This window comes from Carassius carassius, chromosome 46, assembly GCF_963082965.1.
Source record: "Carassius carassius chromosome 46, fCarCar2.1, whole genome shotgun sequence".
NCBI lineage: Eukaryota > Metazoa > Chordata > Actinopteri > Cypriniformes > Cyprinidae > Carassius > Carassius carassius.
The window spans coordinates 1,496,990-1,785,347 of record NC_081800.1 but is presented as its reverse complement, the minus strand read 5'-3'; the positions used below and the strand labels follow the sequence as shown (position 1 = coordinate 1,785,347).

Here is a 288,358-nt window from a genome sequence, read left to right as displayed (position 1 = left end):
ACTGAGGGTAAATTTTGCAATTGTTCATACTGTAGATAATCTAAAGCTGGGTCTTGGTTATTTGTAAGGTATTATATATATTAATATATTTAAAGGGGTCCTATTCTGCTCTTTTACAAAGCCTTGATTTGTTTTGGGGGTGTACCAGAACAGGCTCTTATACAAGGTTGTTCGAAAAACACATTATTTTTCACATATTTTACATTATTACAACACCTCTCTCCCCAGTCTGGCATGAACAGCCCGAATAGTTCCTGTATCAAATAAAGCCCCGCCTTCTGAAATACTAAATGTTTTGTGATTGGTTAGCCGGGCCAGTGTGTGGTGTGATTGGTTAGCCGGGCCAGTGTGTGGTGTGATTGGTTACCTGTGCCAGTCTGTGCTGTGATTGGTTAATGGGACCAGTGTGTGCTGTGATTGGTTAGTGTGTGCTGTGATTGGTTAGCCGGGCCAGTGTGTGGTGTGATTGGTTACCTGTGCCAGTCTGTGCTGTGATTGGTTAATGGGACCAGTGTGTGCTGTGATTGGTTAGCCGGGCCAGTGTGTGGTGTGATTGGTTACCTGTGCCAGTCTGTGCTGTGATTGGTTAATGGGACCAGTGTGTGCTGTGATTGGTTAGTGTGTGCTGTGATTGGTTAGCCGGGCCAGTGTGTGGTGTGATTGGTTACCTGTGCCAGTCTGTGCTGTGATTGGTTAATGGGACCAGTGTGTGCTGTGATTGGTTAGTGTGTGCTGTGTTTGGTTAGCCGGGCCAGTGTGTGGTGTGATTGGTTAGCTGGGCCAGTGTGTGTTATGATTGGTTAGTGTGTGCTGTGATTGGTTACCTGTGCCAGTCTGTGCTGTGATTGGTTAATGGGACCAGTGTGTGCTGTGATTGGTTAGTGTGTGCTGTGATTGGTTAGCCGGGCCAGTGTGTGGTGTGATTGGTTAGCTGGGCCAGTGTGTGTTATGATTGGTTAGTGTGTGCTGTGATTGGTTAGCTGTGCCAGTGTGTGCTGTGATTGGTTAATGGGACCAGTGTGTGGTGTGATTGGTTAGCTGGGCCAGTGTGTGCTGTGATTGGTTAATGGGACCAGTGTGTGGTGTGATTGGTTAATGGGACCAGTGTGTGCTGTGATTGGTTAGTGTGTGCTGCGATTGGTTAGCCGGGCCAGTGTGTGGTGTGATTGGTTAGCTGGGCCAGTGTGTGTTATGATTGGTTAGTGTGTGCTGTGATTGGTTAGCTGTGCCAGTGTGTGCTGTGATTGGTTAATGGGACCAGTGTGTGGTGTGATTGGTTAGCTGGGCCAGTGTGTGCTGTGATTGGTTAATGGGACCAGTGTGTGGTGTGATTGGTTAGCTGGGCCAGTACTTGCTGTGATTGGTTAGTGTGTGCTGTGATTGGTTAGCTGGACTAATGTGCTGTGATTGGTTAGATTCAGTGTAGATATTGCATCAAAATCAAATCAATTTGAGCGTGATTTAAACCTGGATGATTGTAACCACTCTATGTTCATCTGCCTCGGGAAAGCTAGCCTGTCTCTCATATAGTGATAACTCTCGTTGCTTTCTCTATTGCAGCTCAACCAGGTCTCGTCTCATTCGTTGATTTTTGTGATATCACTAATCCCGGGAAAAAAATATGCTTTGTAGTCCAAATGAGTCGTTTGTTGTAGTTTTTGAAAAGTGATTTCTGTTTTCTCCTTTTGAAGTGGACTTTGAGCTTTGAAACTTTGTAGATATTTTTTATTGCTCAAAAAGCAACATTACAGACTAACTAAAGTTGAAAATGTGAAAAAGCATAAGAGGACACCTTTAAATACTGTGCCCTCAAAAGTGCGATGAAAAACTGCATTACAGTTCTTCTGCGTGTGGAGTAAAACAATAGACAAGATATGGAACATATTAGCATATTAAAATTGCATCATTTTGGAAAAAACGTTATTGCTCAACAGACCACTGTTTCAGATTATGTACATCCTGGCAATCATCCTAACAGTTAACATCCTCATCTGCACACTGTACACTCTTTTATGTTACTGGTCATTTGCTTCTTAATGAACTTCATCGTGACTTTACCTGACCTCACCACAGTTAATCTGTTTTTTTTTTACAGCATTCAAGGATTACGCCTAAGAAAGGTCCTGAAGTAGATTCATTTACACATACTCTGCTTTAGGACACACTAAGGGGGCTTTAATACTGGCAGTTTAGTTTGAAACAGAACACGGGTCACATGAAAAAGCTATCATACAGACCCAGGAGTGCACCATGATACTGAACCCTGGACTTCTTGTATGAGCTGCTCTGACTTCGGATTCACGAGAATGTGAAAGCAACTCAGACTCAGCTCGGACTGCAGCAAATGTGTAATCTCAGATACTATTTAGTGTACACAGTGAGGTAAGGCAGAGATGTGTGTTGGCACCTATACTTTTTAATATCTACCTCCTGTGTGTCACAAAGCTCCTGCATGATAAACCTGAAATCAGCAGTGGGATCAGTTTGGATGGAAACCTCTTCAATATCTGTAGGTTACAGGCCTCCACCAAGGTGTTGCGGTTCATGAATTCGCTGTCTCTCTCTCTCTTGTCTGTGTTTGTGTTGATGTGGGTGGAGCCACTGATCACTGGGCTAAGAGCACTGCAATCAGGACTAGTCAGTACGCCAGCTGCAGAGGATCTGCGCTGACTATTTAGTCTCTCTGTTTTCACCTTGTCTCTTGTCAGATCGTTGTTTGGATGTTCCTGTCTGTTCCCACCTGTCCAGTTTCCTCGCTGCCCGTTCGTTTGTCCTGCACGTCTGCCTCACGTCATCTTGTCCCTCGGATTATCACCACCGTCTACTTTCTGGATTGTCGTCTTGTCTTCACTCACCTCACGGGATCGTCATGGCCGGACTGTGCTGTACCGCAGCGTCCCTGTGTCACCTGAGTGTTGGCTTCCTTGGACTTTGTTCGCATCATCATCATCATCATCATCATCCCTGTTCCACATTTATTAATAAAACTCTATTTACTTGCTATTGAATCCATCTCATCATTACATCACACAAGGTCCTTGAGTTGAATGTATGCTAATGACTGTGTGCTTTTGGCACATACACCAGAAGACCTGCAAATTATCCTTGCTGCTGCTGTGAAGACATATAACTTATTGGGTTTGTCAGTCAATACTGCTAATACTGAAGTGAGATGTCACTGCAGGCCCTGTCCTCCATCTACTATGCCTGTTTTTACCATAGTAGAACAACCAATTACGAAAGTGGCATCTTTTCAGTATCTGGGCAGGATTGTATCAGAGGACTACAATCTCGATGACAAAACTGAAAATTGAATAAAGCAAGCCTCTGTAGTTTTTGGCAGACTACGACGTAACCCAGCATTTTTTAGAATGCAATAAATATATTATTGCAAAACATTACTTGTATGAGATCTGTATTTTTATATTATAACATAATATCAAAAAAGCAAGAGCAATTCTCAACATTATGTATGCATTTGTAATTGTATTCAGATGCAGTTCCTATGCCAACACTGCAGAGAAAAGATTAATTTTGTTGTTAGTGATTTAATTTGATCTAATGTATTTAATGATTTTAAATAAGACATTTCTTAGGTAGTAAATGTGGATCTTTCAGAAGAATTTGAGTAGTGCTGGTCTGATCTTGCTCTCAACACCTCAAAGTCTAGGCCTTGTCTTAGTTTCAACACATATTGGCCTTGGTCTTGGATTAGGACTTGACTACAACATTACTGGCAGCCTGAGTAACTGCTAACATTATGAAAGCATTGCTGATGCTTTGTGGAGGAGTTGGGTGATCTCTCGCACAACTTGTAAATTTGCTTCATGATGAATCGCATATCATAATTTCAAGGTTTGCAAACCAATTAGGATCATTATAGATGGACATTTTCAAGTTATCACATTTTTGAAGGACTGAAACACTTGAACATTTGAATGACTGCCTTCTCTCACATTTATAAGAGTGACCAAACAGTTGCCACTGATTTTCACAGATGACTTTCATAAATAGCTACCATCAACTGTTTGGTTAACTAAATTCTTCATAATATATTTTTTGTGGTCAACAAAAGAGAGAAACTCATACAGGTTTGGAACAATATGAGGGTGAGTAAAGAATGACAGTATATTCATTTTTTGGGTGAAATATCCCACTAACGCCATCTGCTGTCACGTTTAATTCAAGGCAGGATTTACAGTAAAGTGTGATGAAGCCTCCTTTCAACACAGTTCAGTTCTCATAGAAAAAAATAGACTGGGAAAACATTTTTTATTTATTTTTACAGTTTATTTAAAAACAGCTAAACATATATTTTCATATTTTCATAACATTTTGTTGTTTGTTTGTTTGTTATTTGTTTATTTATGTTTTTGAAGTTTGCTTAAACACCATTAAATATAATATGGAATTTATAACAAGTTTCCACTGTAAAAAGTATCTCATAATATGTGACAACATGTCCTGCTATTAGGGCATAATAATACCAAAGGCAATAACAGCCGTTGGGCAGAGCACTATATCTTTCCAATATTGATTGGACTGTAAGGGTGTAAATGTTAAAAAGCTTTGTTGGTAGTCAAGACTTTAAGGTTTGTGTCCGTGCAAAAATTTTATAATAAATAAATAAATAAATCTGGAGTACAAAAAGTTTTGACAACAATCTCCTGTATATAAATTATGTGGAAATTATTCATAAAATATATAAAATATAAAATATCTCATATTATTTAGCTTTTACTTTAATGTGTGAATTGCATATCTGTTTCTGTCCCAGTTCTTTAGTCACTGCATCAAGTTTCCTTTACAAGAGGATTAAATATACTAATGAAATGAAAAATAAATGCTAATAAATCACACTACATCAGACATCAGAAGCTCCATCTTTTCACAACGCGTACCAGGTCACTATGTCACACTGAGTGTTTCCTCAAGTCCTGGACAAAAGCATGAGGACTTGAAGAGGAAAAACTTTTTAAAAGTATTTGCCAAAGGACTCAGAAATAGAGCACACAGCACAGCTTTGAAGGCTTTTTTATTATTATTATTATTTTTATTTTTTTTTTACCAACATTCAGAGTGTGAAAGTACAGTTTTGATAATCTGAGCTCTTTTTGGATTCTGTGTCTCTGGAAGAACTGTCCTGTCCTGTTGTCACAGTGTCTGTAAAGCATGTTTCAACAGTTCTGGAAATGCAAAAACACTCAGGAGTGTCCTGTCTGCAGGAGAAAATCCTCAAAAACAGGAACCACCATATAATCTTGCTTTAAAAAACCTATGCGAGTCATTCCTGAGGGACAGAAGAGAGAACTCATCTGAGGAGGTGTGCGGTTCTCACAGAGAGAAACTCAAGCTCTTCTGTCTGAAGGATAAAGAGCCTGCCTGCTTAGTGTGCAGAGATTCACACAAACATGCTAAACATACATTTTAGCCTATTAGTGAAGTTGTTCCATCTTACAAGGTAGGACAACATTTCTTCTTTCATCTATGTAAGGAGCAATAAATAATATATATACTTATGGTATTCGGTACCATTGCACTCACTGAGTAACACTATAAGAACTTGGCTGTATCACATTTTTAGATCTCCTCCCAGTTCACTGAATTTCACACATTTCTATCTGTTAAATTCTAGGAGGAACTTAAAACAGCACTGAAGTCCTTACAAGAGAAACTTAAATAAAGAGATTAAAGGAGAGTGCAATAAAACTGTGTTCAACACATCAAGGTAAAGATTCTGAACTTTTTTTGCTTTATTAAATTTGACATTATTATAAAAAGTGTTCTTTTTAAAAGTGTACTTACAAAATAGTCATGAAAGTGCCTCTCTTTAAGTACACTTAAGAGGCCTTTTGTTTCAATAATATATTAGATGCAAATATTGATTTAAAAAATAAACCATTTTTAAGTACACCACAAGGCCACATGCAATACAATGAAGCACACTTCTTTTTCACAAGGAACAGCTGATCACTGACTTGGATGTCATGGAAATGCTATCATCTGTTTTAAGTTAATGCAGAGCTGATTGAACTGAATGTGATGTGATTTCAGACTCAAGCTGAGCACACAGATCGTCAGATTGAAAACGAGTTTAAGAAGCTTTAGCGGTTTCTCACTGATGAAGAACAAGCTACGATCACTGCACTGAGAAAGGAAGTGGAGAAGAAGAAGCAGCTGATGAAGGAGAAGCTGGAGGAGATGAACAGACACATCTCAGCACTTTCTAACAGCATCAAAGACACTGAGGAAAGAATGAAAGCCAATAAAATCTCGTTTCTAAAGGTGACAGTCAAACTCTGTGTGAGATTCATTCATTCACACCCTTCTTGAGATAATAACGTTTATTTTCCAGAACTTTAATGTCACAAGGGAAAGGTAAGTGAACTGCTCCCGTCTCTTCTCTCTACACTGTATGAAAAACAAAAAGCACCCATTTATTTCAGAAGAACCCATCTGAAGAACCTCTAGAAACCTTTTCAGGGTGTCTCAAATATCTTATTGTGTACTCAAGGAAATTCAGTATATATTTAAAATGCCTCAAAGCAATTTCTTTTTTGGTGGGGTTACTTGAAGAACTGTTAACAGTCTGGAGAGTTTTTGCCGGAAATAACAGCTTCTATTCAGAGAACTGTTCTGTTTGAAAAGGTATCTATATGTTCTTCAAAGGATTCTTCTTTTATGGCATTCTGAGCGTAATCTGAACCCAAACTCAGTGCTGTACTGACACCTGAATGTTATCCCAGAGCCCGCAGTACTTAGCCCGATCCAGAGATCTGCTGTTGAGCTTCGATTGATGTGCCGCATTACTTGGGCGATCTGGCATTCAGAGTCTGGAGGAAGATGTAAGACATTGTCCAAAACAGTGAGTAACTAAAGATCTGTGCCATAAAATAGTAGAGATTTTGTGAAAATGGGGAAAACAGAGACAAGAGGAACAGGTAGAATGGGGAAACAGAGACAAGACGACCAGGTAAAATGGGAAAAACGGAGACAAGAGAAGTGCAACACAAAACAAGGAGTCCAGGAGGGTGGTGGACCGGCGGAGGATCAGGGGGAGGGACGGAGGGCCACTTCCTTAGAGGGAAACAGAACGAAAGACACAGACAAGAAACCCAGGAGGGAGGTGGACCAGCGGAGGATCAGGGGGAGGGACGGAGGGCCAGGTCCATAGGAGGAAACAGAGAAAAAAAAAAAAAAACACAGACAGAAGAACAAAAAAAAAACCCACAAAAACACAAGTCCAAGAAGGACATCACGTGACACCCACCAGGGCGGAGCAGAAGACCACCACATCCGTGCGGCCGAAGCAGACACCCCCCCAGGGCGGATCAGAAGACCACCACATCCGTGCGGCCGAACCAGACGCCCCCCAGGGCGGAGCAGAAGACCACCACATCTGAGCGTCCGAACCCGACGCCCCCCAGGGTGGAGCAGAAGACCACCACATCTGTGCGGTCGAGGTAGAAGGCCCCCAGGGCGGAGCAGAAGACCACCACAACCGTGTGGTCGGGACGAAAGCCCTCCAGGGCGGAGCAGAAGACCACCACATCCGTGTGGTCGAGACCGGAGTCCCCCAGGGCGGAGCAGAAGACCACCACAACTGTGTGGTCGGGAAGGAAGACCCCCAGGGCGGTGCGAAAGACCACCACATCCGTGCGGCCGGACAAACAGGAGGACAAGTCTGATTGGGCAAGTCTGAAACAAAAAACATGAACAAGTTAAGGGTGGCCACAGCAGGATAAGTCGGGAGCTCAGAGAGTTCAACTGAGACGTGACGAGGGTCTGGAAGTTCTGCAGAAGCGAGGAGAGACTCTGGTAGATCATCAGATACATGGAGAGACTCTGGTAGTTCATCAGAGACGTGGAGAGGCTCTGGTAGTTCCACAGGGAAATGACGAGACTCTGGTACTCCCATGGTGTTTCCTTGTTCATGAAGATCAATGGTGACTTGCCTTTGTTCATGACGATCACTGGTGACTTGACTCGGTCCTTGAAGATTACCGGTGACTGGACTCTGTCCCTGAAGATCACCGGTGACTTGACTCTGTCCTTGAAGATCACCGGTGACTTGACTCTGTCCTTGAAGATCACCGGTGACTTGACTCTGTCCTTGAAGATCACCAGTGACTTGACTCTGTCCTTGAAGATCACCAGTGACTTGATCTGTCCTTGAAGATCACCAGTGACTTGGCTCTGTCCTTGAAGCTCACCATTGACTTGACTTAACTCTGGAAGGTCAAAGGTGACTAGCCTTGACTCTGGAAAGTCCACGGTAACTAGCCCTGACTCTGGAAGGTCAATGGTGACTAGTCCTGACTCTGGAAGGTCAATGGTGACTAGCCCTGATTCTGGAAGGTCAACGGTGACTAACCCTGACTCTGGAGGGCCCATGAGCACCTGACTCGACAGGAACTAACCTTGACTCTGGAAGGTCAACAGTGACTGACCCTGACTCTGGAAAGTTGATGGTGACTAGCCCTGACTCTGGAAGGTCGACGGTGACTAACCCTGACTCTGGAGGGTCCACGAGCATCTGACTCGACTCTGGAGGGTCAACCGGAAACTGACTCAACTCTGGAAATTCAACGGGCACCTGACTCGACTCTGGAAGGTCAACAGGAATCTGACTTGATTCTGGAGGATCAACTGGAATGTGACTCGACTCTGGATGGTCAACAGGAATCTGACTTGATTCTGGAGGATCAACTGGAACGTGACTCGACTCTGGATGGTCAACAGGAACCTGACTCGACTCTGGATAGTCAACTGGAACCTGACTCAACTCTGGAGGGTCAACAGGAACCTGACTTAACTCTGGAGGGTCAACAGGAACCTGACTCAACTCTGGAGGGTCAACAGGAACCTGACTCAACTCTGGAGGGTCCACGGGAATATGACTCGACTCTGGAGGGTCAACCGGATCCTGACTCAACTCTGGAAGGTCAACGGAAACCTGACTCAACTCGGGAGGGTCAACGGGAATATGACTCGACTCTGGAAGGTCAACCGGAACCTGACTCAACTCTGTAGAGTCAACGCTAACCTGACTCAACTCAGGAAAGCCCACTGTAGCTGCCATCCTCTGCAGTGGCTCCGGGCTGGCGGCCACCTTGTGCAATGGCGCTGGGTTGGTGGCCATCTTGTACTGTGGTGCTGGCTCAGCAGACGTGATGTGAACAGTCTCTGGATCAGCAGACGTGACGTGAACACTCCTGGGAATCTCTAGGATCTTTGACAGCATGGAGAAATATTCCTAAATAATCTCAGCGGCCATCTTGGGTGTTGGTGCTGAGCTGGCGCCCATCTTGCACCGTGGCGCTGGGCTGGTGACCACTTTGTGCTGTGGCACTGTGCTGGCGTCCATCTTGCCTCGTGGCGCTGGGCTGACGGCCATCTTGTGCAGTGTCGCTGGACCTGCGGCCATTATGGGCAGTGGTGCTGGGCCGGCGGGCATTCTGCGCAGTGGCGCTGGGCTAGCGTCCATCTTGCCTTGTGGTGCTGAGCTGGCGGCCATCTTGTGCTGTGGTGTTGGGCTGGTTTCCATCTTGCCTCGTGGTGCTGGGTTGGCGGCCATTCTGTGCAATGGTGCTGGGTCGGCGGCGATTCTGCGCAGCGGCGCTGGGCTGGCGGCCATCTTGTGCATTGGCGCTGTCTCGGCAGAACCCAGGGTCGACGGGGGTCCATAGTGGAGATTGATGCCGGACCTCCTCTCGACCTCTCACTCAGAATCAGAATCAGAATCAGAAAGAGCTTTATTGCCAAGTATGCTTGCGCATACAAGGAATTTGTTTTAGTGACATAAGCTTCCAGTACACAGAGACAACAACACACAGACAAAAAACAAAAACATTACAAAAAAGGAGAATTACAAATTGGCAAATAAATAAGTGTATAAACAATTGTGCTATAAATGATAATGGAATAGGATTGAGGGAGATGCAGGAATGTTCTAGGATGGAGGGTTAACAAATAAATATAAGGATATTGCACATTTATAAGCATAATTGGGGAGCATTTAACTGTTCATGAGGTAGATTGCCTGGGGGAAGAAACTATTTGTAATGATTTAAACTCTAATAATCATCGGGAAGAAGGAGGAGGGAACCGGCGGACAATCAAACAACATTTTAATAATACAAAATAAACACAAAACAGCGCACCAGCCCCTCACGGATGACTGGCGCGCTCAAATAAAAATCAAAACACAACTAAAAGCCCAGGCCTGGTCCTCTCTTGTCCTTCACTGTCGTCGCTCCAGTTTTATATCCTTCCATCTCCTACGTGGGACTCGAGACCGGCAGTGGGTCGCAGGTGTCACTGATTTCCCAATCATTGCCGGCCTCCCTCCTTGTTCCCACGTCCCTCGGCCCCGCCCCACTCGCCACATACCCCCATCGCCCCTCGCAGGCCGGGGGGTACCCTCGAGACTGCGCTCTACCCCCCCCCCTCCCTCCGGGGGGGACCGCTCACGGGGACCTGCGGGAACCTGGGGGTAGGACAGACGAGGCGAGAGAAAAGGAGATGGAAGGAGGAGCGACAGAGACGAGAGAGGGGAGAGAGAAAAAAAAAATCCGGTTCCCAGACGCACTGCTGGGCCACTTCCTTAGAGGGAAACAGAACGAAAGACACAGACAAGAAACCCAGGAGGGAGGTGGACCAGCGGAGGATCAGGGGGAGGGACGGAGGGCCAGGTCCATAGGAGGAAACAGAGAAAAAAAAAAAAACACACAGACAGAAGAACAAAAAAAAAACCCACAAAAACACAAGTCCAAGAAGGACATCACGTGACACCCACCAGGGCGGAGCAGAAGACCACCACATCCGTGCGGCCGAAGCAGACACCCCCCCAGGGCGGAGCAGAAGACCACCACATCTGAGCGTCCGAACCCGAAGCCCCCCAGGGTGGAGCAGAAGACCACCACATCTGTGCGGTCGAGGTAGAAGGCCCCCAGGGCGGAGCAGAAGACCACCACAACCGTGCGGCCGAACCAGACGCCCCCCAGGGCGGAGCAGAAGACCACCACATCTGAGCGTCCGAACCCGAAGCCCCCCAGGGTGGAGCAGAAGACCACCACATCTGTGCGGTCGAGGTAGAAGGCCCCCAGGGCGGAGCAGAAGACCACCACAACCGTGTGGTCGGGACGAAAGCCCTCCAGGGCGGAGCAGAAGACCACCACATCCGTGTGGTCGAGACCGGAGTCCCCCAGGGCGGAGCAGAAGACCACCACAACTGTGTGGTCGGGAAGGAAGACCCCCAGGGCGGTGCGAAAGACCACCACATCCGTGCGGCCGGACAAACAGGAGGACAAGTCTGATTGGGCAAGTCTGAAACAAAAAACATGAACAAGTTAAGGGTGGCCACAGCAGGATAAGTCGGGAGCTCAGAGAGTTCAACTGAGACGTGACGAGGGTCTGGAAGTTCTGCAGAAGCGAGGAGAGACTCTGGTAGATCATCAGATACATGGAGAGACTCTGGTAGTTCATCAGAGACGTGGAGAGGCTCTGGTAGTTCCACAGGGAAATGACGAGACTCTGGTACTCCCATGGTGTTTCCTTGTTCATGAAGATCAATGGTGACTTGCCTTTGTTCATGACGATCACTGGTGACTTGACTCGGTCCTTGAAGATTACCGGTGACTGGACTCTGTCCCTGAAGATCACCGGTGACTTGACTCTGTCCTTGAAGATCACCGGTGACTTGACTCTGTCCTTGAAGATCACCGGTGACTTGACTCTGTCCTTGAAGATCACCAGTGACTTGACTCTGTCCTTGAAGATCACCAGTGACTTGATCTGTCCTTGAAGATCACCAGTGACTTGGCTCTGTCCTTGATTGAGGGAGATGCAGGAATGTTCTAGGATGGAGGGTTAACAAATAAATATAAGGATATTGCACATTTATAAGCATAATTGGGGAGCATTTAACTGTTCATGAGGTAGATTGCCTGGGGGAAGAAACTATTTGTAATGATTTAAACTCTAATAATCATCGGGAAGAAGGAGGAGGGAACCGGCGGACAATCAAACAACATTTTAATAATACAAAATAAACACAAAACAGTGCACCAGCCCCTCACGGACGACTGGCGCGCTCAAATAAAAATCAAAACACAACTAAAAGCCCAGGCCTGGTCCTCTCTTGTCCTTCACTGTCGTCGCTCCAGTTTTATATCCTTCCATCTCCTACGTGGGACTCGAGACCGGCAGTGGGTCGCAGGTGTCACTGATTTCCCAATCATTGCCGGCCTCATACCCCCATCGCCCCTCGCAGGCCGGGGGGTACCTTCGAGACTGCGCTCTACCCCCCCCCCTCCCTCCGGGGGGGACCGCTCACGGGGACCTGCGGGAACCTGGGGGTAGGACAGACGAGGCGAGAGAAAAGGAGATGGAAGGAGGAGCGACAGAGACGAGAGAGGGGAGAGAGAAAAAAAAATCCGGTTCCCAGACGCACTGCTGCTCGGCCCTCCACCGGCTGGGCGATCTCCTCCGCGGTGCCTGGCGGTGGCACTGGACGGCCCTCGGCGGACGGCACGACACCCCTCCGCCGCCCGGTGGACGGCGACGGCTCCTCCGGTTTTGGGCAGCCGGCAGGAGTCCCCCGTTCCCTGCTCCTCCGGATACCTTCACGGAGGCAGCAGGCTCCGGCCCCCTGGCGAATGGCGCCGACTCCTCCGCTCCCTCACGGACATCAGCCGTCCCTCCACATCGCGGGCGGTCGGCAGCGAGCTCGCCCGTCCCCGGCAACTCGCTCCAGTCCACCGCCTCGAGCGTCCATGGCGGCATCCTCATCGCCAGCTCCGTGGCACCGCGGATTCACCACAGCGGCGAGGGATCTTCAGCAGCGCGTCCCTCCTTCTCCCGGGCTTCGGCACCACTGTAATGATTTAAAACTTCCTAATCATCGGGAAGAAGGAGGCGGGAACCGGCGGACAATCAAATGAAACTTTAATAATCACAAAATAAACAAAACAGTGCACCAGCCCCTCACGGATGACTGATGCGCACAAAATAAAACCAAAACACAACTAAAAGCCCACGCCTGGTCCTCTCTCGTCCTTCACTGTCGTCGCTCCAGTTTTATATCCTTCCATCTCCTACGTGGGACTCGAGACCGGCAGTGGGTCGCAGGTGTCACTGATTTCCCAATCATTGCTGGCCTCCCTCCTTGTTCCCACGTCCCTCGGCCCCGCCCCACTCGCCACACTATTCTTGTGCCTTGCTGTTCTGGTATTTGCGGCTCTGAGGCGCCGGCCAGATGGCAAAAGTTCAAAGATGGGGTGACTTGGATGTGAGGGATCCAGAGTGATTTTCTGAGCCCTTTTCCTCACTCCGGATGTATACAGTTCTTGAAGGGTGGGCAGAGGAGCACCAATAATCCTTTCGGCAGTCCGAACAGTTCTCTGTAGTCTTCTGATGTCTGATTTTGTAGCTGAACCAAACCAGACAGTAATTGAAGTACATAGGACAGACTCAATGACGGCTGAGTAGAACGGTTTCACCAGCTCCTGTGGCAGGTTAAACTTCCTCAGCTGGCGAAGGAAGTACAACCTTTGTTGGGCTTTTTTCACAATGGAGTCAATGTGATTGTCCCACTTCAGGTCCTGAGAGATGGTGGTTCCCAGGAATCTGAATGACTCCACTGCAGCCACAGTGCTGTTCATGATGGTGAGTGGGGAAAGTGCAGGGGGGTTTCTCCTAAAGTCCACAATCATCTCCACTGTTTTGAGCGTGTTCAGCTCCAGGTTGTTGACTGCACCAGACAGCCAGCTGCTCAACCTCCTGTCTGTAAGCAGACTCGTCACCGTCCTGGATGAGGCCGATGACTGTAGTGTCGTCTGCAAACTTCAGGAGCTTGACAGAGGGGTCTTTAGAGGTGCAGTCGTTGGTGTACAGGGAGAAGAGCAGAGGGGAGAGAACACATCCCTGAGGGGCACCAGTGTTGGTGGAGCAGCTGTTTGACATGAATTTCCCCAGTCTCACTAACTGTTGCCTATCTGTCAGAAAGCTGGTGATCCACTGACGGATAGAGCTAGGAACAGAGAGCTGGGTCAGTTTGGTCTGGAGGGTTGTTGGGATGATGGTGTTGAAAGCCGAACTAAAGTCCACAAACAGGATCCTCACATAAGTCCCTGTTTTGTCCAGATGTTGCAGGATGAAATGCAACCCCATGTTGATTGCATCATCCACTGACCTGTTTGCTCGGTAAGCAAACTGCAGGGGTCCAGTAAGGGTCCAGTGATGTCCTTCAGATAAGCCAGAACCAGTTTTTCAAACGACTTCATGACGACAGACGTTAGAGCCACAGGTCTGTAGTCGTTAAGTCCTGTTATCTTGGGTTTCTTTGGAATGGGGATTATGGTGGAGCGTTTGAAGCAGGAAGGCACTTCACACAACTCCAGGGATCTGTTGTAGATCTGTGAAAAGATGGGGGCCAGCTGGTCAGCACAGATTTTCAGACAGGCTGGTGTAACGCCATCTGGGCCTGGTGCTTTTCTTCGTTTGTTTTTCTTGAAGACCTGGCGCACATCATCTTCACAGATTTGAAGAGCAGGAGGTATGGAGAGGGGGATTGCAGGAGATGTTAATGGTTGTGTAGGGAGATGGTCAGAGTGGGTGTTGGGGGTTTCAAATCTACAATAAAACTCATTCAGGTCGTTAGGAAGTCGTTGATTAGCCTCAGTGCAAGGGGATGGTGTCTTGTAGTTTGTTATGGCTCTCAGTCCTCTCCACACTGAAGTTGAGTCGTTGGAAGTAAACTGGTTTTCCAACTTTTTAGCGTAGGTCTTTTTAGCCGCTCTAATCTCTTTGTTCAGTGTGTTCCTGGCCTGATTGTACAAGACCCTGTCCCCATTTCTGTAGGCATCCTCTTTGGCCTGACGAAGGTGTCTGAGTTTTACTGTAAACCATGGCTTATCATTGTTGAATGTTAAATAAGTTGGAATGCATAGGTATGTTGTGTATATGGTAGGAATGCATATATCCTCACAGAAACTAATATAGGATGTTACAGTCTCTGTGAGTTCGTCCAGATCGGTGGTAGCAGCTTCAAAAACACTCCAATCAGTGAGGTCAAAACAAGATTGTAAATCCTGCTCTGTTTCGCTGGTCCATCTCTTCACAGTCTTTACTACGGGTTTAGCAGATTTAAGTTTCTGCTTGTAGGTCGATATAAGATGAACCAGACAGTGATCAGAACGTCCCAAAGCTGCTCGTGGAACAGAGTGATATGCATCCTTTATTGTGGTGTAACAGTGATCCAATATATTACTGTCTCTGGTGGGACATGTAACATGCTGTCTGTATTTTGGCAGTTCACGGGAGAGATTGGCTTTATTAAAGTCCCCAAGAATGTTTAAAACAGAGTCCGGGTGTTGTTGTTTTGTGTCTGTGATCTGATCAGCGAGTTTCTGTAAAGCTGAGCTCACATGCGCTTGTGGAGGAATGTAAACACTAACCAGAATGAACGAGTGAAACTCCCACGGCGAATAGAATGGCTTGCAGTTGACAAACTGCATTTCTAGATCAGGACAGCACATCTTCTTTAACACAGTTACATCTGTACACCACCGTTCATTGATGTAAAAGCATGTCCCGCCATGCAGAGTTGTTTGAAACCCCATATGTGAACTGGCTAGAAGCTTTCTCATAGGAAAAGCTAGCACAAGAGAAGAGAGCTGATCCTGATCTCTCCATCCTGCATGAGTGAAAAGATGGGAGTCCTTCCAACAAAAGAGGATGTGGCATTGAAAAGTCCAGCAGTAAGAAAATACTGGCTGTGTTGGCCACAAGTTGAACTTCATCAAGGGGTTCTCTTTTATCGTTGGGAAAGGCCTGGAGGACTCAGTCCCTCCCTTCTGTTGCTAGTACCTGACTCAATGCAAACAGAAGTCTTACAAGCCTGCCATAATCCCGAAGGCGAAGGAAAGACTTTAGAGCGACTCTGTCAGAGTTTCCACTGGTATGGCATGGGTGGAGATGTACGTTTGTACATACAGAGGTGTAGACAGTGCAATGCCTGCAAAGTAGCGGGGCCGACCAAGAGAGCCAAGCTTCAAAATTACCAAGCAGGGGCACCAATGGATCGGACCCATATCAACATCTTGGGCCCATTTCCTGTGTCCAGTTCAGGAAACAAGTACGTCCTAATCATCATTGACCAGTTCACTCGATGGGTAGAAGCCTTCCCTGTGCCAGACCAAGGGGCAGAAACTACGGCTAAGACACTCGTCTATGAGTTCATCTCTAGGTTTTGTGCACCACTTGAACTACACACAGACCAGGGTCGAAATTTTGAAAGTTCATTATTCAGAAATGTTTGTAGTCTATTGCAAATCACAAAAACAAGTACAACCCCCTTACCATCCTGCCTCCAATGGGCAAGTTGAGAGGTTCAATCGAACGCTCCTTCAGATGATTCGATGCTACGTGAACCAGAAAAAGAAAAACTGGGATGAGCATCTTTCTCTCCTTACATCAACATACCATAGCTCCCAGCATGCAGTTACTGGATTCACAACAAATAGGCTCATGCTTGGAAGGGAAGTTTACCAACCTCAGATTCTATGGTCCGGTATGGCAGAGCAAAGGTCAGACAGTTTGTGAGTGCCAGATTTCCTGTACAACTTGGAAAAAGGATTAAGAGACGCACATGATGTTGCCCGGGAGCACCTTCAGATAGGCCAACAACGGCAAAAGAAGATCTATGATCTCAGGGCTCAGGAGAGGAAGTATGTTGTTGGAGATCTGGTGTATATGCTGGACAGTACTAAAAAAAGAGGACAGAGTCCAAAACTCCAGGCACCTTGGAAAGCCCCTTTGTGATATCTGCCTGCTGTGGCCCAGTACTTTATGAGGTCCAGGGGTTACAACAAAAGAGAATCATGCATCACGATCGCCTCAAGCCCTATGACTGTGAAGTGATTCCAGTGAGGGTCAGACGTCAAAGGAGTGAGATCCTGAAAAAGAGCAAGGATGCCCCTGACAACCCTATTATGGAAGAACCTCTACATGAGCCCGAACCATCTGCATCCCAGGGTAGCAGTGAAACCGAATCCATTTCTTCTGACCCAGAACCCCAGGAAAACAGGACAAGGAGAGAAAGCGGCAGCCAGCAGCTCGTCGACGCAGGAAAAAACTTGGATTTGGTCTGATGTCAGACATAGGAGAACAAGAGACGATCAAGAGAATTCACAAAGGAAGAGAAATTCGGAAGCTGGCCAGATACAATAGTTCGTTTTGTACTGCTGCTTGCACTGTTCATTATGTACAGTGTTCTTAGTTTTTGTTTTGTTTTGGTAACGGTCTGGTTATAATTTTTTTGTACTGAAGGGACTCAGTACTGCTAAAGGGGTGAGTGGGGGGGGGGGGGGGTAGTGTAGTAAATAGAGCATGGTCCCCTTAAGCCAATTCACTGTGTTCATTTTGTTCCTCTTCCTATCGGCTGTTAGTTACGTCAATCAGAGAGTATGCGCTGAGTTACGTGTGTACAGAGAGTTTTTGAGTAGAAGTAGAGGTTGCTCGCATGCTTATCGCACGGTCGGAAAAGCTGCCGTTCTGTGCCAGAGCAAGAGCACCAATCAGCGAGAACAGTGACATGCAAATTGTGTTTATGCCACTCGTACTGTTGGTGAGTGAACTGTGCAACTAACATGTTCAAGAAGTTAAGTAAACGCTATGGAAAAGATCCGTTTGTCGTGGCTCATTCCTCCCACGCATCCACAAAGGCCAACGCATAAACAAAACTAACTGCATGCACGACAACAAATATAAAGCCTAAAAAAATTCTCAGCTCATCAAATTAAAAGTTTCTGTTGTAAAATCTTAATTATGCGAAAATTCTAAATTAAAAAACGTGTTACTCTTGATTCACATTTGATGTTGAGCTTTCTTTTCTAGCGTAATGTCATCTAATTGACTACCATTCTAAAAAAAAAAAAGAACAAAACACTACAATACTGTTGCCATTCTGCATGAATGTGCACATTATGGTGTATATAGTAATTTTTTTTTTACCAATAAATGAATCCTGGATGGATTACATGTATGCATTTGGTAACCATTTGGTAACCATTTTTATTGAAGACAACATACAAACCCATGCATGTGAATGCTACATGAATGGTTTCATCTCATTTTGTGTAACAAATTAGTCCACTGAAGGCAAGCATAGTAATAAACCCAGGTGCACCTTTTATTTAAAGAGGTCATATGACGTTGATAAAAAGAACATTATGTTGTGTATTTGGTATAATGTAATGTGTTTATGCAGTTCAAGTTGAAAAAAACATTATTTTTTCACATAATGTACATTATTGTTGCTCCTCTATGGCCCGCCTTTCTTAAATGCGTTGATTTTTACAAAGCTCATCGGTCTGAAAAGCGAGATGTGCTATCCAGTGCATTGTGATTGGCTGAATACCTCAAGCGTGTGACTGAAATTGTACACCCCTTACTATACTGTGATGCTGTCTCCCGGCACAATGAGACAAAACCAATAAAACCCATTACAAACAAGGCATTTGTTGCATCCAGTGGGGACATAATTACTGATTATAATGACTTACATGCGTTGCGCTGTGTAAATTTAAAACCATGTCTGCATTTGTGATCAGAGAAACAACAAACAAGTGCTACTCTACACTGCTCAAAACTCACCAGTTGCAAATTCTTTAACTATAAAACATGTACTTACAGTCTGTGAGTCAGAAGCACCAGACTGTCCTTGCAAAGTTGGAACTGCCCCACTTTATAGAAACAGCCTTTGAGCACAGACCCATTGTAGGCTACTCTGCAGGTTCAGGAAACAATCCTCATCCTCCATAAAATGTGTCACACAGTGTCACACACTTTGTGCTGAAGTGAGGAACGGACGGTTGACTGGAGAACGGCCCGGCATGTGGCAACCACATGTGATGACCTCGGGCTGGACTCGTCCACGGTGAAAGCCAATCTGGCGATCCACAGTGCAATGTTGATGTATTTCCTCAGCGACCAGCATGGATCAGCTCTAGGCATGACAAAGTGGATATCGTTTAAACGAGGCATTTTAGGAGGACTTGACCAGTCTTAACTTTTATAAAGAATATCTCTTTGGGTTTGAGACTTTAGTCTTTGCAACTTCTTTATGCACCAAGAGGTTGTAACACCCCAAAGAGAGAGGAAAACTTGAAATCGCATCATATGACCCCTTTAACAAAGTGAAATTCAAAATACAAACAAAGACTTGACTTGACTTGACTTGAGCAGACTTGACTTGGCATGAACAGAGTAAAATCACCGACAGGAGGTTACTACATCAATACACCACAATACACCACAAGAGACATAAGCCGTGTTTCCACTGTCGGGCCAGTGCAAGCCACAGCTTAAAATGGGCCGGGTGGGGCTAATAGCCTCTAATAGAAGTTATCAGAAAACTAAGAAATAAGTCACTGGAACATGCGCGATCACAAAACGAATATGATAAAAGTGGCTGTTTGTTTGCATGCTTTGTTAAATATTCAAATTCAAAAGCACCGATGTTTTACTATAGAATAAGTGATACATTGTTCAGAATGAATTAATTTATCAGGACTCCAGGAATAAGTTTATTTTTATTTTATTGATTTATTTTTTACGTTTATGAAAATAGCCTGCTTATTCAGTCGAGTCTGTTTCTGTTTATTTGTAGCCACAGTAGTCTGTACGTCACATTTAGAATGAATGATAATTTCTCTATTTTTATAAAAGCTTCTGAACAAAAAACATTATTATATTTTTATGATAGGCTACATGGAGCTAAACTCTAGAGACGAGACTTATGACAGATAATATAAGCTACTAATTAAATACACGATTGTGATAAGCGGTCATATTTACCATTTTTACTATGGTAACCTTAATGTTTAACGTGCACAGCCTTTTGCATCGCTTAATAAATATTTCTGCCTTGTTTAGTGATTATAATCCACATCGGATCAAGTTATTTCAAACACTCACTGCTGACTGAAAGTGAGTTTTGAGCTCAACTTATTTAAAAAAGTCTTTAATGCTGGGGGTTTAGCTGTTATTTTTCTGAAATGATCCGCGGCTAACAATCTCCAGACGTGGAGAAACTCTGCCTTTGTTCAGAACCACTCCTCTAGCTCCAGCTGGCCCATTTTGGCCCAAGGTTTTCATTTCAACTGGCCCTGGGAACGCGGCTGGCTAATGGCAACAAGAGGGCTACTTATAGCAAACAATAAGGGTCACATGACACAAACCAACCAATGAGAACACATTGAACAAAGGAACCAATAACAGGAACCTCGACTAATCTCCAAAATAAAAGACATGAAAACATGAACATGAAACAAAACCCCTGTTACATTCTGGAATAATTAGTAACTTAAGAATAAATTAATTGAGCACAAGAGGGGAAAGGCCCTTTTTTTAATTACTGAATATTGTATGCTGTTTCGAAGTGTGTAAAATAACAACCTTTACAGGCTCTGGAAGAATTTGTTTTTCCCATAATTATTTCCATTGTTTCTTGAAATATGGTAACAGTGCATGTCATAAATGTAAAAAATATTTGTTATAACATATTTGTAATGATATATTTAAAAATAGTACATTTAAAATATATTAATGTCAAACAGCACACTAGAGTTAAAATTATAATACTGTGCATGTGCTTTGGTATTTTAGTCAACACATCAAAATAAGTGTACTACTTTAATAAGATTAAAACCAAGAAAAACACTAAAGTGCACTTAAAAATAAAAGAAAGTACTTACATGTGTTAAGAAACATGTAGTTTATTGGTTATTTATTTATTACTATATAATCTGCATGTACAGTTTATTCTAAATATTGTATGCGTTTAAGATTTGAGAAGTGCACATTTGGTACATTTAATTACACTTCTTTTTTCATAAGGTTTATGCCACTCTCCCATTGCTCTGAGTCTGATCACATCTAAAAAAACATTTAGACTTATACCCATTTCCTCAACATTTCTGGACTCATAAAAAATGCATTTTAATTATTAGCCTAACCAAATTATCACTCAACGATTTAACCATATATATTACTATGTCTTTGAAGTGCTTTTGTCTTTCAAACACATCTATGTGCATGACAAACCAAATTCATTAGTGTGGTTAGTTTTATGTATCCGTTTTGAGAATTGTTAGTTTGCTAAAAAGTAATTAAATAAAAAAATAAATAAAATAAAATAAAACAAAAGACACAAATGCCCTATTGTGTTTACTTTTAAGAATTATATGACTGATTCAGGAATATAACTGGCCTGATTGGTAACTGTATGGTATTTGTAGTGCCATGTTCATAATTCTAGAAACTATCCCATAATGCAAATTTCCCCACACTAGGGAAACTCTCTTTATATTTTAATGTAAATTATGTAAATAAATCTGCAATAAATCCGAGCGCCAATCACTCAATTAAACTAAGACAAATAATAATAATAATAATAATAATAATAATAAACTTGTGAGTCGCGCTCGAGTACAGTGTGCCTTTAAGGGAATTCGTCATCCGTTTCAAAATGATAGATCATGTCCCAGCATGCATTTCGGCGCTTCAATAGTAACACAAGGCGGGTATTTCCATGCCGCTATGTGTGCTCAAAAAATATAATATTTGTTTTCTTTTGAACGCTCCGCTTAAATTTTTTGCCGGTTTTTCGGACTTACACTTTAAGTATCCACGTGTTTTGTTATTATGGGTGAATCTGGACCGCTGAATTGATGAAGAAGCGATAATGAAAGTAATAGTCCCGGTTACAGAAAGCGTGCCGCTCGCGCGCGTGCTGTAGTCTGATACACTGCTCATCTGACACTTTGTGTTCAGTGGTTTGAGGGATGTCTGCGTGAAGCTACTGGAGAAACCTCGCAAATTATCTCATAAGCATAACTTGTCATATCTTAATCTGTGATGACGGTGAACGTGCTCTTTATTCTGACAACTGCCTTCATCTGCAGTTTGACAGACTCGGCCAAACTCAATATACCGAAAGTTTTATTACCTCTTGCCAGAAGCACGAAGATTAATTTTACACTGGAAGCAACTGAAGGATGTTATCGATGGTAAGCGCATTCAATATTGAATAATACTTGTCAAGTCTTTAATAAACACTGCTACATTAATAATGTGATAAAGCACACCTAGAATACCTAGCCAGGTTATTAAGATGCTTTGTAACATCAAACACGTTGTCCGTGACAAGTCGAATGAGAAAGTAAAGTAGCAGAAGAACATGTGGATACCTTATGAATTTTAAATTAAGTAGCAGTAAAACTGTTTGTACTGTGAAGATGAAGGCAGAAAGCTGAAGCACGTGGTGCTGTGATGTTTCATCTGCTAAAGCACCTCACATCGCACTTTTCAAATCTCTTGTAAATATGCATACTTTGTAGTTTAGAAAATTAATGTTTTACTAATAAATCTACAAGAGTTGCATGTTATTACAACAGTACTGCAGACAGTCTTTTTTTGCCCAGCTACATCACCCATTCATAATTCATTTCAGTTCATTATGTATATAGTTCATTATTAATATCGGATCGTAAATACCAGATGTTCCAAGGAAAGCACAACTGCATGTCCCTGTAACGTCCTGTCAGACTGCATACATTTCCAGAAGCCTGGGTCAGTTTTCCTCAGCAGTGTGTTCTCTCGCAGGTCGTCCAACAGGCCGGAGGTGGCCAGCGTGGAGGCCGTGGATGTGGATGAGCGTCAGTGCTCCCAGAAGGCCGTTCTGCAGGCCCGCTCCACTCAGCCGTCCAGACTCACCAGCATCATACTCGCAGAGGACATCTGTGAGTGCCTTCTGACACACCCTTAGATCAGCTGTTCATTACATATACTCCAACAGACCGTTTTGTCTACCCAAAACTTTAATTATCATCATTTTCACTCTTATATTGTTCCACATCTATATGACTTTCCTTCTTCTGGAACACAAAAAGAGAAGTTGTGTAGAATCTACTGGCTGTCCTTCACAAGTGACCTTCAGGAAGGACATATATTTTATTATATATAGAGATGTATAGAAAATAGCCTAAGATGACCTGTGTGCTATATTAAAAGCCATCTAAAATCATATGATAACTGTGACTGTTAACTGATCTTTTTATTCATTGATAATTGTCCACAGCTACATTAGATCTGAATCAGTCTCATTTCATTCAGGCTGGGTTTGTGATCTGGAGCAACTCAAAACAACTGTTTCGTTAAATCTTCTCTCATTTACCCAAACGTTTGTGAATAATAGCATGAATTTCTGTATGTTCCTCACAAAAAAGCTGTCGTATGACTTTGGAGGACTTCTAATGTAGTCGTGCAGACTACTTTAATGAAACACTAATGGTGCACTTTTGTCACTTGAGCTTGTCGCCTCCAGCTTTCATTATATTGAAAAGAAAATCACCTTTTGTGTTTTACAGTAGAAACTAAACAGCAGTTTTTTCTGTAAGTGAAGTAAACAGTGAGCTGGATAATGTTATATTTCAGGTGAACAGAATCGGGTTGCTCTGATTGGAAATGAACCGATATCGATTTATAGTGCCTTCATGTTTTCACTAAGAGTGGCGTTTATGTTCCTGTTGTTTGTAATGGCTGTATTATGTGCTGTGTGTGTGTGTGTGTCAGTGACCGGACAGGTGCTGCGCTGTGACGCTATCGTGGATGTGATCAGTGCGATCCAGATCGAGTCCACCACGCGAGAGCTTCATCTGGAGGATTCGCCGCTGGAGCTGAAGATCCATGCACTGGATTCAGAGGGTGAGGAAGATTATGGTGACTTAACTTCTTTAGGGAAAACATTTTGTTGTGATATGCTATATTTGTTTTATTTTCAAATGAAATGGAGAATGTAAAAGGAAATCAGAAAGTGATACTTGTGTTCAGGTCACCTGTGTGCTGATGAACAATGCTGTTGCTTTCTCATTCCTGACACAGATGCTCTTTCCACAGATCAGACGTCAAGTTTAGGCTTCTAGTGATTGCTCGTATTCATCCAATTAAAAGCTAATGACATGAACAAGTTGATTACAGACTAATAAGCCATTTAAGATCTACAGCAATGTAAACACATGTTTTAAAAACACCAGTTCTATGATTAGCAGGCTTTAAATTTCTTACATTAAAATTCTTTTCGATGTACTTTTTAGATGCGGGGGTCATACACTAGTTTGTAAATCGTAATGGGGAAAAAAGCATCATTAAAAGAATAACATATTTGACAACAATTTTATATTGTTTGGAATTATATATTGTTTGTATACGCTCTGTCATGGACAATACATTACTTAAAGTATCAGATCTTTTTTTTTAACCCTTTAAACCTGAGGTGTAACCACCAATGAAAAAATGAATTATCAAATACTAAGCATCCACTGAATGTAATAACACAAAAAGCTTTTTTAAACTTATCTTTTTAATGAATGTAGTTATTTGATATGAACATCACCAAAAATATTTTTTCTCCTAAATTATTTCTTCCCAGAGTTATTTTGTTAAATAAGACAGATATGTAAAATATCCCTTGAACACACATTTTTCTTACACTTTTATTTCTCAGCACGAGGATGTCCTCACATTTTTTTTTACTAAAAATAGTTTTCTATCAAACGATACCTAACTTTTAACTCAGTTTTAACAGTTTTGGAGTCACTCAGAAAAAACTACACCTTCAGGGAGGCAAAAATGCCTTCAGGGCTTAAAGGGTTAAAGGAACACAGTGTTTGCATTAGGCATTATAAGATTAACTGCATGCATTGTTGTCATCTGTGCTCGTCGCTATGCACGTGGAACAGATTTAGGCTTCCAGGATAACTCTGACAGCGATTTGGGATTGCGTCACGTATTGCTCCTTCTGTCTTCAGGAAACACCTTCAGTACTCTGGCCAGTCTGCTGTTTGAGTGGACTATCGTGAAGGACGCTGAGATGGCAGGCTTCCCCGACTCCTACAACACCCTGAGGTAAGAGCACACCTGCCAAATGATGCCCTCTTTCACTCTGATCATCCTGTTTTGGTCCATTTCCTCATCTTTGAATATTCATAAACAAGGGGTTTTTTCAGCATATGGAGATGAGATTAATTTCAGTATAAACACCAAACAGCTTTTGTATTTTAGCTGGGCTAGACACCATCTTTAAATGTATCGTTCACCCAAAAATACAGATTCAGTCATTAAATCATATTCCAAAGTTGTAAGACTTTGTCTTGTAGAAGGCAAAAGGAGATATTTTGACGAATGTTTCAAATGATTTTATCCACACAATGGAAGTCAGTGGAGTCTAAAACAAAAATGTTCAAAGTGTCATCTTTTTATTAATCGAAGAAGGGAAGTTGTGCAGGTTTGAAAGACATGAGGGTGAGTAAATGGGGGATTCTTATGTTTTGGGTGAACTATCGCGACGAGGCTGTGAGGAATACATAATACAGTCTGTTCAGTGAATTGTAATTTTCCACTGATGCAGCTTTTGAAGATACACCTTTCTAAGAAGACAAACATAAGACAGTAAAGCTATCCTTCACATCCTGGTTTTGTTTCTGTTGTCTAGCATGACTGTTGTGTTGTGAAGCGTGAACGCTGGTGTAATGTTGAGCTGTGTGTCTGCAGGGTGCTGAGGTTTGCGGAGTCGGCGTACACTCCTCCTGCCTATATCTCTGAGATGGAGCGAGTGGGACATCAGGGAGATATCATCCTCGTTTCAGGAATCAAAACTGGCCATGCCAAACTCAAAGCCAAAATACAAGAATCCATCTATAAGGTTCATGCCAATTTTGCTGTTGCTTTTACACTTCATATGTATAGGTTTATGGACATATTTTGCAAATGAATGTCTTTTTTGGTGGACTGTTTTCCAGGATGTTGGTGCTGCTGAAGTCAGATTGCTGATTCTGGAAAACATCCTTCTGAGTCCTGCTTATGACGTTTATCTGCTTGCTGGCACCTCCATCAAATACAAAGTCCAGAAAATTCGCCAAGGAAAGATTACAGGTACGCTTGCATTAATTCAGAAATAAATTGTCTTCTTTATTTATTCATTCTTTATATTACATTGTTTTATATAATCAGACAAAATTAACAAAATACATGCTGCCAAAAATGCTTTTCAAAATAAAATGAATAAAAGCATCTAAAATGATATGAATTAAAGCTGCAGCACTGAACGGTGGCCTCTCTGTTGCCATTTAAACACATTAGGAATGTGGATTGATTTAATTTAATTCATATATTGGGCATGAAGAGAATGGACACAAAAGGTCCGTATGGGTTGGCCATGTTGGGCTTCATTCCAGTGGAAGTGCTTTGTTTCTGAGCGTGTCGTCCTCTCTTTCAGAGCTGTCCATGCCCTGTGATCAGTATGAGCTTCACCTTCAGAACAAGGTGGTGGCCCCTCACGGAAACCCAGATGCCCCTGTGGCAAACCTGGACCAGAGCAGCTCGACGGTGTTTGCCCTTCAGCAGGGACACACCAACATCGTGCTGGACCACAAGAGTATCCTTCACACCAGAGTTGAACTTACTGACATTTCCCTGCTCTGAGATCCCACTCAACATTACCAGTCTGAGAGCAATGTTTCTGTAGCATGCTCTGTTTAGGGATGTGTTTCTGCATCAGTCGCTTTGAAAACTTTATTTGGGGCTTTCCTTCATTCTGAATGTCAAGGTCTCGGGATGCAGGGTGCTGCTCGTCTTCCCAACAGCACCATCTATGTGGTGGAGCCCGGATACTTGGGTTTGTCTCTTCATTAGCTTTGCATAAGAAAACTTACTCTTAGCTTTTTTGACAACTTGTATCTTATTAAATGGATGAGTAAATGAACAACACTTTGAGTGTAATTGATTGAAATAGTGTAATGAAAGGCTTTTTGTCGTTTTGTCTTCTAGCCTTCAAGATTCATCCCGAGGATCGCTGGGTCCTTGAGACGGGGAGAAAATACGAGATCTTCATTGAAGTGTTTGATAAGTCAGGACACAAGATTTACCTCTCTGATGTAAGTCAGGTTTGGATGTTTAAAATGTCTTTGGTTTCGATTATTGTCACGTGTCTAAATTAAAGGGTTAGTTCAACTCAACTAAAAATGAAAGTGGTCTTCATTTACGCACCTTCATGATGAAGTTATTGAATGGAGATATTTAACATTTCTCTCATCATTTTTGTCCAGTGCACAGTTTTATCATTGGTAAAAGATAAAATGGGTAAAATATTTCAAACAAGCATTTCATTCAAATATGCAATGTGTCAAACTTTATAACCCTTTAATGGGAAAAAAGCAGCCCGCATTAAGAGTTTATAATTAGCCATGTCCTCTGGGAAGACCGCAGTCCTGGAAACCCTGCTGTCATCCCAGACATAAGGCATCTGCCACCATCTCTCACAGACATGAGGTTTGTCAGGGTGGTTTGGAAGTGCACTCTAAACCACAAGTTATCTATTACATTTATAAAAGAAAAGAAACTGTGGTTTGGTTTCCTCAATGGCTGTAATGGTTTTCCTTGAAGTGATGCTTCTGTTCTCTTGAACATACAGCATTGCAAATTCTTTATTAACACATTTATTTTATTTTTATGTAAATTGAATACACATCTTGTGGTAGTGGGTTTTTTTTTTTAAATGAAAAACTCCTGTTTTCACAGAATATCCGAATAGAAACCTTGTTCCCTCCAGAGTACTTTGAGGTTCTGCGCTCGTCTGTGAATGGATCTTATCAGCATGTGAAAGCGTTGAAGCGCGGTCAGACCCTCATCGATGGCACACTGAAAGCAGTTGTTGATCAAGTAGGGGTTTGTCTCCCGGTTAAGCATTTAAAAGAATAATTTCTGGGATCTTCCCAGTGTTCAGTGTTGTTGGGTTGACACTGTTGTGGTTTATTGTAACCTCATTTGTGTCTTCAGGCAGGAAGTGTCCACGCACTCTCTGTTCCTGTACATAATGAGCAGGACGTGGAGATCTACGACCCCATCCTTCTCACTCCGGCCATCCTCACATTCCCATGGCAGCCTAAAGAGGGAGCGTACCAGTACACTATCAAGGTGTCTTAGCGTGTCAAACATTAATGTCTAAATGCATAGACAGGAAATAACCTAAGAATCGAGTTTTCTGTGTGAGGTTTAATCTGTACGTTAATGTGATGTTGCCTCTGTTTCAGGTGACTGGAGGAAGTGGCAACTTCAGCTGGTCATCCACTAACTCCGCAGTGGCCACGGTCACAGTGAAAGGTGTGATGACCACGGTCAGAGACGTTGGAGTCAGTGTGATTTATGCCCATGACATGAGAAACCCGCTGCACTACGGAGACATGAAGGTGATGCCAGCAATCATGCTTGTACAGATGAGGATTTGTAAAATTACTGTCATAGATTTTTTAGTTTAAAAAACCAAGCATGTGTAATGTACATACTGAGGTACCCTGCTGTGTGTCGTTCCTGCAGGTGTATGTGATCGAGCCGGTGGGGATGGAGTTCAGCCCGTGTGTGGTGGAGGCCCGCGTGGGCCTGGATCTGGACCTGCCGCTGAGGATCTTCGGTCAGCTGGCCGGAGAGAGAGTGACCCTCAGTGACTGCTCTCACTTTGACATGCAGGTGGACATGGAGAGTCACCGCGTCTTTCAGCTGCTGCAGGGTGAGAGGAGTTGATGTTGAGAGAATGTATTTTCTTACTTGCATGAGATTTTTAAGATGAGTTTCCATACAGTAAAAAACTAAACAAAAAACAGTACGGTTAGCAGGGCTAGCAGTCACAGTAGCGCTGACTGAAGAAAGCCTGTTAGTAGAGTCATTGACAAATATTAAACAAATATCAGTGATGCAAACTGCTCAGCATTTTCAAACTGATGTTTTATGTTCAAATATAACTGAGTCTAGGGCCAGTCCTTCTGTGTAGAGCATATGCATAGTACCTGCCTTATTTTTAGTGTGTGAGGCATCCAGTCAGGCCTGCATGATTAATCCTAAAATCGCGTTATCAAATCACACAGTCTGTAATTTCATTAAATGAATATATGTGCTGTATGTTTTAAAGTGAATTGTGGCATTTGAGCAGCTCATTATCTGCCAGTGTTTGCAGCTTCTCAGAGTGATTCTGTTCATAGTAAATGCTGCTCCACACAAACTCAATCTCTGCATCTGCTCTAAGTTTCATTCACATTTAGTAATGCAACATGCATCAGCCATCTTCCCATACTTGTAATGAGAAGAGGTTGTAAATGAAACAAAAGCTTTAAGGGCTTACTGCGTTTTTCAGTGAAAATAAAAGTTTGATAGTTTAATACTTGCAATTGTTGTATTATGGGGAAATAAATAAATGTTATGCTTTCTACAATGATAGTGCCCTTGGTATCTCCCAATAATAGACAGTCTCAAATAAGTACAGACAGGTGTGTTTGATCAGGGTTGGCACTGAGTTCTGCAGGCAGGTAGATCTCCAGGAACAAGATTGGGCAGCCCGGCTTTAAAACTCTGTTTAGTTTTCATTTGAGAAAATAAATAAGAGCCAGTGAAACAGACTGAGTGAGTGAAGTTTCGGTAAGTTTCAGTGTTTTGATTTCAGTTTCAGTGTGACTGGTTTCAGTGTTTGTTTGCAGATTTAACAGGAACAGAATGCTATGTAATTAATCTTGAAGTCGCCTTGTGAATAGCTGTAATATTTTGTGTCTCCAGGTAGACTTCCCCCAGGTCAGGGCCACTGCAGCGGGGTCAGAGTTAAGGCCTTGAACCCCGGTTACACCAATTTATTGGTTAGCTACACCCATAGTAATGTTCACCTGAGCGCAAAGATCACCATTGCTGGCTACCCCCCTCTCAGGGTAAGGTTTTAATACCTGTGCTTTAAAGATGGAGAAGGACAAATGTAGATTGTTATCATGAGCAGTGATGTGCTGACCATGCTTTTTCTCTGACAGCCGATTGACCCCGTGTCTGTGGCAGTGGTGACGTTAGGCTCCTCTAAAGACATGGTGTTTGAAGGAGGCCCCCAGCCCTGGGTCCTAGAGCCCTCCAGGTTCTTCAGAAACCTGACAGCTGAGGACCAAAGCAGTGTCACGCTGTCTCTGTACGGACCCGCCTCACGAACCTACTCTAGACATTTAGTCAGAGCCACATGCCGCGCTCTGGGAGAACAGGTCAGAGGAGCCTGTGATGTCATATCCTGTGGTCTAGCCACTCAGAATGTGGACTGGTATGTTTGCATTGCTCAAATAATTGTCTTCGCAGGTCTTAGCAGTGACTGTTGGGAACCAGCCCACCGTGACGAACCCCTTCCCTGCTGTGGAGCCGGCTGTGGTGAAGTTTGTGTGCGCACCCCCATCACGTCTCACACTGACGCCCATCTACCTGAACCCTCAGCTGGATGTGTCCTGTCCTCTGCTGCAGCAGAACAAACAAGTGGTGAGCGCTCAAACTCTCAGACACAGATGTAGTCTTATTATGACAGGAAGTTCAGGAGCGTTTGCACTTGTTCTGTAGGTGCCCGTTTCCAATTATCACAACCCAGAGCTGGATGTGGCGGCCTTTGACCAGCAGGGCAGGAAGTTTGATAACTTCAGCTCTTTGAGTGTGATCTGGGAGTCCTCCAAAGTTTCCCTGGCAAGCATCGAACCAACCATGCCCATGCAGCTACACGTACACGAGGACGACAACAAACAGAAGAAACTCCACGGTACCTCACACTGATTACTTCAGACCATTGAGAGTCATGAATGTATTAGGAATTGATAGCATTACTAAAGTCATATTACAGTATATCTTTATTACTAATTTTAAAGTATATCGCATACAACAATATATCACCATTAGGGATGTCCCAGTGGTGGGGGTTGGGGGTAGAGCTTAAGATCTTTGCCCGAACCCGACGGGACCCGATGGGACCAGATGAGCCTATGCCTGTTTAGAGTGCTGAGATGTTAAGATGTCACAGGACTTATTTTATTTCTTTATTCCAACTTCCGAGTGGCTACGTTAGTTACGAATAAATTGTTAAAACGTGTATAAATGACTCATTCTTGACAAAAGGCAAAAGAGCTGTGTGTGTGCGCACATTTGAATAATGGCGGGCTGTAAATGTGTTCGGGCTTGTAAAAAGCCGTCAATCAAACTGTACTTGTCGGGCTCGGGTCCTGTCGGGCCTAACTTTTATGGCCCGATAACAGCTCTAGTTGGGGGATTTGGACGCTTTTACTTTCTCGTTCAAATTTGTGATCTTGGTGTCACGTTTTACAAAAAAAAAGACATTGCTCTTACAGCTACACACCTTTCACTTTCTAAGACTAAAACAAATGCTTGAAAGATTGATTCTTCATTATTCTTAATGAAAAGCATTACAATACAACTCAATACAAACTAGCTTATATAACATTAAAAGACATTATATAAAATAAGACGAGTCATGGCATACACCACATGCTGTATTATATATATCGACCAATAAATTACAATAAGTTTAGCAAACACTGTGAAAACTAAGTAAAAATAATTGAAAAGAGCTTCCCACAATGTCGCTTCACGCTGGGTAAACAGCTAAGGTCAACAGGCTTTTCAAAATGAAAGCAAAATTCAAACTAAACTGTCTGTGGTGACAGTGCTTGCATGTTTGTTTTTTTTAACCATCATATTCACCTTCTTTTAATATCAAAATGGGTACTTTTTTTTACTTTTGGGAAACCAAATCATCCACCATCGTCTTGTCAGTGTTCACGTCACTCTTACACCTGATGTGGTCTCACTCTCTTCACATGAAGTCTGACTCCTGCTGCTCTCATTGAATCCATAAAGTATCAGTTTTGACATATCTCTGTAGACGGTTATATACATAACCATTGTCTTAAGTTCTTTAAAAATTGCACTGCATATTTATTCTACCAGTTCACACATTTCTACTGCCACACAACCATAGACCATCACACCTTTCGACCCAGTGCTCATAGTTATGTATGTGATGTTTTCCGCAGGTCATCAGCTGGTTCTTGTCCATCATGAATCAGGAGTGGCAGCCATCACTGTGACCGCAGTCGGCTATCAAACATCTCATTTAGAGGCAGCAGCCGTTCTGAGTGGAGTGAGTTCATATACCGTGACCAGTTTTCACAATAGTTTATGAGAAACAGAATATTATTGTAGTGTTAGACATGATTGTCTATTGCCATTGTCATTTCTTGTCTTAGATGAAAAAGGCTGTTTGGACAGAAGAGTTCAAGATACTAAAAATAATAATGTACACTTCTTAATGTGTTTAATGTTGTTGGCAGGTTTTTTTTTAATTAGGAGGATAGTCATGGCAAACCAAATGAATATTTATTGTGTTATTATGATGTTGATGTACTGTATGTATGTATATGTCTGTTATTTCTAAAGTAAGCTACATGTAAGATAAAAGTTTGTGACACGTTAGTTTTTGCAACAGCTCCAGCTCTCTGATACACGGTGTAGTACATGAATGTTCAAATTGGTTAATTCATGGCTGATATAGTGCACTATTGAACAGCTATTATGCAGTATTGTGCACTATCTAACCGATAGTGTGCACTACTGAATGAGTGAACTTGAGCGATTTTAGATCCTGCAACAGGGTGAACAATGAGAGTTAATTCCTGTTCTGGATATTGACTCTTTTGGAGATTTCCTGCTACTACTTTATACAACCGATCACATGAGGTTGACTAGGTTAGTCTAGTACAACGGCTCTCCGGTTTAGATTAAGCATCAAACCGAACATGAACACAACCTGAGGATCAAGGAGTGGCTGAACCGCCGTTTCATGAGCTCATGAGCAGTTTTGTTTCCTCAGCAGGACGATGCTTTGTAACCACACACCTCAGCCCACACCATCGCTACAGTTACTGTTGCCAACAACAAAGCCGAAACAGGAAGCTGACATGCTGATACGACAGCATGATAACTCTAAGACAACTCCTTTGATGGGCACAGATTAGTGCCACACATATAATGTGGAAAATCTTGCTCCTGTCCTAATTGTATTAGCATGTTGCTAAGTTAACAATAATTAAGAGGATAATTCTTCTTATTTGTAAATATTCATTGAGTATTGATCTTGATTCTGAAGTTGAGCTCTAATTGATGTGTGTTATATTGACGTGTGTTAGTTTGATCCTTTGAGCCCTGTCTCTGCCACGCTTGACCTGCTGTTAGTAGAGGACGTGAGGGTGACCCCTGACACCATCACCATATACAACCATCCTGATGTGACCGTAAGCTCACACATCTGCACAGCACACACCTGATTGTCTGGAAGAGCTTGTTGGGTGTGTGTGACCCCTGGTGTTGCTGTTTTCCTCTCTGCAGGCGGATCTGATTCTGCAGCAGGGCTCAGGTTATTTCTATGTCAATGCAAGCGTCGGGGGAATCGCAGACGTCACGTTCCAGGAGTCCCAGGGAATCGCTCAGGTAATGCTCAATAGATAAGCTCTGTCAGAGGTATTTGAGGGATTTTGTTTACAACATGGGGGGGGGGGGGGGGGGGGTGGGGGTGGATCTGAAAAAGCAGATTTTGTCCAGTGGTTTGATAGAAATGATAACCTTATTTTAATATATGTAGCCAGGGGTTTAGGGCATAGTAGACCTGTAACTAGTTTATTGCCATTAAACAAGTGTGTTTTTACCTGGAAGGCCCATTCATCTCTGCTTCTAGAATACAGGAAACGATTTACTTTTCCAGTAGACTTGAAGAATGAATGTATGGTTTTAGTCTATTGGGATACAAGCCAGGTGCTGAAACAGTTCAGTTTAAACTTCAGCATGTTGTTTTGTGAAAACTACAGCGCAAATCATGGAAGTGAATAAAATGTTAGACATCAACTGTTGCAAAAGTCAACAGTATAGTAGACCGTACAGTATACCGTACACACAGCTTCAGTGGAGGGACTGAGAGCTCTCGGAGTACATCTAAAATATCTTAAACTGTGTTCCGAAGATAAACAGAGGTCTCACGGGTTTGGACCGACATGAGGGGGGAGTCATTAATGACATAATGTTTGGGTGAACTAACCCTTTAAATGTAATGAATTGAACTATAATAATAATAATAATGAACTATATTTTAAAGAAAGTGTACATACAATACACAACAAGCGTTTTCATTTTAACTTTTAATAATTGTTAGTTGTATTGTGTTGTTCTGTGTTAAATTTAATATATTTAAATTACAACGTCATTAGAAATGTGTAATGATTAAATACATAACATACAAGTTTCATTAGAAATGACATATTTTAACTTAACATAGATGTTTGTTCGGTACAATTGTAATCATATTTCAGATATTAAGTTATAAATTTTATTTGCAATAAATATTTAATTTTAGTTGTCCAAAAACATTACATTGAGTTCACACTTCAGTATATTATGTAGTGACTTCAGCTGACTACACAGTATCAGTTGTTAATGACTGGTTTCTTCTGTGGTTTAGTTTGAATGTAATCTCATTTGGTTGTGACTCAGGTGGTCCCGGCTCAGGCGGGGGTCCTGCAGGTGATGGTTCATGACCTTTGCCTGACCTTCCCTTCCCCTGCGATGGCTACAGTTCACATCTCTGATATTCTGGAGGTCTATGTGCGTGTGGTCGACAAGGTTGGTGACATCCAATCAAAAATTAAAAAATGTATTCATTCAGATTCATTCTTAAATTTCACAAAAACAAATCCATTTAGAAATTCCATGCATGTGCATTTTTTTATTGTTTATAAAATGATTTTGAAATCGGGAATCTAATTCCGACAACACATTTATTTCAGGTGGAGATCGGCAAGTCAGTCAAAGCATATGTTCGGGTTTTGGATAGCAACAAGAAGCCTTTCCTGTCCAAATACTTCTCTGTCATGAACCTGAAGCTGAGGGCCGCGTCCTCCATCATATCCCTGCAGTGAGTAACATGTCTAGAGCTCCTGAGCTGGATCTGCTGTCTGTGAGAGCTAATAAACCTCTGCTGTTTGTCAGAGCTCTGCCTGATTCATCAGAAGAAGATACGGCCACATTTCTGGTCAAAGGTCTGGTGATCGGACAAACTAGTGTGTCTGCTGTCATCATAGACAAACATGGCAGGAAGATCACCTCTGCACCCCAGCAGATTGAAGTAAGCCGCTTCTGTGCCATCATTTACAGCTTTATCAATGGTCTTCTGTAAGCTTAATGTGCATACATTGTTTATAAGTTTACTATGTTTTTGTAATATAATTAGGGAGCTGATTCTTTACACTAGGAATATCAGATCCAGTCCCTTAACCAGAATAAATGTAATGTACAATGAATTGTGTGAAGGGTCAAGTGATTCAAAAAATAGCTGAAGAAATGAAGCAAATGAAGAAAATCAAACACAATGAAAATATATGGTTGCTCTCTTAAAGCTACACACATGAGTTGCTACTGAAAAATTCAGATTAGATCTTTGGTGCCTTCATGATTATAAAGTCTTTCTTTTTTTTGTCTGTAGGTATTTCCTCCCTTCAGACTGCTGCCCAGGAAAGTCACTTTGATAGTCGGAGCAATGATGCAGGTAAGTAATCCTCTTTCTCAAAAATGTATCTTCTGAATTCCAGAGTACTTCTGTCCTCTCTTCTGTCTAATGCACTCAGATCTGACACACAAAACACAAGCACATGCTGCACTCTATAACTGCACGATTGTCTGGGGATGATTTGTGATAGTGCACTTAAATTTGACACAGATAAATTAAATCGTTACAACGAGTTTCTTTAAATTGAGGATGATTTCCTAAATTAAGCCTTTTTTATCCCAGAAAGATCTGAAAAAAATAATTCATGCATTTATCACTTGGAGATTAGACTATTGCAACTCGTTATATTATGGTGCCCAAAATAAAGTTTTAGATAGACTGCAGATGGTCCAGAATGCAGCTGCAAGATTGCTTACAAGCACTGGCAAATTCGATCATATTACTACATATTACTATAAGGCGCACCGGATTATAAGGCGCATAGAATAGAAGATACTGCAATCAAACGTTTGACTGGGTTTGCGTTATGCATGCACTAGATGGAGCTGTGCTAAAGGGAATGTCAACATTATGACAGAGGTTTTTTGAGAAAATTAAAGGCTTTTAAGTGCGCCTTATTGTGTGGAAAATACGGTAGCTACGTTTACATGGACGCCGTTTTGTAGCTTGGAATCAAATCATTCAGAAACACTTTTTCATGAATGCAAAAAGTAATCAAGGATTATGATTTGATCATTTATGAAACATCAAATGCATCAATTTACTTGGACCACAGCATTATGGATGAAATAATAGTTGGGCCACCGATGGCAAACTTCTCTGTTATGATGAGGATGTCTGTGAAGTATTCTTTTCCATTGCCTTTGCTATAATTTTGTTGAAATAATTCTTCAATGCGGACAAGTGAAGGTGAAACATTAAGGACACTGAATTGGCTCAACGGGACTTGATCATTTAAATGCCATGTCTGTGATCAGTGATCATCTTCAGAAATGGACTGACTGGATGCATTGCTCCTGTTCATGTGTAGATCACGTCAGAGGGAGGACCACAGCCCCAGTCCAACATCCTCTTCTCTCTGTCCCACGAGAGCATCGCCTCTGTCAGCAGTCTGGGGCACGTCAAGGGCCTGTCGGTGGGCAACATGAGCGTGACCGGCGTGGTTCAGGCGGTCGACACAGAAACAGGCAAACTGGTGGTGGTGTCGAAGGTGATGCTCTGCAGACAGATGTGCAGATGAATGAAGACGCATTGATCTGTGTGTGAGTGAGTTAAATACTATCATTGACAGGACCAAGTGGATGTGGAGGTGGTCCAGCTGAAGGCCATCAGGATCCGGGCTCCCATCACCAGAATGAAGACAGGAACTCTGGTAAACCCACATTATGAGTTCAATTTTTCTCTGCAGAAGAGTTTAAGGTTGTAATGGTTTGGTCTGTGGCTGTAGATGCCGGTGTATGTGATGGGCCTGACCAGCAGCCAGACCCCCTTCTCCTTCGGGAACGCTCTTCCTGGACTCACCTTTCACTGGTCTGTGACTAAGAGAGACATTCTGGACGTTCACACGCGCCATGAAGAGGTCAGAATAACACTCTCTGTTCTCTGCTTTGGGGCTTCAGGATTTTAACTTGATCACATTAGGACTGGTATCTCTATTTTTAAAGTTCTGATTGATTTAACAGCCTATTGACCACTTACTGCTTTTTGCTGAATGAACATGAAAGGAACATTCAAAATATGTTATACATATATATATACTGATATAAAAATTAGTAAGTTAATTTAATTGTGTGATTAATTGTTTTCAGTTTAATCCATTAAAATATTTAACGCATCCATTTTATTCCTTGCGTCCTTTGGCTAGCATAACAGTAGACACATGAACATGCTTATCAAGGATAAGATGCAAAAGAGCAGTTAATTTGGCTAGTGGTGCGCTGTCTGTGAAGCCACAGAAAAGTCTCTTTAGACTTAAATGACTAAAGATTCTTACATTATGTTGTTTCTATTAATTCAGAGATTCAGTATAAAATTATGACAATGTAAATATATTATTTTAAGATGCAATTCATTACAAAAAAAATATTAGTGAATTATTTTAATCGATTGACCGCACTAATAAAAAATGTAAAATGAAACCCAAAAGCAATCTGTGGTGTGTTGTGGTTTAGATGAAGCAGTGTGTGATCTGTCCTTCAGGCATCTGTACAGCTCGGCGCGGAGCACAACTTCGCCATGAGTGTGTTTGGCAGGAGTAAAGGGCGCACCGGACTGAGGGTGGTGGTGAAGAGCAGTGTTCCTCTGGCGGGACATCTGCAGGACAGTGCCCTCGAGCTCCAGGATGAGATACAGATACAGGTGACTCAATCTCACTCTCATTCACAGAGCATCACTGTATTCTGTGATACTGGACTAAAAAACTAACCCCGCATTGAATGTTTTATCCATTGCAACACTGCAGTTTGAAGAAGGTTTTCCTGAACCAAGAGCAAAGACTGACCCTGCCATATATTACATTTTAGGTTTATGAGAAACTGCAGCTGTTGAACCCAGAAGTTCAAGCTGAGGAGATACTGATGTCCCCAAACTCCCTGCTGAAACTCCAAACCAACAGGTACCTCAGCAGCTGCAGCCTTTGCTTCACATCAACACACACAGTTACAGTTAGACTGAACCTCATCAGATATCCATGGCCTACAAATACACACAATACAGTATTACACAAATACTGTACAGACCACATCATGTAAGAAATGATTAACCACAGGACCAGGTCCAAAACATAACTTTAGACTAATGCAGTTATTAATGCAGTTATGAGAGAGAGGGATATTAAATGTGTGAGTCTGTGCATCTCTCAGTAGTGTTGAGCATCAGCGTCTTAATAAAACTGTACGTTTATCTTCTCCAAAACAGCGCCGTTAATACCTTGCTAGTGAGAAATTAGGAATTGTATCTTGCTAAACTATTTTACTGATAAAATCATAGCAGCACTGACAACATGTTTCTGTACGTGTTTGTTTGTTTGTGTGCGTTTATAAGGGAGAGAGAGAGTGGGAGAAATACAGTTTGTGCTCTGCGTACACGTAACATGTACATTTGTAGCAAAAACATCGTTTTTAATATAGTATCGTTTTTATCCTGCTGTTTACTGTTTATTAGCTTGGTCAATGTCGTGGTGTGTTGTGGGATATGGACAGTCAAAACCTGCCTGGAACTACTTTTGTTGTGCATTTCCCTAAAAAAATGTGCACACCTTAAATTGTTTGTCAACCAATCAGATTCAAGCATTTAACAGCCCTGCAGTATAAACAGATATTGAGTTCAAATTCAGAATAAACGTAAAAAAAAAAATCTAATGTAAACATTTTGACTAAATAATGACTATCGTGTATCATTATATCTGATATTCAGAGTATTTTAAAGGGTTAATTCACACAAAAACAAAAATTCTGTCGTTAATTACTCACCCACATGTCGTTCTAAACCTGTAAGACCTTCGTTCATCTTCAAAACAAAAATGAAGGTATTTTTTATGATATCCGAGAGCTTTCTGAGTAGTGGTCAACTGATATATCGCCAGGGCCGATGTTTGGCGTATTCAAATATCTGCATTGGCTGAGAAGTTTTTCTGCCCGGCCGACTGCTCCCTTTCTCCCTCTTGTTTGAACTTGTCATTAACAGTTCGGTCTAATACGGATAGAAGTCGGTCTAATAATCAGAACGGCTAAACAAAGGAATTAATGTATACAAAAAGTATTATAACGATTGCTTTTATATTAAAATAAATGTAAACAAATCTTTGAATGACTAATTCCCAATTCGGTAATATTTAATTTCACAAACCTTGCTAAATTAGCTGAATGCAGCTGTGAGATCTTGTGAAGTGTGTATGATCACGTGTTCTCTGTGTGACGGTCGGTCCCTGTGAATTGAATGCTTTAAACTCGTGATTTCAAATTATGCTGCGCTTTATGCATTAATTGCTTCTGCCCACTGTCATATTCATGTCATTTTCTCTGTGTGCTGTATGTAAAATTAGTGTTATCCTGGCTTTATTTGAAAAATATGATTCCCAATGCACACAAACTTCCCAGAATACTGAGTGCCCTGTTGGTTACAGTGTTTACTTCCTTTTTAATTATATTTTTATTAAATATTTAGTTATTTGTGAAAAATACTTTGTAATCTAAAGTATAAGTATATCTATGTTACACATTCATTTTTTAATCCATTGTTTAATGATTTAAAATCTCTTAAATATGAATAAAAAAAAATTCAAAATTATATCTGCTTAATATCAGTTATCCCTGCTTTCCAAGATATCAGCTTCGGCTGTCAAAAAATCAATATCGGTCGAGCACTATTTCTGATCCTGCATGGAAAGCAATGCAACTGAAATGTTCCCGGGCCCAGAAAGTTAGTAAGGACTTCATTAACATCAGTGGTTGAACCCTAATGTTGTGTAGCATTAAATAATTTTGAAATAATAAACGGAGAAGCACATCCATGTGGGTGACCATATAGGTTTCCTGGATAATGGTCAGTTCTTCAGAGATCCATCAAATAATATTGAGTAACATGTCAGACAAAACTGGATCTTAAAAATCGTTTCGGATCTTTGTTGTGGAGCAGTACACATTCTGACTGTGAACTGTGTGTCCTGTAGAGATGGACTGGGCTCCCTGTCCTACCGTGTGCTGGACTGTCCGGACAGAGCTGCTCTCGTTCAGGTGGATGAGAAAGGACATCTGACATCTGGATCTCTGACAGGAACTGCATCACTACAGATCAGCTCACAGGAAACCTTCGGCGTCAATCAAACCATCATCATCGCTGTGAAGGTAACACTGCAGCACTTAAGGATCTGATTATATGCAACTGAGTGCAGTCTTTAAACAGACCATTATTTTTAGTGCATTTTACTGAACTTAAACTTAATAGTAGGGCTGTCAATCGATTAAAATTTTTAATCTAATTAATCATACCCTTTTTCTGTTTAATTGCGATTAATCGCACACTTCATGAAATTAAGCATAGACCACTTATCTTGTTTCAAATGTTTTTTTTTCGTCATCATTTGCTATATCCAGCACAGTAAACCACAAGATTAAAGGGTGATGCTCGAAAGCTTTTTTCAAGATAAATGTAGATGTCTTATCAAAAAAGGACACTCAGAAACTCCAAAAGGACACCAAGGGATCCCATATAAGCTCATATAAAAGACAAAAACAATCAGAATGTTATAGTGTGTGTACAGTGCAACAGCAAAGAGCTTTTTTTTTACATTTTAGAGAAGTCATTGCGATACCGAACTGGACCACACGGAGATGCCAAAAAAAAAAAAACTACACCAACCTCCTGCTGACTGCATATATCTACTCCTGTAGACAGCTCCATTCATTATCATACATTTGTGTGGAAACAAAGTGATTGTATGGAAATGTCTGTGCCTGTGCATAAATGCAATGTGCAATCAGTGAATTAACAGCATTCATACCTGCATTATTATAACGGACTCGTGTGTGCTTACTGTACGACTCCTGTACGCCACCGCAGTCGTCTTTACCTTGATTGCAGTCTTCTTTGATCAAAACCTAACTAGCGAGACTGATATTTAATTTGAATTGCAGATATGTAATAATAATGCATAAATTAATATAATAGAATTGCAGTTTGATCTACAATTAAGATAAAAAACAACTAGCTGTAGTTCCTTGCTCATAGCTCGTCAGTGAAATACACGGCTATGTGTGTGTGTTTTTATTTAGCAGTCATGCAGTGTGATCTTACTTCAGGGTGAAACCTACATATTTAAATGAATTTTGCTAATAAATGACTGTACATTATACCTTACATATCAGTGTTGTTTTGTAATGCATAATATCTCTTTACTGAGTAGTTAGTATTGAGTGTCAGCAGTCAGCGTGTGAACTTGAACTGCTGCTGTGTTTGTTGTGAAAGGTGGTGACCGTCTCGTACCTGCGTCTGAGCACTAGTCCGGTCATTTACACGTCTAACAGAGAAGCTGTGTCCGCCATCCCGCTGGGAGCCGTTCTGACCTTCAGCGTTCACTTCCACGACAGCACAGGAGAAACCTTACACAGCCACAACTCTGTGCTCAGCTTCTCCACCAACAGGTAAAGCAAAGCCAGGAAACTGAGGCCATCTACACTACTGTCTTCAACTGCAACACTGCAAACCAGCACCAAGACAAAACTACTGCACTCATATGATAATTAGTGCTGTCAAATGATTAATCGCAGTTAATGTTAACTAATGAAGCCCTAATGTAAAGTGTGAATTAACAATAAAGAATCAAAACTCTAGGGCATGTTGTAGTCCAGATAAAAATAAAAAAAGTCTGAAAATAAATAGCCTATAAAAGTCTAAATATTTAATTATTTGGCTGTGATGAACACTAGTGCAAATCCACAAATTTGAATGGCTATTTAAATGTTTTAGAAAGTAGTGCAGCTGCTCATTTATGGGGTTTCCAGAGTAAAGGCTGCTTTTTTTTTTTTTTTTTTTGCAGTTTAGCGCCATCTGCTGTCAGAGAGTGAATGTGCTTTCATTCAGCGTGTCTCTCCCGTGTTCCTCCATGTCCTTCTCATGCGTGCTTGTTTACATCCGAGCGCATACGAGTCTTTCAAGCAGCATACAGCGGTGTTGTGCATTTTGATCAGTTGATGGGAATAGTATTTTTAAAATGCATTCCAAATTCTGAATAATTTGTAATACAGAATTATTGACGGAATTTAGAAGTGCCTACGATAACAATATCATATTCATTACCATGATATATCGCATTACCGAATACCGGCACATGTCTACAGTACACACACATATTATGTAAACAAGAACTTTTATTTTGGATGCAATAAATAGTTTGACAGCACTATTTATATCAACAATACTTCAGGGGGCTCCATTTGCCACAAGCGTTAATTCTTCATGTTTAACATCCTCAGTTGGACTGATTTATTTAACACGCTGTCAGTTCTGATAAAACTTCCAGGTGTTATTGACATCACTAGAAGTTACAGTTATTGGTAAGGATTAATTGACTAATCAGAAAATAATACATTGATTTCAATGTAAAAACAAAAGAAGAAAAAGGAAAGATTAAAAAACTAGCATCAATGAACTTTTGTGTATTCACAACTTCCTTCTCAAACTCTGCCACTTCATGGACAAAAAAATGTATATAACGCAGAATTAGTATTTTTCTTCAGTGGTTTCGTCACATAATGCAGTGAGCATTATTAATGAAATAATAACAGAATCAGACCTCATTTCTCCTCACACAGAGGAATGGAGCATCTCAAGTGGCAAAAATGGTTGCAAATAAAAAAAATGTTTTAAAAAATATATATATTCAGGCATCAGAAGCATAATTTAATATGTTAAAGGTGGAAATTGTAGACTAAATAAAAAATCGGGAGAAAATCAGTGCATATGCTTTTTTAAGGAGCTGTATTATGTTTGCAGGGATGATTTGGTGCAGGTCGGTAAGGGTTCGAGTAACGGCACGCTGACGGTGCGGACGGTCAATGTGGGTCTGACTCTGCTGGGGGTCTGGGACTCGGAGCAGGCCGGACTCGTAGATTTCCTCGCACTGCCGGTCCAGCATGCCATTCATCCGACTGAAGCCCAGCGGCTGGTCGTGGGTGACGTGGTGTGCTTTTCTGCACAGTTTGTTAATCAGGAGGGTAAGAGAAAACACAGACACATGCGTATATTGAAAGCCCAAAGTAAGCATTTACTTTCATTGTTGATGTGCAGGTGTGTCAGGTGTGTGGAGCTCGTCGTCCAGCGCTCTGCTAGAGATGGACCCCAGGACAGGAGCGGCCGTCGCCAGAGACAGGGGCACAGTCACGGTGTACTACGAGATACTCGGGCAGCTCCGCACCTACAGAGAGGTGAAGCTAATCACGTGCACTGCACTTCAGAGATATTTAGAAGGAGAAATCCTGAAAATGATTTGGTGCAAGATTGTGAAACTGCAGATAAACAGTACTGTGATTGTATTGTAATGCTGTGCTTTGTTTAGGTTGTAATTGAAGGTGCATCTCAGACGTCTGTCATGATTCCTGCAGTGAAGACGGACAGACATCCTAAAGTCCTGATGTCAACCAGGAGCACAGGAAGCAATCTCATCGGTACAGAATACTCACTCCACCATTTGATCCGCACTTCTCAAATAACACCGCTGTTTTAACCATTAAAGTGAAATCAGGAAAAAGAGGAAAACTGAATTTGAGGGAAAATAAAATGGATTGCAAAGAGCCCCTTTAGGGGTTAGATTCCTAAGAATCACAAATGCTGAATAATTAGTTTACTGTGACTGCATTTAATCAACACAGGTAAATGTAAAGTCTCATGCACAGGTGCTGTTCCATGTTGTTAATCATCGTACTTCGTACAGCATCGTCATACTCCTGATGTGTCCTCTGTCCACAGGAAGCTGCTCGTCGTCTCAGTCAGACAGCATGGCTCTGCTCCACCCAGAGTCCTCCGTCAGCTGTCAGCTCCGCTTCACCAGCAGCGCCGTGGACTTCTCTCCTCATGACGTCTATCACACTCACACAGCATTCGACGCCAGCTCAGGTCTCTCACATGAGCCTTGCACCTCAGCCTGACTTCACTCTGATAGGTTTTAACCTGTCTCTCCTCTGTGTGTCAGGTTTCTACAGCTGCGCGCTGAGCTTCAAGCCCATGAGTGAGCAGCAGGTGAAGGTGTTGAGCGTGTCTCTGACGGAGCTGGAGGTGAGGGCCGGCGTGCAGGGCGCTCTCTTCAGCGGAGAGCAGCTCAGCGCCCGTCTGCCTGTCAGTCCAGGGATCTACTCCGATCAGACGGACATCATCCTGAGCCATCAGCACCCGTCTGCGGAGCTGACCGTCTACGGGCCGCCAGCCACGCTCCAGCAGCTCGATGTATGTTTGCATCCTTGTCTGTGTCTGACAGTCATTTTGTTGCCTTTACTGTAGTCACCAGATGTGTGTCTGTGAATGTGATTCGCTCTTTCTCATCTTTAGGTGAAGAGCAGTTCTCCTGCCATCGTGATAGAGGAGAAAGATGTTTCTCACAGCTTTCCCAGCTACATCAGATACACGGTTCGAGCAGTGAAGCCGCAGGGACCGCTGACGGCGTCTGTGTCTGTGAGCAGCGTGTCCAGTGCTCAGGTGCTGCACATCCCCGTGTCTGTCATGCACCTAGCAGCCAGCAGCTCTTCTGTGCAAGGTTTGTTCCTCAGCTTCTGTCTGACAGCATACTGAGACACATGTTGATCATTAAAAAGGATCCTTCAGAAGGATCTCAGCATCAGGAACATGTGGGATGGTGTATTTTTAATGGCGCCCCTGATCATGTTGGAGCATTGTGTTCAGATTGTTTTGTAATAGAGGTATAATGTATTGCACAGTTTGCAAAGGAAGTTAACTTCTGGATCTGACAGCAGTTGCATCGCAAACCGCAAGTAAACAATTTCATAATGATTTGTCTGTAAATGACAGTTTTATTATGGATGATGTTTTCGAAACACTCACATGCATTAGTGGGGGGCATTGAATCTTTTTCCCAAGCAGCCGATCATAATAGTGGTTGTTTACTGACAAGCCTTCAGGAAGACGCCCACTAAAACTGAAGAAGCAATATATAGCATAAGTACTGACCCATGCTGCTTCTCTTTTCCTTCAGCACATATAGTAGATGGAGCGGACGGGCCCAGTATTCTTCAGCAGTTTATCGACTCCTATCAAGTGATGTTCTTCACTTTATTCGCTCTTTTGGCTGCGACTGCTGTTGTCATCATTGGTAAACATGTCCACATCCTGCCCAACACTTTTCAGTATCATGGATAATTAGTTTTCTGACAGTGATTGTTCCTACATTTCATTATCATCATATATGTTCATTTTCTGTCTGTTTGTATAGTGTGTCATGCACTGTTTTCCCCAAGAGATCCTGTCAATCATCCAGCATTCATCCAGAAGACTCCGCCTCCTGCAGGTACACGTTTCCTGCAAGAACGAAATCCGATATAACCCGAATAAATGCAACACAATTAACAACTGATCTTTTCATTTCGGATGGATACTTAATTGGTCTTTGTGCATCAAAGGAAGCTAATGAATGTTTATTGGGTTAAAGCCGTCATATCATGTATTATTAATTGCAGCAAAAAACTAAATTAGTAAATTAGTGTGACCTTTTTTCCACCCTCTATGATCCTTAGATCACCAGAAACAGTCTGGTTATTTGTATGCAGATGCCCTCACAGCACTTTACTTTTCCTGTTCACTGGATCAGCACTGAATTGAGAAATATGCTGCTCAAACTCAAAATATGCTGACCTTGTGGGGAAAAGCTCATTTCAGATGCACTTCCTCAGAAGTGTGTGCAGAGCAGCAGGTGCTACACATGGATAGAAATGACAACTGATCTGAAGACTTCATCGCATGCTAGCAGCATTATTTCTTCTGCTGTTTAGAAATAGTACTATCTTCACATGACTTCTACGGTCATTTGTAAATGCTGCTGTTTCTGCAGGTGTAGCGAAGCTGACTGAAAGCCCCTTCAACAGCAGCATGTCTTCAGGCATGAAGAGAAGCCCAAGATTGCACTTGTATTCACCAGACTACAACTCCAGATAAACCGTCTCCACCTGAGACTGAAGAAAGTGCCTTCCCACTGAATGCAGGAGTATAATGAGCGTGTGCGAGAGTACTGCTTGCATGCTTAAAACGATAGCTTTTTCATTTGAATCCTCGTGCTGAAGTGCTGCCTATTTGATTGAATATATCAGGGCTGCATATCGTTTTGCTTGTGTTTGATTATTTAAACGTTTGATGTGTGGACTTTTCTCCCAATAGTTTTCATAGCTTGAGACATTCAATTTTTGTGTTATTTGCAATGTTAAACTGTTTTTTGTTGTTGTTTTTTGAAGCTCAGGATAACTTTGGACATGTAATGTGAGACTGCGGCTCGATTATGTAGCATGTTGATTTGTGAATAGTGCAACCACTGCTTCCGTCCAAAGTGCTCTTACATGTGACAACAGCCAGTAATTTTATTTTATGAACAATATTATATTGATTTTAATGATATGTTGAACTCTTTTGAGTTGCGTGCAGCTTCTTTCAGTTATTGATGTGAATGTTAAATCAGTTAAAGGGCTTAATTCAGTCTTGCTTCAGATTCAAAGGGCTTGTGGAAGGACTGACTGGTACTCACCAGAGATACATTACACTGATACAGCTCTAACTGTGAGTGTTCATTCAAGAATGTGATTATTATTTGACCAAAAAATCCCTCAGCCTTGTGAGTCTGTGTAAGTGAGACGGTCAAGTTTTTTCTAGTATGTCTTTGTTAGCAAGAGCCATAATGTGACTCCTAGAACTGCTGCACTGAATAAAACCAGTAATTGTGAATCTGTCATAAAGCTTTGACTTTAATCTGTAGATGTAACCACTTCTGAACCTGTCAATGTATGTTATGTGCTCATTCATAACTTCCTCATAAGTTAACAGCTTGTTCCTATATTTTCACCAAGCTTTTTGCAGCATGTTTGTCATCAATAAAAATGTAATATGCTCTTTTTAAGTATCACCAGTTTGCAGTGGTTTTTACATATTTGCCCAAAAAAAAACATTTGTATATAGAATTAATTTGACCTTCGATTGAGTTCGATTAGGGATTATCCTTTATCACTTTTAAAGAATAATTTGTGAGAATGTAATGAATTTTCAAAAGCACTGGTTTCTGCTGGTTTTTAATGAGGAAAGTATTCATCATTACTGAGTATAATCATTTTCAGGAGTGTAAGCATGTGTAATTGTTGATGAGGGAAGGTTTGATTTAAATTGTTAAACACTTTCATATGTGCATAATTATTAGAAAGACTTTACTACAGGCGAAACTGTCCAAAGACTTAACTGACAATGGATAGCCAAAAATTCTGAAATGTCTCTGAAAAATGCAGTAAAGCATGACCATTGGACAATAAAGCAGTTTGCCAATAATAGTAAGCACGGTCACAAGATGATGAGAAGAAATGCCTCCATTTTCCCAAACTTCGACCATCCTCCAGGTTCAAGAGGTCAGGTTCTCAACGAATCTGCTAAGGAAAGCTGAATCACTTTACAGAAATCACAGGACGGATGGATCATCAATATTGGGCCAAAAAATACATGAAGGCTGATTTTTCAAAGGTTTTCTGGTCAGATGGCAGGGAGCTCAGAGCACCAGGTCCAGTCAGACGACAGCAAGGTGTGCGTGTCGTAACAGACTGAAAATGACCTCCCAAATCTACTGCTGTTTTCTGAAAGATACAGTACTTTCTGCAAACAGCAGTACAAGAAGTCAGCAGCATTCAGGAAGTTAAGATCTAGACGCATGAAGATGCTCCATCGCATACATGTGCTCCACTGTTTAACTTGCTTGAAAATGCTTCCGAAGTGACAGAATAATGGCTGGCCCCCTTGTTCACCTGAATTAAACCCAATTGAGAACTTTTTGGCCCTTCTCAAGCATGAATTACAGTGAGGGAAGACGACCCACATCTGGGAGGCTGTGGGGGCTGCTTCAGCTCCAGCTGATGGAGAACTGAGCAAGACACGACAGGAGGGACAGCTCAGAGATGTCAGTGAAAAGAACGGTGGACATACAGGCCATATATATATATATAATAAAATAAAAAGTTCAACAAATATAATTGAAAATTTTTTTTTTTAATTTGAGACATTGTATCTCGTCAACAGTAAAAATATTCATGAAAAACATAAATTGCACTAAGTATTGCGTAGTACGAGTGTTATGCAAGTATCATATTTCAACGTTGGTGTTTTGTTGTTTTTTTGATGATTGTCTTATAGCTTTCAGAAACCTTCTTGCAGAACTGGTCTTGTTACACCATCTCCACTTCCTCAGTGTCCTCTTCAGAAACCTGTTTTAGCGTCTGGGACTGTGGTGTTGTTATCATGTCTTCAGTCTGTAGCCTCATTTTCCTGCAGTAGCTGCTTTTTAGGCTCCTTGTAAATGTTATGCCAAAAAACCTACAGCCAGTGTGAGTACTACCATGTGCTAATGCAATGTAGCCACTAATACTTGCCTAAAGGCTTCAAACAAGGTTATTAATATATATATTTTTTTTTTACATACAGTAACTGTACTATGACTCCATTTCAAAACTCATTAAGGCATTTCCTGCTCTTTTTGTTTTTAATATTATTTAAACTCTATCATAGTCTATCATCTGGAGGACCAATAAAGATATATTATATTGAAAGTATGTGAATTTTGTGAAACTCATCATTCATTTAACAAAAAAATTATATGATCAGCATTTATGTAACGTGTTCAGTCATGTGTTTCATTTTGTATCAGTTGTAATGCAATGTTGCTCACAATTAGTCACAAATCTACACTAAAACACTACAACACTGGTACACACATGGCCGGCTCGCCACACCACATCACACACACCATACAACCTGCCCTTGTGTTCAGATTTGTGTAAGTGTGGCAAAGCTATCTGCTTACAACACTGTTATTTCACCAAAAAATAATAAGATTAAAGACCCATCTCTTTAACCTGGCATACACATAACATACTAATATGCTTTTAATATCCAAATCCGTTAAAGGATTTTTAGGCTGCATTAATTAGGTAAACCGGGACCGGAAACACTTCCCATAACAACCTATGTACTTGCTACATCATTAGAAGAATGGCATCTACGCTAATATTTGTCTGTTTCTCTCTTGTTCCGAGGTCACCGTGGCCACCAGATCCAGTCTGTGTCCAGATCAGAGGGTCACTGCAGTCACCCGGATCCAGTACGTATCCAGACCAGATGCTGGATCAGCACCTAGAAAGGACCTCTACATCCCTGAAAGACAGCGGAGACCAGGACAACTAGAGCCCCAGATACAGATCCCCTGTAAAGACCTTGTCTCAGAGGAGCACCAGGACAAGACCACAGGAAACAGATGATTCTTCTGCACAATCTGCTGCAGTCTGGAATTGAACTACTGGTTTCGTCTGGTCAGAGGAGAACTGGCCCCCCAACTGAGCCTGGTTTCTCCCAAGGTTTTTTTCTCCATTCTGTCACCGATGGAGTTTCGGTTCCTTGCCGCTGTCGCCTCTGGCTTGCTTAGTTGGGGACACTTCATCTACAGCGATATCGTTGACTTGATTGCAAATAAATGCACAGACACTTTTTAACTGAACAGAGATGACATCACTGAATCCAATGATGAACTGCCTTTAACTATCATTTTTGCATTATTGACACTGTTTTCCTAATGAATGTTGTTCAGTTGCTTTGACGCAATGTATTTTGTTTAAAGCGCTATATAAATAAAGGTGACTTGACTTGACCAAGAACATCACAGATGTGTGTGTTTTCATGCATTTTAAAATTGACAGTGTGGTATCCACAGATAAATCAACAGATATTTTTAGGCATGTCTTTTCATGTGTTATTGTTATGCATTGTTTTTAACATTGTTGTGCTGCTGTAACTTTGACTGTTGTCATAATACTGTACAAGCACGGCTTCTTATACTGTATTGCTTATGGCACCCATAGTGTATTATCTTACAGCAACTGCAAGTACATAAAGTAATTTCAGGTCCGGACTGACTTAATCTCATTTCACCAAATTATTTCAGGTATTTCAAAGATTCTTACAGTCCTCCTATCATACCACAGTAAAAACGGACAATAACAAACACAGACATTTATCTAGCTGACCAAACAGATGACCAATAATGCATGGGATATTCATTAGCTTTCTTTAGAAATGGCTTTTAATATTCATTAAATTCTCTCTCTATCTTTGCATTATCATCTTGGAATTTGCATGAATTTTCAAAAACAATGGCCCATTGTAAATTATTCCTTAAATATTTAAAAAGAAGAAAGAGAGAGATAGAGATAGATAGAGAGAGAAACTTTGCATGCCCTTAAGCATAAAGTCAGTCATTTAACATCAGCTTCTTAATCTGAATAGATTGAATTGAATAGAAAAGCAACAATCTGAAATGACAGTTTCAGATATACCAGACACCAACAGATGCTTGCAATTGTGTTTTTTTTTTTTTTTTTTGGTACTAATTAAACTTAATGATCTTTGAGGGTGATTTCTTTGAGGGTTTGTTTAGAGGTAGGACAGTTTGTACCAGTATAAGAACCAATATGTCAAAGGAATGTCTTACACTGTGTGTGCGTACAAGGTTATGAGGACACAATGTGTATAATGACATAGATATTACAATGTAAACTTGGATTATGAGGACACTTCTGGAGTCCTTGTAAACCAAATGGCTTAAAAACAAACTAAACATTGTTTTGTTTTTTGTTGTTTTGTGTGTGAGGGGTAGGTTTGGGGTAGGGGAATAGAAAATACAGTATAATTATTTTTATGAACTGTTCCCATAAACTACATATACCAACACGTCTGCATGCATGCCTGTGCATTTACAGTAAACTTCCTGAACAAATGAAAAAAATCTTTCTCGTAATGGCATCTGCATCAGAAAGTGCAGGCAGAGTTCTCTCCTGGAATATTCATGGCCTGAAAACAAAGTTTGGAGATTATTGAAATACAAACTACAAAATCTTTGGAAAATATGATGTTGTCCTTCTGCAAGAGCCTCACATTGGTATGAATGCAGATGAGGATGCAGACTGGAATTACATCACTGCTTTTTTACCAGAGAAATATGCCTTCAAAGAAACTGACTGAAAATTAAAATTATTCTGCTCTCTTAAGGTTGGTTTACCATCATTTTTCACCTTACATAACAATAAATAACAATTCAAAGCAATACATTTATATTCTATATAGTGCTAGTCTAATATATCAGTTGCTTTTTCACAATGTTGCATGCATGAAGTTCCTAGTGCAGCAAGAGCTCTTTGCACTTTATTGTAATAGCGCTTCACCTACCTTTTTCTTTATTTATATAAAGTGGCCTCAAACTTATTTGGACACTAAAAAATGAGTACTATGTCCTTGCATTCTATAACAAAATAAGTGGAAATTATTTAAAATAAACAGTACAAAATGGGGAAAATATATATGGTATTTAACAAAAATGAGAAAAATACTGTAAGTGCCATAGATTGTACTGGGATGTTAAATGCACTGAACTGTAGCAATAAACCAATGATTAATCACAGATCAAAAACAGATGCACTGTCAGACGCGACGCGAAACAGAGCGCTGCTATGACAAGCCAAAAGTCAGAATTACGCTATAGACGGTGTATTTTGAAGGCACCAATGCTGTTTTCAACGCCGTAAAAACGGCTTTTTATATCTAAGCGCGATTTCTCTATAGCGTAATTCTGACTGCAAGCGTGATGCGTAAGGACTGCGGGTGGAATCGTGACGCAGACAACCAGCCGACCAATCAGAGTCTTTGTTTACGCATGCGGCGGGTTTATTCGACGTCGCGCGTTTGCAGTGTAGACAGCTGCGTTGTTGCGTCGCGTCGCATGCGGTGTATTCAGGTTACTGCGCCACCATTTACAAGTGCATTTTGCTGTATGGCAAGTGGATCAAATATTCTCTGCTGCACCACCAACTCCTTCCAGAACTGCGATGGGAACGATATTTAAGCTATAGTCGTATTTAACCTTTAGTGGCACAAAGCACCGCAGGAGACGCAGAGTCAGTATTTCACAGAAGCATGGCTGAGCACGCGACGCGCGCCCCTCTCATATATCACGGCGCGTCATCACCTCCAGGAAAGGGGGAATATTTGACTCAGGTTAGTAAAGTTGCATGAGAAGAAGATGGACAGCCGGACCGAGAACCCGACGAAGGCAGCGGGCTATCTGAAGGAGCTGAATAAGATCATAGAGACCCAGCAGACGCTGCTGGAGCGGCAGAAGAGGCGCATCTTCGAGCTGGAGCAGGATGTGTCCGAGCTGTGCGCAGAGAACAGCCGCCTGAGACACGAGCACCAGCGGCATCTGCTCAGCTGCAGACTGCGCTCCATCCAGGAGAACAGCCCGCTGCAGCAGTAAGACTACTCTCAGGCTACTTTCTCCAAATACGTGCTTCTTAGTCAGATTTTAGAATACACAGGTCGCTTATTTAAACAACACTTTTTATAATTTTTTATATTGTATTTTTTAAGAATTTGTTTAATTTTGGAGTGTGCTTGGTTTGATATTGAAAAATATTTAAAGGATTCATATCATGTTGCTAAAAAAGAATATTATTTGTGTATTTGGTGTAATGAAATGTGTTTATGCAGTTTAAGGTTTAAAAATCATTATTTTCCACATAGCTACTGTACATTATTGTTTCTCTTCTATGCTTTTTTTTTTTTACAAAGCTCATCAGTCTGATAAGCGAGGTGTGCTCTGATTGGCCAGCTATCCAGTGCTTTGTGATTTATGGAAATGTTACGCCCTTTACCGTACTGTTATGTGTGTCTCGGTAAGAAAAAATGAAAAAGCCATTACAAACAAGCCATTTGTTGCATCCAGTGTAAACATAAAACCATTCATTTGTGATCAGCGAAATTACAAACAACAAGCACTAATCAACCCCAGCGGTTCTCATTTCCAGTCCTCGCGCCCCCCCCAACTCTGAATGTTTTGGATGTCTCTCTGTTAACACACCTGATTCAGATAATCAGCTCGTTAGAAGGGAGCATAATGCATGAACTGTGTTCCCATTGACATGGTCCCTACACAGAGTTCATTGCTCCCTACTCCCTGAGCAGAAGAAATCTGTTGAAGTTTACTTCACTTCGGAACATTCATTCACAGATTTGCGTGTGACATCATATACCTCTCTAAATAAATACACTTTAAATTCATGTCTCGCACTTCAGTGCACTCGCTTTTAACTGGAATCATGGTGGAATATACTGTGATGTCCATTTCACAGGGCACTTGCGATCGAATAACAAACGTCTGAAGCGATAATAGAAACATTTGTTCAGTGAAGGGGGAGTGAGGACTGGAATTAAGAGCTGTTGCTCTATACTGCTCAAAACTCGTGTTTGAATCAGCAGTAGGACTGCTCGATTATGACAAAAATCATAATCACAATTATTTTGGTCAATATTGTAATCACGATTATTTAACACGATTATGAGGGGGCCATATGACCAAAACTTAATGAGTGATTTATTTAAAGAAAGTGATACATATCAAATATGTATTTTCTGTAAATACGGTTGCTATGACATCTACATTGTAGAGACCAGCGAAATTTGAAACAAACAAACAAAAAGTCCACAAAATTATTGAAAATTACTGAAAATAATTAAACTGTATAAAAACAAAAGCAAAGGACAAATACAATAGACTAAAAAGATACCAATGAAACAAACTGTGCTTTAATGTTTATTTTATGCAAGTCTCAAGCAGTTTACAGCCTACTACAGAAATTAATAATCAAATGTAAAATAAAACCGCAGTTTTTTGTTTCTTAAAGCTACAAAAGTCCTTCACTCAAGAGCAGTGTGATTATAAATTTGTCTTTTGTTGTTTGATTAATAAACATACAGTCACAGCAGGAAAATAGCCCACTGTTACTTTAAGAGCCGCACGGATCCAAATTACCGTAACACACGTATTTTCATTCTCAACTCTTGACGTTCATTTATTATATGACCGACTAAGGTATACATGAATAATCACTAAGTGCAGCATTTTTGACAAAAATTTTGCATTGATTTGAGTGTTTAGGCGCGCACCTTGAGCTAAATGATGACTTCACATGTCCGTGTTCGATCTCTAAGCGCATATCTCTTCCTGAGGAGCAGTGAAAGTTCTCTTTCACGCTTTTAAAAACATGAATAAATAGACTTTTATAAATAAAGCATGTCCCATTATGCAAATGTCATGTAACACGATTTTACTGATTTGCACGGGAAATTGGGCTTTTATGGAGGAATGAAAGCGCAGTGCTGCAAAAAGGGGGTGGAAAGGGGGGCAATAATCGTTTTTTCTCGATTATTGTGTTCGCATGATTGTTGGAGGCCAAAATCAAAATCAAACCGTTTTTTCAATTAATTGCACAGCCCTAATCAGCAGTGGTGAATCCTTTACAGCTGGCAGGATCAGGAAACAGTCATCCATAAAATGTGCTGCACACATCTGAATATTTGGGTTGAACTGCTCCAGAACAGTGTTGTTAATACAATTTAACCACTGATTTTTTGTTTTGTCCTCTTTTGGAAGAACAAACAAAGTATTTTCACTTTCACAATGAAACAGCATCTCCACAACATGGAGCCATGGGCAACAGCCAGAATCAAATGTTATGCCTTCTTTCTTTGCCTGAACATTTGGGCGGCATTATGCAAAGAATATCTCTTTGGGTGTGGAGGGCTCTTTAGTGCAACCTAATTTCTCAATGGTGCGACTTAAAAAAATGTGACCAGCCATTCGAGAGTAAAAAAAAGTCTCTGCGACTCTGAAAGTCTCCCTGTGGTTCAACAAAAGACACTAGCTGTCTGTATTTCAGCCCATTTCGGGACAATTTCGGGACAACTCCCGCTTGTTTAAGACTTCTTCTAGGGCTGGACAATTATGGCCTAAAATCAAAACCTCGATTAATTGAACATTTTACCTCGATTACGATAAATGAACGATTATTTTGTTTCTGTTTAGTTTTTTTTGCCTTCATAGTTCACTGACAAGGTTTGTCCTGGGGATAGCAGGGCCCCGATGCAGGTTGTACCAGTGGGCCCTCTTTGAAAGTGTTTAATTTGAATGTTCGTTCTGTTTATTTGTTTGTGCTATTTACACAGTGTTTAAGTTTTTTAAAGTTTGTAAGTGTTCAAAATTAAACATACAGTCAAACCAAAATTTATTCACACACCTTCAACATTTCTCACATTATCAGTTTATTTGCTATAGTTTAGAAAATGGTAATAAAATATGACAAGAACTCAAGAGTTAAACTGTCAGAACAAATTCATCTTGATAATATCAGATAACTTTGATAGAAAGATATGTAATGGATTACAATCAAACAAAACTTCAGACAACAGCAATTACCAAGCAATGATTAATTATGTTAAGTCTGTTGTGTGAAAAGGTTGCATCAGCAATTACGCAAAGGAGAGCTCAGTTCAGTGTTGCTGTCTGTGAGATGCGGCTCTCTCTCTGCGTGCGCACCGAGCACAGCGCGAGTAACCAGCTGCTCAGTTCAGCTTTTCCGCGTCTTGTGTTTGAATGCTTTAAAGTTTTTTGAATGATTAAATTGGCAAGTGGCAAAGCTTAATAATACGTGAAAATGATATGCTTTCTTGACGACACACAGCAGCGTTCTGTCAACTGTCCTGATCGTCTTTTCAGACTGGCCTCAGCCAGACGGTTGAGATCGACTAGTAAAGGTGGGATATTTTTTCCTATTGAAAGCACGATCTGACATCATAGCTCACTATCAGCAGTTATTTTATCTATGTTCGTAACATTTCTTATAGATTATTGCTCGGTGTAAGAAATAAATAAAGATAAGATAAAGATAAATTAGCACAGTACCAGTACGAGTGTGTGAATTAGTCATACTGTCTCTATATTATTGTGAAGCTGTGGTTTGTAAATAGCATAGTTCCTTCAAAAGTAGAAAAATATGCTATAATAAGTTTTGAGATTCTAAGCTACTTTAGTAATAAATCACAGGACAGTGCTGACAATTAGTTTTTGCGTTCCACTGTGCGCGCGATCTTCACAGCTACTGTTTATATGAGTGTTCGCGAACATGGGAACTCGAAATAATAATAGACATCCGACCGTCTAATCACTTGAATGTCCAAACCATAAAACAAATACAACTGACAAAGTTTAGTGAAGACGCAAGGATCACCGCTCGCGCGCCATCACTATGTGTTGAACCGGCGTTCACCTCCGTGTTTTGCTTTTATGCCACTGACTGGACGGGGCAGAGTCATGTGGCTACACACGAGGTAGTATGCTTTTAAGGGGGAAGTATTAACAATATTAAAAAACCGAAATAACCGACATGGGAAAATTAAGTCGGTTAGAGGTTCTGAATTTCGGTTTTGATTACTTTTCGATTAATCATCCAGCCCTAACTTCTTCTTACTTTTATATTTTAGAAATACATCCAAGTGATGAAAAAAATTTATGCGCTGATGGAAACAACACTAGACCGTGCTACCGCGACTAGACAGTGTTTAGTGTCCTGCAGCAGAATGTATGTCAGCGCAGCTGAAGAGGTCTGCATTCAAATACACGCAATAGGCTTAAGCTTGCCACAAAGCACCGGCATAAGTAAATACCATAAATGTAACAGGGTGAATAAATAAGGAGATATTTGAATTATTTACTAATGAATCTAGATCTGTCTTTGTCAGAAGGAGATGCATTAACGAAAACACTAGTGTGCTTGTTTATGAAGGCTATATCTTTAACACCAAGTATTTCTGCAGACTCTGTTGATATTCTCCTTGATTCATTCAACTCAAAAGTTAAGAATGTTATTTATGATATTGCTTCAATAATAGTCAGTAAGAAAACAAACAGACAGAAATCAGTTTGGAGAAGATCAACAGCAGTTTAGACTATGAAAAGACAATGCAGAAAAGCCGAGCGGATGTGGTGGAAGACGAAACTTGAAATTCACTATAGCATCTATAAAGACAGCCTTCATGCTTTCAATGTGAAACTAACCACAGCTAGACAGAATTTCTTCTCAGACCTTATAAACAGTAACTTAAACAACACTCGTACTCTTTTTGCCACTGTTGAGAGACTAACAATCAGGTGGCGTCTGGTAATTTGTTAATTTAGCCACTGTGCTAAATAAAAACCTTGGATTGTTTTGGTTATTTTCTATGAGTTTGTGTATATGCTCTGCCCTAGCAGTTTTTAGAGCCTGTCTATAGCTGGACATACTGTTTTTCCATGCAATTCTAAAAACTTCCAAGTTAGTTTTTTTCCATTTGCATTCAAGACTACGAGTTACTTTCTTGAGAGAGTGAGTATTACTGTTATACCATGGCATAGTACGTTTTTCTCTAACCTTTTTCAATTTGATGGGGACAACAGCTTCTAATGTATTAGAGAAAATAGTGCCCATGTTGTCAGTCATTTCGTCTAATTCATGTGTATATTTGGGTACAAATAGCAGTTGAGATATATCAGGCAGGTTAACCCCGGCGTGAAGCACGACCGCTCTGGGGCTCTCGACGGCCTTCAGGATCGCGGGTATCTGTGCAGAAACATCGAGAACATGAGTGCCAGGGAAACAGTGAGTGTGCTCTTTACCTTCGGCTAATGTAGCCCGGACGTGTCGGACGATGGAGTCTCCGATGATCACAGCTCAACAGATCACAGTCCGGTCTCGCGGAGGGGAGCGAAGCGGTTCCGGGTGGAGATCTCAAAGATCAGAGGGTGAGAAGTCGTCGCCCGGGGCCTGGCTTGCGTCCTCCGCTGTGGATGCACCCAGGGTCCGTGGTGTCCCGGCGCCGGAGTGAAGGACATCTTGGAAGATCGCGTCCTGGGTGCACCGGGCCTGTGCAGAGAAACACACGAAATAGACGTGGTGGGACTGTTAACAGCACTCTGTATACTTACCCTGGACATTCATCCGCCATTAACAGTGAGTACAGCAATGGTAATGTGTGTGAATAGAGTATTAGCAATGTAAGCGCAGTTAGCAGCAACCACGCTTGCTGATGCTAATGGGCTATAAGCTAATAGCGGACCCAGGAGATCAAAATAAAACTAGTGATAACGAGGCGCTCTGATTGTTTTTGTTGTAGAATACAATAGAGGATATATTCACACATTATATAAACGGAAACGATGGTGTATAAAATTGATTTTTAAGATAAAAATAGTCGATAAAAAGAATATAGTGACGGATCTCAAACGCAGTACAGATGCCAAGAACTGGCTTATCAACAAAATCAAAAAAAGTTTTTAATCAGCTGAACAAATACTTAAAATCAAATGGTTACCTGGACACTTTTCAATCTGGTTTCCAACCGCATCACAGCACAGAGACAGCATTTGCTTAAATTCTGACTCTGGCAAAATATCGGTGCTGGTATTGCTAGATCTCAGTGCTAAGTTTGACACTGTCGATCATAACATACTACTAGAGAGACTGGAAAACTGGGTCGGGCTTTCTGGGATGGTACTCAAATGATTCAGGTCATACTTAGAAGGGAGAGGCTATTATGTGAGTCTATGAGAGCATAAGTCTAAGTTGACGTCCATGACATGTGGAGTCCCACAAGGCTCAATTCTTGCACCGCTATTGTTTAGCCTGTATATGCTCCCAATAAGTCAAATAATGAGAAAGAACCAAATTGCCTATCACAGCTATGCTGATGATACCCAGATTTACCTAGCCTTATCTCAAAATGACGACAGCCCCATTGACTCCCTCTGCCAATGCATTGATGACATTAATAGTTGGATGTCAACTGAAGTTATTGCATTTGGAAACAAAGATGAAGTTTTCAAGGTGAATGCATACTTTGACTCTAGGGGTCAAACAACTAAAAATCAAGTCAGGAATCTTGGTGTGATTCTTAGTTTCAGTAGTCATGTCAAAGCAGTAACTAAATCAGCATACTATCATCTAAAAACATTGCAAGAATTAGATGTTTTGTCCTCAGGTCCTTACACTGGCTTCCAGTTACATTAAGGATTGATTTTAAAGTACTTTTACTCATTTATATATCACTCAATGACCTAGGACCAAATTATATTGCAGATATGTTCACTGAATATAAACCTAACAGACCACTCAGATCATTAGGATTGAGTCAGTTAGAAATACCAAGGGTTCACACAAAACAAGGGGAGTCCGCCTTTAGGTACTATGCCGCCCGTAGTTGGAATCAGCTTCCAGAAGAGATCAGATGTGCTAAAACATTAGTTACATTTAAATCTAGACTCAAAACTCATCTGCAGTGTGCATTTATTGAATGAGCACTGTGCAATGTCCGAACTGATTGCACTGTATTTTATGTATTCACTGTATTTTATGTAAAATCATTTTCTATTTGTAACTTTTTTAAATTCATTTTAAATAAGTCAATTTTTTAATAATTTCTAAAGTTTTAAAATGGCTTGTTTTTAATTTTGTTATTATTTTATTTTCTTTTATGTAAAGCACTTTAAATTACCATTGTGTATGAAATGTGCTATATAAATAAACTTGCCATGCCTTGCCTTGCCTAGTGTTTTCTGAGTCTGAGTCGCAAGGATGAAGTTGCCAAAGTTGCATGATTATAATGAAAAAGTTTTTTTTCTATTTGTTTTATTTAATTAAGTAGTCATTTTAAGCTTTCTATAGATATATTTATCATGTGTGTGAGGCATTTTCTCACATAGTTTCGGTAAATTTTTGTACTCCTGTTAAAGACGACACGGCAGAAAGAGCCACGTTTTGTTGATATTGTGAGTGCACACAAATAAAAGTAGACCCTTTGCATTTACGAATGATGTATTACTCTTACCTTTATGAACAAAAATTATGCAATCATGCAAGTGGATCATGCTGGAGTTTCCATGTCCTGAAGTTTCTCTGCACAAACTATTGGCAATAGTGCACATTTATCTGGGTCTAACTTTTAAAACATTGTTATATGCTTGAACTGTTTTATATCTATAGATTTTTTTAAGCAAGTTGTGATGATTTGAGAAGGCTAAATTGATCAAACAAAGGCTCATAAATGTATATTTTACAAACAAAAACGAAACAAAATATAATCACTTTGCTATTACATACAAAACTGAACTATTTCTATAGCTGAAATAGTAGTATAAGCTGTTTAGGGACTGTTTGTCACGCTGTCTAGTCTCCGTTTCCCTGGGTGTCCACTAGTGGGCTCACTTCCCCTTAGGCACTTCACCATAGGCACTAGTATTCCACTAGTCTTGTCCTGTCATCACAGTAATTGCACTCCTGCTAATTGCACCAGGTGCATTCACTTAATTGTCATTAGCCTCCCTATAAATACCTGTCTTTCCATGTTGTTTTTATGGAGTCCTTACCTTTCGCGATCCCAGTCTTCTCGTCCTCCGAGATTCCTCGTCTGCCTGTTCCCTTTCCTGTCCCTTCCCTGTTTGTTTTATTTTGGATGATTACCCCTCAATAAATATACCTGCATTTTGGATCTCTCTCTCCCTGTGTTTCACTGGTCGCGATTGTTACAGAAGGACTCCATCACTGAGATCCAGCGGTATGTCTGGTCATGTTTCCTCCCCAGCCACTGAGCGGGAGAGGAATGGTTTTGAAGGAACCCGCCTGGTGGTTTTCCATGGCACTAGGGGAGGTCGCAAGGGAGTTACTGGTAGAGAGGAGGTTCGCCATCGCTCTCCACCATGGCCCCCCTTCGACCCTGGGCTCGTGTGGAACGGATCGATGCCGCCGTCTCACCATGGCGGACGGAAAGGAGAAAGGAAGCATACGTCTGCCGATCCAACGCCACGGCACAAGATGGCCGCCAGCCCAGCGCCGTTGCACAGGATGGCCGCCAGCCCAGCGCCGCTGCCCAGGATGGCTGCCAGCCCAGCGCCACTGCCCAGGATGGCCGCAAGTCCAGCGCCACGGCACAAGATGGCTGCCAGCCCAGCACCTCAGCACAAGATGGTCACAAGCCTAGCGCCATGATGCAAGATGGCCGCCAGCCCAGCGCCACAGCACAAGATGGCCGCCAACTCAGCGTCACGAGGCAAGATGGATGCCACCCCAGCGCCGTAGCAAAGAGTGGTCGCCAGCCCCGTGCCACGATGCAAGACGGCCGCCAGTCCAGCGCCAACGCCCAGAATGGCCGCTGAGACATTTTTGGATTATTTCTCCATGCTGTCCAAAATCCTAAAGATTCCCAGGAGTGTTCACGTCACGTCTACCGATCCAGAGACTGTTCACTTCACGTCTGCTGAGCCAGTGCCACAGTACAAGATGGCCACCAACCCAGCGGCACTGCACAAGGCGGCCACCAGCCCGGAGCCACTACAGAGAATGGCAGCTACAGTAGGCTTTCCTGAGTTGAGTCAGGTTCCCGATGACCCTCCAGAGTCAAGTCACGTTCCCGTTGACCCTCCAGAATTGAGTCAGGTTCCGGTTGACCTTCCAGAGTCAAGTCATGTTCCCGTTGACCCTCCAGAGTTGAGTCAGGTTTCCGTTGACCCTCCAGAGTTAAGTCAGATTCCGGTTGACCCTCCAGATTCGAGTCATATTCTCGTTGATCCTCCAGAGTCGAGTCAGGTTCCAGTTGACCTTCCTGAGTCGAGTCAGGTTCCAGTTGACCCTCCAGAGTCGAGTCAGGTGCTCGTGCACCCTCCAGAGTCGAGTCAGGTGCTCATGGACCCTCCAGAGTCAGGGTTAGTCACCGTTGACCTTCCAGAGTCAGGGTTAGTCACCGTCGACCTTCCAGAGTCAGGGTCAGTCATCGTTGACCTTCCAGAGTCAGGGCTAGTTCCTGTTGACCTTCCAGAGTCGAGTCAGGTGCCAGTTGACTTTCCAGAGTCGAGTCAGGTTCCGGTTGACCCTCCAGAGTCGAGTCAGGTGCTCGTGGACCCTCCAGAGTCGAGTCAGGTGCTCGTGGACCCTCCACTCCACTAGTGGGCTCACTTCCCCTTAGGCACTTCACCATAGTCACTAGTATTCCACTAGTCTTGTCCTGTCATCACAGTAATTGCACCCCTGCTAATTGCACCAGGTGCATTCACTTAATTGTCATTAGCCCCCCTAAAAATACCTGTCTTTCCATGTTGTTTTTATGGAGTCCTTACCTTTCGTGATCCCAGTCTTCTCGTACTCCGAGATTCCTCATCTGCCTGTTCCCTTTCCTGTCCCTTCCCTGTTTGTTTTATTTTAGATGATTTTCTGGTTTTGACCTGTCCTTGTTGGATTATTCTTTGGATTACCTCTCAATAAATATACCTGCATTTTGGATCTCTCTCTCCCTGTGTTTCACTGGTCGCGATCGTTACACTGTTTAGCTGTTCAAATCAGACACTAGAGCATCCCTTCATTCAGACACAGTGGAAGATCTGATAAGATTCAGTGTAGAGGGGCCAAGTCTGTAAGATTTTGATGACAGAGAGAGAGTGTGGCCAGCTGCTTTAGCCAAGGCCAAAGATCAAGAACTCCAAACTACAGGAGTTGGTTATCCGAGGGGCATGTGACATTGTGCTATGAGATGTTTGGTTTCAAGAGCTTAAAACACTTAATTTAGATTTATCTTGAGATGTTTTAATTTACATTTCAGCTCAGCGAAACACATTATGCACCAACACTTTTCAGTAAGTTACCTTTCTTGTAGAATTGTGCTTCAAATAAAGAACATTATGTTGACCAGATTGTTAATTAATAATTTAGGCTACAATTCAATATTTCCTATATGGACAGCGATAAAAAAAAGTGAACTTGTAGAACTGCGGGTGTCAGGAACCTGTCAAGCTAATCATCCACACCTGTTCCCTATCAGTGTCCTCATCACAAGGACTATAAAGCAGTCACCTCAGCCCCAGTTCTAGGTCAAGCCTCCAACAGGAATCGACCTCACAATCTCGTCCCCAGCGCACCTCGCCTTCAGAAGACCTCCTGAAGTAATGTATACGTACCTTTGAGAAGCTAACCTGTGTGTCTTTGTTCTACTGTCTCCAGGATTCCTGAGATAACCCAGTTACCTGAATTCCCTACGAGCTTCGATTATCTCCTGTGTCCCGTAAGACTCTCTGGGCAGTGGCCTCTCCTGTAAAGGGGAAAAGAGACAAGTATTAGTATTCCGTGTATTTGTGTGGCTTTGACTCCTCGTCTATTGACGGACTCACCTGCATTCCGCCGCTCACTAAGTGATCTGCACAGAATCCGCACTTGAAATCATCTTCTACTCACCTTTCAAGTACTCTCTGAAATAATAAACACTGTGTTGAATTCACCTACCTCTGCCTCCATTGTGTATCCTGACAGCAGTGTTCAGTGCGACGTAGTGGAAAATTTGGGTGCACCTAACTTTTGTTCTAGGCGCACCAGTGCAACCAGTACAAAAATTAGTAAGGAAAGCTTAAAATCGCATCATATGACCCCTTTAACACCCCCCCCCCCCCCACCGGTATCAATGCCTTTTAGCTATAGTTTCCCAGCCTGACCATAATGTGCCCAAACCCATATAAAAAACTTGGATACTAGCAAGCTAAACTAACTAAACTATTTTCTGAATTGAAACTGGCATTCTGAATTAGTGTGTGTGTGATATCTGATCTTCTAGCATGCTCCAAGGCAGCAAGGTTGCAGATTTTGGATAAATCTATTTGATTCAGCAATCAAGTTCAAGAAAAATATGCAATAAGTGATAACTTTCCAAGGTTCATTATGAGGGACTCCCTGGGTTACAGGTTCATTAGGTCTAGAAAACCCCTGCATTTCACACCTCTGCTGCAACTTCTAAAATATGTCAAGTAGCTTTACATGCTACAAATCTCAACATCACATATTAGTCTACCATTTTTTTTTGGTGATTTACTTTCTCTTTCCCAGTCTGTAGTTGTTTCATACATTAATAAAACTACTATACTTAGTGTCAACAAGAAAGGTAGAATCACTTCCCTGAATGACTGGTTTCTAGTTGCACTCAAATATGTTGTTTGAGTTGTTGGGCAAAGCATGTGGCACCTTCTCAATGCTTCATGACTCCTTGAATAAGAGAGGAGCAAATAAGAGACTGATATTTCATCACAGTATGGCATTTAGTAACAGTGCCCTCAAAGGACATTTCTATCTGTAAATGGATCTTGGAATCTTTGACAGAATATCTGCAGAGTAGAAACCAACATATCCTCTACCATGAGTCTTAGCCATGGTGTCCCACAAGGCTCTGTAATCGGCCCTGTACTCTTCTCCTTGTTGACATATGGATGTATTGTCTAGCATAACAATTTGTTTCTTTCTTTTGAGTCAGATATTTTCAATAAATCAGTTAAACCAGTTTACAAAACTATTCTGGCTCAAACAGCTCATAAAACACTCACTGACTCTTTAAACTGAAAATCATTGATTTTGCACATCTAAAGTTTGTAGGCTTATCAGCCAAGAACTGATGATTGAACTTATAATAAGAAGAGGATTTGAAGTGTACAGTCGTGACCAAAAGTTTTGAGAATTACATAAATATTAGTTTTAAAAAAGTTTGCTGCTAAACTGCTTTTAGATCTTTGTTTCAGTTGTTTCTGTGATGTACTGAAATATAATTACAAGCACTTCATACATTTCAAAGGCTTTTATTGACAATAACAGTACATTTATGCAAAGAGTCAGTATGTGCAGTGTTGGCCCTTTTTTTTCAGGACTCCTGCAATTCGACTGGGCATGCTCTCAATCAACTTCTGGGCCAAATCCTGACTGATAGCAACCCATTCTTTCATAATCACTCCTTGGAGTTTGTCAGAACTGGTGGGTTTTTGTTTGTCCACCCGCCTCTTGATGATTGACCACAAGTTCTCAATGGGATTAAGATCTGGGGATTTACCAGGCCATGGACATAAAATTTCAAAATTCTGGTCCCCGAGCCACTTAGTTATCACTTTTGCCTTATGGCACGGTGCTCCATCGTGCTGGAAAATGCATTGTTCTTCACCAAACTGTTGTTGGATTGTTGGAAGAAGTTGCTGTTGGAGGGTGTTTCGGTACCATTCTTTATTCATGGCTGTGTTTTTGGGCAGAATTGTGAGTGAGCCCACTCCCTTGGATGAGAAGCAACCCCACACATGAATGATGTCAGGATGCTTTACTGTTGGCATGACACAGGACTGATGGTAGCGCTCACCTTTTCTTCTCCGGACAAGCCTTTTTCCAGATGCCCCAAACAATCGGAAAGGGGCTTCATCGGAGAATATGACTTTGCCCCAGTCCTCAGCAGTCCATTCACTATACTTTCTGCAGAAGATCAATCTGTTCCTGATGTTTTTTTGGAGAGAAGTGGCTTCTTTGCTGCCCTTCTTGACACCAGGCCATCTTCCAAAAGTCTTGGCCTCACTGTGCGTGCAGATGCGCTCACACCTGCCTGCTGCCATTCCTGAGCAAGCTCTGCACTGGTGGCACTCCGATCCCGCAGCTGAATCCTCTTTAGGAGACGATCCTGACACTTGCTGGACTTTCTTGGACGCCTGAAAGCCTTCTTTACAAGAATTGAACCTCTTTCCTTGAAGTTCTTGATGATCCTATAAATTGTTGATTTAGGTGCAATCTTAGTAGCCACAATATCCTTGCCTGTGAAGCCATTTTTATGCAACACAATGATGGCTGCACACGTTTCTTTGCAGGTCACCATGGATAACAATGGAAGAACAATGATTTCAAGCATCACCCTCCTTTTAAAATGTCAAGTCTGCCAATATCTGACTTTGCTGCAGCCTGGAATTGAACTACTGGTTTCGTCTGGTCAGAGGAGAACTGGCCCCCCAACTGAGCCTGGTTTCTCCCAAGGTTTTTTTCTCCATTCTGTCACCGATGGAGTTTCGGTTCCTTGCCGCTGTTGCCTCTGGCTTGCTTAGTTGGGGACACTTCATCTACAGCGATATCGTTGCCTTGATTGCAAATAAATGCACAGACACTATTTAACTGAACAGAGATGACATAACTGAATCCAATGATGAACTGCCTTTAACTATCATTTTTGCATTATTGACACTGTTTTCCTAATGAATGTTGTTCAGTTGCTTTGACGCAATGTATTTTGTTTAAAGCGCTATATAAATAAAGGTGACATTGACATTGACATTGACATTGACATTCTAACCCAATCAACCTGACATAATGATCCCCAGCCTTGTGCTCGTCAACATTCTCACCTGAGTTAACAAGACGATTACTGAAATGATCTCAGCAGGTCCTTTAATGACAGCAATGAAATGCAGTGGAAAGGTTTTTTTGGGATTAAGTTAATTTTCATGGCAAAGAAGGACTATGCAATTCATCTGATCACTCTTCATAACATTCTGGATTATATGCAAATTGCTATTATAAAAACTTAAGCAGCAACTTTTCCAATTTCCAATATTTATGTAATTCTCAAAACTTTTGGCCACGACTGTACAGAGGACCTGACTGCTGGGTTGGAAACAAATATATTTAATAAGTGAATAGCAGGGATGTTAAAAAATAAACATACTGGAAATGTTAATGATTTGTCAACACACATACACAATAGTTAGTTTTAGTAATTTCCTTATGCAAAAACCTTTCAACCTAGCAATGTAAATATATTTTAGTATTGTTTGTTGAAATGCAAATTATATTCAAAGTAGGTTCTGATTGAATAAGCTTTTTAAATAACATGGAACGCATGATAGGTAAAAATTGATAGCCTGAATTCACTGTAAGTCGCTTTGGATAAAAGCGTCTGCTAAATGCATGAATTTAATTTAATTTAATTTAAATAGCTGATTTATGAGCTCAATAATGGCTACTACCAACTTCCTGGGGAACTGACATGAATTCACAATAATGACCTTTAATAATAAAACTAGAAATACCTTAATAAATAGCAATATGTGCCTATGTGTGCATAGGAACATGTTGTGCTCATAAACGCTTCTTCAGCAGGCATTATACATAAGTAAGATGAAAGGAAATTGCTATTGAAACTTTTCTGAAGGCAGCTGGTTCCCTTCAGAGATACATTCATATAAAACACCCATGTCTGAAACACCCGACTTCAGAATGTGCAGCACCCCCTTTTTTCCATTTTAAATAGTACATTAAAAATTAAAGGTAAATCTAAGGGAAAAAAGGGAATCTATTTGTGGCGGTCAATGCTGATATTGTAAATCAATGTATCAATATGTATGGAAAATTCTGACATTCCATGTTGTTTAGGTAATGATATTTTGTACATTTATAATACATATCACACAAAAGTGAGTGAAATATTTTTTCTATTATTGATCATTATTAGTACGGAACGAAAAATAAGTTCAGTTATAATCAAAAAAAATTTCTATTTGTTAATTACATTAGATATATTGGTTACATAATAAATCACACGTACAATTTATTCATCAAAATTATAAAAGATCAAGCTGAATTATTTGTGCATAACTGATATTCATGAGCTAAGGCTTAGCCATTTTGTGACCTCACATCTTGGTTACTTGTGTAACCCTCATGGGAGGGAGGGAACCGAGACATCACATCGGGTGATGACCGATGAATTTGGGATCTCGCCAGAGTCCAGAATCCACTTTGAGTGTAACTAAATGAGCCAATTGGCATGCAGAATTTGCACAGCGTGGGTATAAGAGGCAGCAGGTGCACTGCATTCATTCATGCTTTCACTGAGGAGCTGAGCCAGTGACCTGGCAGCTCAGCGGTGGTACAACAACTATCCATTTGGGCCCTACTGCACATGGAAGTCTCTGAGATGGCTCAGGCTGCATCATTTAGAGATGGCAGAACATGGTCTGCCAGCGGAAACACGGCCCTAGTAACTGTACTGTGGACACACACATGTAGGATCCCAATAGGGTCACTCATATGGGCACTAGACTCACACCAGATTTTAGGAATTCATTGGCTGAAAGACCTTGTGCTGGATGCTCCACCACGTCTGACTGCTGGAGGAATAGACAGGGTCTGCCTGGTCCACTAGGAGTGCACACCTTGTGCTTCATAGGCCAAGGTGATGGCGTCCACTATCCAGTGGGCCATTCTCTGCTTGGAGACATCCTTCTCCTTCTGCTGTCCTCCATATCAAAGAGCTGTTTTGAGGTCCTAAAGCTCTGAGTTCTATCCATGTACTGTCACAGTGCACGTACAGGACAGAGCAAAGCTAGGGCTGGATCTGCCTCCTCCAGGGGCAGCGCTTGCCGGTTTACTACCTGGTCCTTGAAAGTGAAAGTGAAGTGACATTCAGCCAAGTATGGTGACCCATACTCAGAATTTGTGCTCTGCGTTTAACCCATCCAAAGTGCACACACACAGAGCAGTGAACACACACACACACTGTGAGCACACACCCGGAGCAGTGGGCAGCCATTTATGCTGCGGCGCCCGGGGAGCAGTTGGGGGTTCGATGCCTTGCTCAAGGGCACCTAAGTCGTGGTATTGAAGGTGGAGAGAGAACTGTACATGCACTCCCCCCACCTACAATTCCTGCCGGCCCAGGACTCGAACTCACAACCTTTCGATTGGGAGTCCGACTCTCTAACCATTAGGCCACGACATCCCTTGGAAGTGGTAGGAACCTTGGGCAAGTAGCCGGGCCGGGGTCTCAGTGTTGCAGTGGAGTCAGCCGGTCCAAACTCAACTCGTGATTCATTGACCAAAAATGCCTGCAGGTCCCCCATCCTATTGATCGAGGCCAATGCAGTCAGGCGTAGATTTTTCATGGAAAGAAACTTCAACTTCAACTGACTCCATAGGCATCAAAGGGTCTTCCCCAAGAAAAGCAGTGGGTTACGCTTCACAAGCAGATATTCAAGATGTTTATGCAGAAATGCATTTTCGAATGCATCCATCCCCAAGGTGTGCAGTGATCAACCAGAAGGATGCGTACTTTCATGTCTCGATCCTCCTCCTGCACAGGCCATTCCTGCAATTCGTGTTCAAGGTCGCATATCAGTACAAGGTCCTGAAATTCTTTCAGAGGCCCCTGGGGCTTAGGGATGGAGCTGCAGTGGTAGTTCTGCTCAGTCTGCTCAATATGAGACCGCTTCAGCACTTGCTTCATGGCCGAGTCCAGGGGTGGGCTACGTGGTACTCACCGGATTCAGATTACATTGGTCTGCCACAGAATATTCAGCCCGTGGATGGATCTCTCTCCTTTGGGCAGGGGTGCCCCTAGAACAGGTATCCAGGCATGCTGTGGTATTCAAAGACGCCTCAGCCACCAGCTGGGGAGCCACATACAACAGGCAACTGCTTCAAGTTGCTGGCAGTATGCCTTGCTGGCAGTACGCCTTGAATTACTGCTGCAGCTGTTTGATTGAAAACACTGATGAATTTCTACATATTTCTTCTACTGTCAGCAGTAATTCTGAGACAATTTCACAAATGGGCTTCCCTTAAAAATATACTTTTAGATTACAAGTGCACATTTAATAAAATTGAATTCAATTTTCACTTTATGTGAGGAACTAATGGACATTTAAGAAGTTATGTATAACACAGGAAGCAAGCAGTAAATCAGAGCAGTGGCCGATGTGTTCATTGTGTCTTTACTCTTGGAGTGACCTGACGTTTATTACAGAGGCGTCTTCAAATAGTGCAGTGGGCAGCTGAGAGGAGACTCACCTCTAATGGCTTCTGTTGTAACAGAACCGCAGGCGTTTTACCCTCAATGTTGCATACACTGGAGTTGATATTTGACATTTGAACACTAATATGTGAGGTGGGTCATGGCCACAGATGCTGACAGTACAGAGTGCTGCAGCCGTGACCTCAAAACCCAGAAAACTAATCCAACAATGGTTTCCCTTTGGATTTTACTGTGGGTTTTTATAATGGGGTTTTGTAAGTCATGAGCAAAATAAGGTCTGTGGTAAATGTAACTGAACAATGTACAGTGTAAACTGCACACAAAACACAAATCTTATATAGTTACTTACATTCATTATAAACATTATTTAAAAATAAATAAATCATTAACTACCCCAATCTAACTAAATTAACTGTGTTTTCATTATGGGGGTATGTAAATTATGTTGTAGAGCAAAATATCGTCAAGCAGTGTTGGGGGTAATGCATTACAAGTAACGCGAGTTACGTAATCAGATTACTTTTTGCAAGTAACTAGTAATACTGAAAAGCTGTGTGTCCTTAAGCTTCAAGGTGCCAAGCATGTGCCACACCCCTCTTGTCTTGTTAATTTACTATTAACTTCTAGCTCCACCCACCTGATCTCAAGCCAATTAGGACACTATAAATTGCACCTGTGCCCGCAGCACCTTCATTCTGGTGCACATGGATGCACTGTGCTGTAACGGATATGCAGGTCATCGATTCATGGGTTCTGAACTAATGAATCACGGTTCGTTGAATCTAAAACAATGCAAACCCCAAAGTTTGTAGATTTTGAATCCAAGCATATAAACCCAACTCTTTATAAGCTAATGTAAATGTATTAATCTGGAATTACGAACTGGCTGGAATATCACTACTGAAACGTTATAAGACAGAACTTATTAGAGTGGGCGTCTCCCCAGAGACAAAGGAACTTTTCCCGCTTCAGATCTTTGGACATTCATTGGTTGTTCGCGCGAACAGAGGCGTGAACCAAGTCCCTCTATAAAACGACTAACACGAAAAGTAAAAAAAAAAAAGCACTTCATCTGAGAAAACAGCCACTCCCATGGCTCCTCCGGGAGCTTTTATTTCTTTCCTTTTCGTTTTTTTTCTTTACTAAGTTTTACTCTCATATTCGCCTCCCTACGAGAAAGAACTCTGAATCTCTTCTTTGAACCTTCAAAACTTCACGCAAGTCTGCTTGCCCCAGAAGACACGAGAGAACACGCCCAGACCGACGCACGCTGCACGCACGCTCGTCTTTCGCATACACAAAGAGAACCATGCAAGTATCATTCTCTATGGAGATTTAAATGCTGCTTAAAGTTTGTCTATGATTTGATCAGTTGTTGTCTTTCAAGGGTTACTGTCTGTGAGTTTGCATAACTGAGCGCGTGATTCTGTGATCACGCCTATTCTCTCATTCATCCTCTCTCTCTCTCTCTTTCTCTCTCTCTCTCTCTCTCCCTCTCCCTCATTTGGATTCCGTTATGTCTTGTACAAAGTTTACTGTCTATATTGTCGTACGCGTATTTACTCTGTATAAATCGTAGTTTGATGTATTATTAGTTCAATTATTAAATTCCATATACTCCAGATTGTCTGTCTAAGTTGCTCATGTTACAAAGTCAATGAAATGTCGATCTTAGCTACAAAGCTTATTTGTTACTTTTAGGTAATCTAAATTTTATAAGGACAGGAGAATGGTTTCATGGCCAGAAACTATTTGTCCTGGAATTATAAGAAGTGATAGCGTTACTGAGAGTTAATAAGTTAATCTTACGGCCGTTTGCTGGACGAACCACGTTTGATTTACATTAATTTCTAGTAAAAGATATCACAATAATTGATATGAAGAATAGAATATTGAAATATTAATGAGTAAATTACAGTGCCTTGTGATGAGTTATTAATATATACAATTGACCTATTTTTCATCTTCAATAATTTTAATGCAACTGTAATATGATATATATATATTAATCATATTCCTGATTAATTATTCAAATTCCCTATATATCATTTGAGTTAATTATTATGTACAACCCAGTGCGGCTATAGTGCAGAGGACTGAGTTTTTTCTCCTTAGTTTTTTCCCTGCGTGTGTGTGTGTATTTGACCATGTAAGTGCTTTGTGTGACACTTAACTATTATTCTGTATTTCTTAAGTTTGTCCTAAATGTGTTTATTTTGCTGTATTTCCTGCTTAAGCATGTTCTTTAGTTATTTAGATATGTATTTGAGAACTCTAGTTTGAGTAGATGGCCTTATGCATTGTTTAAATTACGTTATTTCCTGTGAATTCAATGTTATGTTTATTGTTAACTAAATCATTGTAATTCTGTCCTTTTGTAGAAACCACACGCTCACACACATACACCCCTACATACACACCCACACCTGATTTGTAAGGAAAATAAAGACCTTAACATCAGAGTGACTAGACTGGACCTGTTCTTACTGACAGCCCCATTGGCTTCAAGCTAGCTACCTAAGCATCCTCCTACTCCTTTTCAAGTAAAGTAACGCATTACTTTTAAATTTTGTTTTTATCTTCAAAAAAGTAATGCCAGTTACTTTTTTCCTGTTTAATGACTGACAATTCTCCTGTCCCCATATTGGGAGAAATCTGAAGTGCAGAAGCGACGTGTGCACTGTGAATAAATGTGACTGCATTAATTCATCCTACTCACAAAAAAAAGTATTCATCAAAATGAATTAAATCAGTGAAATAATAGATAAACTAACAATTGTGCTTTTTTTTTTTTTTTTTTTTGCTGAAGAGTGTTGAGCCTTCTCCTGTGTTCTACTCTACAGACATGAATTTATTTTTCCTTCATTTTTAGGTTTATTACACTTTTTGTCATGAAAGGGCTTTTATATTTGGTATAAAAATACTTCTTATATTAAAAACTATCAAGCCCTGCTCATATTTAAAAAGTAACGCAAAAGTAACCTAACGCATTGCTTTTTAATTAAAAAGCAACTAAGTAAAGTAAGTAGGTACTTTTTTAGGGATTCACGCAATATTGTAATGCATTACTTTTAAAAGTAACTTTCCCCAACACTGTCTTCAAGTATCGTCAAGTTATGTTTACCAAAGACCTTATTTTACTCATGAGTTTTAAAACAAAAACCCGTTATAAAAACTCAAGGGGAATCAGTGGCACATTAGTCTTCTGGGTTTTGACGTCACAGATGCAGTACTCTATGTACGAATACAGTGCAGAAAATTAATTCCAGAAATATATGCTGGAATTTGTCATTCTAATTCTGTAGTGGCACTTGTTAAAAAAACAGTGAATGTTTTCCATTTCACTGTGTGAGTCTAAATGTGATTTTGATTTTGTTCTTCTCTGCTTATGTTTTTTTGTTTTGTTTTTTCTGATAAATTATTTTTGTATTTCAGGTCAGAATATGGCAGTACCAGAATCGTCAGGTATGTTGTATGTTTACTTCTATTGTATTGGTGATGGTAATTATTTTCTGAATTTTAAAACATTTTAAACGTGATGTCCATTATTCTCCACATTACCCTGTGAGTGCTTGCCCTTATTATTCTGAGTGGTTGCTAACACCCTGCTAGGTGTTTGAATTTCTTTTGGGAGCATCACATTCGTGATGGTGACAGCAGCTGTCCCGCTCCGCAAAGACTTGGATTTAATTAGAGTAGCGTCAGCTTGGACGTTCTGCTGCAGACTCTTGTGAAGTGTCTGTAGTCTGTTGTGTTTCTGTCTGCAGAAGACACGCCTCTCTTCCTGTGGAAATGACAGACAGTCCCAGCAGCCTCAGATCAGCCGTGTGCAGAAGACCTGTGCCAAACCGACAGTGGAAGTCAGCATCCTTCGGGTACAGTAAACACTCCCCTTTATTTAGGTCATATTCTAGAGTTTTTGAATACTGTGCTAGAATTTTTATTGTTAGTCATAGCAAATGGAATGCACTCTTTGTGTACTTTGTCATTATTTTCTTAAGTCCAGTTTGAAGAAGACTCTTCATTAATGGCTTTCCAATGACACTGACAATTCATGATTTATTTGTATACCTAATAGTATGTTATAGGTCATACAACTTACAGACCTAACATCTTCAGGTCACATTACTAGGCACATTACTATATGAAACACACCCAAAGCATGATATTTATATTTATAATAGCAGGCATACAGTATTAATGAGTGGAGTGTAATGCGTCTCTGGGACCCGTTAGCCAATATTATGTAATTAATATTAGCTATAATAAGTTGAATAGGTAGCTATGGAAATAAACAATATAGGCTAGTTAAATCACAGAAGTCTAAATTCGGCTACAGGAGCTGGTGGTCAGTAATACAGAAACATGATTTTAAATTTGGTGAAGGTACCATGTATTGAAAAGTGATTAAACAAAATATTTACAACCAGAAATAATGAAGGAAAAAACATAGGAAAAAACAAAATATTTACAGACTGCAGTTAAACAGATTATAATCAAGTGCACTTTGAAGTTATTGTTCAAGTAAGATATGACAACAGAAATTACAGCAAATACCACACACAAGAACAAAAAGAAAAAAAGGAAAAAAAAACTGTCCCAGCGATGTTTGGTTTCTTGAAGACTAACACGACAACCCACAAGAGTTTTATGAGAATTTATATTAATAAGTCCATTGATTATTGTCCAGGGAAAGGATGTGCATGTGGGACGGAAGCGCTAGTCTATGGAGACGTGTGTTGGGGACAGGCTGCAGACAACCTTCCTACCAGACCACTAGGATGGCTGTTCAGTAGATGCTGCTCAGATGTTAGGCTCCTAGCCATAGTAATTCAGCTCGCCATCATTCATCTCAGTTCCTCTATGTAACATAACCTGATGGCGGTGACGAATTCCCTGCAGCCAGTTAAATTGTTCTGTCCACAACTGTCGATCGGCTTCCCCACACCTCTGAGTGAGGAAGACGCCACAGTCTGATTAAACACCTGTGCTCAATTGCGTGATTGGCTAAGCACAGTCAATTGACTGGCACTACTCCACACAGGAAATTTAAAGGGACAGGGACAGCAAAACCAATATACATACATTTAATATATATTTTGACAGATTTTAACCTGGGTTACACCCTCCCCCATTAAACCCATGCACGTCCCGTTGCATGTTAAACCATGTGAATAACTGAACTGGTGGTAGACGCAGGGTTTAAAGCATCTGATATACGGTGTAAAAAAGTTTGAACCACAGATATCAGGGGATTACCAAGCGAACTGTATTGCAACCTTTCAGGCGGTAATCATTGACGCACCGAACGTCTTGGACCGGGTTCTGGTTCTACAGAATCAAGGGTTAAATCAAAGTTTAAGGGCTCAGAGACACTAGGGACTGACGTCTCAAGGTCGACAGACTCTTCTTCCTCGAGTTCAGACTGAAGTGGATGTTCAGATAAGTCAGTTTCAACAGGTGCTACAGATTCTTCAGCTTCAGGTAAGTGGTCAGGGGTCACAGGTAACGTCTCTTCTTCAGGTAAGTGCTCACTCTCGGACCCTTCATCAACAACGGCGAAAACCACATGGTAAGAAAAAATCTCTGTGAAGCGTACGTTTAGGACCATCACGACGCTCTGGCTTCACTGTATAGACTGGTAGGTCTCCAGCTTGATCCACCACAACGTAGATGTCCTGCTCCCACTTTTCACTCAGCTTGTGTTTACCTCTCAATCGAACACTGCGCACAAGCACTCGGTCTCCAGGCTCTAACTTTGAAGGGATGACTCTTTGATCAAAGCGGACCTTGTTCTTTTCAGATGCTTTAACGGCGTTCTTTGAGGCAATATCATAGCTTTCTTTCAACCGGGACTTTAGATTTTGGACATACTGTGAATGAGATTGATGTTTTTTTCCACTCAGCGGTAAACCAAAAGCCAAGTCGACCAGAAGACAAGGAGAACGTCCAAACATCAGTTCGTATGGTGTATATCCTGTTGTCTCATTCCTTGTACAGTTGTAAGCGTGTACCAAGGGTTTGACGAAGTCTTTCCATTTTGTTTTCTGTTTTGCTTCCAGAGTCCCCAACATGTTGAGCAAAGTACGGTTGAATCTTTCTACCGGATTTCCTTGCGGACACTTCTTGATTCCAGCCACTTCACATAATTCCTTGATCAGTTTGGACTCAAAGTCCCGCCCTTGGTCTGTATGAAGTCGTTCTGGTATCCCATAATATACTATAAAGTTGTCCCACATACATTTGGCCACCGTCCTAGCCTTCTGATTTGGGGTTGGAAAGGCTAAGGCAAATTTGGTGAAGTGGTCTGTTAACACAAGGATGTCTTTAGTGTTGCTAGTGTCTGGCTCAAGGCTGAGGAAATCCATGCAGATGAGTTCAAGTGGTCTGGAAGTTTGAATACTGATGAGAGGAGCGGCTCTCTCAGGAACAGCTTTACGACGAACGCACCGTCCACAAGTCTTTATCTTGTGCTCTACGTCAGCAGACATTTTGGGCCAATAGAACCGGGTGCGAGCAAGGTCTAATGTGCGCTCTATCCCCATGTGACCCATATCATCATGAAGACTCTGCAAAACTGTGGAACGAAGTTCTTCAGGCAGGACAAGTTGATATGAAGTCTGTTCATTGTCTTGTCGTTTTCTGTAGAGAATACCTTCGACCAGTTTGAGCTTGTTGATTTCTCTCAGCAACAAAGAGATCTCAGGCAGCCCCTCCCTGGCAGTAGGAGGAACTTTCTCACCTGTCTCCATCTGGTATATGACTTCCCGGAGATTTGGGTCAGACCTCTGTTTGTCCCGGAGCTCAAGATGGGACAAAGTAGTAACTACAGACAGCCCAGGATCTTTTGTATAGCTCTCAGGAAGAACGTCCGCCATGATGGACAGGGACTCGATCAAAGTGCTTGCTGCTTCCGTTCTGATGAGGCAACTCTGGCAAATGGCATTGACAACCTCAGATGGAATTGAGGGGGCGCCAGGATCTGAAAGATGTTGTCTGGTGAACTGATTGAGGAGTTCTTGATCGGATTCGCCACAGGGCGAGTCTTCCTGTGGGCGACGGGAAAGGGCATCCGCATCCAGATTCTGTCGTCCAGCCCTATATTGCAACTTGAAGGAAAATGTGGAGAGGGCAGCCAACCACCGATGACTTGTTGCATCCAGCTTGGCTGATGTCAGGATGTAAGTAAGAGGGTTACTGTCGGTAACCACAGTAAAATTGGCACCATACAAATAGTCCTGAAATTTTTCTGTCACGCTCCACTTTAATGCTAAAAACTCAAGTTTATGAGCTGGATAACGACTTTCGCTTAATGAAAGTCCTCGGCTTGCAAAAGCAATAGCCCGAAGATTGGAGTGTTGCTCTTGATAGAGTGCTGCACCCAGTCCAATGGTGCTCGCATCCGTATGGAGAATGTAAGGTCACTTTGGATCAGCTAACCCCAGGACTGGTGCACTGGTAAGTTTCTCAATCAAGGTAGTAAAAGCAAGTTGACAAGGAGGGCTCCACCGAGAACCAAAGGGTTGCTTTGGATCAAACTGGTGGACTTTTAAGTAAAGGGGTTTTAAGTTCTTTCTTGTGGAAGAATATCCACGGGTCAGGTCGTTGAGAGGCTTTGCAATGGCTGAATACCCCTTAATGAAACGGCGGTAATAGCCTGCGAATCCCAGGAAGGATTTTAAGGTCTTAAGATTAGTGGGAACTGGCCAGGATTTTAGTGCAGAAACCTTCTCTGGGTCGGTCTCAACACCATTTTCAGAAACAATGTGTCCTAGATATTTGACTGATGTCTGAAAGAATTTACACTTTTCAGGCGATAGTTTCAATCCGTACTCTTGTAGACGGTTCAGCACTCTAAGCAGACGGCTCTCGTGCTCCTCAAGCGTGTTGGAAAAGATGATCAAATCATCCAAAAACACAAGAACCTCTTCCAAATGGAGATCACCCATACACTTTTCCATTAACCTTTGGAAGGTTGAAGGTGCGTTGGTTACCCCCTGCGGCATTCTGTTAAATTCCCAGAATCCGAGAGGCGTAACAAAGGCTGTCTTTGGTTTATCTGCTTCATCCACTTCTATTTGGTAATAATCCGACTTGAGGTCTAGTACCGAAAACCACTTGGATCCAGTGAGTGCAGAAAATGATTCCTCCAAGTTAGGCAATGCATATGCGTCCTTTACAGTCTGCAAATTGAGCTTGCGATAGTCAATAAATAGTCGAATATCTCCATTTTTCTTCTTGACAACAACTATAGGTGACGAGAATGGTGACTCAGATTCTCTAATAACACCAGCATCTAGAAGCTCTCTCAGATGTTTACGAACAGCTTCTATATCCTGAGGATGAATTGGTCTTGCTCGGTGCTTGAATGGAGTGTTGTCATGGAGATTAATATGGTGTTTCAGGCAAAGACGTTGGACATTGCATTCAACTTGGTGGTGATCCTTTCCTTCCATTCCAGAGGTAATGACGATTCCCCAAAGTTAAAAACTAATGGAGAGCTGTTGGTCCCAGGCGCTGAGGAACTAGTCACATGCTGCTCTGAAACGATACACTCATACGCTCCCAGCTCTGCTATGATGGTCGAAGGTTGTATCTAGATGTCTTGCTCCAATTCGTTTCTCACCATGACAGGTACTTGGTAAGGGAAACGCAGTGGCATGGCGACAAGACAGCTGCTAACGCACAAACCACCCGGCAGGCCTGAATCTGGATGTTGGACGACAGCATACTGACTTGCTGGGGCAGAGACTTTAGCAGAGCCTTTCAGCAATACGGTGTGGCCAACAGGAATGAGCACAGAGGATTTACTGAGCAGAGTTACAAATCCAAGATGGCCGCTGCAGCTTTGTTGATAGGTCACTTGGAGAGTTTCTAATACAGCTCTGTAACTGGATGCATATGGTTGGAAGGAAGAATTTTCGCTTTGCCGAAACTGGTCGTAGAGCATTTCAAGAGTGTTCATGCCAATTAGGATTGAGGTGGGAAATCCTGGTCTGACATCAGGAACAATAAGTGCAAGAGTGGGAACAGTGATAATGCTTCCTACAAAGTCTTTAGGAAAAGTCACTGTAGTTTCAATGTAGCCAAGATATGGAACATTTTGGCCTGCTGCTCCTTCGATATGGAGTAGTGCGTGCAGGGCTTGAACTGGTTGATGGGAGAGATATTCATTACAGAACAGTTGACAGGAAGCTTACTCATGGCGGGACAAGTTTGGTCCTGCTCAGCCCCTGGGTGTCCCACACCAGGAACTAGAGCTAGTTTAAATGATTCTTTTCAAATGAATTTTGTCTCTGCAACTTCTGCTGCCTGTCTTGAAACTGCTTTTTCTTGGCGCTAACCAGTATTGGGTTCGGATCAGAATCACACTGAGGCTTAATGTGGCCATCCTCCCCACAGCAAAAGCAAAACCCCGGTTTTGGATTGGAAGAAGCTAATTTGGCATTTCTCCCCGTCTTCCTGGTTTCAGACTGCTTTGAGGCAGAATACGTGGCTACTGGCTGATATCTGTTGGCCTGACTGGCGTTAAGAGCGGCAAGCTGTTGTTGAATGACTGTCATCTGTTGTGAAAGCTCCTTGGTGAAATTTGTTATGGCAGTGCACAAATTTAGTTCTTCATCCGGCCTATTTACAAATTGAGCATGAGTGGTTACCTTTTGTTTGGTTCCTCCAAGGTGCTGTTTCGTTCTTTGCTCCTTTGTTGCTTCTCTGTCCTCCTCTGTTCGCAGGAGTAATAAAAGTTCAGCAAAAGATGGTGGACTTGATTTCCTTTGTTTAAGCTGAAGTTCTGAAATCAGTCCATTGTCCCAACACCCTCAGCAGAATTTAGCCAATAAGCATTTATCCATATCTCTCTCAGATACTCCTCCTCTCCTCACAGCACATTGCAGTGCCACCTGGAGTCTCTGCAGATACTCAGACAGCTTCTCTCCATGATTTTGATAAGTGTCCATGAACTTGGCGTAAAGTTCCTCACCATCCTGGACAGTGCCATATGCCGACTCCAGCTACTGCAGATACACATCAGGCAGCGCATCATGACTTAGATGTTTCACCATGTCACAGGCAGGAGGCAAGCAGGCTATCACGAATTAGTTTGGTGCGTTGGAGATCAGAGATGGCTGGATCACGCAGCACTAATTCGACACCAGACCGCCAGGTGTCGTAGTCCATTTCATGGGTTGACCTGGGTACTTTACCAGAGAACGGTCTCAGCCGATGGGTAGCATACATAGATGTATCACTGCTCCGGACCACATGCTTCACGACATAGTGCTGCACCTCAGGAGGGTTAAGGTCACCAGGTGCAATTGATCGTCCTCCAGTGCTGTTCATACCAGCACTGTGAGAGGCAGAAGCAGGTGGAGTGAGAGATGTTTGTAAGGGAGCATACACTGGACCAAAAGTTCGACTTGGTACAGGAGGAGGCACAGATGGCTCTGAAGGTCTTTTTGGTTGGTCAGCTATCTTTTGTTCCATTTTAGGGACATTTACACCAATGGGATGAAGCTGTGCTATAGCTTGTTGTATCTGAGACATCATTTCACCAAGGACCATGGAATAATCTTTTCCAGACATTTTAGCAATTTCTTTCAGGTCAGATAAATAAGTATCAGTCTTTGAACCACCCAACTTTGAAGTGTAAATTTGGGATAAATTCTTAATATGGAATTCATTATTTTTATCAGAAATAAATGTATACGGCAGTCGTGAAGACAGTTTTGCTAATGACGCCCCCGATGCGAATTCAACAACGAGCATATGATTAAATTCGGATTGGCTATCATTAATAATGTTATCGCGATTAATGTCGCCATATTGATCAAGAAAATCTATAACTTCAGAAAAACTCTCTTCAACCGGCCCATCCACTAAGACAGCATTAGGAATTTTTATCCCAAGTCCTTCGAAAACTTCCATCGCAAAAAACGGACTGGTGAGTCTGAATGAACTGTTTCTGTTGTTATAAAAATGTTAGTTACTGTACAAACCAGCTCCTGGCTGGCTCGCCAAGATGTAACGGGTCTCTGGGACCCGTTAGCCAATATTATGTAATTAATATTAGCTATAATAAGTTGAATAGGTAGCTATGGAAATAAACAATATAGGCTAGTTAAATCACAGAAGTCTAAATTCGGCTACAGGAGCTGGTGGTCAGTAATACAGAAACATGATTTTAAATTTGGTGAAGGTACCATGTATTGAAAAGTGATTAAACAAAATATTTACAACCAGAAATAATGAAGGAAAAAACATAGCAAAAAACAAAATATTTACAGACTGCAGTTAAACAGATTATAATCAAGTGCACTTTGAAGTTATTGTTCAAGTAAGATATGACAACAGAAATTACAGCAAATACCACACACAAGAACAAAAAGAAAAAAAGGAAAAAAAAACTGTCCCAGCGATGTTTGGTTTCTTGAAGACTAACACGACAACCCACAAGAGTTTTATGAGAATTTATATTAATAAGTCCATTGATTATTGTCCAGGGAAAGGATGTGCATGTGGGACTGAAGCGCTAGTCTATGGAGACGTGTGTTGGGGACAGGCTGCAGACAACCTTCCTACCAGAACACTAGGATGGCTGTTCAGTAGATGCTGCTCAGATGTTAGGCTCCTAGCCATAGTAATTCAGCTCGCCATCATTCATCTCAGTTCCTCTGTGTAACATAACCTGATGGCGGTGACGAATTCCCTGCAGCCAGTTAAGTTGTTCTGTCCACAACTGTCGATCGGCTTCCCCACACCTCTGAGTGAGGAAGACACCACAGTCTGATTAAACACCTGTGCTCAATTGCGTGATTGGCTAAGCACAGTCAATTGACTGGCACTACTCCACACAGGCAATTTAAAGGGACAGGGACAGCAAAACCAATATACAAACATTTAATATATATTTTGACAGATTTTAACCTGGGTTACAGGAGCAAAATTCAAGTTTGAATGATTGATGTTAAATTAGTGATCCGCTAGATTTACCTAATGCTAATAACTTTTATTTTTCGAAAAGGCACCCATATAATGTTGCTACTACATGATAAATATCACTGGTGCTGTGAGAAATCACATCAGCCCTGGGGCTCAAACCTTTGCTTTTTCTTAAGCTTTCACAGAAACACTTTTTGCTTGTGGGCATTTGGGTTTGCCGACATGAGTTACATTTATAATATTAAATTGAATTAAAAAATGCATTAAAAAATGTATATATATATATATATATATATATAGTCGAAATAACATTGCAGAATTTACAGGACATTTAGCTTTGCTTTATTCAAAGATTAGAGATGGATACTAACCTTGAAAACTAATTTTATAGTTCATGATTGCCTGCTGGAATCGATATACAGTATACCTTTCAACGCATCTTTTGGTATGGTTGGAGCTAGTGATTTTGGGAGGTGTAATGTATCATAAAGTGAGTGAAGAGGCTGGTGGTGTCTGGTTGTGTTGGCTGAGGCTGAGATGAGTTTATTAGTTCTGATATCTGTACATCGTGCAGCTTTTATTGCAGAAATTGAAGTGGTGACTTTATATTGATGTGTGGGCTGCATTCAGTATCAAACTGAGGTAAATGAGGGTCAGAATGAGGGTCGAGACTCATCGTGTTTTGCAGTTATATGACTGTTTTGGGGACAGTCATATATGACAGTTATATGACTAATGACCACTTGAGTCAAATTAATAGACTTGTTTCTCAGACAAACTGTGACCGCATCAGACCAGTATTAATGTATAATATTAATTATAATTAATTATTAATTATATAATTAATTATATTATTATATTAGATTAATTCAGTGAGGAAACGGTCAAGTATTTCAGCTAAATCATGTGACACGGTCACCATAGAAATATGCTGAAGTCTATTAACCAGTGAATTTAAACATCTGCATTTACATATTACAGTGAATGTGATGAGAAGATAGTCCAGTGTGTTGATGTGATATGATCTGCACATCTGTGAGGCCCTTGCTTGCACAGGACGAGATGGGGCCCCTCCCACCAGCAGTCATGTCATCGATGAAAATTATTTTTGCACCTGCTGCAACACATTACTGTCCATCTCCCAATACACATAACACATAACAGTAATGAATGTGGTGATTTATCATTGCATTGATGCATTTGATCTTGTTATTAAATAACATTAGGCTATATTACGTGATTTTGATATCGCTTTTTAGACAGACTGAAATGTCTGCAGGAAATAAGCTATAGTTTATGATGCAGATGCAAATGTACCGCTGCTCTGATATTGACTTATTTTAGCAACAGCAGGAGGATTATAATACACAAATATCTGTTGTAGGCCCCAGGTACATCTTTTATTTAACAGTAAGCTCCGTAAAGTTCATGTGGGCTAATGGCCAGCACACGTCTCAGTTCAAACACTGCATAAGCATCACTAAACGGCCATTGTCTGTACTCTGCAGAACTGAACAGTATTTCTTGTAACACTGTGCCTTGATCACTTTCAATTTCCAGAAGGAATGACCGCAATTGCACTTTAGTGAGTGTGGTCTTTTAATGTGTGCATGCATTAATCCACATTAAGTGTAATGATAACCTAAAAATATGCTTCGGTAAGATCTAAATGAATTTGTTTTATTATTGTTATTTAACATTATAAATATATTAGGTTACACCAACAAAACAAAATTTAAGATTAAGAACAGGCAGAAATAGCTTAAATTGCATGTTGCCACTTTTGTTTTGTTTTTTACAGTAGGAGGTAAAAACATCAAACTTTGCATATTGCATTCATATTCTGGGCTTTTCTGCAGAGTTTGAACTTTTAATATCAGTATTTTAATGCATAAGCCAAGTTAAACATGAAAATATTCACTTTGATTACAGTGTGGTTGTCTCAGAAGTATAGTGTTTATGACAAGTGAAATGTGAGAGAAAGTTGCTGTTTTTGAACATTATTAAGCCACGTTAAGAGTTTTTCACACACTTTTCCAGTCTACTGCACTACCTTTGTGCTCGCGTCTTTCGGATCTTTTGCAGTGTTTTGAGCATGACATGGCATTCTTAAAACCCAGCGCTCAAGTCAAAAGAAGTAGAAGTAAAAGAAAACAAAAAAGTCCTTAACGTTTTTTTCCAAATTCCACTGCAGCGTTTTGGGTTTTTCAATGCAAAAACAGGCCACTGGCTACAGTAGGAATAAACCCGTCTGAAACTAAGCCTCATACATACCAGGGCAGTGGCGTGTCCTTCACGCTCATAGGATGAGCTGTCAGTGTGTTAGCCGCTGGTGGAGAGAGAAAGAGAGAGAGAGGCCACCAAACCAGAAATACTGCGAGGGCCATATGGAATCCATTTTATTGTTTCCCAAATTCAGTTTGACATTTTCCACAATTTTTCTGGATTCCATTTTAATAATAATTAGTTTATTTTTTAGTTAAATATTCAATAAACACTTCTAATAAATTAAATTCACAAAACATTCAAAATTTTAAAATGATACTTTCCTATCAAATATTTTATATTTTCAGTTTTTCTCAGGAAATACTAAACATTGTGGTTATCAAATGAATGCATTGTGTATATAGTATTTAAATATAATGTAATAAAATTAAAGTTAATAATTCCATTCAATGTTTGGTGCTGCATTACTGTATAATACTCTTTTAAAAATTGTTTTAATTATTATAACTTTGGGAAGTATTATATTGTAAATATTGTAAATAAAGAGCATAATATGCAGAATTCATATTTAAATAGCAGTCTTTTGCATTTTAATATTCACAGACACTAGTCTGTTAAGGCAGACTTAAAGTGGTCCTAACACCAATGATATTTTATGAAGAGTGCATCTTTTAACTAAATCAAACTGTGAATTTATTTTATTTTATTTTTTATTTTTTGTACCAGGACGACATGCACTGTTTGGGAAGTCCATATAAATAAAGGACCACTATTTTTTGTGAAGAGTAGGACATGTTAGACATCTGAGACCCATGTCTATTTTCCACACAGTCTAAACTCATTTGCAGTATCCACCAGCATGTGCATGTTCTCAGTACTATCCATAGTGTAGAGTTTAATATGATCAAAGATGGATTATGATTACATTCTGAAGTTAGTACCATAACATGACACAATGACACACTTGGTCCTAGTGCTTTGCACTCTTGAATTTGTTTGCCTAATTTTACCTGGAACTTAGCCCCATTGCTATATGAACGTCAAAATGCACTGCTCTTAAAATATGGCTCTTAATATCATTCGATCTTCAACAAACAACTGACTTTTCATGAATGAAAACACAAAATAAATATTTCAAATATATATTATTATAACACTCAGATACATTTTTACACATTTGAATGTAACCCCAGTAACAATACCTGCTATGTTAAAGCTAGGACCTGGGTAAGTATTTATTTCAATGTTATGTTCAACTTTAACTGTCAAGTATAATCTGTGTTTTAATTTATAATCTGTTGGTCTGTTTCAGCAGCAATAAAGACTATAAAATCCAATATTGGTTTTAAGAGGCTTTGTTTATATATTTAAATATCCCAATGACTTTGGTAAAGCAATAATGAAAAAATAAATAAACTGTGTAAACAAACTTTTACAATGTCAAATCTTTTAAAAGAAATGACAATGTGAAATAAAACAAATTTCTATTTTCACAAGTGTTAAACACACTTTAGGGAATTAAATTGGAAAATGTACAAATGTACAACTCAATAACAAAATCTTACAATTTTGGATTTCTCCAATAAAATAATCACTACATTCAGTAACAAAACTCACATTCACCCACATGGGCCCACATTCACGATCTCACTCAACACACACCCTACAGTAGGTAGACATTCAAAATGCCCCTTTTACCGCCGCACGTACTGCCGCCGCGGCATCTGTAAAGTGCATTTGCAGCTTTTGACCGCTAAGTGGCGCATTAACCACAAGTTATCAAACAAGCGCATCAAAGCACATTTTCGCTAATAGACGTCAGTTTTGCCTCGCTGATGTGTTCCATTTGACGGCTTCAGTCAGGGAAAATGAAAGAAAAACACTATAGTTTAAATATTTCATATATTTAATATTCACAAATGAAAGTTTGGTACTTATGAAGTTATGTGCATTTCTTAAAACAAATTCAAGCAGGATAAATGTCAAGCCTGTGCCTGAGCCTGTGCTTATATTTTCTCTAAACTACATGGTATAAACAATATTTTAGATTTGACATTTAAAAGGTGTGCAGTATATTTATATTATATGAAGTATGTCCTATATTATTCAAAATAAATTGTGGTTTACTTTGCATCGGAGCATTAAAAGTGGTAGCCTATTTTAGGGGGGTAGGCTACATGGATTAAAATGCAAAATGTCAATATTGTCATATATTATGCCTATATTTTAATTTATATTTTAAAATTCCTTTAATAAAACACCACGCATTTTTGTTATCCGTTACCTGTCCTTTATTTTGACACAACTTCTTGGGAAAAAGACATTGAGAAAGACAAAGACAAAATCCGATTTATGATTTAAATCGATTTTAAAATCAATATTCAAAGTGACAAAGAAATTTTTCAAAACAAGTTTTAATATAGTTCTTTATCATTAATTTACCAGTCAAATGTATAACTGAGACAAGATGATAAAAAACAGTAATGTTATTATCTTAATGCTGGAAAGACCTTTATTTTATTATTATTTGTTGTTAATACTAGCCCATCATGCATATAACCATCCACTCGGCGTTAAGAGCTGTTCAGATTAAAACTGCCAGCTCCGCAGTGAGTCCGTGTCATGGACGGAGGACAGAGCAAAGTCTATATTTCCATCCCGTTATGCCTATGGTTTCGTTTTTTTTTTTTTTTTTTTCTTCTATAACTTATTTGTAAATAGAGCAGACACTGTCTGTGTCTACACCGGACATGAGAGTTGTCGTTCGAAAAGTGTGTCTAAACTTGATGACCACACTACAGTGTCAAATCATCTGAACGCAGTGTCAGAACATTTCGTCATAAATAAAACGAGGCATCAGTTCACTGATGGGGATCGTGTCCAGTGTAGGCCTATCCATCACTGGGTTCTGCTGTCTTTGGATCGCTCCACTTGTGTCCGGTGTAGACCAGGCTTGCGTTTTTTAATGGGTAATGTTACAGCCCTGTTTTTAATGTTTTTTTATTAAACATCTGTATTGACTGCATGATCATATCATCGTATTATTTACTGCCATGCGACCTACAAAAGTAAAGCTTGGCGAGCCGAGCAACGAACATTGCTGCAGCCGGTTGCTTTTGGCGGATAGGTTGTGCTTGTGCTGCCGCGGTTGTCTTTATTTCGTCGGGTTAGACTCTCCCTCGGCAGCAGAGTCTGTGAGCAGTAACCATTTCTCCTCCGCGCTCAGAGCATCACATCCGCGCACTGATACCAGAAACACGCTCCGCCTTCACTCCGTGGCCAAAGTAATTCAGTATGTTTGAAATGTTATGTTTATAACGTAACCTAAAAATGAAAATAACAGGAGAGTTTCAAAGTGGCTTAGGCTATTGTGTGTAAACATTGTAAGCATTAAATCTTTAATTGCTGCTTTCTGCTGTGCAAATTTTGTTTGTGATGAAAATAACAGTACCTTTTTGTCAGTTATTTTATCTAAACAGATCGATGAATTTCTTCAAGATTTCAAAATCAGATACTGAAAATGTAATTGCACTGTAAGATTACATTTGTTTGAATGCATTATTGTGAAAGTGATTGTGTGTGATGTGCAAATCATGCTTTAACCCGAAAATAATCAGTAAAAGAAACAAACTCCTTATCTTTTAACATCCCTCTCGACTATTGCAGTCATTGTAACCTTCTGATCAAGCCATAGCTAAATGTTTAACATGAATTTTTGCTGAATATGCAGTTATATTGCAGGCTGTTGGCATGAATTGTATTCGTGATGGAGGCTCTTGGAGAAACCACGACGCTCAGACTCAAAAAAAAACTCCTCTCCACGGTCTAGTCAGAATCACTCCGCTCCTCTCATCCTCTGCTCAGCAGCATGTCTCGGTCTCAGACTCGCGAAGAGGGTTGAGCCCACTCTGAACTATGGGAGCCCTGAGTGGATCATTGGTGGATGTTAAAAAGAAAACCAATTTTCCTTCAAACAAAACGATGTAAATTACACATTCAAGTCAATCGATAAAATTGATTTATCTCCCAGCTCTACTTGCTTTCATATAATTTAATATATAAAAAAATCGCAGCTGCAATTAAATGCAGGTGTGTAAAATATGTGCAAGGTTTGCGCGGCGCGAGTGATACTGGATGTGCAGCATTTATTCTTGCAGTTATATGCAGTTATTTTACTTAAAATTGTGGTGTGTCACATACATTAAAAATATAACTACAGAAAGCTTGAAAAACGAAAGCATTGTGTAATCTGTGAAGGTTGCATTTCTCTGGTCTGAGAGAGCCAGCACTGTGAATTTTATCTTGCAGCCAACAAGAAAACATCTGTTTAATAATAAATCATTAAAATGTCAAATTTTTCACAATTTATTAGGCAACTTCTGCATGTGCTTTGCGGCAAACTTAATGCATGTGCTTGAGCGCGGAATATATTAAGACTTGATTATGTTAATTTAATATAAACGTCTGATTAGTTGAATAATGACAAATGAACGACTAGAACTAGAAAAATCTTATGTGGGGGCAGACCACAACAAGTCCTAAACCTGCTCAGCAAGTTTAATAAGACACTGTCCATATGAAAGAGAATGGTGACCTGTCACCATACTTTGGACACGAGAAATACTCATTTTACTCATGAATTCGGTGTTCAGCTTAATGTGCGAACTAACCCAGATAGAGTTCCGCCGAATAAAAATTTACCTTGTTTCAGACATGCCTATGCGAATAGGTAGAATTACACAGGAATGTAGTATTTCGTCGCATCACAGGCAATACACAAAGTTACGAGATGCAAATGACTTACCTTAGATTAGCGAGCCAAACAAAAAGTTAAAACAACCCCCCCCCCCCAAAAAAAAACATAGCAGCTACTATATATATATATAAATATATATATATATATATATATATATATATATATATTAGGGGTGTAACGGTTCGCAAAAATCATGGTTCGGTGCGTACCTTGGTTTTAAAGTCACGGTTCGGTTCATTTTCGGTACAGTAAGGGAAAGAAATGCAAACATTAAACTGCATGTTGTTTATTACTATAAACTTTTTTTAACAATTTAAAAAAAAAAATTAATACTTTTTAATAAAATATATATAAAATAAAAAAGAATAAGAAATAAAATACTGCTGCAAAGTTCTCCACTAAATAAAATACTCTCAGTCTCAAACCAATATCATATAATAAAATATAATGAAAAATATAAATAAATAACTATGATTACAGTGCAGCATTACCAATCCCCGATTTTAGGCCTGCTCATATTTAAAAATATATATATATAACTTTTCCAAAGTGTAAAGTCTGTTTAAATGCCGACGGGAGCTGCATTTGAATTACAATCATTTTTTTCCTAGTTGTAGTGATGTTCACACTCGCGTGATGCCTTTTGAAAACCTTAGGCCGGTGACACACTGGCATATTGCACCTGTCAAACATAGTCTATTTTGCCGTCAATACTGTTGACGGTGTCCTTTATCAGTAGGCTTTATATTTATGCTCAACATGAAGTATAGATATTGTTGCCTTAGAATCAGCTGCAGGGCGGGATTTGTGCTGAACGCCGAGACTTCCGCCACTTAATATGTTCGTTTAGAAACACGAAAATTTACCTATGTTCCGAAATCAAAATATTGCATTCGGTCATTCGGTACACACTTGCACCGTACCGAAAGCCCTGTACCGAAACGGTACAGTACGAATACACGTACCGTTACACCCCTTATATATATATATATATATATATATATATATATATATATATACAGAACAGACCAAAAGTTTGGACACACCTTCTCATTCAAAGAGTTTTCTTTATTTTCATGACTATGAAGATTGTAGATTCACACTGAAGGCTTCAAAACTATGAATTAACACCTGTGGAATGATATATGGAATTATATACAGTACAGACCAAAAGTTTGGAAACATTACTATTTTTAATGTTTTTGAAAGAAGTTTCTTCTGCTCATCAAGCCTGCATTTATTTGATCAAAAATACAGAAAAACAGTAATATTGTGAAATATGACTTATATTGTGAAATATAAACTTAAAATAATAGTTTTCTATTTGAATATACTTTAAAAATTATTCCTGTGATGCAAAGCTGAATTTTCAGCATCATTACTCCAGCCTTCAGTGTCACATGTAACATCAGTCTATCACATGATCATTTAGAAATCATTCTAATATTCTGATTTATTATGAGTGTTGGAAACAGTTCTGCTGTCTCATATATTTGATCAATAAAAGGTTAAAAAGAACTGCATTTATTCAAAATAAAAAAGAAAATTCTAATAATATATTTTCTTTACTATCACTTTTTATCAATTTAACACATCCTTGCTGATTAAAAGTATTGATTTTATTAAAAAAAAAAAGAAAGAATAAAATACTGACCCCAAAATACTGACCAGTAAAAAAAGTTTTTTTTTTTTTTTTTACTTTTTATTCATCAAAGTATCCTAAAAAAGTATCACATGTTCTGAAAAAATATTAAGCAGCAGAACTGTTTCCAACTTTGATAATGAATCATCATATTAGAATGATTTTTAAAGGATCATGTGATAATGATCCTAAAAATTCAGCTTTGCATCACAGAAATAAATGATAATTTAAAGTATAATAAATTTAAAAACAATTATTTTAAATTGTAATAATATTTCACAATAAAAAAAAAATTCTGTATTTTTGTTCAAATTAATGCAGGCTTGATGAGAAGAAACTTCTTTCAAAAACATTAAAAATAGTAATGTTTCCAAACTTTTGGTCTGTACTGTACATAACAAAAAAGTGTGAAACAACTGAAAATGTCATATTCTAGGTTCTTCAAAGTAGCCACCTTTTGCTTTGATTACTACTCTTGGCATTCTCTTGATGAGCTTCAAGAGGTAGTCACCTATAATGGTCTTCCAACAGTCTTGAAGAAGTTCCCCGAGAGATGCTTAGCACTTGTTGGCCCTTTTGCCTTCAATCTGCGGTCCAGCTCACCCCTAAACCATCTCGATTGGGTTCAGGTCCGGTGACTGTGGAGACCAGGTCATCTGGCGCAGCACCCCATCACTCTCCTTCTTGGTCAAATAGCCCTTGATGCCTTCAGTGTGACTCTACAATTTTCATAGTCATGAAAATAAAGAAAACTCTTTGAATGTGGAGGTGTGTCCAAACTTTTGGTCTGTACTATATATATATATATATATATATATATATATATATATATATATATATTAGTATTGTTTTATTATTAACCATTACCTAGACGTCACGCAAGCTTATTTTTTCAAACGTATCTTCCTTTTTCGTTTTCTTTTAAGACGAGAGGAACAAAAAAAACTATTAAGCATCCACCCTAGATAACGCATCTGCAATAATATTGTCTATTCCCCAGACAAGCACAATTTGGAGGTTAAACGGTTGAAGCAGGAGACTCCAGCTCATTAACCTTCGGTTCGAGTTGTACATGCGATTGAGGAATTTGAGTGGATCCTGGTCAGTATAGACCTTAATTGGTTGTACCGTAGAACCGAAATACACTTCGAAGTGTTGAATAGCTAGAACTAAAGCCAAGGTCTCTTGCTCAATTGTGGAGTATTTTCGCTGGGCAGAATTACATTTCTTAGAAAAACTCACAGGATGGTTTACATCATCTACCCCTGACTGTAAAAGTACGGCACCGGCATCTACATTGCTGGCATCCACAGCAAGCTGAAACGGTCTGTTAAAGTCTGGCGCAGCCAGCACGGGAGTAGTCAGCAAGAGAGTTTTGATGTTTTCAAAGGCTTTGTTACAGGACTCCGTCCACTCAAATTTAGTCTTGGGGCTCAATAAGTTAGTGAGGGGACAAACCACAGTTAAAAAGTTCTTGCAAAAACCGCTGATTCTTAGGAATGGTAGGCTACTATCGCATAGCGCACGTCGATCGCAGGGCACAGGGAACTCCTGAATAGCGGCCACTTTAGCCATCACTGGTAAAACATGTCCTCTGCCAACTATCCTCCCCAAGTAAGTGGCAGTGGCTTTTCCGAACTCACATTTTCAAGATTAATTGTGAGCTTTGCATTGGACAGCCTACGGAAAAGCTCTCGAAGTTGTGTTATGTGCTCAGACTATATAGTCCAAATACGCCTCGCAGTTTGCCATCCTAGCTAAAACAAGATTTACTAATCGCTGGAATGTGGCAGGCGCCTTACGCATTCCGAAGGCCATAACTTTATAATGCATAAATGCATCTGGGGTCAAGAAACCTGATATTTGTTTTGCTCTTGGTGTAAGAGGCACTTGCAAGTAACCTTTTAGGAGGTCAATTTTAGTGACAAAGGTGGCCGAGCCAACACGGTCCACAAAGTCATCCATCCACGGTAATGGATAGCAATCTGGTAGAGTGATGGCATTAACACGTCTGTAGTCGGTACAAAACCTGTAAGTGCCATCAGGTTTTCCAACTAAAAGGCACGGGGAGCTCCAAGAGCTAGAGCTAGGTTCAGCAATATTATTCCTTATCATATACTCAACCTCTCATTGCAGAATGGTTCGCTTTTCTGGATTTACCCTATATGGGTGTTGTTTAATCCCGCCTTTATTACCCACATCTATGTCATGTTCAAGAACTGTTGTCACAGTCCGAACATCTCCGAATAACTCAGGAAAATCATCCATCACAGATAATATGTCAGCGATTTGAGAGGGAGTTAAATGTGTTTTTTCTTTTGAGCCTGTCAAAAGGCTCACTCATGGCAGGTATGGGGTACAGGTGGAATTATCTGGTTTTGTTTACCACTAACATGGCAGACATGGCACATTTTACAATACCGCCGCACAACACGCTTCAGCCCAGGCCCAAAAAAATGACGAAGAATGCGGTTGAATGTTTTAGTCACACCTAAATGACCAGAAACACCATCATGTGCGACACTCAGAATAACGCATCTATTTTCAACCGGCATCACGATTTGCTCAATGTCATTCCACTCATTACTGGAGGTCTCCACGTCCGCATAAGCAAACCGTCTCTGATGAAATAGGCGGGGCTCTCGCTGGCATGGTCTGAAACAGATTGAACTGCATTAAAACATGAAACAAGAGAGGGGTCATTTTGTTGAGCACTAATAACTTTCTCTAAGGACAACAAAACATCTGGCTCTTTTGTTTTTTATTTTCTTTCTCACCGTTCACCACAGGTACAGGACTACCGCGGCATGGAGTGGAAGGGGGTTCGAATAGCCTCTCACACTCTGCGGGGTGAGCAACGAAACTGTCACTTAGGTCGACATCCTTAGGAGGTACTGAATCCCTCAACCTTCGAGTCTGCGACCTAGTGACAACACTAGTGGGAAAAACGTCAGGGAATTTTAGTGAGCACTCTTCAGGGAACCCTTGACTGAGTGGCACTGACACAACCTCTGGTGGAACATCACCCCGACTCCACACGTTCCCACCGGCTAGGTCATTGCCAAGGAGAAACATGACACCCCGGGGATCGGCAAAAAGTCTTGCAGACCGACAACCACATCAACACACACCGAATCTGACTGGAGATGCACGTTATGTAAGGGAACATCAAGAAAACCCATCTCGATTCCTCGAACAAGAACACTACTACCAGTTGCAGTCTTTTCGGACTATGGCAACAAACCGTGAAGGAGGAAGGACTGCACAGCGCCCGTATCTTGCAAGATGCGCACAGCAACAGCTTCCTCACCAGGCACAGATACGGTCCCATTTGTCCGAAAGGGATTGTACATGGACTGGGCTTTCTCTGATTTTTAACCCTGTACGAAGGATAGTTGATACTTTCTTAGCAGAACTAACGAGACCCATTGGTTTCATGGACTGTTTTTTTTTATATATATATTAAGCAGTCTGTGACGATATGCCCGGGCTTTTTACAATAAAAACAGTGTCGGTCATCTTGTTTTATTGCACTCAGTTTCCTGTCTGCATCAGAGGTCGTAGAGGGATTAATTCTTAAGCGAAAACGGTCTCTGCTAATGTTATGCGTTAGAACGTATTCGTCAGCAAGGATAGCAGCTTCAGAAATTGACTCAGCCTTCTGTTCAGCTAGATAGGTGGCCACTGTGGTTGGCAGACAGTTCTTAAATTCTTCTAGAAGAATTAGTTCACGCAATTTCTCCTGACTATCAACCTGTTGTGCCGAGCACCAACGATCAAAGAGGGCTGCTTTATATCGACCAAATTCAACAAAAGTTTGACGCTCCGTTTTTTTTTAAGTTCCTAAACTTCTGTCTGTATGCTTCAGGGATCAGCTGATAGCATCTCAGAACTGACGCTTTCACTACATCATAGTCACCACTCTGCTCTACTGTTAGTGATGAGTAAAGCTCCTGTGCCTTTCCTACTAACACGCATTGCAGGAGGAATGCCCACGCCGTTCTCGGCCAGTTTAAATTGGTAGCGACACGCTCAAAATGTGGAAAATATTTTTCCACATCTCTTTCCACAAAAGGTGGCACAAGACGTGGCGAGTGACATCAAATGAATTAGGATCAGAAGGAGCGACACCTTCCCTCTGGGCCTCGATTTCGAACTTTCTCAATGCCAATCGATGTTCATGCTCATGGACCTGTGCTTGCACACGCTCACGATCATACTCAATTTCCTTCTCTTTGATGCTTAACTCCCTCAGCCGAACCTGCAGCTGTAATGCCTCCAACCACAGTGACACGGGAGATTGTTTTTCTACAGGCAGAATGCCCTTATTAATCAAAGCAGCTTGTAAGACGGCCCTGATTGTATCTTTGGTGCGTTTCTCAGCAGACGTGATCTCAACCTCATAAGTTGCAGCTAAATTTAGCAACTGCTCTTTCGAAAATATTAAAAATAACTCCATAGAGGGTTCCTTAACGAATGCTTCCTCTGTTGCCATTTTAAGCGCAAAAAAACAATGCAACAAGATCACGAAGATATTTATTTTTTTTTTTTTTTTTTACACACACAAATACATATATAAACACTCATCTAAGCAGTTTAACTGCAATCAAGCTACAAAGTAGCAAATATCTAAAGTGGTCAAACGAAAAGCACAGTGTAGGCTACAAAGACCACAAATTTTAATGTCTACCCATAAAATTTGACTTATACACTAGTACCTCCAAAGTACCAGCGCTCACTAAATAGGCAATATGCCACAATATACTACAAGTTATACAACTAAACTAAAAGGTTTTCTGATAAGCAAAAATATTGTCCAACTTCTCCCTTCGTAGAGGGATTAATTCTTAAGCGAAAACGGTCTCTGCTAATGTTATGCGTTAGAACGTATTCGTCAGCAAGGATAGCAGCTTCAGAAATTGACTCAGCCTTCTGTTCAGCTAGATAGGTGGCCACTGTGGTTGGCAGACAGTTCTTAAATTCTTCTAGAAGAATTAGTTCACGCAATTTCTCCTGACTATCAACCTGTTGTGCCGAGCACCAACGATCAAAGAGGGCTGCTTTATATCGACCAAATTCAACAAAAGTTTGACGCTCCGTTTTTTTTTAAGTTCCTAAACTTCTGTCTGTATGCTTCAGGGATCAGCTGATAGCATCTCAGAACTGACGCTTTCACTACATCATAGTCACCACTCTGCTCTACTGTTAGTGATGAGTAAAGCTCCTGCGCCTTTCCTACTAACACGCATTGCAGGAGGAATGCCCACGCCATTCTCGGCCAGTTTAAATTGGTAGCGACACGCTCAAAATGTGGAAAATATTTTTCCACATCTCTTTCCACAAAAGGTGGCACAAGACGGATGTGGCGAGTGACATCAAATGAATTAGGATCAGAAGGAGCGACACCTTCCCTCTGGGCCTCGATTTCGAACTTTCTCAATGCCAATCGATGTTCATGCTCATGGACCTGTGCTTGCACACGCTCACGATCATACTCAATTTCCTTCTCTTTGATGCTTAACTCCCTCAACCGAACCTGCAGCTGTAATGCCTCCGTAGACACGGGAGATTGTTTTTCTACAGGCAGAATGCCCTTATTAATCAAAGCAGCTTGTAAGACGGCCCTGATTGTATCTTTGGTGCGTTTCTCAGCAGACGTGATCTCAACCTCATAAGTTGAAGCTAAATTTAGCAACTGCTCTTTCGAAAATATTAAAAATAATTCCATAGAGGGTTCCTTAACGAATGCTTCCTCTGTTGCCATTTTAAGCGCAAAAAAACAATGCAACAAGATCAGGAAGAAGATTTTTTTTTTTTTTTTTTTTTTTTACACACACAATACATATATAAACACTAAGCAGTTTAACTGCAATCAAGCTACAAAGTAGCAAATATCTAAAGTGGTCAAACGAAAAGCACAGTGTAGGCTACAAAGACCACAAATTTTAATGTCCACCCATAAAATTTGACTTATACACTAGTACCTCCAAAGTACCAGCGCTCACTAAATAGGCAATATGCCACAATATACTACAAGTTATACAACTAAACTAAAAGGTTTTCCGATAAGCAAAAATGTTGTCCAACTTCTCTATCTAACTATACACACACACACACACACACAAAAAAAACTAAATACCTACGCAATCTTCAGTGGCTTACTCAGCTCGAGGCCTCTCACATGCCCCCTCCTGAGATATCCACCAAAATAAAATAAACAGACTAAACAAAAGCACAGACAACCATAGTTGCCTACCAGAATACTCACCAAAATGTTGTACCCTTCAAAAGATCCGCAATTCAAACTAAACACTAAAGTCAGACTTAATCAAATTATTAATCCCGGACGAGCCCCCACTAATGTTACGGGCGTATGGACACCACCCTTAACATCAAAGAGAGATGCACACAGATCAGCTCGTGTCAAAGGTAGGGGTATGTTTGTTTAATAGAAAGGTTAACAAATGAAAGATATGGTAACACAAAAAAAAACTACAAAAGCGGAACGTTTTCTACAACTGGGTGGACCGCAATCAGTATAAAGTTAGACAGCACGGCAGTGCATCGGCTCTGTTCTCTGGCTCTCTGTGTGCGCACTCAGGTGTGGTTTCGGCAGCTCTTCATAGGGCTCCTCGCAGGTGTGGATCATCTGTAATTAAGAGAAGGGGAAGAGACACTGCGTTCAAACACATGTATAGGATCAAACAGAGCTGGGGGATGTAACAATGACCATCGCCTGTTTCTGATACGTATCTGTTTGGACTTCGATCTCTTCCATTGAGTTCTTGGATTGTGGATCTGGAATTCAGCAGTTCGATTTATTATCACTGAAATAAACTCTAGTTGCATTTCTACTGCATTTGGGTCCTTCATTTCAGCGAAACCTGACAGATTAGGCCCAGGCTCTGTTCCTAAGTATATAATAATTATAATTACTGTTAACCCAAATTTTAATGGATTAATCGCCTATTTTCGTTTGCTGCATTTTTTTTTTAAATGCTAAAAAATAAAATAAGTTTGTGAGAGAAAAAAAGTCATTTATAAGTTGCATTTTATTACATTTAGAAATAATGGCAGGCCTAATAATGTTATAATGTACCAACAGGATATTTTTGTAACCTTAACTTTACAACACATCCTTTAAATTTAACAAATTTATCAGAACTAAACAAGAATTAAAAATAATTCTAATGGATAAATATAATTGCATTATATAATAATATAGCTTAGCTATAAACCAATAATAATAATAATAATAATAATTTATAGCGAAACATAAGGTAAGGTTGGGCTTTCTCATTCTCTCATTTGGGAGTAATCCAAACGTTTCCATAGCCGTGATGTTGCCCATTTGAAGCTTAACTATTATTCATGAGGTAAAATAGGCTTTGTAGTTCATGCATGTTTCAGTATGGACGGAAAAAAAATCATAATTAGCAATATGCCAAAGCAGGGCTGGACTGGGACAAAAAAAGGGCCCTGGCATTTTTGCTCAGACTGGTCCACCACAATCGGTCGGACGTAACCAACCAGTATACCATCCTTGCTGTCCCTGTAGATATGCATATCTACCGTTCCATTCCCAAAAACCCCTACAAAGCTGAGAACTAAGTGCCATGGACCAGTGTACTCACTCTCTCTTGACTGACTCCCTGGTGATCAAAGTTGCTCTTCTCCACTGCTAACTCAACCTGGCTTGACTATACATAAGGACCGAGAGAGAGAGATGATTACAATTATTTGGAAGTTATTAAAAGTACACTTAGTAAGGATCCATTTTGGTTATATAGTCCTGTATTCTTGAAGAGCAGGATTTCTAGACGGGACAATGTGCTCCATGTTATAAAAGCTAGTTAATCCTTTAGAACCCAATAGAATGTGGATGTAGAATACTTCTAATTCTAAAAAGAAATGTTTTTTTTTTCAATGAACCAGACAGCAGAAAAACTAGTTTACAATTGCAAGTATAGGCTACTTTGTTTTAAAGAGCACAACCCCTCTTTAATATGACCCCAAACAACATTTACCTCTCATTGTTTGTAGAAAAACAAACTATACTACCAAATTACTCACACAAAACGTCCTAATAATCTATATGATATTCATATTATTCACTCACCGTTAATATTGCATATTAATGATATTAGAAATTCATTAGAAACATGAGAAAATATCTACTTCGTTGAATATACAGCTAAACAAAAATATACAGCTTTCAAAATGCAAGGCGGGTTTTAATCCCCAAATATCATACGTTAGCTACCTCTCTTCCAACGTGTAACTCGTCGTGGGCGCTCTGTCCCTCCTTGACTTCACTATCAGACACCTGCTCCTCTGTCTGGGTGCCGCTGGCGCTGCTATGGCTAACGTTAGTCACCTCCATGTGCTATGTTCACCTGTTTATGTCGTCAGGTACTGTAGGCTTGGAAACTGAAGCTACAGCACAAAACATGTTGGTTATTTTTGCACATGTTGAGGCATCAACCTCTAGAATTTAAAATTTTTTGGCCCGCAATGTCTTTGTGCTTTTGTTTCTCCATCCTAAATCCACAGATTTCTAGCTCTTAGCCACTGACTGCATCTGACACAAGAAACAAAGGGAGAGGGGTGGAGCCTGTTAAGAGATGATTGGGCCAGACCAGTGTCAGTATGGAAAATTAACCGTTATGCCAGATTACCAGTCCAGCCCTGTGCCAAAGTGAATGGCTGCTGTTCCCAATGAATATGTGCGTGAGGCACCAGCGTGATCGAACAGCTGAAACAGAAAATACTCAATTTTTGGTAACACATGAGGCATAATAAAAAAATGCAAACTGTTAGCAGTTTGAAAAATCAAGAATAATAACCGAGTTAATAATAATTATTGCTAAATGCTAGACCGTTCTCATTTCGCTCTGCATATGGAACCTGAAGATTTTTTTTAAACCAAGAATTTAGCTTTTTATCCATATATATAAATATATGCCTTAGATTTATTTACTGTTTAATAACAATAGCATGCATATGATCCTTTGTGTAAAGGTCTTCCTTTAATTTTTGATGAGTAGACCGTAGCCTAAGACTATCCTACTTTTTGAAATTAACTCACTGTAAAAAATGTTTTTTAAAGATCTTACAATGTAATAACATAATGTTATTGTTGTTTTACTTCCTCCTTTTATCTCATTTTACAATTAAATTCATTTCGCAATCCATCCCTTTGCACCACCTGGCTGTAGTTTCGCAAATGATTTTAACACGCGACTGAATTACAGTTACTGCTGCGGCAGTAATGCCCATTTAGGCTGTCCACCTACTGTACGTTGCAGGCCTGAGGTTTGATGAAAACTGCTCTCCCACGCAGCAACAGATGAACTCCGGGCACCTAGAGCGCTATCTGTTGTCTTCTTCCTCATTCTCTCCCCTAAACGTAAAATAAGCCATTAAACATTAAATAAAAATATATATAAATTAGTGCTGTCAACGTTAACGCGTTAATGCATGCGATTAATTTTTGTCTGGTTTAACGTGTCAAAATATTTAACGCAATTAACGCAGCATCCGTATTTTTTCTTTCAAAAAGAGCTGTGAGAGAATGAGGCGAGATCCATAGACAGTATATAAACGGTGAGAATAAAGCTTCCTGTCAGTAAAGTTAAAGAACAAAGGGAACAGAGAAAAGGACTTGCTGCTCTTGACTAAATAACTTTTGTAGCTTTAATAAGGATTAACTATCTAATTTATAGTTTATGCAGTGCAGACTGCATATAACTTTGATAACTTTATTAAATTTCTGTATATTTCCTAACTGTTAAGACAGGAAGGGCAGGAGTAAACATGACATTTATTATGGGTTTATGTTAGCATTGTTTTAAGTTTACTTAAATTAAAAACTGTTATATTTTTGAAGCCTAATAATAAATGTAAAAAAAAAAAATCAGTAGCTGTATTAATATCAGTAATACTGGCCTTCATTCATAAAAAGATATCATTTAAACAAGTATTTAAATTTAACTGTGAAATTATTACATTAAAAAATATATCAAAAACGTACAAAAACATTTCTTTTTTTATTGCGATTAATTGCGATTAATCACAGAAAAAATGTGTGATTAATCTAGTTAAAGTTTTTAATCGATTGACAGCACTAATATAAATATATAACTATATGCATATACATGAAAACACTATAATGAAACATTATAAAAATAAAATACACATTATAAATGTAAATAAGCATATTAGGATCAAACCATAATTTGGCCTCCTTTTAGTCTCACCGGGGTACACTCTCCCCCTTCTAAATGTTTGAGGTCCAGACCATTTGGACTCTTTTCACCGTCAGGCTCTTCAGGAAAAACCAAGTTGTTCCTTTCTACCACTGGAGTGTTAGGTCTTTCAACTTCTCACATTCTTTCATTGACAAGACCTTCTCTTCTCAGATTTCCACCAACTTTCTTCCACATTTTCAGGCACATTGACAGTTCCCGTCTCACTGAGAAGATTTTGTTGATGGGTTTAGGATCTTGTCACTGGTCTCTGAGGTACTTTCTCTTCCTCTGTCTCTTCTGGCATTCTTACCAGGTATCCGATAGGCAGAAGATGATTTCTATGTACTGTCTTGACAGTTCCCTTGCCTTTCTCGGGTTTTACATGGTAGACATGTAAGTTTGGCATCTTACTGACAACCACATACGGTAAGGAACTCCATTTGTTCCCTAGTTTGTTCTTTCCTGAGACTCCTAGATTTCTCATTAGCACCCGATTCCCTTCAAGAATTTGATCTCGAACCCTCTTATCATGAAGTCTTTTGTTCCTTTGATGGCTCCTGTCTGCAGCCTGTGCAGCTACTTGGTAGGCTTTTTTAAGGTCTGTCCTCAGCTTAAATGCATATTTCTGGTAAGTTTCCGCTTCACCTTATGGTGCAACAGAAAAACAGAGATCAACTGGGAGTCTTGCTTCTCGTCCAAACATGAGGACATAGGGTGAATATCCAATCGCATCGTTTCTTGTACAGTTATAGGCATGTACTAATTGACAGACATGCTGACTCCATTTATGCTTCTGTTACTTGTCAAGAGTCCAAAGCATCGACAGCAAAGTTCTGTTGAACCGTTCAGGCTATGCATCCCCCTGGGGATGGTATGGAGTCGTTCTTGATTTTTGAATCCCCAACATCTTCAGCAACTCACGGATTAACTTGCTTTCAAAGTCGCGGCCTTGATCCGAGTGTATACGTGCTGGTAATCCGTAATGAACAAAGTACTTTTCAAATAACACTTTTTGGTCTTTCGTCTGAAAAGCTTGAGCGTACCTAGTGTAGTGATCAGTGACTACTAGGATGTTAAACACTCCTTTGGAAAAAGGCTCCAGGCACAAGAAATCAATACAAACAAAATCCATAGGACTATTGCTGGTGATCTGCTTCAATGGTGCAGCTCTTTGGGGTTGTGTCTTACGAAGAAAACACTTTCCACAATTCTTCACATACTGTTCAATTTCATTTGACATCTTAGGGCCAGTAGAAACAATCTCTTATTCAAGTAGTGGTCTTATCTACCCCTAGATGTCCAGTTTCATCATGCATTGCCCGAGAGATCATTAACCGATACTACTTTAGTAAAACAAGCTGAAGGCACTCTCCATGCTGTTGTCGCTGTACTACCCAGAATAATAGGCCTCTCCTTACAGTGAGTTTGGATCCCTCTTTCTGTAGTAGGTATACTTGAGGATCCTTGTCTCTTGTCTCTGCTATTTCTCAAGTAAGTGGATTGTTGCCTGTTCTTACTGTAAGTCGTGCCCCATACGAGTAGTCATGAAACTTGTCTACCACTGCCCACTTGAGTGCTAAAAATTCAAGTTGATGAACAGGGAAAAGTTGTTCAGAGGGCTTCAACTTGCGGCTGGCAAATGCTATGAGCCTTAACCCTTCTGGGTTCTCCTGGTTTAAAACTGCTCCCAACCCATTCTGGCTGGCATCTACATGCAGAATGTAGGGCTTGGTTGGATCAGCAAATGTCAACACAGGTGCATTTGTAAGACACTGGATGATCTTCTGAAATGCCTCTGTACGTTCTTTCGTCCACCTATCCGCAAAAGCTTCAGACTCCTTGAAGTACATCCTTTTGCTTTTTGCAGCTTTCTTAACATGTTGAGTAGGCAGATATACCTTGGTAAGCTCAGTAAGGGGTCTGACTATAGCAGAGTAATTAGCTATGAAACCCCTATAGTACCCACAGAATCCCAAGAATGATCTAAGGGATTTCAAGTCAGTGGGTTGCTTCCAATTGGTTACAGCTTCATCCTTCGCTGGATCAGTGGCAATACCCTTCTCGGAGATTATATGCCCCACATATTTTACCCTAGGTTGACAGAATTGGCATTTGTCGAGTGAGACTTTTAATCCACTTTCTTCCAGTCTATTGAGGACTTTTAGCAGACGTTCCTCATGTTCTTCTAATGTTTTGCTGAACACTATGAGATTGTCCAAGTACACAAGTAAATCCAGCAGATTCATGTCCCATACGGCCTTCTCCATTAATCTCAGGAATGTAGCAGGGGCTCCAGAGATTCCTTGCAGCATCCTTTCAAACTGAAAGAACCCAAGCCGGTATATGAACACAGTCTTGTCCTTGTCTTCATCAGCCATCTTGATCTGATAATAACCGCTCCGTAGGTCTAAAACGGAGAACCACCTGCTGCCCGTAAGACAGTCTAACACCTCGTCAATCTGTGGAACTGCATACTGATCAGGGATGGTTCTTGAATTTTGGGTACTATAGTCGATACACATACGCACCATGCTATTCTTCTTCCTAGCCACAACAATGGGGGAAGCATATGGACTCCTTGACTCTGTGATGATTCCAGTAGCCAACAAACGCCATAAAGATGGCGGTGTATATCATCAATGTCGGCAGGGGCCAGCCTACGGGATCTCTCTCTAAATGGTGTGTTGTCATTCAGGCGAATGGGGTGTTCCACTTCTTTAGCAGATCCCACATCCCATTCATGGAGTGAAAAGACATTCGGCCTCTCAGACAGTTTCTGGGATAACCTATCCTTATAACCTATCCTATCCAGCAGGACTACTTAAAGTTGACGGTTGATCAGCAACTAAGATACTCTTGTCAATGGATTGCATCACCTTGACTTTGCAAGTAGGTTGACACTCACGTCTTGGTGGAATTCGGAGTGGACCTGGCCATTGAATTTCAGCCACCACATCTTCTGGGTTTGTTTGTTCACTGAGTTCCATTGTGGATGTCTTTGGGTTCGGAAGATTTACTGGCATTGTGTGAACAATGTCTACTCCAGCAGACTCTTTACAAAGCTGGGCTAACCTCTGGAACATACTGGCATTGGTACCGATGAGTAATGGCAGCTGTTTGGGTCCATGAGGCTCTGAGCACACTAAGGCCAATACACTAATAGACTGCTGCACTTCTGTCAACTTCTCCGGAAATTGCAGCTCTACTTCCACATAGCCACAATAAGGGAAACTTGCGTCACTCAAATACCCTTACAGCTAGTCCAGAAATGAGTTGAATCAGAGTATCAGTCAGGTATTTATTATACTATTCCTCAGAAATAATGGTTACTACTGATCCACTGTCCAGCAAATCTTGACCAGGTGTTCCATTTACTTTCATTGGAATAACCGAAGATGGTCCCACTAGTCCTTCAGGGATACATGTTGTTGGTTTGATTTTAACTGTGCTACTTTTCACAGAGCAGTTGTGTTCCTCTACAGGAGCCTCCTCATTCCTCGGGTTTCCTCTAGCTTTTCACAGAGATTGAATGAGTTTCTGGATCACTTCTCATTTACAGGAGCTCTGCATTTTGAAGCAATGTGTCTGTCACCCCCACACCTATAGCAGAAGTAATTTTCTGAGCTTTTAGAAGATCCAGCTACTTTTGACTAGGTGAACTGCACTGGACCTGCTTGGTTTCCCGTCTGAGCCGGCTCTTTACCTACATTAGTTGTTGGTTGTACAGCCAGCCCTTTCCCTTGCTGTCTGAGTTTTTTCACTTCTTTCTTCAGAGCTTTTACTTCTCAAATTTCATCATTGAATTCGGATTCCTGATAGCTTTTGTTTCTTTCCAGAAATTGCATCATCCTTTGACTTGCCTGTTAACTCTGCCACCATAGTTTGTGGCCTTGTCCTTGATCTCAGTTGACAGCTCTAAAAAGGGTGAGTCTTTGGAATTCTCACTTCCAATTTGCACTTGACCAACTGTCGGATTAGACTTTTGTCTTTCATTTTCTCTTACCTCCTCTTCCCGAATCTCATGTAGCAGATCTAGGAAATCAGGTGGGTTATCTTTTCATTCCCTTAGGCGTAACTGAAGCAACATGATGTCAGACTGTGTCGCCCCTCTGATGAGTTGCTCCAGACGTGCTTTTCCTGCCAGCTGGGCAGGTAGGCCTCTTCTTTGTACAACTCTGATCAAAATTTTCTCAAGTCTCCTTAGGAAATCCGACAAGCATTACCAATGATTTTGCCACAATGCTCTGAATGTGAAATATATACAGTAGAGCTTCACCATACTCTTTTGGAGATGCTTAGGTGTTTGTAAACCTTACTGCTTGGATAATCTCCAAAGCTGGTCCTCGCAAACTCTCCACTATCCTTATTTGTAGAACGATCACTTTCCTCTTCCATGAGCATTGCTTGTTCCATCCAGTCCTACCAGAAAGACTAAGGAGGTGTAGATAAGACTGAAGTATTTATTTACAAAAACATACAAAAAAACAGAATTATTTTGGCGTAGGCCCCATCCGTAGCGTGGATCTGAAGTTTGTAGTTACCAGCTAATCCTGACGAAGACGAAGGCAGGTGAGAACTACCCCCCGCATGGACAGGGCCAACCTGGTGGTGTTGGGGAGGATGGAGGGAAACAACAGCGGCAGGATCTGCGAACACAATAGGATGTGAGTAGTGCCCTTTTATATCCCTCGTGTTGAGAGCCGATTGGCTAGACCTTAATTGGAATGTGACGTAGCATTTAGTCTTCCTTGTAGAACTTGCGCTAGAATGGGTATGATACCTGAACAGGTCCTTAGATGTCTAAAGGAACTGCTATCACTCTAGATTTTGGTGGTTTTTGCAAGCAAATCACCTACCGTTCTGATGATAGAAGTTAGGTGAACTTGATTCTTGATTTTCCTCTATTTGATCAGATTCGTCAGGCAAGACAAAACTTTCCCCTCCACCATCAAAAGCAGTAACCTCCATTCTATTAGCACTCAGCATCCATTGATCTGATACATCAGCAGGCAATACAACGAGAGGCAGTCTCTCTGCATGCACTTTCTTACAACATTCACAGAGCACTATCAAAGACTGTGACTCTTGGTTATACATCCGTCCTCTTACCCTGACTCTTCCAAGGGCTTTGAGGGAATGCATAGTTTCTTCAATCTTAGAAACATCTGTTTCTTCTGGAATTCCACTCACAATGATTGCATAATTTGGGACAATGCAGCAATAAAGACTATACAATCCAATACTGGTTTTACAAAGCTTTGTTTATATATTTAAATATCCCAATGACTTTGGTAAAGCAATAAGGAAAAAAATAAACTGTGTAAACAAACATTTATAAGGTCAAATCAAATATTTTAAAAGAAGTGACAATGTGAAATAAATCATATTTCTATTTTCACAAGTGTTAAATGGTTAATTCACCCAAAAAGGAAAATTGTCATTTATGACTCACCCTCATGTCATGAGGGTTCACCCTCATGATGAACACCGAGCCCAGCTAGATAACGAACGAAAGATTGACTCGTTTTCGAGTAATATTCTTGCTTGTATGATTTATTGTCTTGCTGCTTGACCTAAATGTTAGTTAATTCTGTGAGACAGAGCAAAATTCGTAAGTCTGTGAATGATGGTAAGACGTCCAGGTCTTGATTCAGCAGAGCATCCCCAAACCATAAGAGTCACCACCATTGTGTTTGTGTTGGGATTCTGCCAAAGGTAATGGGGCCTGTGGTGCATTCTGCTTGTTTCTGTTCATAAGACTTTGTCTGGACTTCATCCATCCAATTCATCCAGGATCATATAGGTGCCTCTTAGCAAGTGTGAGTGCAGCCTTTGTGTTTTACAAGCTTTCCCTCTTGCTCTATCATCAGAAACAGAAAGACACTGGGCAAAAACCAGATGCATGTAAGGGACTTGTACACTGGCCTCGGCTGAGGCCAGAGACTCCTGAAGGTTTGGGGTTTCCCTGTGTCTTTCTGAATAATTTGAGCCTTGTTCTCAGAGAGACGGCATTAGAGAACAGCTTGATTTATGTATGGTCACAATTAAAAAATAAACAAACATGACTTTTCATCATCACTTATGTTGCCTGTGCAAATTTCATAGTTCTCTTCCTGTGTACACAACCTAAAACAGTTTTGTTGAATGTTGGAAATTTATAACTTTTTAATTTTCATTATGGTAATTTTAATTGCATGCTAACTAGTCCCTTTTGAATATGATTGTGTAGCAGAAATGACTCGAACCAGACAAATTAAAGAGTCGATCAGGGCTGTGTTTGAAACACGAGCCGAATTCCTCAGGAAGTCATAAAACATTCTGTGCCACAAGTCCCAAGCAAGATAACCAACCAACCAAAGCTTTCACAGAACAGTTTTCAACATTAACACCACTAGAACAATTACTGACAATTTCAATTCGGAGAAGAGATTTGTCAAATTTGTTGTTCGTAATTGATAAGCAACGCTGGACATCACATGTAAACCCATGAGAGTTAAAGACTTCCATTGACTTTCCCCCACCTAACAGAACCAGACTGAAATTCCTAAAGGGGAAGGGAACCTCTGGTCTCCACAGAAGTCTTTGTCAAGAGAATGGCAAATAAACTGTCTTTTGTACATATATATGGACCAGAATGAAAGACTAATAAATGAATCAGTCCATCGCTTCACTCCATATTCATATTTAACCCACACATTTGACTATCTTTTTATAATCACTTATTGTGTATGTCTTTTAATAACTATGGGATAACTTAAGGATTCATAATCATGTTTGGTATGTTTGTGATGGAAACTGTTTGCTTGAACTAGGCCTGACAATCAAATATTTATCAAATGTATCATATTCGTGTTATAAGAATCATGTCCAAAATTATACCCTACAAGAGCGGGAAAATTCGGACCACATGCTTGGTAAGATAAACAAATGCCTTTGGTGTGAGAGACCTGGGTTCGAATCCACTGTGAGACACCAGTGTGTCCCTGAGCAAGACACTTAACCCCTAGTTGCTCCAGAGGCATGCGACCTCTGACATTTATAGCAATTGTAAGTCGCTTTGGATAAAAGCGTCACCTAAATGAATAAATGTAAATGTAAATGTAAACATATGATTTATGATGCCCCCGAGCCAAGACTATATCTGATTGGTCAAGACAACATTTGAGGTGTGGCCAACAGGCCAGTTTAAATACCCAGGACACCATAAAATCTTGCTTTTTAGTTGTAAGCTTTGCTTTTGCTACTAGTCATGCCAGCTTTTAGTTCTAGCCTTGCTTTGGCTATCAGTCATGCCAGCTTTTAGCTTTGCTTCTTAGCTTTAGCTTTTAGCCATGCTGTTTGTCATCACTGTTCTTTGAGCACGTTCCCAGCGTGCTTCAGCCTGCACGCCTGCTGCTACTTAGCCACGATGAGAAGAAACACCACATAGTCTCGTCAAACTTTATTTCTTTTCTTTTCCGTTTGAGAGTTTCGTGTTCTGAGTTAAGTTTTGTAACGCCGTCTGACCTCGTCTGCGTGTTCAACTTCAACCAGCCCAGACAACTCTGCATCTTCAGCCAGCCAACGCCCCACCACGGGCCTTCTCAAGACGTCACTTCAACGACTACTGAACTTCCAGCCAATCAGCGACAACTTTACACAGGCAATGTACCTTCAGACATTTGTGCTGGTGTATCTAATATAATTTTAACCTCATTGAGGAACTCAATGCGAGGGTTAATTAAGTGATTGATGATTGTTCATGTTTATGCAATTTAACGTATTGCTGTAAACTTGGGATTCCATATTTCCATTCTCTTAAACTCATCCTTCCCTAACTTTCGATCTTCCTGCAACTTGTGTGAATGTGTGCGTGCGTGCGTTTATGTGTTAGATTAGTTTATATGTCTTAGATTTATCTAATAAAGCCTTATTCATATTGAAAAGATAAGTATCTTGTGTTTTGTGCTTACAAGTTAATGTCTTAAACTGCCGATCTTGTTACTGTGCTAATTGATAGTGTTTTCACTATAGTTTGGATATTAATATCCAGCGCAGATTTGATGTTAAACGGCTCGTTCAGTGAATCGCAGGGCGTCTCAGTGATCAGCCGTGAAACAGTGATTCTGTTCAAATTCCCTTTAAAATCTTAAATGATTCCCTTTGAGCTAAATTGACCTGTTTCCTTTACAATTGAATGAGCCCTTTGATTGGATCTGGTAGCTACAGTGACCTCGGAGTAAGAGAGAAAGAGAAACAGACTAGTATTAGTGTAGATGAAATTCTTATAACGATGTAGCAAGTACCTCGGGTGTTATGGAAAGAGTTCCTGGTTCCAGTTTGCCTAATTAATGCAGCCTAAAAATCCTTTAACGGATTTGAATATTAAAAATGTGTTAGTGTGTTATGTGCAAGCCAGATTACAGAGATAGGTCTTTAATCTAGATTTAAACTGACAGAGTGTGTCTGCCTCCCGAACAATGTTAGGAAGGTTATTCCAGAGTTTAGGCGCTAAATAGGAAAAGGATCTGCTGCCTGCAGTTGATTTTGATATTCTGGGTATTATTAAATTGCCAGTGTTTTGAGAACGCAGCGGACATGGAGGACTATAATGTAACGAGCTTGTTCAAATACTGCGGTGCTACAGCTAAACCATTCAGGGCTTTATAAGTAATAAGCAAAATTTTAAAATCTATAGGATGTTTGATAGGGAGTCAGTGCAGTGTTGACAGGACCGGGCTAATATGGTCATACTTCCTGGTTCTAGTAAGAACTCTTGCTGCTGCATTTTGGACTAGCTGTAGTTTGTTTATTAAGCGTGCAGAACAACCACCCAATAAAGCATTACAATAATATAACCTTGAGGTCATAAATGCATGAATTAACGTCTCTGCATTTGACATTGAGAGCATAGGCCGTAATTTAGATATATTTTTGAGATGGAAAAATGCATTTACAAATGCTAGAAATCTAAGGAAAGATTGCTTGCATACCAAGGTTTGAACCATGCTAATGCACTTTCATTATTGCCAGCAAAGTTTTCTAATCTATTCAAAAGAATGTTGTGGTCAATTGTGTCAAACGCAGCACTAAGATCCAATAAAACTAATAGAGAGATACACCCACGATCAGATGATAAGAGCAGATCATTTGTAACTCTAAGGAGAGCAGTCTCAGTACTATGATACGGTCTAAATCCTGACTGGAAATCCTCACATATACCATTTTTCTCTAAGAAGGAATATAATTGTGTGGATACCACCTTTTCTAGTATCTTGGACAGAAAAGGGAGATTCGAGATTGGTCTATAATTAACTAGTTCTTTGGGGTCAAGTTGTGGTTTTTTGATGAGAGGCTTAATAACAGCCAGTTTGAAGGTTTTGGGGACATGTCCTAATGACAATGAGGAATTAATAATAGTCAGAAGAGGATCTATGACTTCTGGAAGCACCTCTTTTAGGAGCTTAGATGGTATAGGGTCTAACATACATGTTGTTGGTTTAGATGATTTAACAAGTTTATTCAATTCTTCCTCTCCTATGGTAGAGAATGAGTGGAACTGTTCCTCAGGGGGTCTATAGTGCACTGTCTGATGTGATACTGTAGCTGACGGGCTTTCTGTAGGATGGGTTACTTTCCCGCCAAGCAATACGAAATACTTCTAGTTTTTTTTTCTTCCAGCTGCGCTTAATTTTTTGGGCTGCTCTCTTTAGGGTGCGAGTATGCTCATTATACCATGGTGTCAAACTGTTTTCCTTAACCTTCCTTAAGCGTAAAGGAGCAACTGTATTTAAAGTGCTAGAAAAGAGAGAGTCCATAGTTTCTGTTACATCATCAAGTTCTGAGTTTTTGGATGTGCTAGGGAATTGAGATATATCAGGAAGATAACTTAAAAAGCAGTCTTTTGTGTTAGAAGTGATGGTTGTACCATACTTGTAACAAGAAGTAGAATTTAGAGTTTTAGCTATATGAAGTTTACACGAGACAAGTTGACAATGATCTGTGATATCATCGCTTGGCTGCATAATTTCATCAACATCAATTCCATATGAAAGTAAAAAAAAGTGAAAATCATGACATTTGCCAATTATAGTAACCCATACTTGGAATTGGTGCTCTGCATTTAACCCATCCAAGTGCACACACACAACAGTGAGTAGTGAACACACCGTGAACACAGACACCACGCAGTGGGCACCTACAACTAAAATAAAATAAAATTGACTCTGAATTGAATCCAGTGAGACTTTAAATGAGTCTAATAGATTATGACCATTAGGAACAGTCTGCATCACCTGACCAACCATAACACTTTTGTCATAACAGATGCATCTTAAAGACACCGTTACAGCAATCAAACAAAAGCCCAGTATCAGCATGTGCTCAGCATGTGACACTACGTAGATTATGATTTTGACAATGAGTAGTAGCGAAAAGTTTACAATGCATACTCAGGACTGTGTCAGCGCACAAATAGACAGACAGAGGCAGATGATAATGGCAAAATATTAAACAGGATCAAGTTATTTGGCATGATCTCTGCATTAGTTTCTAAACTTGTACTTAACTGCACTGCCATCTGGTGGCTATATAATACATGGGACGCTTTAAAAAAATCAAATCTCATCTGAAATAACATGCTGCTGTATATGCATTCAGAATTTATAGTCTCTCTCCATCACCAATACGGATTAACAATTTTGATTCAAATGCTGTCATAAATATGATCTGAACCACAAACTTCATGATAAGAACACTAAAGCTGTGCCTGAAATTAGACATTTACTGCTGTCTGGTAATTGTGACCCTGTGTACTGTACAGGAGACCATAAAAGATTCAGACAGTGTAAATATGCCTTCCTAGGCACATGAAGCCTAGACAAACCACCACAGCGGTTCCCCAGTGCTCAGGTTCAGACTTTATAGTATGAGTTAACGCAGACCACAAAACATATTCAGCCCATCAGAATGCTGTATATTAAAACACTGTGGAGGAGATCAAACATTGCAAATGGTTAGACGAGTAGTAGAAGATATAATATTCATGCCATACACCAATGGAAATTACTCGCTTCTCAAACCGCACATAATCAGCTTTACTAAAAACGACCACAGTCCTTTTTCTGTAGTTTCCTTTCCATATTAAATCTGAAAGCCAGTTCACACTGCAGTGACAGCCGACTGATTACAGTACGTACAGTAATGCACAGACATTCCAGTGCCCGAAAAACACAGATTCAGTATGTTCAGTCTGCAAAAATAAGACACTGATCCAACAAAACTCAGCAAACATGTTCTTAACAAATTTTAATGACCAAAAAATGTTATATTTAGCTGTGTCCCATATTTTGCATGTAACCTCAATTGGACCCTTTAATCCCTTTTTTTGTGCCCATTTCCACCTCTGTTTATCCTACAGTATGAACAGGCGCAGTGGATGTGTACAGAACAACAGCTCAGTCTGATTCATAAACACCAGTCAAGTGCCATTAGTTTCTTAAGTGAAGTCTGGACCATTACAGACATGTACATTTTTAATTTTCTTTGGAATTAAGTGACATTTATTTGATTTAATTTCATGTGATGTTGCAATTTAACAGCAGTAGCACCAAAATATGTTTGATAGTTAATCAACAGTGGACAGGTGGTGGGTAATAATAATAATTCGGTTTAGTGGACAGGTTTAATGCACATCTCTATTTTTTTAGATTTGTTTTTTTTTGTTTTGTTTTTAATTGTTTTAGTACCATTTCAATTTTTCAGATAGTGACATTAAATTCATGGCAGTACCACACATGGAATTCACATTCACAAATGATTAATTTACTGGCCGTGCTGTTTAATTTCTCAGAACAGAAAGTGATTCTCTCTGTTCCTTGCTTGACCTCTGGCTGTGATGTTGATGTATTATTACGTGTGTAATGGGTGCAGATGGAGGAGGCAGAGCATGTCTTACACGTTTAGATATCTCTCTCTCTCACACACACACACACATGCGATTTCATGTCCTCGTTCTGCGTGGCGTCAGTGCTTGTAACAAACCACATCTTGCTGATGTAAGTGTGTGATGCGCGTGTGACATCACGGGCCAGGAGCGCAGCGCTGTAGCGGTGAGCAGCGTGAATGATCAAGTGTACGGCACATGGGTGCACGCATACCCACAGCCATGGCACACAGGCTCAGCATGATGTGAGTATCAGATGCAGTCTGCATGCATGACAGCGCTCTCCAGATGTTCACCGCGCTGCTGAGTCATGTGTTTTACATGGAAACTGCTTGAGATTGTGTGTATGCTCCAAAGGGAGCTTCTGATGATGGGCTAATGTCATGATGGTGATGCAGCGTTCTTCACACACATTTGTTTGTACTCATAATGTGTTCAGGATGAGCTGTGCAGTAAATGGCAGTGATAGCTCTGTCTTTGCTCTGCTGAGCTGAGGTGTGTGTCCATGTGTCCTGTAAACACTAGGGGCTGTGACCCTGTGTGTGTGTGTGTGTGTTTGGCTGTAGCTGATGTGCATTATGACGCGAGTTCACATGCTTACAGCACAGTGTGCTGCTATGAACTGTGGTCTTTGGATGCATTTCTCCTTCATGTGCAGTGTTCAGTCTGGCCATCTGTCCCACAAATAACTGCAGAATCCTTTTTGAAGCTTTAGATTTTTATTTTTGCACTTTGTTTATTCTTGCTCTTGTCATCATATAAAGCGTACAATAAGCATTTGAAAACCGCATCAGAGATGTGTGAGCGTTTATTGGAGATTCAGTCCTCTCAAGGTGACTGAGGTTAAACTAAAGTGCACTTTAGCATTAGTTCATTGGCTTAAAGGGTTAGTTCACCCGAGAATGAATATTTGTCCAGCGTTTTGTTTTGTTCTCTCTCCTCGCTCGTCACTAACCACGAATCACGAATCACTAATTCAAGTTGATCAAGGAATACCAGTGTCCTGGTTGTGCTGCACAGTGCATACTTTTAACTGCTAGCTATTTTTGAAGAAATAGCATAAACAGAAATATCATGCAAAACAGTGTGAAGTGTGCAAAGATAAACATTTTAGTTAGTAGTATGCTATATTGTTTTCCCAAGACCTCATCACATTGCATTTGTATGTCAGCCAGTGGCATCCAGTTATCGTTATAATCAAAAATATATTTATTTTGTTATTTTGTGTTGTATGACTGGTATTGTTGCTCTAAAGCTTTATTTTCTGATAAAAATATATTTGAAATATGCAAAAAAAAAAAAAAAATAATAATAATAATACAGGTTTGCTGTGCTTGTTCATAGGGCTGCACAAAGAATGTTGTGTTTTATATATTATTATGGCTATAAAATAATGATGATGATTATAATGATAATAATAACAATAATAACAACAATGTATTTTTTTTTAATTATTCATAATATAGGTAATATAATATAATAATATAATATAAACAGGAGGTTGAGACAATGCAAATACCTCATCTTTATTTATATATATATATATATATATATATATATATATATATAATTTTTTTTTTATTATTATTTATTACATTACAGCCAGGGACATAATTTCCCACTTGATATTAGGTGGCCAAGATGATATCATCAATATTTGTATCCTTTTCTTTTTTTTTTTGCATGATCGCTCATGAGAAGTGATTTTGTTTGACAAACATTTAAATGTATGAGTGACATTGAAGCTCTATTTGTTCCTGTTACCTGTTTCAAGTGTATGGATATCTGTGACTGAAGCAGTGGCTTTGTGTATGTGACAGCAGTCTGGTGCAGAGCTACATAAAGACCTGAGTACTCATGGAGAAATAAACTCACATCTTCACCTGTCATTTATTCATCAATATCAGACACAAACACAACCATTTACACAGCAAACAGTTCAGAAGGCTAGTGTTTCACAAGATGAGTGATCGTAAAGTTATCTGGAGATGATTTCAGTTCAGCTAATGATGGAAAGGAAACAGAAGAAAATAATTTGATTTTCCTGACTTCATCAGATTCTGAATGAGAATGAATTTCTATGTGAATCATCATCTTAACACCTTGGCCAGAGTACTGCTGGACGTGATGGGCTGAAGTGTGTCTGTAGAGTCGAGTAGATGACGTCTTTGTTTCTCCTTGTGTCGTAGGTGTGTAAATGCTTTGCACCAGTACTGCTGTCCCTCGCCATTGTGCTCTAAGCAGCTAGCTGTACCTGCTCCTCTCTCTGAGTGCAGGTAAGAGGCCAGAACTCACTCTCTAGACTGACAGAATGTGTTCTGTTAAACTGCTGATCACACTGAATGTAATTAGAACTTGCATAATGTTCTGAGTTTGTTTGATCTCTGTTATAGTCTTTTGGAAGGTTTTATGCATTATACAAGTTGTCAATAATAATACTGTTGGCAGTACATTATCACAAATAATATGATGGAAGAGTAGCAGTTTGAATATTTTTGTGGTTCACAATTACAGTACCTGAATTTCTTAACCATTTAATGGTAAAAAAAAAACAAATATAGTTGTTGTTTAACAAACTTCAAATCTTTGCATTGGGGTATTTGAAGATATACATAAATATGACATTTGTGAATTTCTAGTGTCAGGACGAATATTCTGATATGTGATGAGACTCTTTTCTCCTGTGTTTATTGTTTATTGTAGTTCCAGTTAATGAGAATGAATGTTGTTTTTTTCTATATCAAACTGTTTGATAAGGATCAACGAGAATAACATCCTGTAAGTTTTGAAATGTCATGTGATTTGATTGAAATTTAAATGTAAAGAATTTCAACAAGAAGATGATTAGATAAAATTACAATCCAAATGATTTAAACAACCAACAAAAAGGCAGTTTTTTTTTTACTTATGATTTTGCCTAATTGAAATATGAGCATTGTGAATCATTTCAGTGTTTGCGATTTTCTGTCGGTTGTGAATCTCTGTGTAAATGTAGCCTGTTGAATCTTTGAATGTGGCTCAGTTTGCTTCCTAGTTCAGTCATTTACAGCAATTATAGTAACACTTTACAATAAAGTTCATTAGTTAACACGAACTATGAATGAACAATACTTCTACAGCATTAATAATCTAAGTTAAGGATAATTTCAACATTTACTCATGCATTATTAAAATCCAAAGTTGTGGTTTTTAACATTATTTAATGAGCTGAGAATTAACATGAACTAACAATGAACAACTAAATTTTTTTCATTAACATTAACATTAACAAAGATTAATTAAAAATGTTTTTTAATGCATGGTCTGCAGTTGAATATTTATTCGATTTGTTTAATGTCTGAGTTCACCTGACATTTTGAAGCTTGATTGGATTCATGGAGTTTTCTTTAGAGGTGGCTGTTGTTTGTCCTATTATTCTCATGAACTGGAATTTTATTAGCTTATTTTTGAAATTGGAATAAAATTATGTGAACCATGTGTTATAGACCAATCTTTTGTCAATGTCACACACCAAACTTGCAAAAATGACCCAAATATGTACACTCAAAGCATAAGCTAAGTGTTATCCAGTGATCAACACATTCTCTCTCCCAAAGCAGACCATACCTTTTTTGTCGGTCGCATCTTTATTAACCCTCACTGCTTACTGTAAGAATCTGGTCCCACATCCTGTTTATTTGTGGCCACAGTTTACTAGTTTGTTAGTTTCTTATAATGTAAATTGTGGTCATGATTTGTTCCAGTGAATACAGAAGATAAAATAAGCAGATAAACCATTAAAACTGTTAGACCAATTATCTTTTAGATTCATAGTGACTTGGCTAGCTAGTTTTTGGATAAAACATACTGCTGACTGGTTTTCTGCCATCATGTAATGCACATGTGCTGCAGACACTGGGATTGGTCTATAGAAATATAGATCTATAAAGCATGCTTCAGTAAACAGCCTGGAGAGAAGTCAGATGAGATGTGCTTTAGGATCTCTAGGCCAGCGGTTCTCAACCAACCCTAAAATAAGTCTCAAATCTGTTTGCGAAATAAAATGCAACCAGTGGAAAAAACTTCTGACCAACTCTTGGGTATTTTGGCACATTTATTAGGGGCCAAATGATGCAGATGCCAACAATGAACAAAACTACAAAAGGAAAAAATACCACCCAGTCTACATTAAATATATTGCTAAATTGCACTTCTGGTGAACAAAATGTTACATTTTCTTATTTAGCCTAATTAGTCATGTTAAAGGGATCGTTCAACCCGAAAAACCCTATTCATTGAATGGGAAAGATGATATTTTGAGGAATGTCGGTAACCAGTCAAGGACCAGAAATGGTTTGGTTACCCACATTCTTCAAAAAAATCATCTTTCGCATTCAATAAATGTGCCAAAATAGTTTGGTCGAATATCAACTACAAAAATGTATCCATATGCAGTTCAAGGTCAGAACATTTTGTTCACCTTTATATGATAAACAATTCTAATGACGTGTTTGGTCTGCCACGTGATGTCTGACATAAAATCCTGAGTCCTGAAGCAATGCTTGCTGAGAAGTGCTGGCCTAGAGGGTGCAGTGCGTCACATTCACATGCTGTTCTTATAGTGTGCTTCTCTCACAGGGATGATAGCATGCTGCATCAGTTCTGCTGTCCTCCATCTGGAAGCGGCAGTCCTTCAAGATAGCAGGAATGACAAGGATCTGTCCTCTCTTACAAAGAGCTACACGCATCCATCTGTCCGTCCATCCATGCATCTGTCTACTGAGGGAATAGTGTGTTTCTCGGGGGGAATAAACATCATTGTGTATGCCGTTGCATTCACATGTAGGACAGACGGAAATCTTCCTGCAGTAGTTCATTTACAAGTGCAGTCTATAAACACTGGAAGAACATACCTGTAGGGCTAGAACTTATGAATACAGTCGAGTGTTGAACCTCAAATGTGCACCTCTATTACAAAGATAAAGAACTGAGTGTATTTTGCACAAAACAAGTGGAAGAGAACTTAATTCAGTACTCAAGAGTGATGCATGAAATGAAAAAGCAATATCTGATTAAGAATCAGTTACTGTATTACAGCTGTATTTGTTTTGCCTGATATCAGTAGCATATTGTCTTGAGCATGTAACAAGATTCAAATTAAAGGTTTCCTTTTTGGACCCTCTTGTACATGATTATTTTTTTATTTATTATTGTTATTTTTTTGGCACTCAATATCTGGAAAGTTGTGTGTTTTTCTTTCATTTGTGCATAGATTTTTAGTTATTCTTGAGTGAATAATAAGGACTGTCTTCAAACTAACATACTATTTTGTTGCATTATACTATAAGTACATGCTGTATACTTCTTATCCGTTTTTTTTTTTAATGTGAAACTTTATGCAATATTTATTTCTTAAACCGTATTCTGCATGATTGCCACATGACCTCATCACATGGTATCATCTCATCACATATTTTTGTTGCTTTTATTTATTTTTATTTTTTCAAATGTTGAGTCCAGAACGTGGCTGGTATTACTTCCTGTTCATTTGTCGCACACTGTAAATGAAAGGTAAAGCTGAGCGCATGGCTGGCTAATATTATACTGTAAGTCAAGTTTATGTATATAGAGTTTTTCACAATACAGATTATTTCAAAGCAGCTTTACAGAAAATCTTGATGTTAATGTTTAATATCTTATACTAAGTATCTCCCTTTATAGTCACATTTAGCAGATCAGAGCTGAGCAATAATTTAGTTTACATTTGAACGTTTTTCTACAATATATAGTAAATATCACCCTACATGAGTACACTGGCAGAAAGCTAGACAAACTTATATAGCCAACTTTATATAAGGAGCTGGCTGATAATATAGTTACATTGTGTGATGAAAAAAAAAAGGACAGTGCTAACATTCTGGATGCTGAGATTGTGTTCATACTCCATGCAAACAGGAATGATGGGTTTAGGGTCACTGTGATTTTGCCAAGTAAGACATGTTCATGGATCAACATCTTCTGATGATCCTGGATCAACATTACTGTCCAAAAATATAGACTAAACCCAATCCCTACCTCTTAACCTAACCCTACCCATAATTTATTCCTAAAATCAGTGTAAAATGATAGCTGATTAACAAGGGTGTAGAAGCACCTAACCCTGATCGTTTAGCCTAAAACAGATATTTCATGACAAGTTATCCCTCAATTCTAATCGGTTAATTGGCATGTTGTTCCAGGATTAACAAGAATCTTGATCCAGGAACATGATGTACTTGGTGAAATCACACTCTCACTTGGGTTTAGAATGACCCACAGTTTACTGTTTCATGTGTGAAAAGCCCTTATCCTGCCTCTAGTGGACAACACAGATCATTACATCAAGATGATGGCTCAATCCCAGTTCACATACTTCTAAGTACAGTATAATAAGTCTGTTATGTGCTGATGTTTATTTGAAAATTCACCAGCAGCGGCATGCTGTCCAAGAATCTTTTGTGTACTATTTTCAGTGTCCTCTGGCCTAAATGAATGAACATAGTGTGATATTGATCAGGATATCACATTTGGTGGGGAGGAGGAGTTTTATTGTTTAGTCAGTAGTAGGCAATGGCCTTTTAAGCATGATCAACGAAGAAGTGACTTCTTGTCAGCAGGTCCCTGTGCTGGCATGAGTTTCCTCTGGGTGCTCCAGTTCCCTTTCAAGGGAACTTCGAGCTGCATCCGCTAGGGGTCGCTATGGGGAACACCTCGTCGTGACCCGTGTCTGAAGCATACATTGAAAAAACACCAACTTGTTGGCTGGCGACAGCCTCTGACGTCACTACCGGCGCGACTATAAACAGGCACCGGGAGAACACATCATTCTCCTCTTCGTCTTCACTGACTGTTCTGATTGAAGCGTGCATCTGAAAGAACTGGTAAAAGCGATCTTTCTCTGTATATCATGGCGACTACTAGCAAGCATTTCGACAATGTGTGCATCCGTGTCTGCGTTATTTGACACCCCATGACACACGCGATCTTTGCTTCATTTGTTTGGGTGAAGAGCACACACGAAATGTCTTTGAGGAGGAAATCTCGGTGCATTGTGGGAGTTTTTTCAATGAAAAAGCTCCGCTCTCGTTCGTCTCTCTTTCTGAGAAAAAAAAGGAAAAAAGGCAGCCATCTGCTTCCCACGGTTCAGGACCCGCCGCTGCTGAGGCACGGAGGAGAATGAGCTCGTGAGAATACAGGTGGATCTGTCTGAATGGTTTAAAGAGGGACTTTTCCTTTCACGATCGTAATGGCGGCGGACGAAAGAGAGCCTCGGGAGGATGATGTTATATCTTTAACACTTTCTGATACTGAAGTTAGTGCTCTGCTGGGTTTTTACCCAGGAAAAGCAGGAGATATTTGAGGATAGTGAAGAAACTGAGGCTGAGCCTTCTCAATTCTCCTGCCCTGCATATGTTGAGCTGTTGGAGGTTATGGATCGCGCCACGGCAAAGTTGGACTTGCCATGAGATTGCGCTAACAAGGTGACACTGTGAGGCCGCAAGAAAAAAAAAAAAAAACAACAACCTTGATGAGCGTTATCTTTCTGACCATAGCCCTCCAGCTCAGATTAGCCTTCCATTTCTGCATGATCTCCATACAGAGATCGGAAAGAAATGAAAGAGGCCATTTTCTTCTTGCATCCATCGGTTTTGGCATAAGAGTTGTGCCGACATTGAGGTGATGCGCGAAAACAGCTATGAGAGGATGCCCCCTATAGAAAGTGCTAAAAAGAAAATTCTTTCTGCGGGGTAGACATATCCTCACTTAATCTCCCTCCTTGCCTCTTACGCAGCAGCAGGCCAGGCTGTGGCTTTATTACACACGATAGTGTTGCTTCAAGCATATCAGACTGATCTGCTAAGAGACCTGGATAGAGGCGAGGGCCTTTCTCCTGATCAGGTAGCCGAGCTGCGCCACACCACAGATCTCTCTCTGTGCTACCAAGCAGGCCGCCTTCACCATGGGCAAGACTATGGCGGCCATGGTGGTAGCGGAGAGACATCTGTGGATGAACCTGGTAGACATTGGGAAGAAAGAAATGGCTTTCTTCTCTAATGTTCAGGTTTCGCCTTCTGAACATTTCAGTATTTCGGTTGAGACAGTGATCGGGAGGTTCAGGGAGAAGAAGGCGTGCTCTGTTGCTTTCAGATACTTCGTTTCACGAAGGTCCAGGTCTGAGCCCGAACAACATAGGGGTCCTGGCCTGTCTCGATCTGAGGATCAAAGACGGGCACAGAAGGCTAGTGTCGCGACTTGCGCTCCTCCCCCACCTGCGGACTGGGGTAAGAGGAATCGTGGGTCACGAGGAGGTTAGCAGAACCTAAGGGATGTGATCCAGACGAGGCAGCGTTCTCGTCCGAATCAGAGTGATACCGAGGTATCTACTCGTTCCCTTTAGGGATTTTTAATTTCTGCTTTTATCCTCCCCTTCCTAATTCCCCTGTAACCACCAGCTCTCCACCTGATCGAGGTTAGGTGGAAACCTCTCACATAACAGTCTCCTATGCTGGACCTATAATGTTTTTGGCTGGTTCTATGTTCATAGCAACCACCTTACTAATGGTCCTAAAAGGTACTAAAAGGTGTCGTCCCTTGAGCGGGGCTCTAGTGCAGGAGGGTGGGTGAATATGTAACCCTTTCTGTATATACTTATGTGTATTAAATTGCTGGTGGTTATGTGTCTACTAATAAACTCTGTGAGTTTCCTTTGCAGTGCTCAGTTACAGTGTTTACTAAAGCCACTGCACCAGCCATCCGGCTTCATGTTCCGGCATTAGGCAGCCGAGATCACTGGTTTCTGCGTGAGCCTCCTTGATCATCAGGCCTGGCGCAGTAATGCAAGGAATTTCATGGCTGTCCGGCCAGGTCACCCTGAGGGGTCTCCTAAACGCTTAGTTGTGCTGTCGCATCCAGCGGGAGGTGGAGGTGGCAGTTACAGAAGTCTTGTATATGCTGCCTCAGGTGATGCTCCCCTCGCCCAAGGTTTGTAAAATTTGAGCTTGCCTCTCCCGTGCGATTCAGGGCCTCTGCGATGCTTAGGAACCTTTAGGTACACACGCTAAGCTTTGTACTTTCTGAAAACCACATGGTGGTCAGTGTGCACGTGAACACTTTGCACACTTTCTAAAATCCAAGTAAGTGGTAAGTGTGCGAGCAAGACTTACTTTCTTGCGTACTTTCTGAGATCCTGTATGGTAAGGGTTATGCTCTGCCTCGTTCCCTTCCTTGAGATGATTAAACCTTTGTTCCTTGGGCTCCATTCAGCCAGTGTGTATTTGTTTAGACACTTCAAGCATCGCTTCACTCAACATGAGGGGCTATTTGAGCGGTTCTCGTGGTAGTTTAGCAGTGCTCCCCTTTTCCAAGAAGGTTCGCCTATGAGCTCGCTACTCTGAGCTCGGAGTTCTCCTCTCATATGAGACTGAGTTCTCTGTTTTTTTCCCCAGAGTGCTCCAGTATTACTTCCACAGATTGAGTTGATGACTCTCAAACATACTGTTTTGAGATGCACCATTCCATCTGCATCTGCATGCACCATTGAGCTGCTCCGTCAGAGTGCCACGAGAACCACTTCTTAGAACAGTATTTGAAAATCCATGCTATGGTAAGTGTGCACGTGAAGTCTTAACACACTTTCTGAAATCCACACTGTGGTAAGTTCGCACGCTAATATTCTGTGTTCTTTCTAAAATCCTATATGGTGAGGGCTTCCCGTGGTTGCTTCATGGCCTTTCTTGAGTTGATAAAAGCCCCGTTCATCTTGGATGCCACTCCACCTATGTATCCTCGAATACCTATCTAAACAGGGTGTTGCTACTAGAGATCTGTTGAGACAGCTCTTTCAGCAAGCTTATGCAAAAGCTAGCGGTAGCCCCTGTGTGACAGGCAAGACTTAGTATAAAATGCTAGGTTCTTAGCCATATCTTTCCTTGCCGAGGCCCTAACAATTAAGTTGGGTATGTAGCTTAGGCCTTTGGCCGTAAGGGGTACTGTCACAGACAGCCGTCTAAACGTCCCAGGGGCAACTCCCGTGGAAATGGTAGAGTTTATACTTAGTGTTCGCCTTGATTCTGGCCTGCACTCCCCTCTGCATGGCGGCGTGGATATACTGTTCCCTATAGCGACCCCTAGAGGACGCAGTGTCTTGTTCCATACTCAGGGAACCATGGTTACATTCGTAACCTGAGACGTTTCCTCACAATCCTAAAGATGTGTTATCGGTGAATTGCCCACAGGTGTGAGTGAGTGTGAGTCTATGCAGAGTGTTTCTGTCTATGGCCTGAGAGGCTAGAACAGACTCCATCATTCTCACCAAGCAGTTCATCATATAGACTAGTGTTACCTTCATCATTTTACAACTGATGAGGAGACTTGGATAAATGCTGGGCTTTATCAGTGCTCTTTTTTTCTTAACATGCCTCTTTTCTTTTTATGCATACATTTTTACAATATTTTATGAAGTTGATGCTTAAAACATGAAGAAATCATCTATTCAGTGATGCATTTATTTTGTGACAAGTAGAATAATTTGCAGCTGTTTTAAAACTACATAAAGTGTGCATGTTCTCTTCTTTGTGAGCCTTTTATGACTCATTTATTGACAGCAGTCTCTTTCCATGCTAATGGTTGATGTTCGCAGACTGTCATGAATCCTTCAATGCATCTAGTAAATGCTGCAAACTGAGACCGTCTCTACTGTGAGCTGCACTAATTAATCCACACTGAAGCATGTGCTTTCAGCTTGAAGGTGTAGTGCTCATAGAATGAGGTACTGTGTGGAGGAGTGAATATAATGGTACCTGCACATGCTATGAGACAAAGCACTGATAGTGTCTAATTGGTGTTTCTTTGTTAGACAACAAATTCCCACAGTAAAGGGGCATCTTTTTCCATTCAGAATGTGAATGCAGGAGACAGAAATTTCACAGCATTACAAAGTTTGTGACACATATAAGATTGATCAATTATGGTGTGACCTATTAGTTGAATTAATAGAATGCAAACTATAAACCTGCATGTGTTGCAGTAAAGAGGAGTAGCATGCATATTTTTACACTTTGGATGTATTCTGTTGATTTAGACAGTGTGACATCATTATTACAGCCAATGTAGTCTCAGTCTCAGATGTCACACCCACGGACTGTAAGGGACACAAAGTGGAAACACTTTAGGAGTGTCGAAGTCGTCATCGGATTGGTTGAATTATACAGGATTTCCAGGAGATGTGGAAACAAAAATGCTGTGGCGCCAAACCACCTCACGAAAGAAGAAAGCCATTGAATTTACAACTGTGATGACAAGCCCTTATCAGGATCAGCTAAACACTGGATATTCAAAAGTATGTCAAATATTGAAAGTTTGTGGCATAGAATCTTTAAAATACGTCTTTAAAATACGAGTATTTTACTCAATGGCCTGTTATTGTGGCGACATTTCCACGGCACGATACGTGAAGCTGAACGAAACTGTGAACGAAACTGTGATTGGTTGTTTGAAATGTCAGTCAAATGGCCTTATGGACAGGCTTTGTCCAATGAAAGCTGCCATTGATTCCAGACCTTCAGCCATCAGTCTGAAGGTCTGGCTATGTAATACTACAACCGATGCAGTGTTGTAAGAAATTGTGTGTGCTCAAGTCTAGTGACCATGGTATTTTAGCAAAAACGAGTATTTTATTTTAAATGATATTGAATGTAATGCGTAACCAGTGTTTTTATGGTAATATTGGACTAATGTGGTCATGTTTTCTGGCCCTTGTTAGAATTCTGACTGCTGTGTTTTTTTAACAAACCACAGATTATTATTGGAAGCAGCCAAAAAAAAAAAAAAAAACGTGCTTTAGCCTTGAAGTTATGAACAAACTAACCTTTCTACATCTTGAGAATATGCTCTTTTGATGCGACCAAAATGCAAACATTTAGATTATTAACCACCTGAACAGCTATAGTATATTTTCAAGCTATCAAACACTCAGAAAACCTCATTTAGCAACAACCTTGCATAATACTTTTAGGCAACAATCGCTCACATTTTCTGCAAATTTTAAAATCTACTTATTGCATAATAATAATTAGTACGTTTCCAGAGGTAAAACTTAACTTTTTCATTGAACTCTTGTTTCCCCACAACAGTACAACCCTATTTCCTGTCTACACAGGTAAAAAAATTGTTTATAAAATTGTTGTAAGAACATTGTTTTGAAATGTTTGCAAAACATTGAAATGTCTAGTTGTCTTCTGATTATAATGTTATTTAAAGTTTACAAAAATATTTCTTACAACATTCTACCAACTTTTTCACCTATAAAATATCGTTTTTGTAATGTTTATTAGTAACATTCTAAGAACGTTAAAATGTCCAGTTTTCTTGTCATGATTAGAACGTTATTTAGAGGTTACAAAAAACATTTCTCATTAGAATGTTTAAGTATAAAAGGATGTTCCGAGAATGTTCTAAGAACATTCTCTCAACATTATAAGAATGTTCCTCAAATACAAATGACATTCCCTGTTAGCTGGGCATGTGCAATAAATGTCTCTCAAAATGTCAATGTCAATGTCACCTTTATTTATATAGCGCTTTAAACAAAATACATTGCGTCAAAGCAACTGAACAACATTCATTAGGACAACAGTGTCAATAATGCAAAAATGATAGTTAAAGGCAGTTCATCATTGGATTCAGTTATGTCATCTCTGTTCAGTTAAATAGTGTCTGTGCATTTATTTGCAATCAAGTCAACGATATCGCTGTAGATGAAGTGTCCCCAACTAAGCAAGCCAGAGGCGACAGCGGCAAGGAACCGAAACTCCATCGGTGACAGAATGGAGAAAAAAACCTTGGGAGAAACCAGGCTCAGTTGGGGGGCCAGTTCTCCTCTGACCAGACGAAACCAGAAGTTCAATTCCAGGCTGCAGCAAAGTCAGATTGTGCAGAAGAATCATCTGTTTCCTGTGGTCTTGTCCTGGTGCTCCTCTGAGACAAGGTCTTTACAGGGGATCTGTATCTGGGGCTCTAGTTGTCCTGGTCTCCGCTGTCTTTCAGGGATGTAGAGGTCCTTTCTAGGTGCTGATCCAGCATCTGGTCTGGATACGTACTGGATCCTGGTGACTGCAGTGACCCTCTGATCTGGACACAGACTGGATCTGGTGGCCACGGTGACCTCGGAACAAGAGAGAAACAGACAAATATTAGCGTAGATGCCATTCTTCTAATAATGTAGCAAGTACATAGGTTGTTATGGGAAGTGTTTCCGGTTCCGGTTTACCTAATTAATGCAGCCTAAAAATCCTTTAACGGATTTGGATAATAAAAGCATATTAGTATGCTATGTGTATGCCAGGTTAAAGAGATTGGGTCTTTAATCTAGATTTAAACTGCAAGAGTGTGTCTGCCTCCCGAACAATGTTAGGTAGGTTATTCCAGAGTTTGGGCGCCAAATAGGAAAAGGATCTGCCGCCTGCAGTTGATTTTGATATTCTAGGTATTATCAAATTGCCTGAGTTTTGAGAACGTAGCGGACGTAGAGGATTATAATGTAAAAGGAGCTCATTCAAATACTGAGGTGCTAAACCATTCAGGGCTTTATAAGTAATAAGCAATATTTTAAAATCTATGCGATGCTTGATAGGGAGCCAGTGCAGTGTTGAAAGGACCAGGCTAATATGGTCATACTTCCTGGTTCTAGTAAGAACTCTTGCTGCTGCATTTTGGACTAGCTGTAGTTTGTTTACTAAGCGTGCAGAACAACCACCCAATAAAGCATTACAATAATCTAACCTTGAGGTCATAAATGCATGGATTAACATTTCTGCATTTGACATTTAGAGCATAGGCCGTAATTTAGATATATTTTTGAGATGGAAAAATGCAGTTTTACAAATGCTAGAAACGTGGCTTTCTAAGGAAAGATTGCGATCAAGTAGCACACCTAGGTTCCTAACTGATAACGAAGAATTGACAGAGCAACCATCAAGTCTTAGACAGTGTTCTAGGTTATTACAAGCAGAGTTTTTAGGTCCTATAATTAACACCTCTGTTTTTTCAGAATTTAGCAGTAAGAAATTACTCGTCATCCAGTTTTTTATATCGACTTTGCAATCCATTAGTTTTTCAAATTGGTGTGTTTCACCGGGCTGCGAAGGAATATAGAGCTGAGTATCATCAGCATAACAGTGAAAGCTAACACCATGTTTCCTGATGATATCTCCCAAGGGTAACATATAAAGCGTGAAGAGTAGCGGCCCTAGTACTGAGCCTTGAGGTACTCCATACTGCACTTGTGATCGATAGGATACATCTTCATTCACTGCTACGAACTGATGGCGGTCATATAAGTACGATTTAAACCATGCTAATGCACTTCCACTGATGCCAACAAAGTATTCAAGTCTATGCAAAAGAATGTTGTGGTCAATTGTGTCAAACGCAGCACTAAGATCCAATAAAACTAATAGAGAGATACACCCACGATCAGATGATAAGAGCAGATCATTTGTAACTCTAAGAAGAGCAGTCTCAGTACTATGATACGGTCTAAATCCTGACTGGAAATCCTCACATATACCATTTTTCTCTAAGAAGGAATATAATTGTGTGGATACCACCTTTTCTAGTATCTTGGACAGAAAAGGGAGATTCGAGATTGGTCTATAATTAACTAGTTCTTTGGGGTCAAGTTGTGGCTTAATAACAGCCAGTTTGAAGGTTTTGGGGACATGTCCTAATGACAATGAGGAATTAATAATAGTCAGAAGAGGATCTATGACTTCTGGAAGCACCTCTTTCAGGAGCTTAGATGGTATAGGGTCTAACATACATGTTGTTGGTTTAGATGATTTAACAAGTTTATACAATTCTTCCTCTCCTATGGTAGAGAATGAGTGGAACTGTTCCTCAGGGGGTCTATAGTGCACTGTCTGATGTGATACTGTAGCTGATGGCTGAATGGTTGCAATTTTATCTCTAATAGTATCGATTTTAGAAGTAAAGTAGTTCATAAACTCATTACTGCTGTGGTGTTGGGAAATGTCAACACTTGTTGAGGCTTTATTTTTCGTTAATTTAACCACTGTATTGAATAAATACCTGGGGTTATGTTTGTTTTCTTCTAAAAGAGAAGAAAAGTAATCGGATCTAGCAGTTTTTAATGCTTTTCTGTAGGATATGTTACTTTCCCGCCAAGCAATACGAAATACCTCTAGTTTTGTTTTCCTCCAGCTGCGCTCCATTTTTCGGGCTGCTCTCTTTAGGGTGCGAGTATGCTCATTATACCATGGTGTCAAACTGTTTTCCTTAACCTTCCTTAAGCGTAAAGGAGCAACTTTATTTAAAGTGCTAGAAAAGAGAGAGTCCATAGTTTCTGTTACATCATCAAGTTGTTCTGAGGTTTTGGATATGCTAAGGAATTTGGATACATCAGGAAGATAACTTAAAAAGCAGTCTTTTGTGTTAGAAGTGATGGTTCTTCCATACTTGTAACAAGAAGTAGAATTTACAATTTTGGCTATATGAATTTAGCAAAGAACTAAATAATGATCTGAGATATCATCACTTGGCTGAATAATTTCAACACCATCAACATCAATTCCATGTGACAGTATTAAATCTAGAGTATGATTTCGACAATGAGTAGGTCCTGAAACGTGTTGTCTAACACCAATAGAGTTCAGAATGTCTATAAATGCTGATCCCAATGCATCGTTTTCATTATCAACATGTCAAAATGTCTCTCAGCCAATCACACCAATATCAAATGAAATGCTCTATGTTTCTCAAACTGCTTCTGTTGTGAATCATTGTAATAATGGCCATTTGGAGGAGTACTTGAGCCTTACTGATGGATCTGGTGAGAAAAGCTGCTTTACATGTCTCTATTTGCTGCAAGAGCACACTATTTGTCAATGCAGTAGAATGAATATACACTGTGTTTTATGTACATGACATCATAGTATTGAGGATGAGGGAGTCCCTCCCCTCTGACAGCTGAACCAACAGAGTATTGTCAGCAAACCATTTGCAAGTTTAGTAGTGATGTTGTTGCCAGGCAACCGGCATTCAGCATATATAGGTGGAAATCTCTTCATGGATGCAGTGGCTGAAATGGACTCGTAGAGAAGAGTTGAGGAAAATCCTGCAACAAGGAGCAACTGTACTCTGGAAGTTCACTCTTATAGCCAGTAAATGCATGTCAATCTGATATATATGCTGATATGCATGTCAGAGACTCCATTCTCTGGTGTTTGCTGGATCTATATGTGTAGAGGCTGAAGCTGATGCAGTGAGAATGGATCTTGAGCTGACCTGGTTTCCTTATCAAAAAGGCTGAATGCTGTAGGAATCTCCTCCTGGATACACAGTGTACAGGGTTTGGCAGTGAGCTCTTCAGGATGCTTTGGGTTCTTCACAGATGCAGGAGAAAGCAGAAAGCTGGACTGTTGGACTGCCATGAGTATTTGGACTCAGACTCATTGCAGCATTGCAAGACCTGCAGTCATCTTGTTAAATGCACATTGATGTTCATCTGCTGCATGAATCTTTGGCTTGTGATTCTCAGGTGAAAATGGAGGTTGATCATTTTGCCATATAACTGACTGTTTAACCCTGAAAATGTCAAGATTTAAAGCTCTGTGTTTGGATTACTGGCAGTTTTTGTGCCTACAGCCTAATAGCACATTTTTCAAAAGGTAAGTGTGAGTTGCTTGTCAATTAAAAACATTTTGCATGCTCTCAAAATAATTCTGTATTGACCCAAGCATAATTTAAATTGAACAGACATTGTGAGTTGTTTTGTGTTTCAAATTAATTAATCAAAATGACTTTTCAGCTAATGTCACCTTGACCATGTGGGCTACTGGTTAATGTTAACCAATATACCAATAGCTGTTTAGGCACTGTTTTCAGCTGGTTATGGTTAGTAAATCAGTCATTTTAAACCTTTGTAAATGGTTTATTATTTATTTATTTATTATAGTATTTTGCAAAAATGAAATTAGTTAAAGATAAAGGCTTCTCTGGATTTTCTTCGCCACTAGCAGCTGAAATTTAATAAAAGAATAATGCCAACATTAGCCTATATACTCTGTCTACATTATGCATTTAAGACTAAATTAATATTTAGTTACATTTACATTTAATCATATAGCAGGCACTTTTATCCAAAGTGACTTACAAATGAGAACAATAGAAGCAATCAGACCAACAAGAGAACAACAACAGTATACAAGTGCCATGACAAGTCTCACTTAGTCTAGTACGGAACACGTAGCCAGGTTGTTGTTTTTTTGTTTTGTTTTTTTAGACAAAAAAAGAAAAGGTAAGTGGTAGTATTAGTTGGTTAAGTGCTGGCGAAAAAGATGAGTCTTTAGATTTTGAAAATGAGTAAAGACTCAGCTGTTCGGATTGAGATTGGGAGGTCATTCCACCAGCTGGGCACAGTCCAGGAAAAGGTCAGTGAGAGTGATTTTGAACCTCATTGGGATGGCACCACAAGGCGTCGTTCACTTGCAGAGCGCAAACTTCTGGAGGGCACATAAAATTGAAGTTATCATTTGAAAAAACTTTACTCACCAAGATTAGGCTAGGCCTACATGTTTTTGTGGAGGAAAATTAATGAATCCACTGTAGATGGCTCCAGCGCGTTCCTGCTCTCACTGATGGTGCATCCAGCAATATAACCCACTGGCTCATTATTATCATGATAAACATGGTCAAAACTTTTCCACATCTCAGACTTTGCTTTATATAATATATAAAATTATATAAATTAAGCCCGATCTTCAGCTCTATTGTGTTGTGTCAGGAACCATGTTTAGGTTAGGAATGAGGAGGACGTGATCTTAGGTGTGCATAGGAGTAACCAGTACATGATCAGTGGAGCAGTGTCATGTGTAAATAAGGTTCAGTTGGTTGCCTGATTTGTGAGTAGCAGTAGTTAACACTCTCTTGAGATCAAAAGAGGCAAACAGAGTGTGGAAATCTGCAGCCTGAGGTTTATCAAGGTGGATGCTGAAGTCTCCAAGCAGAACCATCCTCAGGAAAATTTTAGAGCAGCACATCTAATTCTTACACAAAGTAACCTAGTGGCCCTGGAGGTCGACAACTATAAAATGGATTTTAAGAGGGTGGGTAATAGTGGCTGAATGTGATTCAAAGGAGCTGTTGATACTCAGAGATGCTAAAGGATTAAATTTCCAACCATTAGAGATAAGCAGACCAGTACCTCTACCTTTTCCAGTGAGACGGGGGTAGTGGGATAAAGAGAAATTATTGGAGAATGCTGCGGGTGTAGCATTGTCTTCTGGTTTGATCCATGTCTCTGTTAGGGCCATGAAGTTTAGTCTTGAATGACTTGTAAAAGAAGATATAAAATCTGCTTTGTTTAGAGCAGACTAGCAAGTCCAGCGACCAAATAGAAAAATATAGAAGTTTATTAGTAGACATAGGCAAAGTGTGCAGGTTGTTAGGATTGTGCTGCCTACAGTGTGTGATGCATGGCATGCGAGTGATAGTGATAGTAGGGATCTGGAAACACAATAAGAATTGGTTATAAAAACTGAGTCAATGGTGGAGTCAATGGTCTTTACACTCTTCAGTCTTCACACATGAAGGGCAATAGGCAAATTTAATTCAGCTGGACACACTTTCCTTTTTATCAAAACAAATGGCCTAGCAAGCTCATGACACTGACAAGGTATGCGATACAATACGAGACCAACAAGATTTCAGGATGCTCCACACTGTAAAAAAAACAAGTGTTTCATAGCAATGACAAATGCGCTAAATGCTGAGACAAGAAATAAATACACTTATGTGCTGCTTTTAACTTCTGCTGATTTACTGCTTCTCTCAAATAATATATCTGTACGCAGTGTTTTGCTGGTGCTTGAACATACTTTTCTGTTTATTACAACAAATGGCCAAGTAAGTGCACGACACTGACAAGGTACGCGATATAGTACAAGACCAGACTTGGGAACTAACCACAGAAATGAGACAAAGGTGAGAGACAAGAGGGTTTATGACAGAGACTATAGTGCTGTGTCCCAATGTCAAGTCAAGTCATGTCACCTTTATTTATATAGCGCGTTAAACAAAATACATTGCGTCAAAGCAACTGAACAACATTCATTAGGAAAACAGTGTGTCAATAATGCAAAATGATAGTTAAAGGCAGTTCATCATTGAATTCATTGATGTCATCTCTGTTCAGTTAATAGTGTCTGTGCATTTATTTGCAATCAAGTCAACGATATCGCTGTAGATGAAGTGACCCCAACTAAGCAAGCCAGAGGTGACAGCGGCAAGGAACCGAAACTCCATCGGTGACAGAATGGAGAAAAAAACCTTGGGAGAAAAGAGGGCTCAGTTGGGGGGCCAGTTCTTCTCTGACCAGACGAAACCAGTAGTTCAATTCCAGGCTGCAGCAAAGTCAGATTGTGCAGAAGAATCATCTGTTTCCTGTGGTCTTGTCCTGGTGGTCTTCTGAGACAAGGTCTTTACAGGGGATCTGTATCTGGGGCTCTAGTTGTCCTGGTCTCCGCTGTCTTTCAGGGCAGTAGAGGTCCTTTCTAGGTGCTGATCCACCATCTGGTCTGGATACGTACTGGATCTGGGTGACTGCAGTGACCCTCTGATCTGGATACAGATTGGATCTGGTGGCTACAGTGACCTCGGAATAAGAGAGAAACAGACAAATATTAGCGTAGATGCCATTCTTCTAATGATGTAGCAAGTACATAGGGTGTTATGAGAAGTGTTTCCGGTTCCGGTTTACCTAATTAATGCAGCCTAAAAATCCTTTAAGGGATTTGGATATTAAAAGCATATTAGTATGTTATGTGTAAGCCAGGTTAAAGAAATGGGTCTTTAATCTAGATTTAAACTGCAAGAGTGTGTCTGCCTCCCGAACAATGTTAGGTAGGTTATTCCAGAGTTTAGGCGCCAAATAGGAAAAGGATCTGCCACCCGCAGTTGATTTTGATATTCTAGGTATTATCAAATTGCCTGAGTTCTGAGATGTAATGTAATGTAATGTAAAAAGAGCTCATTCAAATACTGAGGTGCAAAACAACTCAGGGCTTTATAAGTAATAAGCAATATTTTAAAATCTATACGATGTTTGATAGGTAGCCAGTGCAGTGTTGACAGGACCGGGCTAATATGGTCATACTTCCTGGTTCTAGTAAGAACTCTTGCTGCTGCATTTTGGACTAGCTGTAATTTAACCCAATAAAGCATTACAATAGTCTAACCTTGAGGTCATAAATGCATGGATTAGCATTCCTGCATTTGACATTGAGAGCATAGGCCGTAATTTAGATATATTTTTGAGATGGAAAAATGCAGTTTTACAAATGCTAAAAACGTGGCTTTCTAAGGAAAGATTGCGATCAAATAGCACACCTAGGTTCCTAACTGATGACTAAGAATTGACAGAGCAACCATCAAGTCTTAGACAGTGTTCTAGGTTATTACAAGCAGAGTTTTTAGGTCCTATAATTAACACCTCTGTTTTTTTCGGAATTTAGCAGCAAGAAATTACTCGTCATCCAGTTTTTTTATATCGACTATGCATTCCATTAGTTTTTCAAATTGGTGTGTTTCACCGGGCCGCGAAGAAATATAGAGCTGAGTATCATCAGCATAACAGTGAAAGCTAACACCATGTTTCCTGATGATATCTCCCAAGGGTAACATATAAAGCGTGAAGAGTAGCGGCCCTAGTACGGAGCCTTGAGGTACTCCATACTGCACTTGTGATCGATATGATACATCTTTATTCACTGCTACGAACTGATGGCGGTCATATAAGTACAATTTAAACCATGCTAATGCACTTCCATTGATGCCAACAAAGTGTTCAAGTCTATGCAAAAGAATGTTGTGGTCAATTGTGTCAAACGCAGCACTAAGATCCAATAAAACTAATAGAGAGATACACCCACGATCAGATGATAAGAGCAGATCATTTGTAACTCTAAGGAGAGCAGTCTCAGTACTATGATACGGTCTAAATCCTGATTGGAAATCCTCACATATACCATTTTTCTCTAAGAAGGAATATAATTGTGAGGATACCACCTTTTCTAGTATCTTGGACAGAGAAGGTAGATTCGAGATTTATCTATAATTAACTAGTTCTTTGGGGTCAAGTTGTGGTTTTTTTTATGAAGATCAGCGCAGACAAAGGCTGCAGACAGCACACCTTGTTTGTTATCTTTATTTTATAAGTGCACAAAGTTTTGTTGTTATTATGTCTGTATCCAAAAAAAAGTAGACCCTTTACAGATTTGATTGATGTATTGCTCTTATCTGTATGATTAAAACTGAAAGTGTAATTTAAGTTCTTTTCGGGGTTATCAGGAGAAAATGACTCAAAACGCGTATCCGCGTTAATCGACTCCAGAGGGTTAATAACAGCCAGTTTGAAGGTTTTGGGGACATATCCTAATGACAATGAGGAATTAATAATAGTCAGAAGAGGATCTATGACTTCTGGAAGCACCTCTTTTAGGAGCTTAGATGGTATAGGGTCTAACAAACATGTTGTTTGTTTAGATGATTTAACAAGTTTATACAATTCTTCCTCTCCTATAGTAGAGAATGAGTGGAACTGTTCCTCAGGGGGTCTATAGTGCACTGTCTGATGCGATACTGTAGCTGTCGGCTGAATGGTTGCAATTTTATCTCTAATAGTATCGATTTTAGAAGTAAAGTAGTTCATAAAGTCATTACTGCTGTGGTGTTGGGAAATGTCAACACTTGTTGAGGCTTTATTTTTCGTTAATTTAGCCACTGTATTGAATAAATACCTGGGGTTATGTTTGTTTTCTTCTAAAAGAGAAGAAAAGTAATCAGAACTAGCAGTTTTTAATACTTTTCTGTAGGATAGATTACTTTCCCGCCAAGCAATACGAAATACCTCTAGTTTTGTTTTCCTCCAGCTGCGCTCCATTTTTCGGGCTGCTCTCTTTAGGGTGCGAGTATGCTCATTATACCATGGTGTCAAACTGTTTTCCTTAACCTTCCTTAAGCGTAAAGGAGCAACTGTATTTAAAGTGCTAGATAAGAGAGAGTCCATAGTTTCTGTTACATCGTCAAGTTGTTCTGAGGTTTTGGATATGCTAAGGAATTTGGATACATCAGGAAGATAACTTAAAACGCAGTCTTTTGTGGTAGAAGTGATGGTTCTTCCATACTTATAACAAGAAGTAGAATTTACAATTTTGGCTATATGAAGTTTGCACAGAACTAAATAATGATCTGAGATATCATCACTTGGCTGAATAATTTCAACACTATCAACATCAATTCCATGTGACAGTATTAAATCTATAGTATGATTTCGACAATGAGTAGGTCCTGAAACGTTTTGTCTAACCCCAATAGAGTTCAGAATGTCTATAAATGCTGATCCCAATGCATCTTTTTCATTTTCAACATGGATATTAAAATCACCAACTATTAAAACTTTATCTGCAGCCAGAACTAACTCGGATGTAAAATCACCAAACTCTTTAATAAAGTCTGTATGGTGCCCTGGTGGCCTGTATACAGTAGCCAGTACAAACATAACAGGGGATTTATCATTAACATTTGTTTCTCTGGATAATGTTATATGAAGCACCATTACTTCAAACGAGTTATACTTGAAGCCTGCCCTCTGAGAAATCCTGAAAACGTTGTTATAAATTAAAGCAACACCTCCCCCTTTGCCTTTTAGAAGCGGCTCATGTTTATAACAGTAATCTTGGGGGGTGGACTCATTTAAAATAATGTAATCATCAGGTTTTAGCCAGGTTTCTGTCAAACAGAGTACATCTATATTATGATCAGTGATCATATTATTTACAAAAAGTGTTTTCGTAGAAAGGGATCTGATATTCAATAAGCCAAGCTTTATCATTTGTTTATCCATATTGCATCTGTTTTTTATTTGTTGAACCTCAATTAAATTGTTAATCTTAACTTGGTTTGGACGTTTTTTGTATTTTCTAGTTCGGGGAACAGACACAGTCTCTATAGTGTGATATCTAGGTGAAAGAGTCTCTATGTGCTGAGAATTAACTGACCTCTGTGACGGGAGGCAGCTAGCAGACGGTCGGTTTAGCCAGTCTGTCTGCTTCCTGACCTGGGCCCCAGTTAGTCAAGTAAAAACTCTAAGACTATTTGCCATATTTCTAGAGAGAAGAGTGGCGCCACCCCAGGAGGGATGAAGACCATCTCTTTTCAACAGGTCAGGTCTGCCCCAAAAGCTCGTCCAATTGTCTATGAAACATATGTTATTCTGTGGGCACCACTTAGACATCCAGCCATTGAGTGATGACAATCTGCTATGCATCTCATCACCACGGTAAGCAGGGAGGGGACCAGAGCATATTACAGTGTTCACACACCTCTTTAATGTTATTTTTAGTGATCTCCGACTGGCGAAGTCGAACATCATTAGCGCTGGCATGAATAACAATCTTACTGTATTTACGTTTAGCATTAGCCAGCACTTTTAAATTTGCCATCAGGCGCTCTGGCTCCCAGTAAACATTTGACTATGGTGGCTGGTGTCTCTATATCCACGTTCCGTACAATAGAATCACCAATAACTAGAGCACTTTCATCAGGTTTCTCAGTGGGTGCATCACTGAGTGGGAAGAACCTGTTTAATGTTTTGATCGGAACAGAAGAGCGGTGTTTTGACCCACGACTACGCTGCCTCACTGTCACCCGAGAGAGAGGAGAGGAGAAAAAAAAAACGAATGAAAACGCTAATGACAAGCTAACGAGTGCTAACGCTTTGCAGGTGTACTGCACTCACGGATATAAAATAAAAGTGAACGATCAAAATTAATCTGATAAGATTGATCGATAATATCAGAAATATGGTGTGAATTAAGTTATATTTTATCACTTTAAAAAACAGAGAGTGATAGTAAGATAAAGATTCTAGAGAAAAAATAAAATAAAAACAGCTACACGGAGCTACGATTAGCTACAGAAGGCAAACAGGAAGTAGAGAAAACACTGTCCAACAGCGACACCCCCCTACTTATACTATGCCCTTAAAGTGTGTACTCTTTTGGTGAAGAAAAAGTACACATTTTTGAGTAGGCAAGCTTTGGGACATACTATCACGTCATACAATTGCCTCTCTGTCGCACAGTAGACTGGTCAGTCAATCATCTTTTCACAGTTCACATTTTCCACATTTCATTTCATTTAATTTACTACCATATTGGAGAGAAACATGTAGCACATTGATCTGCCGAACACTGTGGGTCTTTATGCAGTGAATGCTCATATCCTCATATTTTTTGCATAATGATGCGTTTAAAACCGTTGGTTGCGAACATCCACCATGTTTGTAGTTTTCTTTTAATGCTTTTAATTTGTGTTTGTAGTTCTTAAACATCCTTCAGAACCAGTCCAATGGTATGTGAACACAGAATAAAGCACAAAATAGAAAACAAAACCACAACAGATTGCAGATTTCAACATATTCTTAAAATTATATTTTTACATCATATTTAATTAGAATTATATCTTTTGACTACAGTAATGAAAACTTGTGTGCAGGGTTGTCTTAACTTTTATCAAAATAAATATTAATGGTTCTAAAAAAGGCAATAATAAAATACAAAAATATAATTTTATTTATTTTATTTTGTAGATATTTTACCAGTCTACATTCCCCCACTGGGAAAATATTAAATGAATATGGGAAAGAGATACGTTCATACTGATGTTTTTGTATTAATTTAATCTGACTTTGTTTGTGAAGCAAATTAAAGCAAAAACTCCATTTGAATTAGAATTTCTGTGAAGTAGATGATGTTTGTGAGAAAAAACTCTCAGCAGAGATTCAGCATGACACTGGAGACCTCAGATAACTCAATCTACTCATCTGAGACAGCAGACAGCATTACTTATTTACTGACTGTCTCAACCTGCAGCGGATTTGGACAGCACACTGTGGAGTGTGACAGCAGCTCATGGATCATTCAGTACTGGCGTCTGATTGTTGAGTTGAAGGTGCTTGTGTCTTTGGCTGACATCAGTGGTCTTCTTTGAGCTCATGTGTGCTGCCCGGGATATGAGTGTGCCTCTCTTTTCTATTTATTGAACCGATAATAATAGTCTGATAAACGTTGACGTTGACGTTAGTGCATTGAAAATCAGCTTTGTTATACTTTGCCTGTAGAATTGGGGTCATATGGTCATATTTTCTTGACCTGGTAAGGACTCTAGCCGCTGCATTTTGCACTACCTTTTGCTTGTTTATTGAAGATGCAGGACAACCACCTAGAAGTGGATTACAATAGTCCAGTCTAGAGGTCATGAATGCATGAACTAGCATTTCTGCATCAGAAACAGGTAACATGTTTCGTAGCTTGGCAATGTTTCTAAGATGGAAGAATGCTTTTTTTGTAACTTGGGAAATATGGTTTACAAAAGACAAGTTGCTGTCTAATATAACACCCAGATTTTTGACTGTAGAAGAAGTAGCAGTACATCCGTCTAGTTGCAAATTGTAATCTACAAGATTCTGTGAACTGTTTTTTGGTCCAATAAGTAATATCTCTGTTTTATTTGAATTTAATATAAGAAAATCATTGGTCATCCAATCTTTTAAATTTTTAACACACTCTGTTTAGATAATTTAGAAGTTTCATCTGGTCTCTTTGAGATATATAGTTGGGTATCATCAGCATAACAGTGGAAACTAATCCCGTATTAATAATATTACCAAGGGGCAACATGTACAGTGTATATTGAAAATAGCAGAGGACCTAGGACAGTTTCTTGTGGCACTTCATATTTTACTGGTGAGATGACTCCCCATTTAAATAAACAAAATGGTAGTGATCGGACAGGTAGAATCTAAACCATTTTAAAGCCTGTCCTTGAATACCTGTATAGTTTTGTAATCAATCTATGAGTATGTCATGATCTATGGTGTTGAACGCAGTAAAACTAGCAATGAGATGCAGCCTTGATCTGATGCAAGAAGCAAGTCATTTGTAATTTTAACAAGTGCAGTTTCTGTGCTATGGTAGGGCCTGAAACCTGACTGAAATTCTTCATACAGATCATGTTTTTGCAGGAAGGAACACAATTGAGCAAACAACTTTTTCTAAAATTTTAGATATAAATGGAAGATTTGAAATGGGCCTGTTATTTGCCAATTCATTAGGATCTAGTTGTGGCTTCCTTGTGTGTGAATGGTTTTGGGACGTGACCTAAAGATAATGACGAGTTAATAATATTGAGAAGCGGTTCTTCGGCTACAGGTAAACAACTCTTTCAGTAATTTAGTGGGCACAGGATCTAATAAACATGTTGTTGGTTTAGATACAGTGATAAGTTTATTTAGCTCTTCCTGTCTTATAGTTGTAAAGCACTGCAGTTTATCTTTGGGTGTGATGGATGAAACTGAAGTATTAGACTCTGTAGAATCTACATTGTTATTGTATTTCTGATTTTATCTATTTCATCAGTCAAGAAATTCATAAAGTCATTACTGTTAAACTGTGAGGGAATATTTAAATAGCTGGACATATTGGTTTTCTACGCAATTCTCAAAACGTCCAAGTAAGTTTTTCTCCATTTGCTCTCAAGACTACAAGTTTCTTTCTTGAGAGAGATGGAATAGTTTACAAATCTCATAAACTTATATTTTATTCACAATAGAATATAGATAACATATCAAATGTTGAAAGTGAGACATTGTCATGCCAAATATTGGCTTATTTTGGATTTCATGAGAGCTACACATTCCAAAAATGCTGGGACAGGTAGCAATAAGAGGCCGGAAAAGTTAAATGTACATATAAGGAACAGCTGGAGGACCATTTTGCAACTTATTAGGTCAATTGACAACATGATTGGGAATAAAAAGCACCTCTCAGAGTGGCAGTGTCTCACAGAAGTCAAGATGGGCAGAGGATCACCAATTCCCCCAATGCTGCAGCGGAAAATAGTGGTGCAATATCAGAAAGGAGTTTCTCAGAGAAAAAGTGCATAATATCATCCAAAGATTCAGAGAATCTGGAAAAATCTCTGTCCATAAGGGTCAAGGCCAGAAAACCATACTGGATGACCTTGATCTTCGGGCCCTTAGACGGCACTGCATCACATACAGGAATCCTACTGTAATGGAAATCACAACATGTGCTCAGGAATACTTCCAGAAAACATTGTCGGTGAACACAATCCACCGTGCCATTCACAGTTGCCGGCTAAAACTCTGTAGGTAAAAAATAGAAGCCATATCTAAACATGATCCAGAAGCCCAGGGGTTTTCTCTGGGCCAAGGCTCATTTAAAATGGATTGTGGCAAAGTGGAAAACTGTTCTGTGGTCGGACGAATCAAAATGTGAAGTTCTTTTTGGAAAACTGGGACCATGTCATCTGGACTAAAGAGGACAAGGACAACCCAAGTTGTTATCAGCGCTCAGTTCAGAAGCCTGCATCTCTGATGGTATGGGGTTGCATGAGTGCGAGTGGCTTGGGCAGCTTACACATCTGGAAAGGCACCATCAATGCTGAAAGGTATATCCAAGTTCTAGAACAACATATGCTCCCATCCAGACGTCGTCTCTTTCAGGGAAGACCTTGCATTTTCCAACATGACAATGCCAGGCCACATACTGCATCAATTACAACATCATGGCTGCGTAGAAGAAGGATCCGGGTACTGAAATGGCCAGCCTGCAGTCCAGATCTTTCACCCATAGAAAACATTTGGTGCATCATAAAGAGGAAGATGTGACAAAGAAGACCTAAGACAGTTGAGCAACTAGAAGCCTGTATTAGACAAGAATGGGACAACATTCCTATTCATAAACTTGAGCAACTTGTCTCCTCAGTCCCCAGACGTTTGCAGAAAAAGAAAAGGGGTTGCCACTTTTTGGAGATGTGTTGATTCCATGAAATTTAAAATCAACTTATTTTTCCCTTAAAATTATACATTTTCTCAGTTTAAACATTTGATATGTCATCTATGTTGTATTCTGAATAATATATTGAAATTTGAAACGTCCACATCATTGCATTCTGTTTTTATTCACAATTTGTACAGTGTCCTAACTTTTTTGGAATCGGGTTTGTACATCAAAACTATTATCTGTGGTCATTTAATTTACAATAACTGCTTTGGGTGTGAGTGATCTAATGATTATGAGCCCAAACTTTAAAAATTGTTTTTGTTCATTTATTTTACATTTTTCTGGTTTAATCACAATCAGATTTTTTCTAGCTCATACATTAAATTTATATTTTGACCTCACTATTTGGGGAACAGACACAGTCTTAATAGATTGGACAGCACAAGTACTTCTATCATTTAAGCAGGTAGAACAAAAGACATCATAGCAGTTATTTGAGAATTGGCTTACTAGTCATATGGAGCATAGCGTCCTGGAGATGTTGTATGACAGGAGTTCTGCTCCAACTCTGCTGGGGTGCAGATAAAATGAATTATTAAGCAGCATGTGAATCAAAACTGCATAACTTTACCGAATGACATTCCAGAACAGAAAGTGGTGTAGGATTTAATCTACTCCATTTATGATTTGATCATTGTTTTGAATTTGAACCAATAATGGCGCAATGGCAAAAAAAAAATTCTCAGCTTTTTGTTAAAAATCTGTATATTTTTATGAAAATGTACCCATATTCAATTGAAAAAAAAGTGGCAGTGAAAAATTCTGTCAGTGGTTGGCAGCTTAAAAAAAATGATGTAAACAGTTAATCTGCTCTTTGTGAAGTGAAAATTAAACAATCCGTTTGGAATTTCAGATTGATTTATTTTATCCTTGCAATCTACATGAAAATTGATATCTCAGGTGATTGTTAGCTATATCCCATTCATCAGTTTGTGGTAACCGCATTAACTTGCCCAAACTTGCTTTTAAAGTTCCTCATTTATAAGTCAATTTTGATACAAGCGTCTTCTAAACAAATACATTTTAATGTCACTGTTATAATTGGGAGGCAGGCAGGTCTCTGGGATCAGATGGGGTGGGATGCTGATGGTAACACAGAGGTAGGGCTCTGAGAAAAGAGCTGAGTGGTGGGACTCAGGCGAAGGGGGCAGGGTTCAGAGACCAAATGTATTGGCTGCAAGGAGCAGAGGGGTTAGGCTTTGTGATGCCCTCATGCAGTAGTGCTGTAGTGCATGAATCTGTATGTGAGAGTGTGAGTGTTTGCTGTGCATTTTCATTCCCAGTGTAATATTAGAATCTGGGTTTCCCTGGCTGAACCTCATGTAGTCGTGATAGTCGTCTAGCTGAGTGTCAGCAGCACTCAGACTGACAGGAAACAGCTGGAACACTCGAGTGGATAGCACTTAAGAGTGTTTTGTGTGTGTGTGTGTGTGGGGGGGGGGGGGGGGGTATAATAGAATGGGTGCTGTAGGCTACAGTAGATTGTTTTCTCTGTCAGGTGTTTCAGCACATCACACATCATGGACAGCCTTCAGAAAAACTCCATCCACAAGCTGCCCTGTATCTCAAGTGTTTACTAGGGATGGGCGTTTTCCACAAATATCACATTCGAATATTTGAGCTCACAAAAAAACGAATATTCGAATATTCGTTTATTTAAATTAAGTTTAATGAGTCAGACGTTATTTTTCAGCAACATTTGTTTTCGTCATTTTGAACAAGCTTACACACAATAAGCTTGAACATTACACATTGTGTTTTGTAGCTGAAAACCTTTAACAATGCGTGCAAACAAACAAAAGTACAGATTAAAAGCAAAAAAAAAAAAGTGAACAAAGAAAAAACGTAAAGCAGCCTGCAGCAATTAGGCTATTGTACAGAATGTAGCTTACACTTAACTTTTAAACTGTCAGCAAATCTTTTTTGCTTTTTTTCTATCGTTTCAAATGTTCTTGTTAAGAAATACGAGCATGTAAACATGATCGGGGGAAAGTCGGCTCCTTAGTCTGTTAACAATAAGGCCGGCCGCGGAGAAAACGTGCTCTGACGACACAGACGTTGGCAGGACTCACAAATAACGGTGTGCTGAGAGAATAAGTTTTGTGAAGCGCTGAATGGGATCCTCATCTGGTGGAATACATGGCTCCAGCAAGAACTGTTCCTCATCTCGGCTGGACTCTGTAATCATCGCTGGAGAACTGGCTCAGCCTTTTCCGACAAGTGGGCATTTCATCTTCTTCATCGTTGGTGATGGCGGCTGCATCCGCACCACTCGCATCAAGGAAAATGTTCTGATAATGTTCAAAAAAAAATTTTTTTCTTACTTTTCTCATGTATTCATCGAGAAACCTGAGATGTTTGTGCCGAGGGTCTAGGGCAGACGCGAGAAGAGGAGTTTTCACTGCATTCTCCAAGTTAGCGATGTTTATTCGTTGCTTGAGAGATGCTGCAACAATGTTCTTGGATCACTTTCTGTGATTCTCCACGGCATATTTGAAGTACTAGAAGACCGCAGTTCTTTTAGGGGGGTTCACATATCGCGTCTTTTGCATGCTCAAGTTCGTTATTTTCAATGTAGGCGCGCGGTATGCGCGCTCATAATGGAAGTGACGCGGTCGCGATGCGGTCCCGTTTTTTCCAGGCGCCTCCGAACAGCATCGAGTTAAAAACATCTCAACTTTCAGAATGCCGCAAGCGCACCGCAGGTCATGTGACAAGAACTAAACATTCAGCTTCGTCCTTTCCTGTAACAACGATGAAAGCTCAGCCAAGATGAAGGAACACCTGATCATAGCTGTATATGGATTGCCATTTTGAAATAAATTTAGTAGCAGAGCTACTGCAAGCGATTTTTTTTGTGCTGCAAATCCATTTATCCTTTGCTGAAATTTCCGCGTCTTCAAGGAGAGAACGCGTCGCCTCAGGAGCGCTTCTGCCCGAGCGCTTTGGAAAGAAGGAGAAAGCGGAGCGCATAGCCTTTTCCACGCCTTATTAGGCGCGATATGTGAACGGCCCCTTAATCATTCATTAATTATTTTTTGCTTGCATAAACCTTCAAATATGCCGTGGAGAATCACAGAAAGTGACCAAATTAGGTTTTATTGTGAACTTTTTTTTTTTTTTTGCGAAATTCGAATATAATTTTTATTTATCGATTAATTAGAGCAGAACGAATATTCGAATGTTCGACTATCCGTGCACATCCCTAGTGTTTATGGGAAAGAGGTCACATGTGGGCCAAGACCGTTTGCTATGTGGGTTGTCTCAAGTTAGTTGATTATTTTCTTCTTTTTACATGTTTTACAGTGGTTACAGTTCTATGCGTCCCCATTGTGGTGGCAGCATTTATGAGAACAGGTTTGACAATTGTGCAGCAATGGTAACTAGAGCTCAAATGTGATGTTGTTGCCCCATCTGCTGGGTAAAAAAACTATAAACAATGTGAAATCATATCTGAAAGCCTCCTATGTAAGCTGCTCCTGACCGGTGGAATTGTTGTTTCTGTCCTGAGGGTGTTGTGTGCTCTGCATTTGGTCAGATAGGGAATGTGATATCCTCATGAATGATTCAGTATAATATTTCCTACAGGAGGAACCAACTCAAAACCAGTCTTCCTTAAATCCAAAATAATGTAAATCCAAAGAAAAAGCTAAAAACCTCACAGATAACTTTTGGATCAAAGTCCACTTTCACAGCAGGAAAAATAATTGAGATAACCTTGCGATCTCCCATCACTGACCTTAATTACATGCATTTGTGTAGGAGTTTAAAAGGACAGTTTATATTCAGAATTCATATATATATATATATATAGTTTTATAAATCTATCATCCTGCTACAGTATGTTAGAGATACAAAGGTAATTTAATATCATCATATGATATGAGTTGTTTGAATAAAAGGTAATGATCAGGTCCTATGATAGTATATACATTTGTAGACACAGGTGAATGCTGTACTCCCTGCATAATATAGCCATGGGAGCAGGATTCTGAAAATCTAAAATGTCTTACAAATCATCTGTTAAAAATGTTTAGACCTATGGTGATCTGCTGTCAGAACTTCAGCTGGTGATCAATATCAGCTCTCAGCTCTAGTTGCCTCCGGGTGACAGCAGGGACCACTCCTTTGTGGTACTGCTTAGTGCCTCACCCCCTTGCCTCGCAAACTGGATCAGCCCCTGCAATGTTACTGGCCTGGCCCTGTTGGCTTCTACTCTACATGCCTCAATGACTTCAGCTAGTTTCCGCAGTACCTGGCCATGATGCCATCCATAACGTCCTTGGGTCAGTGCCGTTTTGCAGCCAGACAGAATTTGCTGTAAACTGCTCAGGAGGTAACTGGTCATTCACTTTGCCAGAAGATCTTTCCTTCGACGTTTAGAAGAGCAATGCCTCTGAACTGGCTAATGTAGCAGGAGTGTTTTTCTTTTGGGATGAAGGTGGTGTATGCTTTGCTCCATGTTAATGGAATAGCTTTTGATTTCCAGGCAGCACTCATTATTTTCCACAACAGCTTCAGGACCATGGGACAGTTCTTGAAGACTTTGTAGGGTACGCCATTTAGTCCAGCTACTGAGGCTGCTCTTGCTCATTCCACAACCTGTTTAATTTCAGACCAGTTTGGAGGATTGGTGTCGAACTGCGTGTGCGGCTCTGGTGGGCAAGGGACATGCCTTGGCAGTCCAAGGGAGCTTTCTCTCAAGCTGTCAGTATTCTGCATTTTGATGAAATCCTCCAGCTCCTGTTTAGTGTTGTGCAGCATTCCATTCTTCTTCTCATCCAATAAGCCTCATGCATACCTAAAAGGGTCATGGAAGAAGCTTGACTTTGCTTTCTCCTTACGGCTTCTGTGTCTCCTAATATTCTCTGCTTGCCTCTGTTTTATGAGTCTAGTTCTAATCTGACCCCACAGGTTCTTCAAGCCCTTCTTCTGGCCTTCCTCCATGCCTTTCGAAGGATTTCTTTACCAACTGCAAGATTTCTTTTCCTGTCTCCGACTCTGATTGAAGGGAGTCTTTCTCTGTAGCAGTTCTTCAAAACTCCCTTTGCCTTCTTCGTAGACAATGTCCTTAAAGATGTTCAATTTGCCAGTTATACTACCTCTTATTGAGCTCTGGAGGACTGTGTGTAGGCTCTGGTCAAAACTTCCCTTTTCGTGTTTGTCACTGGCTTTTGGCCATTTGACTTTAGCTTTCCGGACTGGCTTCCAGTGTGTATCTCCTGTGGCTTCCCTGCTGGGTGTTTTGGTTCATTGATCGCATTGGGGGATTTGCGGTAGACGGTGTGAATCTTGCTGGGTAGGCTGCTTCTCCTTCCAGATGCATAGGGATCCATAGCAACGTGATGCTCAATCTGGCTATGGTTCCGCATAGTCTAACCTGCTATGGTCACGCAGGTTTGTTTACCATTAAACTCGTGGCCATGAGAAATGGATGTCGTTCCCTCAACATAGCATCTCGAGGCCACAACATAATAGCACATTCCCACAAGTTAATATGGCGTTCCCTCAAATTAATATCTCATGGCCACGACATATTATCAGGTTCCAATGAGTTTATTTTGTCGTGGCCATGACAAAACTAAGTTAACCAAAAAAGTAATCTTACGGGCACCATAACATTGCTATATTATGTGCCTACCAAACATTTTAGTAGTACTATAGTGGGTTTTTGTACTGTTAGTCCTTGTTTAATTTGGTGAGTCCAGGCCTCAGTGAAATGCTTAAAATATGAATTTTAGAGAATGTAGAGAATGTAATAATAATCATAATTTGTTTAGGGTTTTACTTTATTTTTACAAGTGTGGAGTGTATGCAGGAACAACAGTGGGAAAATGAAATCAGGATGTGATTCCAATCACTGGGTCTCCACGAGCCAACAGGCCTCAAATGTCCTAAACGGTGCACAGTCCACTGTACCATTCATTGCTACAACCATTAAATCAGCTTGTCTGTAAGGGCTTTTTCCAATTTGACCATTAATATTCATTCAATTATTCAAAATGTAAGTTAGAATGTTCAGGGGTATCATATTTTTGTTTGTGCAAGGAAACAAATTTAAGAACCCTACACTTGTGCCCACATTAGATGAAAATTTGCTCAACATTTATAATTGTCATGAGATTTTAAAATACACAATAATTTGTGTGTGTATATATATATATATATATATATATATATATATATATATATATATATATATATATACCAATAACTGCAGGAAATTATGCAGATTTGTATATTTCAGAAATTCGTTTAAAATAGACAAAATTACTTTTCGAGAATCCAAGTGGTGTATGATGTGTTACTGAATGTATTACAGCTGCTGTAACAACACCTGTTTCCTTCAGTTAAAATAATGTACTATGTAACAACAATGTAACAAATCAAGTTGAATATCCCATTCACAGCGTAATCTTTACACTTTATTTGTATGAGGCTTTGCATGTTTTTTAAATTTTGGAATGGATTTTTTTTTTATGTTTATGTTTTTGCGCTTTTGAGAAAGTCCCTTAATTCTCTCAGCGTATTGCATGTCCAACATAATACCAACTTTACCGCACCAAATGCAAGACCTTTTCAGGCTTGACTGAGGACATTATTTTTAGACAGAGCTTAAATTAAAATATGGATCATTTCAGGTACATTAACACAGCTTTATCCATTTCAAATCCACTGGAATTGTTCTTTCTGGAGTCCCAGAGATCCTAGTTAAACAAACCTACGCAGATATGACCACACAACATCAGAGAAAGCACATCACAATCTGGAAATATGGAATGACATCAGTTTCCACTGGTACTGGATGACATTTTTAATGGGTGGTGTTGCTCTTTATCACCCTTTAGGATGCAGGCCCCTTTTCTCGTTTTATTATTTCTGGTCAGTTCTTGTTAAACCATATAACTTGTGATTACTTAAGGCTGGTTAATGAGAATATAAAAATGACTGACAAGCACTATAATAAGACACCATGATTGTGGGCCTGGTGGGAGTTAGTCTTCATTGCAGGCAAATGCTTAGAGTTGAAGCCGATGTTTTATGAGAGTCCAGTTGGACTTCCCGGATCTGACATCCCGGATCTTTAATTGACCTACGGATGTTGGCGCTGCTTCTCTTCACTGTTGAACTGAACTGTTCCCTTTAGCAATGCACTGTTTGAGGTGATAGTTGCAGCAAACCAAAGGAAGCAGTCGTTTTCTCCACAGGGAGAGAAATGTCCTGCTTCTAATTAGAGGACCTGGTCACCTTCATCCAGCAATGCTGGCGCAGTGGTTGGTGTCCTTGTAAAGGAAACAGTTGGCCATCTGGTACTTATTTTCTCTTTTTCCTGTCACCTCAGATGAGAGGGTCAGTGAACCTTCCAGCACCTCTACACACCATCTTATGCTCTTCATGCCATCTTCTAGAGCCCTGTCAGTCCAGGACTACAGGTGCATGTCACATGATATATCTTTTTACTTGACCTATATTCATACTTGAATTATATATAATTCCTTATAATGTATTGAACTATTTAGGGCCCAATATACTCCATTAATATGTTATTATTTTGTTTATGTTAAAACTAAATATATAAATTAAGTAGTTAATGTGGTGCACATATGTTAGTGAAACATAAATGAAACGGGTATAGTTTCTGTAATAATTCTTATAGACTAAATGCAATTTGAAATACAAAATAACCAGATTTATATATTTATCGATATTAAATATGAAAACAAATATGAAGGTTATTTCAATTTATTGTTTAAATAAGCAGTTTATTATTTGTATTAAGTTAATGTGTTTTAGTTAAAGCTTTGTAATTTATCTGTAAATATAATGCTTTTTTTCACAAATATTTAGAGCCCAACTAGTACAGATGACAGAAATGACAGGAGTGTATAGAATAAGGGGAAACATTTTATATTTATCTACATCACTGATGTTTGTCATGAGAAATAATAATAATTTAGTTTAATCAATAAAAGCTGTATATTTTTGTATAAAATTCCCATTGATTCAGTAAAGTGGTTTATGTGCTGTAAGGCTGTATTCTTTACAAGTGTAACCATAAGAACAGAAAAAGAGAGAATCTGCATGAGAATATAAGAAAATGAATCAAGACAACCTCTATAAAGCCATTTGTGTCCACATATACTGTATATTCAAAGGAAGGTCACTGAAACAAGGTCAAATAATACTCAACGTCTTCTTCACTCTAAAAACATGCAGCATGTTTTGTGATGCTGAGGAAGAGTGTGCATTTGTCTCTCAAGAGTCTAAACACACAAAGCGGTAGACATGAAGCATAAACACATGATCGTCAGAGCAGAGCAGCAAATGCTGGATCGTTTGAACAGGACAATCTCTCACTCTCTCTGAAAGGCTCTATTAATAGAGGTGCTTCCTCTTTTTCCCACTTGCATTCCTCTGCTGCCCGGTGCAGAAGTCACCCTGTGAGTGTTCACTCATTCATTGGTTCCTTCCCTCTCTCCCGCCTTCGTTCACTGTGCATTTGAAGCAGGGTTTGCATTACATAGGCAGCTGGCATCAAATCTGTCAGTGGAATTCCTCTTAGCAAATGTGACAGATAACGCAGAGAGAGAGAGAGAGAGAGAGAGGCTGGTCTCTCAGAGCAGTCACGGTGAGCAGTAGAGCTGTTCTTGTGCTGAACTCAAGAGCCCTGGAGCGCTTGGATCCAGTGATGGTTGAGTTGGCTTCGTTGTGGACGTGTGTTCTTCTGCAGATATGTGGTGTTTGCAGTGCAACTCAGAGAAAATGCAGTCTCTGCTTGAACTGGAGCTGGACAGCTGGTAAGACTGGTCTATAACTAGTGTTTGTGTGCAAGTTTAGGTCTGAACTAATGATTAAACTATGTGGTTTGATAATAGAATAAAACGAGTGCTATTAAAGAATATTTGTTTATATTGATGTATTCAGGTGTTACTGGAAGTGGCTTTTGTCAAGCTACAGTACATCCAAATTAAGTTAATAAACGTTTCCAAAGTGCTGTAAAATGTGTGTGTATTGAAAAGCCTGTGTATACAGAAGCTTGTCATATGCTGTTGACCTGTTTTATGTAAATGTAGCACCAGTGTCATTCATTCTGTAGACTCTGTAGCAAAAGTCATGTGTGCTGACAGAAGCATTGCTCTATATTTATGAGATGATCACATTAATGATGGTGTTTTTTTAGCCTGTCCAGCTGAGAGATACAGTGTAACATAACAGTCCACATATTTCAGGTCTTGAACAAAGAGTTCTTAGACAGCATGAAACTGAATATATTTGCATTATTTATTAGTCAGAGATGTCCTCGACTGAGGTTAGACATCTTATTCAAGACTTTCATGCAGAGTGTAAAGCATAAAGCACTTACAGCTTCATGTTATGGATTATTTATATGTCCAGTGTTGTTGCATAAGGTCTGTGCTTCTCTGTTAACTATTGGAAGGCCATGAGGCATTTGTCATTCTGGAAGAATTTTTAAATTTAAGTTGCTGTTTGTGTTTTTTATTACCTTTTTTTCCCCTGTGATGATGGAAATTGTGACCTGAGCTTTCAGTTCAACACTTGTGTGTTGTGTGTGTGTGTTTTTTTTTTTCCTGTGTCACATGTCTGCGGTGCTGAGCTAGATAACAGAATAACACCAGAAAGATCAGCAGGGAACGGCTGCTTCCTTTGCAGGAGGACAAATAACAGCCATCTCATATCCTGTGCCAACAGCCCTACAGCAAAACTACAAATCAGCAAACATGTTGTTTTTATTATAACATTGTTGGTTATGTGATGCCTGTGTGATTTCTTTGGCTGCCAGTGATTGTATCATCCAATAATTCAATGACTAATTGCAAGAGAACTGCAAGAGGAGCTACTATTTATGATATGTAGTGGCTTCAAGAAGGATTAAAACATTTATGTCACACTATGTAACATTTATGCTGCATGTCTGCATGCTATTGCATTATAGATAACAAAATATCAAAAGCAAGTGGCATCAGTAAACTAATTCTGCTAGAGCTTTTCTCAGAACTGACTTCCCTTTTCCTTTTGCATTGACTTTTAAGTAACTGGTGTCACATAGACAAGTCAGTTCTCCTCAAGTTCACACACAGCATAGTGACCGCAGGTGTAGTTCATCATATCACAGCCATGAACATATTCCACTAACGTTTGACAAAGCAAAAAGGTCTTACAATACTCTATCAGTAGGGGAGAGCGGGGTCGAAAGTAACAAAGCGATTTTCTCAGAGCCTATTACTGCATTTGCATTCCCAGCTATGACTGTATATTCAGCATTCAATCCTTGATGGAGCTGAGAAATATCACGTGATTTCCTCATCATTTCCCACAGTTAGGTTCGTAAAACTGTTTTCGAGTACAAAAAGTAAATTATTGAAGCGGTAATTTTTTTTAATTTGTGTTTTTTTTTTTTTTTTTTTTTTTTCATGTGTTACAGTAATGATCGATCTACAGGTTATTTAGTGCTTTAACACATCCTAAAGTTTGCATTTTTCAAAGTTTTTTAGTATAAAAGTAAATCAGGTTTAAATGTCAGGAGTTTCTGTCAGGACTAAAGTAACAATTGTTACTTTTGTCCCGCTACAGTAACAAGAAGTATTTATTTTGTTCCGGTACATGCTATTCTGTGAATTTCTGTCTCTTGCATCATTTATTAAAATGTTTATGTCATATTATACCAAAAGAATATGTCTGAGTGAGGGTCAGAAAGACAAACAGAGGAACATCTGGGCAGCTCCTACCTCACATTTACCTTAGTTATATTTAGGTTTTAGCCATACCTTAGCTTTTACACCTCCAGCTATGAATTTGCAGTGTTTCCAGATGTTTAATGCACATTTTGAATTTATGCATAAAAACAACTGGATGGAAACATGAATAGGCCTACTGTTACATTTAGAATGTATATTATGACAATGTAATTTAATTATTATATTGTTCATTCTGTTGAAAAAATGTTTTATAAAAATACACTGAAAAAAAAAAAAAAAAAAAAAAAAAAAAAGTTTGTACAGTCAGGTTTTGAGACATTTGATGAAACTTAAATTTAAAATAAAAATATAAATATGTAATTTAATAATTTTTTTTTGCAAAAATAAAAGACAGAATAGGTTTGCAGTTACATATTAACAAGGTCATAGACAGGTATACTTAATAAAAATAAGAGTAACAGAAAAAAAATCTAGCTTATATTGTTCGGTAACTTTTGACCCGCCTGTGTGTTACTTTCGTCCCAACCGATGGGGTCGCAACTTATGTTCAAATTGAAATTATACTGAATTATATATATATAATTATATTACATCTCATTTGTTGTAGTTATTTTCAAATCAAACCTCTTTTTTGTGAAACATTGCACTTGTGCTGTCCCTCTTTAAATATCAAACCAAGTGGCGTTTATTTCAGTCATCTAACACAATGAGTCTTAAGTGTGGCTTTAGTGTCCAAACACTTTTTGAGATCACTGTATGTTTAATATGTGATGTTGTGTTTGACTCTGTCATCTGGTTCATCTGGTCTGCAGTGTGTTTCAGGCACATATGGAAATCCACTAGAGACGACCAGGATGCTCAAACACACACACTCACTCAGTCACACAGGCCTGACGTCTGCTCTTCATTAACGTGATGCATTCCCAAAAGTCCCAAAGATTTCTTCTGCCCTCTTTCTCATCCACCTTCATTCAGTTGAAATGCTGGAATCCCCCTGCAAACACCCAGTGGGGATTGTTTGACAGACGCCACACACACACACACACACATAATCAAAACACACACACACACACACACACACACACACACAACAACAACAACAACAACAAAATGCTTTAATGCTAATTAAATTAAATCATTCTAATGCTATCATGGGTTTTTGTCTAGGAATTTTTGGATTGAGGTACTAATTAGATTTATTAATAGACACGGCTCCAGAACTGCAATGCAACGTGACAAAACACATTTGTGTTTTGTTTTTGTTGTTTTTTCTTGTGGAAATCTGTGGTTTTGAAACACAATTCAGACTGTAGGTTTCTGTAAGTCTGTGAGACTGCAAGAGGAGATGTCATTTTAGTGCGTTCTTCATTTCCCCCTCAATCATACAGCAGCTGTTCCTCTTTAATGTGACCGGTGATAGGGAAATGACTTCACTAGAAGAGCCTGAGTCACTCATGCTTGAGCGCATGCACACTTTCACAGAGTTTTGACAAGATTCAAATCACTAGTTTAAACCTCAGTTACAGAGGCGTTCCTGGTGAAGTATTTACATTGAAATGGAGAACCTGTTCAAATATGATTAACATAAAATGGTCAATATAATTTTGTGGTGTAACTTTGATGTACAGATGGAATATGAATTTCAGATTCAGATTGAGGGCCAGATTAATTTATAGCTTGTGTCAGTGCGAGCCCCTTTTTTGGCATTAAAAAAACGACTGTCAGGATTTACTAAAGATGCAGTTGAGAAGGCACAGATACAGTTATTTTTGCAGCTGACCTAATTACTGTACACATCCATTTGTAGGAGTTTCCCTTTCAGATGCAAAATTTATGGAATGAGTGTATTTAAATGAATTATGCAATATTATTTACTATATGATTTACAGTAGTCAGTTTTCTGGTATTTGTGCCATCATTTAATGTCCCCCCCAAAAAGCATGCCTCAAGCCATTTTGTGTCTGCGTTATTATTACATTACACACACTGCTTGTTTGCGAACCTATGCTAATTTGTGCTGCTCTTTAGTTGCTGTTATCAACTAAATTTTGGATGCTGTATTATTATCCTTTCCATGTTAAAAATGTTAAATCCTAAATGTTACAATTTAGCAGTAAATGCACACTGAAGTTCTTCCCCAACTCAGCCTGATTTTACATGAGCATCATGGTTTCTAAACTGTGTGCTGGCGTTTGTGTCTGAGCACTGTTAGCCTGGCCACCTGCGAGAGAGGAACGTGTCAGTGTTTGCCAGGACAGATGGTGCATGAGATTCGTCTCGAGAGATATTACACAAGAAGTGTGAATTTCACTGTGTCTACAGCACATCTCTATGACTGAATGTACTCTGTGTGAATGTGTGGACATGGCACTCATCTGGTGTCTTGGTCACTGAGTTCTTCACCTGTAGTCCCCTTTAATGCATCACAATTTGTTAAAGACAGTTCTGTACTGTATTGTATATACTGTATGGTTGAAAAGTCGTTAGCAAGCATTGATATTTCAATACCAATGCTATTTTTAATATTACTTACTAAAGCTATGACTAGCCTTCTAGCATGTTTATTGAAGAATTTGATATCATTATAAAAAATGATCAAAAGAATAATGTTTCATTTTTCTAACTTAAAAGAAAGACTGAAAGTATATTATAATTCAGGATGAAGTATCACTAGTGTGTCTTTTGATTAGTTAGAGCAGTCTAGTAGTGTAGCATAAGTCCACTGTATTTTGCTTGCTAAGGTGTGCTTAGTTTACATTAGTGTTCAGCTGCCCCACTGCATTGTGAGGTCTTTTTTACAGTTGTTTGTACAGAGATGCATGTGACTAGAGGCATGACGACTTCAAACTAGGAGGAGGAAGTTGTTGAAGGAAGTTTCTTTTCTACATTATTTGAGTGAAATCCTGTATGTGCAAGCGAGTTCATGACTCTACGCAGAGCATGATGTGCTTGTGTGTAAATGATTGGTTTCACCAGAGCAGACTTTGGCTCTCTGCAGGAAACTGAACTGCCCTTCGAACCTGTGGCTTATAATGGCAGATAAGCAGAAGAAACAGAACTTTTTTGGCAGGAGATCTTTCTTAGGACAACATTCACGTCATAATTCTGCAAAGAGTAAGAGTCAGTGAGTAATGTTCATGTAAACATGGAAGATATATGCTCTGACTGAATACTAAATTACACATAGCTGATCCACAGACACATGGCTCAATTACAATAAGGACCGGTCTCCTGTTACTGAGTTTGTGTGCAAAGCATGTGCTTGATAGATGTGCAGACCATCAGACAACTCTCTTATCTTGATCACTTGAGTTTATTTGATAGAATTAATTCTGATTAGGCCTTTAAACAGCTGACATAATAATTAGTTGTAGTGTGTAATGCCACAATGTTTTCCTATAAGTTTACCATGTTTGGTTACCATCATTCATGAAGATTTTTAATCAAGTCTGCTCTCAGAAGTAGTTTGTTCTGTTAATATTTTCTTACTTTTGCCCCTAAATGATTGGATTTTGATTTGGTTGCTAGGGGTTTCTGACAAGTAATGAGGTGGTTGCTTACTAGACCTAATCCAGATGGACCCTACCAAGTCTTAATGTTTCTTTCCTTAGCAAGCACCACTAATAACTGTCTTTTTATACATTGGCTATTAAATATTTTTTGTTTGCTTACGAGTTATTCAAATATTATATGTGTATGTTTTTTGTTGTTATTGTTTTTGTTTATTTGTGCCTAAAAACTGTGTATATAATAGCTTTAAGGCAAAGTCATGATGATAAATTATGATTTATTTAGACAAAGTCATGATTGTTACGTTCACAATTAAATTTGTTTTCAATTAAATGTTTTCTAAATTTAGTTTGAAACTTAGAATCAAGTGCGAAAATCACTGCTGGTGTATCTAGAAACATGGAGTTTGTTCACCCCTAAATGTTACTTTATATACTATTACCTTTTTAAAATTAACCATGAAGGCTGCATTCGCATAGATCATATCTTTTGACAAGTATGCAAATTTGTGTGCTACCTGTTTACTTAAGTCTCACCTGACTGCCAGAGTATACTTGGAATAGTTCTCACAAGTGTTGAATATGAGCACAACCAAATGTGATGCTTTATATCATGCCAGTGCTTTTTAACATATATGTAGTGGCTTGCAAATTGTCAGAACACTGCATCTGACTCTGCAAAGGAAAAAGAGTAAAATTTTCTATCTGTGCTTTGCAGTGATTCGTGCAGTCTTAAATAGCATGATTTATGTAACTACCCTCTAATGTGAATGGATGTGAATTGTAACTTCAATGGTGCTCCGCTTATCGTTCTAATCATAATTCTGAGTGTGTGAGCATAGGTAACGGAGCACACCTTTGTAGCGTATCAGACCCCAACCAGACAAATTAAAGATTCGATCAGGACTATGGTTGAAATTAGAGGAGCCGAATTCCTCAGAAAGGCAACAGGATGTTGTAAATCAATTCCTAGTGCCACAAGTCAGAAGCAAGATAACCAAACAACCAACTCTTTCACAGAACAGCTTTCAACATTAACACCATTAGAACAATTATTGACAATTTCAGTTTGGAGAAGAGATTGTCAAATTTGGGGCAAGTAATCAAGATTGATGGTCAAAGAGATGCACAGTTGACCATCACATGTAAACACATGACAGTAAACAAGATTCTTGTATTGACTCCCCTCCACCTAGCAGAACCAGACTGAAATTCCTAAGGGGACCTTTTAACCTCTGGTCCCTACAGAACATCTTTATGTCAGAGAATGGCACAGGAACTGTCTTTTATAGATGTAGATGCACCAAAATGAACTCAAAAAGACTTATAAATGAATATCAGTCCATTGCTTAACTCCATATTCATTTATATGTAACCCACACATTTGACTACCATGTTTATAATCACTTATGGTGTATGTCTTTTAATAACTATTGGATAGCTTAAGGATACATATTCATGTTTAGTGTGTATGTGTTTGAATCTGTTAGCTTGAAACAGTAATGACCATCAGTTATTTGTCAAATGTATCATATTCTTGTAATAGGGATCATGTCCAAAATTATACCCTTCAAGAGCGGGAAAATTTGGACCACATGCTTGATAAGATAACATATGATTTATGATACCCCCGAGCAAAGACAATATCTAATTGGTCAAGACAACATTTGAGGTGTGGCCAAAAGGCCAGTTTAAATACTCAGGACACCATCAAATTTTGGCTTTTAGCTTTTGCTTTTCAGCTTTGCTTTTAGTCATGACTTTTAGTGTTCTTTGAGCGCGGTACCAGCATGCTTCGTTCTGCAAACCTGCTGCCACTTAGCCACGATGAGAAGAAACACCACCTAGTCTTGTCAAACTGTATTTCTGTTCTTTTACTTTAGTTTCTTTTCCGTTTGAGAGTTTCGTGTTCTGAGTTAAGTTTTGTAACACCGTGTCTCTGAGTCTGACCTCGAGTGCCCATTCAACTTCAACCAGCCCACAACTCCACATCGTCAGACGACGCCCAACCACGGCCTTCTCAAGACGTCACTTCAATGACTACTGAACTTCCAGCCAATCAGCAACCTCGGGAAACCCCCTTTCTAAAGACAAAAAGGGAACCCCCTTTACACAGGCAACGCAAGTAACCTCCAGACTCTGATCTGTACTGGTGTATCTAATATAATTTTAACCTCATTGAGGAACTCAGTGCGAGGGTTAATTAAGTGATTGATGGCTGTTCATGTCTATGCAATTTCACATATTGCTGTAAGCTTGGGATTTCACATTTCCATTCTCTTAAACTCATCTTTTCCTAACTTTCTTTCTTCCTGCAACTTGTGTGAATGTGTGAGTGCGTGTGCTTATGTATTAGATTAGTTTATACGTCTTAAATTTATCTAATAAAGCCTTGTTCATATTGAAAAGAGAAGTATCTTGTGTTTTGTGCTTACAAGTTAATGTCTTAAACTGTTAAACTTAAATGTCTTGTTACTGTGCTAATTGATAGTGTTTTCACTATACTACGGATATTAATATCCAGCGCAGATTTGATGTTAAACGGCTCGTTCAGTGAATTGCTGGCCGTTTCAGTGATCAGCCGTGAAACAGTGATTCTGTTCAAATTCCCTTTAAAATCTTAAATGATTCCCTTTGAGCTAAATTGACCTGTTTCCCTTACACCTTGTATGATACGAGTATTTAGATGCAGGTCAGATGAACAGGAATGACATTTGAAGGCAGAAATAAATCTATTCCAAAATAAGTCCTGTAAGTGTGTTTGACCATTGATTTTGCATATTAAATCTTTTGCAGCATCTCAAGACATGGCATTCGGGAAAGCAGCTCCAATGAAAAGAAGTTTAACACAGAGCATAACTTAACACAAACTGAAAAGTATTTTGGTGTGAATGGCCACTAACTCTTGCTTATTTCAGAAAAACAAAAATGAAAGCTCAATCTGGGATAGGTCAGGCATGAAAATGCAGTCTACCACTGAAGCATATACAGTAATAGCTTTGTATATCTTAGCTGGTGTTGGGAATGGTACACTTGGATTTACATAAAAATCAATTATCTTTAGAGAGCATTGAGAGCAGTCACATGAGGTGTTATGCAGAAAGCTTAAATACTGAATCCTAACTATGGTTTCGGAGAGGACGTTGGCGCACGTTTGGCTGCCACTTCTCCTGCCGTATTTTTAGTTGTTTATTATTTTAATTAATTTTAAACTCTTCTGAATAATTTTAAACTCTTCTGAGTCTTAACCTGCTGCTGGATTTCCATATAGTTACCTTTACTGAGCCAGCGTTTTAAAGTGTTTCCCCCTGGTCTATCTGCTGCTGCTCACATCTGGTTGCCGTGATTCACCTGCACTGTCTCTGCCTGTTGCTGCTGTCTCCGTGTGAGATCAAACGAGTCACTGGAGTTGCGTCAAGTTCTCCGTGTGCAATGGCTGTGTAACAACTCTTGGATGTTATCATGCGACTTCATATGATCACCTGGATTATTTGTGATCTGATTTTATCAGGAACCAGCGTAAAGCAGTGGACCGTACTTCTGGACTTCACCATGCTGAGGTACTCTCTCTCTGATCTTTTGTCCCTGGGACACCATTACCGTCCAGATATCAGCGTCATACAAACTTTGCGTTCCATGCAGCTCCTCCGCCGGCCTAGTTATAATCATAGAGGGTCTCGTCAGAGTCGCTCTACTGCCGGTGCTGGAGTCACTGCATTTTGGTCTAACCGCAGGCGCTCGCTGCGTTGTACTTCGGGTTCCCGTGGAATCGGCCATAGTAACCTACGCTATCCAGAGGTTCTCTCTCAAAAACCCGCGGCGAATGTGTGCTGTAGCACTATGCGACTCGCTCACTTCAACACGAGGTCAATAAACAATAAAACGGCACTTATCACTGACACTATCCTTGACAGGAAAATTGATATTCTCTGTCTGAGTGAAACTTGGCATAAAGACAATGACTATCTTAATTTGAACATGTGTGCCCCATCTGGATATAAATATATTGACGTGCCTCGAGCTTCGGGTAAGGGTGGTGGCTTGGCTGCAATATTTGTATCTAATATATCAATTGATGTTATTGATGCTCCTACTGTTTCATCATTTGAATGTCTGGTTTTTAAAGTCAATGGTGCTTCACCTGTTCTTGTGCTGCTAATTTATCGTCCACCAAAACTTAATCCTTTATTTTTTTCTGAGTTTACTGAGTTGCTGACACTTCTTAGTCCACTCTGTCCGTCTATGGTCTTGACTGGCGATGTCAATTTCCATATTGATAATCCAAACTGTGTCAAAACTGCTACCTTTTTGGACATTTTGGATGGTTTTGACTTTAAACAGCATGTTACTTTTCCGACCCATAGGCTGGGCCATATATTGGATGTGGTATGTTCTGCTGGTGTTGGTATCCAATCTCTGGATAGTATCGACATGAGTATAAGTGATCATAGACTTATTACTTTTGACATAAATGTTATGTCTTCACGATCTATTTCTGAGCGCACTATCAAATTCCGTAACATCAAGCACATGGACTTCACTCTTTTTTCGACTTTTGTCTCTGGGCTTTCCACTACTAATTCCGTGGAGCACTATAATTCCATGCTTTCCTCACTTTTGGATGAGTTCGCACCTGTGCGAGAACGGCTTGTTACTTTTAGGAAACCCTGTCCATGGTTTACCCCGGATTTACGTTTAATGAAAGCTGCCGGAAGACAATTAGAACGGCAGTACAAAAAATCTGGCCTGACGGTGCACAGGCTTCTTTACACTGAACAACAGTCTGCTTACCATTCTGCTTTGAATACTGCACGTAAGAGCTACTATTCAAGCATCATTGGTAACGCTGCAACAAATACTAAATCGCTGTTTAAGACTCTTCTCAAACCGACTAAGGCCGTTGTTCATTCCTCTGTTGAACAGTGCAATAAGTTTCTTCATTATTTCACTGGTAAGGTTGAGGATATATATAGCACTTTAAATACCATCACTCCTCTTGAGCTAGTTAATATCCAGCCTTCAAACTTCCCAACTACTACCTTTTCAAACTTTGAATGGTCGGAGATGATTTTATTATAAGTACAGTGAAGTCCATGAACTCTACAACCAGTATTTTAGATCCGGTTCCCTGCTCGGTCATCATGAACTGCCTTGCATCAATCTGCCCTTTTATGACTTCAATTGTGAACTTGTCATTGACCTCTGGAATTGTTCCTCCAGAACTAAAAATAGCTGCCATTACACCAGTCCCTAAGAAGAATGGTTGTGATGTATCTGATTTATCCAATTACAGGCCGATTTCTAACCTCCCATTCTTGGCTAAAGTTCTTGAGCGTGTTGTGGCTGTTCAGTTAAATAATCACCTAGCTCTTAACAGTCTCTTTGAACCTTTTCAATCTGGGTTCAGAAGAGGGCATAGTACTGAAACCGCTTTAATTAGGGTCATAAATGATCTTCTTATCACAGCGGATTCAGGTGCATACAGTATTTTGGTCTTGTTAGACCTCAGTGCTGCTTTTGACACTATATGTCACTCTCTTCTGCTTGACAGGCTGGAAAATTGGTTGGGTCTTTCTGGAGCTGTCCTCAATTGGTTTCGGTCTTATTTAACTAAACGTGCCCAGTTTGTTGGCTTGGGTAACTATAAATCAGATACCGTGCCTGTTCGACAGGGAGTTCCTCAGGGTTCAGTACTGGGTCCAATATTATTTAATATTTATATGCTTCCACTTGGGCAGATCATTAGGAAACATGGTCTTGGGTATCACTGCTATGCGGATGATACGCAGATTTACATCACCACTAGTCCTGATGTCCATTGCTCATTAATAGCTTTACGTGGTTGTTTAGCAGAGATCAGTAACTGGATGCATAACAACTTCCTGAAGCTGAATGGCTCCAAAACTGAACTGATGCGGATTGGTACAGTGGCAGCCACACGTAAGGCCGAGCAGATCAGTTTGATTGTTGATTCCTGCACGGTAATCCCCACTTCACAGGTGCGAAATCTTGGTGTCATTTTTGATTCACAATTATCATTTGAAGCACACATAAAACACATCTCTAAAACTGCATTTTTCCACCTGAGAAACATAGCTCGACTTAGACCTTTTCTCTCTTTTGCAGACACAGAAAGGCTTATACATGCCTTCATAACAACTAGGTTAGATTATTGTAATACCTTGTTCTCTGGCCTTCCAGCTAAATCGTTGAGCAAGCTTCAGTATATACAAAATTCTGCCGCTCGTGTGCTCACTTGTACTTCTCCTCGTGAACACATTACACCGGTTCTTTCACAATTACACTGGCTTCCCGTAAATGCGAGAATTGATTTTAAAATTCTTACTTTAACATACAAGGCACTTCATGGGACTGCACCTGAGTATCTTTGTGAACTCATCAGCCCTTATATTCCATCACGCTCTCTTCGCTCTACTAACTCTCTTTCACTTAACCAGCCATCATGCAAGCTAAAGACCATGGGGGAAAGAGCCTTTTCATATAAAGCCCCTAAGCTATGGAATGTACTTCCTCTGCACGTCAGAAATGCACCAACGTTGGATGATTTTAAAAAGTTGATTAAGTCACATTTATTCAAGACTGTCTTTCTATAATGAATTGTTGTATTGCTTTTGGTGTTTTGTTTTACTTTATTTATTACTTTATTACTGTAGCGCTTTGGGTCTAAGAAAAGCGCATTACAAATAAAATGTATTATTATTATTATTATTATTATGGGCATGTACTTGCCCATTAAAACAGTCTGGATGGAATGGTCAACATTAGAAAGGCTAAAAAAAATGTTGTGCACCATCACAGCAGAAAGTTTGCATGAGAATCTTTTCTGAACTTACAATGTGTGTGAAATTGATATTGAATATGACCCACTGAACCATATAAATGTTGTAAATGTGTATTTTTACATTAATTCATTTGCTTTCTTGTCTTGTCTAGTGTGGAGGGGAGTGTTCAAAACAGTGAGGCCGGCCCTTCCCTGGACACCAGCACAGGATATGGCCATGGCCCTGTCACACACAGTTCTTCCTTGAGTCCGGAGCAGTTTGAAAGCCCAGTGTACGGTCACAGTGTCCAGCCAGGCCCACAGCGCCCTCAACGGCCCAAACTACAGCACTCTCAGTCCATCCTCCGCAAGCAGGCAGAGGAGGAGGCCATCAAGCGCTCGCACTCCCTCTCTGAGAGCTATGAGCTCTCCACAGACCTGCAGGACAAAAAGGTACAGTGTCCCAGCAAGTTAAAAGTGGACCAGAGGTTTGAACTTAGCCTATGCTGCATTTCGTAGTTTGCAGAATCATGATTATCACCAACGTTGTCTGTGTGTGTTTCAAAAATTGGGTTAAACTTTATTTTGATAGTCCACTATTTGAAACACACACACACAAAATAGACTTGATAATCAGACTCAAAGAAACTTTGCATCTACATGTCAACTAGCGGTCATTAGAGTATTAGTAGGCTGTCTGCTTAATATCTGCAAACACTTTATTTTGATGATTCACAACACACATTCTACTGATTATAAGTACCTTATACATAGATTAACTTATTCTACTAATACTAACCCTAAACTAACAGTCTGCTAATACTTTAATGACAGTAGGTTGACATGAAGTTTAGGTATGGTGTAGGATCTAGAGTATGGTCATGCAGAATAATGCTTTAATATGTACTTTATAAGTATTAATAAACAGCCAATATGCTAGTAATATTCATGCTAATAATAAACAACTAGTTAATTGTGAGAATCGGTGTTACCAAAATGTCATACACTATAGTTAGTAGAATGTCTAAAGTGGACTATTAAAATGAAGTATAACCAAAAACACTATTGTTTAAACAATATGGGTTGTACCTTCTAATTAACCCTAACTGGTTTGTTATGATACCGTCTTATTCATATGTTTCTTGGTTTTGTAAGGTGGAAATGCTTGAGCGGAAATACGGAGGCCGTTTCATAACCCGTCATGCTGCACGCACCATCCAGACAGCTTTCCGGCAATACCAGATGAACAAGAACTTTGAGCGTCTCAGGAGCTCGATGTCGGAGAACCGCATGACCCGCAGGATCCTTCTGTCCAACATGAGGTTGCAGTTTTCCTTTGAGGGACCTGAGAAAGTCCTTGGCTCTGTTTTGGATGGGAGGCAAATGTCTCTCCTGGAAGATGTCAGCCAAGTAGGAGGTATGGTGCAGGCCACAGAGATGGTTCCTTTCATTTTGGAAGCCCCAGAAACTCAAAATGACTTAACAGACACAATCCCAGAACTAGAGGACACTTTCTCAAGGCAAGTTCAGTCACTGGCAGAGTCGATCGATGACGCACTGACCTGTCGTAGTCCGCAAAAAGAGGAGATGCATCCTGAGCAAGTGCTTTGTGAAGAGGGCATGCAGCCGGATGATGAGCTCCCTCAGCCCCATGAGCACCACAAGCTGGATGAGATGTGTGAAGTGACGCTCTTCATCGATGAAGAGGAGCTCTCTCCACTGGTTCAGCCTTCCAGCTTCGAGTCTGAGCATCGCATGCAGACTATTGGCTGGTCCATGGATGACAAAGTGGACATGGACACTCCTTCCCTCGAATGCCAGGGGCCTAGGCTCTGTGCAGATTTACCCCTGCTGACCATCGATCCTCCCAGGGACAGCTCCGCAGATGTAAGCGATCGCTCTGAGCATAGTTTGGTCCAGCCACAAATTATTCTTGAACAGACTGTAGCAGGACCATGGGCAAGTCCCAAACAAGTCACACATGGACTACCTCCTAGAGTTCCCTCACTTTCTCGAGATGAAGAGCCACTTAGACACCAGCAGGTGGAGAGCCACCTGACCACCAACGGCAACCAGCAGAGAAAGTCAGTGTCAGATTTCTCAGACGGAGACAATGACAGTATCAACAGCAATTCAAACTCCATTGAAACAATAAACTCAGAATTGCCATCTAGAGACGAGAGTCTGAGAGAACAGAGTCTCAGCAAACAGACCTATCACAAAGACACTCGCATCAGCTGGGACTCTCCAGCGCTCTTCAGTGATATCATGCGCAAGAGACAATACCGCATCGGCCTCAACCTCTTTAATAAGTATGTATTTCAGTGGTTACACATAAAAGTAATTATTATATTAGTTTTTATATTTTAATATTTTCTGTCAGCCTTATCTTTTTTATTATAATTTTATTAGTTTTTTTAGGTGTATTTCCACTAATTTTATCACTAATTTGAATAATTTAGAATAAGTGGCGCTCTAGAGGGAATTATATAATTTTCACAAAACTTTGAACTTTCAAGAAATCTAATTTTCACAGTACCAGACCATTGACTGCAGGATCTTTAACTATTAATTTTAATTCAGAATATGCAATTACAGTCTAGCAATTTACCAATAGTCAAGTCACGTCACCTTTTTTTATATAGCGCTTTAAACAAAAAGGATTGCGTCAAAGCAACTGAAAAACATTCATTAGGAAAACAGTGTCAATAATGCAAAATGATAGTTAAAGGCAGTTCATCATTGGATTCAGTTATGTCATCTCTGTTCAGTTAAATAGTGTCTGTGCATTTATTTGCAATCAAGTCAACGATATCGCTGTAGATTAAGTGTCCCCAACTAAGCAAGCCAGAGGCGACAGCGGCAAGGAACCAAAACTCCATCGGTGACAGAATGGAGAATAAAATAAAATAAAATAAAATAAATTAGTCAATAGTCATTTATCCAAGCCCAAATCTAAAACAATATATTATTTATGCCCCACAACAATAAGTTTGTAATTCATGTACTGTATAAAACTGTATAAACAAAATGTTTTAGTGTAAAATGTTTCACGGTTGATGATCACTGATCAAAATGAGCAAAACTGGCCTGGATTAGACTTGGTTAGCAAACAATAATGCATCACATCACCTAATTACTTTATTAAGCTTGATGAGGAAAATGACTGTAAGAGAGATGTTTGTTTCATGTGGTCTTAAAAGACATTTTTATATATAGGTGCATCTCAAAAAATGTTAATATCATGGAAAAGGTCTTTATTATTTGTCATTTAATTTAAAAAGGCAATCTTTCTTATATTCTAGATTCATTGCACACAAACTGATTTTTTTTTAATTCTGATGGTTACGATTTAGCAGATTAAAATTTCAGTATCTCAAAAAATTTGAATATTACATTTTTAGCTTGATTTGATTAATTTTGAGTATAAATACTGGGTACCTCTTGGGCTAGTTTAGAACATGCAACCACAATTATTGGAAAATCTACTGATTTGACAGTTATCCAGAAGACAATCATCAACACCCTCCACAAGGAGGGTAAGCCACAAAAGGTCATTGCTGAAAGGGCCGGCTGTTCACAGAGTGCTGTATTAAAATATATTCATAGAAAGTTGACTGGAAGGAATAAAGTGTGATAGGAAAAGGTGCACAAGCAACAAGGATGACCACAGCCTTGGGAAGATTGTCAGGAAAAGCTGATTCAAGAATTTGGGAGAGCTTCACAAGGAGTGTACTGAAGACGGAGTCAGCGCAACAAGAGTCACCACAATCAGACATCTTCAGGAAAAGGGCTACAGCTGTCACATTCCTAGACCAAGCCACTCCTGAACCAGAAACATCAGAAGCATTTCACCTGGGGTAAGGAGAAAAAGAACTGGACTGTTGCTCAGTTTTTCAAAGTCCTCTTTTCAGATTAAAGTAAATTTAGCATTTAAGTCCAGTGTGAAGTTTTCCAGTGTGAAGTCAGTGATGATTTGGGGTGTCGTGATGTCTTCTGCTGTTGGTCCAATGTGTTTTATCATGTGCAAAGTCAATGCAGCCATCTACCTGGAGATTTTGGAGCACTTTATGCTTCCATCTGTTGGCAAGCTTTATGGAGATGCTGATTTCATTTTTCAGCAGGACTTTAGCTCCTGCCCACAGTGCCAAAAACACTTCCGAGTGGTTTGCTGACAATGATATTACTGTGCTTGATTGGCCAGCCAACATGCCTGACCTGAACCTCACAGAGAATCTATGGGGTATTGTGAAGAGGAAGATAAGTGACATCTGACAAACAATACAGAGGAGCTGAAAGCCACTATCGAAGCAACCTGGGTTTCGATAATGCCTCAACAATGCCACAGGCTGATCGCCTCCATGCCACGCTGCACTGAAGCAGTAATTTGTGCAAAAGGAGCCCCAACCAAGTCCATAGTTAAACCTGCTTTGGAGATCTTAAACATTTCTGTTTTGTAAATCTTTTTTTGATTGATCATTGAGAAAAAATTCAAATTTTTTTGAGATACTGACATTTTTATTTTCCTACACTTTAAGTCATAACCATCAGAATTAAAACAAAAAAACTATTGAAATATTTCTATTTGTGTGCAATGAATCTAGAATATGAGAACGTTTTCTTTTTTTTTATTAAATTACTTTTAAAAACGTTTACAATGATATTCTAATTTTTGGAGATGCACCTGTAACTATGAAATGTCACAGCATAACAAGGTTGACCAGAAACTGTTGAAACATAATCTGTCACGAAAAGGCACTTTAGACTAAAATAAACAGTAAAGGCATGATATTACAATATCAATAAAAGCAAATGTAGTTTTAATCTATGTAAGCCAATAAAATGTAATTGCAATCATAAGGGGATAATTTTTTTTTTGAAAAACAAGAAATAAAAATAAAATGTAAATTAAATTACAAATATACTTTATGTTCCATTTTAAACTGTTTGCTCAAATACTAAGTTCACTATCATGTTACTTCAGGAGGCTAGTCAGTCAAGGAAACACAAATTGCACTGAGAAAGTTGCCAATGAACACAAATTAGGGGTTACGTAGGTAACCTAGTTCTGTGAATGAAGTCAGCACGCCACAGTATGTGTCAGCCACGCTAAGTATTAGCTTTCAGTAGACGGTATATCAAATTAACCATGCCCCTCTTGCAATCACAGTCTATAAATACAGGTGTGAAGTAGCCGTGCTTTCTCTTTTGCCAACTAGTGACAAATGCTCCCCAAGTGACCATGCCATGTGGTGTGTTGACTTCATTCACAGAACTAGGTTACCTACGTAACCCCTCATTCTATTTCAGCTCAGTCAACACGTCACAGTATGGGTCAACAGTGTACCAGATAAGGTCAGGAGTGGAGAAAAACCCAAGGTGGGCAATAAACTCAAGGAAACCAATTCATACTAACAGCACATTTATTAGTTGTCCTGTCATTTACAGTTAAATCAGCGGGTTCATCAGATCATGTCTGTTCTACTGTTTTCAGGACAGCTGAGAGTTTTAGCGACATCCAGATGATATAATTTGGTAAATGTCAAAGATGATGACCAACCAGATGCTGCACACACATCCTCCAGAGGGGCTTTTCTAAACAATGCCCAGATGGCAGCCACATCTCTTGTAGAGTGGCCCACCACTCCATTTGGTGGAGGCATCCCTGCCCTTTGATAGGCTAGTTCTATCAGTCTGACCACCCATTTTGCCAGCCTCTGCTTGGACACTGCCTGGCCTTGCACATAACAGACAAAACAAGTCTCCATAACAGACAAACAGCTGATAGATATACCTTATCTGTAATGTGCAAGATATATATCTTTCAGTGCCCTGACTGGACAGATTAGATGAAGTCAGGCTGATTCTGCTGAATTGTGAGAAGGTGGATGGAAAGGGCCTGTAAACAAAGGAACGGGGCAGAACTTTTGGCAGAAATTAGGGGTTTGGAAGAAGTGAAATAGATGAGCCTTCTCCTCCTAATCTTAACCCTTGTGGGTTGTTGGGGAAGTTTTCGTCCACTAGGGGGTAAAGTTGAGTCTTATTTTGGCTACAACTTTCTCTGTGTTTGAGCTTATGGAATGATTTTTGGTGACAAATCTTATTTTGACCCATATTTTGGGAAAATGCTTTGAAATTTTTCAAAAACTCAATGGTACACTGTGGGCAAATTCACTACCCTTTCGGGATGTTCGTGGATGAAAACATTCACTAAATTAAACTGCTGTAAAAATGTATCAGATAAATATTTTTTTCTATTTTTTTTGCATAAATCTATTAATCAACCTCGATTTTAACTTTTTAATTACCAAGTTCATAAATGATGTCACTGATTTGGGAAAAAAACATATTTTCAATATAAAAAGTGATTGTGGACTGGATTTTTTTTTTTACCTTTTATCACAGTCTTGGGCATGTCAAAGATTAGTAAAAAGATTGGCTTTGATGCATTGTTAGTTTTTGTGTAGCATTAGATTTAAATTTTTGACACCAAATGACACCATATAATCATGCATTCTTGATTGTTTGTGGTTTTCACTTTTGGGAAGAGGTAAAAAAAATATATTTTTACAGTTGATCACTAGGTGGGACCATTAACCCTTTAGATAGGCCTGTGCAAAAAAAGGCTTAGTTTCTGGCTTGTATGGAGTTATATGGAGTATAATAGCAAATTATAGTGTGTGTGTGTGTGTGTGTGTGTGTGATAGAGAGAGAGAGAGAGAGAGAAAGAGAGGGTGTGAGAGAGACCTTTGTGCACTTACCTTGATGTACAGTATCTGAAAAAATCAAAATATGCACCTCATGCTCTCAGAACTACATGGAGTAAACAATAAAAAAAGAAGTGTGTTTATGCACCTGATTCCTTTTGATGGTGAAAAGTACAGATGGCCTATATGTGAAATGCTCCTAATTTCTTGATGGTAAAGCCAGTTTAAAACCTTAAAATCCTGTAAAAAAAACTACTTCGCATCAAATTTATGAACATAATGTATTATGAACCAAAATGCAATACCAACTTCAAATAAGCTGCAGCTCGCTGGAGGGGTCACGCTACATAATCATTTCTAAAACTTTGGTACAAGTCAAGCCCTTTCTCGTGTTGCTTGCTGCTCTTCTCACCATTAAATATCCAGCACGATGGCATGCAAGTGTTTAAATCCACGTACTTTGCTTTTGTTTAGTCTTTTCGCTTGTTAAGTCTGACGTCCCGTAGCAGCGCTTCCGTGTCCAAACGCTCTATCAGTTACCACGAGAAAACAACAAAAGGTGCTAATATAAACTCACAATGTGATAGAATACTAGCGAAAAAGTTATAATATTAACCTTTAACTCCATTCCGAAGAACCAGATAGCCAGACAATGAAAATATATATATAAAAAAAATATATAAAAATTATTTGTGTTTGGGATGCTGTGAGCACGGAGACTGTAGTGTATCGTAAGTTTGAAAGCGTTCGACTTAAATTATCAATATGAATAAACAGTGCTCATAAACGGCTGCTGAGGTCATATTCTCAAGTGAAGCGAGTTGAGGCCTGGACCCGGAAACAGCGCTTCTTACGTCATCACTTAACAACCGAATACTTTCACCACCATTAAAAGGCAGCAGGTGCATAAATACACTTTTGTTTACTCCATGTAGTTCTAAGAGCTGAGGTGTACATTGTGATTTTCTGAAATACATTAAGGTAAGTGCGCAAAGGTCTCTCTCACACACACTCTCTCTCTCTTTCTCACACACACACACATACACACTCAATATAATATGCTGTTATACTCCATATAGCTTCATATACAAGTCAGAAACTAAGCTTTTTTTGCACAGGCCTATCTAAATGGTTAATGGTCCCACCTAGTGATCAACTGTAAAAATAACAAATGTTACCTCTTCCCAACAGGGAAAACCACCAACAATCAAGAATCTCACACACACACAAACACTATAATTTGCTGTTATACTCCATAAAACTCCATATACAAGCCAGAAACTAAGCTTTTTTTGCATAGGCCTATCTAAATGGTTAATGGTCCCACCTAGTGATCAACTGTAAAATTAACAAATTTTACCTCTTTCCAAAAGGGAAAACCACAAACAATCAAGAATGCATGATTACATGGTGTCATGGCTTTGCAATCAAAAAATGTCGTTATTATGGAAGTCAATGGGGCAAAAACAGCCACCAACAACAAATTAGAGAGAGAAAAATTAAATCTAATATTGCACAAAAACTAAAAATGCATCAAAGCCAATGTTGCTACTAATCTTTTACATGCTCAAGACTGTTATAAAAAAAATTAAAGAGTTAAAGAGTTAAAATCTTGGATTTTTAAAAACATGATCAGGACTGAGGTTGATTAAAAGATTTATGCAAAAAAAATTGAAAAAAAATATGAATCTGATACATTTTTACAGCAGTTTAATTGAGTGGATGTTTTCATCCCGAACAACTCGAAAGGGTAGTGAATTTGAACAATCCACTTGGGTTAAACACTCAGGGTGCACATAGAAGCCAAACATTTCACTCACCCTCTTAACTGAAGAAACAGACAAAAGAAATACAGTCTTCAATGTGAGAAATTACATCCCTATGTCATGTAACGATTCAAAAGGAGGTTCTGCCAGAGCCTTCAAGACAATATCCAGATCCCATGAGGGAATTATTAGAGCTCGAGATGGATACAGTCTAGGGCTGGGCTATATATCTAACGATATGATCATGTGCACCTAGTCAGTAAATCCGGTTCTGTGATTACCGCTAAATCGCCATCACCTGCTTTTAAATGGAGAGGCATTTAATAGACAGAGCTGTAGATCACTGACAAGCTACGCAATATCGTGTTCATTATCCAAGATGAATCACCTTCGACAATGAATGCAATATTGCGTAGATTGTCAGTGATCTACGGTTCTGTCTATTAAATCCTTTCAGATAATGCCTGACAAGAGGTTGAAACCCAACTGTGTAATCTCCATTGCCTTCATGATGATCAAATATAGCAGCTACATACCGTCTCAAGGTTGATTCTATTACTCCAGTCTCCAGCAGGAATTTCAGAAATTTCAAGGTTGAATCCTGGATTTACTTCTGTGGATTTGGTTGGGAGATCTTACCCTGGGTCTGAGACAGCATGTCCTGTCTGACTGGGAGACACCATGGTGACCCTCCCAGCAAAGTGATTAAATCCAGCATCCATGACTATTGAGGCCAATCTGGTGCCACTAGCAGGACTTTGGCCTTCAAAATTCTCACCTTGGCTAAGACTGCAGGCAGAAGTGGGAAAGGAGGAAATGTGTACAGGAGAACTGGGGGCCATTTGATTGCTAGATCATCCACCCCTAGGGGCCCTCTGGGGCCCACCATCGAATACCACAGGGGACAGTGTGTGATTTCCTGTGTGGCAAAAATAATTACTTTGGCTTTTCCGAAACAAAGCCAAATTGCCTGTATCACTGCTTGGTGAAGTCGCCATTTTCCTGGCCTGGGAACCCCCCCTTCCGCCGTTTACAAGAGGTTAGCTGCTACGTTGTCCTCTCCCGGCAAGTGTAAAGCCCTCAGGGACACACCTCAAACATGTGCACATAACAGGAGATCCCGAGCCTTCCTGTGTAGGGATATTGAACATGCTTTTGCCCTTGTGATTTATGTATGACACAACTGTTGTGCTGTCTGAATGAACAATCCCATGCTTTTCCTGAAGCTGAGGAAAAAAATGGGTCAAAGCCCTAAATACTGCCTCCACCTCCAAGAGGTTTATACGTGCTCCTATCCACGAGGCATCCAATTTTCCCTGTACTGGATTGATTTGCAAGACAGCACCCTGAGAGGCATCTGTTGTTATAGTCTCCCTTGAACATAACAGGCCCAGCTTGACTCCTTCCTTCAGGCCTAGTAATGGTCACATACGAAGCAACCTCAATGGCACCACCTGACTGGCTGCCGCCATCCAACCCGACTTCACTGTAACTTACTGCTTTTTGAGGAACTCATACAGGCACTCCTTCAACACTGACTGCCTCTGTGGAGTCAGGTATGCTCTCATTATAATTTAATTCAAACTCAAGCCTAGGTACTACCCTTGTGGGAGTGAGACAATTATTTTTGCTGTTCAGAGTCAGCCCCAATTTCTTCAAGTGGGCTAGGTCCACCTTTGTGTTGCTCCTGGCCTGCTGCTCTGTAGGAGTGCAAATTATCCAATCGTCCAGCTAATTGGCAATACTTAGGCCCTGCCAATGAAGAGGAATGAGTGCTGTATCCATAAATTTGGTGAAGGTGTGGGGAGCCAATGACAGACCAAAGGGGAGAACATTGTACTTGTAAGCGTTCCCCTAAAAAAGTAGAACCTGAGGTGCTTTCTGTGGTCTTTGTGAATTGGGATGTGGAAATAGGCATCTTGGAGATCCACTGTTGTGAACTAATCCCCTTGTCTGATGGTTAAAAGGGTTGAAAGACAAAGCATAGGGAAGGGCAGTCAATTTAAATGATGATTGAACTTCCTGAAATTCATTCTTTGGAATCAGGATATAGGTGAATAAAACCTGAGGGCAGGAGTGTTATTGCTCCTTCTCCTAAAAGATCTGAGACTTTGTCTTTCAGAGACCTGCACTGTGTCTCTTTTCTCAAAACAGTAGGAACAATCCCTTGGATTTGAATTGGAGCCTGTATTCAAACTCCAAGGTGCTCAGCATCTATGGACATTGAGTGCATTGGCGCCAGTGGAAGAAATGTTGACTGGAAAAACGTGGGGCCGGAGGTTGATAACCATCAATAATGGTTTCTCCTTCCTGCTGCGTGGTGCTGGAAGACTATGCCTAACATGTCCTACGAAAGGACTGCCGGACTCCTTGGCTTGGTCTTATAGGTGACCCTTGGGCAGAAGACCGGCGGTGACCTACGAAGGCCTGGTTTCTGCCTGAGCCCAATTACTGCTCCCAGCTGATTTGCATTGCCCACAAGTAGCTGGTGCTCTAACCACTAATCGAGTAAGTCCTATTGTTCTATGAGACTGCTCCAAGGCTGCTTCTGCATGGGGTCCAAATACCTTCCCAGGCACTAATGGAGCTACAATGACTGCCATGAAATCTTGATCTAACAAATTATCTTGAGATAGCTATACCTGATGGCGTGCTTGAACCATATTGGCCATGGATTGCCCCAGTGCATTGGCGTGCACACTTGTTCCTTGGATCAGCATATAAACCAGTTGCAGTGTTTCTGGGATGTTTTCCCTCCTCTGTCAAAGTGGAGGACAAATCCTGCAGCAGACCCTCTAAATAAACCAAGAGGAGAGAGTTTGTGTATGCAAATCTTACCAACAAGGCAGAGGCATGATAGGCTTTCCGCAGCTGACTGTGAATTATTCTACCATGCTTGTTAGGGTGTGTAGCATCTCTTCCAGTCCTGGCCATAGCTCCAGTCAACATAGCAAATGTGGGTCTGATCTGAGGAGCTGTAGCAAGCCCATAAGTTGCTGCACATGCCAGGTTGCCCAGCTGTGTCCTAGGGAGGGCCGTAGAACTAGGGGCCTTCCAGGAAGACTGCAACTCTGTTATAAAATCAGGAAGTACTGACAACTCCTATGTTTTACAATGCTGAGGGCCTCTATCAAACACTGAGGTTGATGTTGAAGCAGCCTGGGAATACAGTTTTGCAAACTCAGCTGTTCTGGAAATCACTGCTTTATCTGAAGGGTCCAGTGCAAATAGCCTCTGAGAAGCACTATCCCATTTCTGACTCAGAGATGTTCTCTGGTTCTGAAGGCATATCATTTTCACACTCCAGACGCTGCCACTGGACGTTTTGATAATGGCACCCCCAAGTCTCTATGTTCTGCCATCTATTGCTGAGCCACTAATAAAGTGTTAAGGGTCTCCTGCACACCTTGCATTTGCTTCTAAAGTTGACCAATTTCCCCTTCTACATGCTTGAATTTACAAGCTTGTTTACGTCTGACACCTTCCTCCTGAGGATCCCGTTTAGACTGAAGTGGCTCTTTGCCTGCAGCCATCTCAGAGGGTAAACCAGTGGTGTTCTCCTCTTGCATCATAAAACAACTTAAATCAGTTAAATAGCTAAATCTGAGCAGGTCTAAAAACTGAAACTGTTGTTGCTGCACTTTACACTTTGGAAAAGTTATATATATATATATATATATAAATATATATATATATATATATATATATATATATATATATATATATATATGTTTTAAATATGAGCAGGCCTACAAGCTGGGATTGGTAATGCTGCACTGTAATCATAGTTATTTATTTATATTTTTCATTATATTTTATTATGTGATATTGGTTTGAGACAGAGTATTTTATTTAGTGGAGAACTTTGCAGGAGTATTTTATTTCCTATTCTTTTTTTTATTACATAACGTTATATATTTTATTATATTTTATTAAAAAAGTGTTTAAAAAAAGTGTAAACAAATTGTTAAAAAAATTTATAGTAATAAACAACCTGCAATTTAATGTTTGCATTTCTTTCCCTTACTGTACCGAAAATTAACCAAACCGTGGCTTTAAAACCGAGGTACGTACCGAACCATGATTTTTGCGTACCGGTACACCCGAATATATATATATATATATATATATATATATATATATATACATATATATATATATATATATATACATATATATATATATACACACAATTATAATTATAAATATAAATATAATATACTCACCTTACTTTTTAAAAGTGAAACACACACACACACACCACAGTAGCGTTCACCCTCACGGGCAAAGAGTTTTTTTAATCTCACAACGCACTTGTTTACAAAAAGCACGTGCCAACGCAACAGTTTAAACACTTGCGGAGACTCCGGTCAGCCAGATGCAACAAAAGAACATAAAAAAAAAACCTTAACATCTGACAGCTTTCATCGATAAATAGCTACTTCGCACCTGTATTTATAGACTGTGCTTGCAAGAGGGCGTGGTTAATTTGATATAGCATCTCCTGAAATCTCATCCTTAGTGAGACTGACCCATATTGCGGGGTGTTGACTGAGATGAAATAGAACTAACAGATAACAGAATGAAAACATGCTTAATCATTATTATTAATTAACTATTATTTAATTTTTTTTCTAACATATAATCATGCTCACGCTCTAATTTCCAGACATGTATGAAAGTGTATGTCAACTGAAAATAAAAAAAATAAAAAATATTTTATTCCACACTGAAGTGAGAGTACATCATACAAATACTGTGTGTTTATGGTGTTTAGCTTTTTTTCAGAGAACATTTCAGAGGGACTGTCTGTGGTTAGCTGTAAAATTATTCAGCTACTTATCACACAAAGGTGTCTTATAACTCTAAGACTTTTTTTTTTTATATAATGTTTTGCATTGCATTCATGTTTCCTTTTGCATGTCCAACTATGATGTGGTATGATTTTGAGTTTTCATTAGGATGAGACGTTAACTTCAACTGCTGATCTACTTTCAGAAAGCCAGAGAAGGGAATACAGTACCTAACAGAGAGGGGCTTCATTCCTGACACGCCCGTGGGTGTGGCTCACTTCCTGCTGCAAAGGAAAGGCTTAAGTAGACAAATGATTGGGGAATTTCTCGGGAACAGACAAAAACAGTTCAACAGAGATGTTTTAGAGTGAGTATTTAAATTTTTTATATTTTATTTAATTCATATGTCTACATTCATAATTGCCACTTTTCACAAATAAAATACACACAGGTACAAATTACAGACGTAAATACCATGTTTTGTAATATATATATATATACATATATTTTTTTTTTTAGATACGATAGAAAAATAGCTAACATTAATATTTACTTTTGTTTTATTAATATTAATTTATTTATTAATATTATATCATATAGTAGCTAGATTTAAACTCATCAGCTACCTCATTTGAACAAAATGACAACATTTGGACCCATTCTGGAAAGAGAAGTAAATAATATCATTCTATTTTGTCCATTGTTACACAATCCTATTGCTGACTGTGTTCGTCAAGATCAACCATTCAACCCTGTAACTAAGTAAACAAAGTAAAATTTGTAATCAAGCTACTTGCAACACTTTTGCTCTCAATTATATTAATACATTTTGTTTTGACAAAACATTGAACAAAGACACTTTTTCTTGTACCCTGTTCATGCAAATGAACAGTTGTCACATGCAGCAGGCATGTGTTGACATATTGTTTGAAGTGGTTTGTCTGTTGCAGCTGTGTGGTGGATGAGCTGGATTTCTCAGGGATGGAGCTGGATGAAGCTTTGCGCAAATTCCAGGCTCAAATCCGGGTTCAGGGAGAGGCACAGAAGGTGGAGCGCCTGATCGAGGCTTTCAGGTGTGTTATCACATCACAGAACATACATCTAGAGTACAGACATACACTGAACATTCATTCATTCATTCAATATAACTGCAGATAATTACTTTTTAAATCATTATGAAGTGTGACAAATACACAAGGTAGAAAGTTAAACAAACACCACTAGATCATTTTCATTGCTTAATATTGTAATGTTTTTAACATGACTGACGAGAGTTACAGTGATCTATGGTGTGTCTTTGTTCAGCCAGCGGTACTGCATCTGTAACCCTGATGTGGTCCGTCAGTTCAGAAACCCTGACACCATCTTCATCTTGGCTTTCGCCATTATCCTCCTCAACACAGACATGTACAGCCCCAACGTCAAGCTTGAACGAAAGATGAAACTTGAGGACTTCGTCAAGAATCTACGAGGTTTTGATTGAAACACACTGTTGTTTTCAAGCTAATAAATGAGCTGACATTCAGATCTGTAAATCACATCCGTCAAGGATGAGTCCGTGGCTACAGCTCAACTGAACGTTTGATAGATAGGAAAACAAAACAAATACATGTGTAGCGTATATTGTATACCTCTGTGTTCCGGCTGTAATGCCAGTCTTGTGTTTGTGTTGGAAGGGGTTGATGATGGTGAGGATATCCCTCGAGACATGCTGGTTGGGATTTACGAGCGGATCCAGAAGAAGGAGCTCAAAACAAACGATGACCACGTGACTCAGGTGCAGAAGGTGGAGAAGCTCATTGTGGGCAAGAAGCAAGTAGGTTCCTCCTAATACCACTCTATGAAATAGTGTTAAATTTGCTAGAAGATGGAGACTTTTGTTTTTAATCCCCAGACAGAATTTCAGAGATTGAATGTCTTAAACACTATCCATGTAATTAATGAGTATAATGAGTCTGTCAGTTGTAGAATAAGAGGTCTGATCATTCTTCAACAATTCAGATACAACACTTTCGAAATTTGAAAATTGTATTGCATTAGTTCACACATACAGTATATCTTGACTTTTTCTCTTCCATTACAGATGGGATCCCTTCACCATGGCCTTGGATGTGTAAGTATACTTCATGATACAGTATATACAGCAGCTGTCTGTCTGTCTGTGTGTGTGGCGTATCATCACTCCTTTACTTTACTACTACAGGCACTTTTCATCTTTCATGCTCTTATCTGAGCCTAAAGTCATACTGTATATATTGCGCTGGATGTACAAACCCAATTCCAAAAAAGTTGGGACACTGTAGAAATTGGGAATAAAAAATGAATGGAATAATTTACAAATCGTATAAACTTATATTTTATTCACAATAGAATATAGATAACATATCAAATGTTGAAAGTGAGACATTTTGAAATGCCATGCCAAATATTTGCACATTTTTGATTTCATGAGAGCTACACATTCCAAAAAAGTTGGGATAGGTAGCAATAAGAGGACATAAAAGTTAAATGTACATATAAGGAACAGCTGGAGGACCAATTTGCAACTTATTAGGTCAATTGGCAACATGATTGGGTATAAAAAGAGCCTCTCAGAGTGGCAGTGTCTCTCGGAAGTCAAGATGGGAAAAGGATCACCAATTCCCCCAATGCTGGTGCGAAAAATAGTGGAGCAAAATCAGAAAGGAGTTTCTCGGAGAAAAATTTATCTTAAATAGACAGTTGAAATTATCATCATCTACAGTGCATAATATCATCCAAAGATTCAGGGAATCTGGAACAATCTCTGTGCGTAAGGATCAAGGCCGGAAAACCATACTGGATGGATCTTCGGGCCCGAAGTGCAGGCGTTTTCTCTCGATCAAGGCTCATTGGGCTTCTTCGGGTCAAAAAAGACCGAAACCATGTACGTTTTAAATTTTTAAATTTTTTTGCTTCATCGGAGGGGGATGAAACTTGGTGACTTTTGTTGTATTACCTATGTGAACACACAAAAAAATCAAGGAGATGATTCTGATATGTTAAAGGGTCGTAAAAAAAAATTGCACACTTAGCTTCCTACGGGTCAAAAATGACCCACATAGGAAATGAATGGGAAATACAAGAAAATCCGAAAACTCAGAGAAACTTTGGTGGTACAAACTACAGATCAGCCACTGTGCAGAAAAAAAGTGTACAGCAATGAAGGGGTGACACTCTAAAACATCAAGAGTGCAAATAAGACACCCTCCCCCCCACACACACACACCCACACACACAAACACACACACACACAGAGAAATTAACTGGTAAGACTGAAACAGCAAATTTTGCTATATTTTACTATATAATCATAATAACTCCAAAACTATAGCAAGGAGAGTCAAAAGGTAGGTATCGTTTGAAAGAACTCTTTTTAAATTTTTCAAAAATATAAATTAGATTACATTTAGACATTGTCCTGCAGAGAAATTGCGGATAAAAGACAAAATATATATATAATTTGTATTATGATTTTGCATATCTTTCTTATTTGTCATGGAATAACTCAGGAAGGAAATAAGGTAGGAGGAAAATTCTTTTTTAGTGAAGTCCCCCTACATGTTAGCTGCATCTGGATAAAAAATAATAATAATTTGGATAAAGGAATCAAAAGTTACAGCATTTGGAACAGAGATAGCCTTTTTGTACAGTCTTTGACGCCCCCTCATGGGCAATTGTTTCTCCATGAAGAATATCTAGTCATAAAAGCAATAGATTATGTTAATTTTAGGCTCATTGTAATTGTAATAATATGCTGTAAAAAATGAAGTGCCATTTTCAATGATCTGTGAATGTTTCATGAGCTGTATGATGTTTTTGACACATTGCAGTACATTATTTTATAGATTATGAAAAAAAAAGAAATTGTATTTATCACCAAATAACTCAGCAATACTTAAGATTTTTTCAAAGTGGATACATTCACTGTAAAGGTCATACCCTAAGCTTTCAAATGACATCAACTTTGTGTTAATCAAGGCAATATTTTTGAAAAATATGGTAATGAATATTTTCGCAGCTAGGTGGCGCCTGCTGGCGGTACACTCGGTTTTAGAGGGATTACTCAGCACTCGTTAAGAGTTAATAAATGTGATTAGATGCATTAAAAAGCTGAGATCCTAAGCTTTAAAATGATATATAGATTGTGTTGTTCCATTCAGTGGTTGCTTAGTAATTCGATTTTTTTTCTTTCCAAATGGGAATAAAAAAAATAAATAAAAAAAAGCTATGGCAGCCTATAGGCGGTTACAGGACATTACACACATTTATTATATTTTAAAGCCACTGGATGGCGCTCTTCTCACTTGAATTTTTTTTTATTTTAGGCCTGCACTCTATTTTGATGTGCAATGGTGCATTTATTGAAAAAAAATTAAAATTAAAATAAAATAAAAATATATATATTAATTCTAATGGAAAAAATTGCTCATAAAAAATATATAATTAATGCAAAGTATCATAAAAATCTTTAAAAATTCTAAATAATATACAAAAAATATTATTGAACAAAAATATATTTGATTGGTTTTCCTGGGAAAAAAAAAGTTACATTTTTAAGGCTTCGGTCTTTTTTGACCCGGAGGAAGCTAAGTGTAACCCATTTACGAAGAAGCCCAGAGGGTTAAAATGGATTATGGGAAAGTGGAAAACTGTTCTGTGGTCAGACAAATCAAACTTTGAAGTTATTTTTGGAAAACTAGGACACCATGTCATCTGGACTAAAGAGGACAAGGACAACCCAAGGTGTTTTCAGCGCTCAGTTCAGAAGCCTACATCTCTGATGGTATGGGGTTGCATGAGTGCGTGTGGCAAGAGCAGCTTAGACTTCTGGAAAGGACCTTGCATTTTCCAACATGACAATGCCAGACCACATACTGCATCAATTACAACTTCATGGTTGCCTAGAAGGAGAATCCGGGTACTGAAATGGCCAGCCTGCAGTCTAGATCTTTCACCCATAGAAAACATTTGGCGCATCATAAAGAGGAAGTTGCGACAAAGAAGACCTAAGACAGTTGAGCAACTAGAAGCCTGTAATAGACATGAATGGGACAACATTCCTATTCCTAAACTTGAGCAACTTGTCTCCTCGGTCCCCAGACGTTTCCAGACGTTATTAAAAAAAAGAGGGGATGCCACACAGTGGTAAACATGGCCTTGTCCCAACTTTTTTGAGATGTGTGCATGCCATGAAATTTAAAATCAACTTATTTTCCCCTTAAAATGATACATTTTCTCAGTTTAAACATTTGATATGTCATCTATGTAGATGTAGAATTTAAATAGTGATACATTAGGTATATATTTGGTAACAGAACCAAATAAAGTCTCACAAAAAATGAGTGAGATTGAAGAATAATTGAAATGCAAGTCAAGTCAAGTCACCTTTATTTATATAGCGCTTTAAACAAAATACATTGCGTCAAAGCAACTGAACAACATTCATTAGGAAAACAATGTGTCAATAATGCAAAATGATAGTTAAAGGCAGTTCATCATTGAATTTAAGTAGTTTAAATAGTGTCTGTGTATTTATTTGCAATCAAGTTAGTGACATCGCTGTAGATGAAGTGACCCTTTAACCATAATTTGGATGCAAATTTGTCCTAATAAGCAAACTAAATCTTACAAAAGCTGTTTGGGGGGACATCCTGTGAAAGCAACAATAAAAAAGTAAATTAAGTGCAAAGGCGTGCTAGGTTATAGTTTTATGACTATGTCAAGTCATTTCAAGTCACCTCTATTTATATAGCGCTTTAAACAAAAAGGATTGTGTCAAAGCAACTGAACAACATTCATTACGAAAACAGTGTGTCAGTAATGCAAAATGACAGTTAAAGGCAGTTCATCATTGAATTCAGTGATGTCATAATCTCAGTTCAGTTTAAATAGTATCTGTGCAATCATTTGCAATCAAGTCAACAATATCGCTGTAAATGAAGTGACCCCAACTAAGCAAGCCAGAGGCGACAGCGGCAAGGAACCGAAACTCCATCGGTGACAGAATGGAGAAAAAACCTTGGGAAAAACAAGGCTCAGTTGGGGGGCCAGTTTTCCTCTGACCAGACGAAACCAGTAGTTCAATTCCAGGCTGTGGCAAAGTCAGATTGTGCAGAAGAATCAACTGTTTCCTATGGTCTTGTCCTGGTGGTCGTCTGAGACAAGGTCTTTACAGGGGATCTGTATCTGGGGCTCTAGTTTTTCTGGTCTCCGCTGTCTTTCAGGGCAGTAGAGGTCCTTTCTAGGTACCGATCCACCATCTGGTCTGGATACGTACTGGATCAGGGTGACTGCAGTGACCTCAGAATAAAAGAAAAACAGACTAATATTACCGTAGATGCCATTCTTCTAATGATGTAGCAAGTACATTGGGTGTTATGGGAAGTGTTCCCATTTCTGGTTTACCTAATTAATGAAGCCTAAAAATCCTTTAACAGATTTGGATATTAGAAGCATATTAGTGAGTTATGTGTAAGCCAGGTTAAAGAGATGTGTCTTTAATGATTTAGATATTCTAGGTATTATCAAATTGCCTGAGTTTTGAGAATGTGTGGACAGAACAGGGCTAATATACCAACATACTTCTTGGTTCTAGTAAGAACTGACTGGAAATCCTCACAGATACCATTTTTCTCTAAGAAGGAATATAATTGTGAGGATACTACCTTTTCTAGTATCTTGGATAATTGGACAATGAGGAATTAATAATAGTCAGAAGAGCATCTATGACTTCTGGAAGCACCTCTTTTAGGAGCTTAGATAGAATAGGGTCTAACATACATGTTGGTTTAGATGATTTAACAAGTTTATACAATTTTTCCTCTCCTATAGTAGAGAATGAGTGGAACTGTTCCTCAGGGGACCTATAGTGCACTGTCTGATGCGATACTGTAGCTGGCGGTTGAATGGTTACAATTGTATCCCTAATAGTATCAATTTTGGTAGAAGTGATGGTTCTACAATACTTGTAACAATAAGTAGAATTTACAGTTTTAGCTGTATGAAGTTTGCACAGAACTAAATAATGATCTAAGATATAATCACTTGGTTGCATAATTTCAACACCATCAACATCAATTCCATGTGATAGTATTAAATCTAGAGAATGATTTAAAAAAATGAGTAGGTCCTAAGACGTGTTGTCTAACACCAATAGAGTTCAGAATGTCTATAAATGCTGATCCTAATGCATCTTTTTCATTATCGACATAGACATTAAAATCACCAACTATTAAAACTTTATCTGCAGCCAGAACTAACTCGGATGTAAAATCACCAAACTCTTTAATAAAGTCTGTATGGTGCCCTGGTGGCCTTTATACAATAGCCAGTACAAACATCACTGGGGATTTGTCATTAACATTTGTTTCTCTGGATAATGTTATATGAAGCACCATTACTTCAAACGAGTTATACTTGAATCCTGGCCTTTGAGAAATCCTGAAAACATTGTTGTAAATTGAAGCAACACCTCCCCCTTTGCCCTTTGGACGTGGCTCATGTTTATAACAGTAATCTTGGGGGGTGGACTCATTTAAAATAAAGTAATCATCAGGTTTTAGCAAGGTTTCTGTCAAAAAGAGCACATCTAGATTATGATCATATTTTTCATAAAAAGTGATTTTGTAGAAAGGGATCTTATATTTAATAATCCAAGCTTTATCATTTGTTTATCCGTTTGCATCTGTTTTTTATTTGTTGAACCTCAATTAAATTGTTACTCTTAAATTGGTTTGGACGTTTTTTGTATTTTCTAGTTCAGGGAACAGACACGGTCTCTATAGTGTGATATCTAGGTGAAAGAGTCTCTATGTGCTGAGAATTAACTGACCTCTCTGATGTGAGGCGGCTAGCAGACGGTCGGTTTAGCCAGTCTGTCTGCTTCCTGACCTGGGCCCCAGTTAGTCAAGCCATATTTCTTGAGAGAAGAGCAGCACCACCCCAGGAGGGATGCTCAAAAGCTCGTCCAGTTGTTTATGAAACCTGTGTTATTCTGCGGGCACTACTTAGACATCCAGCCATTGAGTGATGACAATCTGCTAAGCATCTCATCACCACGTAAGTAGGGAGGGGACCAGAGCATATTACAGTGTCTGACATCGTGACAAGTTCACACACCTCTTTAATATTATTTTTAGTGATCTCCGACTTGCGAAATCGAACATCATTAGCACCAGCATTAATAACAATCTTACTGTATTTACGTTTAGCATTCGCCAGCACTTTTACATTTGCCAAGATGTCAGGTGCTCTGGCTCCCGGTAAACATTTGACTATGGTGGCTGGTGTCTCTATATTCACGTTCCATACAATAGAATCGCCAATAACTAGAGCACTTTCATCAGGTTTCTCAGTGGGTGCATCACTGAGTGGGGAGAAACTGTGTAATTTTTTGATTGGAACAGAAGAGTGATGACTTGACTATGCAGCCTCACTGTCACCCAGTTGCCCCGCTGCAGGAACCAAACAATGTACAGGACTCCCTGAGCTAGACGCAGCCAAAGCCGTATCTAGAGCCCTCACATTCTTACTGCCCTCAATTAAAGTTAGGATGCGTGTCTCTAATTCTGAAATCTTCTCTGTCAACTATTTCCCTGCATTTATCACATGTGAATCCCTCATCTGCGACAGAGATAGATAAACTGTACATGTGGCAAGCAGTGCAAATAACAATAGCAGGAGAAGCCATTACTCACCGTGCTTGATGAAATATTCTTACCACAGTTGTTTGATGAACTTGTGAAAAACCGGAGAGAGAGAGTAGCGAGAGACAGCAGAGGAGAAAAGAAAACAGTGATAGACACAAATGTAAATGCTAATGAGAAGCTAACGAGTGCTAACATGATGTAGGTGCACTGCACTCACAGATTTAAAATAAAAGTGAATGATCAAATTAATCAGATTAGATTGATAGATAATATCAGAAATATGGTGGGAATTAAGTAATATTTTATCACTTTAAACAACTATGTCTATTTAAAAAACTGTCTATTTAAGAAAAGGATCACCGGCTAGACAGTTAAATATGTCTATTTAAAACAATAGAACAGAGAAAATAGCATAGCTGAGCATAAAAATAGGCGTCATTGGAAAGTCCCCACCATGATAGAGAAACAACCATGTTTGTGTGTGTGTTACAGGTGCTGTCTCAGGCCCATCGCAGGCTGGTGTGCTACTGCAGACTGTTTGAGGTCCCAGATCCCAACAGAGTGCAAAAGCTGGGGCAGCACCAGCGGGAAATCTTCCTGTTTAATGACCTCCTGGTGGTGAGAGAACAATAAAGATACACATAACAAATTATATTAGCACGTTACAACATCTATTAAAGCTAATCACTCAAATATCTACAAATGTGCTGATGCTGATCACTGTGGTTTCTGCAACTTTGTAACAGGTTACCAAGATCTTCCAGAAGAAGAAAAATTCAGTGACGTATAGTTTCAGGCAATCTTTCTCTCTGTATGGGATGCAAGTGATGCTCTTTGAGAACCAGTGTAAGAAATATGAACACAATCAATCTTTCTGAATGGAAGAGCTATTAAAGAGTGCCTTTAAATAAATCAATAATATTTTTTTACCTAAATTAATAACTCATCAGTCTGCCCGTGTTTGTCAGTGTGGTGTGAATTAGCCTAAAGAGTCCAAATAAATATATAGTTAATTTATTTCCTTTCATATTGCTTTAATTCTAAGTTATGCTTTCTCATATTTTTTATTTCCTCAGTCTATCCAAATGGTATCCGGCTGACTTCAGCCATTCCTGGTGCAGACTTCAAAGTCCTGATAAACTTGAATGCTCCCAACTCTCAGGACCGCAAGAAATTCACCAGTGACCTGCGAGAGTCCATCGCTGAGGTCCAGGAAATGGAAAAGTACCGGATAGAGTGTAAACAGACCTTTATTCTTCCTCATCCTCACCATTACCAAACCATTTTTTTTAGCTGCCCATATAAATTTAATTTTCAGGCATTGACGAGCATCAGTAGTAGTAACAGATGCAGAATCACAGTTTCTAGGATTAAATAGAGCAAAAACACTTTTATGCACAATTAAAAAAAAAAAAAATCAGCAATCTTCATGATTTCACAGTCATGGTCTCATTAACATATGGCTGTCCATATTTACATATTGATGCATATTCAGCTTTGCTGAATTAAACTGACATTAGCTTTTATATAGAAAAGGATGCTGTATGACTCTTTCATGTTTACATTTACATTAATGCATTTAGCAGACACTTTTATCCAAAGCGACTTACCAGTTATTACCAGTTTGTTGTCCACGTACAGTGTTATTTTGGAAGTGTTTGCTATACGTTTGAAATGATTGTTGACTGTATGAGTGTGTTTGATTGTTTGCAGCTGAGCTGGAGAAACAGAAAGGAGTGGTCAGACCCAGTATGTCTCAGAGCATGTCGGGCCTAAAGAATGAGAGTGGAAACGGGACCATGGGCCGCACTAGTCTGGATGACACATACACCATGGGGGAAGGGATAAAGCGGAGTGCGCTCAGTAGCTCCTTGCGTGACCTTTCTGAAGCAGGTGAGTTCAGTATATCTGATGTACTGATGAACAGATTTGTCTTAATGCTCAGCAAAACCAGAAAATGAATTGTGTTTTGTTTGATTACTCATGTAGAATGATATTCCTCAAGTTTAATTTCTTAAACCTAATATTTCCACATTTAAATATATTAGGATTTTTTTTCTCTGGTAACATTAGATACCTGCACTATGGGTCCTACAGTGTTTGCAGTATGTATTCACAGAATGAAGAGAAAAAAATGTATGGCACACAAATGTTAATTCGTGGTTTGAATAGGTCCAGGGTTTGTGCTCACAGTGTGTGTGTGTGTGTTCACTGCTCTGTGTGTGTGCATTTCGGATGGGTTAAATGCAGAGCACAAATTCTGAGTATGGGTCACCATACTTGGCTGAATGTCACTTCACTTCATATTCTGAATCGTTATCCACAAGTAATATTTGATCATAGCAGTGTAAGAATGGTGTCCTGCTCAAATGAGGTGTTATTAAAAGAATATTCTGGGTTCAGTTCAGTTGAACAGCATTTGTGGCGTAATATTGATTAATAATAGGTTCTAAAAGCAGAAATAATTTTATAAAAGCTTTATTTGAGCTGTAAAGTTGTTTAAATTATCACTTTTTGCAGTCGTTTAACGGTTTGAGGTATGTAGGGTTTTACATTGTTAAATTGTGAAAAAAGCAGGTAGTTAGTGATTTAACACAAAAATATTGTAAATACACATGTTGTTTTCTTCTTGTGGCTCCACTATTTAAAAAGTAAGTGTTTTAACATCTTTGAATTGACTTAATTAAATTCCATTGTAAATCATTTAATATAAAACTGCTCATGCGTTGGTAGACTGGAAATCAGCACTTGTTCCACAAAGGACAACAGTTTGCGACTGATCCAGGACTTGCGTACAATGAACTTCATGCTCAGGATGTGCTGTTTCAGGACATTGGAGAAATGGAGGTTGCACCCTCAGAAATAAGACAGTGTTATTTGACTGAGGTTTAAAATGGCAGAGTTGGATTTGTTTGCATTCAACAAAACATCCCATTGCCCCATTTGGTTTTCTCTGTCTCCTCTATTGCTCTGGCACTCTGTATTCTTTCCCGCTAATACACCTGCTTCCAGCTGTTTTTATGAGAGTCCGGGAGGAGTCAAGGAATGTCAATGTCAATTTTATTTATATAGCACCATTTATCCCAACCGAGGTTGTCCAATGTGCTGCACATATTGTAATAGACAATTGCACAAAACAAATAAGCAATAAAAACATCATAATAAAACAAACATTTCAATACCACTTCCTTACTTAGAATATGCTAATTCAAAAAGATGCGTTTTTAGCATAGTTTTAAAAACAGATAAGGATGATACAGAGCGAATACACAGAGGTAAAGTATTCCATAATCTGGGGGCAGCTACTGAAAAAGCCCGGTCGCCTCTGCACCTCAGCTTTGACTTTGGGATACATAGCAGCTTCTGGTTAGATGACCGGAGAGAAAGAACAGGACGATACTCAGTAAGTAGTTCCGAAAGATACGGAGGGGCCAGACCATTTAATGATTTAAACATCAAAAGAATAAGTTTGAAATGTACTCGATAACGCACGGGCAACCAGTGCAAAGAACGTAAAACTGGTTTAACATGCTCCCGTTTTTTAGTCCTGGTTAAGAGTCTAGCTGCTGCATTTTGAACTATTTGTAACCGGGATAAAGCTGACTGGCTAATCCCAAAATATAGTGAGTTACAGTAATCCAGTCTCGTCGTAATGAAAGCATGGATCAATTGTTCAAAGTTTTTACTCGTCAAAATGGGTTTAACCTTAGCTAGTAGTCTAAGCTGAAAGAAACATGATCTAACCACAGTATTGATGTGTTTGTCAAATTTCAGCTTATCATCAAAAATAACCCCTAAATTTTTAACCCAAGGTTTTACACAGGAAGATAACTCACCAAAATTTATTTTTGGTGAACTAACAGAGTCTGAAGGACCGAATACCGAAAATCTCAGTTTTACTCTCATTAAAATTAAGAAAATTTAAAGACAGCCAGGCTTTTACATCAGTCAAACAAGTCATGAGTGCTTCTAAGCCATTGGAACTCTTTTTTAAGGGCAAATATATTTGAGTGTCATCTGCATAGCAGTGAAATGACAGACCATGCTTCCTAAAAATAGAACCCAATGGTAGCATATACAAAGAAAAAAGAATCGGAGCTAAGATGGAACCCTGAGGTACACCACATGCTAAAGGAGCTGACTCAGATGAGTGTTCACCCATATTAACATTAAAACGTCTATTTAAAAGATATGAATTGAACCATTCAAGAGCGCTTCCTGTTTTGCCTGCGCAGTGCTCCAGGCGAGTAAGAAGGACTGCATGGTCAACAGTGTCAAACGCCGCACTCAAATCTAGGAGCACAAGCATAGAATGGTTTCCAGAGTCGCCAGCAAGTAGAATATCATTTAAAACCTTCAGGAGTGCAGTCTCTGTAGAGTGGAATTTTCGAAAACCTGATTGAAAGACCTCAAATATCTTATTTTCATCTAAAAAACTCTGCAATTGTAGAAGCACTGTTTTCTCGAGGATCTTTGTAATAAAAGAAAAATTTGAAATTGGTCTATAGTTTTCTAAAACAGTAGGATCTAAATTATGTCTCTTGAGCAAAGGATATACTGTAGCATGTTTTAAGGCATCAGGTACAGAACTAGTTTCAAAGCATCGGTTAATCAAAGTAACAAGATATGGACCCACTACATCAAAAACTTGTTTCAGGAAATAAGGAGGCAAGATGTCCACGGTAGAGCCTGACGGCTTAAGCCGGCATACTATTTCTTGGAGATATTCAAAAGAAATAGGTTTTAATTGACTAAACTCTGCACAACAAACAGAGTAGATGGATGGATCAGAATCAGGGTGAGATATCCCCCGTCTAATAGAATTAATCTTTTCAACAAAGAATCTCAAAAAATCCTCACACAATGTTTTTGACACAGCAGGGTACTTTGAGACCGTTGGGTTGACAACAGTGTTAAAAACAGTAAAAAGAGTTTTGGGCCTATGGAAATTATTATTGATAATGTCTGCAAAATACCTTGATTTTGATTCTTTCATTGCCTTCTAATAATTAAATAATGAATCTCTTAATAATTCCAGCGAAATCTGGAGCCGGTCCTTTTTCCACTTTCGCTCCGCCCGTCTACAAAACTGCCTCGAGGCGCGAACGTTATCGTCAATCCAGTGTTCAGATCTAGGTTTGAGTTTTAAAGTCTTTACAGGAGCAATTGAATCCAAGATAATCAAAGAAGTCGAGTTAAATTTAAGTAGGAGCTCATCTGGACTCAGATCACACTGACTTATGTCAACTGTTTGAACAGCATCACAGAAAGTTAATGAAAAGGATATGCTAGTAGATGGAGTAATTATTCTAGATTTACGGACACATTTAATAACTTTAGTACAAGTTGATACCCAGGGAACAGAAAACATAACAGTTTTATGGTTAGAAAACCCGTTTTCAGTTACTTCAAGCTCATAAAGTGAAATGCCATAAGAAAGCACAAGGTCAAGAGTATGTCCCGACTGATGATTCAGGACATTCACATACTGAATGAAATCAAAGGCATTTATCAGATTAGAAAATTCTTTAGATAATGAGTCCGTTGTGCAACACACATGGATGTTGAAATCACAAAGGATTAACAGTGTATCAAATTTGGGTAAAAATTCCCCCAAGAAGTCTGCAAACTCGTTTAAAAAATGTATATTGTGCTTAGGAGGACGATATATCAAAGCAACCAGTAGTGGACCATTCAGATCAAATGTAAACAACTGCAGTTCAAAACTCTGATAAGCATGAAACATAGTTTGGCTGCAAGAAAATCTGTCTTTAAAAATAGAGATCAGTCCTCCACCACGGCCTGTTGTACGTGGTGAATTAAAAAACAAACAGTTTTGTGGCAAAAGACTTAAGTCCCCATTTGTAAGCCAGCTTTCAGTAATAAATAAAAAATCAAGGTCCCGCGAGGAGAAGAAGTCATTAATAATAACAGTCTTATTTACCACTGATCTGGCATTTAGCAACGCCATCCTTAGACCAGGTAGATTTTCAGTCGACTCCGAATTCCGAATCCGAGAAAAACGTTGAAGATTACTCACACAAACTCCAGCGCGGTGAAAACGAGGTGAGCCGTAGGCAGGTAGCGGAGCAGCTTCAGCCATAATCATTGAAGTGTTCTTATTCCATTGATACACTGGGTCCAGAGAGCGCCAGCAAATGGAGAAATCGCCGACCAAACCCTTCACATGGAAACCCAGAAAGGATCGACGCGATTCTAGTTGTTGTTGTTGTTGTTGTTGAGCCAGGAAATGCTTCAACTTAACGGCAAAGCCACCCCATCTTCCGCGTTTTCTCCTACGCCTCCTAGGTAGAGGTAGAGAACACGGCCAGCGGCGCAGGTAGCCAGGTATGGACGTCAGAAACGGAGATGAATGAGATGAGCTGTTTCGTGCTTGATATATCAGATCGTTTGTACTAGTTTGCAAACTTAAAAGAGTTAGTCTATCATATATCAATATTAAGGAAACGCATTGTGTTAGATAAAAGATCAAACAGCATAAAACAAACAAACTAAGGACTGGACCAGGCGTCTGACGGCAAGCCACACACAACGGCGCCATCTTGACTTGTGTGTCAAGATGGAAGATCCAAGGAAGATCCATTTAGACTTTTGCCTTTTGGTTCAGTGATGACACTCCTTGGGAAGTGTATTTTATGCAGGTGCAGCTCAAATCACATTTGTACAAGATGTGTGTAGAGGGTATTGCTGCTCAGTATGTACCTGTTAATGGTGTTTCTTTGGGGAGACACTCACTTGTCTCCTGTTTTAAGCTTAGACAGCTAAGGCATTTCCAGCCTTGTTTTTTCCATCTTGGGAATCCTCTTTAGTGTTCAAAGGTTTGATGCATTCTCTGTTTGAGTCATTAGAGTCAGAAGGAGTTTTGTTAGTGGTCCTGATATCTCTCAAAAGGATTGAAGATTTGCAGGCTTTATCTGTGAACTCTTCTTTTTGTTGGGGATCCCTTAACTCTCATGGTGGGCTCCAGTACTCTTGTCATGGCGGAGATGCTCTCGACACCATGGGGACAAACAATGGAAATGAAGGAAACAGGGGTGTGACGAGTGGGGCCGGTGGAGTGATTGGGAAATGAGCAACACCTGCTCCACTCACCGGTCTCGCATCCCACGGAGGAGATTGGAAGGATACAAAAGAGGAGCGACGACAGTGAAGGACGAGAGAGGACCAGGCCTGGTTTTTATTTTGTGTTTGGTTTTTATTTGTGCGCAACAGTCATCCACGATGGGCTGTCACATTGTTTTGTGTTTATTTTATTAAGCGTTTTTAGTTAAGTCTTTATTTGAAGGTCAAAAAATAAATAAATAAAGCCCAGGCCTGGTCCTCTCTCGTCCTTCACTGTCCACTTCACTTTTCCATACCCTCGAATTCCACAAGGACTCCCACGATGACGGACGATGTTGCCGGCTTATGCACCTGGTCAGAAGTTTCATGAGGCTCAGGCTTTGGGGAGATGGCAAGTTCAGTCACATGGTTCAGTTGTGTATAGCGGCAGGCTTGGGATCTCCGTCTGCAGTGGGCTCTGGCAAATGTTCCGTGTAGCAGGGTGATGGCGATGGCTCAGCTCTGGATTGAGAGTGGGACTGTTGGTAATGGCCAGTCCATTGTTCACCAGCACCCACTACACAAACATGGAGTAATATTACCTTTGCCAATCAACTGGAAGATGGGCCTCTGACCACTCACTAAGGCATGGAAAAAAAGACACACATCAAGCAGTCTGGGAAGCGAGTCAGGCAAACCAGATTGATAAATGCCAGGTATGGTCCTCCATTGGATGATCCCACTTGTCCAAGCAGAGCAACTGAATGGCTGGCAGGTCCATAATCAAATAGGAAAAAAACACTGCAACTCCGTCTGAGTCCATTTTTATGTCACGTTCAGTGGCTGTGAAGAAGTTCACAGGAAATTGCAAAATTCAACATGGACTACCCTGGAGAATCACTGGGAAACAGTCACACAAAATATAGATGAGGACAGACAAGGAACTGAAGAAACAGGGCTTATACAAACCCAATTCCAAAAAAGGTTTTGACACTGTACATATTGTGAGTAAAAAAGGAATGGAATAATGTACAAATCTCATAAACTTTTATATTTTATTCACAATAGAATATAGATAACATATCAAATGTTGAAAGTGCTACACATTCCACAAAATTTGGGACAGGTAGCAATAAGAGGCCGCAAAAGTTAAATGTACATATAAGGAACAGCTGGAGGACCAATTTGCAACTTATTAGGTCAATTGGCAACATGATTGGGTATAAAAAGAGCCTTTCAGAGTGGCAGTGTCACTTAGAAGTCAAGATGGGCAGAGGATCAGCAATTCCCCCAATGCTGTGGCGAAAAATAGTGGTGCAATATCAGAAAGGAGTTTCTCAGAGAAAAATTGAGTTTGAAATTATCATCATCTACAGTGCATAATATCATCCAAAGATTCAGAGAATCTGTAACAATCACTGTGCGTAAGAGTCCAGGCTGGAAAACCATACCGGATGCCCGTGATCTTCGACCCCTATCTAAGAAGCCATATCTAAACATGATCCAGAAGCGCAGCCGTTTTCTCTGGGCCAAGGCTCATTTAAAATGGATTGTGGCAAAGTAGAAAACTGTTCTGTGGTCAGACGAATCAAAGTTCTTTTTGGAAAACTGGGATGCCATATCATCCGGACTAAAGAGGACAAGGACAACCCAAGCTGTTATCAGCGCTCAGTTCAGAAGCCTGCATCTCTGATGGTATGGGGTTGCATGAGTGCGTGTGGCTTGGGCAGCTTACACATCTGGAAAGGCACCATCAATGCTGAAAGGTATATCCAAGTTCTAGAACAACATATGCTCCCATCCAGACATAGTCTCTTTCAGGGAAGACCTTGCATTTTCCAACATGACAATGCCAGACCACACACTGCATCAATTACAAAATCATGGCTTTGTAGAAAAAGGATCCGGGTACTGAAATGGCCAGCCTGCAGTCCAGATCTTTCACCCATAGAAAACATTTGGCGCATCATAAAGAGGAAGATGTAACTAAGACAGTTGAGCAACTAGAAGCCTGTATTAGACAAGAATGGGACAACATTCCTATTCCTAAACTTGAGCAACTTGTCTCCTCAGTCCCCAGACGTTTGCAGACTGTTATAAAAAGAAGAGGGGATGCCACACAGTGGTAAACATGGCCTTGTCCCAACTTTTTTGAGATGTGTTGATGCCATGAAATTTAAAATCAACTTATTTTTCACTTTAATTTATCATTTTTCTCAGTTTAAACATTTGATATGTCATCTGTTTTATTCTGAATAAAATATTGAAATGTGAAACTTCCACATCATTGCATTCTGTTTTTATTCACAATTTGTACAGTGTCCCAACTTTTTTGGAATCGGCTTTGTATAACAGGAACATAATTAAGGTAAAACGGCAGGTGAGAAGGAACTAATTACCAAACAAGGAAACTAAATGGAAAAGCAGGCAAACAGAAAGAAAACGCAGAGGAGCTGTCAGTACCGATAGATTTGTGGGCAGTGCCATAATATAACACAATTGCACTTTGGGCGTCTCAAGTCTCTGTCCTTTGAGTCTCGTTCAGCAAAATGAACGAATCATTTTTCGAGTAATTTCATTCATTTTTGCAAAATGTAATTAAAATGTTACATGTTACTTCCCTAACACATTTAGTACTTACACAAATGTTTATCACACTACAAACAATACAAAACTATAATGCTATAAGAAACAGAAAAGATTTATTAGTTATTTACTTGGGTCTTTAGCCTATGATGAGCTCACCTTCGTTCACCAACTGACAGCCCCATAAGCTTACCCAATGAAGTCTGAGCCGGAAAGAGAATTGAATAGTTTATCTTTCAAGTCGTTCTTTTGTCACGTGATGTGACAGCATTGGATAGAGAGATTAATTTAATTACAAACGGGTACATAGGTCTTATTATTATTATTATTATTATCATCATCATTATTATAATTATTATTTACTCTTACAATTATGTGATGCGTTTTTGGTTTCAAATTTTAGCTTTTTATTTCTTACAGTATATAAATGTGTGAATTTCTGTCATTATAGTTCTTTCTATAACACTGAATGTGGTGACAAAGGTAATAGAGTTGGTTATTATTATTAAGTCTCTTTCCAGGTTAGACTGCATAGGTAAAGCTTATGGTAAATGGTAAATGGACTGCATTTATATACTCGATAGATGAACTTATCAATTCTCTTTCTGGCTCAAACTGCCTTTGTTAAGCTATGGGGCTGTCACGTGTTGAACGACGACTCGAAAAACCCGAAGACTCAAAAGAAGTGAACTAATTTCAGTACAGAACCCATAGGATGTTGCGCATGCCCGACTGAATGACTCACTCCCGAGACGACTCGCTCGTTCTGAGTCACATTAAAGATTTGTTCAAACAAATCATTCAAGAATGACCCATCACTATTTTGAGTCCTGGTCTGTGGACCTTTCCTGGTCCCGTCATCCTTTCTGTCTCTCACTTCAAAACAATAAATAATAAATAAATAAATAAATAAATAAAAAATATGTTATTTTTCCAGGTCATCACAAAAAGTCTGCTGTGTTTATATTGTATTGAAACTGATCTTTCAGTCTTACATTTTATTTATCCAAGTATTTGTGAGCACCATGTGCCTTGGCTTGTGTGTATTTGCTAAAATGGCTCATGAAAGGCAGCATGCACAGATGGAATAAACACAGCAACCTGGCAGTCAGTTACTTTGGATAATGACCCAGAAAGTTCTGAAAGTCTCAGCTTGCTGTGTTTTTTCATCAGTTTAGAGTAGAGGGATGTTACAGGTGTGATCTCTAATGCTACTGCATGTCTGGGGCAGGCAAGCATGGGCGCTGTACCAGTGCAGGATCTCTAGACAGCAGTTTAGAAGTAGACAGTGGGAGGGAATTATTTGATTTGATAATGTGTAATGCACATTTCTTTGCACCTTCTGTGCTTCATGGGTTTAAATGGTCCATTCTCTTCTTTATCTAATATATTTATTGATGCCTTACCTGCCCACCTGCATGAACTGCTCACCTACTGAAACTGGTGCTTGTCTGTAAGTGCAGGTGCTCAGAAAGACCAGGTGCCTATTTTTAAGCATGCATGTTTTTTTACAAACAGTCTGATGATGGCTTCTGTATGTTCATGAAAGTCTGTTATTTTAGTTCTTTTTTAAAGGGTCTTTTTCACTTGTGTCTGTTAGATGGTTGATGAACCTCACACATACATAGTGAAACTTGTTTTTTTGGAAAAGAAATTCTACAAATTGCTCTTTTAAAGACCTTTAAAGACTGAGTCAAATGGGGATTTCAGTCTGGTTTGTTCATGCATTATATTTCATGCTTTTTCTATCTTTTTTTACATTTCATTTTGATGGATGATTTGAGTACTCATTCATAGTGGATTGCTGCTTATATCTTCTTTGTCCATTTAAAATATCTAACATTGGTAATCAAACAATGTAATTGTCTGTCAAAGATAAAGAAACAAAACCGTTGAAGATGTTTCAGTTTTGAAGAGAGACAAGACAAGATTTCCTAAACAGAGAAGCCACCCCTGCAAAAAAGAGCCATTTGAGTCTTTCACTAATTGGGTTCATGCGGACCACGTTCCCACAGAATTGTCTGGAGTGTTTTTTCATTCATTAAAAAAGTACCATTGAAAAAACAGAGCGCATGTATGTTATATACATTTATAAACATTCTAAAGGGTTATGCAAGATTTTTTTAGCTCTCACAGGAATGATGCATTTTATAGATGTCGTGTGTGTTAATTTAAAAAATAAAAAAAGGTGCAACAATGTAATACCAACACTTGTCTCCAATTTACTACCATGCAGTTTCCTGTCAAAATGAAACAAAAGCATGCATTTTCAGATGTTCATGATGCCAAGTGGATTCACTATGGCTACAGCCTGCAGTGAAGACCATCTCAATAAATTGGCATAATTCTGTTCATGCTTTAAAGGTTGATCCCAACTCCTGACCAGAATTAGAGCTGCTAAAACACCATTCAAGTGACTGATATAAAAGGCAACTTTTCATCAATGATTTTTTAAAAACATACAGAGAAATTGAAAATAGGAAAGCAAAGTTTCTGTAAAAGGAGGCAGTCATTGACATGTCTGTATTTACTTCACTAGCTGAACACATCTCTCTTCCCAGGGCTCCATCTTTAGCAGTCCTCCTCTGCGTCAGAGATAACCTTCCTTCCAGGATCATCTGTTCCTAAAAGACGCAGCCGTCCAATCTCCTCCTCCTCCCTCCTTGGGTCACTTTTCGACAGCAGTCACGAATCCTCCACCGTAGCACCACTCCCCACTAACACACAGCCAACGCGGCCTGTACAGCTTTCACACTCGCTGTGCAGCCCCGACATAGAGAACAGCACATGATCACCAAACACAAGCCTTATGCTTTCAGCATACTGGTGTGAGCTTTAAACAGACAAAACCATACCAGAGCCATACCAGCCAGTCCCAACAGTGCAAAAACAGCATCTGTCTTTGATGTCACTCACACTTATTGCATTCTGCCTATGGGTGAATGTCACAAGATTACAATTCTGACAAGAATTTATCATTTGCATAAATAATACCAAGGACCATTAAGAAATATTGCATTGTAACGTAGTTTTCATAACACATTTTGTCTTACTGTAATGCATTTTAAAGTTTTAATAGTAATAATAATAATAATAATATCAGTATTATTATTATTATTATTATCCAATAGTTTTAGGTCTGTTCTTGGAAAACACAATAGAACAACAATTTGTCAGTTAATATTAGCTTACATTAAAGCCAGCAGCCATGCCATTTTAAAAAAATAAATATTTTTACATGAATCCAAACTCCAATCATTTTTATAATTATTATTTTTATTTTATTATTATTATATTTTTTTTATGAGAAGTGTGTTTAATTTTGCTTAATATCAGCAAACAAATCTTAATGGTCCTAAATATAGATATGATTTTTCATTTATTTATTATTATATTTATAAAAACATACAACAAAATAGTAGGTTTGCTTGTATTCACGTTCATTCAAACTAGCCGAATGAGAGAGTAGATGTTTTAATGCTGTATTAGTTGTAGATGACAGCTCTACATGTTGTCTTAATAATCATTAATGAACGTGCCAATGACCATTGCATTACACATGTTTCATGTGTAGTACAGTAGTGTAACTGAAACCATTGTAAGCAAAAAGCGATGTTATAGGATACTGTAAAAGATGTATTCACAACTGAATTGAGGTTATATTTAAAGAAGTATTCTACTAGAAAGCTTCCATTGTGATCCATTATGAGGTGATTTTGAAGCACAAATGCAGTATCATGTGGCACTTTAAACTGCTCCACTACAGTGAAATTGTACAGCATTATATGAATCTTACAGAGATGTTTAAATATGTTTGCATGTTTTTTTTAAAGAAATTATTCAGATTTTATTATTATTATTATTTTCATATTTTTCTTTCCCTTTGGAGGAAAATCCTGGACATCTGAGGGCCAGTGACAGAATTATTTTTCTATATTTTATGAATTGTTCTTGTTTGTTTTTAAGTGCAATATGTTTGTCATGATGACGTGGTCATGCCGGAGCATCTTTACTATTACTTCATCATAGTGGCATAGAGATTCTCATCGAACTAGTGTTTTTACATTGAATGAAATGTCAAAGTGATCAGCTAGGCTTTAACTGTGATTTGTTATTGATGTTGTTCTTGGGTGTTTATTTATATTGAAAATAAACCAGTGTTACCATGGCAATGAAGTGCAATCATGTAAAAAGTACTTTTCTTTTTTTTACTTTTAAACAACCAGGAGATAGTTTCTTCGATATTATGCAAGCATCTGCATGTGTAATGCATATCTAGAAATTAACTTTTGATCTGTGAAGTCAGGAAAAGGAAAATGATTGTTGTAAAGATGCATTCTGATCAGGTATATAAGCTGAAAATTGAAGAATACGTTTTCCTTATTTTTCATTATCAAAATTTTGTAATCTTTGCTACGGAGCATGTTTTCATGACCCCAAACCAAAGCGGTAGGTTTTCTTTTCAACATCTCAAATATATTGAGTGCAATATGAATTCTGATGTACTAAAGCCAACATGAAAACAGATTAAACTGACCCTATGCTTTCTTAACACATTGTGCACAATTCATTGGTGCACATTAATTAAAAGAAAATAAATAGTCTTCTTACTGAAAAGTTTTGCTTGAAATAAACACGCCCTCTTATTTCTCAACCCGGCTCCTTCCATAACATGTCATTTTTTAACAATCTGATCAATTCCTGGTGGATAAAAGAAAATTCTGCCTTACATTTTTCACGTTTAATATCGTATTTTACTCTCAATTAAGGAAATAAAATGTGTTTGTGAATGTTGATTTATGTTGACTTTAAGATAAAAAAAGAAGATCTTTCATTACGAAGTAAAACTTTCCAAAGATTTTCTTTCTGCATAAAATATTAATAACATGAGAAGATATTGAAATGTTTTGATTTATAGATGCCCCAAAAATGCACTTAAGGTTCAAATGCATCGTTCTTTTTTTTGTCCACCATGAGCTGATCAACACTCAGCCTTAACTCTTTTATTTCACTTTACCTCTCTTTCTAATGATTCTGTATATTTCTTATTCTCTCCTTCTACGTGTTTCATCTTAGCAGCATTTCTCGTGCTCGACCTGTTGTTCTGTACTGTGGTGTGTTACTGCAGATAATGCAGCTCATCCATGTCGCACTATTGGCCCATGTAAAGAGGGCTTGTAAAGACACGTCTGGGCAGTAATAAATATATTAGGGGACCAAGCTGAACCATTGTGTATATAGTGTGTACAGTATCCTGACTGCATTTATATGAGAGGTGTGTCCCCGTCTGTTTTCCTGTGTGTTACTGAAACAGACTCGGTCCGGATGTTTCTCTCCTCACAGGCTGCTATCACACTGTCCCAATCAACCGCTCGGAGGAATGGAAAAGGGCATTGTTTAATTTTGTTGTTGTTGAACAGAGAATGCTTGTCTTTTTAGGTAATGGCTATCTATGTCAGTCATTGTAAAACTCAAACTGTGACGACATTCAGAACATAAAATAAAGTGAATATATGATACACGTAGTAGACTGAGTTTATTATTATTCGTTTTATTATAAGTTTATTTAAGTTTTCCAGAGAAAAGCATTCAGTAGTCTATTGTTATCGCATTTGAATTTGTTTTTGATTGAGTGCATGTTTTGGGTTTGAGTCTTTAATTTTGGTGGCATGTATGCACTGCAGGCTAAATATTGGTAATTCATCATGGAGCAAGTTATTTCATTTTCGATATTTTCATGCTGTTTGCAGATAGTCTTATCCTCTGCTCACACAGGCCAGCCCTGTGATGATCACATGACCCACCATGCTCCTCCTGGAGCTCTCACTGCTCAGTAAACTGTCAGACATAGGAAAAACATTATCAGACGTTTATGGTTTACAATGCCAGTGATGCCTGATTTAATATACAGAAGCATTTGCAAGAAAAAACACTTGTGGATGTACGTCTCAGCCTAAAAGCCAGGATGATTATTACACATATTACACAGTTGCTTTCAATCACATGCTTTAAGGTAAGTCTTACATCCATTATCCAAACATTATTGAAGAGAATGCAGATATTTTAAGTGTGACTGAAGTTGCACATTTTGGGGTCCCTGTATGTACACAACAAGAAAGTACTCCAATAAAAAAAAGTTTGGAACTACAAACTTTTTGTATAATGTTGAATCAGGCATTTTTGCTTAAAGGTCTGCCTGTTGTCTTGAGTTATTTTAAGACTTTAACCAAACTATCCTTCTCTCTGGTAGAATCCAAAATGCTACTGACATGATGAACAGTTTTCCTCAAACTGTTGACAGATTTCCTATTGAAACAGAAATTATTGGACATATCAAAAGGAGGATGAACATCTAGTTATACATTTTTACATATGAAAAAGGTTTACTTTTTGGTAAACTTCTGCATATCATGCAGTGTTTATTGTCTTTTCAGTTGTGTACATACAGTATAGTAGAAATAACTTTATTAAAATAGCTTATTAAGCTTGTCTCTACAATGTTGGTTATAAATCACAAGCTGCTCACACAAAGAGCTGTCCTCGACACATTTAGAAGTCATATGCAAGTTTGGTTTCGGGTAAATATTCATCTCACCCGGCTCTTTTGTTTTCTGTCCTATATCCACTACAATCTGAAAAACCTCTGTAAAGGACTCAGACTGCATGAGGGAAAGTATCAAACTGAATCACAAAATTGTCAAAACCTTTTTGCAAACCTGTTTGACCGATTCGATCAAGAGACTAGACCTTTGCATACTAGTTTTGGTTCAAGTTTTAATCACCTAATACAGGGTTGTTCTGTTGAAAATATCCTTCTCCTGAAGAGACACTTTCCTGGAGTTTAGCTATATGCTGATATCCATAAGACAAGGATTTAGCAGTATCCTATTAAAGTATAAATTAAAAAAGTAAAAATTCGGTTGACCAACTTAGTATCTATTTAAGCTTACAGTGCCCTATTTTACTTCTTTAAATTATTTTATTAACAATCTTTATTTATATTTATCAACATTACTCTCTTTTGATGTTGCCTTAGAATTTGAGAAAAAAAAGGCTTAGGAATCTTAGGAGGTGTTATAGTTGAAAGGGTCATATGATCCAATTTCAAGTTTTACAAGCTGTTCGTGAATAGATAAGATCCCTAAAGTTGCAAAGACTAAAGTCTCAAACCCAAAGAGATATTCTTTATAAAAGTTAAGACTCATCATGTCCTCCTAAAACACCTCATTTAAACACGCTCCCACATGTCTACATGATGTGGGCCCAAATGTTCATGCAAAGAAAGAAGGTGTGACTCTGCTGTAGTTTTGTTGCTGCTGCCGCCATGTCGTAGAGACGCTGTGTGTTTCGTTGTGAAAGCAAAACTACTTTGTTCTTTCCGAAAGAGAAGACAACTAGAAATCTGTGGTTAAGTTGTATTAACAACACTGTTTCAGAACAGTTCAACCCAAATATTCAGATGTGTTCAGCACATTTTACGAAGGACGAGGACTGTTTCCTGAGAGAGTAGCCTACAATGCCGGTGTTCTCACAAATAAAGGATTTGCCACTGATGATTCAAACGTGAGTTTTGAGCAGTGTATGTTGTTTGTCATTTCTCCGATCACAAATGCATACATGGTTTTACGTTTACACATTGTGATACGCAACATGTAAAAAGACATTATAATTCATTATAATCCGTAATTATGTACCCACTAGATTCAACAAATTCTTTGTTTGTAATGGGTTTTATTGGTTTTGTATCATCACTCCGGGACACACGGCATCACAGTGTCACATGCTTGAGGTATTCAGCCAATCACAATGCACTGGATAGCTGGCCAATCAGAGCAAACCCCACTTCTCAGACCGATGAGCTTTGTAAACATCGACACGTTCAAAAAACAACCCCCCCCCCCCCACCAATTAAAGTCATTACGGTAGGCTTACTGTAGCATCTCCAGGTAAGCTCTGTCATGCCATATAATGCTGCTGTGCTCATTAGATTTGGGAGGAGAACTCATCACATATGCTGCTGATCGAGTTCAACGTACACTTAATCAGGAACATTCTTTGTTCTTGTTAAATTTCACTTTAGATACACAAATATAACACAGACAGGCCTTTCTGATGCTGAGAGCATCTACGTTACCTCTTTTCTACTGCCAAAAGAATTAGAGGTTATGTAACAAAAAGACAACAGACTGATTCTATTCAGGCTTCAGATTTTTATTGCATAATTACTTGAAATAAAAGAGGTACTCATAAGTCCCTGCCCCTGAATATGTGCTAAAATAATTGTTTTGTCACACACAGGATGCTCGTTAATTCAGGGCTGACTCTTCTCTTGTGCTCGGTCTTTGCACATGTTAGTTCCCAGTCCTGCGGGTGCAAGACTTTGCCGTCCCGAGGTCTGAGGGTGAACTGCAGCTCGCAGGGCCTGAGAAGCATCCCTCATCTTCCTGCAGAAATCACTGAACTCCTGCTGCAGAATAACCTCCTGACCACTGTAACTCCAGGGCATTTAGACCGGCTCCACCTCCTGCAGCTGGTCAATTTATCCGGGAACCCCTTCCACTGTGACTGCAGCATCCAGTACTTAAGACAATGACTACAGAGGAATAAAGCTGTCTCTGTGATGCCGGTGTGTGCCAGTCCTACAGAACTAGCCCAGAGGTCCATCGATGAGCTCACTGATGCTTATTTTGCATCCTGTGTCTCTGATCACTGCTTTGAGTGGGTTTATAATGCCATCTTATGCGTCATGCTTTGCTTTCTCATTGGTTTGCTGCTGTGGTGCCTGCAGCTAGCAAGAAACTCTACGTTTATTCTGGGAATTGATGAGAGACACAGGGGATTTGAGGCAGAATCTCTTCGATTGCTCAAACCCAAACACAGAGTGAGGATGAGGTGCAGTATCGGGTCACTAAGCCCAGGAACCGATGACATGGACAAGCCTTTACTCAACATGGACATCCTCCCTCAGATACTGGACGTCCTGCACAAACAACACAACATTAAGATTAAAGTACCATGAAAAACTGAACCGTGTTCTTACCTCTTCATTTAATTGTATGTAATAATATGCTTTCATGATATGCAACATGGATGTAACGTGATATTAGGAAATTATAAATCTTGCCAGATACATTTATATTTTGCTCTCTAAATTGTATTTTAGTTATTATATTGTGTTAAGAAAAAAATAAAATAAAATAAAAACAACCTCTAAGTCCGACAGAAAGTTTCAAGTGAATGCTGGATGATGGAGCCGGCCAGTGAGGCTTTCTTTGGGACACGCCCACTTGTTAAAAAAGTTAGATCCAGATCAGAATGCTCTAGATTTGGAAAGCCCAGTTCTGCTATATTGGATCAGGTAATCTGTTTTACTTTTGGGCCAGTTTTTCAAATGCAACACACTTCTTCTGTTTACCAAATTCAGATAAGACTAAAACCGAAATAAAAATGAATAAAAACTATATACATATTATATAGTTATAGTTATATAAAACTATAGACATATTAAATAATAATAATAATTAAGTAAAAAATTACAAAACACAACAAAATTACTAAAACTTTAAATTAAAACTTAAATTTATATTTTGTAATTCAACCCATTCAGCATATTAATAAAAGCTATATTAATCAGCGATACTAAAATAAGAATAAATGGGACTACATATCACAATGTAGGCTACTAAAAAAAACATGTACAATACTCAGTGGTCACATTACATGTTTTTATTTGTAGAGACAGAAAACAGCATAATAATTAAAATAAGGAAATAAATAGAAACAAATATGCAATCAATAATAAGGGATGCAATTATTGGAAACTATACATGCTTTTTGATATTATATACTTTATTTATTTATTTAACCTTTCTTTTTTTAAAGAGTTACTAGAGACTTCACCGGTTTCAGCTTCAGGTCTAGCTTCATATTCAGTGACTGCCAGCTTCAAACTGAGGATCACTTTAGAAACAAATGCCTGCAAATTATTATTATTATTTATTTATTTATTTATTTATTTTTAATCTGCCAGTTGTTATGCATGACTTAAAAATGCACAACAAGACTTGTATTACACATAAAGTTAAATATTATTTTATATGGTCTTTTATTTGTCACCTTCAGAAGTGGTTTGAGTGATTGAACTGTAATTCATCTCAAAAACATTCACACCTGGTCTTTTAACCCTTTGAGTGGTATGGTCCCACATGTGGGATTTTTATTTCTGTGCCCCTGGTTGATGACATGGCAAGCAAGTGTGTGAATATTTTGAACAAAAAAGGAAAAACTAAATAAACACGATCTATCTGTCATACAGTGTTTTCGTAGCTGCTGTGTGTCACATGAAAAGTATGACGTGTTGCCATGGAAACATGTTTATTTCTTTTGGAATAACATACCTTCCTTTCCCTATAGCCTTTTCTACTCCTGCCATCTAGTGGCCAAATTATACATCTGTAGACAAAAACTTTCCCTCTTCTTCTGAGCATAATAAACATTGAAATACAATCTTAGAACACTATAACAGAATGCACTGATGCATTAACACGTTCTGAACATGAGTAATAAGTAATTACAGCAGTACTGGAAGTATCATTGTGTGTTCACGTCATGCGTTAAAGGATGTTTCCTGAGGAGTGTGGTCATAGTATTTAGACTAATCTCAGGAAACAACTAAAATTACAATACTCAGCTTGTTTCAAATGATGAACTTACTCAGCAGCCTTTAATCTATAACAAAAGTCATTTAACTCTGCTGATTTTAGAAAGACCTATTCAATGTTAATGCTGTTGAATCTGAATCTTTAAGATTGGTTCACTTGAAACCTCACCACAGATGTCACATTGTCTTTGACATCGGAACAGGTCTTTGTGTCTGTGCTGAAATAAACCTTCAAAAGGTCTAACCATGTACTAGCTAGTACGTGGTGTTGCCTGGATATTATGCAGGAATTTTTTAACAGTTTATTTCAAAGGTTTCTCTTGCTGAGTTGAAAGAAATGTATACATTGTTAAAACACTGTGATATGTTACACTGCCCCAATTAGCTTGTGGGCAATACTGTATATACTGGAATATCACTATATCATATTGGATGCCACAGAAAGTCAGCAAAAGACTATTGTGTGGATGGTCTTATCTCCTGAAGATAAGTTCACACAATCCCTTGGTGCCCTTTTTAAGCTAAATTGACAAATTGACAAGACAGTGGTCACCCTGCATAACTGTTTAAAATTAGGTTCTAGTTCTAGTCTGGTTCTAGTTTGCATATTTTTGTCATTACCAACCTTTCTCTGTCTGTGCGTGAAGCTGGGATAACTGAAGGCTCTCTGTGATAATGCAGCAATGAGTTGAGAGATAAACAATAAGTGAATAACAGCAGTAACCATTTCTGGTTAGTCTGTTGAGTCACCTATCTATCTCAGGTAAAGTGAGTCAGGAGAGGGAGTCTGCAGTTGTGTTGTATTTCAAAGGGTTGTATACAACCTCATATGAATAACATAACAGGCAGACTAACCATATACACATGCCAGTTCTTCCTGTGCCTTTGAATGTAAGAAGATAAGCGAGAAGACACAGGTGTATCCTGTGCTGAAATCTGAAACCTGATGTGCGTATAAATTCTCCTCCCCCTTCAAATCTTCCATAATTTTAATTTATGTTTTACATTTGCAGTTACATATATCTACAGGGCATCTTGCTTTAATAATTATGAATGTCTTAAACTTTTACAACATAAGCTCAGCCTATGACACTTGAGTGATCAAGAACATTCCAGTGTACAAATGATCTTTCCTTTAATTCCTCCGTCCTCATTTTCTCACATTTAAGAGCGGTGGAGCTGAGATACAAGGAGAGGAATCGGAGAGAAAGAAACGGTAATGTACAAATAAGAAATGAGAAGTACTTTCTTTCACCAGAAGGAAGAGTTCAGGGGTGGAATGCTATATGCACTCAGCACTCCTTTTGATACTGTTGACCACAAAACTTTCTTGAAAATTATGCTGGCATTAGTGTTATTACATTGGCATGGTTTAAATGTATTTGTCTGACTGTATTTATAATTATAGTAATAAATGAAGAGGTGTCATACAAGATCAGAAGGGAGTGCCACAAGGCTCAGTACTAGAATTGTTGCTGTTTACCTTGTTCATGCTTGTTTTGGAGATATTAAGAAACTTGGAAATGTAACGCTGACAATATGAGTTTTTTTTATTTCCTCAAGGCCAGACTAAACCTGCCATTTCGTAAGCCATTGATATTAAAAATATATGACTTTCTACTGCTTAAAAAAATGTGTCCATCATCTGCTTTAATTTGCCTGCAACGAAGAATATTGTTTGATGCACCTGTTTTTGCTAAGATGAATGTCAGACTTTTGCTAAATGTTGTTTTCCTACAGGAATTGCATAATGCTTTATGCTGGAGATGCTTGCTTATTAGCCGGGTTGCTGCTGGCTCAGATGAACGCTGCTGTCCCAAGTTTGCCTCAGGCCTTGTCTTTTTGTTCTGCAATGGTTGTTTCAGTGTGATGATTCTGTACAGCCCATACCAGTGATGTATCTAAAACAATCTCTGACTCCTTTTATGCAACACTTTCAAGAGCTCATATTTAAAGCTGAAGTGTGAACTGGCCACTGGCTTCCACCAGCTGCTCATGTAGCATATGCTCTGCCGTGTCTCTGAGCTCACATGTAGCTGAAGTGCCTGTGAGGAAACTATATATACTGTTGTAGTTTTGCACTCTCTTTTATTTACTCTGTCCTGTCTCTATGGAGTACTCCTGGCACCTAGAGGCAAAATACCTCTGCAGACACAAGAAGTTTCAATTCATTAGTTTGACTACTCAAAAAATTCAGTACATTTTGAATTAGTTGTATATTTCTGTAGTTAAAACTGAAATGTTGCTTGGCTGCTTCATAAAAATGGGATGTTTTTTATATTTTGTCCCATAAGACAGTGCTGCACCTGTAAACATTTATCTGTTGCTCAATAAACCAATAACACAAATACTATTTTCTGTTATAGACATTACATACTTTGAGTACATTTTATTTTTTATACTTTGGAATCTTGAATCATTTCTTCATCCAGCGATTCAAAACTTGTGCCACAGGTCTTCATGTGCCATCACCCATACCCTCTTTATCTTACTAGCTATCTCTCTGCAAGAATAACAGACAAATGCGTAAACATGGCTCAGTAAGTTTTGTCTGCTGAAAGTTTAGATGTCTACTTGCCCTGCGTCCATTTTCATGTCACTTTTACGAACTTTTAAATTAAATGTTCCCTCCTGGTGGAATGACTTGCCCAACTCAATCCAAACAGTCCTTAGCCATCTTCAAGAATCGGCTTAAAACACATCTCTTCCATCTTTATTTGACCCTCTAACTTTAGCACTCACTATTCTAATTCTATTCTTTATTATAAAAAAACTCTGGTAACACTAGCTTGCTCTATTCTTTTTCTATCCGTTTTCTTTTTATTTATTATATTATTCAAAAGCCCTTGCTATGTGTACTGTGTTAACCTAACTGAAACTTGTTATAGCACTTATATATCATTGCTCTTTTTGTTGTTTTTGAATGCTTCCACTGTCCTTATTTGTAAGTCACTTTGGACAAAAGCGTCTACTAAATGACTAAATTTAATGTAAATGTATTATGTAATCTTTATTTAAAATACTTTAACTTTTACTAACTCATTTTAAAAATCAAAATCATTTAACATTAATTTGTTTTCTGCAATAATGACTAGAAATAACATAGTTGAAATACTTCTAATTGCTGGATAGCAGAGCAGATAAAATGGCATGAATTCGCAATGCAATTAGATATGTTTTGCTCTTAATTTGAACAGTTTGTCTGCAACAACATCGGTTTGGTGTTAAAGTACTTTTACCCTGATGAAGATTTTAGATGCAAAAGTCTCTCTTTGTTTCTGACCTGTTTAAATGTGTAACTAAACTTTGCAGAGCATGTTGACTATTAAATGGGCCAACTGTGTCTGGTATGGGTGTATTTGCTTTGAATTTTTTTTTTTTTTATAAAATTATTTTTGGGAAATATATATATATATATATATAAAGTTTCTTTAAAAATTTCAGCCCCAACTAATGCCAAACGCTCACTTAGAATAAACTAAACTATTTCATTTTTCTAAGCAATAACAATTATGAATACAGGATAATTCCTCATCCTCCTCCAACTTTATTGACAGTTTAAAATTACATATCTATGTTCTAGGACTTAAGTTGCAATTTCCTTCCGACTTAAAAACTGAGTACAAGCAATGATATTCTAACAGTAGTCCAAGTGATATTGTACAAAAATATCTGATTTCTGTGAAAACATTCTTTTTTGCAAAGTGTTGCTGATTTCACGTCTTCCACTATTGTACTGGATAATTTAAGGTAGAAAGGACTAAAATGACTCTATAATATTCAGCATTAAGCACTGTTTGCTGAACCCTCAAACATGACTTTTTAGAAAAAAGTCAAACTAAATAAAAAAAAATACAAGAAAGACGACTCAATGTATGATTTCTGGAAGTCAAATTAATTCAAATATACCAATATAACATTTCCTTGTAGACACACACACTTTGCTGTGAGATGCTAGTGGGCACCGGATCATAATGGACTTCCTGCGATGAAAATGGTCTTTCTTAAGCCTGCTTTTTTCTCTGTATAACCACAAAACAAAAGAAAACAAAACACCAGAATTGAGCCTTGGCCTGACTTCTCTCTTACATTTGATCTAAGGTTCACTTCCGTGAGCCCAGAGGTTCCCTGTGGTGCGGGATGTCCCAGTAATGGATCTTTTCACCAGTGGCATGGAAAGGGGTCCCTTAACAAAGCATCATTCATTTCACTTCTACCTAAATCAACATTTCATTTTAAATGCAATATGATTTTTTTTTTTACCCCTTTTCTTCATAAAGGAAAAACAAAACTCAAAGCTGCTCACTGGCATGGGAAAGGCCTCTGTTTGCCAGCTTTTGGCCAATGAAGAGGATTCAGAGAAGAGAAACAACCATCAATCAGAAAAGGAGGGGCGACAGAGGAAAGAAGTTACGCAGAAGCTTCAATGGTGCATTCTCTCGCCAGGTGACCGGTCTTGCCGCAGTTGTAGCAGTTCACCTCAGTCGCCTTGCTGCACTGCACTGCCACGTGACCAATCTCACCACACCTGCAAAACAACACGCATTTTATTCTTCCACTCAAATCAAAGCCTTCATCCAGCATTCAGGTCTGTTTTTCACGGTCTTAAAAAGTAGTAATCATTTTTCCAAAATATAAACGGTATCATTTACTCTCATTCATGTTGCTATGTCTTTAGAAACACAGGTTCTTTAAAAAAAAAAACATGAGAGCCTATAATGAAAACATCTGTAGCACGCACTCACATGGTGCATTGTGTTCAGAAACTACACAGAAAATAAACTTTTGCGCCATGAATCTGGACATTATTATTAAATATTTTTTATTTTGGGGTGAACAACTTCTTTAAATGCCCAGCTCTGATGGGACTTACCGGTAACATTTCACCTTGTCACATAGCTTTTGGATGTGTCCAAACCCCCCGCAGGAGTAGCACTTCTGCTCGTTGGCGTGGTCACAGTCGCGTGCCACATGACCGGCTTTGCCGCAGTTGTAGCAACACTGCTCTCTTTCCTTTTTGGGTTCTTTGCAGTCTCTGGAAATATGGCCACTCCTGTGGCAATTGTAGCACGCTGTATTTGAAGCAGGAAAAATTTTAATAATGTAGATTACAAACAATGCAACAGATCTTTAAGTTCTTACTAATCAAAGTGTAATGAGGGAGAGCATTTTACCATCCTCAGTCTGTTCACAATCTCTCGCAATGTGGCCCTGCTCTCCACACCTGTAACAGAACAGATCTACGAAGAGAAAGGGCAACATACTTAGACTGAATCTGTCTAGAAGCAGCGCTATGTAAATAACTCAAGAATTCCTACCCTTTCCTCTTCCCCGGCCCCGGCCACGACCTCGACCAGCATTAGGACAGTTCTTGATCCAGTGTCCAGAGCGGCCACATCCAAAGCACTCGCTGGTACTCATGTCCATTATCTGTGGAGATAAAGCCACACACTTTGATTTAATTCATGTGGACCACAAATTTAGGTTTATTTCCATTGTGACATTTTTATTACATTTAAAGTAGGGTTCATATATTTGCGATCACTGTATTCATATACCATGCAGTCCACAAAAAAACAAAAAACAACAACAACAACATGGGACAATCACTGGAATTGCACATTTATGACACCCAGTAATAACTTGATTATTTCCAAACTGTCCAAACAAACATAAAATCTAAAACTTTCCGATCTCATAGAAAGCATCTATTGTAAATGGCATATGTGTCCTAGCACCAACACTACTGCTGAAGAACAACAAATAATTAACAGGGTTTTCACAGTAAAAACAAACAAACAAAAAACTATAAACACTCACTGTTTTTAAACCAAAGTTTCATGAAGGACAAAACACCTATATAATGGTTTAACACCTGTACTAATCAGATTACGTATCAGCCTTTGGAAATAGTACATAAGCTAAATTGCTTTCATCGGGGATACACTAGCAGAGTATGCATATGAAATCTGCATGTTTTGTGATCAATGCATGTGTTTAGAGATGTATAATGTTAGCTGTTTAATGACACATGACTGAAGGAAAGTCACATGTTAATGCTCTACAGCCTTAGAACCTCAACACTGGGCCTCATCATGCATTTTCACACAAAGATTTCACACAAACACTCATCTCTATCGCTATTCTGTCGCGATGTGTGTATTCATGAGTTGCTGTGGGTTTTATTTTTGGAACTGCACATGAGCACGTGCACTTACATGAGACTTTCCCGCGCAGCCACGAGCTACTGCAGGCCTCAGCTACCTTAACTCGCGATTAAACACACTCAATGCACACACGAACACTGCGGTTAACATAATCACAGCTGGTATTTAATATGTAGCGGATCATGGAGTTAATATGGACGAAATCCGTTGGAAATGTGGGCTTATCGCTGACAATATGTGTACTCACCTATAGCGGAACACTAGCCTGTTAGCTGTGACTCACTGCTGTTTACTCCTCCCTTCAGCACTGCGCATGAATCCACTGAGCGATAGATACAGTAGCCAATAAGAGACCCCGATTCAGAGTGTGATGCCCAATGAGGATCGAGTGTCTGGAGACGCCCCTCCATTCTGTCCAATCACTGATCGAAAAGAGACACTGTCCTGCCCACAGCAACAAGAAGTTGAAATGTTCAGAACGGAACATTATAGTTCTGCTTTCTGTTTTTGTCGAGTTCTGCAGTCTATTATAATGTACACAGAGAACTACTGAAATAAAAAACACGTTTAGCAGGCGGTGCGCTATTCCAAAAATACATATCAGTTCGCTCAGGGCTCGTAGCTTCCTAAGCGCTGGTCTAGGATCAGCTCTCTAGAGTCAAACCTAGTAACATTTGCTAAATCTTTTTAAAATAATAGGAGTGGTATGCGGTCGGACTTCAGCAAAGCCTTGAACTGAGCACACTGTGCTCTTACTCTTCCGGCCAGGGCATAAATAGAAGAGCAGTATTCAAACATATTAATTTATGAAACTATTATTTTTAAAGTAAAGTTAGCCTATTAAAAACAGATACTAAGCATTTAAAACGATAAAAAAAAGGTGTATTTTAAAAACAACATCCATATCCACAAAGTCCTAAGACTCTAACTGTTAGCTTCATACAGTACTTAGTGAGTGCGCTGCCTCCTTTATTTGCTACAAACACTCAATCCTTAATTCTTTTGGAAAAACAGACAATCATTGTTCAATTTCATGGCTTTTCGTTAAATTATACCTACGTAGCAACATGGCCACGCGCTGAATGTTTTTAAATTATATTTTAGAATAATTCATAATGACTATATGACTGATCAGTCATATAGTCATTATGAATTATTCAGAAAAATTAAAAATACAACCCCGTCAGAAGTGCCCTCTGTCACTCAAATATCTGTTTGTTTGAGTGGGTGAGGGAGGGAGGGGAGTGACGTCATTGTCGTTTCTTCAGGTTATGGCGGAGCCGAACTCTTCAAACTTTCTCTGGTGAGTGTTTATCGCTACCTGAAATAAGTTTTATGTTCTGTAATGGTCGTATCACACATCTGTTTTACGCCTGGTGGAATAAACATATAGCTGGCTAGTGAAGTGTTTGTAGAGTTTGCTGTTCGTGTAGAGAAGAAATAGGGCCGCGGAGGGAATAAGTAACGTTAGCTGCTCGACAGTTCCTTCAACATTTCATACTAGTTTATCTCTTTATACGTTTGTAATAATAATGGATGATTTCCCGGAGAATAAAGGGTTTTCCATTAAAGTGTGTAAAACCCTTACCGACTAGACTTCTGTTTGTTTGTTTGTTTGTTTGTTTGTTTTGAATCCACACAAACAGACGTGCGTTTATACAGTCCGACAACATTAAGAACTTACGTGCAAAACCGCGTTTGTTTTGGTTTTGTTTTTATTAAATGTACAGACTCTGATAACTACAGCAGTACTATTCATTTAATGCAGTACATGTGTTTGATCTAAACATAATTGATTGTGTTATTTTGACAGCTCATTAAGGCTAACTTGAAGCAGGATTGCCTGTATGGTTGTTAGATTCAAGTTTCTAGAGATTGTCAGTGCATTTATGTAAATACAGATTTCAGGTAAGAAATACCAGATAAACCGAATAGTCACATGCAAGATAACAGAGCATAGTCTTCATTGTATGAATTAAAATTACACTGATCGTTTTTAAAGCAACAAAAGGGATTCAGTCAAGAGCAGCAAGTGATTCTCTCTTTTTGTTGTAGTTTGATTAATACAACGGTAAATATTAATTATGGACACAGACAGCACCAGGTATAGACCTTGTGGACAGATTAAAAATACTGACACACATCTAGTTTTATCCCAGCTGTCGGACAATGTTTATTTTCAAGCCCTGAATACTTAGTTTTTAAGGTTGTTTGCATCTTCTTAGCAATATACTCAACCATGTAAGTTATACTATTATTTATGAACCAGTTCTTTAAAGCTGCCTAAGGGACTGTTAACATCTGCATGACAAAATGTAAAAGTGTAAGATGTAAAGTTTTTATTTGGTGGGAGTAATAGTAGCCTTTTGAACTGCCATCAAAGTCCAGTAACGGCAGTAGTTTATTGGTTTTGTTCAGTCATGCTGTACTGAAGAGTTACTGAATGATTTAATGCATTATAGTTTACTAATAACATCCAATAATTGACCATCCTATACCACTAAGCTAGTTTATAGTTGTAAATAAAGTAATTCTCCCAGAATATATATATGCAAATTAGGGCTGCACGATGTGTCGTTTAAGCATCGATATCGCGATGTACGAATCCACGATAGTCACATCGCAAGATGTGCGATGTAGGCTGTCGTAGTTGATTCGTTATTCATTAACTGTACGGGCCAGCTGCTCCCTGGCCCTTGACGAATGTGATTCGCAGATTAATTGCACAGCTTAACCATCATAGAGTGAAACTTTATCATTTGCATGTGTTTTTAAGTCCTGTCAGTTTAACAGGGCAGAGAGAGAGACAGAGAGAGAGCGAGAGAGAGAGCACGAGAGAGAGAGCACGAGAGAGAGAGCACGAGAGAGAGAGCACGAGAGAGAGAGCACGAGAGAGAGAGCACAAGAGAGAGCACGAGAGAGAGAGAGAGAGAGAGAGAGAGCACGAGAGAGCACGAGAGAGAGAATGAGAATGTAAGTGTGCTCACCCCATTGTTGTTTGTAAGAAAAAATTAGATTAGATTTCATATCACAATATATATATCGCAGAAAAATAAAATATCGCAATGTAATTTTTTCCCAATATCGTGCAGTCCTAATGCAAATGATACATAACATATATGATACACGTATCAAATCTTTCAAATCAAGAGGTGAAGCTTTAAAAATGACTGTGATCGTACATTTTTGAGTCTCTGTATACCTACATATAATATCAACTAACTTCACAACTTCCACTTGCACTGACAAAGCAATATTGCTTTATTTTAGTTGTCCTCTTTCACAGATAACTTTTGTCCTTTTACTCTGCAAATGCATTTTCAATCAAGCATCAACTCTCAAAAGAAGCAAATTGCCATTTCTCGATCTTTTATGGCACGTGATTGGCCAATCTCATGTGCACACACTCCGTAAACTTAGGATCAGAGCCTGAGCTGACAGAGGAAGTTGACTATCAGTGTCTTGGTTACAAACCAACAAAGCCTGATTGAAATGGTTTGGTTTTGTCAACTCAGAACTGATTCTGGAAACCTGAGTTTGTTCAGCTAGCATCATGGTACAGGCTGCAGTTCTCACACTTTCTTTTGTTTTAGTTTTTTCCAGACGTGAGTGCTAGAGGGTATTGTAATGGAGCAGCTTCAGGGAGCGTGGAGATCCATCACCAACGGTCTGGGAATGAAGGAGTCTGTGTTTGAGAGCTCATGTGTGTCTCCTGTGATCCAAAGATTGCCATGCCAGCCCCGCTCCTCAGACGACTCCAAGACCAGCCGCACCATACGAGTCTTCCTACCCAACCAGCAGCGGACCGTGGTGAGAGAGCCGGATTCGATTTATGTTCATGATAGTGTAGCAGGGAAAACACATTATATTTCACAAATATTAAAATAAACACTTCAGCCAAAGTTGCCACTGTATGATTACTGCTAAAAATTCAGTAGTACAAGTGAAGAAATACACAGAATTGTATGGTCAAAACTGTTTTAATTATAGTAATCCAGTTTTATTAAATAATTTCCTTTCATCAATAATCTGTCTCAATCTAACTTAACTTCTTCCTTGGAAGATCTCATTATATCAGGCAGTTAGGTCTGCTTGCAGATATTATTGTTTAAAGGATGTGGAAATTAAACTCATCATGAAACTTATCTTGTGTGTTTTTGTGCTTTGAAATGATGTCCACACTCCTGAAGGTGAATGTGCGGCCAGGCATGACGCTCCACAGCTGTCTGATCAAAGCGCTGAAGGTTCGAGGGCTCCAGCCAGAGTGTTGTGCTGTCTTCAGTCTCCATCCGGGACAGAGAAGGTCAGTTTATGCAAAGGATTTGTGCAAAACCTTTTTTTTTTTTTTAAATAGCAGTATGCGCAAAACAAAGACTTTAAAATACAAAGATTGTGCACTCTTATTACTATGAAAGGGAGAGAAGTGCAATGTACAGTTTTGCAGAATATGTTGCACCTGCTAAAAGAGTCATTTGCTAGTCGCTAAAGTCATTGCATCACTGCATCTGCTGTTAGAGGCTCCAGTTGCCATAGAAACAGATGGTGTCCAGAGATGCATACTTAAAGTCCCCATGAAATCAAAATTAAATTTTTTCTGGCTTTTAGTATAAATATATTAGACTTATAGTTATCTATAAGCTGGTGTGCTCCAAAACGATGACAAAATTCGTATTTAGAAGATTTAAGTATTCAAAATTTATTCATTCTCTCACTTCCAGCAATATAAATCAACGGTTTTGATGAAGTCACCCTTCACTTCAGCTTCTCATCAAGCTTTCTGTCCAATCAGATGCACACTAGAATCTGAAGCGTTACGCCCCCAACACTATAAATATATGCTGAACTGTGGCTGAAATAGGTCACTTGTTCACAGAATTAGTTTTTTCTGAATGGTGAATGGCATGTAGTGCACTGTGTAGGGGATATGGAACGATTCAGACAGTGTAAATATGCTTTCTATTGGGTCGAAAGTAGCGCACACAGTCTGCTCTGGTCCAGAGACACAATATCACGGAACGAATCATATGCTTGAGTCACGCAGACCACAAAATGTTTCAGACCCCTCTGAATTCTATACAGAATGCTATGTTTTATAGTAATTTGGATCAGATTAGGTGGAGAAATGGTTAGACAAACAGCACTGAGGAGTAGAAGAAATAACACTGGTGTCCTGCACCAATATAAATAACACATTTTTCAAACAACACATCCTCAGCATCATTATAATCACTGTTTTGCTTTAGTAACAGTTTCATATTGAATCTAAAGGCCCGGACACACCAAGCTGACTTCTACAAACTAGTGGTGATGAAAGCTGCGATAGGACACGTCGCACAGACTACATCTGATGGCAAACTAATATGTGCATGCGTGAGAGGAACGAGCTGTTCATATCAGCAGCTATTAATAGTATATATTCGTCATTCAAAAGGAGAAACTGAAACAAGATATACGAGATAAATGCAGATATACGAAATGTAAACAAAGCAGCGCTTGCTTACCATTTTTAATGTAATTAACATTGATAACTTTAATAATTTTAAGTGGCTCATGTTGTTATGAAAACATTCCCGTATTCAAATGATTGGGAAAGATCATGTAACATTTAGCGCCTTCATTCACATGCTTGTTTACATCACTTTTGCTTTAATTCTCGGCACTGACTCGTTCGCTAAACTGAACATCCAATCAGAGCTCTCACTCTCGCTGACAGAGGTGGAAAGAGTACAAAAATATTCTACTCAAGTAAAAGTACCATTACATAAATGAAATTTTACTTAAGTACAGGTAAAAGTACCAGTCTAAAAATCTACTCAAGTAAAAGTAAAAGTAGCTCATTTAAACTTTACTCAGAGTAAAAAATACTTAGTTACATTTTAACAGTGGGAGGGAGTCACTAATGGGATAGGCCAAGGGTGTCAAACTCAGTTCCTGGAGGGCCACAGTCCTGCACAGTTTAGATTTAACCCTAATTAAACACACCTGATCCAGCTAATCTAATCATTTAGGTTTATTTGAAAACTACATGATATGTGTGCTGGAGCAGGGTTAGAACTAAACTCTGCAGGGCTACGGCCCTCCAGGAACTGAGTTTGACACCCCTGGGATAGGTCTATTAACCTCAAACTAGTTGTTTTTAATTAAAGGAATCAGTTATTTAGAATAATAAAACATTTGGGCTGTTACCAGGCAAATCAGTATCAACAAACTCATCTTTTAATGCAGAGGAAATGCAGAATATTCATTGGAAGTGGCATTTAGATGTATTACACTGTTTAGTGCAGGACAAGAATGCATTTAACCTGCAGTTACAAATGCATGAATAATGTTTTGATATACAAGACATAAAATGTTGAATACTCATTTGAAATGATAAGAAATTAATTATTTAAAAAAATCAAAAGATACTTTAAATGTGAAATTAAAATGGCCAGTATGTGTCAGCAAGTCACTGTTAATAAGTGAGTCATTGCGATTGAACCGAATCATTTAAACGGTTGATTCATTCAGGAACGAAACACTGTCACGTTGCTCAGAGACGCAAAACTGTGCTTTGGTGGCTGTGTTTGGAATTATTTTCTGTTGTAGAAATAGAGCTAAAAAGGCAATATGGTGTCTAAAACGCAAGTCTCTTAATTAACTTGTTTACTGAACTGTTATATGTATGTATATATTCATGATGATATTTGGAGGAAAAGACGGCATTCTTTGTGTGATTTTGATTTAATATATGAAATTATATAAATATGTAAATTTTCTGCCCCTATATCTTCAATTTTGTGATCATTCTAAATGCATTTTAGGAGACTGAATCACACAGTGAAAGAACGCACTATAAATGCGCGTGCACATCATTAAAACAAAAATAGCACACTCCTCACCACGGTCTTTTTAGCTAATTTGTGCAAAACCTCTTGCTAAAATGTCAAAGCTTCATTTTAACCACCAATGCAACGATGCAATTATTTAGCTTAACTCTACATTCTTGCGCAGGGTTGATGTTTTGTCGAGATTTTATAAGCTGCTAGTTTGGTCTTCCTAGGCAAGTACAGCTTACACTGCATAATAGAGCATACATATGACCAGGGGTTCACTTCATTTCCTTCGAGTTCAACTTCAGAATATGACGGGGTTTCGTTTTCAGCGGTGTCTGCACCACTAACGCCTGTTTTGTCCGTCTGCATCTTTCTTGTGATTTTAGCGCCAGTTTGCCCTCCTGCCCATTATTTACTGACATAGCTTCCAGGGAGCGTTTTTTTTTTTTCTTTCTTTTTTTTTTCTTTTTTTTTTTTTTACTCAGTAATTAATGCGTTTCAAAATGTAGCGAAGTACAATACTTCAAACAAAATATACTTAAGTAAAAGTAAAATTACAGATTTAAAAAATTACTTTAAAAAGTATTAGTACACAAAAAAGCTACTCAATTACAGTAACGCGAGTAAATGTAATTCGTTACTTTCCACCTCTGCTCGCTGATGTCCCCGAAACGGGCAAACTGCCACCGATGTGAGCCCGTCGAGAGAGGACGAGTGGAACACACCAAACAAACTAGCCTGACCGTTGCTCGCCGTCGGCTTGTTGTGTCCCGGGCTCTGATGTAAACAAAACTCTGTTGAGTTTATGTATCTATGTACTGTATTGTAGCGTTTACATCAGATTCTATTGCTGATTTAACTGTGAGTGTGGTGAGCAGATTTCCACATTTCAGTAGATAGGACTTGGTATCACTCTGATATCTCCACTGTCCCATGCACTGGGTTTCAGGACCGAGTCCATGCCCAGGCCCATTCAGCTTCACCACTGAAGTAATACAGAATTTAGCTTTTCTAATAACAATACTTTTTGTTAACTTTGTCATATTTCTTTAAAATAATAATAATAATAAATTCTCATTTAACTTTTTTACATCTTGCTGTTTAACTTATTGTGAGAGTATTGCATTGTGAGATCAGTAAACCGAATCATGATGTGAGTATATCATTACATATTGACTCATTACGTATATCATTATCAATAAATTATTGGTTTAATTGTCTTAAATGGTGCTGATGATGTTGCGTCACACTCATTGTATAGTGTACTTGTGTAAAACTGTATACATTGGCCTTTAGAATGGATCAGAAATAAGATATTACAGTCCAGTGTATGCAGTTTCTGGATGATCTCATGAGCTAGCGTGTGTTTATGATTACAGCAAGAAGTCTCGTATGGACTGGAACACAGACTCTACCTCACTCATTGGGGAAGAACTTCTAGTGGAGGTTTTGGACCATGTTCCCTTAACCACACACAACTTTGTAAGTGCTGCCGAGCAAACTTGTTTGTTTGCATGTGATCTCTATCTTGAACATTTAATTTCACAGTTAAAAGAGTCCTGAATCTATTATTTATTTCATTTTCAGGTTAGAAAAACATTTCTGAAATGGGCTTTCTGTGACATATGCCAGAAGTTCCTGTTAAATGGTTTCCGTTGCCAAACATGTGGCTACAAGTTCCATGAGCACTGCAGCACAAAAGTGCCCACAATGTGTGTCGACTGGACTAACATCAGACAACTGCTGTAAGTGTTTCTAATATACTCAATATGATCAGATGATTTATCATTGTAAATAGTTACACCAGTATTTGCTTCGAAAAGTCCCAGTGTTCTTAATTCAGATGTTACATCATTGTACCATTAAAATAGACTGATGAACTCATTATGTGCTGCAGGTTGGTAAGTGCAGTTGTTGGTGGTTCACTTACTGTGGACTAACAAAATATGCTTCACATTCAGGTGTTTCAAGCTTAAATTGTTCATATGGTAGGAAAATGTCTTATTACAAAGAAGTGAGTAGAATTATTCCAGAACGTATGACAATGATCTGATAATTGACAGATTGTTTCCGACTCCTGGTGAGAGTGGCACTCCAGCTCTTCCTGCACTTACATCTCGGAGAATGAGAGAGTCCCTGACGAGGATCCCTAGCAGGTAAACGCTGCACTCATCTCAGACTGTTTTGCCCCCATTTCAGTGTTATTTTCTTAGAATAGGAGATATGCTGTCTCTCGCATCACATACATTATCAGTAGTTAAGTATGCGGGCTTGAAGAGGATCCTTTTTTTTTCTCTCATTTGGACTCGGTCTTGACTTGGACTCGAAACTTTTGGACTCAGTCTTGTCTCGGTCTCGACTAGTCCTGGTCTTGGACTTGACTACAGCTCTATCTGCAGGATCTTTAAAATGTCATGAAATGCATTTTAAAAATTGGTTTAAAATGTTTCCTGAGGTGCACTTATAATCTTAGTATGTTTTTTCTTCAGAATGGTTGTAATTTAAATCTAAATCATTTACCACTCTGAATTTAGGACACTGCTGAGATTGGCTAACGTCTTTGCATTTGAAATAAGCATTACATGTGGAACTCTCTTGAAAACTTTTACTGTAACAAGCTCCAAGATGAACTCCTCTTGCAGCGTCGCACTGTAGGCGAATGACCATGTCTACCGACACACAATGCAACGCGATTTCTGCAATCTCACATATACTTTCATTATAACTAACACAGTGAAAACGTGGGTAGCACTTCATTTTACAGTCCTTTTTTTCATGTACATACTATGTACTTATTGTAGTAATTACAACAACTAGGTAAGAAGTAGATATTAACCCTAAACCTAACCCTACCCCTGTAGATACCTTATATTACCAGAACTTTCTTAGGTAGGTACACTGTAAGTACACTGTAAGAATTTGTATTGGAAAATAAAAAGCACAGTGTAGATTATCGACTCGGTGAGCAGTGTAAACCGTGTCATTGATTATAACGGGAGTTTTGGTGGAAATGCAGAAATCAAATCATTGATAGACTCTGATCTTGAATTGACTGCTCCAGCGATTATAAAGAGAATGATCTTTTGATCGCTTTCTGTCAATAAAATAATCACAAAATAGAGAACATGTGTTTTAACGCTACTAACAGGAACAGTGTGAAGTTGATCATTTAGTCACAGGCTTGATTCACCAATGCATGTAAGAGAACGTCAAAGAACATCTCTACATGACTTGTTACATATTACACCCATCACAGGCATGAACTGGAGTTTCACATTATTATACCATTCCCCCACCACCCCCAAATTTCTATGGTGGTTGTGACCCCTTGACCTCAAAACCTTTCAAAATTTTTCGAAATTGAGATTTCTACATAATCTGAAAGCTAAATAAATAAGCTTTCAATTTAGTATGGTTTATTATGATCTGACAATATTTGTCTGAGATACAACTATTTGAAAATCTGGAATCTGAGGGTGCAAAATAATCTAAATATTGAGAAAATCATTTTTAACGTTGTCTAGATTAAGTTCTTAGCAATGCCTATTACTAATCAAAAATTACGTTTTGCTATATTTACGGTAGGAAATGTACAAAATATATTCATGGAACATGATCTTTACTTAATATCTAGATAGAAAAATTGATAATTTTGACCCATACAATGTTTTTTTGGCTATTGCTAAAAATATACCCCAGCGACTTAAGACTGGTTTTGTGCTCCAGGGTCACATTTAGTCTCTAGATACCGCAACAGTCTATTTTACATAACACTGTCCATTAATATGCTGTAGTCTGAGATGTGTGTTCATTTGTCACATGTTTCCATTAGCTCTGTGCACAGTCATTCAAACCCTCACGTCTTCAGTTTCACCAGCACTAACCCCCCGTCTGGAGCGGCTCTGACACAGAGACTGCGGTCCACCTCCACACCCAATGTCTGCACCACAGTGGCTGTCGACAGCAGCCAGATTGAGGTAAAGTCTATAAAACCAGCCATCCCGCTGCTTCTCTCACTCCAGTCATGAAGATTATTTGTTCTTGACATTTCTCTCTCCTGTACTTCCACCTTTTTTGATCTCCACTTATCTAATTTTCACAAGCTTCATAAAATAAATTAAGAGAGATTTGCAGATCACATCTCTTTCATTCCTCTTCACTGTCATGTTGTTACACGCTGCTGGGGAGTAGCCAGACACATCTCCGAGCTCCTGGTGCCATCAGCAGTTTTGTCTGAAGAGAAGAGTAGGTATTCTTCTCTTCAGTAAGGTTGTGTTTAAAACAGAGTGCAGCTGTCTTGTTGCCTCACTGCCCAGGCGTAAGGTTGTGGCTTTACGGATAGATGCACTGCAAACAGTTTGCAAGTTTGGATGCAGCGTGTGTTTGGTGTGAAGTCAGTCTCTGAGCTTAATAATTCACTGTTCCTGCTATTTATTTCCATGTTGCAATAAAGTCCACTCTACAATACAAAGCTTGTTACTCTTTCATTTTTAAAAGTTCATCCCAACATTATTTAGGCTACGTTCACACTGCAGACTGAAACGACCCAATTCCGATTTTTTTGCCCCTATGCGACCTGTATCTGATCTTTTCATGACAGTCTGAACGACACAGATCCGATCTTTTCAAATGTGACCCAGGCCACTTGGGTATGTGGTCCTGAATCCGATACGTATCCGATCTTTTTAAATGCGACCTCCGTCTGAACGGCCAGGCCACATGTATCCGACCCGTACGTCATTGATACGCTACAAACGTCATAATTCTGCGTTGAAGTAGGCGGGAACGAGAAGATAAACTGATGAATTCTGTATTAGTGAAGCCACTCACATCAGTATCCCACCACTCCTGGCTGCGACTCCGCACCCACACGTTTCTCTGTACCGACGTTGCTAACACTGCTCCACAAAACGCCATGGCCAAAAACCTTGCTTTCCTCCTTCTTTTTAATTTTCTTCTTAAAACGAGAAGATTGTAATTGTGCTGGCTCTGTTGGGAAAATAACTAAAAGCTGTTGACTACACTGTTGTTGACATTCATGTTTAACGTTAGCTACTTCCGCAAACAACGCGTGACGTCGTTGGGCGTTGAGTACTCTTCTGCGCATGCGGGTTCACTTCTGGGTCATTTCACGTTCACACAGGAGATCACAAAAGGTCGCATTTAATTGGAAATGTGAACGGCCTTGCAAAAAAATCAAATTTTTTTCAAAAAATCGGAATTGAGCATTAAGCCCTGCAGTGTGAACGTAGCCTTAGTCACCCTTGTTGTGTTCCTCAGAAAGAGCGAAGTTGCATCCCTCCCCATCAGCTCAGATATTTATAATATATTTTGAACATTTATGTAAAAGTTTCTAAACACAATTACAGTATCAATATCAAATTAAACAATTGAATCTACTAATTCTGTCCAAATGCGTTAAATGCTGTATTTTTCTGCATGAGTTTTGTTGCTCTATTTATTACACGGGGAGATATGTCTAGTGTCACCTCAGGTTGTGGTTGTGTGATGTCTAGTGGTTAATCTACAGTTGTGACAACTCATGTTATAACACTCATGTAATAACCATCCCCAGTCCTCGCCACAGACCATACAACAGCTGCTGCAATCGATTTACGTTACTAAACTTATTTGAAATTTAGCTGACTCCTTTCCAAGACAGCAGTTATGAGCAGCATCCCATGACACTGTGAGACGAAAGAGTATGAGACAATTGGAAGTGGGATCTAAAAAGAAACCAATCAGATAAACCATCAAAGTGGTTTGTGTCTAAGCAAGCTCTTAAACTTTCTTTTTCTGCCTTTGTTCTGTGCATGTATAACTACAAACCCTTTCTACATGTTGCTTGATGTCAAGAATCGACTCTCAAAAACATTAAGGACATAAGAAGGGAATTATAGGATGGTAAGTAGAATTACAGTAGAAAATTATCTAGTGTGTGATTAGTTGTGTTCAGTACACATCATAACATCAGAAGGACAGCTGGAAATGTTATAAAATGTGCAAAATGTGCTTCTGTCGTGCAGTGTGCTCTGGGATTTGCAAATATACCAATGAGCAATTTTGTGTTATTTCTAAATATTTTTTTTTTGTTTGTCTTTCATGTAGGACGCCATACGTATTCACAATTCAAGTAAGAAAAAATAATTTGAATGCAATAAAAATGTTTTTGCTGTAGTTTAGTTGTATGGCATGAATATGAATCAGGTTGATTTTTTTTTTGGCCATGTCTCTACAGCTAGCAGTTCTCCAGATCAGAGTCCTACAGGCTGGAGCCAACCCAATATACCCACCCCGGCCCAGAGAGAGCGGCCTCCGTCCCTGACCCCTCAGGAGAAGGTTAAAATTGTACGTTTTATGTAGCTGTTTTTATACTGTTCGGTCATTTGTAAAGTAGTATTGTGGGAAACTCAGAAGTTAAGACCAGGAGAATTGGGTATGTCTCTTCATTGACAATGTGCTGTTGTTTTTGTGTTGCCAATCATCAAGTCTACGTTGTAGTTAGGGTATATACATTTTAGGGGGCTGTCCTTAGAAGTTAAGACAAAGCACTCAGTACACGACCAAGGCATGCAAGCAGTTATAGGAACCTGCCCAGACTCTGGAGTGTCATCAGTCTAATCTAATCAGCTAAACTGTACCAGTCTGTATATGTCCTTAACACAGAGATAAAGAGAAGTTCACTCCCATAAAAAAAGCTCAACCTCAGACAGTGGGGCAGGGTCTCAGTCTCAGACGGCATGCTGCTGGAAGATTTGATAACATGATCATTCAGACGAGGTCATCATGTTTTATTCATCATGCTGTTATAACAGATCTTGATTCTTCAGTTTGTATTCCCAGATTGTAAATACAAAAACCGTTGTAATGCTATGATTATTTTAGATCTGATTATCATCTGATGATGATAATTTTTGAACATAAAACTGTGGTTTGGTTTGAACTACCTTGTGGTGAATATTGTGCTCTGTGAGTATAAAAATCATTTGGTCACATTTTGCATTGCATTTTCATGACTGTTAAGCACGTTTCCCCCAAAATATTCTCTTTATTGTTGCAGAAAACAGTAGTGAGAATCAGAAAGCTTTTTTTTTTTAAACCACAACAACAAAAACTACAATGATGTCTACTTTACATTTGTACTTTTTAAATTGTAAATATTCATTCCAGTACTGAGAATTTAGTTGGTAAATGGGTAACACGTTAGAATATGTTTCCTTTAACTAACATTAACTTAGTTAACTTAATTTGTTTGTAGTAACTACACATGAACTAACAATGAAAAAAATACTAATGCATTATTCAAATTGAAGGTTGTACCTATTAATATTATTTAATGGACCAGAGCTTAAAATGAACAGTTTTTATTAACCCTTGTGGATTGTTTAAATTCCCTACCCTTTAGGTATGTTCGGGATGAAAACATCCACTCAATTAAACTGCTGTAAAAATGTATCAGATTCATATTTTTTTCAAAAATTTTTTTAAATCTGTTAATCAACCTCAGTCCTGATCAAAACTACCAAATGTTTTTAAAAAAATCCAAGATTTTAACTCTTTAATTGCCAAGTTCATAAATGATGTCATTGATTTTGGGGGAAAGCACACAAAATGACTTATTTTCAATATAAAAGTAATTGTGGCTGGATTTTTTTTTACTTTTTATCACAGTCTTGGGCATGTCAAAGATTAGCAGCAACATTGGCTTTGATGCATTTTTAGTTTTTGTGCAGCATTAGATGTAAAAACATTTTTCCCTAATTTGTTGTTGGTGGCTGTTTTTGCCCCATTGACTTCCATTATAACTACATATTTTGATTGCAAAGCCCTGACACCATATAATAATGCATTCCTGATCACTAGGTGGGACCATTAACCCCTTTAGATAGGCCTGTGCAAAAAAAGGCTTGGTTTCTGGCTTTTATATGGAGTATAACAGCAAATTATAGTGTTTGTGTGTGTGTGAGATTCTTGATTGTTGGTGGCTTTCCCTGTTGGGAAGAGGTAACATTTGTTATTTTTACAGTTGATCACTAGGTGGGACCATTAACCCTTTAGATAGGCCTGTGCAAAAAGTGCTTAGTGACTTGTATATGAAGCTATATGGAGTATAACAGCATATTATATTGTGTGTATGTGTGTGTGTGAGAAAGAGAGAGAGAGAGTGTGTGAGAGAGACCTTTGTGCACTTACCTTGATGTATTTCAGAAAATCAAAATGTACACCTCAGCTCTCAGAACTACATGTAGTAAACAAAAGTGTATTTATGCACCTGCTGCCTTTTAATGGTGGTGAAAGTATTTGGTTGTTAAGTGATGACGTAAGAAGCGCTGTTTCCGGGTCCAGGCCTCAACTCGCTTCACTTGAGAATATGACCTCAGCAGCCATTTATGAGCACTGTTTATTCATATTGATAAAGCTAAACGCTTTCAAACTTACGATATACACTACAGTCTCCGTGCTCACAGCGTCCCAAACACAAATAATTTTTATATATTTTTTTTATATTTATATTTTCATTGTCTGGCTATCTGGGACTTCGGTATGGAGTTAAAGGTTAATATTATAACTGTTTCACTAGTTTTCTATCACACTGTGAGTTTATATTAGCACCTTTTGTTGTTTTCTCGTGGTAACTGATAGAGCGTTTGGACACTGAAGCGCTGCTACGGGACGTCAGACTTAACAAGCGAATAGACTAAATTAAATGGATTTAAACACTTGCATGCCATCGTGCTGGTCATTTAATGGTGAGAAGAGCAGCAAGCAACACGAGAAAGGGCTTGACTTGTACCAAAGTTTTAGAAATTATTGTGTAGCTTGACCCTTCCAGCGAGCTGCAGCTTATTTGAAGTTGGTATTGCATTTTGGTTCATAATACATTATGTTCATAAATTTGATGGAAAGTAGATTTTTTTACAGGATTTTAAGGTTTTAAACTGGCTTTACCATCAAGAAAAGAGGAGCATTTCACATATAGGCCATCTGTACTTTTCACCATCAAAAGGCAGCAGGTGCATAAACACACTTCTTTTTTTATTGTTTACTCCATGTAGTTCTGAGAGCATGAGGTGCATGCATATTTGGATTTTTTCAGATACCGTACATCAAGGTAAGTGCGCAAAGGTCTCTCTCACACCCTCTCTTTCTCTCTCTCTCTCTCTCTATCACACACACACACACACACACACACACTATAATTTGCTATTATACTCCATATAACTCCATATACAAGCCAGAAACTAAGACTTTTTTTGCACAGACGTATCTAAAGGGTTAATGGTCCCACCTAGTGATCAACTGTAAAAAATAACAAAAGTTACCTCTTCCCAACAGGGAAAACCACCAACAATCAAGAATGCATGATTATATGGTGTCATGGCTTTACAATAAAAAAATGTCGTTATAATTGAAGTCAATGGGGCAAAAACAGCCACCAACAACAAATGAGGGAGAAAAAATTAAAATCTAATGCTGCACAAAAACTAACAATGCATCAAAGCCAATTTTGTTACTAATCATTGACATGCCCAAGACTGTGATAAAAGGTAAAAAAATATCCAGTCCACAATCACTTTTTATATTGAAAATATGTAATTTTTGTTTGTTTTTTTTTTCCAATTCAGTGACATCATTTATGAACTTGGTAATTAAAAGAGTTAAAATCTTGGAATTTTTTTAAACATTTGGTAGTTTTGGTCAGGACTGAGGTTGATTAATAGATTCATGCAAAAAAAATTTGAAAAAATATTTATCTGATACATTTTTACAGCAGTTTAATTTAGTGGATGTTTTCATCCACGAACATACCGAAAGGGTAGTGAATTTGCCCACAGTGTACCGTTGAGTTTTTGAAAAATTTCAAAATAAGATTTGTCACCAAAAATCATTCCATTAGCTCAAACACAGAGAAAGTTGTGGCCAAAATAACTCAACTTTACCCCCTAGTGGACGAAAACGTCCCCAACAACGCATAAGGGTTAACTAACATTAACAAATATTATTAACCCTTGTGCGTTGTTGGGGACATTTTCGTCCACTAGGGGGTAAAGTTGAGTCTAATTTTGGCCACAACTTTCTCTGTGTTTGAGCTTATGGAATGATTTTTGGTGAAATCTTATTTTGACCCATATTTTGGGAAAATGCTTTGAAATTTTTCAAAAACTCAACAGTACACTGTGGGCAAATTCACTACCCTTTCGGGATGTTCGTGGATGAAAACATCCACTAAATTAAACTGCTGTAAAAATTTATCAGATAAATATTTTTTTCTTTTTTTTTGCATAAATCTATTAATCAACCTCAGTCCTGATCAAAACTACCAATTTTTTTAAAAAAATTCCAAGATTTTTACTTTTTAATTACCAAGTTCATAAATGAGGTCACTGATTTGGGAAAAAAACACACAAAATTACATATTTTCAATATAAAAAGTGATTGTGGACTGGATTTTTTTTTTACCTTTTATCACAGTCTTGGGCATGTCAAAGATTAGTAACAAGATTGGCTTTGATGCATTGTTAGTTTTTGTGCAGCATTAGATTAAAATTTTTTCTCCCTAATTTGTTGTTGGTGGCTGTTTTTGCCCCATTGACTTCCATTATAACGACATTTTTTGATTGCAAAGCCATGACACCATATAATCATGCATTCTTGATTGTTTGTGGTTTTCACTTTTGGGAAGAGGTAAAAAAATGTATTTTTACAGTTGATCACTAGGTGGAACCATTAACCCTTTAAAGGGTCATGAAACCCCCCTATTTCAGCGCAAGTCTAGCTCACACTGTTTTTGAAAAATGCAACTGAAATGGGCGTGGATGGCTGTGAGAAGGGGAGGGGAGTGTGGATGTGGTATTGCACGGCAGGGATAACTGTTATTGCATATCATTACAAATGTGTCGTAAAAACGTAAGCAAAAAAAGTTTTTTTTTTAAAAGCTGGCAATACACTGACACTATTTCTGTCATTTCAAAAGTAACTGAACGCCCTGTCATCAAATTCTATTGAATAAAACATATTAAATGTACATATTAATTATAATGTCATTATAAACAACTATATACTTTATATACACACTATAAATTAATATATTTGCAAATAATAGATTTCCGGTTAAAAAAAAATTCCGTGCCTAGATCGACGCGCCACCTGAACAACAATAGTAAAGATGGACAGCGAGATAGAAATATACAGTCACGGCAGCGCGCAGGGTTCTGTGGAGGTGGAGGACTTCTCGAGAGGCGAAGCTCTCTCGAGAAAAATGTTTGCTGCATATATATAAATTAGATGTGTCCGTTGTGGATGGCCAACCAGCCGCACGGAGCCAGACTCTAGCCCTGGCAGCATCGCGGGGAAAGCTATGCAATGCGCTTGAACTTTTGCACCACGCATACAAACACTTGCGTCCCATGATCGCCTCTCTCATCGACTACGCAATATCACAGTTTGTTTGACAGGTCTATCATTGAAAAGATCCACGTGGTATCATGATTAATTCAGTGAAATGTCTTCTCATTGGATATGAAGGCTCAGCCTCATTAATAATTATGAGAGAACGATGAGTCATCACTGTATGATCCGTACAGAAAAACGTCACATCCTGTGACGTGGACTTGATGAAGATTTCAAACCCGGAAGACGAAAATAGCCGATACAAACTCAAATTTAACCATTTATATCCTATTATTAAATTTTACAGATTATAACATTGTCTTCTATGGTGTTAAACACACCTACCTCTGTTAAAATCTCAGAAAAATTGGTTTAGGGTTTCATGACCCTTTAAATAGGCCTGTGCAAAAAAAGGCTTGGTTTCTGGCTTGTATATGGAGTTATATGGAGTATAACAGCAAATTATAGTGTTTGTGTGTGTGTGAGATTCTTGATTGTTGGTGGTTTTCCCTGTTGGGAAGAGGTAACATTTGTTATTTTTTACAGTTGATCACTAGGTGGGACCATTAACCCTTTAGATACGTCTGTGCAAAAAAAGGCTTAGTTTCTGGCTTGTATGGAGTTATATGGAGTATAATAGCAAATTATAGTGTGTGTGTGATAGAGAGAGAGAGAGAGAAAGAGAGGGTGTGAAAGAGACCTTTGTGCACTTACCTTGATGTACAGTATCTGAAAAAATCTAAATATGCACCTCATGCTCTCAGAACTACATGGCGTAAACGGTAAAAAAAGAAGTGTGTTTATGCACCTGCTTCCTTTTGATGGTGAAAAGTACAGATGGTCTATATGTGAAATGCTCCTCTTTTCTTGATGGTAAAGCCAGTTTAAAACCTTAAAATCCTGTAAAAAAATCTACTTCGCATCAAATTTATGAACATAATGTATTATGAACCAAAATGCAATGCCAACTTCAAATAAGCTGCAGCTCACTGGAGGGGTCACGCTACATAATCATTTCTAAAACTTTGGTACAAGTCAAGCCCTTTCTCGTGTTGCTTGCTGCTCTTCTCACCATTAAATATCCAGCACGATGGCATGCAAGTGTTTAAATCCACGTACTTTGCTTTTGTTTAGTCTATTCGCTTGTAAAGTCTGACGTCACGTAGCAGCGCTTCCGTGTCCAAACGCTCAATCAGATACCACGAGAAAACAACAAAAGGTGCTAATATAAACTCACAATGTGATAGAATACTAGCGAAAAAGTTATAATATTAACCTTTAACTCCATTCCGAAGAACCAGATAGCCAGACAATGAAAATATATATATAAAAAAAATATATAAAAATTATTTGTGTTTGGGACGCTGTGAGCACGGTGACTGTAGTGTATATCGTAAGTTTGAAAGCGTTCAACTTAAATTATCAATATGAATAAACAGTGCTCATAAACAGCTGCTGAGGTCGTATTCTCAAGTGAAGCGAGTTGAGGCCTGGACCCGGAAACAGCGCTTCTTACGTCATCACTTAACAACCGAATACTTTCACCACCATTAAAAGGCTGCAGGTGCATAAATACACTTTTGTTTACTCCATGTAGTTCTAAGAGCTGAGGTGTACATTGTGATTTTCTGAAATACATTAAGGTAAGTGCGCAAAGGTCTCTCTCACACACACTCTCTCTCTCTTTCTCACACATACACACTCAATATAATATGCTGTTATACTCCATATAGCTTCATATAGAAGTCAGAAACTAAGCTTTTTTTGCACTGGCCTATCTAAATGGTTAATGGTCCCACCTAGTGATCAACTGTAAAAATAACAAATATTACCTCTTCCCAACAGGGAAAACCACCAACAATCAAGAATCTCACACACACACAAACACTATAATTTGCTTTTATACTCCATATACAAGCCAGAAACTAAGCCTTTTTTTGCACAGGCCTATCTAAAGGGTTAATGGTCCCACCTAGTGATCAACTGTAAAATTAACAAATTTTACCTCTTTCCAAAAGGGAAAACCACAAACAATCAAGAATGCATGATTACATGGTGTCATGGTTTTTTCAATCAAAAAATGCTGTTATAATGGAAGTCAATGGAGCAAAAACAGCCACCAACAACAAATTAGGGAGAAAAAAATTAAATCTAATGTTGCACAAAAACTAAAAATGCATCAAAGCCAATGGTGCTACTAATCTTTGACATGCCCAAGACTGTTATAAAAAGTAAAAAAAAAATCCAGCCACAATTACTTTTATATTGAAAATAAGTAATTTTGTGTGTTTTTTTCCCCCAAATCAGTGACATCATTTGTGAACTTGGCAATTAAAGAGTTAAAATCTTGGATTTTAAAAAAAAACATTTGGTAGTTTTGATCAGGACTGAGGTTGATTAACAGATTTATGCAAAAAAAATGAAAAAAATATGATTCTGATACATTTTTACAGCAGTTTAATTGAGTGGATGTTTTCATCCCAAACAACTCGAAAGGGTAGTGAATTTGAACAATCCACAAGGGTTAAATACTGTAACAAATGTATTGCTCTTTGTTAGTTAAAGGGTTAGTTCACCCAGATAGCAAATTTATGTAATTAATAACTTTGAAACAACCCTGATGTTGTTTCAAACCCGTAAAACCTCCGTTTATCTTTGGAACACAGTTTAAGATATTTTAGATTTAGTCCGAGAGCTCTTAGTCCCTCCATTGAAGCTGTGTGAACGGTATACTGTCCATGTCCAGAAAGGTAAGAAAAACATCATCAAAGTAGTCCATATGACATCAGAGGGTCGGTTAGAATTTTTTGAAGCATTGAAAATACATTTTGGTCCAAAAATAGCAAAAACAACGACTTTATTCAGCATTGTCTCCTCTTGCGTGTCTGCTGTGAGAGAGAGTTCAAAACAAAGCAGCTGGATATCCGGTTCGCGAACGAATCATTCAGTTCACCAAATCGAACTGAATCGTTTTAAACGGTTCGCATCTCTAATACGCATTAATCCACAAATGACTTAAGCTGTTAACTTTTTTGTAATGTGGCTGACACTCCCTCTGAGTTTAAACAAACCAATATCCCAGAGTAATGCATGCACTCAAACAGTACACTGACTGAACTGCTGTGAAGAGAGAACTGATGATGAACACCGAGCCGAGCCAGATAGCGAACAATAGACTGACTAGTATACGAATGAAGAACTGGTTGCATCGGTTTTCGGATCACCAGTAGTTCTTTCAGACAGTTCGATTCAATAAACCGGTTGAAGAAAACGGTTCACCGGTTCTTTTGCGCTCGACGTATAATGGCGTCATTTGCGATGATTGCCCTTGATTCAAGCCTTCAGTTTACCCGCGCTCATAACACTAGCACCAGTGTTGGGGAAAGTTACTTTTAAAAGTAATGCCTTACAATATTGCGTTACTCCCTAAAAAAGTAACTAAATATGTTACTTAGTTACTTTTTATGGAAAGTAATGTGTTACTTTACTTTTGCGTTACTTTCACGTTACTTTTTAAACATGAGCAGGGCTTAATTGTTTTTAATATAAGAAGTTCTATTTATAGCAAATGTAAAAGCCCTTTCACACCAAAAAGTGTAATGCAGGGATAGCCAACTCCGGTCCTGGAGGGCCACTATCCTGCAGAGTTTAGCTTCAGCCCTCATAAAAACTCACCTGCCTGTATCTATCTAGTAATCCCGAAAACACTGATTGCCTTGTTTAGGTGTGTTTAATTAGGGTTGGAGCTAAACTCTGCAGGGCAGTGGCCCTCCAGGACTGGAGTTGCCTATCCCTGGTGTAATGAATAAACCTCAGGCTGAAGGAAAAGTAAATTTACGTTTGTACAGTAGAACACAGGAGTAGAAGGTTCAACACTCTTCAGCAATAAAAAAAAACAATGAAGCACAATTGTTAGTTTATCTAAAGTCATTTTTTAATTATTAGTATGGTTGAACTGTATCATTAAAGGTCAGCAGCAAAGACACTGTTAATAAAATGGGAATAGATACATTTGTGTTGTTTAATATATTTAGTTATTGCAGGTTTGCGTCATATTCTGAGTTTGCATTTCACTGTTTTGATTAATTTTGATGAATACTGAATCTGTTTTGTTTTGTTTTTTTGTGAGTGGGATGAATTAATGCACATTCACATTTAGTCTAGAACTACAGTAACATCATGTTCACACAGCGCACACAACGCCTCCATACTTCCGATTTCTTCCAATATGGGAACAGGAGGCTTGTCAGTCAAAAAATGGGAATACAAAGTAACTGGCGTTACTTTTTTGAAAAAGTAACTCAGATATTTTCTTGTAAATTAAAAAGTAATGCGTTACTTTACTAGTTACTTGAAAAAAGTAATCTGATTACGTAACTCGCGTTACTTGTAATGCATTACCCCCAACACTGACTAGCACAGAATCAGTTCAGAATCAATCACCAAAAGAATCAGTTCAGTTCAGACGCCCTGTGTGTCGGTCTGCTTCACGCTGAATCACACATGCGCAGTATCATCAGCTCCTCGGTTCACGAATCGGATGCGTCTGACAGAAACGGTTCTTAGTTAACAGCTTAAGTCATTTGTGGATTAATGCGTATTAGAGAAGCGAACCGTTTAAAACGATTCAGTTCGATTTGGTGAACTGAATGATTCGTTCCTGAACCGGATATCCAGACTGCTTTGATTTGAACTCTCTCTCACAACAGACATGGAAGAGAAGACAATGCTGAATAAAGTCGTCGTTTTTGCCATTTTTTTGGACCAAAATGTATTTTTGATGCTTCAAAAAATTCTAACTGACCCTCTGATGTCACATGGACTACTTTGATGATGTTTTTCTTACCTTTCTGGACATGGACAGTGTACCGTACACACAGCTTCAATGGAGGGACTGAGAGCTCTCGGACTAAATCTAAAATATCTTAAACTGTGTTCCAAAGATAAACTGAGGTCTCACGGGTTTGAAACAACATGAGGGTAAGTTATTAATTACATAAATATGCTATCTGGGTGAACTAACCCTTTAAGTTTATTTAATGCATTAACTAATAGTAACTAATGGGACCTTATTGTGAAGTGTTACCAGAAAATGTGTACAATTGTTGTGAATGTAAATAATAATAATAATGGCCACAGTGTTTCCCACAGAATTAGATTCTATTTGCGGTGGTGTGGTGTTTGGGCACCGGGGAAGGGGGGTGGGGGATTAAGTTTAATATATATATATATATACACACACACACCGTATTTTTCTGACTATAAGTCGCACCTGAGTATAAGTCGCATCAGTCCAAAAATACACCATGACGAGGAAAAAAACATATATATGTCGCACTGGACTATAAGTCGCATTTATTTAGAACCAAGCACCAAGAGAAAACATTACCGTCTCCAGCCGCGAGAGGGCGCTCTATGTCTTTAGTAGACTACAGGAGCACTGAGCAGCATAGAGCGCCCTCTCACGGCTGGAGACAGTAATGTTTTCTCTTGGTCCATTTCTCTCGGTTCATGTCAAATTAATTTTGATAAATAATTCGCACCTGACTATAAGTCGCAGGACCAGCCAAACTATGAAAAAAAGTGCGACTTATAGTCCGGAAAATACGGTATATACGGTATATATATATATATATATATATATATATATATATATATAATATCATATATTTTTAGTGACAAGTACACATTTCCATTGCCAACACTTAGTGTCAGATACAGTTCACCCAAAAATGAAAATTCTATCATCGTTTACTCACCCTGAAGTTGTTCCAAACCTGTATGAAGATATTTGGAAGAATGACCGAATCAAACATATCTCGGTCCCCATTGACTTCCATAGTAGGAAAAAATATATACTATGGTAGTCAATGGGGACCGACATCTGTTTGGTTACAAACATTCTTCCAAATATCTTCCTTTGTGTTCAGCAGAACAAAGAAACTCATACAGGTTTGGAACAACTTGAGGGTGAATAAACGATGATAGAATTTTCATTTTTGGGTGAACTATCCCTTTAAAGACATTGCTATTGCTACATTGCTATGCCATTGCTACACTTTCTATGCTATGACTGCTCCACAGACTACTTGTTGCAAATTTTGCTCACACACACACACACACACACAAACCTGGACCTGGAGATGGACACACACACACACACACAAACTCCCAAACTTACTGACACACTCAAACACAGGCTCACACACTCAAACATTCAAAAATACTCACACATACACTCACACACACAGACTCAGACACACACAGGCTCACACACACACCAAACTGGACCTGGAGGTGGACACACACAGACTCTGACCCACACACACACACAAACCTGGAGATTGAGGTGGACAAAAACCAACACACACCAACCTGAACCTGGAGATAATAATAATATAATGTCTAGTCTGGTGGCTGTGATATTTATAAACCTACCAACGTCCGTTGCCGTGATTTTTGGAATGACTGATCGCGAGAGGAAAATGACGTTTTAGTCGCATAACATCGGTTAATGGAAACGCCGTCATTTCGCAATAGTTGTTTATCGATATTTAGAAAAAAAACACAAAAGTTTTGCGCGAATCTGTAATGGAAACGCGACAGCTTCTCAGAGTTATGTTGAGCAACAGTGTTCATTACTAACCATTCAGCTTCGGATTGATTCTGGAATCTTCGCTGGGGGAATAAGCATTAAGCACCGGCAACAATCTGTAACTAACGCATGCTCATGTTTTGATTCAGATCGTGTTCGAAGAGGAGGGGCTAGTCGTGCATGCCTCCGTTGTCAGTTTGTGAGAGGGAGGGAGCAAGCAGCGCGCAGCTCTACAATAAAATACAATTGTACCCATATTAAATAGTTTAAAAATCTGAATCAATCCGTGGCGGTCAGCGTTGATGTTGTGGTGGGCCGCCACAGATTAATGAATGTATGGGAAACCCTGGGCCACGAAAGATTTCTTGATGTGAAATTATTACTGTTTAGCCTACTTCATTAAGTGCTTGACATTAGTTACTGTTTTTTTAGCGGCCAAGGGATAAGAGAGACTCCAGCTATTACTGGGAGATTGAAGGTAATGAGGTGCTGCTAATGAACAGGATCGGCTCTGGCTCCTTTGGAACCGTACACAAAGGGAAATGGCACGGTAAGCATAGGTTAACTGCTTCAGTAAAATCTAGCTGTTATGACTGGGTTAACTTACACTATAACACACTGTAGGTGATGTGGCTGTGAAGATATTAAAAGTCACCAACCCGACACCGGAGCAGTTTGAAGCCTTCCGCAACGAGGTGGCAGTTCTTCGGTGAGATATTAATATTGATTGTCAACAGGTCACTGTCCCCAGGTCAAAAGGGATGACCTATTTAGAGCAGTGTGTCGATGGCACAATATAACAAAACCAATATTGCAAACAGCCGTATTACAGTAGTTAATGTTCTGTACCTGTGTACTCATTTCATGGTTTAATGACTATCCATCTGAGAGACAGTTTACTAGTACAATTTACTCCCAAAACCTATTAAAACATACCAAAACAGTGGTTGTAGAAGACAGCAAAGCAATGCTTTATTACATTACATTTTTGGAGTGCCTGTATTTTTGGCAACGGTTGTTGTACACTAATAGAAAAAACAAAATGAGTCTGACATCTGCGGCTGATCCAAGTTTGAAGCTGCCTTTTTCTGATACCATTTTTTTTCCATAGAATGCTTAAAATGACCAAGTGCTTGGTTTAAAGATGTCAAAAGACTCTACAAATCTGCTGAGAGGCAAACATTAAGCTACCATGCATCAATGTAAATTGAGTGTGATTCTGATCTGATCTGATATATTTTATCTACATATATTCTAATACAACTTAAACCTTTATGAGTCTGATGAAGGAAAATTTATTTGTTAAAGAGAAGAATATTTACAATCACAGTATTAGCAGTAGCTGTATTAACATTAGAAGTAGTATATGCCCTTAAAGGTGCTCTAAGCGATGCCGGGAGTCGTAACTTCTTGTTGACGTTTAAATTGTTGTCAAACAAAACGGCTAGCTAGACCCTCCCTCCTCCTCATCCGTGCACTAACCCCCCAAACCCCACCCCCAAATCTTTCTTGTCGGTTATTGGCTGGAACAGTTTGTAATGTTTCGTGGTGCGGGTGAGCCCAGTTAGTTTTTCTTGTTGTTTGTGGAGCCTGTGGTGTCTAGACAGACCCCGTTTATATACAGTGTGTTCAGGGGACAAGCAGCTAGCGGATTGTGAGGAGATGTTTGCTGGATGTGACAAAAAATTTTTGGCCTAAAAAATGTGTGACATCACTTAGAGCACCTTGAACTCTTTCCCTGCAAGCAATTTTTTTTTTTAAGGTTTCCACCACCAGAATTGTTTATCATTTTCATAAAAACTTTCATGGTGCCCAGAATATTTTGATGAATATTCAAAAAAAGAACAGCGCTTTCATTAAAAAATAAAATAAAAGCGTTATGATGTTTATTCATTCATTTTTTTTTTTTAGCAACACCTGAATTAGGGCAAGTTTTACAAAAAAAAGGAACATTTTGAACAATAAGCTAGTTTGTTTTTTACATTTTCTTTATTTATTTTTTTTTATAATGAATTTAAAAGACATAATGATTGTTAGCTAGCTAATGATTACCCAAGGGGTATCAGATAATTTCCAATTAAAATATTATAATATATATTATTTATAGAAGTTTTTTGCAAGCTCATGTGTCTTTAAAATTGAATGACTGTAACGACTGGGTGAAGGAGTGGCAGGAAGCAAGTGCAAGATTAATGAGATTTAATGAAGACAATGAGACAATACAAAACTGAGACACAAATAACGCTGGGAGGAATGCACAGTCCAAGATGGTGGTGAGGAATGATGAATCCGGAAGGCGGAGGTGAGTTGGCAGCAGGAGTGGGTGACACAGGAACTGCGGGGAAGCGAGCCGAAGGTAAGTGGTGTTGCTTAGAGTGGTAGAGTGGACAGGGTTCCGGGGAGACACGGACATCCAATGCAGAAACACACAAGAAAGCAAGGCATAGGTTACAAACATGAACAATGCTCTCACGAACACAAGACGTTAGACAAGCCAATATATAGGGATGAGTAATGAGTGAAAGCTGTTGCTGATGACAATTAACGGAGACGCCCACAAACTAATCAGTGCTGACGTGTAACACACAGACTTCACCCACAAAGTGCAAAACCCAGAGAACACGGTTTACCAACCGTGACAGCACCCCCCCCCCCTCTAAGAACGGGTTTAATTTTGGACACATGGAAGGCGGTATGTATTCTCCTGTACACTGGAGGTAGTTTGAGGCGGACTGTCACCGGACTAATGATCTTGGTGACAGTAAACGGGCCAATGAATTTGGGAGCTAATTTGTTAGAAACGGAACGGAGAGGAATATTGTTAGTAGAAAGCCACAATTTTTGACCCACGACGTAAACAGGAGGCGTTGACCGGTGGCGATCGGCCTTGGCCTTAGTGCGCACCCTCATCCGGAGCAGAGTCTCGTGGGCTCTGGTCCAGGTGCGGTGGCACCTCTGGACAAATGCATGAGCGGAGGGGACCGCGACTTCAGATTCCAGACTAGAAAAAGCTGGTGGCTGGTAACCTATGCTGCACTGAAACGGAGAGAGGCCCGTGGCTCACACTGGTAACGAATTGTGAGCGTACTCCACCATAGAGAGTTGTTGGCTCCAGGAAGAAGGATTCTTGGAGACCAAACATCGCAACGTTCTCTCTAAATCTTGGTTGGCTCGCTCAGACTGCCCATTACTCTGGGGATGATAACCCGAAGACAGACTAACCGTCGCTCCTAGCAATTTACAAAACTCTTTCCAAAATTTGAATATGAATTGGGATCCCCTGTCAGAAACCACGTCTACCGGGAGGCCATGTAACCGAAAGATATGATCTACGACAAGTGACCGCTGTCTCCTTGGCTGTAGGTAATTTGGGCAAGGGAATGAAATGTGCCGTCTTCGAGAACCGGTCCACTACGGTCAAACCGACCGTCATGCCATTAGAGGGTGGGAGGGCGGTAACAAAATCTAGAGCGATATGTGACCAGGGTCTCGAAGGGACAGACAGCGGTTGAAGAAGCCCATCAGGAGGCCGGTTAGACGACTTACCACTGGCGCAAACTGAGCAAGCCAAAACAAAATCGTGGACGTCACGAGCCATAAGTGGCCACCAGAATCGTTGTTTAACTAACCCCTTGGTTCGGCTTATCCCTGGATGACAAGCAACGTTAGAGCAGTGACCCCACTGAATAACTTTGGACCGTAACTCTTCCGGCACAAATAAATAATTCGGTGGGCAACCGGGCGGAGGCGTTACTTACCCCTTCTAAGGCCGTCTTGACCTTCGATTCAACCTCCCATACGAGTGCTGAGACGACTATTTTCTCAGGTAAAATACACTCGGGAGTCACCGGGCGGGCGGAGGGATCAAAAAGACGTGACAAAGAATCGAAGCAGCTCTTGAGGTTGGTAAATGCAGTTTCGGCTGCATCCGACCACCTGAACGGAGTACTGGGGGAGGTCAAGGCCGTCAGAGGTGAGACTAGTTGGCTGAAATTACGAAGGAAACGTTGATAAAAATTGGCGTTTCATTCATAATTTCAGCCAACTAGTCTCACCTCTGAAGGCCTTGACCTCCCCCAGAAACCGCTGTAGGGCCTTACGGGAATCTAAAGATGGCCAATCTATCACAGCCTTAACCTTGTCAGGATCCATATGTATTCCCTCGGACGAGACGATATACCCTAGGAAGGGGACAGACTGTGCATGGAATACGCATTTCTCCACCTTGACAAAAAGCCCATTCTCGAGTAACCTCTGGAGCACTCTTCTGACGTGTTGAACATGTTCCTGGAGAGATGAAGAAAAAAATCAGTATGTCATCCAGGTAAACATATATAAACTGATCTACCATGTCTCTCAACACGTCATTAACGAGTGCTTGAAAAACCCCTGGCGAGTTGGAGAGCCCGAACGGCATCACCAAATATTCAGAGTGCCCTCTAGGGGTGTTAAAGGCGGTTTTCCATTCATCCCCCTTCCTGATGCGGACCAAATGATAAGCGTTACGTAAATCCAATTTTGTGAATACGGATGCTCCCTGTAACCTCTCGAAAGCTGAAGACATCAACGGTAATGGATAGGTGTTCTTTATCGTGATGTTGTTCAGCTCTCGGTAGTCAATACAAGGTCACAGAGAACCATCCTTCTTACCCACAAAAAAGAATCCCGTCCCCGCTGGAGAAGAGGAAGGGCGGATGAACCTCGATGCCAAGGAATCAGAAATGTATTTCTCCATGGCCTCCCTCTCCGGAATAGAAAGAGAGTAAAGCTTGCCTTTAGGCGGAGACTTACCTGGCACTAAATCTATAGCACAGTCGTAGGGACGATGCGGAGGAAGAGAAGCAGCACGGGACTTAATGAACATCTCCTTCCGGTCCAAGTACACTGCGGGCACGTTTGATAACACCATGGTCTCTTTCTGAAAGACAGAAACAGGCACAACAGGACAAGCAGAAACCAGACAAGACTCATGACAACTTTCACTCCACAAGGTGACTGTGTTGGAACCCCAACCTAAAACAATGGGAGCTACAAGGGAGTCCATGAGGTAAAAGGATATGGTTTCACTGTGGTTGCCTGAGGTGAGCAGAGTTTTGGGTTCAGTGTAGTGGGTGACGTGTGGCAGTTCCTGGCCATTGAGTGCGGTGACATGGATGGGATGAGACCCAGGAAGGACTAGAAGGTTCAAGTGACGTGCAAAGAGAGAGTCAATGAAATTACCTTCGGCCCCAGAGTCCAGAAGGGCGTGACAGTCGTGAGTGTGGTTCTCCCACTGCAGTTTCACCGGAAGGAGAGTCGATGATGTGGTTGAGGACTTCCCGGCAGAGATCCCACCCGATAGTAGCCTCAAACTTACTACCGGACTGGCTCTTTTTACCGGGCAGGAATGGATGGAATGCGCCGAGCCACCGCAATATAAGCATAGTCCTTGGGTCCTCCGCCGCTCTCTCTCCCTCCGGGAAAGCCGAGCTCTACCCACCTGTATGGGTTCGTGATCATTGACGGGACCGACCATGTTCTCTCGACTCGAGCGGCCCCTTTCCGGAGAGACGTAATGGCGTGTAGGACTGACTTGTCTACCCAGGCGGTTAATCAGAGCGTCCACCCAGAGTGCCAGGTCGATTAGGCCATTGAACGTTGGGGGCAGCTCGAGGAGGTAGATCTCCTTCTGAACACGGTCGGCCAGCCCATGCAGGAATCGATCCCCCTGCTCCGCCTCGTTTCACTGGCACGCGGCCACCAGGGTGCTGAACTAAATGGAATAGTCCGCAACCAATGATTCTCCTTGTTTGAGGTCCAAGAGTTGTTGAGCAGCCTCCCTGCTAGCCCCGGCTCGATCGAACACCCGTTTCATCTCTTCGGAGAGGGCGTGGAACGAGGCGCAACACGGATGTTGATTCTCCCACACCGCCGTCCCCCATAAGGCGGCCCTGCCAGAGAGTAGGGTAAGAGCAAACGCAACCTTGGACTCCTCTGTTGCGAAGGTGCGGGGCTGCAATGCAAAATGCATGGAACATTTGTTAAGGAAAGTCTTACAAAAGTTTGGCTCACCGGAGTAACTCTCTGGCGCCGGAAGTCGCGGCTCTGGCCGGAAGTGGTCCTAGGAGTCCTCCCGGGGGACGGGCAGCGCAGGCGGTGCGGTGGGCGCAGTGGGAGAGGTGAATTGATGAATCCGCTGGGTGAGCTCGGACACCTGTGTCACCAGCACTTGGATCGCGCGTCCGGTGTTCACGATGCTCTCCTGCTGCTGATCCATGCGGTTGACGCTGTGGTGAATGAATTCAGACAGTGAAGTGGTGCTCGCTGCTTCCATGTTTGGTGAGAGCGTTCTGTAATGACTGGGTGAAGGAGTGGCAGGAAGCAAGTGTGAGATTAATGAGATTTAATGAAGACAAAGAGACGTTACAAAACTGAGACACACATAACGCTGGGAGGAATGCACAGTCCAAGATGGAGGTGAGGAATGACGAATCCGGAAGGCGGAGGTGAGTTGGCAGAAGGAGAGGGTGACATAGGAACTGCGGGGAAGCGAGCCGAAGGTAAGTGGTATTGCTTGGTGGTGGGTTGCGTAGAGTGGACGGGGTTCCAGGGAGACACGGACATCCAACGCAGAAACACACAAGAAAGCAAGGCATAGAAGTGTATGAAAGTGAAGAAATATGAAGTGTGACTTTAAAAAATAACATTGAAGGAATATTTCACCCAAAAATGAAAATAAGTGCAGTGAATGGTGCCCTTGTTTTTGAAGCCTAAAAAACTGCATCCATCCATCATAAAACTACTCCACGTACCTCAATAAGGCGAGATTGCCATGTTCACATACAGTAGGTAGAAAAGCAGAATGGGTAATACCGCCGCGGCCCTACAACTGCAAGTTGATCTTCAGATTCCATATGCAGAGCGAAATGTGAACGGTCCAGCATTTAGAAACAATTCTTATTTCTAAATCACGCTGTTGCCTCATGCACACATATTCATTGGAAACAGTGCAGCCGTTCACCGTGCCATAAGGCGCGAGCAGCGGTCCACTTTGGCATATTTTTGCTCATTATGATTTTTTTTTTTCTGTCGATGCTGAAAAACGCGTGAACTACAAAGCCTGTTTTACCTAAGGAACAATAGTTAAGCTTCAAATGGGCAACATCATGGATATGGAAACGTTTGGATTTCTCTCGAATGAGAGAGCCCAAACTTACCTTATGTTTCCTTTGAATTATTATTATATAACTAAGCATATATTATTATATACTGCAATTAAATTTATCCATTAGAATTATTTTAATTCTTGTTATGTTCTGATTAATTTGTTAAATTTAAAGGATTTGTTGTAAAGTGAAGGGAACTAAAAATATCCTGTTGGTACATTAGCCTATTACATTATTAGGCCTGCCATTATAATTTCTGAATGTAATAAATTGCAATTTATAGACTTAAAGATTGTTTTTTTTTTGATCTCAGTTAGGGTTAGATTAGGGTAAGATTAGAAATTAGGGTTAACCCTAACTTTATTCTTTAGCATGTTTAAAAAAAAAACATGCAGCAAACGAAAATAGGCAATTAATCAATTAAATTTTGTTACTGTGGGTTAGCAAATTTACATTATATACTTAGGAACAGAGTATGGGCCTAATCTAGGCTATGTTGTTAACTATTTACAAGTTTCGTGTATGTTTTTAATCCAGGTTTTTCTTTTTTTCAAATTATACTGTTTCATGGTAACATGCAATCAAGATCTTCGGATACTATACAAGATACAAGTTCATTTAGGCTATTTAACATGCACTGTGACATTTTACCGTTTCAACTCCTTGAGAAATTTAATTCAAATTCAAATTGAATCTAGTATAAAAAATGGTTTTAATTGCTTAAATTATTTCTATGAATTAATAATGTTAACATGACTTTTTCATCTTATAATTTTTTACGAGCTGTATTCGTATTCCAAAACCAACCACCCGCTTTTTTCTTTTTTAAATCTGTTATTCGGTCGAATATCTCCTACAATTGAGGATTACAAAGGATTACAAAGATTACAAAGGCGCTCTCAGGGGAATCAAAATATAATTACATCATCATTAGAGTTGCCAGTTAACTTCAGAAATGGAAAATAAGGGCTAATTGAGATTATTTCTTTTTTTTCTTCATTTATAATGTTTATTCTTTAAGAAAATAAGGTACAGAATAAGGGACGATCCAAATATTTTTAATAATACATTTTTAATAATATAAGCCTATATCTGCCTGCAGTTAGAAAGTTATCATATTTGTTTTGCTTCACCCATTTATGTAGGCTACAATTATTAAAAAAAATGTAATGAATAATGTCATAAAAAAATGCCATCGGCATTAGTAAATTTTACCATTGGGAAATGGCATGGGATTTTAAACCATAACAACTGAAGGTCTATGAAACGTTAGTCAATAAAGCATTTTTTTAAACAATGGCGCTCACATTTTCAACCAAAATATTATTTCAACCATATAGCCTGTGAATAAACAAAATGCATACTTTTCAATGAAAGAACACCTAGGTTGTTGTTTTTATTTTTACTCTCTATTTAACAGCATGAACTTGCAATGAAATACATCTTCCTTCAAGTAGACTGAATGTTTTCCTGCCTATTTAAATGTTGGGCTCATGATCAATGAGTTGTATTCGCCTCAAACTGATTTTGTAAAATCAAACCACGGAGGGGAAGCTGGGTCAGATAGCGCAAGTCACGCTCGCTGTGAAGCGGGAGCAGCTGATGGAGGATTCCCCTTGGTCTTAAAGCCTTCCCTCAAATGCCTACCATCACAAATAACAATGATTTTTGCAGAAAGAATGATTAATTATCAATTGATAATTTGTTATTATTATGGTCTTGTGGAAATAATACAAACCTGATTCCAAAAAAGTTGTGACACTGTACAAATTGTGAGTAAAAAAGGAATGGAATAATTTACAAATCTCATAAACTTACATTTTATTCACAATAGAATATAGATAACATATCAAATGTTGAAAGTGAGACATTTTGAAATGCCATGCCAAATATTTGCACGTTTTGGATTTCATGAGAGCTGCACATTCCGAAAATGCTGGGACAGGTAGCAATAAGAGGACGGAAAAGATAAATGTACATATAAGGAACAGCTGGAGGACCAATTTGCAACTTATTAGGTCAATTGACAACATGATTGGGTATAAAAAGAGCCTCTCAGAGTGGCAGTGTGTCTCAGAAATCAAGATGGGCAGAGGATCACCAATTTCCCCAATGCCGCGGCGAAAAATAGTTGAGCAATATCAGAAAGGAGTTTCTCAGAGAAGAAATTGCAAAGAGTTTGAAGTTATCATCATCTACAGTGCATAATATAATCCAAAGATTCAGACAATCGGGAGCAATCTATGTGCATAAGGTTCAAGGCCGGAAAACCATACTGGATGCCTGTGATCTTCAGGCACTTAGACAGCACTGCATCACATACAGGAATGCTACTGTAATGGAAATCACAACATGTGCTCAGGAATACTTCCAGCTTACACATCTGGAAAGGCACCATCAATGCTGAAAGGTATATCCAAGTTCTAGAACAACATATGCTCCCATCCAGACATAGTCTCTTTCAGGGAAGACCTTGCATTTTCCAACATGACAATGCCAGACCACACACTGCATCAATTATAACATCATGGCTGCGTAGAAGAAGGATCCGGGTACTGAAATGCCCAGCCTGCAGTCCAGATCTTTCACCCATAGAAAACATTTGGCGCATTATAAAGAGAAAGATGTGACAAAGAAGACCTAAGACAGTTGAGCAACTAGAAGCCTGTATTAGACAAGAATGGGACAACATTCCTATTCATAAACTTGAGCAACTTGTCTCCTCAGTCCCCAGACGTTTGCAGACTGTTATAAAAAGAAGAGGGGATGCCACACAATGGTAAACATGGCCTTATCCCAACTTTTTTGAGATGTGTTGATGCCATGAAATTTAAAATTAACTTATTTTTCCCTTAAAATGATACATTTTCTCAGTTTAAAAATTTGATATGTCATCTATGTTGTATTCTGAATAAAATATTGAAATTTGAAACTTCCACATCATTTGCATTCTGTTTTTATTCTCAATTTGTACAGAGTCACAACTTTTTTGGTATGGGGTTTGTAATATGGGATGCGAGAAAATAATGAATAAGAAGAGTAGGGCTACTGTGAGTGCAGACAGAATATTTTAACCCTGTAACATGACAAAAAAACATTCCTTGTAGCCAAAACTCAGACTGAATTCAGTTCAGTTGGAGGATGTTTGGGGGGGGGGGTAGTTCTGTATAGCTTGTGGGGCTTGTTTTCGTTTTTGTATTTCAAAGGAAAAATCAATGGACCATTCTGAAAGCAGAATTTATGCAAACATGTATAAATGCTTTAAAAACTTTAACAGAGATGTCTAGAGGGTATTTAATAAGTCTGCCCCACTTAAGATTTTTCTAGTTGTCATTATTCAACTAATCGCAGGTTTATATTAAATTTACATCTATAATCCATAATGAGCCTAATATATTCCACGCTCAAGCACATGCATTAAGTTTGCCACAAAGCACAGGCAGAAGTAGCCTAATAATTGTGAAAAAAAAGCCAATTTATTTATTTATTAATAAACAAATGTTTTCTTGTCTGCTGCAAGATGAAATTCACAGTGCTGACTCTCTCCACATGGACGTGCCTTTAAAGAGAAATGCAACCTTCACAGATTACATAATGCTTTCATTTTGAATTGATTCATTTAAAAGTATAGACATTTCAAGGTTTCTGTAGATATATTTCTCATATATGTGTGAGACCCCAATTTTAAGTTATTTCATTATCACGAAAAAAAAAAACTCAAGTGATCGAGAGGGCGCCCCCCTGTCATGCATGCACAATTTAATAATTTTCGCACACACACTTGAATATGAATAAGTAGTCACATTTTGCATATGCATTATAAAGTAAATGATTTTTTTACATGCAATTATCCAAAATAAAATAAACAAGATTTTTAATGAAAATAAAATATGTAGACAAATAAGAATAAATGCTGCGCTCAGCATCATGTGAGCGCACAAATCTTGCACTCTGATATTTTACACGCCTTCATCTAAATGCGGCTGCAATTTTATTTACTTATTTATTTTACTTAAATTATATGAAAGCAAGTAAAGAAGGCTCCCTTTAAAATCACTTAAGTTGTCAAATAATGAACCTTTTTTTTTTTTACATTCTGTGCATTTTGTTGATTATAATGAGATAACGAGTTTAAACGTGAGGACGTTTTATTAATCAGTCCATTCTTTAGAGTTTCAATGATTTAGCTAAATCATGCAGATTTAATTTGTTTGTTTTTTTGTTTTAATTAGGCCTAAATAATGGGAGCTAAATTACAGTGCCTCACGTTTTGCTAAAATAAAGAAAATAATTTATAAAACACGTAGCAATTTCTCAATCAGTGTACAGACAGATGTCTTTTTCCCAAGAAGTTATCTGTCAAAATAAAGGACAGGTAATGAATAACAAAGTAGTGCATGACAAAAATGCATGTTGTTTTATTAAAGGAATTTTAAAATATAAATTAAAATATAGGCCTAATATGTGAGAATATTGATATTTTGCATATTAATCCATGTAGCCTAGCTCCTAGCTCTAATGTATGGGATTTAAAATAAAAAGGTGAATGAAAATAAAGTTCTGAGAGGTTGAAACTAAGTGTTCGAAAACTCAAAATCTTACTAAAAAAGTTTTGCAAGATCGAAAAATAAGATTTGCGAGCTTGCAAAATGTAAAAAAATAAAAATATCTCTGCAAACATTGTTGTTTTTGAGATTTCCTTCTTCAGAACTGCAAAAAAAAATTTACGATGTTGAGCAAAGAATTTTTCAGAGTTTCAAATTTGTCAGTGTTCTCCCACTGTATTAGATTGTTTTCCAGGTTTGAAACCTTGTAAATGGTGATCTGAAAACTGGTGTGCGAATGTGTGAAAAAAAGTTTTGAAACTCTGAAAACTGAGGTTCGAAAGGGCGAAACTTATTACATTACATTACATTTGCACTCCTATTGCAGACAATTTTTTCAGAGCTGAGTTTACAACACCCACTTTGCGGAGATACGCCCACTCAGTTGCGAGCTTGCGACTCACGTTATTTGTGGCAGCATTGTCACGCAGCTCTGCTCTGAAACTCTGAAACTCAGACTGAGCGAAAATGAAGCTTCGCAACCTCGCAACTAAAAAAAAAAAAGCCTGGAGCGAGGGCCTTCTGCTCTTGGCCAATGCTTTGCTGTCTGCTGACGTACAGTCCAATCACAAGTCGCATTTACTGGAAGGGTGGGATTGACCGACTGCTCCACCAATGACAAAAGTGCACAGGATAGATTTCTGGCCACAAGGCGGTCCTGTCTAGGATGGCGTGCGGTCCGGTTCTAAAATAAGGTTACCGACTTGTCGCTGGAATTCACCATACAATTGCCAGTAGCCACTGAGTTTACCACTGATAGACCGGCGGTGCATCAGTATACACACTCACCTCACTTTCCTCAGATGGCGACTCACTCTCCTCACGCAGCGAACGACTCACTTTCCTCACGCAGTGGACCACTGACTATCTCTTCATGTAGAGACCAAATATTACAATTAAAGTGACTTCTATAGTCCATCCAAAAGAATATTTAGATATTATATTTAAATATTCAGAAAGGTGTACAGTGTATTTTTTTTTACTTTCATTAAAATATTTCAGTAAAATTATTAATAATTGCCTATTACAAATTTATGAATGCATGGTTAACGTTTTTTCTGCAATCACTATAGGCTATATGTATTGAGACATTTTAAAATCTATATTTTGTAAAAATAATAAAAAATAAACCTGAATTATAATCTAAACATCTGTATTGTCATATATTATATAAGTAGTTTATATATAACATATAAGTATATATATATATATAACATAAGTAGGCTAATAAATATATAATGTTTAAAACATATGATAAACTATTTGTTCTCCACCACATCACTAATATTGATACTGTGTGTGTGTGTGTGTGTGTGTGTGTGTGTGTGTGTGAAAGAGAGTGCTTTCTGCATTGAGGATATTCTGTAGTCTCAGACCTTCGTTTGGGTAAATCTTTACTGGATTGTCTGTACTCAATCCTTATCCATCTTCAAGAATCAGCTTAAAACACATCTCTTCCAAATTTATTTGACCCTCTAACTTTAACACTCACTATTCTTAAAAAAAAGAATAATATTAAGTTTTCTAATCTTTTGTATTGTATCGGTTTTCTTTTATTATACAATTAACAAAGGCAAAAAAAGACCTCTAATAGCTTGCTCTATTCTTTATCTATTCTATCTGTTTTCTTTTTTCTTTATTATTTAAAAGCCTTTTTTACGTGTAAGCTAACTGAGACTTGTTATAGCACTTGTATATCATTGCTCTTTTGTTGTTTTTTTATTGCTTCCATTGTCCTCATACGCTGTTTGTGATGGATTGAGAGGATAGAGCTGACATTTTGAGTCACCGACTTTGCAAAAACCCTACAAAAACACGTCCTAAGAGTCCAAAAGCATTCACTGCGCAATGAAGCCTGTTACAATTAATAAATACAGTTAGAATGTCCTTATAGTTTAAGCCATGAAAAAAAAATGTTTTACGTTTTTATATTCATTGAACATTAAGCAATTCTTGAGTATCAGCACATGTGCGCGAGCACAAATGTGCTATTAATTTTGTAGCTACAACAGTGCATAGTAAGGGGCCGTTCACATATCGCGTCTTTTGCTAGCTCAAGCTTGTTATTCCCAATGTAGGCGCGCGGTATGCGCACTCTTAATGGAAGCGACGGTGCAACGCGCTCGTTTTTTCCAGGCGCGTCCGCAACGCATCGAGTTAAAAACATCTAAACTTTTTAGAATGCCGCAAGCGCACCGCAGGTCATGTGACAAGAACCAACCAATCAGCTTCATCCTTTCCCGTAACAACGTTGAAAGCTCAGCCAAGATGAAGGAATTTTGAAATAAATTTAGTAGCAGAGCTACTGCAAGCGGTTTTTAGTGCTGCAAATTCATTTATCCTTTGCTGAAATTTCCGCGTCTTCATGGAGAGAGCAGGTCATGGTTGCTTAGCAACAGCAGACGCCTTAGGAGCGCAACTGCCCGAGCGTTTTGGAAAGAAGGAGAAAGCGACGCGTTTTCCACGCGTTTTTAGGTGCGACATGTGAACGGCCCTTAATACTGTGTTTTGTTCCTTGAATTCATCAGATTTACAACGATTTAAGTGAGCCAGTGATTCAACAGTCCATTCAAATGGACTCTCTTGTTTCCTTTCTAATAGAATCAGCCATTTTGAACGAAAAGTTTGATTTGAACGATTCAATAAATACTTAAACCATGGTTTTGCTGTCACCTACTGGCGGTTTTATTGTCATCATTATTTATCCATGACAGGCCTAAACCAGACAAGGTTGCCAGCACTAGCCTACTACCAGCACACACACAAAAAAAACACATTTAGCTAAATATTTACCAAAATTCATCAATTTGAGGCCACAGAAGGAAAAAAGGTTATAAATAACAGTTCATTTAATGAGGCAATTTTTTTGGGGCAATTTTTTGAGGCAATAAAACCTTTTTAAAAATTATGATTTTGTAATTTGTAATCATTATGTGAAATTAGCTACAGGACCAACCACCCGCCCCCCGAAAAAGATACTGAGTTGAGGAAAGTGAGTTGTTCGCTGCGTGAGGTGAGTGTGTATACTGATGCACCGCCGGACTATCAGTGGTAAACTCAGTGGATACAGGCAATTGTATGGTGAATTCCAGCGACAAGTCGGTAACCTTTTTAAAATTTGAGGACCGTTTATTTTGCGTATCCTGTGCGCTTTTGTCATTGGTGGAGCAGTCGGTCAATCCCACCCTTCCAGTAAATACGACTTGTGATTGGACTGTACGTCAGCAGACAGCAAAGCATTGGCCAAGAGCAGAAGGCCCTCGCTCCAGGCTTTTTTTTTTTTAGTTGCGAGGTTGCGAAGCTTCATTTTCGCTCAGTCTGAGTTTCAGAGTTTCAGAGCAGAGCTGCGTGACAATGCTTCCACAAATCACGTGAGTTGCAAGCTCGCAACTGTGTGGGTGTATCGCCGCAAAGTGGGTGTTGTAAACTCAGCTCTGAAAAAATTGTCTGCAAATGTAATGTAATGTATTAAGTTTCGCACTTTCGAACCTCAGTTTTCAGAGTTTTTAAAACTTTTTTTCACCTATTCGCACACCAGTTTTCAGATCACTATTTACAAGGTTTCAAATCTTGAAAACAAACTAATACACTGGGAGAACAGTGACAAATTCGAAACTCTGAAAAAACACCATTAAAAAGAGTGTTGCACTTCTGAAGAAGGAAAACTCAAAAACAAAATTATGTTTGAAGAGATTGAATTTTTTTACCACTTTGCAAGCCTGCAAAGCTCTGTTTTCAAAGTTTCAAAACCTTTTTTCACACATTCGCACACCAGTTTTCAGATCACCATTTACAAGGTTTCAAACCTGGAAAACAATCTAATACAGTGGGAGAACACTGACAAATTTGAAACTCTGAAAAATTCTTTGCGCAACATCGTAAAAAAAATGTTGCCGTTCTGAAGAAGGAAGTCTCAAAAACTAAAATGTTTGCAGAGATATTTTTATTTTTTTTTCATTTTGCAAGCTTGCAAATCTTATTTTTCGATCTTGCAAAACTTTTTTTGTAAGATTTTGAGTTTTCAAACACAGTTTCAACCTTTCAGACCTTTATTTTCAGTTTTGAATCATGGCAGGATTTAAATCCCATACTAATGCTCCAATGCAAAGTAAACCACAATTATAATAACACATAATTCACATAATTCATATTATATAAATAATACTGCACACCTGCTCATCTGTGAATATTAAATATTTTAACTATAGTGTTTTTCTTAAATTTTCCTTGACTGCAGCCGTCAAATGTAACACATCGGTGAGGCAAAGCTGATGGCTATTTGCGAAATTGTGCTTTGATGCTCTTGTTTGGTAACTTGTGGTTAAAGCACCACTCAGCAGTCAAAAGCTGCAAATGCACGTGGCGGCGGCGGCACTTGTGGCGGTAGAACCATCATTATGGTTGGCCACCTACTGTATGCCTAAACGAACCGAACTAAGGGAGGGAAAAAAACATTGGCTCCAAACGAGCCCAAAAAATATTTAGGTCAAATCGACAACCCCTATTGCACTGCATAAGTGGTACGTTTGCATTCGATGCATCTGAAGTTTTGTGTTCTGTTGTCTTTTTGCTGCCAACAGGAAAACCAGACATGTCAACATCCTGTTGTTCATGGGCTACATGACAAAAGACAATCTTGCAATTGTAACGCAGTGGTGTGAAGGCAGCAGTCTCTACAAACACCTCCATGTGCAAGAGACCAACTTCCAGATGTTTCAGCTGATAGATATTGCCAGACAGACCGCTCAGGGCATGGAGTGAGTTTCACATCCTGAGACTGATGGATGTGTCTTCAATCAGAGTTTACAATTTCATTGTTTATGTCTCAACAATCATTTATCATGTTTAGTTTTTTTTTCCTCACAGCTATCTACATGCAAAAAACATCATCCACCGTGACATGAAATCAAACAGTATCCTTTTATGATACATGAAAGTAGTTTAATTCTGTTCTTTTGCGGTTTAAAGGCAGATGGGATAGGTTTAGGTGTCAGCTGTTTAGCTACAGTTAGCATTCAGCCACTCATAGAGCATCTGATGCATATTACACACGTCGAAGGTGCAGAGTGTAGCACTGGCAAAAAAAATTGAAAAAAGGTGATTAACAGAATTTTGTTTGAGCATTTCTTCCCCTGTATTAGGGCCATAAACACTTAGTAGTCCAGGAAACACTTTTTTTTTTTTTTTTTACACATCTAATAAATTTGTTAATTGCTGTTTTATTCTGCATTCTACAAAGACTGGTCAGAAATCATTAGATTAATCATGATTGTTAATATTGTTGTTGTTGTTATTATTTATTATTATTATTAGTGTAGTAGCAGTACTTATTTTGGTCCTTTTTGGGCTATTCCAGTGAAGATCAATCTTAATGCATAATGTTGTTCTAGAGAGTTATGTGCAACAGTTTAAGAAGGGCCCTTATTTCATCCCAAATAGCAGGTCTCCTTTGGACAAAGCAAGGCTCACGTATAACAAAGAGTCACTTTTGGATGAACATTACTAACCTCCACAAAGCCCTTTATACATATCAAATTATTCTTATGGTGTATAGGGAGAAAAGATCAACTTAGTACACAGTAAATCTAACAGCCATTTATTAATAGGGTAACCAGTGTTACAACCATGTACAGTATTTCATTTTTTTAATTTAGGAAATAACATCCTGTTATTGTTATATCATGTTTAATATTTCTTTCATCCAATATAAATGAGTCTTAAATGAGCTGCTTTTGGATAGAAGGAGCAACCTTAATGCAGGCTACCTAAACCTTAATGCAGGCTGCCTTTTTGTGGGGGAGTCGTGGCCTAATGGTTAGAGAGTCGGACTCCCAATCAAAAGGTTGTGAGTTTGAGTCCCGGGCCGGCAGGAATTGTGGGTGGGGGGAGTGCATGTACAGTTCTCTCTCCACCTTCAATACCATGACTCAGGTGCCCTTGAGCAAGGCATCGAACCCCCAACTGCTCCCCGGGCGCCGCAGCATAAATGGCTGCCCACTGCTCCGGGTGTGTGTTCACAGTGTGTGTGTGTTCACTGCTCTGTGTGTGTGTGTGCACTTCGGATGGGTTAAATGCAGAGCACAAATTCTGAGTATGGGTCACCATACTTGGCTGAATGTCACGTCACTTTAAAGCTGCTGGACTTTGACTTTAACTCAAGAACAGACATCTTCTTACATGAAGGCCTGACAGTGAAGATCGGAGATTTTGGGCTGGCCACAGTGAAGGCCAGGTGGAGTGGTTCTCAACAGGTGGAACAAACATCAGGATCTATTTTATGGATGGTCAGTGCATTGTTCAGCATCTCAGATTCTACCTGATTCGATCCACTCTGAACATGTAGCGGACATTGAGCTTTACCCAAAATTATGCTCTTCCCCCCTCAGGCACCTGAGGTGATCCGAATGCAGGACTGCAACCCATACAGCTTCCAATCTGATGTGTATTCTTTTGGCATTGTGCTGTTTGAATTAATGACCGGGGAGCTGCCCTACTCACAGATAGCAAACCGAGATCAGGTAACACACACGAACCCTGAAGTGCTGCAAAACAGGCACATACCCAAGCTATTAATGTTATATTAGGGTTTTAATAGCTAACTTGAAATATAAAAAAAAATTCTGCAGTTGTAGAGGGCAGCAATTGCGAATTGTTCACAAGCCTCTCTGTAAGCAAGAGGCTAATCTGAGGCTAATGGTTTATCCAGCATGACTCTGCATACATTTGTGGACCTGCATTCAGTGTCTCTCCCAGTCTGACCCCAGGCATGTAAATCTAGACATGTAATCTAATCAGGGCCCCAGAGACTCCAGTCCACATTTTGTCCTCACTCCCTAACCCCTGCCCTGTGTGTGTGTGTGTGTGTGTGTGTGTGTGAGAGTGAGTCACTGTGTGAGTGAGTGTGTGAGTGAGTGAGTCACTCTGCGTGAGTGAGTTACAGTGTGTGTGTGTGAGAGAGAGAGAGAGTTAGTTTGTGTGTGAATGAGTGTCAGTGTGAGTGTGTTTGAGAGTGAGGGAGTGAGTCACAGTGTGTGAGTGAGTGAGTCACTGTGCGTGAGTGAGTTGCAGTGTGTGTGTGTGTGTGTGTGTGTGTGTGAGAGAGAATGTGTGAGTGAGTCAATGTAAGTGTGTGTCAGTGTGAGTGTGTTTGAGAGTGAGGGAGTGAGTCACAGTGTGTGAGTGAGTGAGTCACTGTGCGTGAGTGAGTTACAGTGTGTGTGTGTGTGTGTGTGTGTGTGTGTGTGAGAGAGAGAGTGTGAGAGAGTGTGTGAGTTAGATTGTGTGTGAATGAGTGTCAGTGTGAGTGTGTTTGAGAGTGAGGGAGTGAGTCAATGTAAGTGTGTGTCAGTGTGAGTGTGTTTGAGTGAGGGAGTGAGTCACAGTGTGTGAGTGAGTTAGTTTGTGTGTGAATGAGTGTCAGTGTGAGTGTGTTTGAGAGTGAGGGAGTGAGTCACAGTGTGTGTGTGAGAGTGCGTGAGTGAATGAGTGTGTGTGTGTGTGTGTGTGCCAGTGTGATTGTGTTTGAGAGTAATGGAGTGAGTCACAGTGTGTGTGTGAGAGTGCGTGAGTGAATGTGTGTGTGTGTGTGTGTGTGTGTGTGTGTGTGAGTGAGTGCCAGTGTGATTGTGTTTGAGAGTAATGGAGTGAGTCACAGTGTGTGTGTGAGAGTGCGTGAGTGAATGAGTGTGTGTGTGTGTGTGTGTGTGTGTGTGAGTGAGTGCCAGTGTGATTGTGTTTGAGAGTAATGGAGTGAGTCACAGTGTGTGTGTGAGAGTGCGTGAGTGAATGAGTGTGTGTGTGTGTGTGTGTGTGTGTGAGTGAGTGCCAGTGTGATTGTGTTTGAGAGTAATGGAGTGAGTCACAGTGTGTGTGTGTGTTTAAGAGTGAATAAGACTGTGAGTGAGTCTGTGTGAGTGTGTGTGAGAGTGAGTGAGTCACTTTGCGTGGGTGAGTTACAGTGTGTGTGTGTGTGTGAGTCATTTTCTGTGTATGTGTGAGAGAGAGAGTGCGTGAGTGAGTCACAGTGTGTGTGTGAGAGAGAGAGAGAGTGTGTGTGTGTGTGTGGCTCTGATCATTCTGCATCATTTCGGGTGAATCTCAGAAAAATAAATGTCCAGCTTCTGGAAAAATAATCTTAATGGTTCTTAAAATAGAATTGACATCATGCTAAATCTAATCTTCAAGATTTTCTTAATATTATTTTGTTTGATTTTTAATGAAAATGTTACCTGGATGTGTTTTTGATCGTTTTGTGAGATTAATCCGTTTTATGTTAGGATTGTGAGAAAGTTTAGTCTATTGAAAACAGATATTATTTAAATAAGTCCCACAATAAAAGATTGTGATGTTGTGTTTTTAGTACTAAATATTTGAATGCATATATATTTACAGTGGTTCCCTGTGCTTTCTTAAAGCTTCGTATTAACTGTTTTCTTCAGATCATCTACATGGTTGGTCGAGGATATCTCTCTCCAGACCTCAGTAAGCTCTATAAGAGTTGTCCTAAAGCCATGAAGAGACTGGTGGCTGACTGTATTAAGAAGTCCAAGGACGAGAGGCCCCTTTTCCCCCAGGTGTGTTTGCTTTCCTTTAACAGATTATCTAACTAAACATACACGATGCAAAATAGACAACAAAGTCCAAGATTGTTTTTTTAATTGAAATGGCATTTACTGCACTAGATTAAATGAGGTAGCACAAATTGTCAGAACACCAGCGCAGTGAGACAAAACCAATAAAACTCATTAAAACGAGGCATTTGTTATTATCCAGTGGGGACATAATTACTGATTATAATCACGGCTCAGTTCAGTTTAAATAGCATCTGTGCAATAGGGTTGTGACGGTGAGAACATTTTTCCACCGGTTAATCGGTATAAACCCCGGTAATAACAATATTACTGTGGTGTGGCCGAATGAATCTTCGTTTGAGTTTTCAAGCACCGTGCACATTTTAGTTCCACTTTTAGCAGCAATTTGACCACAGCTGCTTTAATAAATTTCAAGCAGCAACAAAATACAACGTAGAACATAGAATTTTTATTAACAAAACGAATTAAAATACATCATGCTTTATGCCTAATATAAAAGAACAATTAACTTACACAAAGATTAAATAGGTACAGGTACAAAACTAAAAATCAATAAAGAATGAACAAATAATTATGAATGTAGAACGTTTATTTTCAAAACTAATAAGAATGTTTGGAGGCACGGTGATATAAACAACATGTAAAATAAAAAGAGGAAAAAAAAAAGTTTAAATAAAAATAAAAAAAATCTGCAGTAACTGTGTAACCAAATAAATGAGAAACAAATGTTTAAAAAACTACCAAAATCAATAAAGGAAACAGGCTTTTCAAAATCCAAATTATTTTTCAAACCGTAATGAGGCAGAACAAGAAAGGCTATTAATAATCTTTCAAAGGCTTCAATAAAGAGTGTCACAAAGTGCTTATGCTTATCCCGTGAGCAGAATGATGTGCTTGAAGTTCTTCAATAACTGTCTGGTTTGGTTCAGCTACAAAATCAAACATTAGAAGAATACAGAGAATGGTCTGGACTGCTGAAAGGATTATTGGTGCTCCCCTGCCCACCCTTCAAGAACACGTATATCCGTATAGTGAGGAACAGGGCTCGGAAAATCACTCTGGATCCCTCACATCCAAGTTACCCCCTTTTTGAACTTTTGCCATCTGGCCGACACTTCAAAGCAGCAAATACCAGGACAGTCAGACACTAGAACAGTTTCTTCCCCCAAGCAATTTACCTCATGAACAGTTAAATGTTCCCCACTTATGCAATAAAAATGTGCAATATCCTTATTTATTTATTACCACCTCCATCCTAGTACATCCCAGCATCTCACTCTATTCTATTCCATTATCATCTATAGCACAACTGTTCATACAATTTCTTTATTTTGCAATTTACAATTTCGATTCCAGAAAAGTTGGGACACTGTACAAACTGAATAAAAACAGAATGCAATGATGTGGAAGTTTCAAATTTCAATATTTTTTTTCAGAATATCACATAGATGACATATCAAATGTTTAAACTGAGAAAATAAAAAGTAAGTTGTAAGTAACTTATAAGAAAAATAAGTTGACTTTAAATTCCATGTCATCAACACATCTCAAAAAAGTTGGGACAAGGCCATATTTACTACTGTGTGGCAACCCCTCTTCTTTTTATAACAGTCTGCAAACGTCTGGAGACAAGTTGCTCAAGTTTAGGAATATGAATGTTGTCCCATTCTTGTGTAATACAGGCTTCTAGTTGCTCAACTGTCTTAGGTCTTCTTTGTTGCATCTTCCTATTTATGATGCCATCAGAGATGCAGGCTTCTGAACTGAGCGCTGATAACAACTTGGGTTGTCCTTGTCCTCTTTAGTGCATATGACATGGCGTACCAGTTTTCAAAAAAAAAACTTCTAATTTTGATTCGTCCGACCACAGAACAGTTTTCCACTTTGCCACAATCCATTTTAAATGAGCCTTGGCCCAGAGAAAACGCCTGCGCTTCTGAATCATGTTTAGATATGGCTTCTTTTTTGACCTAGAGTTTTAGCCGGCAACTGTGAATGGCACGGTGGATTGTGTTCACCGACAATGTTTTCTGAAAGTGTTCCTGAGCACATGTTGTGATTTCCATTTCGGTAGCATTCCTGTATGTGATGCAGTGCCGACTAAGGGCCCGAAGATCACGGGCATCCAGTATGGTTTTCCGGCCTTGACCCTTATGCACAGAGATTGTTCCAGATTCTCTGAATCTTTGGAATATTATAATGCACTGTAAATGATGATAACTTCAAACTCTTTGCAATTTTTCTCTGATAAACTCCTTTCTGATATTGCTCCACTATTTTTTGCTGCAGCATTGGGGGAATTGGTGATCCTCTGCCTAACTTGACTTCTGAGAGACACTGCCACTCTGAGAGGCTCTTTTTATACTCAAATCATGTTGCCAATTGACCTAATAAGTTGCAAATTGGTCCTCCAGCTGTTCCTTATATGTACATTTAACTTTTCCAGCCTCTTATTGCTACCTGTCCCAACTTTTTTGGAATGTGTAGCTCTCATGAAATCCAAAATGAGCCAATATTTGGCATGACATTTCAAAATGTCTCTCTTTCAACCTTTGATATGTTATCTATATTCTATTGTGAATAAAATATAAGTTTTTTGTAAGAGATTTGTAAGTTATTCCATTCCTTTTTTACTCACAATTTGTAGTGTCCCAACTTTTTTGGAATCGGGTATGTATTTGGCAATATTTGTCTATTTATATTTTCTTTTCTTTTTTGTCTTGTTTTCTCTCTTAATAAATTAATAATTTGATTTAAAAGGGATGCTTTAATGTAAATTGATCAAAAGTGATGATAAAGATGTAAAATATTTCTTTTTCAGATAAGTACTGTTCTTCTGAACTTTCTATTCATCAAAGAAACCTGAAACAATCCTAGCTGTTTTCAACATAATAATAATAAAAATAACTGTTTTTTTTTTTGTTTTTTTTGTTTTTTTGAGCAGCAAATCAGAATATTAGAATTATTTCTGAAGTATCTGTGACTGGAGTAATAATGCTAAATATCAGCTTTGAAATCACAGGAATAAATTACATTTTAAAATATATTCAAATAGAAAGCAGTTATTTTAAATAGAAAAAGTATTTAACTGTAATTACAGTACTGATTTTGTTGTATTTTGGATCAAATAAATGAATTTTTATTCATTATAATAAAAAGAATTATGAGTGAATATATGAATGTAATTCAGAAAAATTCTCTCTACTATATATATTTATATATTTTTCTCACTAGTTTATGGACTCTGACTGGATTTTTTGCCATTAATATTTTCTAGTTGCTGTCTTTCCATCACGCTACTCAAAAGCTCCAAAACTCTATTTATCGTTTGAAATTTGAATGCAGTCTGTTTCACGTTGGGTGGTTCTTTACCGCCGTGCATTAAAATGGTTTATCACAGCGTAGTTGAATGATTGATTTTGTTTGGCAACAGAAACATTTTATTAAATGAACAGTTTTTTAAGAGGCATGGCAGATGCAGGTAATAATAACACAATGCTTTTCTCTCTCTGGGGATCTTTGTGATCTTTGACAGATTCTGTCCTCCATTGAGCTCCTGCAGCATTCGCTGCCCAAAATCAACCGCAGTGCTTCTGAACCTTCGTTGCACAGAGCATCACAGACTGAAGACATCAACTCCTTCACACTCACCTCCATGAAGCTGCCCGTCTTCTAGAAGCCAAATACTATTGCCTTGTGCTGCTACAGTGTCATTTAAAGAATTTGTGACTGATAAACCGAATGACTGAAATTGTGCAAGAGTTGATGTTGATCTCAGAAATGAAGGCTGTTTCCTGTGTTTGCAGGCCAGTGACAGATGCACTTTGATTATAAGAAGATTATGAAAGAGTAAAGGATCCCACAGTTGTATGTGTCTGAAAAGATGTTGCCCTCAATGATGTTTGAATATTATATAGACAAAATTAGCTTCAAGATTTAGTCAGTATTGAGTTGTCATTGAATGTTGTTCATTAGTAAGATGCGACATAGTTTTACATAATTTGAGCTCTATTTTGTGATGTCAATTACTTTGAAGGTGTTATTGACTCTATATTGAATATATACTGTTAATCAATTATTTTAATAAAATTAATTTAAATACCCTTTCTATCATTGTGTCTTGTTTTGCTGTTAATTGTAAGACTGTTTTTTCTAGTGCTGCCTTAAAGAACCTCAACATAAAATACAGTGTCTTGCAAAAGTTTTTTTTACATTCTGTTGTTTTGCAGCCTTATTTGAACATGCTTTACATTTCTTAAACATCAAGCTACACTTCATACACCATAATGACACCGCAAAAAAAATGTATTCTCTTGTCTGATGGACCTCAATTCCAAGTGTCCATATACTGAGTGCCATTATACAAAATAATCACTGTTACTGTCCAGAATTACCTTGTTCAATGATAATTTGTGTACATTCAGAAAATATTCAAACATAAAGAATATTAAAACTACTGTATATGCTCAGCTATAAGTAACATTTAGTTGACAGTATGAGCAGAGCTGTGCATGCAGTGACTTAGGTATGTACAAGATGAATGTTACATTTGTCACAGTTCACATTAATGTTATGCAACTCAGCTTGGGCTGCTTTGGGCAAAGCTGAGGAGATTTCTATCCATCTAAACATGCAGCAAGTATTGCAGTCAGTCTTAAAAACATGTCCATATAACGTAATAAATGTGCAAAGTGGTGCAAATCTCTGGAACGTTTGCAGGTACAGATTTGTGTAACCTCAAATGTTAACTAATCAGCAACCATAAAAAGGACTTACCACAACTCTTTATGTTCAAATTTGGTATAATATGAATATTATTTGCTGAACAGACAAAATTGCTTGTGATCTTCCTCATTTATAAGCCACTCTAGATAAATGCAAATATAAATTAAAAGAGTGGCAGAGGGAGTTGAGAGTGATTGGCTTAACTGCAGCATGACCTTGTATACGTCAACAGAGAGAAGTGAGTCAGACTGCATAAAAAAGATATGACTTATGATTAAAGATTCTCAGAAAAATAAATGTAAAGAAGTGAAACTAAACTACTGCGGCAGCTTTTCTTTTTTACACATTGAAGCATGGACTCCACAAGACCTCTACAAGTGTACTGTTGCATCTGCCATCAAGATATGATCAGCAGGTTTTGCAAGTCCTGGAAACTGCGAGGTGGGGTCTCCATGGATCAGATTTGATGGTCCAGCACATCCCATAGATCAGTTGGATAATTTGGAAGCCAAAGCAACACGTTGAACTCTATCATGTTCCTTGAAACCATTTTTGCAGTGTGGCAGGGTGCATTATTCTGCTGAAATTATTCTGCTGAAAGGATTTAGACCGTATCATAGTACTAAGACTGCTCTCTTTAGAGTTACAAATGACCTGCTCTTATCATCTGATCATGGGTGTATCTCTCTATTAGTTTTATTGGATCTTAGTGCTGCGTTTGACACAATTGACCACAACATTCTTTTGCATAGACTTGAACACTTTGTTGGCATTAATGGAAGTGCATTAGCATGGTTCGAACTTGTATGACCGCCATCAGTTCGTAGCAGTGAAGGAAGATGTATCATATCGATCACAAGTGCAGTATGGAGTACCTCAAGGCTCAGTACTAGGGCCGCTACTCTTCACGCTTTATATGTTACCCTTGGGAGATATCATCAGGAAACATGGTGTTAGCTTTCACTGTTATGCTGATGATACTCAGCTCTATATTTCTTCACGGCCCGGTGAAACACACCAATTTGAAAAACGAATGAAATGCATAGTCGATATAAAAAACTGGATGACAAGTAATTTCTTACTGCTAAATTCTGAAAAAACTGAAGTGTTAATTATAGGACCTAAAAACTCTGCTTGTAATAACCTAGAACACTGTCTAAGACTTGATGGTTGCTCTGTCAATTCTTCATCATCAGTTAGGAACCTAGGTCTGCTATTTGATCGCAATCTTTCCTTAGAAAGCCACGTTTCTAGCATTTGTAAAACTGCATTTTTCCATCTCAAAAATATATCTAAATTACGGCCTATGCTTCTCAATGTCAAATGCAGAAATGTTAATCCATGCATTTATGACCTCAAGGTTAGATTATTGTAATGCTTTATTGGGTGGTTGTTCTGCACGCTTAGTAAACAAACTACAGCTAGTCCAAAATGCAGCAGCAAGAGTTCTTACTAGAACCAGGAAGTATGACCATATTAGCCCGGTCCTGTCAACACTGCACTGGCTCCCTATCAAACATCGTATAGATTTTAAAATATTGCTTATTACTTATAAAGCCCTGAATGGTTTAGCACCTCAGTATTTGAATGAGCTCCTTTTACATTATAATCCTCTACGTCCGCTACGTTCTAAAAACTCAGGCAATTTGATAATACCTAGAATATCAAAATCAACTGTGGGTGGCAGATCCTTTTCCTATTTGGCGCCTAAACTCAGGAATAACCTACCTAACATTGTTCGTGAGGCAGACACACTCTTGCAGTTTAAATCTAGATTAAAGACCCATCTCTTTAACCTGGCTTACGCATAACATACTAATATGCTTTTAATATCCAAATCCGTTAAAGGATTTTTAGGCTGCATTAATTAGGTAAACCGGAACCGGGAACACTTCCCATAACACCCTATGTACTTGCTACATCATTAGAAGAATGGCATCTACGCTAATATTAGTCGGTTTCTCTCTTATTCCGAGGTCACCGTAGCCACCAGATCCAGTCTCTATCCAGATCAGAGGGTCACTGCAGTCACCCAGATCCAGTACGTATCCAGACCAGATGGTGGATCAGCACCTAGAAAGGACCTTTTTTAGATGGAAAAATTCAGTTTTACAAATGCTTAAAATGTGGCTTTCTAAGGAAAGATTACTATCAAATAGCACACCTAGGTTCCTAACTGATGATGAATAATTGACAGAGCAGCCATCAAGTCTTAGACAGTGTTCTAGGTTATTACATGCAGAGTTTTTAGATCCTATAAATAACACCTGTTTTTTCAGAAATTAGCAGTAAGAAATTACTCGTCATCCAGTTTTTTATATCGATTATGCATTCCATTAGTTTTTCAAATTGGTGTGTTTCACTGCGCCACAAAGAAATATAGAGCTGAGTATCATCAGCATAACAGTGAAAGCTAACACCATAGTTCCTGATGATATCTCCCAAGGGTAACATGTAAAGCGTGAAGAGTAGCGGCCCTAGTACTGAGCCTTGAGGTACTCCATACTGCACTTGTGATTGATATGATACCTCTTCATTCACTGCTACAAATTGATGGCGGTCATATAAGTATGATTTAAACCATGCTAATGCACTTTCATTAATGCCAACAAAGTGTTCTAGTCTCTGCAAAAGAATGTTGTGGTCAATAGTGTCAAACGCAGCACTAAGATCCAATAACATTAATTTGGTCATTTGTAACTCTAAGGAGAGCAGTCTCAGTACTATGATATGGTCTAAATCCTGACTGGAAATCCTCACAGATACCATGTTTGTCTAAGAAGCAATATAATTGTGAGGATACTACCTTTTCTAGTATCTTGGACAGAAAAGGGAGATTCGAGATCGGTCTATAATTAACCTTCTTTGTGGTCAAGTTGTGTTTTTTTGATGAGAGGCTTAATAACAGCCAGTTTGAAGGTTTTGGGGACATATCCTAATGACAATGAGGAATTAATAATAGTCAGAAGAGTATCTATGACTTCTGGAAGCACCTCTTTTAGGAGCTTAGATAGAATAGGGTCTAACATGCTTTTTATTAGTTTAGATTATTTAACAAGTTTATACAATTCTTCCTCTCCTATAGTAGAGAATGAGTGGAACTGTTCCTCAGGGGGTCTATAGTGCACTGTCTGATGCGAAACTGTAGCTGACTGCTGAATGGTTACAATTTTATCTCTAATAGTATGGATTTTAGAAGTAAAGTAGTTCATAAAGTCATTACTGCTGTGATGTTGGGAAATGTCGACACTTGTTTGAGGCGCTATTTTTCGTTAATTTAGCCACTGTATTGAATAAATACCTGGGGTTATGTTTGTTTTCTTCTAAAAGAGAAGAAAAGTAATCGGACCTAGCAGTTTTTAATGCTTTTCTGTAGGATAGGTTACTTTCCCGGCAAGCAATATGAAATACCTCTAGTTTTGTTTTCCTCCAGCTGCGCTCCATTTTTCGGGCTGCTCTCTTTACGGTGCGAGTGTGCTCATTATACCATGGTGTCAAACTGTTTTCCTTAACCTTCCTTAAACGTAAAGGAGAAACTGTATTTAAAATGCTAGAAAAGAGAGAGTCCATAGTTTTTGTTACATCATCAAGTTGTTCTGAGGTTTTGGATATGCTAAGGAATTTGGATACATCAGGAAGATAACTTAAAAAGCAGTTTTTTGTGGTAGAAGTGATGGTTCTACCATATTTGTAACAAGAAGTAGAATTTACAATTTTGGCTATATGAAGTTTGCACAAAACTAAAAAATAATCTGAGATATCATCACTTGGCTGCATAATTTCAACACCAACAACATCAATTCCATGTGCCAGTATTAAATCTAGAGTATGATTTCAACAGTGCTACTCACTGAGATGTGTTGTCTAACCCCAATAGAGTTCAGAATGTCTATAAATGCTGATCCCAATGCATCTTTTTCATTATCAACATGGATATTAAAATCACCAACTATTAAAACTTTATCTGCAGCCAGAACTAACTCGGATGTAAAATCACCAAACTCTTTAATAACGTCTGTATGGTGCCCTGGTGGCCTGTATACAGTAGCCAGTACAAACATCATAGGGGATTTATCATTAACATTTGTTTGTCTGGATAATGTTATATTACCATTACTTCAAACGAGTTATACTTGAAGCCTGCCCTCTGAGAAATCCTAAAAACATTGTTATAAATTGAAGCAACACCTCCCCAAATAATGTAATCATCAGGTTTTAGCCAGGTTTCTGTCAAACAGAGCACATCTAGATTATGATCAGTGATCATATTATTTACAAAAAGTGTTTTCGTAGAAAGGGATCTGATATTCAATAAGCCAAGCTTTATCATTTGTTTATCCATATTGCCTCTGTTTTTTATTTGTTGAACCTCAATTAAATTATTACTCTTTAATTGGTTTGGACGTTTTCGCATTTTCTAGTTCGGGGAACAGACACAGTCTCTATAGTGTGATATCTAGGTGAAAGAGTCTCTATGTGCTGAGAATTAACTGACCTCTGTGACGGGAGGCAGCTAGCAGACGGTCGGTTTAGCCAGTCTGTCTGCTTCCTGACCTGGGCCCCAGTTAGTCAAGTATAAACTCTAAGACTGTGTGCCATATTTCTAGAGAGAAGAGTGGCACCACCCCAGGAGGGATGAAGACCATCTCTTTTCAACAGGTCAGGTCTGCCCCAAAGCTTGTCCAATTGTCTATGAATGCTATGTTATTCTGCGGGCACCACTTAGACATCCAGCCATTGAGTGATGACAATCTGCTATGCATCTCGTCACCGCGGTAAGCAGGGAGGGGACCAGGGCATATTACAGTGTCTGACATCGTGCTTGCAAGTTCACACACCTCTTTAATGTTATTTTTAGTGATCTCCAACTGGCGAAGTCGAACATCATTTGCGCCGGCATGAATAACAATCTTACTGTATTTACATTTAGCATTAGCCAGCACTTTTAAATTTGCCAAGATGTCAGGCGCTCTGCTCCCGGTAAACATTTGACTATGGTGGCTGGTGTCTCTATATTCACGTTCCATACAATTCATCAGGCTTCTCAGTGGGTGCATCACTGAGTGGGGAGAACCTGTTTTAAGTTTTGATCGGAACAGAAGAGCGGTGTTTTGACCCATATATATATATATATATATATATATATATATATATATATATATTTTTTTTTTTTTTTTTTTTTTTATATGAATATCTGAATATACAAAACATCAAAATAAAGAACAGGATATCTGCTTGTAGAAAAGACATTTTATTCTAGATTCATGTATTCTTGTTTATAAACACTCGAATGTGACTAAGTTTCACAAATGAAAAGAAAGAAAGAAAGAAATAACATTTTGAACTAAAATCTGAAAAAAGACTATGAATTGGATTCAGAATAATCAAAATGATTGATCACACCCCAAGGCTCTTCATAGGTCGACTATTTATTCAATAATGTTACACAGTTTTAATGCTGTTTTATGTCTGATGATCATGATTAGTCCCTGTCCTTTGACTGCCGGGTGAAGTCTTCTGCGGAGCTCGCCACAGTGCAGTCTTGCACATTGAGCACAAAGATGAGGGAACCCTTCTGAAAGCTAAAATGACAAATGGGACACCCTATGGTCTGGTAGACTTAGAGGACATACTGTACCCATGCGGCGGCTGTTGGAAGTCCACAAGACCGTAAGTGCACATGAAGTGTGCTATTTGGGACAGGGCCTAAGATACCAGGTGTGTCTCCATCAGCTCCCGAACTCTTGAATCAGTATATTGTGTACAAATTCGGTCACTGGTAAGTACCCTGGCTCATTGCACATTGGGACAGTGATTACTCAATTTCCGGTGACATGACTAAGTTACGTACAATATCAACAGAAAACATTGTAGATCATCATTGCTGGAATTAATAAACAACAGGCAGGACCAATCTCTTTTTGATATTATTCAAAAAAAATAAATAAATAAATAAACACATCCTTCCGTTACATGTTCTTACAACATTCCAGCCAAGTATAAATAATAAATGTTGACTAGATGTGCTCATTACCTATAGCAATGTGTTTTTATATTAAAACATACTAATAAAACGGTCTGCCTTTTCAACTCTTCTATTGCTTGTCATTATATTTATCGTGTTGGCTCAGGTGGTTTATGTTTTGCAATCCAGAAATGTGATGTAATTTCCGGTAAGGGGGCATAGCTAAAGCCACTAGAATGCAAGCCTGCAACTTTTAGCCAAAAAAGCATATCGTCTAATGCTAACGCAGTACGTGGGAAAGGAGACAAGTGGCCGTATTTATTTTTGATTGGATGTCAATGGAGGAGATGCTTCAATATGTAGAATAAACAGCTTTTTAGAGGAAACAGCTTATAATTTAATTAATTGACAGCCTATCTGCTAATCTTCAACATGTTTTACACTAAGCAATACTTCTGAATTTAACTATTTTTAGAGTTTACACCGAAAAGTGCCATTTTATAAGAGAAGTCACTGACTTTTTGCGACAGGGGGGATTCAGCTTACGGCAGTTCTCATTCATTCCTATGGAATCTACATATGATCCCATCCAGACGTCGTCTCTTTCAGGGAAGACCTTGCATTTTCCAACATGACAGTGCCAGACCACACACTGCATCAATTACAACATCATGGCTGTGTAGAAGAAGGAACCGGGTACTGAAATGGCCAGCCTGCCATCCAGAACTTTCACCCATAGTAAACATTTGGTGCATTATAAAGAGAAAGATGCGACAAAGAAGACCTAAGACAGTTGAGCAACTTGTCTGCTCAGTCCAGAGACGTTTGCAGACTGTTATGAAAAGAAGAGTGGATGCCACACAGTGGTAAACATGGCCTTGTCCCAACTTTTTTGAGATGTGTTTATGCCATGAAATTTAAAATCAACTTATTTTTCCCTTAAAATTATACATTTTCTCAGTTTAAACATTTGATATTGACCCCAAACTTGTAAAAGCACTAATGCAGCACCTTTGCCACGGTAGATGCTCCCTGTTTCTTGAGTTTACACTCACATATAATCAGATATAAACAGCAATCAGATAAAATCAGCAAATAGTACGCATATTTGGTGTGCTGTCTAAATAGTGGGTTCTGAGCTCAGAATTTAGCCCAAACCCAGTGACCTCCCACATATCCCCAAGCTGAGATAAGAATACTTAGAAGTGAGGAGTAGGGACAGAGGTAAGTTGGCTGTTTTTAGAATTAGTTAATTATCTGAACGTGCTCCTCCTGAACTTAGTTGATAAAAAAATTATTTGTCATAACAAGAACATTCTCCATTCCATTCTGCCATGGTTCAGTCTAATGAAAACGTCTCAGTTTACGAATGTAACCATGGTTACCTGAGTAGGGAACGAGACACAACTTGTTGGCCAGCGACAGCCTCTGACGTCACTACCGGCACAACTATAAACAAGGACCGGGAGAACACGTCATTCACTTCTTAGTCTGAAGCTTGCTAGAGGATGCAGTGTCTCGTTCCCTACTCAGGGAACCATGGTTACATTCGTAACCTGAGACGTTCCCTTTCAGGGGAACTTCGAACTGCGCCTTTTAGGGGTCGCTATGGGGAACAGTATACCCATGCCGCCATGCTGAGGGGAGTGCAGGCCAGAATCATGGCGAGCACTAAGTACCAACTCTACCATTTCCATGGGAGTTGCCCCTGGGATGTTTAGACGGCTGTCTGTGACAGTACCTCTTACGGCCAAAGGCCTAAGCTACATACCCAACTTACCTGCAGGGCCTCGGCCCAGGGTATAGCTGAAGGCTTGGAATCAGGAAAGATTCCTTTTAAAGGGATACGGCTAAGAACCTAGCATTTTATACCAAGTCTTGCCTGTCACATAGGGGCTACCGCTAGCTTTCGCATAAGCTTGCTGAAAGAGCTGTCTCAAAAGTTCTCTAGTAGCAACACCCTGTTTAGATAGGTATCCAGGATACATGGGTGGAGTGGCGCCCAAGATGAATGGGGCTTTAACCGACTCAAGAAAGGGCATGAAGCAACCGTGCGAAGCCTCACCATATAGGATTTTAGAAAGAACGCAGAATACTAGCGTGCAAACTTAACACAGTGTGGATATCAGAAAGTGTGCAAAGACTTCACGTGCACTTACCATAGCATGGATTTTCAAATCCTGTTCTAAGGAGGGGCTCTCGTGTACTCCGATAGAGCAGCTCATAGATGGAATAGTGTATCTCAAAACAGTATGTTTGAGGGTCATCAACTCGATCTATGGAAACAATACTGGAGCGCTCTGGTGAAAAAACAGAGAATTCAGTCTCATATGAAAGGAGAACTCAGAGCTCAGAGTAGCACGCTCATAGGCGACCCTTCTTGGAAAAAGGGGAGCGCTGCTAAACTACCACGAGAATCACCAAAAGCCCCTCATGTTGAGGGAAGCGATGCTTGAAGTGTATAAACAAATACACACTGGCTGAATGATGCCCAAGGAACCAAGGTCTAATCATCTCATGAAAGAGAATGAAGTGGAGTGCGTAACCCTTACCGTACAGGATTTCAGAAAGTTTGCAGAGTCTTGTGTGCACACTGACCACCATGTGGTTTTGAGAAAGTACACAAAACTTAGCGTGTGTACTTAAAGGTTCCTAAGCATCGCAGAGGTGCTGAATCGCACGGGAGAGGCAAGCTCAAATTTTACAAACCTTGGACGAGGGGAGCATCACCTGAGGCAGCATATACAAGACTTCTGTAAATGCCACCTCCACTTCCCGGTAGATGCGACCGCACCACTAAGCGGCCAGGAGACCCCTCAGGGTGACCTGGCCGGACACCCATCAAATTCCCTGCAGTGCTGTGCCAGGCCTGATGATCAAGGAGGCTCCCACAGAAACCTGTGATCTCAGCCGCCTAATACCGGAACATGAAGCAGGATGGCTGGTGCTGGCAAGTGTTTAGTAAACACTGTAATTGATAGTAGACACGTAACCACCACAATTTAATACACATAAGTATATACAGAGAGGGTTACATTTACTCACCCATCCTCCTGCGCTGGAGCCCCGCTCAAGGGGCGCCTCCTTTTAGTCTGGACCATAAGTAGGGTGGTTGCTATGAACATAGAACCATAAAAAACATTTTAGGTCCAGGATAGGAGACTGTTATGCGAGAGGTTCCCACCTAACCTTGATCAGGTGGAGAGCTGGTGGTTACAGGGGAATTAGGAAGGGGAGGATAAAAGCAGAAGTTTAAAATCCCCAAAAGTGAAGGAGTAGATACCTCGGTATCACTCCAATATGGACGAGAACAGTGCCTTGTCTAGACCACACCCCTTAGGTTCTGCTTACCTCCTCGTGACCCACAATTCCTCTAACCCCTACCCGCAGGTGGGGGAGGAGCGCGAGTTGTGACACTAGCCTTCTGTGCCCGTCTTTGATCTTCAGATCGAGACAGGCCAGGACCCCTATGTTGTTTGGGCTCAGACCTGGACCTTCGTGAAACGAAGGATCTGAAAGGAGCAGAGCGCGCCTTGAACTCCCTGAACTTCTCAATCGCCGTCTCAATGGATATACCGAAAAGTTCAGAAGGTGAAACCTGAGCATCGAGAAGAAAGCCTTTTCTTTCCTCCCGATGTCTGCCAGGTTCATCCACAGATGTCTCTCCGCTGCCACCATGGCCACCATAGTCCTGCCCATGGCGGAGGCAGCCTTCTTGGTAGCACGGAGAGAGATCCGTTGTGTGGCGCAGCTCAGCTACCTGATCAGAAAAAAGGCCTCTGGCTCTATCCAGGTCTCTTAGCAGATCAGTCTGATATGCTTAAAGCACCAGCATCGTGTGTAATAAAGCCACAGCCTGACCTGCTACTGCGTATGACTTGGCATTTAAGCGAGATGATTTTCTGAAGGGGCTTAGATGGCAAGGAGGGAGATTAAGAGAGGATGTTTCCCCTGCAGAAAGAAAATCTTTAGCTCTTTCTACAGGGGGCATCCCCTCATAGCCGTTTTCGCGCATCACCTCGATGTCGGCAGATTTACTGTCATGCCGAAGCCGATGGATGTGAGAAGAAAACGGCTTCTTTCTTTTTTTTGATCTCTGTATAGAGATCATGCAGGAATGGAAGGCTCACCTGAGCTGGAGGACTATGGTCAAAAAGATAACACTTATGGTCAAAAAGATAACACTTATATTAACCACTTTTACTTTTCCGTGGCGCGATCAATAACCCCCAACAGCTCTACATACGCAGGGCAGGAGGATTGAGAAGGCTCAGCCTCAGCTTCTTCACCATTCTTAAATATCTCCTGCTTTTCCTGTGTAAAAACCCAGCAGAGCACTAACCTCAGTATCAGAAATATTAAAGATATGACATCTTTAATATTTTTAAAAAACCGAGGCTCTCTCTCATCCGCCACCATTACGAGCGCGAAAGGGAAAGTCCCTCTTTAAGCCATTCACACAGATCCACCTGTATTCTCACAAGCTCATTCTCCTTCGTGCCTCAGCAGCGACAGGTCCTGAACCGCGGAAAGCAGATGGCTGCCTTTTTTCCTTTTTTTTCAGAAGAGAGACGAACGAGAGTGGAGCTTTTTTAATTGAAAACATGCTCACAATGCACGCAAATTGCCTCCTCAAAGACATCGCGTGCATGGTCTTCACCCAAACAAATGACGCAAAGATCACGTGTGTCATCGGGTGTCAAATAAGGCCGACACGGATCCGCACATTGTCTAACCGCTTGCTAGTTGTCGCCATGATAAACAGAGAAAGATCGCTCTTACCGGTTCTTTCAGATGCACGCTTCAAACAGAACAGTCAGTGAAGACGAAGAAGTGAATGATGTGTTCTCCCGGTGCTTGTTTATAGTCGTGCCGGTAGTGACGTCAAAGGCTGTCGCTGGCCAACAAGTTGGTGTTTTTTCAATGTATGCTTCAGACACGGGTCACGACAAGGTGTTCCCCATAGCGACCACTAGACGATGCAGTTCGAAGTTCCCTTGAAAGGGAACAAATATTATTTGATTATATGTCTTGAAGCTAAAAGATATGTATATGATAAAAAACACCTTTGGCAATAGAACAATGTTCACGTTGTTGGCACCATTGGTTCCATCGGTTCATATCCACAGAAATATCTGGTCAAAAGTACCTTTGCCTCACCAACTCTATTGTATGTTCCACTCGCTAATGTTCATGCTGGTCTTTACAGATGTTAGAAGCAAGAGCTGAAGTGGTGAAATTCCTCACTATTCTGGGAATGATGGCCTTGATGATAAAAAAGCACCTTAGCTGTTTCCACAGCTTCCACTGCCTCTGGCGTTTTACCACATTTGGACAAATCCCCTGCCGTTCTACTCTTGAAGCAAAGTTTCCTTTCCTCCACAGTTTTAAAGTTCTCCCAGTATAGCGTCAGCTTCTTGTAACAGCAAACTTGAAGAAGTATGATTAGGGGGAGCAGTAATGCATGCTTGCATTTCTTCTCTCATTGGTCTGACTAGGGCAACTTGTTGAAAATATTCTGGCAGGGAGGTTATATGATACATTCTCATGGATTTGGGGCTGAAAATACTCCCGTTATATTTTAACGATTAATGTGTGAAGTGCTTGGTTATGTAGACAGTTGTGAAACATCTTGATGATAATGTGTGTTATTCTAATACCTGGGCAAACCAATCTTCACATTTTAGACACGGTTTAAATGATTTTAGCTGCTCACACTCAACCTTGCTAAGTGTGAATTTGTCTGTGCTACTGTAAATTTTTTGGGTAAAAAAAGTTGTTCAGGGTATAGTTCAGCCCCTGGATCTAAAGTTCAAGTTATTAATGCTTTTCCACTGCATAAAACAAGTGGAAAATTCTGGAGCTTGGAATGGCCAGCTATAGAGGACATGGGCAACAGACATCTGTATTCTGTTAACTGGGTTTCATCGCTTCTGGTTCAAGTGTTGTGCACATGTTTAATTAAATATGAAGCAGTTTTACTCAAGATGCTTTCAAAGTAGATACCAATGTCCATCACATATGCGGACTGATATCTAAAAGTTTATTTTTCATTTTTATTCTGCTCACTAACATTTAGATATAAAAAGTAAAACAAATGTTTACAATAAAAATAGCTAGCTAATTTAACTGGTTATCTTAAAAGTCCATAGATATCAATATTATTTAATACGGCTGTTAACTCGTTCTCCGACAAGCGGAAGTGATGAGACCTGTTTCCTGGGTTTGGTCAGGTGACGTTCAACATATACCTTATTGAAACACTTGATTTTATTTTGACCTCTTAAGGTTGAAAATCAACATTGTCTCACATTTATGCATGTAATTTCACTGACTAGTTGTTAAAAAAAAACATTTACCTTGTGAATTATGTGTAAGTGTCATTTATACATTTATACAAATCAGTGTTTAGGAGTACTCAGTGTTTGTTCAGAGTTTTATTTTTATTGCTTTATATTTAATTACATTTCTGCAATAATATTGGTAACAAGAACAAAACATTATTGATGTTCAGTAATGGAGTTTTCATCCATTGTAGCAAATACATTTCACCATATTTTGTAACACATTTACAATAGTAGAAGTACATACAGTATGATATCTATTACTTCAACAGTGATGTCATAAAATAAAATACACACATTACCTTTCAACACACAATGACAAACACATTTGATCATGCAATTAAAATGTTCACTGATATTTTATAGTCTCCATGCTTTCATATATAAATACAACCATTCACACACACACACACACACACACACACACACACAATTGTTCCCACAAGGTCAAAACTTACTGGTATTACTATCATTGTGGTGACTTTTGCTCCCCTTTACCATAGGGAATACCAGGTACACACACACTATAACTCTTTGAACACCATTAACTGAAACATAACACAAGACATAAAACAAGAAAAAGTACATGGGAAAGAGTGGCACTGAACACTAGGCACGATCTGCTGTATTACCACACAACGACCCTGAAGAGACAACCGCTTCACATAGAAACAAAGCAACCATCACAAGCGCAGAACAGTGAAAGTTACACAGCATAGCCTGAAATACCGATCAGGCCCAAATTAAGACTTTTCATACAGATTATTTGTTCCCTTACACCTCAGGTCACTGTCCGAATGTTTGAACACAACCTGTCGGGAGTTTAAATGCTTAGAGCTTTCATGGTTGTATTAGTTTGCCTGCACTAATTTTGGTCCCACAGCAACACCATTGCAGTCAAGAATGTACTGCAAACAGCCTTGTGGAGGAGCTTTCTGTGGTGGGTTGTGATTTACTTCAACCACAACAGCATTCTGAAAGAAACAAACACATCTGCTCATACAAGTAACATTCACAACAGAGATGTTTTAGTTCAACCCTCCGAGCTGCTGACATACTCATATACTGTATGCACTGCACTATAGATAACTTGCCTTAAAAATCAAGCATAAAAAATTTAAGGTAAAATGCTGTCTTATTTTGCAAGTTAGGTCAAATTTCTTTTCTTTTTTTTGATGTTGTTACATCATCTACCTTTCTTGGTTGAATAGCTGTTGGTCTTTTGGGATTTTGTGCTGTAACATGATTCAATTTGGCAATGACAATGTCTGCTATCAGCTGCTGGTCCTCGGCTTTATGGTCTCCCACTAATGGCATAGATGAACCCATTACCTAATCAAAAAAACACAGATAGTATTAATATTACATACATAATAAAACACAATGGTTGAATTTGTAGAAAAAAAAAAAAAACTCTACATCTTTATATGTCATATCTATAGAACTAGCATGCAGCTTTTCCAAAAGTATAGCACATACCTCAGTAATGTAATCTTTTCCATCTTTTCCATGAATAGCTTTAACTGCACAAATTTCAAGGCCTCCAAAGATTTCACTGCAGGTGTCAACCCAAAGCTTATAACTGCAGAACAATGCAACTTGCTTGGTCATGTCTGAAGCATACTGTTTACCTGTAGCAGATGCTTTAAAATGTGCCATTATTGTTAGGGTTACCTGTCTTTCATCGCCACCTGCTCCACCATGGCAGTGCCAGTGTTGGACTTCCAGTTACCTGAGACTGACGTCCTCCTGTGAAACGAGGAGCATTCTTCATCTGTCAAGAACAGCATTTAGCTAAATCTGAAATGTGTTCAGAAACTCTACATACTAGAATCGTTACTCACATGTAAGCTTTGTAATCATTTCCTATTTTCTGAATCCTGATGTCATATTTGGCTTCGATGAAAGGTTCAGATGTGCTGTAGGTCTGAGTGATAGCCACCACACCCGCTATGTCCTGAAACTTTGTGTGGTTCTCCACTTTCACCTTAACACAAATTATTTGATTACATGCTTAACTGCACATGAACACGCATCACTTCTTTTACAGTCATTGTCTCAGTGTAAACATTACCTTCCCCACACCAGAGTGAGCGTGCCCAATTTTCACGACAGCAGGAAATGCTGGCATAGTCACCTGGTTTGTTTTCCCACAAAAAAAGTATTTATTTATAAATACGCAGATAAATTCATTATTGGAAGAAAATATTTATGGAACAATCGCTTACCATTTCTTTATAATTGGGATAGAATGTCTGTTCAATTAATGGGAATTTCTCCTGTCCAAGTTTCTTGCATGTGCTGATCAGACATGCAAACTGCAGATAGGTTTGGAGAGATGAGTTTGGAGCAGATATCTTTCAAATGATATGCCATGTCAAATCGACCATTCTCAAACTTACTGCCCAGGGTTTGTCACAGAGGTTGTAAATGGACTCCAGGGAGTTGATGCTGGGAATGCCGGCGTACTGGAGTCCAATGATTAAGTTACGGAAATCCTCATTCTCTGTCATGCTGTAAGCATGCTGTCGGATCAGGACAAAGTCAGGCTTAAATGACCTGTAGGGGAAAATATCACACACATATAGTTGTCATTATTTGGAGTTATTTTTGCAATGTGTTTGTATAGGTTGCGTTAACTTGTATTAATATGCAACCAACTGTCCAATTGTGGAAGCACCAATTACATCACTGACAGATCAGTTTTCAATCAGGAAGTCCTGCCTGCCTATTACATAACTCATCACAGCCTGGTTACATACTAGGAATTCTTGTTTTCTTCCCACGTGAAGATAGTGAAAACTGCACTGAATATGCATTAATGTATTTAAACCTTGTTCTGCTGTTGGCTGGGTTTGTCTTTTTTGCGGGCGAGGAACATGAAGTCCTCCCATCTTCTCAACAGTGAAGAAGATGAGGAAAATGACTCTATCCTCCCAACTAATTCATCTTGATAATGTAGCAACCAGAGTGGAGATCTGCTATCAGATTAGACCTCATGGAAGTCTGCTGCAGGGCCACGGCCAAACTTTCATTGACTGGTGCTCTCAACAGGTGGGCCAAGGAGTAGAAAGGATATTTTTTAGGACGGTAAAAGGCTGTCAATCGCACCTCACACTGATAAGACAATTAATTCCAGCTGTCCCGGCATGTGTTGTGGAGATAAAGTCACAGAAACAAACCTCATTGTCAAAGTGTGTCTGTCAAGGGTTTTGCATGGCTGGGTATTCAAGATATATGGGGGAACTGGGGCTAGACCTTTTCAGTCTGCCTACGTGAAACTTCACGCAACAATCCAAAAGGGGCTACTGATATTACTGCATTAATTGCTAAACTGGCTCAGGCTAAGGCAAAACAGAAATTTTTTTAAAAAAATTAACAGTCCTGCCAAATAATAAAATAATAATAATAAAAATTCTCACACATCCAGGCCGAAGTCAGGGAGATATACTCTACTGTACACCACTGTGGCCCCAGTGAATGAGAAGTGGAGCCCAATCACTGTGCAAGCTGATGCACATGCGCAGTGTCTCCATGGATTTTATCCACCATGGAGAAGCATAAGAGACTTCAATTTTAAGTGGAGTGGCTACATCCACAGCACAAAGCAAAACCTCTTAGATACTTAGAAGAAGTGAGCAAAGGTGTCAGGACTCTGCCCTGGTATGTTTTTGTAATTGTTTTATGCCTGAGTCCCTGAGCTCTGTCTTTATGTTGGCCATGTGCTTCCCTGCCTTGTTTTACCAAGCCCTCTCGTTTAGTCATTTGCTGTGTTTGAAATTCCTATACCATCAATCACTACTCCCTACATAAATCCACTAATGTACTAGTCTATTTCAATGAGTGAATGAAATCAGATGCTGAGTGCAGCAGAAGAGCTGCCACTTTTTAAAAGTTTTTCATTGTCATTTTAACAGTCGGCATGTTTTAACAACAGTTCAATCCATTGAATGCACTGTACTTCTTTCCCCTCACATCCTCGTTTTTCATTCTTGTCAGAAAGTACGTATGGTGCTACCCTGATTAAGGTGCTATAAGCTATAATGTCTTATAAAGTAATTTTAGAAGAATGAGTGAATTGATTTGCGTAATTACACAGAAGCATTGTCTTGGTGACAAGCAACTCAAATCATTGTGAAAGGGCTTTTATTACAATTGTTCTTTATTACATCTCCATATACTGATATAGCTTTTATGTGTGACACATCAAATCAGATCTCTCTGATTTGGTTGGTTAATGCAGCTTTCATACTGATTGAAGGTTAAGAAATTCAGCTGGCTGTTATTGCACAACAATGAAATCACACAGAAACTTACATTTTTACTGACAAATCGTTATTGCACATTAACTAAGTTATTGCAGTATAATTCGAATAGCTTGAGGTAAATTTTAAATGCCAGTTTACCTGAAAACTTTGTTTTCATTCTGCAAAACCTGCAAAGCCACATTACATGATCTATTAGCATGAGCCACAACACTGATGTCACCGAACTCAGCCTGAAAAACAAAATCAATCGATCAATCAATCAATCAGCAACTGAATTAATAAATAAAAATACTTTGATTGATTTGATTTGTCCTGTTCCTTTCCTAAACTCACCTGTTCAACTTTAATATCATAATCTCCATTCAGTTTTTTTCCTCTAAAGAGTCTGGCCCTGTAGAAATGAGAAAGGGGTTTAAAAAGGAGATAAAAGGACTAATATATAGATACATTTTTTGTTCATCCAAAATGAGAGGCTCAGGTTTTTTTTTTCAGAATAAATTGGATCATTCAGAAATGCATTCATATTTCATTCAAATACCTATGACATTAACTTGACTTAATATTACATAGTAATGTGCTTTTATCATTTGTTAGTTCATTAATAATCCATTATTTGTACCTTATCGGTCTTTAAAAACTGCATATTAGTACCTTAAAAGTAGTAATATGGTACTATTATACTTAAGGTGCTACTGCGAACGTTGTGAAAGGGGACAAATATGTCCTTTATAGGGTACTTCCCCAGTGACAAGCTGCTGTACAATTGTAATATATATATATTTTTTGGGGGAATTTATATGAATGTGGTATTTTTGCCATGCATGTTGGCATGAGGATGATGGCATATTGTGCAGTAGGCTAGTTACCATGGTGATCAACATTTTTGCAAATTTTTTCACCTGAAGCAGTTCATGCGACATTCCAGGAATCCCGCAATTAAATTGGCTTGCCACAACGTGAATCAAATGTTATCACTTCAACTTGAGGTTACACACACACACACACACACACAAACTACTAACTAACTACAACTAACAAACTACTATTATTAAATAAAATAAAGAATAAAAAATATGCTATAATAATAATAATAATAATAAGTTGACTACCGTTCAGTTGCACTCCTATTCTCATGAAGTGCTTTGAACGGCTAGTCATGCACCACATCAAGCCCCCCCAATCCCCCCCCCTCCCAGGACCCCTTCCAGTTTGCATATTAGTACAAATGCTTGACCGATGATGCTATCCCTATTGCCCTCCACTCAGCACTCACACATCTAGACAAAAAACACTCATACGGCAGAATGCTGTTCATAGACTTCAGCATTCAACACAATCACCCCTCAACAGCTCATTCACAAACTAGCCCAGCTGGGCCTCAACACTTCGCTGTGCAACTGGCTGTTAAACTTTCTGACTGGAAGACCTCAGGCAGTACGAGTCGGCAGTAACACATCCAGCACCATCACACTGAACACTGGGGGCCCCCCAAGGATGTGTGCTGAGCCCCCTCAATGTCACACAACTCCAACCTCTTCATTAATTTTGCGGATGACACGACTGTGGTGGGTCTCATTAACATGAGACAAACTACAGGAGTGAGGTGAGCCACCTGGCCGGGTGATGCATTGACAACAATCTCTCTCTGAACATGGAAAAGATGAAGGAAATTGTTGATTACTTCAGGAGAGTGCACACTCAACATGCTCTCTGACCATCAACGATTCGACCGTAGAGAGGGTGAGCGGCACCAAGTTCCTGGGTGTGCACATCACAGAGGACCTCTCCTGGACAGACAACACTGCAGCACTGGCCAAGAAAGCACAGCAGCATCTCTACTTCCTCTGCAAACTGAGAAGACCCGGAGCCCCAGCCCCCATCATGTGCACCTTCTACAAAGGCACCATTGAGAGCATTCTGACGAGCTGCATCACTGTGTGGTATGGCGCCTGCCACGCATCCTGCCACATGACCCTTCAAGGACATTCAATGGAACCCATCTCAAACCTTTGCACTGCAGGTGATCCCACTCACCCGTCACACAGCTTCTTCAGTCTGCTGCCATCAGGGAGGAGACTGTGGAGTCTAGAGGCCAAGATCAGCAGACTGAAGGACAGCTTCATTCATCAGGCTGTCAGGAAGCTGAACTCGCTCCCGACCCTAACTCCCTGTCTCTCTTTTGCCCCAGTCACCACTGAACTCTGAACCCCCCCCCCTTTTTCCCATGGCACTACTGAAACCCCCCCCCCCCATCCCCAGGTCCTTCCACTCCCCCCTCCCACTAACAAACTGTGACCTGCACCAGACACTTTGTGCAGCATTGGTCTGCTCACTACCTCATTCAACTACCTCTTCAGTCAGTTGAATAAAGAACTACTCTATGAGCTTTTTGTCACTTTAATCGGACTGAATAAGCTCTTTTGCAATATAATCATTTTATATATCTGTATCTCTCTCTGTATTTTTTATTTTTATTTTTATTTTTTGCTTTACTGTTTTACTGTAGCATTTATAGACATTCTGAACTCTTTTGGGGTTAGACAACACGTTTCAGGACCTACTCATTGTCGAAATCATACTCTAGATTTAATACTGTCACATGGAATTGATGTTGATGGTGTTGAAATTATGCAGCCAAGTGATGATATCTCAGATCATTATTTAGTTTTGTGCAAACTTCATTTAGCCAAAATTGTAAATTCTACTTCTTGTTACACATATGGAAGAGCCATCACAAAAGACTGCTTTTTAAATTATCTTCCTGATGTATCCAAATTCCTAAGCATATCCAAAAGCTCAGAACAACTTGAAGATGTAACAGAAACTATGGACTCTTTCTTTTCTACCATTTTAAATACAGTTGCTCCTTTACGCTTAAGGAAGGTTAAGGAAACCAGTATGACACCATGGTATAATGAGCATACTCGCACCCTAAAGAGAGCAGCCCAAAAAATGGAGCGCAGCTGGAGGAAAACGAAACTAGAGGTATTTCGTATTGCTTGAAAGTAACCTATCATACAGAAAAGCATTAAAAACTGCTAGATCTGATTACTTTTCTTCTCTTTTAGAAGAAAACAAACATAACCCCAGGTATTTATTCAACACAGTGGCTAAATTAACGAAAAATAACGCCTAAACAACTGTTGACATTTCCCAACATCACAGCAGTAATGATTTTATTAACTACTTTACTTCTAAAATTGATACTATTAGAGATAAAATTGTAACCATTCAGCAGTCAGCTACAGTATCGCATCAGACAGTGCACTATAGACCCCCTGAGGAACAGTTCCACTCATTCTCTACTATAGGAGAGGAAGAATTGAATAAACGTGTTAAATCATATAAACCAACAACATGTATGTTAGACCCTATACCATCTAAGCTCCTAAAAGAGGTGCTTCCAGAAGTCATAGATCCCCTTCTGACTATTGTTAATTGCTCATTGTCATTGGGATATGTCCCCAAAACCTTCAAACTGGCTGTTATTAAGCCTCTCATCAAAAAACCACAACTTGACCCCAAATAACTAGTTAATTATAGACCAATCTCAAATCTCCCTTTTCTGTCCAAAATACTAGAAAAGGTGGTATCCTTACAATTATATTCCTTCTTAGAGAAAAGTGATATATGTGAGGATTTCCAGTCAGGATTTAGACCGTATCATAGTACTGAGACTGCTCTCCTTAGAGTTACAAATGACCTGCTCTTATCATCTGATCGTGGTTGTATCTCTCTATTAGTTTTATTGGATCTTAGTGCTGCGTTTGACACAATTGACCACAAACTTCTTTTGCATAGACTTGAACACTTTGTTGGCATTAATGGAAGTGCATTAGCATGGTTTAAATCGTACTTATATGACCGCCATCAGTTAATACCAGTGAATGAAGATGTATCATATCGATCACAAGTGCAGTATGGAGTACCTCAAGGCTCAGTACTAGGGCCACTACTCTTCACACTTTATATGTTACCCTTGGGAGATATCATCAGGAAACATGGTGTTAGCTTTCACTGTTATGCTGATGATACTCAGCTCTATATTTCTTTGTGGCCCGGTGAAACACACCAATTTGAAAAACTAATGGAATGCATAGTCGATATAAAAAACTGGATGATGAGTAATTTCTTACTGCTAAATTCTGAAAAAAACAGAGGTATTAATTATAGGACCTAAAAACTCTGCATGTAATAACCTAGAACACTGTCTAAGACTCGATGGCTGCTCTGTAAATTCTTCGTCATCAGTTAGGAACCTAGGTGTGCTATTTGATCGCAATTTTTCCTTAGAAAGCCACGTTTCTAGCATTTGTAAAACTGCATTTTTCATCTAAAAAATATATCTAAATTACGGCCTATGCTCTCAATGTCAAATGCAGGAATGCTAATCCATGCATTTATGACCTCAAGGTTAGATTATTGTAATGCTTTATTGGGTGGTTGTTCTGCACGCTTAGTAAACAAACTACAGCTAGTCCAAAATGCAGCAGCAAGAGTTCTTACTAGAACCAGGAAGTATGACCATATTAGCCCGGTCCTGTCAACACTGCACTGGCTCCCTATCAAACATCGTATAGATTTTAAAATATTGCTTATTACTTATAAAGCCCTGAATGGTTTAGCACCTCAGTATTTGAATGAGCTCCTTCAACATTATAATCCACTACGTCCGCTACGTTCTCAAAGCTCAGGCAATTTGATAATACCTAGAATATCAAAATCAACTGCGGGCGGCAGATCATTTTCCTATTTGGTGCCTAAACTCTGGAATAACCTACCTAACATTGTTCGGGAGGCAGACACACTCTTGCAGTTTAAATCTAGATTAAAGACCCATCTCTTTAACCTGGCTTACACATAACATACTAATATGCTTTTAATATCCAAATCCGTTAAAGGATTTTTAGGCTGCATTAATTAGGTAAACCGGAACCAGGAACACTTCCCATACCACCCGATGTACTTGCTACATCATTAGAAGAATGGCATCTATGCTAATATTAGTCTGTTTTTCTCTTATTTCGAGGTCACCGTAGCCACCAGATCCAGTCTGTATCCAGATCAGAGGGTCACTGCAGTCACCCAGATCCAGTACGTATTCAGACCAGATGGTGGATCAGCACCTAGAAAGGACCTCTACATCCCTGAAAGACAGCGGAGACCAGGACAACTAGAGCCCCAGATACAGATCCCCTGTAAAGACCTTGTCTCAGATGACCACCAGGACAAGACCACATGAAACAGATGATTCTTCTGCACAATCTGACTTTGCTGCAGCCTGGAATTGAACTGCTGGTTTCGTCTGGTCAGAGAAGAACTGGCCCCCCAACTGAGCCTGGTTTCTCCCAAGGTTTTTTTATCCATTCTGTCACCGATGGAGTTTCGGTTCCTTGCCGCTGTCGCCTCTGGCTTGCTTAGTTGGGGTTACTTCATCTACAGCGATATCGTTGACTTGATTGCAAATGAATGCACAGACACTATTTAAACTGAACAGAGATGAAATCACTGAATTCAATGATGAACTGCCTTTAACTGTCATTTTGCATTGTTGACACACTGTATTTTGTTTAAAGCGCTATATAAATAAAGGTGACTTGACTTGACTGTGTTATCTGTATGCACCAAGGGTCTGAGAGTAACGCAATTTTAATTCCCTGTATGTATGTGCTGTACATGTGGAAGAATTGACAATAAAGCAGACTTGACTTGACATAATAAACTCCAGCTAGTCCAAAATGCAGCAACTAAGTTTTTACTAGACCCAGGAAGTATTACCATATTAGCCCAGTTCTGTCAACACAGCACTACCTATCAAACATCATATAAATTTTAAAATCTTGCTAATTACTCATAAAGCCCTGAATGGTTTAACTTTTCAATACTTTAGTGAGCTCATATTTCATTAAAATCCTTCACGTCTGCTGTGATCTCAAAACTGGCCATTTGATAATACCTAGAATATCAAAATCACCTGCGGGAGGCAGATCCTTTTCCTATTTAGCACCCAAACTCTGGAACAATCTACCTAGCATTATTTGGAAGGCAGACACACTCTGTCAGTTTAAATCTAGATTAAAGACCCATCTCTTTAACCTGGTTTACACATAATACACAAACACATTTCTATACACAATTCAAATCCGTTAAAGGATTTTTAGACTGGATTATTTAGGAAAACTGCAAGTGGGAACATTTCCCATAACACCCAGTGTATTGCTACATTGTTAGAAGAATGGCATCTAAGAATGACATTCCGAGGTCACCGTAGCCACCAGATCCAGTCTGTATCCAGATCAGAGGGTCACTGCAGTCACCCGGATCCAGTAAATATCCAGACCAGATGCTGGATCAGCACCTAGAAAGGACCTCTACAGCCCTGAATGTCAGCAGAGAGCATGTCAACTAGATGCGTCCCAGAGACAGATCCCCTGTGAAGACCTCATCACCTTGACGACCATATGAGTCCTCTGCACCTGTGTAGCAGCCTGAAATTAAACCACACCATGATGGTTTCGTCTGGTCAGAGGAAAACTGGCCCCCCGACTGATCCTGGTTTTCTCCCAAAGTTTTTTCTCCATTCTGTCCCTGATGGAGTTTTGGTCCCTTGCCGCTGTTGCCTCTGGCTTGCATAGTTGAGGACGCTTGACTGATTGCACAGACACTATTGGAAGAGAGCTGAACTGGATGATGACATCACTGAATAATCAATGAACTGACTTTAGCTGATACAATTACTCTGTTATTGTCTTGAAATATTGACAAACTATTTTCGTTTAACTGTGTAAAGCTGCTTTGACACAACCAGTATTATATAAAGTGCTATACAAATAAAGGGGACTATTAGAGCTACAGTGATAAAATTGCAGCCAAACTGGATGTAGGTTGCTGAGCTAGTGTCATCTCAGTAACACGAAGAGCTATAATTCAGACCAGTGGAATTTAAACTTCTTGTTAGCAATTACACATTTCACCAATAGTGTCATTCAGTGCAGTGCACTAATTTCAGGGACTGTTCCTTTGCTGTCGTATACTATGTTGGCAAAACCGGACTAAAATCACAGATGATCATTTCTCTGTCACCCCTGCTTTGCAACAGATGTGCACTGCTGATCCACCTTTAAACAAAAAGAAAATAACTCATATGGAGTTGCTATTAATGTGTAGTAACAGGTAAAATGGTACATGAGTAAAAAAAGAACAAAACAAAACTAAAGGTATAGTTATATTGAGTAGCAAATTCACAGTTTAAATGATATAGTATACTGTATATAAATAGAATAATACATTCCTAAATGTCTGAGCTGAAATGTTTGAGTTATATCCCAATATATAAGAAAGTTGAACAGATTTTAAAGTGCCTCTACTATGCCATTTTGAATATTGCTTTTCCTGCAGTGTGTAATAGCTTGTTTGTGTGGTTAACATAATGTCGAGAAGATGCTAATTACTAATGTATACAAAGCATTATGCATTATTGTAAAGCGCTTTGGGTGTACAATAATACACAATAAAGCACTATATAAATGCATTATCCATTCATTTAAGGCTATAACAAATTTACAGCACCTGTTTATTTTAAGATATCAATGTATTGATGTTAAAGGGCTTAAATTATAATACAACCTTCGCCACACCAAACATAACACACTTCTCTAAAGGTATGAATGTCCTGTGAGCAAGATTTAATGGAATAAGATCCATATTCTTAATATTAATAACAGACCCTTTAAAAATAAAATGTATTTAATATAATACATGTTAAATCTGTATCCGTATTATAGGTTATTGCATGTTCTTTGGAGCTTTGATACAGACAGGATTATTTACACTAACGATAAAATATTATAGGTGACATCTCAAAGCAGCTAGAAAGCAATCAATTTAGCCAGTTTGTCTGTGTCTGAACACATTCTTTAAATATTTGACATACTGTATCACAAAAATCTACATCCTACCACACAAATTAACATCTTACATATTCAGACTCAACCATATGTGACCATTTATTTTGTATGCTAATGCAAATACAGGTTTAAAGGATATCATGCATTTACTATAATTCACACTAATCTTTTGAGGAAATGACAGACAATTGTTGGCATCCATTTGCAGAGTCCACTTGATTTATCTAAACTCTGGAAATGCTTTATATATTCCTGCTCCTTATATTCAGCCATTTTTTCACATTTATATTAATAATTAAGTTGTCACCTTGAGCTAATACTGTGCTCACACCATAGAAAGTGAGTGTAATATCATTACTAATCAAACACACTTGGCATGTAGGTCAGTGAGACTTAAGATTTATTCAGTGATGGCGTTGCCTTTTTCCAGTCAATAACAGCATGAAGCTTGTGAATGAAAGATGTTAATTATGAAAGTGTGCCTTAACTATATCTTCTTGTTTTTCTCCAAAAACTTAATACTAATAAATAACAGATGAGGATTAAACAATGAGAAGCCAAATACAACCTGATTAGAAAAATCAGCCTTATCAAGAAGCTTAAGTGAAAATCATTGCTCTTACCAGTCCTGCTGTGGTTCATCGATGACCAGCAGGATCTTGTGTCTCTTGAATGATGCGGGCACAGGCGTTTGCTCCACCAGCCCTGCTGAGGCGGCCGTCTGCTTCACCACACTGCTGATGGAGCTGAAGAATCCCGTCCCTAGAGGCTGGGGTTGGATGGGTTTTCTCTCCTGGCCTGGGGAAACTGGAGCTGGTCCTGAAGCTGGTCCAGGAGGGGGAGGTTGAGGAGGATCTGGTTTCTGCAGGTCTGACATGTAGCCATTAGGCAGGTTGGAGATAAAGGTGCTGTCCGACAGACGCCGGCGCAGGTAGTTCATGACTGTAGACTAGAGGAGGAGGAGTACTGCTTTGGAAATAGAGATGTTAAGCGCCTACATTCAGGGGATTTATACCAGCGGGAGAAGCTCAGAACTGAATACCCAGCGAAGTGAGATGCTGGGATCCCTCCTTGCGTCGCAGTGTTTCCTCCCCTCTCTGCTTTCACCAGCTCTGATGTCGTATATGTATGCAGCCAATCAGATGCTTGCTGCATCCCTGCATGAGAGGCTTGCTCTCTCTACCCTCCCCCATGCCTGATCGCATCCTTCGTGACAAGACAGAATACAAAATAAAAGGTTTCCTGCTGTACATGCGTGGGAAAATAGAGTGCACTGAGCAAATGAGCTTCCCCTCACATAATTACTATTGTGTTTTTCTTGCAGATACAGCTACAGAGAGATTGCTTGAACTACCGATGCTATTACATAAGCTGTCACACCACATTCTACATGATTTATTGCATTCTTTACCACAGTTCACCCCTGATTCTTGCAGGCAAGAGACTTTTGTTGGAATACCTTTTAGCTATTTGTTTATCTTATGTATGTGTAGTGTGACCTTTTATTATTAACCCATATGACAGCCTGAGGGATGATGAACCTGGATTTGCTGGCTGTTCAACCACTGAGATTCACAGTTTCTTTATTTCTCTTGAGATTCCAACTGCCAAACATGTAATACACCCACAATTTGTCTCACAATAATTACATTTTGAGTGAGTAGGTGTTCCTCTGCAGCTGTTCAAACACATTTGACCACATGAGCGAATGCAATGTAAGTGTGGCCTCAAATGTTGACTACCTCCAGTGGTTGAACAACTGAATCTGAATTCAATTAACACATTTATAGCGAGGTCCTTGTGATAGGATCGATCAAAACAGATCTTAATAAAGGGGGCCACAGTTATTTGTGCTGCTTTTAAGAATATTTGCAGCTTATAATAGTACTGAATGTAATTATATATATATATATGTATATATATATATATATATATATATATATATATATATATATATATATATATATATATATATATGTGTGTGTGTGTGTGTGTGTGTGTGTGTGTGTAAGACCTCCAACACTAGCTTGCTCTATTCTTTTTCTATTCTGTTTTCTTTTTATTTAGCCTATTATATTATTTAAAAGCCCTTGCTACATGTTATGTGTTAAGCTAACTGAGACTTGTTATAGCTCTTATATATCATTGCTCTTTTTTCTGTTTTTGATTGCTTCCACTGTTCTCATTTGTAAGTCGCTTTGGATAAAACTTTGGATGAAAGCGTCTGATAAATTAATATATGTAAATGTAAATGTAAAACGAGCGGAGAGAAGGCGTTGTCACGTGGTACGTGCCACTGTTTTCAGCGCTAGTCAGAGTAGGCCAATGGCAGTCGTTTTTGATGACTAAGTTACATAACGTCAACTATTTAAAATATTTTCTTTGAAATTGGCGTCACATGTTGTGACAGAACATGTCCGAATATAGATATGAACCATAATTTGGAAGAAATATAATAAGTAAATTTTGATTGGTGGGGAATTTTTTTTCTTTCTTTCTTTTTTATCTTTTTTTTTGCATGCGTAAACACACGAGATTCTGTCGAGCAGCGTTAGTATTATACTTACTTTTTACAATTGTAACACAATATCTAGCCACCACCTGTTTGACTACTTTACTGACCATTTATACAAACAAAAGGTCGTGCTTGACGAGTTTAAGTTGGCATTTAGGATTTAACTTTAAGTCACTAAAGTAAACCTTAGACGGACAGGTTACCGAGCTAACAGCTAAAATAGCTCAGTATGCTAAAAACAAAGCAAACATTTTAAATGTTTATTTCCACATCTTACTATCGGTTATTGTAAGGTTGTTTAGGTTTCCCCTTTCTGAAAGACCACATTTCATAACGTTAATCACGGCCGAGCTGGAGTAACCGATTACATTTCTGCTACAAATTTAAATGTTTGTGTTGAAATGGATATCTTGATTAATCATTTCATCAACAACAAAATGAACGATGACATTAGCAGACTGCAGTGTAATACATATGAGGGTAAGTAACTGCATTCAAATAAACACAATAAATAATGTAATACTGAGTAATATCATTTGAATGTCATCAATTACTGCTTGAATATGGAATAATACTAATCATTCAGTACCATGGTGGACAGTAATGAAAATGCATAACTAAATTTTACTTTCATATTGGTTTCATATGGTTTTGAAAAAAAAACAAAAAACACTTTTACAATTATTAACTAGTAAATAGTCAGGTTTTCTTACACATTAAATACATATAACGTTAAGTGTACATGTATCAATTGTCATTTTAATACATGTTTTATAATATATTTCAGCCTTATTAATAGTGTGAATAATTCATAGATTTATGTAAAATGTTCAGCCTGAGCTAAGCTTTATATGTCATGGTCATATCATCTGACATTTTAAGGTTAACCTTTTAATTAAGATTTGTTCTTCATTATTAAATCAGGACTTTATGCCCCCCAAAATATGAAAATGTATTTTATAAAAAAAATAATAATTATAAATACATGTTTGCATAGAAAAGGGGTGCATACTGAAGTCGTATGTATGAATCACATTTGAATCTATATAAGAATAAATTAAATTAATATATGTGGACAAAAATGAACATCATGTCATTGACAGTAAATTTGTTTTAAATATTTTAATAGTACTGTTGAATTATGTGAATAACTGTTGAAATATATATATGTATGTGTATATATGTTTGCATATAACCTATTAAAGCTTTATTTAAGCATTATTAGCAATGACTGTGACTTAATCTGAATCTGATTTGTTGAGATATTTCTGGAGCATCTAGGGTTCCTGTGCTTAACTCGGAGTGTACACCCATAAGCCCGACCAAGAGAAAACACCATGAAAACTCTCTGAATCATCAAAAAGACTCTGATGAAGAACGGATGAATAAAATGAGATGTTTATTAGGATCACATCTGTATGTCTGCTATAGGTCTGTTATTTCCAGTGCAGCAAAGTTTCCCTTTTTTATTTTATTGTTCTATCAGTTAAAATTTTTTTTTTGGATTTGTATATGTATCTATGTATTTGTAGTTTTTTTTTCTTGTGTGTTTATAGGAGAAATTCAAATGGAGACACTGAAAACCAGGAGTTATGGAACTATAGTTATAGTCACACATCACTGAGTGGTCTTCATAACCATCATGTATTTGCACCATAGACTGTATAAAAACAGATTTGCACCTTTCCCCA

General features: G+C 39.3%; 6 protein-coding genes and 1 pseudogene across 16 annotated transcripts in view; 5 read left to right on the top strand and 2 right to left on the bottom strand.

Annotated features, from left to right (window-relative positions):
• The first annotated feature begins 21,552 nt into the window (after nucleotides 1-21,552).
• On the top strand, nucleotides 21,553-46,692 carry nup210 (nucleoporin 210). The gene is made up of 40 exons (XM_059541335.1): nucleotides 21,553-22,073; nucleotides 22,669-22,805; nucleotides 23,638-23,769; nucleotides 24,873-24,969; nucleotides 25,615-25,765; nucleotides 25,863-25,995; nucleotides 26,339-26,497; nucleotides 26,669-26,737; nucleotides 26,890-26,996; nucleotides 27,640-27,780; nucleotides 27,898-28,035; nucleotides 28,152-28,307; nucleotides 28,435-28,624; nucleotides 29,662-29,807; nucleotides 29,904-30,122; nucleotides 30,214-30,387; nucleotides 30,466-30,658; nucleotides 31,947-32,053; nucleotides 33,099-33,203; nucleotides 33,298-33,399; nucleotides 34,453-34,581; nucleotides 34,746-34,873; nucleotides 34,948-35,083; nucleotides 35,441-35,503; nucleotides 36,495-36,674; nucleotides 36,756-36,836; nucleotides 36,912-37,043; nucleotides 37,664-37,822; nucleotides 37,987-38,078; nucleotides 40,134-40,308; nucleotides 41,429-41,604; nucleotides 42,956-43,176; nucleotides 43,250-43,386; nucleotides 43,518-43,626; nucleotides 43,928-44,074; nucleotides 44,151-44,401; nucleotides 44,504-44,708; nucleotides 45,165-45,281; nucleotides 45,402-45,476; nucleotides 46,017-46,692. Exons 1-40 carry the CDS (start codon nucleotides 21,922-21,924, stop codon nucleotides 46,118-46,120), a joined length of 5,625 nt encoding a protein of 1,874 aa, XP_059397318.1. The 5' UTR covers nucleotides 21,553-21,921; the 3' UTR covers nucleotides 46,121-46,692.
• Nucleotides 46,693-51,884: 5,192 nt separating this feature from the next.
• On the top strand, nucleotides 51,885-196,617 carry LOC132129747 (IQ motif and SEC7 domain-containing protein 1-like). 7 transcript variants are annotated; one of them, XM_059541464.1, is made up of 15 exons: nucleotides 51,921-52,501; nucleotides 73,127-73,156; nucleotides 73,459-73,566; nucleotides 161,566-161,845; nucleotides 162,548-163,704; nucleotides 174,864-175,025; nucleotides 175,609-175,731; nucleotides 175,964-176,130; nucleotides 176,335-176,474; nucleotides 176,742-176,771; nucleotides 183,820-183,945; nucleotides 184,074-184,173; nucleotides 184,404-184,565; nucleotides 185,041-185,220; nucleotides 195,537-196,617. In XM_059541464.1, exons 1-15 carry the CDS (start codon nucleotides 52,272-52,274, stop codon nucleotides 195,548-195,550), a joined length of 3,009 nt encoding a protein of 1,002 aa, XP_059397447.1. In that variant the 5' UTR covers nucleotides 51,921-52,271; the 3' UTR covers nucleotides 195,551-196,617. The 7 variants fall into 7 exon arrangements, with proteins under 7 accessions (XP_059397452.1, XP_059397446.1, XP_059397447.1 ...); XM_059541463.1 differs by lacking the exon at nucleotides 195,537-196,617 and having other exon boundaries at nucleotides 51,920-52,501; nucleotides 185,041-185,391; XM_059541468.1 differs by lacking the exons at nucleotides 51,921-52,501; nucleotides 73,127-73,156; nucleotides 73,459-73,566; nucleotides 195,537-196,617 and adding an exon at nucleotides 112,568-112,670 and having other exon boundaries at nucleotides 185,041-185,391.
• A 2,151-nt stretch (nucleotides 196,618-198,768) lies between these two features.
• LOC132129222 (platelet glycoprotein IX-like) lies at nucleotides 198,769-202,170 on the top strand (annotated as a pseudogene).
• A 4,992-nt stretch (nucleotides 202,171-207,162) lies between these two features.
• On the bottom strand, nucleotides 207,163-210,206 carry cnbpa (CCHC-type zinc finger, nucleic acid binding protein a). 2 transcript variants are annotated; one of them, XM_059541168.1, is made up of 5 exons: nucleotides 210,050-210,206; nucleotides 208,954-209,065; nucleotides 208,810-208,875; nucleotides 208,509-208,707; nucleotides 207,163-208,163 (listed from the first exon to the last, which is right to left on the bottom strand). In XM_059541168.1, exons 2-5 carry the CDS (start codon nucleotides 209,060-209,062, stop codon nucleotides 208,046-208,048), a joined length of 492 nt encoding a protein of 163 aa, XP_059397151.1. In that variant the 5' UTR covers nucleotides 209,063-209,065; nucleotides 210,050-210,206; the 3' UTR covers nucleotides 207,163-208,045. The 2 variants fall into 2 exon arrangements, with proteins under 2 accessions (XP_059397151.1, XP_059397152.1); XM_059541169.1 differs by lacking the exon at nucleotides 210,050-210,206 and adding an exon at nucleotides 209,854-209,898.
• A 755-nt stretch (nucleotides 210,207-210,961) lies between these two features.
• raf1a (Raf-1 proto-oncogene, serine/threonine kinase a) lies at nucleotides 210,962-259,046 on the top strand. Of its 4 annotated transcripts, none has more exons than XM_059541164.1 (18): nucleotides 210,962-211,105; nucleotides 213,406-213,612; nucleotides 213,993-214,105; nucleotides 217,997-218,099; nucleotides 218,205-218,362; nucleotides 218,681-218,773; nucleotides 220,486-220,594; nucleotides 220,809-220,862; nucleotides 222,726-222,750; nucleotides 222,856-222,965; nucleotides 235,036-235,153; nucleotides 235,228-235,312; nucleotides 250,933-251,109; nucleotides 251,219-251,265; nucleotides 252,518-252,636; nucleotides 252,739-252,870; nucleotides 254,791-254,925; nucleotides 258,479-259,046. In XM_059541164.1, the coding sequence occupies exons 2-18, from the start codon at nucleotides 213,430-213,432 to the stop codon at nucleotides 258,617-258,619; spliced, it is 1,902 nt and encodes a 633-aa protein (XP_059397147.1). In that variant the 5' UTR covers nucleotides 210,962-211,105; nucleotides 213,406-213,429; the 3' UTR covers nucleotides 258,620-259,046. The 4 variants fall into 4 exon arrangements, with proteins under 4 accessions (XP_059397147.1, XP_059397146.1, XP_059397150.1 ...); XM_059541163.1 differs by having other exon boundaries at nucleotides 220,450-220,594; XM_059541167.1 differs by lacking the exon at nucleotides 220,809-220,862.
• Nucleotides 259,047-272,414: 13,368 nt separating this feature from the next.
• On the bottom strand, nucleotides 272,415-285,274 carry LOC132129529 (synapsin-2-like). Its single transcript, XM_059541158.1, has 11 exons — nucleotides 284,776-285,274; nucleotides 276,579-276,636; nucleotides 276,384-276,475; nucleotides 274,380-274,536; nucleotides 274,206-274,295; nucleotides 274,052-274,114; nucleotides 273,822-273,964; nucleotides 273,652-273,726; nucleotides 273,457-273,559; nucleotides 273,172-273,309; nucleotides 272,415-272,951 (listed from the first exon to the last, which is right to left on the bottom strand). Exons 1-11 carry the CDS (start codon nucleotides 285,090-285,092, stop codon nucleotides 272,829-272,831), a joined length of 1,359 nt encoding a protein of 452 aa, XP_059397141.1. The 5' UTR covers nucleotides 285,093-285,274; the 3' UTR covers nucleotides 272,415-272,828.
• Nucleotides 285,275-286,649: 1,375 nt separating this feature from the next.
• Nucleotides 286,650-288,358, top strand: part of vgll4a (vestigial-like family member 4a) — a 3,882-nt gene continuing 2,173 nt past the window's right edge. The window contains 4 exon segments of the mRNA XM_059540573.1: nucleotides 286,650-287,147; nucleotides 287,930-288,083; nucleotides 288,224-288,341; nucleotides 288,343-288,358. The exon segment at nucleotides 288,343-288,358 is cut by the window's right edge and continues 282 nt beyond it. Of these exon segments, the coding sequence (XP_059396556.1) occupies nucleotides 287,069-287,147; nucleotides 287,930-288,083; nucleotides 288,224-288,341; nucleotides 288,343-288,358 (367 nt within the window). The 5' untranslated portion in view covers nucleotides 286,650-287,068.

What these genes read in the sequence shown, in the direction of transcription:
- LOC132129747 (XM_059541463.1), top strand. Translation starts at nt 52,272, where the DNA reads ATGGACAGCCGGACCGAGAACCCGACGAAGGCAGCGGGCTATCTGAAG. An exon ending in GGCAGTACCAGAATCGTCAG is followed by an intron (nt 73,157 to 73,458) that starts GTATGTTGTATG and finishes TTCTGTCTGCAG; the next exon opens with AAGACACGCCTCTCTTCCTG. An exon ending in CAGACCTGCAGGACAAAAAG is followed by an intron (nt 161,846 to 162,547) that starts GTACAGTGTCCC and finishes TGGTTTTGTAAG; the next exon opens with GTGGAAATGCTTGAGCGGAA.
- nup210 (XM_059541335.1), top strand. Translation starts at nt 21,922, where the DNA reads ATGACGGTGAACGTGCTCTTTATTCTGACAACTGCCTTCATCTGCAGT. An exon ending in TCGCCAAGGAAAGATTACAG is followed by an intron (nt 25,996 to 26,338) that starts GTACGCTTGCAT and finishes CCTCTCTTTCAG; the next exon opens with AGCTGTCCATGCCCTGTGAT. An exon ending in CACAGGAAGCAATCTCATCG is followed by an intron (nt 43,627 to 43,927) that starts GTACAGAATACT and finishes CTCTGTCCACAG; the next exon opens with GAAGCTGCTCGTCGTCTCAG.
- raf1a (XM_059541163.1), top strand. Translation starts at nt 213,430, where the DNA reads ATGGAGCAGCTTCAGGGAGCGTGGAGATCCATCACCAACGGTCTGGGA. An exon ending in ACACAAAGGGAAATGGCACG is followed by an intron (nt 235,154 to 235,227) that starts GTAAGCATAGGT and finishes AACACACTGTAG; the next exon opens with GTGATGTGGCTGTGAAGATA. An exon ending in AACGAGGTGGCAGTTCTTCG is followed by an intron (nt 235,313 to 250,932) that starts GTGAGATATTAA and finishes TGCTGCCAACAG; the next exon opens with GAAAACCAGACATGTCAACA.
- LOC132129529 (XM_059541158.1), bottom strand. Translation starts at nt 285,092, where the DNA reads ATGAACTACCTGCGCCGGCGTCTGTCGGACAGCACCTTTATCTCCAAC. An exon ending in ATCCCAATTATAAAGAAATG is followed by an intron (nt 274,115 to 274,205) that starts GTAAGCGATTGT and finishes AAAACAAACCAG; the next exon opens with GTGACTATGCCAGCATTTCC. An exon ending in CTCACTCTGGTGTGGGGAAG is followed by an intron (nt 273,965 to 274,051) that starts GTAATGTTTACA and finishes ATTTGTGTTAAG; the next exon opens with GTGAAAGTGGAGAACCACAC.
- cnbpa (XM_059541168.1), bottom strand. Translation starts at nt 209,062, where the DNA reads ATGGACATGAGTACCAGCGAGTGCTTTGGATGTGGCCGCTCTGGACAC. An exon ending in TTGTGAACAGACTGAGGATG is followed by an intron (nt 208,708 to 208,809) that starts GTAAAATGCTCT and finishes CTTCAAATACAG; the next exon opens with CGTGCTACAATTGCCACAGG. An exon ending in GACAAGGTGAAATGTTACCG is followed by an intron (nt 208,164 to 208,508) that starts GTAAGTCCCATC and finishes GTTGTTTTGCAG; the next exon opens with GTGTGGTGAGATTGGTCACG.